This window comes from Bufo gargarizans, chromosome 8 (assembly GCF_014858855.1).
Source record: "Bufo gargarizans isolate SCDJY-AF-19 chromosome 8, ASM1485885v1, whole genome shotgun sequence".
In the NCBI taxonomy this organism is placed as follows: Eukaryota; Metazoa; Chordata; class Amphibia; order Anura; family Bufonidae; genus Bufo; species Bufo gargarizans.
The window spans coordinates 128612322-128900679 of NC_058087.1; the positions used below are offsets into that span (position 1 = coordinate 128612322).

At 43.8% G+C, this 288358-nt stretch overlaps 1 protein-coding gene across 4 annotated transcripts; it reads right to left on the reverse strand.

The window, feature by feature from the left end:
- Nucleotides 1-2296: 2296 nt before the first annotated feature.
- MYO1B (myosin IB) lies at nt 2297-224783 on the reverse strand. 4 transcript variants are annotated; one of them, XM_044302809.1, is made up of 31 exons: nt 224622-224783; nt 180814-180954; nt 173879-173994; nt 137504-137598; nt 120465-120569; nt 120120-120166; nt 115715-115778; nt 107087-107185; nt 106547-106650; nt 105189-105336; nt 100741-100859; nt 97180-97266; nt 92817-92882; nt 83311-83415; nt 76811-76873; nt 74879-75079; nt 72064-72290; nt 71746-71946; nt 59200-59293; nt 57802-57951; nt 56169-56237; nt 51641-51727; nt 51368-51454; nt 49362-49448; nt 31619-31693; nt 27058-27192; nt 16234-16340; nt 13100-13232; nt 12478-12630; nt 7809-7936; nt 2297-4550 (listed from the first exon to the last, which is right to left on the reverse strand). In XM_044302809.1, exons 2-31 carry the CDS (start codon nt 180946-180948, stop codon nt 4427-4429), a joined length of 3411 nt encoding a protein of 1136 aa, XP_044158744.1. In that variant the 5' UTR covers nt 180949-180954; nt 224622-224783; the 3' UTR covers nt 2297-4426. The 4 variants fall into 4 exon arrangements, with proteins under 4 accessions (XP_044158744.1, XP_044158745.1, XP_044158746.1 ...); XM_044302810.1 differs by lacking the exon at nt 224622-224783 and adding an exon at nt 184790-184917; XM_044302811.1 differs by lacking the exon at nt 51368-51454.
- Between the last annotated feature and the right edge of the window lie 63575 nt (nt 224784-288358).

Sequence of the window (288358 nt, forward strand, 5' to 3'; positions counted from 1 at the left end):
TTTAACATAAAAACATGATTTAAACAATATGTCATTTTCTGATGACAAATTTCCTTTAAAAATAAAGCAATAGTGTATTTGTATGTCACATGCAAACATTCGACTTGATAAAGGCTGCGAGAATACAAAAAACTTACATCACTGCTTTAAAAAGCAGTGGTTAATAATCCTTATTTTCTACATGTCAAAAGATCATTTTTGTCCAAATTCAAGAGACTTTTCCATCAGAAAATTTCATTTTTGTTTTAATTTTAGCACAACTGTACCACTGAAAGTTAACCTGTAGGATACCAGCGCTGTACCTGTACAATGCTGCAGGCCCCAACTTGAGTCCCAGCGCCGTACGGTGCGCTGATCAAGCGGGCGCATCAGCTGCGCCTGCCCAATCAGCGGCAGGGGCTGTGGTCAGCACAGACTGTGGCATACACAGGGCTTGAAGAGGATACGGGGTTCCTTTCCATCGGGTGAATGGGAAACTATGGCCGAGAAGGCAACCTGATGCACTTGCCTTCTACGGAAGCCTATGAGATGCAGTCCCCAGCCTGGGTCTCATAGGCACTTTGTCAGTGAAAAAGCTCAAAGGCAAAGCATTACAATACAGAATGTATTATAATGCATTGCCAGAGGGGATCAGATCCCCAAAAGTTGAAGTACCACAGAGTGACAAAAAAAAAAAAAAAAAAGTGTTTCATAATATAAAATATTGGAGGGACTTTAAAAAGTATTCATACCTCTTGAACTTTTCCACATTACACCCACAAACTTAAATGTGTTTTTATAGGGATTTTATTTGATAAACCAATGCAAAATAGCAAGTATGTGTGAAGAGAAAAGAAAATGCACATGGTTTTAAGATTTTTGTTTTTTATAAATAAAAATCTGGAAAGTGTTGCATGCATTTGTATTCAGCCCCCTTGAGTCAATGTAGGACCACCTTTCTCTACAATTACAGCTGCAAGTCTTTTGGGGGGTATGTCTCTACCAGCTTTTTGCATCTAGAGGCTGACATTTGTTTGCCTACTCTTTGCAAAATTACTTAAGCCCAGTCAGATTGGATGGAGAGCTGTGAACAGCAAATTTCAAATCTTGCCATAGTCTCAATGGGATTTAGGTTTTAACTTTGACTGGGTTATTTTAACACATGAATATGCTTTACTCTAAACCATTCCATTGTAGTGCGGGCTGTATGTTTAGGGTCATTGTCCTGCTGGAAGGTGAACCTCTGCAACCAGTCTCCAGTCTTTTGCAGCCTCTACTGGGTTTTCCACCGGGACTGACCTGTATTTACTCCATCCATCTTCCCATCAACTCTGACCAGCTTCCCTGTCCCTGCTGAATAAAATAATCCCCTCAGCATGATGCTGCCACCACCAGTTCAGGGTGATGTATAGTGTTAGTTTTCAGCCACACACAGTTTTGCATTTAGGGCAAAAAGTTCATCTTTGGTCTCATCTGACCAGAACACCTTCTTCGACGTTTGAGGTGTCCCATATGGCTTGTGGCAAACTGCAAATGGGACTTCTTATGGCTTGCTTTCAAAAATGGCTTTCTTCTTGCCACTCTTCCATAAAGGCCAGATTTGTGGACTACATGACTAATAGTTGTCCAACCTGAGCCTTGGATCTCTGCAGCTCCTCCAGAGTGACTCATGGCCTCTTGGCTGCTTCTCTTATTAGTGCTTTCCTTGCTTGGGCTGTCAATTTAGGTGGACGGCTATGTCTTGGTAGGTTTTCAGTTGTGCCATATACCTTCCATTTTCAGATGATGGATTGAACAGTACTCTGAGATGCTCAGAGCTTGGGATGTTTTTATTTATTTAATAAATCTAACTAAATCTAACCCTGCTTTACACTTCTCCACATTATCCCTGACCTGTCTGGTGTGTTCCTAACAAACCTCTGAAGCCTCCACCGAACAGCTGTTACCGTATACTGAAAATAAATTACACACAGGTAGACTACTGGTGGCAATTGGTCAAACTAGATTTTAAGGGCATCAGAGTACAGGTTGTTGAATACATATGAACGCCACAAATTCCAGATTTTTATTGATTACAAATTTTGAAAACCATGTAGCATTTTTCACTCGCTTGGGGTGTAACAAGAAAAAATTGTGCAAAAGTTTAGGGGGGTATGAATACTTTTTCAAGGCACTGCATATGCAGAAAGCCATCCACAGTTTTTGTAAACAATTCTACAGAATTCACTTTTTTTTTTACAAATAACTTTTCAGTATAATTTGACTATGAAATGTTAATTAAGTTGGGATATTACAGAAAAAAGTAGCACACAAGGCATTGCATGTTATATCTATAGTTTATGGAAGATTAATTGCAGTAAATTACAGAGAATGCGTCATAATGCAGATCTAGAGGACAGGTCCTTTTGTGTGCAGCTTCTATAAGTTCATGACTAATAAAAAACAAAACAAAAAATATGGGCTTAAAAACAGTTAGAGAGCAGCATAATAATGAGACAGTATAACATTATAAAAATTAATACCAGCAAATCTCCTCTGTACCATTTAGTCTTCTTCTACAGGAAACCGGACACCATTTACAAGAACAGATTTTACACAATCAACAAAAATTACGTGTCAGTCATTGCAATATACTTACACAAGTATTTCATTACAGTAGTGTGAAATATAAATACCAAAGTGAATGATTATTGCACATTGAATAGGATTTATCACATTACATAGCGATAATCCCTTCTCACTTCATAGCCAATTAACCTAATTACAATAACAGAAATATGAAAGGCAATAGTTAATGTTATGTCACATGTGGAATTTTGCCAGATGGGAAGTGCCAGGGGGTTAGAGACCCTGCCTATGAATTGTTTTTAGAGGCGCAGGGTCATCTTACCAAGTGATCTGATTTACGAAGACACATCAGAACATGTCCAGCAAGGCTGTATATGTTAAGATCCACTGAAATCAGTTTGAAACCAGCATATATAAAAAATGATTACTCATTACGTGATTTTTAAGCTGATCAGAAACTTGACAAATAATTTGGTGATTAAAATCATCATTAAGTATGTTTTCAAGAACTCTATGCAGCCACTAAAGAGACAACTACCATGGCTCATTACATGGTGTTGTATAGCTACGAATTCCAGGTAATATAACCATGGGCAGCAAGATGGGCAATTCTATATCAGGTCACAATAAAATGACACTAGGTCTCATTTTTTATTACAGTATCCAGTTGTAAACACATCCAAGTTACCAGTTTCCTTCATACTCACAATATTATTCACACAAAATAACGTGTACAACTAGTGATTATTAAAATAATATGCTACAAAGAAGGAGATGAAACTTTGTCCAGGACTGGCAGATAGTAAACTGTGGCATAAAAAAAAAAATATAAATAAATAAAAATTGCATGTCTGCCAACTTCTACCACTCATAGAACCAGGCAGTGGCCTGGTCCTGTGACTGCTGTGGCCAATCACAGGCCTCAGCGTTCACACCTGTTTGAATGGCATGCTACCGCTAGTGTCATGCCATTCAAGGATTTGTGAGCACAGAGACCTATGACTAGCCAGTCATAGGACCTGGCCACTTCATGGTTTTGTGGGGAATAAAACCCACCAAGAATGGGGCAACAGCATAGGCTTGGCTGAACCGCAGACAGGAGAGTGTTTTTATGTAAGAGGGGCACTATTTAAAACCACTGGGGTTGTTGCCTCTTAGGCTGGACAACCTTTTAAAGGAACACACAGGACAAAATGTACCGTATATTATAGTGCTGCAGGGCCTTGAGGGACTGCTGGACTTGGACTACAGAGAGCCCTTGTGCCAAACTCCACCCATTCAGACCCTGCACTAGGCAGAACACAATCCATTTTACCTCATGTTCCTTTACCATTTAATAGTTACTTTTCATTGGTTCAACTAAAGAAATCTTTTTGGTTTTGTGCAAACAAAAAAATTATATATATATATATTTAATTACAGAGACATTTGTTTAATACAAGAGGTGGGAATACAGATATAAATTGGCTAAAATAATAAAAAACCTTTTGAATAATTAGGACATATGAATATACTGCCATCATGGACAACTATTAGGCTCCAATAAGAGCTGGAGCAGAACCAGCAGATTCCATCAGGTAGAGGTTCCACATGTCACAATGACACAAAGAAATCAAGGCTCAGTTTGAGAGATGGCAGATTACTGCATATTTGTCTGTAAGAAATGTTCTAGTTTGATTAACTGTAGTAGATAAAACAGTTGCTTAAAACTGTGGATAAAAGCTTAAAATGTTCTTAAGATCATTTCTATCAGATTGTGAAGGCACATTATCATCCTCTCTTGGCACAAATCCAAATATAATTAAAAAAAGCTGACCCCCATACCCTTAAAAATTGCACTGTTACAACTGAAAATGTCCATAGAGTAAAGACTGAACTGTTAGGGCACAGCTACTTCCAGAAGGCGATTGTTTTTCCGCTTGCATGTGGGAATGTTTCCATTCTTCTGGGTGCCTTGAATGAATTTCACACATACTTTATCCTGCTTGAACTGCACCAAGAACCTAGAAAACAAATTAAGACTTCTATAAGTGACCACTTATGAACAGCAGCTTCTACAAAGGGTTAGACAACACTGTCAATGAGAGAGCAGGTCTAGTACCAATACAATCTGTAACTTGGGTTCCTGTACACGTGGGAGGGGAGTCTGTATATTTTAAAGAGAATGACCATTTTAGATGTACCCTGTCCATTTCTCTTCAGAAGTGGCGCATTACACAGCACCGACTGAAATCTCTGGGCATATAGGACAGCCAATCTCTTGAAGGCAATGTGAACCGATTCCTAGCCGAGCTCCTATAACGTAATGATCTCTGCCGCATTGTCTATTGGAAGATTTTGTTTTCTTTATGTAAAATTACATTATTCGTACCAAAATGCTAATTACCAAGGCCGTCTTAGTAATTGCTGGAAATTCTGTGATGTTTCAACTCCAGCTGAACTGTAAAATGCACCAGTGATGTGACTGGTCTACAATATATACTCAAAATTAATATAAGGCAAGTATTGCAATGTTATATAGTTTGCAGTTATGTAAACTGTAGACATGAATTTGTGAGGTACTGTAGTACTGGGACACAAACAAGACAAATATCATACAAGAAAACATACTCCCAGATTAGTATTTTAACTCATCACTTTATGTTCTTCGTAATGTTAATAAATCACCAAGAATAAACACTAATATCACCAACATTTGCCCTTAAAATGTTCTATTTTTTTATTATTTTTTTACATTTCCAGATTTAGTGCAGGTATTTTTATCATGCCAAACACATACATCAGACATCAAAGGTAAAATGATCTTTGATGTATTCTAATCCTTGGCATTAACCATTCCCACGTCCTTTAGCTTTTTTTTTTAGTTTTTCTATATTGTACTTGTTAATAAGCTAGGAGTAAACATGTAGTGATCTAGAGCAGGGGTGCACAACCTTTTCTGGTTGGGGGGCACATTGTCAACCTGAATCAGCTGTTTGAGGAGGGGCACTGCATGCAAGCGCTGCTTCCTGTTAATTGCACTGATGACGGGCAGTGTAATGAACAGGAAATAGCGCTCACATGGAGTGCCGTCTCCTCTTCATATAGCCGATCCGCGGGGGTGTTGGGTATCAGACCCCCGCTGATCAGATATTGATGACCTATCAGGATAGATCATCAATATATATGGCCTGTACAACCCCTTTAAGTGCACCATGTACAGGCCCTTTCACTCTAAAGCACTGGGCACTCCCCTCCCCTCTTATTGACAGGACCAGGAGGAGGGCCAGAGCTGCAGTGCAGTGAGCATCAGGGGAGAAACAGGTAACATTTTACAAAATCATCATATACGTAAGGCATTAAGTGGAATCTGACATTTTTTGTGACATCAGACAACCCCTTTAATGGGTTCAGGGCCGTCTTTGCCACAGGGCAAAAGGGGCAGCTGCCCCGGGCCCAGTTGCTCCTGGGGGCCCAAGGGAGCTCTGTTTCCTGACTCCTATTCACTAGTCCAGGGGCGTTGCTAGGTTAAAACATTCGGGGCCTGGGATGTTTTGTCCCAGGCCCCGAATGTCCTGCCTGCCTGCTAGATACAACTGCATTGCCGTACACAGAACGGCAATACAATTGAATCTTACACTGGGAAGAGCTGAAGGACCTGCGGTGACATCACAGGTCATGTGATCAGCAAAACAGGCTGTGATAGGATGACCTGGATGATGTCACCATCATGTGACCAGTGCAGGATTGGACGGAGTGAAGAGGAGAAGGAGCCTAATGGTGATGTCTGTACATGAGAAAAGGTAAGTGAAGGGAGAGGCAGATGCTGGGAGTTGTAGTTATTTAACTGGGATGTATGTTAGGGCTGAAGGGAGGGATGTTATTGACATAGGACTGTATGCTTGAGGTGGCTGGGTGAGGGAGTGATGTTATTTACATGGGACTGTATGTTGAAAGTGGATTGTGGGGGGGGAATGATGTTTATGTACATGGGAATTAATGTTTAGGCTACGGTCACACTTGCGTTTGGTAATCCGCTTGTGAGATCCGTTTCAAGGCTCTCACAAGCAGCCCCAAATGCATCAGTTTAACCCCAATGCATTCTGAATGGATGCGGATCCATTCATAATGCATTTGTTCGGCTCCGTACGGCCCCCTGTTCCATTATGGAGGCGGACCCCAAAATGCTGCAAGCAGCGTTTTTGTGTCCGCATGGCCTTGCGCAGCCAAACGGATCCGTCCTGACTTACAATGTAAGTCAATGGGGACGGATCCCATTGCATTGACATAAAATGGTGCAATTGTAAACAGATCCGTCCCCCATTGACTTTTAATGTAAGTCAGGACAGATCCGTATTGGGACTTAGAAATTCAAATCTAATACAAATCGGTCCTGAACGGATGCATTCGTTTGTATTATCGGTGCGGATCCGTCCTGTACAAGTGCAGGACAGATCTGCAGGAACGCAAGTGTGAAAGTAGCCGTAGGGCGTGATGTTTACATGGGATTGTGCGTTGGAGGCGGCTGGGGAGGAGGTGATGTTATTTACATGGGACTGTATGGTGGAGGGAGGATTATAACTGCAGGGGGCACTGCAAATCCAGGGGACATTATAGGCAGGTCCTATTACTACTAGGGGCTGCTACCTCTGCACCCCCTATAGCTACACCCCTGGGGGGGGGGGGGCACAGCAAGCAGCAGGATAACACTGTGGGGACTCCAGTTGGGGGATAATGATAGAATGTGAGCTAAGATGTCTGTGTGTCACACTCTGCAGAGACGAGGCGGCTGAGAGAAGTTGTCCAGACCGAGTGGAGAAGATGATGACAGAGAGGAGACGTCATCTGGAGGCCCTGGATGTGACAGGTAAGTGATGCTGTATAGCAAGTACAGCAAAGTGCAGGTGGGGGGGGGGGGGGATCCAGGGGGCCCAAGTAAATTCTTGCCCAGGGTCCAATCAATATTAAAGACGGCCCTGAATGGGTTCATATCAAAGTGTAAGAGTTTTCCTCTGTCCTGCAAACATTTTAGGGAAAGGCCCCTGCAGTCACCATATAGTTTAAGCCTTGGATCATAGGCAACAATAATATTCTGATTTTCTAATTATCCATCTATTGAAGAAAACAGACTTCCTATAAGAGTTCAGTCAAGATCAGATGGAAAAATAAAGCTTTGATAAAAATCCTTCAAAACGATCATTCATTCTAGTAATGACTGAATTTAGACTCCTGAACATATTCCATATCACAATGTTTAATACATTAACTATGGATATACATACTCATCTGCAATCTCTATAATAATCTTCTGCTTCGTCTGCATCAGGGTAGTTCGATAAAGCTTGGTAGCCATCTCTATCAAATGATCATTGCTGAAGAGGAAATCACCCTTGGAAGCAGCTGCAGAACCCTTGGTGTAGGAAGATTGAAAACGGTAAAAGCAATTCAGAACAGGTCCTCTAATGGCTATGTGCAATATTACATAAGATTTGTAAATGTTGGAAGTCCGATGAGTCAACACAGAAAGAAAGCTTCTGCTCTGCCAGCAATTTAACAACCTCTGAATTCCCCATCTGGCTGTAACTGCATAAAAGCCACGTTTCATATTACATAATATGACCCAATAACCCAGTTTATGGTAAAAGGTAAGCCCAACTCTGAACTCTCTACACAGTATAGTTCTGTATATTAGATTATAAAACAAATACCTGGGCAAAACAATATTATTTGCCCTGACTTGAGGTCCTCCTCCTTCCCTTGGCCCAGTGGTTCTTTCAGCAGCAGACCTGAGGACAACATGTTAAGGACTGCAGCTCTATGCATTAGTGACAGGACAGCCTCAACTGTGGATCTCTGGTTTAAGCCATAAAGCCAGGTAATATGTAAGGGATGGTGGGATTTGTGTCGAAGAAAAATTCAGACTATGTCTTATAGCCAGAAGGTTTCCTAAAGGGAATCCGTCACCTACTTTTACTGTATGAAACCGATGGCAATGCTTTGTAGTGCTGTGTAACATGATTAAAACTGTAGGTTTGTCTGGGTTACTGATCTTTCAAAATGCCAGAAAATGAACTTTGATATGCAAATTAGGTCCAAAGTGCCTAGCGGTACCTCATCAATGGTTCAACGAACCCAAGCATGCCTCTTGCCCAGAGCCCAAGATCAACCATTCACTTGTTCTCAGTACCTTGCCTTCTAGTCCGCCCCTCCTCTTTGACGTCACATACCTCTTTTGAACTCTGCCCACGTCACTGGCACTTGTTATAGCAGAATATTGTGCAAATGCAGTAACTTCCTTGCAGTGGGCATGGACTCACTGTAGATAGTGCTGGAAAGCAAGGTCTTTAATGGAGTCTTCCCCTATAATTCTTTGTAATGAAACTGCTTAGTGATGTACATACCTGGCTGCATTTCTGCAGTACGAGGTAACTGTACATGCGTACTGACCTTTAGGTGGGCCTAGGAGGGTCCAGAAGAGAGGAAAACACAGTTTTGGAACAAGAAGCTCAGCTTCATTGATGACATCAGGCGTAAGGCTGCATTTACAAGTCCATGGAACACGGACAGTGAGATACCGGACTGGCATCCTACTTAGTGCAGGAGCGCACGGCGTAATTGGTTGCTATGACGCCATGCGCTTCCTGTTACCGCTGCTGTACAGCGATACACTCTTATAGATCATACGAGTGTATTACTTTACTGCGCCTGCAGCAGGAAGCGCACGGCGTCATAGCAACCAATGACTCGGTGCGCTCCTGCACTAAGCAGGATACCAGTCCGGTATCTCACGGTCCGTGTTCAACGGACGTGTACATGAGGCTTAAGATGCATTGCTACCATCACCTCTCTGTATCATATGGGTGTCGGCAGAGTGACAGGTTGGGCACTGGTCAATGGAGTCCACCCATTTGTTGACAACTCTAGGCGAGTTACTTTTTTAAATCTCGTCTTTGTATATGTATCTTATCATAGTTTAGTAAACTTTATGCTCCTAAGTTGTGTTAAGTCTATTTTTTCCCCTTCCGATCTCACAATAATATAAGTGTGCATGCAATATGTGTCACGGACGTTCCCGCAACAGGTGGCAGGAGATCCGTGAGACTGGCAACACGTGGTTTGATCTGACATGTTTTCAGTTTGGATCAAATGATATTGATGTTTCTGATGCTTGCCACAACTTCTTTCCTCAGGTGTGGCTATTAGGGTCATTTAACCTTCTCCATTTATAGTTGCTTCTCCCACAATGCTGTGCAGTTTATAGCTTCTGTTTGGGCCTTTGGATAGATTGCAGTTGGCTCTCGGCTGAGTTCCTGGTGCTTCCATGGCCACTTTGAAGTTAAGTCTTTCCTTTCCCTTTTGTATTTTGCTTGGGTTCTATGTGTGTTGAATTTTCCTATTGTTTGTATAACGCCTGAAGGAGACTCCTGTGTGTCCTTCCTTTTGGAGAAACAGGTAGTCTCGTCCCTGCCATTAGTACCAGGGTCCTATAGGTCTTGATAGGACTCTAGGTATTCCTGCGTATGAACTCCCCTACCTTTGGGGTCCGTTTATACTGGTAGTCAGTCAGGATTTTGGTTAGTGTTTTCACTAGGTGTCGTCCATTTTCCTTCCCTAGTTCTCAGGCCTGATTCCCTGTTCACCTCTTCCCTCCTATGCTCTGTGTGGCGTTTTCCTCCCACACCGAATCGTAACAATACAAGTCCGACGCCCACAGCAGGGAAGTCTTTGCGCTTGCACAAGAATTTGTTGAGGCAAGGACTAACAATGCAGGAAGAGTTCAAAAGAAGAATGTTACGTGGCAGAGTAAATTTCTGGTCTTAGGCTCACTCTGGGAACAAGCGAAGGGGCGGTCTTGGGCTCCTACCAGTCCCAAAGATCAATTTTTAAGACTGAATTTTTAAGTGCACTCTTCGATAAACTACTATAGGGTCCAGGGAAAGGTTGCTCTATATTCCACTACCAGACAAAAAAAAAAAAAAAAAAAAAGCCACAAGCATGATGGAAAAGAGGTTTCATATCTGCACACATTCATACGTGCTTACTAAATATCTCAGACCAAATCCTTGGCACTGATGGTGGGTAATAAAATCAGGCTCACAGTGTAAAGCATGTATTATACCGACAGATTTTCTAGCGTCCGTAGTAACGCTCGCTGGCGATTATCTGGCAGTGTAATACTGCCACTCCCATTACCTGATGAATGAGCAAACGCTCGTTCATCAGGTAATCCAAATCTTTTGACATGTTTAAAAATTATCGTTTGCAGAGGAGGCAGATCGCGGTATGTAATCACAATCTACTTCCAGCAAACAATGATACAGTATCGGGACGAGCAACATCATAACGATTGCCCCTCCCTATACTGAGGAGGAGATTGCTGCCTCTAATAACAGCGGCCTTCTCTGCTAGCAAGCAGGCGATTGGCAGGATTGCCGGCCGAATCGGGTTGTTTAATAGTCTTTAGTTTCAGTTAATCCAAAAATTTGTTTTAGTGTATGTCCGCTTTCACACAACCAGTGTTTGGCTAGTATTTGATCAATGATTTCCATCAGTGATTGTGAGCCAAAACCAGGAGTGAAGACTACAGGAACATAAGGTAAAATGGTAAGATCTGCACCTGTTCTGTGTTAACCCACACCTGGTTTTGGCTCACAATCCCTGATGGAAATCACTGACCAAACACCGACTGTGTGAAAGCAGCATTAGGCTCAGATACCAGTCAAAGTCTTTCACAAAAGTCCAACCATTTTGCACACAGTGGCATTTTCAGAAACTGTTGGCAACAAGTTCTAGGCAAATAATTCTCTACCAATATGTCTGATCAATGAAGCAAAATGCCCATCCCAAAGCATGTGAAACATCTAGCCATTGCTCCTTCTCCAAACTTTGCAGTTAAAGGGGTATTCAGGAGTTTGGATTAGAAGACTGACAGAAAGGTACAGAGCAGCAGTAAAACACTAATACTGTATCCTATAACACAGTTTTTTCTTTTTATCACATTGTGCTCCTCCTTGGAACAGTAAGAGAGGGCTTGACTTCAGAAGCCGTCCATGTGGGTAGCCATATGAATACAGTTCCCATCATGCATTGCTGACATCTATTCCAGGGTTTTCTATTACTTTCTGTATGCTCCTGACTGCTGAAGGCATACCTCCCATCCATCCTGGATCTGGTGGCTGTCACCAAGGCTGTCTGCTCCCTGCTTCACCATGCAACTCAACTGCCGCTGCTCTCCAGAAGGCACCATGCAGTCACACATCTCGCTGCTAGGCTGTGTAGGAGAAGTGTGTAGGCCCAGGAAGCAGCCTATATGCTCTTTCTACACAGCCCAGTAAGTATGTTGTGTGTTTGACCGTGTTGTGCCTGCTGGGAGTGCAAGAGGTTATACGATCATCGGGGGGGAACACCTAGGTGAGTATTTCGTTTTTTACTTCAACAATGGTGGCACTACAAAAACCGGGACACAATGTGGGCATAACTACTGTGATGGGGCACAATGTAGATATAACTTCTGTGTGGGTGCACTAAGGAGACTGGGCGGGATTAGGCGTGTATACATATGCATAGGGTAGAGTTAGACGTGTGGCCAAGTATTATAACATTTTCTATAAATTCTAAAATCTGCTATTGCGCCTCTTTCTCGTTTTCTAAAGTTGTGAGGTATGTGAAAGGCAGGCTTTCAACCTCCTGCCCATTTCATTTTGTGCTCCCTCAAAGCTCAGCCTCTCCCATCACTTCTTAGTTACAGCCTCCTATAAGTCCTAGTGCATAAACTGATCATACTAGACCATGAAGCTGAACTACATTTCGAACAGGCTATAAAGATCACATGCCCCTGGTAGCGGATATAAAGTTACTACTAGTGAGCCGTTTACAGTCCCCGCCCAGCTAGTTTTAAGTGTAATCTCCTGGACTGGGCCAAATGGACTGTACAATGCAGGACAGACCTACCTCTTTGAGATGGAGTGCAAAGAAGCCATCACTTTGGGAACTCATGCTGACTTTGGTGACATCGCCTAGAGGAACTTCCAGCTTGATCTGACCTGACTTGTGGTCAGCAATAATGACATTGCTCTTTGTCAATAAGAAAATCCTTGTTGATCCCTGAGGAATTGAAGGAATGTTTAAATGACATTGAAGCAAACCCCCTATCCCAGTGAAATGCATTTTGACTAACATTGAGAAGTAACAGGTTTTACTTTATGTTTTAGTAAAAATAAAAACATCTTCAGTTCTTCTCAAAGACGGGTCATTTCTATCAAACTTGCTTTATGAAATAAGGGCATATCTTCATCTTACCACATAGTGGTGATCTAATGTGGACATTTCATCATCTTATTAGTGATATAAACTGTTATTGCCGGCTTAACCTTAAGGCAGTGGTCATCAACCTGTGGGTCGCTGGCTGTCAGCAAATTACTACTCTCAACAACACCATGACTGAAACCCGGCAAACTATGGCCAGTAGGGTCTGCCGGGCGGTGCTGCTATCAGTCATGTGACAATCCAGAACTGCCATTGTTATCATCATCAAGCATCTGAAGGAGGCAACATCTAATTCAAAATAACTTACCTTTCCATTGGCTCGGTTGATTTTACTCACAGTGTCTGCAATTATTATTTTATCTTCAATGGCATCACTTAGCTTTTTATATTTGGGATTTTTGGTGATTTCCAAGTAATCGCCTTGGAATGGCTGTCCGACACTGAAATAGGATTGTACAGATTAGTTGAACATTCACTGGCCCAAATCTTATGCAGCAGAGTTCAAGGGTTTCCAATTAATTTTAATTCATAGTGTTAATGTGTAATTTTTTCCCCATGGGACTGCAGCAAAGGTTACCACACAAGGAAAACTCAGGCAAGGGTGAAGGGATAATGGGTATCCCACTGGCCCCAGAGTGCCTACTGTAAAAGCAGTTACAATTGATTTTAGTGAGTATCTGTATATTTCATATGGGGTACAATTAGCACATTTTTAAATCAGTTTCTAGAAAACTCATGATCATGTACAACTAAATTCATACAGTCACTGTATGCAACTACATGAAAACCTAAATTTGAGAATTTTTCGGGCAGATTTAGCAACAACGGCCCAGATTAACTAATCCTGTAGACAGTCTAAGCTTTTAGACAGGCTGTCTAGACCTGAACCAGATTTATTACAATGGCTTTGGTTAGATAAATCTGGTGCAGGACACTTTTTTCTGACTCTGCACCACCTATTGGTTGGCTTACTTTAAGGCTAGTTTCACACTAGCATTCAGTTAGATCCAGCAGGGAACAGCTTGCCGAGTCTCTCTGGATCCAGCATTGCTGGAAGCAACATGAATACCGTCCAGCGCTATTAACTATAATGGGGACCGGCAGAGATCTGTCCACAACCCGGCAACTATGGCGACAATCAGCTGGACAAATACCACTGCGCACAGGAAAGGCTAGTTTACACTGGCGTTTTAATTTCAGTTTAGGAAATCCGTTTCAGGGATCTCACAAACGGTTCAAAACGGATCAGTTCAGCCCCAATGCATTCTGAATGGATAAGGGTGCGTTCAGAATGCACCAGTTTGGCTCCGTTCAGCCTCCATTCCGCTCCGGACGCGGACACCAAAATGCTGCTTGCAGTGTTTTGGTATCCGCCTGGCAATGCAGAGCCAAACGGATCCGTCCTGACTTACAATGTAAGTCAATAGGGACGGATCCGTTTTCACTGACACAATATGGTGAAATTTAAAATGGATCCATCACCCATTGACTTTCAACGTAAGTCAGGACGGATCCGTTTTGACTTAGACTTTTTTTTTTTTTACAGAATAATGCAAGCGTTCTGAACGGATACAAGCGTTTGCATTATAGGTGCGGATCAGTCTGTGCAGATACCAGACAAATTCGCACCTAACGCAGGTGTGAAAGTAGCCAAAGCTGATGATAGAAAATTCTCCCTCTTTTGGGGGTATTAGCCTAATAGATCGAGAAACTTTATATATCTCTATGTACTTGTGGACCTGCTTATCCTTTGTTATCCTGATTTACTATGTTGTAAAAAAAATTCTCTTTTATTCTTCAAAAAATTAATAAAAAACTTAAATTTACAAGAAAATGCATTGGAATACAGCAGGACACACTGAGCCTGGTCGATTTGGTATAAAAGTTCTTCATAGTTATCTTTTATTCATTTTACTCTTATATAGAGCTGATATTCTACAGCACTTCACAGACATCATCATTTCTTGCTGTCCCCAGTCGGGCTCCCAGTCTAGATTCCACATCAGTTTGTATTTAGGTTTGTGGGAGGAAACTGGAATACTGAAAAGAAACTCCCGAAATCATGGGAATAACATACAAACTTCATGCAGATGTTGTCCTTGGTCGGATTTGACCCTGGGACTCCAGTGCTGCAAGGCACCAGTCCTACTCACTTAGTCACTAATGCAGTACCCCAGGGACTATTGCAAAGGTGTAATAATGTTATAGGAGTTAATGCAATGTTATTAAGGAGTCATGCACATATCCGCATTTTGTATAAGTGTCCAAAGCACTTTTTTTGTGGATTGAAAACAGAACATGGATGTCATTTGTGTACTGTTCACATCCGTTCCATAAATTGTAGAAAATGTCCTATTCTTGTCTGCATTGCAGACAAGAATAGTAATTCCTAGTAATGAGTGTGAGAAAAATGCGGATTGCACACTGAAGATGTCCGTATTTTGGGGATCCTTGGTTTGCAGACCGCAATATGGACATGGTCATGTGCATGGAGCCCAAGTTAAATATTGTGATTTAATATGTATAGGCACATAATAGCACCTAATGGTTAAGTGCTTGGAAAATTGTATTAGGCAACTAGGGTGATGGACCTGTTCCCTGGTTACAGACTCTAGTCTAGCGAAGCAAGAGACAAGATCTACATGTTCTAGCTCCTGAGAGCTAGGTTCAAGTTCAGAGAACCACTGTCTCTGAGACTTTAGTAGTAGAGTTGCTTCCTTGGTTCGAGTACCACTCAGAGGAGGTCCAGAACCTTATCCAGCCTGTGCATTGGATTCAGACAGCAAGGAGTTATGCTCATTTATGGCAGAAAGACGTTGCTGCTGTGGAAGGGAATATTTCAAAATAATCCCCCATACTTTGAGATGGACTGGCCAGCCGTATCTCTTTTCTGCGCTCCTCAATTTGGCAGCTGCAGAAGGGGTTAAATAGGAAACTCATTTATGCCTGTGGTTCTGTTGGTAGACAGAAAACGTGTCTTTAAAGAGAGAGGGCGTACTTCCATTAATATGTGTTGCTGTCCATACACTGCTATTGGGAAAGGATTACACTGTGATATACAGTACTTTGGAACTGTACATTTTACTGTCTTATGTACAACTACTCCTATCTTTTTTTAGTAAAAAGGACTATTTAGTACAACCTGCAGCCTAGTTATTAACTCCATTAGCCAGCCTTCTGCCTCTGCCATCCTGCCTTGCACCAAACTAGTCCATCTACCATATAGGGCAGCCCAACTACCACCAGGCAGGAGCCCCAGTACCAGGGTATGGCCCGAGGGAAGAAAGGGTATGCCCTAGGAAGCACCAGGGTGGAGATTACTATTGTGAACCGAGAGTACGAACCCCACGCTCAGCCACAACCATCACGCCCTCTGTTCCGCTCTCCCAGGTCACAGCACTTAAAACCTTTTTAGAAGGATACTTGACAAAGACAAAGTACCTGGCAGGGTACAGAGACTTCTTCTCCTTGAAGAGTTCACTTGCTTCCAGTTTTTCATCATAAATAAACTTTTTCTGTTCTGTGAACTGATCCCTGTATTTTTTGCACTAAGAATAAAAAGAAAAGAAAAGGTGTTTATATGTTGTGATTGTGAGGAAATAGAACAAATTCCAATTTCGGTTTCTTAGAAGAAAATAGGTACTTGTATATACCCCTATCATCACAAAATGAATAAACATTTGTACAAAAATAACGGCTCCAAGCTGACCAACTGGTTGCGGTTCCTATACTAAAGCAAGTACATGATATTACAGTAGTTTCATATTGCACCTAAGGTTGGCCATACACATGAGATAGCTGTCAGCTAAGGAAGACAAATTAATTAGTACAAATCAAATTTGTTGATAAATCAGCCTGCTTGAGCCCGGCTGCACCAACAATGAGGCCGGGTGAGGCAGCAGAAGGGCCATAGGCACACATCAGATGGACTCATGGTTCATGACATTCATCACTTCATCGCTGACAGCTTCACCACTGTACTCCGCTGTATGTACATCCTGATGTGAAGCAAGACTGCCACAGAAGCCATTTCCAGGACATCCAGAAGATGTCACATTTCATCATTCCTGTTATTATTGAAGAGTAGATTAAAACTGCAGCATAACCGCGACATGTGTATAGACAATGGGCAGTAATGCTGTTGGCATAAACAGTGATAAATCTATGAAAAGTTACCATTTTAAAGCTTTGGTTAAAGAAAGCGCCTGGTTAATTATTGCAAGCTGCACTCCAAGAAAGCGAGTTTATAAATCACTGTAGGAATGGAATTTTGCCATTTCCTCTATAAAAGAATTTCTTACCATCCCCCATTTAAACAGAGCAGCAATTATTGTAAATTGAAGCCGAGCAATAAGGACTCCAGACTGCTTTCTAAGGCGTCCGCCACACAACCAGTGTGTTTAGTGAGAAATGGTTCCTTGCAAGTTAATCAGTTTTGACTGCAATTTCAATTATGAAATATTGGCGAGAAATCGACCACATGCGGATGTCGTCAACTGACTTGAAACGAATGCATCAGTGTTCAGTCCAGAGGCTGCCCATCCTAGAAATGGACCACGTTCAATGGAAACACCGCCCTTGTGTAGCCAGACCCATTTATTTTAATGGGTATATTCATATGAGCATAGTTTTTCACGGACATATTCTAGCTTCATCCGTTTGTCACAAAGGACTGGTCTATTCAAGTCAATGGATGAGTGAAAATAACTGACAGCCCAAGGAATCGTTCACATGTCAGTGTCTGTGTCACATCCGTGAAAAAGAAAAAGCATCCGTAATTCACGGACGTTGCTCAGGTGAAAATTAATGCCATCTGTGTTGTCCGATTTTCACAGACCCATAGACTTCTATGAGCGTGCTTGGTCCACATCACGGATCAAAGTAGTGCATGTCTGAGTTTTTTGAGAAGTATGTAGATTTTTAATATTTTGCTGTACACTTAAAAATAACTAGGGATGAGCAAATTTCATATTTTGAAATTCATTTTCGGTTTGGGTTGTGGTATAATGTGAATTGTGTTATGGATTCCGTTACCACGGACCATAACGCAATTCCATGACGGAATGCCTTTAGAGGCATTCCATCATAATAGAAGTCTATGGCCAGCATAACAGATGCGTCCGGTTTACACTATGCAGGAGGGGACTCCAGCATAACGTAAACCGGATGGATCAGTTATGTGGGGCATACACTTCTATTATGATGGAATGCCTCTAAAGGCATTACGTTATGCATTCTGTCATAGAATTGCATTATAGTCCGTGGTAACACAATTCACATTATACCACAACACAAACCGAAAATGAATTTCAAAATATGAAATTTGCTCATCCCTAAAAATAACATTTAACATTAAAAACATATGAAAACACCAGGTAAAACACAGAAAAATGCTGTGTGTGAATCATGACTAATGCAGTAGCACTTCATACAAAGACATGCCATGAAAATAAACTTGGTCTACACAGGGTACACACATTTTCCTGTTGCATATTTTACATGCAGAATAATACTGTAATCAGATATTACAATTTTTTAAATAAATGGTTTTATTTGGATCTTCAACAATTAAACAATCTCACAGAAAGGTTGCTTGTCCAGGGCCCCGACTCACAAGCCAATATAACATAATTTGTCACTAAAAAGGCAAAAGCTACGATGAACTCGGGCCATGATTCACAATTGGAGCAAATAAATGAGAAAAATGAGCCTTAAAGAGGACCTTTTACTGATCCTGACAATGTGAACTAAGAATACAGACGTGGAGAGCGGCGCCCGGGGATCTCACTGCACTTACTATTATCCCTGGGCGCAGCTCCGTTCTCCCGCTATGCCCTCCGGCATCTTCGGTCACTGAGTTATGGTAGGCGGAGCCTGCCCTTGTTCTGCTGTAGCACTGGCCAATCGCATCGCAGAGCTCACAGCCTGGGAGAAAATAACCCCAGAACAAGGGCAGACTCCGCCTACTATAACTTAGTGACTGAAATCTCCGCCTACTATAACTTAGTGACCAAAGATACCGGAGGGCATAGCGGGAGAACGGAGAGGCGCCCAGGGATAATAGCAAGTGCAGCGAGATCCCGGGGGCCGCTCTCCGTGTCTGTATACTTAGTTCACAATGTCAGGATCAGTGAAAGGTCCTCTTTAAAGAGAAGAAATAACAGCAAGTCATGGCAAGACCATGAAACCCGAAGAAGATGGCATAGGTAACCGAAGACCCAGACTGCACCCGGGAACAGTGATTTAACATATCAGGCATCACTATCCCGTCGAGACTAAGACTGCAAAGAAAACCAGGAAGAAAAAAAATCTGCATGAGCTGCAGTTACAGCAGAATTCACTTCCTGGTTTTCTGCTTCTAAAGCTGGGCGGGCTTAGGCAGCTAGAGTGAAGGCCGGCCACACCTCCTTATGACATCACACTGAGAACTCAGTCCTTGCGTGCTAGTTCATGTGAAGAGTATGACTCATCAGTCTGGCAGCCTGCAGTGTCTGTGAGGCCCCTCCCCCTGCTTGGGAATCAGAGAGCCATGTGAAGTGAGCTCAGTGTACAGTAACACGTTGCTGTTCTGCAGTTTTACACACAAAATCTCAGTCTGATCTTTTACAAACCCATTCTGTGCATCAAAAACTATAATTCCATATTATACATTAGCTCAAAAGCTTGACCAACCCCCACCCACCAGCACTGAGGCAGATTTGTTTTCATTACAGCTGTACTCTAGTTGTGTATAAACCTTACACTATGCATCTTTATAGATGCATATACAGCTCAGCTACATGTGTCTTCTCCAGTCCCCCACCACTTTAGGTGAATGGCTTCCTATACAGCCCTGCTACATCTTTATTCTACTCCTCCACTAACACTGTGTCTGAAAAGCTTCATATACAGCTCTGCTACATCTATCTGTTTATCTCTTCAACCAGCACCGTGTCAGAACAGCTGCATATTCAGCTCTCCTACATCTGTTTCCCTCATCCACCAGTATTTATGCTGACCCACCACATATACAGCTCTGCTACATCTGTCTATTCCCTTGCCCACTAGAACTATGGCTGAACAGCAGCATATTCAGCTCTGCTACATCAATCAGCCCCCCAAAGTGCTTCCATCCGCCCCAATCGTTGGTGGAATTGGTGGTGCATTAAAAAATAATACTCACCCTATCCAGACTCATCTCTTCAGTGCACGAACTGGTCAGGCGGCCGTGCATGTGCAGAACTATATTCTTCTGTGCTGTGTTGGAGCCTAGCATGCGCGGCTCTCAAGAATATGGATCCGCGCATGCGCAGCTGGCGACGTGCGCGCTCACAGTGTGAGTGAGAGGCCGGCCACAGCATCGAAGGGGAAGCAAGTGCGCAACACCTGCCTTGCTTTTCCTTGCGGCGTTGCTAGACGCTACCTATGCTCCAGACTGCTCTGAATCTCGCCCGAGCTCTCGCGACAGTTGGCGGTATCACGTAGCTTGAGCCGGAAGCTGAAGGAGCCATGGTGAGATGAATGCGGTAACTCGGGGATGGAGTCCTCCACCACCTGGTTTTACCTGGAAGATCTGGCGACCCAGGTGGGTCGCAATCTGCACCAAGTTGTGGTGCATGAGGAACCCTGTATGCCGGGCTGGATTCCTTTTCAGAGCAGGAGCGCACGGCGTCATTGGTTGCTATGACGCTGTGCGCTTCATGCCGTTGCTGCTGCTGTACAGTAATACACTCATATAGATCATACGAGTGTATTACTGTACAGCAGCGGCGGCATGAGACCCAAATGAAGCGGAGAGAGTTTCGAGGGGTTAAAAAAAGGCTCATCAGCACCAAGATAAAAATTTTCAATGATGTGTCCTGCTAAAATGCGAGTGGTTTAACAGGAGAGTCCACTTTTTTACTAGCCCAGACGAGATATTGAAATTGCTTGATGAGCAGCGAAAGCCGCTGGACTAAAAAGTCGGACATGCAGTAATTTTTAGTCAGGGACCAAGCTACTTCCTAGGCCTGCAGGGACCAGCAGCAGCTGGGTATGGAGGAGCAGCAGGACCAGGGACAGGTGAGTGCTGTTCTTTTATGTTAAGAGGCTCAGGTTAGGAACCCAGGGGTTGTCTGCTTCAAGGCCAGACAACCCCTTTAATCCTCCTCTCATCCCTTATCCATAAGTAAAGTGATAATATCTGAAAAAAAATATACAAGAATTAGGGATCCTCTGCCATCTTGAGAAGATTAGTCCTTCCTAAGACGTCAAAGAAAACCCATTCAAAACAGTTACAGCGGATTGTTACATTTCTAAGCAGAAGAATAAAGTCGATTTCACACACTGCATTAAAGTCTTATTTTATTCCCAAGTTCATTCCATCTTCATGGGTGAAGCCTCTCTGCCCTGTTCTTTACTAAATCTTTTTTTTTGCCTGTGAACAAGATAGCCAAGCCAACCACACATCACAGCAGCTGGCTGCGTGCTTGCCTGGTCTACCTATTTTGACCACCCAACAAAAACTAATTTCGACTTGAAATTCAACATGTCATACCCCTGTGCGATGACCTGGAAAATAGATCGCGGCGCAACAATGTGCGGATCCTGGGCCTACCTGAAAAAGCTGAGGGCCGGGACCCGGCGGCGTTTCTGGAGACCTGGTTTAAGGAGCAATTCCCGGAGGCACCCTTTACCCCTGCGTATGCTGTGGAGAGAGCCCATCGTGTCCCCGCCAGACATCCGCCGCCTGGGGCTCCCCCTAGACCACTTCTGGCGCGCCTTTTAAACTGGAGGTATCGCGACCTTATCCTCAGTCAGGCCAGGAGCAAGCAAGACATCCGCCATGACAACGCAAGAGTCTCCTTCTTCCCGGACTTCTCCGCGGATCTCCAGAAGAAAAGGGCCACGTTTGTTGCGGTTAAGCGACGTCTCCGTGAGTTAAACCTACAGTATTCTATGGCTTACCCGGCTCGCCTTCGAGTGATTGATGGGGAGAAGACAGTCTTCTTCAGCGACCCCAGGGAGGCTGAGGACTGGGCCTCGAGAATGGCCGTGCACCTTCCTCCGCGTTGATCTGATCGCCGTCCGCACCGCAAGTATTATGTGTCCCCTCATGACTGTTTCGTGTAGGACTTGGTATGTAGGCCCTGCAGATATCTCTCGACTTGCTGCCCTGCTGTGACATCGCTGCTTAGTCTTATTGGACTCTGGAGAGGGCTTGCTGGGATATAGGGGACACTTGCGATACGCACTGTGTACGTTATCTCCTAAAGCTTCCTTTTTTCAGAGCTTTGGTTGGCAGTTTTCAATCTCTAGTTAAATGGGGGGTGGGAGTGTCACCTGTGTGGCCTAGCACCTGACGCACTCAGGTTGTTCATGTTACTGTTATTTGTTATGTTACTATATAGTCCTGTTTGCTCGTTTCAAGTATGGCTATCACTAACCATTTTATCTACAGACTGACTGCAGATCTGGAGGGATCAGATGCCTAGTTTAGGGGTGAATATGTGTTATGGGAAGGTATATGTCATGGATTCATTTAGAATGTCATTATGGCCCCCTTAAGAATTATGTCCTGGAACATCAGAGGGCTGGGTGATCCTAAAAAGAGGATTGCGGTGTTCTCTGGGATTCGGTCCTTTAATCCCCATATCTTGGGACTTCAGGAGACCCACCTCATCCCTGAAACGGGTAAGAGGCTGAAGAAGCCCTGGGCTCAGCATGTATTCAGCGCATACGGCAGTTCGCATTCTAGAGGTGTTGCGCTGCTGTTTCATAGGAGCCTCCGGTGTGAAATTCAACACTCGGTGGTGGATCCGGGGGGTCAGTACATTTTTATTTTCGCTCATATTGATTGCCTACCATATGTGATTGTCAATCTGTATAACCCACCCCCTGCTTCTCTCTCCCTGTTGCAGGCAGTGGTGGGCTTTGCGACTCAATATCCTGCGGCTCGCTTCTTATGCATGGGGGACTTTAATCAGGTGATGAGTGAAGCTGCGGATAGGTTTAGCGGTAGGGCGGATAGAAGTGGGATGGGAGGGGACTCTACATCCCTTGCTAGAATATCTCGGGAGATGGGATGGATAGATGTGTGGAGAGCCAGGAACCCCAATGCCAGGGAGTACTCATGCTTCACACCCTCCAGAGGTGCTTTATCGAGAATAGACTATCTGCTCTGTAACCCCTTAGTGTACACTGACCTGGTGAACATTAGCTATGGATCCCAGGGTCCCTCTGATCACGCGCCGATCATGGCTGAGCTGACTATGTCTGGCTCTCTGAATCCGGGAGGTAAAATGCGGATACATCCCTTCTGGCTTACCCTATTTGGCTTAACAGATAGGATCCCTGATCAGCTGAGGATGTTCTTTGAGGTCCAGGGAGCTTCCACTGATCCCCTATTACTATGGGAAACATTAAAAGCTTATCTCAGGGACTGTATTAAGTCCTCTATATAATATGTAAAAAAAGAATCTCAGCGCAAAGAGGAGGACTTGTCTGCTAGGTGTAGAGGGGCAGAAAGGGCATTCCTTGACTCTCCCACTGAGGCACGCAGAGAGGAGTGGATGATGGCGGGCAGGCAGTATATGTTGCATTTGGAAGAGAAGAGTAAGAGGAAGCTATTCTTTCTCAAGCAACAGGCGTTCGAGACAGGCAATCAGGCAGGGAAGCTGCTGGCCCACATTGCACGGGCCAACACCATGGCTCCGCCAGTCCTTCGCCTTCGGGGAGCTGATGGTGGCAGTGTTTCCATAGCTTTTATGAGGATCTATATAGATCGGTTGTCACGCACCCAGAACAGGAGTTGGAAGCTTATCTTGGAGAGGTGTCCTACCCCAGCCTGAGGAGTCTGGATAGGGGCATCATGGAGGAAGATATCACCCTGGAGGAAGTGGAGAAAGCCATCATGGATTTGCCGTCAGGCAAAGCCCCTGGCCCGGATGGCATTCCACTGGAGGTGTACGCTAGGTATAGGGAGATCTTGGGTCCGCAGCTATTGGAATTGTATAGGGCAGTACACTCCCGAGGTATCTTGCCGGAATCCATGCATGACGCCTCCATTGTCGTGATTTTGAAGCCTGGCAAGGACCCGTTGGACTGTGGATCTTATCGCCCAATTTCGCTTTTGAACTTGGACTATAAAATCCTTACTAGAATACTGGCCAACAGATTGAACAAGGTGATAACTTCTGTGATAAACTCTGACCAATCTGGTTTCATGCCTGGAAGGTCCACATCGGACAACATCAGGAGGGCGCAGGTGATCGCACAGATTGGAGCCGCCCAGAAAGAAAGGTGGGCTATGGCCTCTCTTGATACGGCTAAGGCTTTTGACTCCCTGGAATGGCCCTTTTTAACCGCCGTGTTGAGGAAATTTGGCTTTGGCCCCAATTTTGTTAAATGGGTCAGTATACTGTATAACAGCCCTTCTGCACGTATACAGCTAAATGGTTCATACTCTGATGGAATCTCTCTGCTTAGGGGGACGAGGCAGGGGTGTCCACTCTCGCCTCTCCTGTTCGCAATAGCGATAGAACATTTGGCGATAAGATTTAGGCAGGATCAGGTGTACATGGGGGTGACTGTGGGAGATAGAGAGGACCGAATTGGGTTATATGCGGATGATTTGATCCTGTTTATGTCTAGCCCCGAAGTGTCACTCCCGAGAGCGATTGAGGTCATTGTTTCCTTTGGACGTTTCTCTGGGCTCCACATAAACTGGGCCAAATCGGCCATTATGCCACGACTGGCCGGATAGTCACTGCAACTTACCGGTAGTGGACAGATTCAAATACTTAAGGGTAATGATTACTAGGTTGCGCAGCTCTCATACACGCTGAACATTGAACCCTTGGAGGCGCTGTTCCAGGAGAAATTTAAAACGTGGGAGTCCCTCCCTTTATCAGCTATGGGAAGATTGAACCTGGTTAAAATGGTATTATTGCCCAAGGGATTGTACTCGCTGTCCCATGCTTGCACCCCAGTCCCCCGGGGATTTTTTAGGCGCATTCACGCCATGACAGCGACATTTGTCTGGGGTAAAGCCAGGAGGAAGCTCTCGCTCTCAGTACTTCAGAGGTCAAAGCTGCAGGGGGGGCGCAGCCCTACCTGACTTTTTCCTGTACTTTATAGCCAGTCAGTTGCGGATGCTGAGGTGCTGGGTTACCGAGGCTCCTCGGCCCAATGCTGAGGTCTTCTTGCATGAATATCTTCAGCTCCGCACGCTGTGGCCTGTACTAGAGGGCTACAGACAATTACAAGACTGTGCTCTCCCGATTCACAAACTGGCCCACCAAATTTGGCAGGCATCAAAGTTAAACTCATACAAGGATCTGCCCGGCGAGATTCCCATATGGGATAACTGCATGTTTCCCCATTTGTCTCGGCTAGAGGGAGCTGCAGAGTGGAGGAGACATGGGATCCAGGTCCTAGGGGATATATTTGAAGGGGGACAGCTGATCTCATTCTCTCAGATACAGGATAGGTTTCGTGTACCGCGAACCCTCTTTTACAGATACCTTCAGTTGCGGCACGCAATGCAGGCCCAGTTCCGTGGGGATGATAGGATGGTATCCAAGTACCCCGTCATTGGTGTTTTGAGGTCTCAGGGTCCCAGGGGGATGGTATCGGCGCTCTATACTCACCTGCTAGACTGCCACATGCTGGCGACTCCTTTGGCTGTGGAGTCCAGATGGAAAAGGCTCATACCTTCTTTGACTTCTGAAGAGTGGGAGGAGGCGCTGCTAGCTCCAACAAGGGTATCCCCCTCGATTAACAACAGAATGACTCAGGTATTCATTCTACATTATAGCTACCTGACCCCCACTAGACTTTATAAGATGGGAAGGCTGGATCACTCTCAATGTCACAGATGCAGTGCGGAGGGTGCCAACTTCTGGCACATGATATGGGAATGTCCAGGCATACACCAATTTTGGGTGTCGATCATAGAGGTTCTTAGGACTTTGGTCCCGCCGACACTGCAGCTGTGCCCCAAGATGTGCATTTTGGGTATAGTTGATGAAGAGTCTTGGTCGCATTATCACAGAATCTTCCTGGAAAGGACACTGTTCTTGGCTAGAAAGGCAGTTGCCCTGCGCTGGATGGGAGAGTCTCTTCCCTCGAAGGGTCAATGGCTCTCGCTGGTTAATGACGCAATCTCCATGGAAAAGGTGGTCTACAAACATAGGGGATGCCCGCAGAAGTTTGACAGGGTGTGGTCGGATTGGTGCTCCTCACCGCTCACACTGCACGTAACACGCCCATGAGGCCGACCGGAGCTCCCTGGGGCTTGTTTGATCCTTTGGGACAACCCTGGCGACTGATACTCTCCTTGATGTCAGTTGTTTTATTAATAAGTGCACTAGGAACCCCTCATGTAAGCAGTACATGGGTTATTGTAGTGCGCACTTCACCTGTGTACCCTCAGCCATATGATATTGTGACGTTTGTATTACACTGTCTCTGCATTTATGTTTACACCCCTGCGTGGGTCATTGAGATGTCATATGTGTGCCATACTTGTTTTGCCATCCTTGAATAAAACGAGTTTAAAAAAAAAAAAAAAAAAAAAAAAGTATAATCCCGCATGAGCTGTGGTGATAAATTCAGCATATCTTTAAACTGCCTGTCCTGCAGCCATCTCTAAAAACAGAGCCCACAAATGAAGAAGAGCACAATGCGCAGCCATGGCCGCCCTCTATTCATTTCTATAGGAGTACATAAAATAGCCAAGTGGCACGCTCTGTTAATTTCTGAAGTCCCAGAGAGATTAATATGAAGCCCACCGAGCAAGTGCACCCACCTCTCCATTCACTTCTATGCGGATGACAGAAATGTGCCAGTTCCATAGAAATAAATGGAAGGCGGCTGCGCATGAGTGTATCCATTCTAGAGTTAGGTGTTGGAAACTGAGGAGGGACCCACACCTATCAAACACTGGAGGCATACAAGTATGAGATGAGACAACCCATTTAAGCTTCCACAATCTACAGTAGAGTAGGTTTTATATTTTTATACTAATGTGTATTTGCTTTGTTTCCAATCATTACATAAAAGAGCCAAACGCCTCCTGTAATAGCAGTATGTGAACTGCAATTGTCAGCAACATCGGTTCTCTTTTGTGCATCCTTATTGGCTTTGCCAGGCCGTCTAAAACATTTGGCAATCCCTCTATGGCTTGCACACCTCTTTTGAGATCCAATGCTGCAAAAAATATTTTCCTATGATCTTCTAAACATGAACACGCTGGAAATGTTAAAACCAGATGATTACAGCTTTCCATCTAAATCTAATACATACCCTCCACAGATGGAAAATCCTCTTCATTTCCTTGTGTGTTGCCTCCAAAAAGAGGTAAGGTCTTGTTGGCCAGTTGTTGTCTATAGGAGATACTGAGGGAACCTTATTCTTCATTTCCAAGAAGTACTTTTGCATCTGGGATAAAGTTAAATAAAATAAATGCTAAGAATTTGATAATATTGCATAATCTGCAGCAACATCAAAATCATGCAAAAAGTAGCTTAGGTTGTAAAAAAATAATTTACATTTCAATCCAATTTGAGATCTATGCAGAAATCATTTTAATTGCCCATGAACTTTTTGTTCTTCCAATGAGTTTTGTGGCTAACAGACAGACTCTGGCCCGTAATCAGGTGCTCAATTCACCTGGTCTTTTTAAAACACTCAGGCAGTGACGTGAAATCGCATGCGCCCGATCGGCATTGCACCTGAACGGCGCCTACCTATGTGCGTCATCGTGAGCCACGTCACAGCTGATGAGACAAATATCAATGTAACAGTTAAAAAACAATATTTTACTGCTATAATTACATGTAGCACATATTGCGTGGGCATCATATCTTCACAGGAATATACTCATATCAATTTTATCATTCAGCCCCAGGGGTCCCATTGCGTTAGAGCGCAATATCCATCTACTCTCTCGTCTAAGGAGTTCTTTATGCTTGTCACCTCCCTGTGGTAAATTATGTAATATTTCTATGCCGGCAAAGCTTAGTGTTGAACTGTCACCTGCATGCTCTTCTCTCACATGGTCAATTAATCGCATGCAGCCTCTCCCTGTGGATAGCGAATTGATGTGTTCCCTAATTCTTTTGTGGAGACCCCTAATAGTATTTCCTATATAAAACCTGCCGCAAATGCATTTCAGAAGATATACGACATATCTACTCTTGCAGGTGATGAGGGAAGTGACCCTATGTTGAATCCCACCGAATTCCAAGACGTTCCATTGGGGATTAAATCTGCAACAAGAACAATGTCCGCACCTGTGGTTGCCTTTTGGGCCCCAGCTTTCCAGCCATGTGGCGTTTTTTTTTCCTATAAACCTGCTGCGGACCAACTTATCCCTCAAGGTGTGGCATCTTCTAAAGGCTATGATAGGTGTCGTATTACTCAATTCTTTTAATGCTTCATCTCCCTCAAGTATTGACCAACTGTCCCTGATGACCCTCTTGATGAGAGGGGCCATGGGTCCATATTTGAAGGAGAAGACAAAGGGGTGTGCTTCTACCGTGGAGCTCGTCTGCTGCGGGCCTGCATTTTCGCTGGGCCTGGGGCACATCTGGGGTTTTACTTGTTCGGCCTTCTTCATGGCCTGATTCAGTAATCTGAGGGGGTACCCCCTGGCCAGTAGTCTATTTTTCAAATCCAGAGCCTGGCGCTGGTAGTCAGCTTCGAATTTATTTATCCGTCGTAAACTGACAAACTGGCCATAGGGTACCGCCCTCTTGACACATGGCACATGGTAGCTGGAGTAATGTAACAGAGAGTTGGTGGCCGTGGGCTTACGATAGCCCTCGGACACCAACTCCCCGTCCCTCACTGAGATCTCCACGTCCAGAAACTCCAGACGGTCCCCCCCAAATTTATGTGTGATTCATGTCATTCACCTGGTTGAGGTATTGTGCAAATCTCAGAAAATCTGGTTCCGTCCCTGTCCATACGATGAGTACATCGTCGATATACCTTAGATAAGTGTGAATATATTGGGCAAAGGGATTTGAGACGGTGTATACATATCTGTCTTCAAGTCTGGCTAAATATAGGTTTGCAAATGTGCATGATACCGGCGTACCCATAGCGGTACCAAACTTTTGCCTGTACCACGCATCCCCAAATCTGAAGGCATTATGTTTTAGGATAAATTCCAATGCATCATGTATGAAACTGGTAAATGTTACACTCTTGTCTATCTCCACAAACATTGTGAAAAAGGTGCTCTTTCACAAAAAATGGTGGACAAATTATTGCCACCCTTCCTTTCTAAACCGTCGTGGTACTTTGTACCAAAGGTCCACAAGTCACTGACCCAGCCCCCTGGCAGACCCATTGTATTGGGGGTTGGGTCAGTGACTGAACCCCTGTCAAAATATGTGGATTGGCTGCTCAGGCCCATGGTGAGCAGCATACCCTCATATCAGGGACACGTCAGACCTCCTCCAGACCTTAAGGTCCCTTCCTTGGCAGGAGGGCTTCCGATTAGCGTCCTTAGATGTGGAGAGCCTGTACACACGCATCCCCCAAGATGAAGGCATTAAAGTAATTACTGATATCTTGTCAGAGATTGGTGAATGTTACACTTTTGCCTGTTTCATACATGATGCATTGGAATTTATCCTGAAACATAATGCCTTCAGATTTGGGGATACGTGGTACAGGCAAAAGTTTGGTACCGCTATGGGTACGCCGGTATCATGCACATTTGCAAATCTATATTTAGCCAGACTTGAAGACATATGTATACACCGTCTCAAATCCCTTTGCCCAATATATTCACACTTAACTAAGGTATATCGACGATGTACTCATCGTATGGACAGGGACAGAACCAGAATTTCTGAGATTTGCACAATACCTCAACCAGGTGAATCACATGAATATGGTATTCACACATAAATTCCGGGGGGGGGGGGGGGGGGGGGGGCCGTCTGGAGTTTCTGGACGTGGAGATCTCAGTGAGGGACGGGGAGTTGGTGTCCGAGGGCTATCGTAAGCCCACGGCCACCAACTCTCTGTTACTCCAGCTACCATGAGCCAAGTGTCAAGAGGGCAGTACCCTATGGCCAGTTTGTCCGTTTACGACGGATAAATAAATTCGAAGCTGACTACCAGCGCCAGGCTCTGGATTTGAAAAATAGACTATTGGCCAGGGGGTACCCCCTCAGATTACTGAATCAGGCCATGAAGAAGGCCGAACAAGTAAAACCCCAGATGTGCCCCAGGCCCAGCGAAAATGCAGGCCCGCAGCAGACGAGCTCCACGGTAGAAGCACACCCCTTTGTCTTCTCCTTCAAATATGGACCCATGGCCCCTCTCATCAAGAGGGTCATCAGGGACAGTTGGTCCATACTTGAGGGAGATGAAGCATTAAAAGAATTGAGTAATACGACACCTATCATAGCCTTTAGGAGATGCCACACCTTGAGAGATAAGTTGGTCCGCAGCAGGTTTATAGAAAAAAAAAAAAACGCCACATGGCTGGAAAGCTGGGGCCCAAAAGGCAACCGCACGTGCGGACATTGTTCTTGTTGCAGATTTAATCCCCAATGGAATGTCTTGGAATTTGGTGGGATTCAACATAGGGTCCCTCATCACCTGCAAGAGTAGATATGTCGTATATCTTCTGAAATGCATTTGCAGCAGGTTTTATATAGGAAAGACTATTAGGGGTCTCCACAAAAGAATTAGGGAACACATCAATTCACTATCCACAGGGAGAGGCTGCATGCGATTAATTGACCATGTGAGAGAAGAGCAGGTGACAGTTCAACACTAAGCTTTGCCGGCATAGAAATATTACATAATTTACCCCAGGGAGGTGACAAGCATAAAGAACTCCTTAGACGAGAGAGTAGATGGATATTGCGCTCTAACGCAATGGGACCCCTGGGGCTGAATGATAAAATTGATATGAGTATATTCCTGTGAAGATATGATGCCCACGCAATATGTGCTACATGTAATTATAGCAGTAAAATATTGTTTTTTAACTGTTACATTGATATTTGTCTCATCAGCTGTGACGTGGCTCATGATGACGCACATAGGTAGGCGCCGTTCAGGTGCAATGCCGATCGGGCGCATGCGATTTCACGTCACTGCCTGAGTGTTTTAAAAAGACCAGGTGAATTGAGCACCTGATTACGGGCCAGAGGAAGCACTTAGGTGCGAAACGGCCGTCGCCCATTCACCTGGTTGCATTCCTGTGTTTGTTGTCCGCTTACCACTGCTAATAAAGAAGGATTGATTCAGCGAAAAGAAGGGGTGAGTGCTGTCCTTTTCTCCTACATGTCTCAACCCCCCAAACAGTTGATAAGCAAGGATGCCACAAGTCAAACCCTGCCAATCAGAAATTGATGACCTATCCTGAGGTTAAGTCAGCAATATTTAAAAGGGTTATCCAGCAACTGATATTGATGACCTATCCTCTGGATAAGTCATCAATATCAGGTCAGCGTGGGCCCAAGACCCCCGCTCATCAGCTGTTAGAAGAGGCCAGTGCTCCTAGGCCATTTGTTGTCACAGTACATCGGTCACATGGCCTCGTTAAAAAGAATATTCCCAAGATGCAATACCAAGCACAGCCATCATACATACACATATGTAAGCTGCTGTGCTTGGCAAGCTGGTAGGGAGCCGGCTGTGCTCACCAGAGCCTCAGTAAGTGCAGTGGCGTGCTGAAACAGCTGATCAGCAGGGGTGCCAGGAGTAAGACCCACACCGATGTGATAATGAGGAGCTATCCTGAGGATAGGTCATGATTATATTTACACCTACAAGTCCCAGAAAGCTCCAATAATTTCCTTTAAAGTTACTATGCGCTGTATATAATACTCACTATTCTCTGTATTGTGAACTCATAAATCTTCTTTCCAGCATTGGCACGGAAAAACTTCCTGTATTCTCTACGTACCTAAATATAAGAAAAATAAGCCAAGTTTAATTTGATTAAGAGGCTTCAAGCACAAATGAGGACAGCTGCCTATTGCATATGTATGGCCACGGTTTTCCAAGAGAAAGAGAAAGACCACAAAGTGGTTAGTTGTAACCTACATATACGATAAACACCACATACACAGAACAAGGGACATGACACAGTGGAGTCTCAGGAATATAACAAACATGGATGTGAATGTATAGCTACAATTAAACATTGAAAAGAAAGAAAGCGCTGGATGCTCAGTCTATTAATCTAATATTTCTACCTATTGTGGTCTATGATGTTATTTTCTTACTTCAAAATGAAAAAGATCACAAGAAAAGTTAGGATTTGCAAAATATTGAAATGTTATGGAAAGTGACGTTTGAAACAAAGCACCAGTGATATAGAACAAAATGTAGATCCAAATAGATTAAATTCCAAAACTGAGGTTTAGGAAACCAGTGGCTAGCAATACAAATAAAATAAAAAAATCACCAATCCTGGTAACACAAAAAAAAAAATCTTCTACCCGTTTTCAGAAGATGGCACATCTTGTTTCTAAGGCTACTTTCACACTAGCGTTCATAGGTCCGTTCGTGAGCTCCGTTTGAAGGAGCTCACGAGCGGACCCGAACACCTCCGTCCAGCCCTGATGCAGTCTGAATGGAGCGGATCCGCTCAGACTGCATCAGTCTGGCGGCGTTCAGCCTCCGCTCGTCTCCGCACGGACAGGCGGACAGCTGAACGCTGCTTGCAGCGTTCAGCTGTCCGCCTGGCCGTGCGGAGGCGAGCGGATCCGTTCAGACTTACAATGTAAGCCAATGGGAACGGATCCGCTTGAAGATGTCACCATATGGCTCAATCTTCAAGCGGATCCGTCCCCCATTGACTTTACATTGAAAGTCTGAACGGATCCGCTCAGGGTACTTTCACACTTAGAAATTTTTCTAAGTTATTAATGCAGACGGATCCGTACTGAACGGAGCCTCCGTCTGCATTAATATGATCGGATCCGTTCAGAACGGATCCGATCGAACGCTAGTGTGAAAGTAGCCTAAGACACTAGCCTTTTTTACAGATCAGTCATGGATCTGCAAAAAAGCTTCCGTTACAATAACACAACTACATGCATCTGTCATGAACAGATCAGTTTGTATTATCTGTAACGTAGCCAAGACGTCATGAACTCTATTGAAAATCAATGGCAAACGGATCCGTTTTCTATTGTGCCAGATTGTGTTATAGAAAACGGATCCTTCCCGACTTGCATTGTGTGCCAGGACGGATTAGTTTGGCTCAGTTTCGTCAAGCAGACAGCAAAACGCTGCAGGCAGCATTTTGGTGTCTACCTCCAGAGTGCAATGGAGACTGATCGGAGGCAAACTGATGCATTCTGAGTGGATCTTTTTCCATTCAGAATGTATTAGGGCACAACTAATCAGTTTTGGACCGCTTGTGAGAGCCCTGAATGGATCTCACAAACTGAAAGCCAAAATGCGAGTGTGAAAGTAGCCTAATTGTGTCTTTTTCACTTAGATGTTTACTCAATGTTCTATGTTTTAAAGGTGCTGTCCCACGAAAAATATTCTAGTTTTCAAACCAGCACCTGAACTCTTTTGTAACTACCATTTAATCAAATGTATCTGTATAGCGCCACCTGCTGTTTTTGTTTTCTTTGTCCAGCTCATTGAGAAGAACGCACATGCTCAGTTTCATTTTTCAACAGCCTCCTGAGCTGTGATAGGGAGAGCATGGACACGCCTCCCAGGCTGCAGCAGAAAATACACTCCTCTTGAGCTGTGATAGGGAGAGCATGGACACGCCCCCTTAGCTGCAACAGAAAAGACACTCCTCTTGAGCTGCCAGCTTGATATAAATCTAGCAGAGCAATGAATGTGGAGATCTCTGAATCCATGTGAGGTACAGGGCTGGTTCTAGCTTTGTTAGAAGATTTTAATTTTTAGATTAGTCATGGAATAACCCCTTTAAAAGGAGTTGTCTGAGATAATTAAAAATCTAGGGCATACCCCCAAATGGTCCAAAATAAAAAATATGGTATACTTCTGTTTCTCTAGTGCTGTTTAAGCTGGTGAGGACAGCGATTGGCTACAGCAGTGACATGCCATATACCTGTACATCACCATTGCAATTTGTGAACAAACAGCATCAGAAGGGCCAGCAGAGCAGAGCTTGGCACTGGAGAAAGAGGCAAGTAAACCCTAATTTTCATGTCATACTAATTTTACTGATCCCAAGCCCCTTTTCTGTTCCAAAGCTTCATGGTCTCCTGTAGCAGTGGGGGCTTTAGGAAGTGTCAGCACCAGGGAATCAGTAATGTATTACTTCTTTTACTATGCTCGAGCATTTTTTCAAGTATCAAGTATTACTTCTTTTACTATGCCCTTGGTTACTAGACAACCCCTTTAAAAGGGTTGTCCAAGTTATATTTTTGCACTTTGTTTCTAATTAAGCAAATTTAAGGGGTTTTCGGTTCACTTACTTCATCCATAGTGCCCCTGTTCTCCTAGTTTGCCGAGCATCACCTGTGATGTCAGCTTCTTTCCCTCCTCTGATGATGTTCTGTGCATAAGCCTGAGGGAGCAGGGTAAGAAGGTCTGCCTCTGCGCACAGAAGGTCACTGAGAAGGCTGTGCCAGTTGAAACGACAAGCCACGCCTCCTGAACTGACGATCTGCTGGATGAGCTGTCTGCCCTGTGTCTCCCCTCCCATTGGATTCTTCAGCAAAGTTTAACCCCTTCTACCATCAGCAGCACAGATTCAGGGTTGGAGGCTCTGCCTCAGGTACTGAGCAGCTGCAGGGTTTACTCTTCTCCAGGCACTGAAGAGACAAATGCTGTGCACAGGATCTTCCATCCCTCCTCCTCCTGCAAACACAGAACTGACAAAGACCGGAGGAATTCTCTCCTCTGAATTCTTCTGCTGTCTGCAGAGCATTGCACAATAACAGGTAGGGGGAAAATCCTGTGTGCATCATTAATGACATTGCACTCTACAGCTGGGACTAGTTCCACACATAGAACATGAGTATCCCAACAGTCAGACTGCCGTCAACATTTTTATTTACTCCCTTTGCAGAACAGGTGGAGGAAAAAGGCAGTCTTTGTTGACACCCACAAATATTTATGACAAAAACCTCAGATTGTGAAGATTTTGAATGCACTTCCTGTATGCACAGTCATATAAATTACTCTGATTTGTAAATCTGGAAATACAAAGCAAATAGCTAGACAAGGCACAAAAGGAGTGAAATTTGTAGTAAAAATATAAGAGGTAAAAGTATTTACAATGTATTACAATGATAGACAAGTGAATGATATTATGCAATGTTAAAAAATACAATATTGTAAGCCGTACAGCCTCCTGGTAGATATGGTTTGCTCAGGAGTCCTGCAACCTCCTGTAAGAACTTAGGAAACAATAAATCTGCAGCACAGTGGCCTGCACTGCCTTGCAGCACTAGGGTCCTGGGCTTGAATCTAACCAGGGGCTACATCTGCATTTGTGTGTGGCTTTTCTTAGATTACTCCGGTATCTTTTCATACTCCAAAAACATACTGGTAGGGCAATTCATTTCCTATCAATTTTGCCATAGTGTGACAATTACAATCTCAGTCTTGAGGTATAAGTTTGTATAAGCAATAAGAGATTAAGAGTATGAGTGAATTGACTCTAAATGAATCGGTTTGTTACAAACCTCACAAAAATGTGTCTACCAAACAAATCTGAAACTTTCGTGATTTCTTCCGGACAAATTGTGTAAAAACAGTGCCCAACATCACTTTACTGTTAATATTGGTGGTGGTGGTGAACTACAAGAGAGGAAGAAGGTGGAGGACTACTTAACTTTGGAGGAAGTGGGATGGAGGGGCTTGCTCCAATTGGCTCAGAGGCTGAAAGACAGCCTCATAAGCCCATCAGGGGGGTAGGTAGGCAGGGAAATCCCTATGCTGACTGAGAAAAGCCACACTGTGTTCAGCTTCTGACCTGGAAAGAGTGTGTCTGGAAATGTCTGACCAAAAAAAAAAAAAAAAAAATTTTTTATAGACATAAGCCAATAATGTAGTTTGATAGGAACACTATAGGGAGAGATAGAGAGATATAATTGTTTAGATTTTAGGGAATTTGATCAAGCAAAGCTTTGAGGAGTGATGGCATGGTTACACCGTTGTCATTAATCAATAGAACGTGTTGTATATGTATATAGTTTAAAATATTGAACTTTATTGATATACCTTAAAGATTGGAACGAGAGTTAATCACTATGCAAGATAATGATCTCAATAGGGGTTATACCTTGTGCAGCTATAAATGCAACAAATTGGCACAAGACTTGGTCAATGGTATCCTCCTATCCCTATCGCTTGATACAGGATAAAAGGAGGAGATGTATCTGCCAAAAAAGTATAGCCTACAAGGTACTTAACCCCTATCAGTTGTAGGGCATCTAGCAATACTATGATTTATGATGTGATGCGTCTACAAATGAAAACCGGGCACTGAGGAGACAAAACTACTTGCAGGGAGAGGAGTGGGCAGATATGCTATACACAGCGTCCTATATAAGCGTTGATGTACACTCACACTGTGAAAGCTATAACTACACCCACAATTCGTCCTATTTACTCCCCTAGTAATGTCACCCTGGTAAAGTAATATAATAATCCAGTGCCCGGGATGGCACAGCGCCCTACACCTAGCAGCTTCAGTTTGTATGTGCCTACGTATCGCCCATTAAATGCTCAACGCGTTTCTTTGTTGAAAATTATCAGGAGCTGGGGGCATAGACAAACACAAACAAACAAGCAGCGCTGCTCCTCTCACATGTGGAGGCGGCAGCGTCGGTCGGCGCTGATTAAGTCACCTAGGCCACTCCCAAAGGCGGAGTCAATCCCCCGGAAGGCCAATCAAGGAGCTAGACATGCGGTTATGTCAGTAAACCACAGCCCCCATGTTAGCCGCCCACTCCAGGGATGAACCGTTGCGGCAATTGGTAAGCTAGCAGGTAGGTATTAAAATACTGAGAATAGGCTCACTAAAAGTGAGTATAAATGAAGTGCATGGGATCATATTATGAACCCATTCTACACAGCAGTAGGATGAGGTCAGAAGCATATGCATTAAAGGGGGCATATTCAGCTTCATACACCTTGGAAAGGCTTCTTGATATTACATAAAGTAGATGGATTGTGGTGAATTACACGGGGTCAATCAAAGATGGATATAATGAACCCCTATTGTAAAACCACCACATCAAATATGATGGGACCATCTTAAATAAAGCAAGCAAAAAAGATAAATTCATTGAGACCTTCAGGACGCAGAGTCTGTAATCTTAAGATTCATTGTGCCTCCTTTTGCAATACTTTTCTATCAAATTCACCACCTCTCACAGATCTTCTCACCGTTTCAATCCCCTGAAAATGAATTGAATCCAACTCATTCTCATGGGTTGGGGCAACATGTCGTGCAATAGGGGTATCTGCACCATTCCGAATATCGTTTAGGTTCTCACCGATTTGTCTCCGAAATTCTCGGATCGTTTTTCCCACATACTGCATCCCACATTTACAAGTTGCCAAGTACACGATGCCTCTGGTTTTGCAATTGATAAATGACCTGATCATGTATTGTTTTTGCGTGACCGTACTAGTGAATATACTTCCAGTTTATGGGCGAAACGTGCCCATAGGTCTACTGCCCAACCAGGTAGATGCAACAGGGGTTTGGTATAAACCATGCCCCAACCTATCACGCAGGTTCCTCCCCCAGGCGGTATGTGATGTTCGGCCCATCGCCCATCAGATGACCCACGTCAGGATCAGATTGCAAAATTCCCCAAAATTGGGTATGAGTAGCTCGAACAGTCCCATGAGCATCATCGAAGGTTGCGAATTTTCACATCATCTGATGGTTTTAAATGTGGAACCAGTAAAGTATTACGATCAGCCGCTAGCAAGTGTTGATGTGCCCTTGCCAATACATGTTGTGGGTACTCTCTCCTCGGAAATCTCTGTTGTAAGTCCTTGGCTGCCACTAAATAGTCTTATACCTTGGAGCAATTGCGCCGTAACACACTATCTTGTCATCATGGATCTCCGAAGTGAAAAAAAAGTCCCACCTCGTTTATATTCAATGCACAAAGTCATCGTAATCTGATTTAGTCCCTGACCAGAAGATGAACACCTCAATGAAACGTAGCCATAAATTTACGTATCGTGTCCATCTGCCATTGTCATCCGTAAAAAAGAGGTTAGCGAACCTGGGAAGGGGGGAAACACCCTTTGTGAACCTTCGGAAGGCTGTAGAAACAAGGCATCTGTGGGTGCTTAGGGAGCAAATATGCATATTCGCTTTTACTAATCAGTTTCTCTTCACAGGCTATCAGCAAGATGCATTTCAACTTCCTATGGAGACTCTCCATATGGTTATTTTCCAGCACACAATAACAGCTGCTTATCCTTTAAGATCTTTAGACACATCTCACTGTATTTCTCTGCTCCCAAAATAACCACATTTCCCCCCTTGTCTGAGGGTTTAATCACTATAGAGGGATCCCCCTCTAGAGATAATAATGCCTCAGTCTCTGCCTTAGATAGCTTTTAGTTCCTCCTTCTGTCCCCCTCTATTGATCTAAGTTCATCCATCACTAACTTTAGAAAAATATCCATCGCTGTGTGATCTCCCAGTGGAGGATTTTTTGTAGGTGGAAGTTTTAATTCTGTGAAGAGACCCTCCCCTATTGGCCTATCACCCACCTCCATCATTGTTGCTAACAGACGCATGTCAGGTAGTTTATCGATATTAATCCCTAATTCGACGCATTGTTGTCTGTCGTAAGTGAAGAAGAATTTTTTCCATTTCAGTTTCCTGATAAACAGGGTCAGGTTCTTCATCCATCTAAATTCATCAAAAGAACATGTAGGGACAAATGAGAGGCCCCTTTTAAGCATCTGCATCTCAGATGTGCTAAGGGGTCTTTGTGAGAGATTCATGATTTGTAAATCATCCGTGTGTTTGACAGATTGAGTTGTCACAGGACCTACATCAGAAGCATTTTTCATAGGGGATTGCCTTATTGGTTTTTCCGGTCCCTTAAACAGTAAGTTGGTGGTCCCTGAGGGATCCCTAAAAAATTCCCCTGATTAAGGGATCTCCTATTTCTACCACCTCTTCCCCTAGTCCTTCCTCTACCAGAAGAGAAAATGGGGAACTGTTGAGGGGGATATGGGATACTCTCGCCCTCAGCTTCACCCTCTGAAGAAGAGGGTTCCATTTCTACCTCTAATGTCCTAGTTGTCCTAGCTCCAAATTCTAGAATACGACCCTCCTTGAAATCTGTGGTGTCCCTAAGGAACTGGATGTGCTTCCAGGCAAAAATCAGAATTTCCTGAGAATTTATTAGTTGCCACAATCTGTTATTGGAGGGCCTGTGTATTTTTGTTATACACTGTTTTTTCACCCTCCAGTAATAATGTCATCAGACGCAGCGAACTAGCGATCGATTCTGTTTCCCACTTTTTGTAAAATTCTGGGGTTCTAATCCTTACTGATGGTAGAAATGGAATCCTAAGACCTCTAGGCACTATTTTGTTTCTGATGTAGGTCTCTAATGTTTTGTACTATATACATATACAAACGTTCTATTGTTCAGTGACAAGTGTTTAGAGGTGAACGTAATCCCATTATATATTTATCAGTACATGGTTACACTGTGCTTGCTGCTACAGCAGCAACTCAGCCTGGCAATTCTGTATTACAAAACTCCCTGCATGAAAAACAAAACAAAAAAAAACTCTTTTCTGTATATGAACAGAGAAACCTCTTATTTTTTTCAAAACCTCTAGTTTCTAAATAGACTTATTGCCAGCACAGCAATAGCATTTTGCTGCAAACGCTGAGCAATTGCACACTCTCTCTCGCTCTCTCTCTAATGCATTATATCCATGTTATTAAACATGTTGAAATATAGCAAAAGCATTTTACGGCAATAACACCACATTTATACCAGTGTTATTGAATACATAGTTCAAGACATTTTGCTGAAAAACTGCATTGTTTAGTGGATGCATCAGACAAGTGTTTTTCAAAGCAATTTTACTACAAAAAAGATTGAATTCCCACGGAATGAAAAAGGAGATTTTTGTGAAACTCACCTGTAAAATCTTTTTCTCGTCTTTTCCATTGGGGGACACAGACCATGGGTATAGCTTAGAGGTATTAGTAGGAGGGACACTATGCAAATGAAAGAGCTCCTCCTCCTCGGGCTATACCCCCAGACTCCACCAGGAGGAACTCAGGCGTTGCACAAGCAGTAGGAGAAGGAGCAAGAAAAAATCATGGAAACCATCGGACCAAGCCATAAGGTCCAACCAGAAACACTGAACTAAAGACCCCTCCTGCAACAGGAATAATGGGTGGGAGCTGTGTCCCCCAATGGAAAAGACGAGAAAAAGATTTTACAGGTGAGTTTCACAAAAATCTCCTTTTCTCGTGCTTTTTTCCATTGGGGGACACAGACCATGGGACGTCCAAAAGCAGTCCATGGGGTGGGAAAAAATATCAGCACCGCCAGGAGGAACGCCCCAACGGTCAAACAGGAACCACAGCCTGCAAAACCCTGCGGCCAAAGCCGCATCAGCCGAAGCCAGTGAATGCAACTGACAAAAATTTGCAAAGGTATGCAAGGACGACCAGGTGGCCGCCGTACACAGCTGAGACGCAGAGGCACGACTGCGTCTTGCCCAGGAAGCCCCCTCCGCCCCAATGGAGTGAGCGGCAATTCTAGCCGGGGGAACTCCACCACAAGCGTGACAAGCCGCGGAAATAGCCAAGCAGATCCAGAGCGCCAAGAACGGCGGACGGAAGCAGTAGCCGCGAGACACACCTTCAGGACCCGTACAACATCCAGGGAATGCAGAGTGCGTTCCTTGGGGTTAGCCGGAGAAGGACAAAAGGAAGGCAGGACAAGATCCTCATCAAGGCGGAAGGGAGAGACCACCCTGGGCAAAAAGAAGGGGACTGGACGGAGCACAACTTAATCCTGGAGGAAAACCATTAAGGCTCCTGACAGGAAAGAGCGGCCAGCTTCGACACCAGTCTGACCTAAAAGCTTGTGATGGGACGTGAACTCACAGCCACTGCATAATAGCCCAGAACTTTAATCACTACGCTATGTAGCTGTATCAGAAGCTATGGTCACAAGGAAGTCCAGATGAGAACAGTCAGAGAGACCCTCCTCAAAGGCTCGAAGGGAGCCGACTGCAGAGCGCGCAGAACCAAATTGAGATCCCAAGGAGACAAAGGGGGAACATACGGGGAACCGAATGCGCCACCCCCGAAGAAAGGTCACCACCGGACCCTTAAGAGCAAGGGACCTCTGACGGCCCGCGCCGAAACCTGACCTTACAGGGAACTAAGCGACAGTCCCTGCACAAGCCCAGACTGAAGAAAAGACAGTACCATCAAGATGGAAAACCGAAGGGGGGGGAACCCCGAACCCTCAAAAAAGGATAGGAAGGCCATCCAGGTACGATAGTAAATCCGGGAGGAAGAAGACTTCCCCGGACTGATCATGGTCCTAACCACTGAATCCGAGAACCCCATCTTTATCAGGATGGCGGTTTCAACAGTCACGCCGGTAAACGAAGAGACCGCAAATTCCGGCGGAAGAACGGGCCCTGAGACAGTAAGTCCTGTCCGTCGGGAAGAGGCCATGGGGCGTCCGCCAGCAACCGAGCCACGTCCGAAAAACCACGCGCGGCGAGGCCACTCTGGGGTGATGAGAACGGTCGGAGTCCCTTCCGCCTCGAACTGGCGTAGACCCTTTGGCAGGAGAGGAAAACAGAGGAGGCTGAAGTCCTGCCACGGAGACACCTGCGCATCCATCCGTACGCCTCCGGATCACGGGCGCGAGCCAGGACCACTGGGATCTTGTTGTTGAACCCGGACGCCATTAAGTCCACATCCGGACGGTCCCATCTGTGGCAGATTTCTTCGAACCCTTCTGGATGCAGAGACCACTCGCTTGGATCCACCGTGTTGTGGCTTAGAAAGTCCGCTGTCCAGTTGTCCATTCCTGGAATGCAAACTGCTGACAACACCGGAACGTGAGTCTCCGCCCACGTCAGAATTCACTTCACCTCCTGCATCACCATCCGGCTGCGGGTCCCGTCCTGATGGTCGATATAGGCCACGGCCGCGGCATTGCCCGTTTGAACCCGCACTGGGAGGCCCGCAAGGAGAGAGGTCCAATAGGAGAGAGAGAGCGGAAAAAATCGCCCTCAATTCCAGAAAGTTGATTGGAAGGCGAGACTCTGCCGCCGGCCAAATTCCTTGAACCGTGCGAGACTGGAAAACGCCCCCCCAACCCAGGATGCTGGCATCGGTGGCGGCGATCGTCCAGGAGAATGCGAGAAAGGAACTCCCCGACCTCAGGTTCTTTGGGAACAGCCACCAAGGGAGAACTGCCCGAACCCGCTGAAAGGTAAAGGATCTCCTGTTGCGCCAGGCGAGTGTGAAACTGGGCATATGGAAAGGCCTCGAAAGAGGCTACCATAAGACCCAGGACCTGCAAGTATTCCCGAATGGAGAGGCACGGGGAGCGCAGCAGATGCGACACTGCCCCCTGGACCTGGGAGGACTTGAAGGCTGGTAGAATACTTTGGCAGCCGAGGTGTCCAAAATCACCCTCCGGAAGGAGAGCCTCTGGGACGGGAAGAGGCAGGAGTTTGGGAAAGTTACCAGGCAGCCGAACCGTTCCAGGGTCTGAACAGTGATCCGGACGCTGTCCGTGGTCTGCGGTAGAGAGGGGGGCCTCTATCCGGATATCGTCCCGACAGGGCAGCAAAGGAATGCCCCTGGTACGAAGAAGCGCCATGAGCGGTCCAGGACCGTGGCAAGGACCCGCGGGGTGGTCGCCAACCCGAAGGAAGGGCGACAAACTGACAGTGTCGACCCATAATGGCGAAGCGCAGGAATCGATGGTGGGATTCCGCAATCGGGACATGTGATAGGCCTAGGAGCAGCAGGGCGGGCTGACTGGGCCCTCTAGTGCCGGGAAGGCTGGTGCAAAGGAAGGCCTCTTTGCGGGCGACCTGAGACCCCCGGCGGAGGAAGCAGGCGACGGCCTACCAGATGAGAAACGGCAAAAGGCATGCAGAGACGAACTCGTCCAGCTGATCCCCACAAGGCCTGGAAACCCCAAAGGGGAGATTAGCAAGGGAACGCTTGGTGGAGGCGTCAGCGTCCCACACCTTCAATCAGATCTCTTCGCGCTGAGTGACAGAGATGGCCAACCTGCGGGCAAAGAGGGAAACAATGTCCCTAGAAGCTTCGCAAAGAATGTTAGAAGCCTGAGACATCTGGAGAACCAACTCCAGTGTGTTAGTAGCCGCATCTCGTACCGCCAGTTCCTGGTGGTGGTGTTGTAACCACACCGAGAGAGCACTGGCTACCCCTGCTGAGTGAAAGGTAGGTCACAGGGACGCGCTGCCAGCGAAAAAAGGACCTGGAAGAGAGTCTATGCGTCTGTCTACAGCATCCTGGAAAGAGGAACTGACTAAGACAGGAAGGGCCACATAATTGGCTAATCCGGCCACCGGAGGATCCACCTTAGGGGGAGGAGACACCTCTCCTCGCCGTCAGCAGGGAAAGGAAAGTATATTCATGCGCTGGGTGGTCGAGAACCTTATTAAGACCACCCCAGGCCCTGGACATGACCGCGGAAAAATCCCTCATGGACCGGGAACATGGTAGTCTCCGACTGCCTGGACGGAAAAAGGGGGAACTCCTGACCAGTGGAAGGAGGAGAATCCCCTTGGAGAATAAAGGTGTCTCGGACAGTCACCACTAAGTCAGCCACCCTGGAGAGCTTAGGCGAGGGGTCCCGCTCCATGACCTAATCAGAGCCGGAAATTCTCCTTCAGACTTGCGCTCCCTAAGGGAGGGGAGAGTGGCCCGAACGCGCCTCTAGACGAGGGGGGGGGGGGGGGGGGGGGGAGAGCCAGAGCCATCCGAGGAGGGATGCTGCTGCTCACGCTCCCTGTTAGTATTCGGGCGTCTTCTGTGGAAAACCACTTAGAGAGGTGGTTGGCGTCACAGGATTTGAAAATGCCCTATAGTCCAAAAAGGACGTGGCTCGTCCGAGCCGGATAATTCTCCTTCGGAGTACTCTCCCTAGGGAGGGGGAAGAGCAGTCCGCAAGCGCCACCGGCGAGGTGAGGGGGGTGGAGAGACAGAGACATCCGAGGTGGGATGCTGCCGCTCACGCTGCCTCTTCGTAGTCAGTCACCCACTGTGGGGACCACTGAGAGAGATGGAGTCGTTAGCGCCACAGGATTAAAGGACATGGTTGCCTTGGTGACTAAGACCAATTTAGCGGCCGCGCTGGACATGGCAGATGCCCAAGCGGGGACCGCAGGCCCCCAGGGACGTGGAGGAGGGGTGGAGGAGGGGGGTAAGGCAGGGATGCAGGCAATACTTATCTGCTCCTGCAGAACTTCTCCCTCGACTCCAGGACCAGCAGGGATGCACCTCATCAGGCTTCTGACTCCTTGTCCAGGAGTGCAGTGTTCTGGTGGAGGGTGGCAGCAGGAGACCCAGTAGCTGGTGGGATACCGGAGCTGCAGGTCGAGCCCGGATCCACTTGTCTTCTTTGGGGGGCAATGGAGGCAGCCAGGCAGCGTCCAAGGACGGCAGCGGGCATTCCACGGGGGACCAGGAAGGCGCCATGCCGACCTGTGTCCCCATCTAGAATAATATAAACAATTTTTGAAGGCTGAAAGGGGCTTTGAACTCAGTGGTACTGCTGCTGTTGCCCCATGTCCAGGCTTTCTGAGCTACCAGCTTGCCTGGCACAAAACGGAGTAGAGTGATGAGGAGCTGCACGGCCATGAGCAAACAGAGTCTCCGGTGTAAGGAGAGTCAGAGCGGCATGCCGAGGCTCCGCCTCCCCTAACGCGTCATTATGGCGCGAAAAAAGCGCGCGAAAATAAGCGCGCGCACGAAAAATAAGCGCGCGCGCGAAAATATGCGCGCGCGAAAATATGGCGCGCGCGAAAATATGCGCGCGCGTGAAAATATGCGCGAGCGCGAAAATATGCGCGAAAATAAGCGCACCACGTGGAGGAGCGGCCTGCCGGCGGGCGCTGAGGGAGCGCAGCAGCCAAGGCCCGACGAGAGAAGCGCTGAAGCCCACAGTTTAAGGGGAAGAGATGCCAGTACTCCAGTGCCAAAATGAAGAAAGTGCCCCATCAGGATCCTTCTTCAAGTTCACCCAGGTAGCCACAGACAAATAGACACAGAGGGAGGGGGAGGGATTGGGCAACACTTATCTGCTCAGCATGCTCCCTCGATGTCCAGACCAGCAGGGATGCGCCTCTTCAGACTTCTGACTCCAATCCAGGAGAACAGTGCTCTGGAGGAGGGTAGGCAGCAGGCGTCCCAGCAGCTGGTGGGATGCCGGAGCTAACAGGTCGAGCCCGGATCCACTTATCTTCTTGGGGGGAAATGGAGGCAGCCAGGCAACGTCCCAAAGACGGCGGCGGGCACTCCACGGGGGACCAGGAAGGCGCCATGCCGACCTGTGTCCCCATCTAGAATAAAAATAACAAAAAGGAGTAGAATCAGAGAGTGTCAACCTCCTTCACCAGACACTAAGCAAAGACTGAGTTCCTCCTGGTGGAGTCTGGGGGTATACCCCGAGGAGGAGGAGCTCTTTCATTTGCATAGTGTCCCTCCTACTAATACCTCTAAGCTATACCCATGGTCTGTGTCCCCCAATGGAAAAAAGCACGAGAAATGTAGTCTCCTGGAGGAGGATGAGGAGTTACCACTGGAGGAAGAGTCAGTGGTTGAGAAAAAGCATGAGGCCGATTATGATAATCACACCAGCCATGTTGACAAGGCATCTTAGTAGGGGCGGAGTTGGAAAAAACTGGGTCCTCAGACACTCTGGCCAGAATATCATGCTGTATGCTTGCTTATGTGTATCCTTACCATCAACCAATCTGACAATTACTAGACAGCTCTGCTTTTAGAACATCGATATCAAAAGAAAATGGGAAAATGTTTGATTTTTGCTAACTTTATTACCAGGATACACAGTGTACAAAGTTGTTGCACCTTTTGGTGAACAAATGCCTGCTTGCCTACTGCAGAGTCACCCACCTCCTGCCATCTCCACTATCACTAACAGCTGAAGCAGCAGAAGCCAGTTGACCATCGACAACATGATGGAGCAATTTCTCATGTGCAGCACCAGGTAGATGCAATTCAGCAAACAGACTTAAGTTCTGAACTACCTAGACTCTGGCCTTTCTCTGGGACATACCGTGTTCCCCGACCCTATGGACTTCTGGGCAGACAGAGTGAACACTGGCCTGAACTGACTAAGTATGCTCTGTTCTGTCTTGTCCAGCCTCTAGTGTCATCTCAGAGAAGGTTTTCAGCATCACAAGGGCGGTGTGTCAAAGTTGTCCTCCAATAGAAACATAGAATGTGTCGGCAGATAAGAACCATTTGGCCCATCTAGTCTGCCCAATATATCTGAATCCTATGAATAGTCCCTGGCCCTATCTTATATGAAGGATAGCCTTATGCCTATCCAATGCATGCTTAAACTCCTTCACTGTATTTGCAGCTACCACTTCTGCAGGAAGGCTATTCCATGCATCCACTACTCTCTCAGTAAAGTAATACTTCCTGATATTACTTTTAAACCTTTGCCCCTCTAATTTAAAACTGTGTCCTCTTGTGGTAGTTTTTCTTCTTTTAAATATGCTCTCCTCCTTTACCGAGTTGATTCCCTTTATGTATTTAAGAGTTTCTATCATATCCCCTCGGTCTCTTCTTTCTTCCAAGCTATACATATTAAGGTCTTTTAACCTTTCCTGGTAAGTTTTATCCTGCAATCCATGTACTAGTTTAGTAGCTCTTCTCTGAACTCTCTCTAGAGTATCTATATCCTTCTGGAGATATGGCCTCCAGTACTGCGCACAATACTCCAAGTGAGGTCTCACCAGTGTTCTGTACAGCGGCATAAGCACTTCACTCTTTCTACTGCTTATAACTCTCCCTATACATCCAAGCATTCTGCTGGAATTTCGTGCTGCTTTATTACATTATCTTCCCACCTTTAAGTCTTCTGAAATAATTACTCCTAAATCCCTTTCCTCAGATACTGAGGTCAGGACTGTGTCAAATATTCTATATTCTGCCCTTGGGTTTTTACGCCCCAGGTGCATTATCTTGCACTTATCCACATTAAATTTCAGTTGCCAGAGTTCTGACCATTCCTCTAGTTTTCCTAAATCCTTTTCCATTTGGCGTTTCCCTCCAGGAACATCAACCCTGTTACATATCTTTGTGTCATCAGCAAAAAGACAAACCTTACCATCGAGGCCTTTTGCAATATCACTTATGAAGATATTAAACAAAATTGGTCCCAGTACAGATCCCTGTGGAATCCCACTGGTAACATGACCTTGTTTTGAATGTTCTCCATTGACTACAACCCTCTGTTGTCTGTCACTCAGCCACTGCCTAATCCACTCAGCAATATGGGAGTCCATGCTCAATGACTGCAGTTTATTGATAAGTCTTCTGTGTGGGACAGTGTCAAAAGCCTTACTAAAATCTAGATATCTAGATAGTGTACAAAACACCACTTTTGTCAATATAAAAGGAGTCATGGATCCATGAGTATCTTCACACACCTCTGACCAAACCTGATGAATAGATCAGCCCTCGCCGACGGTGCCACATCATGCCATTGCTGCTGTCTGCCACCATGCTGTATGACTGTTGCTGCATACCATCATGTTCTGTACCGCATGGCTGCTGTGGCCACCACCGCAGCTTCTTCTCTCTGCTGTTAATCCCCCTACTGCCACTTTCATTATCCTTATTGGCACTTTCATTACTGCTATACAGCCGCCACTACTACCACCATTAAATAGCCGCACACACATCTACTTCCTTGTCTGTTCCATGCTGGGCTGCAGCTGCTGCTACTATTGCGGCCACATGCCCACGATATCTGTACCCTTTTCACATCCATACTGCACTGCTGCTGCTCCCAATTAAAAGGGAGCATTTTTCCAGGCTCATTCAGAACAAGCCCCTCTTTCTTCTGACAATTAACACGGAGTGTTTAAATATACATAAGCATTCTGACCACATTAAGGTATACTTTGGACGCTTGTGCAAAATACACCACTGTTACTTATGACATTAACGTGTGTGTATAAAGAGGGGCAGGCAACTGCCCCCCGTTAAGGCATAGTTTTTGGATGCTTGGTCCCAGCATGCCATGACACTATAATATTAAATAATGACAGTGACATACATAACCATGAATAAACGCATGGTTGATGTTACCAGTGGGTCTAAAAACGCGCAATGATTGTGTTATGCTTTTTCATATTTGAAAGCTTCCAAAAATTGTTCCTTACCCGAGCCAGATGGTGGTTAAACACATATGCTGTTAGGGGAAAAAACAATGGGGGAGATTTATCAAACTGGTGTAAAGTAGAACTGGCTTAGTTACCCAAAGCAGCCAATCAGATTCCGCCTTTCATTTTTCACTGCTCCATTGGAAAATGAAAGTGGAATCTGGTTGCTATGGGCGACTAAGGCAGTTCTATTTTACACCAGTTTGATAAATCTCCCTCATGGTCAGCATGCCATTTATCAATTTTCAGGCCAAATGGAGCATATTCGATTCTGGTAGTCCAAATTAAATGTATTCTTTTTTTTTTGTTAATCAGACAAGACTAATTTCAAAAAGTTTGTTCACCCCTATAGTTTAAAGAAATAAAATGGTCAGTAAAAAGCAAACATCTAACTATAGTAAAAACTGCATAACCAACAAAGCTCAATTATCTCTGGAGATATTTGTATTGTGTGGTGAACTATTCTGGGGAGAAGTTCACGTGTCTTGTGTAATGAGGCAGCCACAAATAGCACTCCTGAATGCATATTGTATTGGAGCGGATATCTGCATGAGGCCTCTTGCACACAACCGAATGTCCCCCGTGGCCATACTGCGGGTCCGCAATACACGGGACACCAGCAGTGTGCATTGCGCATCACGGATGCGGAACGGAACTACTACAGAGTGCTTTTGCGGGGTTCCGTTCTTCCGTTCAGCAAAAAACATAGAACTTGTTCCATCTTTTTGCGGAACGGAGGGCTCATGGAACCCATTCAAGTGAATGGGGGTCACGATCCGCATGTGGCTGGCCCACGGTCGGTGCCTGTGCATTGTGGACCGCAGCATGGCCACGGGGAACACACGTTCGTGTGAAAGAGGCCTTAGTAGCATTTAATAGGTGAAACTCAAGACACCAACACTTGATTTCTGTTATTCCACATAATTAACACATAGAACATCTGTATATATGGTTACTGATAGGTCTCTAACATGCAACATAATATACAAGGCTCGACATTTTTTCGTGTATATGGATTAAATAACTTATGTAGAAGAGAATGACATAACTTGGACAGATATCAGCTGTTGTATCATGCTCATACTGTGCAAGACCCAGGGCAAGCAGCTAGACATGGACAGGAAACAATCACAGAGATTGGGGTTAGTAATAAATTGATTTGACATCAGTAGAGGTCGAGGAAGTACCTTTAGTCCAAGCCAGTAAGCCCAAATGACTGCAACTGCATGCTTACGCCTAGCCTCCTCCTTCAAGCGTTTCAATTCCCTCCGAGCCTAAAATGTTTAGATATTGAGTGGAAACATAGCTGGAGGAAGAAAATTCACCAGAAGAGAATTTCCCAACTGAGAAAGTATTTCAGACATAAAGAAAGGTCTGTAAGTAGGTAAAAGAAGAAATCAAATCCCAAACTTGATGTTGGATTGGAGACATGATGAATTAGTCAAATACTGTAGTGTAACTACGAGGAAATGTAGTGAGATGAGGCAACCTAGTGACACCATGGAATTGAACCTCCACTATATGTTACAGTGCTAGATGAGCCATGTCTTTGTTCATTTATAGGTGTTATTACTTTATCTTTGTTAAGACTTGCCAGGGGCATCCCAATGTGGCACACGTTGTACTGCCATTATGTTATATTCATACACAATGTTAGAGGAAAAATCATAGTAAGATACCAAGTAAACCATGTATCTGCAGTCACACCCATGTTTCAGGTTTAGGCTGCAATTCCCCAGCTTTGCTGCCATTCTAACGAGCTAGGCTTATACAGTATATCACCAAAAGATCCTATGCAAGTATGATTCCGTAGAACCGCTGGAGTTCCAAATATCATGGTCGCGGCATGCATTACGACCTTCTGATAACGCTCCCTTGATTCTGATGTTAATATGGGACAAACCCACAGCTTCAGGGTGTCCATGGATGATAGTACTGGGAGGGCTGATATTATATTAATGTCAATACTGCTGTAAACTATCAAAAGCAGTCATCTTATTCTACAGTAATACATGGTAGAGTTGGGGGTTGCTGTAAGACCCCAAAATGTGCACTGCTGCATGGTTGCATTAACTGCAACAACATTATTATTTTTTGTACACTGTATACAATGCACTATAGTCTATAGATAACCTGCTTTGTAGACAGAAAGTATGTCTGTCTTTCTGTCCAGGAGAGCCACTTGCTGGGATAGTGTAATGTGCCTGTCTGTATAGGATGCAAAACACTATAGCCGCTTTAAAGAATCAACCCTTGACTTCATCACATGCACTGACCAATCTGCATGGACTAAAAATATCCTACCCGCTCCAAAGCAATAGATTTGCAGACCCATGTTTTCATGGTTACAGACTGCAAACTAACCCCATGTAGTACTGCCTTCCCTCTGTCGCTTATTACAAACATACAGTGAAGAGGTTTTCCAGGAGATGTACACTGATGACCTATCCTCAGGATAGGTCTTCAGTATGTGATTGGCGGGGGTCGGACACCTGGGATCCCCACAATCAGCTGTTTTGAGAAGGCTCCGACGTGACTTCACACGGTCTAGGAAAAGCTGGACATGGACAATGCGCTACTACGCGATTGCCACTGCCTTCTCAAACAGCTGACCGGTGGGGGTCCTGGGTGTTAAACCTCCACAGAACAAATACTATCCAGAGGATAGGTCACCAGCGTAAAATTCCAGAAAACCCCTTTAACATTCACACATTCAGCCACTGCAATGGACACGTTTGGTGGCCTGCAGTTTTGCAGTTTCACATTGGGTACTAGTTAGTTATATCCCCACAGTGTACTTGTCATTGTAAGAACAGTTCATCTAATTAATCTGATTCTAAAGGTTGGAAACACCTTTGACATTTTACAAATTCACAAAGTGATAAGAAAAATTAATTCTTCATGTTTAACAATTTGTAATATGTCTATGTTAAAGTATTCAAGCACATGCTTCCAAACTCATCATTGTCTATGCATTCCATTTTATTAAAAAATAAATAAAAAATAATAATAAATTTGTAGATAAGGTTAGTCATAAAATCGGGCAAGCAAGCAGGCATGCACTTATGATGCTGAACACGATTGGGGGCATTTTGTATGAAATGGCTTGAGGAGTTGGCATGCTCGTTAGTTGGTGATTAGGTACATCATAGGGCTGATGGGTGATGGTGGTTGTGAAGTTTACACAAAATACCTTAAGTCCAAGCCAGTAAGCCCATATTACAGCAATAGCATGTTTATTCCTAGCCTCTTCCTTCAGTCGCCTCAGTTCCCTTCTCGCCTGTAGTGCATTTGAAAACGGGGTTAAAAAGAAGCTTATAAAGCAGAAAAGGCTGTGGCAGGAATCCATGAGCCAGGTGAACAGGAAGTGAAGACATCAGGGGTGCAGTTTGTAACAGTAAGTGAAAGGTTAATTGAGAATGTATCTTCTTTCCATAGGCTACTATGACACCTATATGTGCATTACCTGAGTTCCATGCCAATAAGCTGCAATTGTTGTAACTGCTTCATTGCAGAGTTTCTGGTACTTCAGCTCCCGAAGGATCTTCCGCGCCTAAGCAAGAACAAAATACAAACTCAACTCTGCCCAGATTAGAAGAAGCAGTTAAAAGGGGTTGTTCAGGCTACAGATCGTTATGACCAATACCAGATTGGTGGGGGTCTGACTCCTGGCACCCCCACGATCAACTGTTTGAAGGGGCCATGGCACTCAAGTAATTCCGGATGTTCATCCCATTCAAGTGAATGGAAGAAGAAGCGGTAGTTACACTGCACCACCACAAGGGATGGTATGGAGGTAAACATTGAGGAGGAGGCAGTGCTCACACAAGGAGGTCGTCAGGATCTATAGCCGGCAGCACAAGCAGTGCTCACACAAGGAGGTCGTCAGGATCTATAGCCGGCAGCACAAGCAGTGCTCACACAAGGAGGTCGTCAGGATCTATAGCCGGCAGCACAAGCAGTGCTCACACAAGGAGGTCGTCAGGATCTATAGCCGGCAGCACAAGCAGTGCTCACACAAGGAGGTCGTCAGGATCTATAGCCGGCAGCACAAGCAGTGCTCACACAAGGAGGTCGTCAGGACCTATAGCCGGCAGCACAAGCAGTGCTCACACAAGGAGGTCGTCAGGATCTATAGCCGGCAGCACAAGCAGTGCTCACACAAGGAGGTCGTCAGGATCTATAGCCGGCAGCACAAGCAGTGCTCACACAAGGAGGTCGTCAGGATCTATAGCCGGCAGCACAAGCATTGCTCAACACAAGGAGGGTCGTCAGGATCTATAGCCGGCAGCACAAGCAGTGCTCACACAAGGAGGTCGTCAGGATCTATAGCCGGCAGCACAAGCAGTGCTCACACAAGGAGGTCGTCAGGATCTATAGCCGGCAGCACAAGCAGTGCTCACACAAGGAGGTCGTCAGGACCTATAGCCGGCCGCACAAGCAGTGCTCACACAAGGAGGTCGTCAGGATCTATAGCCGGCAGCACAAGCAGTGCTCACACAAGGAGGTCGTCAGGACCTATAGCCGGCAGCACAAGCAGTGCTCACACAAGGAGGTCGTCAGGATCTATAGCCGGCAGCACAAGCAGTGCTCACACAAGGAGGTCGTCAGGATCTATAGCCGGCAGCATAAGCAGTGCTCACACAAGGAGGTCGTCAGAACCTATAGCCGGCAGCACAAGCAGTGCTCACACAAGGAGGTCGTCAGGACCTATAGCCGGCAGCACAAGCAGTGCTCACACAAGGAGGTCGTCAGGATCTATAGCCGGCAGCACAAGCAGTGCTCACACAAGGAGGTCGTCAGGATCTATAGCCGGCAGCACAAGCAGTGCTCACACAAGGAGGTCGTCAGGATCTATAGCCGGCCGCACAAGCAGTGCTCACACAAGGAGGTCGTCAGGATCTATAGCCGGCAGCACAGACAACTTTCTAAAACAGCCCTATTTAAAAGGCAGATTAAGCGATCACCCCCCTTTCTGTTAACTTCTCGCTTCCCTACAAGTTACCAGCAAAACAAAAATGTACACCTCTGATGCTGGGAGATCAACCAAGGCAATAGATGTAAAAAAAAAGAAAAAAAAAAAAAAAGATTAAATTATGAAAATCTAAAACAAAAACACCGCTTCTGATTCTAGCCCAAAGCTACATTCAGACTTTAACTGGCTGCTTGATTGAAGTTGTTCAGGTTCTGTGGTCAGACCAAGGCTTGACAAATTTCCTTGGAATCTAGGAGCCAGCTAAAAAAGTTAGGAGACTTTTTTTTTTTACCTTATAAAACCTTATTTTCAGCAACAAAAATAACACCTCTTAAATTAACATATAAAGACGTTTAGAACCAAACAACAGCGGCAGTGTACAGAACCGCACACACATATACAGCGGCAGTGTACAGAGTCGCACACACACACATATACAGCGGCAGTGTACAGAATCGCACACACACACACATATATACAGCGGCAGTGTACAGAATCGCACACACATACAGCGGCAGTGTAGAGAACCGCACACACACATACAGCGGCAGTGTACAGAACCGCACACACACATACAGCGGCAGTGTACAGAACCGCACACACACATACAGCGGCAGTGTACAGAACCGCACACACATATACTGCGGCAGTGTACAGAACCGCACACACATATACAGCGGCAGTGTACAGAACCGCGCACACATACAGCGGCAGTGTACAGAACCGCACACATATACAGCAGCAGTGTACAGAACCGCACACACATATACAGCGGCAGTGTACAGAACCGCACACACACATATACAGCGGCAGTGTAGAGAACCGCACACACACATACAGCGGCAGTGTAGAGAACCGCACACACACACATACAGCGGCAGTGTAGAGAACCGCACACACACATACAGCGGCAGTGTAGAGAACCGCACACACACATATACAGCGGCAGTGTAGAGAACCGCACACACACACATACAGCGGCAGTGTAGAGAACCGCACACACACATATACAGCGGCAGTGTAGAGAACCGCACACACACATACAGCGGCAGTGTAGAGAACCGCACACATACAGCGGCAGTGTAGAGAACCACACACACACATACAGCGGCAGTGTACAGAAACGCACACACACATACAGCGGCAGTGTAGAGAACCGCACACACACATACAGCGGCAGTGTACAGAACCGCACACACACATACAGCGGCAGTGTACAGAACCGCACACACACATACAGCGGCAGTGTACAGAACCGCACACACATATACAGCGGCAGTGTACAGAACCGCACACATATACAGCGGCAGTGTACAGAACCACACACACATATACAGCGGCAGTGTACAGAACCGCACACACATATACAGCGGCAGTGTACAGAACCGCACACACATATACAGCGGCAGTGTACAGAACCGCACACACATATACAGCGGCAGTGTACAGAACCGCACACACATATACAGCGGCAGTGTACAGAACCGCACACACATATACAGCGACAGTGTACAGAATCGCACACACATATACTGCGACAGTGTACAGAACCGCACACACATATACAGCGACAGTGTACAGAACCGCACACACATATACAGCGACAGTGTACCAGACGCCTATCCAGACACATTTTTGGGTCTAACTCAAGCCGATTAGTCTATGGTTAACTCCCCACCTGTGTATCTTGGTCATATTTAGCAAAAAAGAGTGGTAGGACAGCACCACTTACTTGAATTCATTCAAGAGGCTTTGCGGCGGTGCTCGTGACGTCAGGTCCCGGCCTCATAGACCCCACAGATACCAGAAAAAACGAAGAAGGTCACGGCACTAGTGACCTGCCGTGACCTTCTTCGTTTTTTCTTGGTCATATTTAGAATATACGAGGACGATCCTTCTGATTATTCTTGTGATGACCTTAAGGCCACTACAGCCAGGGAGAAGGAACGCCCAATAGAGAAGCACCTCCCCATTGCTCTGATAGTAATTAGCATATGGGGTAGGAGAGGAGACAGTAATGGGGCACAGCGTGCGAACGGAGCTGCGCCCAGGAATAATAGTTAGTGCTGGGACATCTCTGGGTGCCGCTCTGTGTAGCCTGCTACTTAAATTCTCGACCCAGGAAAAGTCCTATCATTGGTGGCGCAGTGCGCCCGCCCCTCTCTTCTCATTGGTGGCAGCAGCAGCGGCACAGGGGGGGGTGGGAGGACAGCTTTGCGCTCATGTTCTGTGATACTAGACTACGCAGCAGCGCAGCACAGCGCAGCCCAGTATTGAAAACTCCTTCCCTGCCAGACTGTCTGAGAAATCCACATAGAGGTGGCGGAGTGCCGGGAGAGAGCCTTACAAATGCTTTTCTCCAAGTTCGGTGCAGCAGAGAGCATTGCTGCACCCCCCCCCCCCCCCCATGTGTGGGCAAATACCAAGGCACCAGGACAAAATTCCTGATCGCCATGGCGACATGGGATTTGTTGGGCCCAGACACATCCTTAACATAGCCAAGTGCCCATAATGCAATGCTCTCTGCTGCACCGGACTTGGAGAAAAGCATTTGTAAGGCTCTGTTCACCTCTAGATCAGAGGATCCTTTAGCAGGAGGGAATTTATCATAGACTGATACTTTATGCCAGTCTATGATGGTCCCTGCACTGCTGGAGGCTTCCTCATATATTAGATGCATTCTTCAGCAGTCTGTGCACCCAAACATTAATCGTGCCTTCATTTATGCCAGAAAACTAGCGTAAATTAAAGTGAATGTGCCAGGCCCGCTGGCTCCACCGCTCCCACCCTGCAATCCAGCATGGCCACCACTGCTCAATTGTAGGGTGGTCGTAAACTCTGAAAACAAGCAGTGTATAATGTGACGGGAAAACGAATCCAGTCAGAACAGAAAACAATATGGATAATCCTAATACCTTAGGACTTGTATTAGCTTTCTCTACATGATAAATGTCATTGGCTGGAGTGAGACAACCCCTTTACGTTATCAGGCAATGAAAATCAGAATAGGCCAACTCACCTTCCACCCCCTGGTATATGACTGCACCACAATGGTGGAACTTTTAATCTGCTTGTACTTATTCTGTTGCTGTTGGAGAAAGTAAAGCAGCACATCAGAAAGTAATCAGCAGCTTGAGTGACTTTTTGCTAGCAGAGACATTTGTGGTTTTAAGGATATATACAGTAATACATTGTAAGTATGCATTTATTGTGCTCTAACAAAACAGGACAATGTGGACAATACAGTAACATGTGCCAAATATGTATGTGCAAAAGAGATGGTAACAATGGAAAGACTTGCATAGCAGACCGTGTTATTCCAGGTTGTAGACAGTCCGTACCAGTTATATTTTAATCCAGTATATTTGAGATTTTTACAGTTCCAAATCACATAGTAATTATAGACTAAACTATAAAACTGTGGGTGCCCTGGGTTAAATATTCATTCTCAGGATGTGTTATCAATGGGGAGAGAGAAGAACCTCTGGCAGCAGCTTAGGCTACTTTCACAGTCGCGTTTTAGGCGGATGCGTCATGGATCAGCAAAAACAGATCTGTTACAATAATACAACCACATGCATCTGTCATGAACGGATCCGTTTGTATTATCTTTAATATAGACACTCATGAACTCCATTGAAAGTCAATAGGAGATGGATCAGTTTTCTATTGTGCCAGAGAAAACTGATCCGTCCCCATTGACTTACATTGTGTGCCAGGACGGACTGTTTGGCTCAGTTTTGTGAAGCAGGCAGCGTTTTGGTGTCCGCCTCGAGAGCGGAATGGAGACTGACTAGAGGCAAACTGATGCATTCTGAACGGATCCTTTTCCATTCAGAATCTATTAGGGCAAAACTGATCTGTTTTGGACCGCTTGTGAGAGCCCTAAACGGATCTCACAAACGGAAACCAAAACGTGAGTGTGAAAGTAGCCTGCACTCCCAGAACAGAGGGATCAGGCACTGAAATAGCCTTCTCTACATCAGCTGTTGCGGACAATTGCAAGCTCCCAAAACATGTTGGCCGTTTCCACCAGAAATGGTGGGTTCAGCCAACAATGGCCGTAATGTGTATTATGGCGTACATATAACTGTTTTCACTGGATAAAATTCTCTATATGACTGCTTGAAGCTAAACAGCCCGAGCATTTACCCATTTATTTTAAATGTGTTTTTTTTATTACATTTTACACTAGCTGGCATTCAGCCTATAAACTGTGGCATTATTTCTTTGAGAGGCCTGTTATTAGAGTTTTCCATTGTTTGGCACGTGTTTTTTTTTTCTTTCTCCATTAGTCTGTTTCTTTTCTGCTATTGAGCGCCACATAATTAATATTGTACAACAGGCTGCTCTAGACTATATAGTGTCTATTGTAATGGGCTACACAGCCACCAAGAAAGGACAATTCTCATGGTCACAATGAGGCAATGTGATTTACTCAGATGGCACTGTAGAGCAAGGACATGGTGATTAGACAAACCACTAAAAAGTGTAGTCTATTTGGATTGTAAATTAAATGTATCACATTGGGATTATTTCACTAGTCATCCACTGCTTCCAGATCATTAGCTACCCAGCAATTTACTATTAAATACTCAGAAACCGGCTAATTGAAAAATATCTCCAACACCGTACAGAAAAGAGTAACTTACAAGATAGCGCCTGACCCAGGCAGCCACAACAACCTGACTCCTCTTCATCAGTAAGAAATGAGTGCGACACTTCCATCCTCTGTAGATTTTCTGAATTAGAGTGGCAAGGTCTTCTAAGCGTTCCTTCCTCAATTCTTCAAGTTTGAACAGCTACATTGATGACAGATTGGGAATTGTACAGTAAGATACGATTTACAAGCATATTGAGAAATTCTGAAAGGTTTTCTGTGACTAATAAAAATAAACTTGGATATTTGATGCCCATTCTTAAATGAACCAGAGAATAAGATACAATCATGACCAGCATCCATGGACCTTCCACTGATTGAGGGAAGTAGGAGTAGATGGTTTAGGCATTATTTAGGGACCATCAGTAAAACATTTTTATCATGTACAATACATGAAAATATTTTAACACATTCTGCCATTTTCAACAGTTAGTGTGGAAAAGTGGCTGTGAAGTATAGCTGCCCTCCCTTGGTGATCAACAGGTACAGCAGTTTTACCTTGCCGGGGTGGACAGGCACAAATGATTTTGTACAAAATGTATGTATAATGAGTATAGCCTCAGCACTAGTATATTTTCTACAACGAGTATGCTTCTATGGAGACCCAAGATAGGACTACAAACAAACTCTTTGTAGTCTCATCCTGCAGATAACCTTTAAATGTAATCTGGCACGACTCTGGACTGTTAGCTGCAGTAATACACGAGTAGTCCAGAGCTACATTTTATTGTATTTTATTCCCCAACCCTCCCCCCCCCCCCGCCCTGTCCGCACTCAAAGCTGCACTGAAAAACTCTAAACTAGACTGCTGTGCTGGGTTAACATAATAGAGAGGACTCCTGTGCACACGCAAAGCAGTCCTGACAATGTCATTCAGTGCAGCTCTGATTGCTGGCCGAGGGGTAATGGGGCAGTAGCAAAAAATAATGATATTGATTGGCACTCTTAATATGCAGTACTACTCCTACATTACAGCAGATAATAGTCCGAGATCGTGGCGGCTGATTCCTATTAAATTAGAAATGGTGGATAGATGGAAGGAAGTATGGGAGATTATCTGTTTGTAGTCTGTTACCATGGAACCATATAGGTCTTCATAGAAGCCATGGACACAGATGAGAGTTTTTTTTATATAATCTAGTTGTAAATCAGTTTAAGTTTACATTTTAAATGCATTGGAGCAACTAAAATAAAAACGGTGTGGGAAGATGGACATAAATGTTGTTCTTTACAGACTAAAAGGCAGCACATTTGCACTTCTAGGCAGACATTTCATGTCACTCAAAAGCAAAATAAAGCCGCAAAACTCGTCCATGAAAGATTTACTTTGCTTCCTCTTTAAGAAGTACACAGCATAAAGTAAGGAAACTTGGGCAATATGCCAACATACCGTTCTTGGGTTACGGATAAAGATTTTTGATCTCCCAAAAGAAAATTCCTCTTTAGAGATTTCCAAGTCATTGAGTAACACTTCCACACCAGCTCTAAGAACCAACAGACATATTACATATTGAAAAGGGAAATTTATAACTAAGACTGAAGTACACAATCAGGAATCATTAAATCAGTAAATTAAATACAGATAAACGCATGTATAAGAAGCATAATAAAACACAAACAGTTCTGGATTTACTAGGCCTTTCTTGAAGTTGCTTTTAATTATCTAAGCTGACAGTACACTTCAGATAAATGCCAGCCGAATCCGATGAGTATGCTGATTTTTCTAAACACTACGACAAACATCTAAGACTGAATCATTTTCTCCATGCATAATTCCAGGTCCAGCAATAAACAGTCGATGGTTTGAATTTATGCCATCTGACAAGTTAAGGATTGCTACAGCTGTTTGTATGTATAGAGAATTATACCATTTCCCTTGTAGTATATGTTAGCTATACAAAACCACTAGATTACATATTTGAAGTTTTCAAAACAATTTTTTTCAACGTAAGCATATAATCACATTTATATACCGATTATATATGTATATATACAGTGGATATAAAAAGTCTGCACACCCCTGTTAAAATGTCAGGTTTCTGTGATTTAAAAAATGAGAAAAAGATAAATCATTTTAGAACTTTTTCCACCTTTAATGTGACCTATAAACTGTACCACTCAATTGAAAAACAAACGGAAATCTTTTAGGTAGAGGGAAGAAAAAAAATATAAACATAAAATATTATGGTTTCATAAGTGTGCACACCCATAAACTAATACTTTGTTGAAGCACCTTTTCATTTTATTACAGCACTCAGTCTTTTGGGGTATTAGTCTATCAGCATGGCACATTTTCACTTGGCAAGATTTGCTCAGTCTTCTTGAAAAAACACTCCAAAATCTGTCAGATTGCGAGGGCATCTCCTGTTCACAGCCCTCTTCAGATCAGCCCACAGATTTTCAATCGGATTCAGGTCTGGGCCATTCCAAAACTTTAATCTTCTTCTGGTGAAGCCATTCCTCTGTTGATTTGGATGTATGCTTTGGGTCGTTGTCATGCTGAAAGATGAAGTCCCTTTTCATGTTCAGCTTTCTAGCAGAAGCCAGAAGGTTTTGTGCCAATATTGACTGGTATTTGGAACTGTTCATAATTCCCTCTAGCTTAACTAAGGCCCCAGTTCCAGCTGAAGAAAAACAGCACCAAAGCATGATGCTGCCACCACCATGCTTCACTGTGGGTATGGTGTTCTTTTGGTGATGTGCAGTGTAGTTTTTTGAGCCAAAACATATCTTTTGGAACTATGGCCAAAAAGTTCAACCTTGGTTTCAGACCATAATACCTTTTCCCACATGCTTTTAGGAGACTTAAGGGGGTTCTGCACTTTGTTTTAACTGATTATCTATACTCTGGATAGATCAGTGCAGAACCCCTTTAAGGTGTGTTTTTGCAAAAATGTAGCCTGGCTTGGATGTTTTTCTTCGTAAGAAAAGGCTTTAGTCTTGCCACTCTACCCCATAGCCCAGACATATGAAGAATATGGGAGATTGTTGTCACATGTACCAAACAGCCAGTACTTGCCAGATATTCCTGCAGTTCCTTTAAAGTTGCTGTAGGCCTCTTGGTAGCCTCCCAGACCAGTTTTCTTCTCGTCTTTTCATAGATTTTGGAGGGACATCCAGTTCTTGATAATGTCACTGTTGTGCCATATGTTCTCCACTTGATGATGGCTGTCTTCACTGTGTTCCATGGTATTCTCTAATGCCTTGGAAATTCTTTTGTACCCTTCTCCTGACTGATACCTTTTAACAATGAAATCCCTCTGATGCTTTGGAAGCTCTCTGTTGACCATGGCTTTTGCTGTGGGATGCGACTAAGAAAAGTTCAGGAAAGACCAACTAGAGCAGCTGAACTTTATTTGGGGTTAATCAGAGGCACTTTAAATGATGGCAGGTGTATGCCGACTCCTATTTAACATGATTTTGAATGTGATTGCTTAATTCTGAACACAGCTACATCCCCACTGCACACTTATGCAACCACATTATTTTAGTTTTTTTTTGTTTTCTTCCATCCACCTAAAAGATTTCAGTTGTTTTTTTTATTGAGTGGTACAGTTTATAGGTCACATTAAAAAGGTGGAAAAAGTTCAGAAATTTCACAGAAACCTGACATTTTAACAGGGGTGTGTAGACTTTTTATATCCACTGTGTGTGTATATACACACACATATATACATACATACATACATACACACACACAATCTATCTATAGTGAAATGTAAATGTTTACATGGGGGTGCATCAGAGGACAGTATCTAAAATATAATTTTACTTATGACCACAACACCCACGGTTTCCCACTAACTCTACAGTTGCCTATATTTGTTCATGATGCTGATCAGGGGGCTTCACATCCAAAATAGCTCAGACATCTGAAGTATAACATTCAGCTGCTGCTAAGAAAACTATCCTCCAACCTTCATTGACCCATATCCTCCATGACTTGAAAACGTAGGCTCTTTTACAGAAAATAACTAACATATAAATTTATTTATTTTTTCACTCTTGACAACCTATTCTCAATATGTCTACTTTTTGTGTTTTAGGACTATGTAGAATCTGGAACATACTGAGGTGAGATGTCCACCTACTCCCACCCATAAAGATGGGAATATCGTTCAGTTTTTAGAGAGAGATCCTGATAGAGGTGGTCTCAGGGACTGAGTCTGGCCATTTGTTCTCCTCCTCTGTCCATTCCTCAGTCTTCTCTTCTCATTACAATAAAGAAAGCTTTTTGTATTAGTGCACAATGCTATTACTGCTCATAGTTTGCTTTGGCCAAAGTGTAACCTTTAAAAGGGGTTGGTCACTTTCTGGTTACTGTTGACTAATGTGTCTGTAAGATGATTATATGGTACTTACTAATATAGCCTTAGTTAAAATTCTGCACCATTTTCTATATTTCATAAGGTATGCCCCTCGTTTATCAAGTCTTTTGTGCTGTGCACAAAATGGCCGCTGATGGAGGGTCACTTGACCAAGCAAATCACCTCCTTGGGATGGCTCCTATATTCAGATACACCACACCTGCCTTCTGTACTTGCTTTGTTGGGAGTTTAGTGCAGGTGCAGTGTGTTTGAATGGAGGAGACCTCACATGGAGGTGATTTGCATGGTCACATGACCCTATTAGCGAACATTTTATGGACAAGACCTCTGTGTGGACAACACAAAAGACTTGGTAGACAAAAAGGCTTGGTAGACTTGTGACTTAACTCCCTGACTATAACATGTTCTGTGTGTTGTCAAATCTACACTCATGAATATTACCAGTGTGAATAGGCCCTTACCGTTAGTTATGTGTACTACTGTTCACTATTTTGGAAAACCTGAATATATTTTTTACATACTGTATTTATAAAAGGATTGCTATATTATTAATGCTTAAGCAGCTTTTTATTCAAAGAAAAAGAAGATTGACTAAATTAGTTATATCTAAAATCTCAGGGATCAGTGCCAATGGCACCTTGAGTAGCATCTCAATTCCTGGTGTGCTACTCGTTTACACCCCTCCTGCTTAGGGGTAAAGAGTAGTTGGAGACTGAATTTACGGTATACTGAAAATATAAATAAAATTCAACTTTGTCAATCATTTAAAAAAATATATATATATCTGCCTGTTTCTATGCAACCTATGTGTCCCAATCATTACAGACAACAAGTGGTATAGCGTGGAGGGGGCTGGGGGTGCAGTTGGCCAGGGGGCGCCAGGCAGTTCAAAGAGGGCCACGCTCCTGTCACCTTCGTTCTGCCTCAGGTCACTAGGCCTGAAGCCTACAAGGCAGTAGAAAGGCACAGGAGATCGCAATGACATCTCCGTGCTGGGTCTCACAAGATGACGTGGCGCAGGAGGGCACAGTGAAGTGTTCGTTACCTTGGGTGTTGACAACCCACACTACGCCACTGCAGACAATAAAAATTCTTCATGTGAGCTGAAGCTACCGCTATGCGTTACCCCCCACCCCAAGCACCTTGTTAATAAAGAGGAGGCAGAAGGCAAGGAGTACTCCATAACTGCAGGAACACAAAACACAGAGGGTTTGCAGCGGAGGAGCTGTGTACACAAGACTATTAATCAAGGCTATTTAAAAAGCTGCTCCACTTTTAAAGTAAATTGAAGAAATCGGATGGTTGTAAAAATCCACTCTTTGACATTAGTGTCCATCATCACCACACCAGAATTAAACTTAACACTGTCCACCATCACGTTAAAAATATCTATTGATGTTTAATCAGGACCAAACAAAGATATTATATCAAAGTGTCAATATAATCTGTCATGCCATGAGGAGTCTGTAAAACGTGATCCATGTTGGGCTACTTTCAGACTAGCGTTTTTGCTGGATCCGGCAGGGTTCAGCAAAAACGCTTCAGTTACTGATCATACAACCATCTGCATCCATTATGAACAGATATGGTTGTATATTTAACATATTCTTAACATTGCCAAAACGGATCAGTCATTAAGTCCACTGACTTGCATTGGGGTCATGACGAATCCGTTTTGCTCCGCATCTCCAGGACGGAAAGCAAAATAAAACATGTAATGGTTTGCTATCTGGTATGGGAACGCAACAAAATGTATTTTGGAGCATTCTGTTCAATTCAGTTTTGTCCCCATTGACGATGAATGGGGACAAAACTGAAGCGTTTTTCCTGTATTGAGCCCTATGACAGAACTCAATACCGGAAAACTTTAACGCTAGTGTGAAAGTACCCTTAGATTTATTTAAATCTAAAAAGTCTTCAGAGAATAAAAGCAACAATCTGGCCGAAATTCAGACTCTTGGAAAGCTTTACAACAAGCAGAAAAAAGGAAGAGACACATGGTAAAAAGCTGGAGGAAATCTAAAAACAGCAAAAAGACCAGTAAAAAAAATAAAAAATAAATGATGCTATGAAGTTCAATAAAAGAGCACATCTCTTTTGATGTGGGACAGAGAATTTTGCAAGAGAATTTGCTAAAAATATAATTGTTTTGCCACATGTACTGCAAATGAAACGTCAGCAGCAGAGAAATCCCTGCTCTGTGCCGATTCTACAAGATGAAACAGGAGACCATGTGTGAGCCGGGCTTTGTATCTGTGCCCACCCTGCTCGCATTTACTACTACACATTTGGTTTTCATGACAGGATGGCATTTTGTTCGAAATAACCAGGGAAAATATAGGAATGCCCTGCTCCAGCTGATCGATATGGACACTGACTGCTTTATAGACCACACTAGACTGCCACCAAGAACTTCACAATCCTGTAAGCTACCAATACAAAAATGAATAGCTGAAAACTCCTATTAAACATGGGTACAATGTTACATCAGCCAGTAAAAACTGTATTAAATAAAAAGAAGGCCAACACAACATCTTCATTAATGGGTATCTAATCGGCCTGTTCAGCATATTCAATACACCGGTCAGACCCTTAACGATGTGGATTAATACACACTACATACAGATAGACTGTACACTACATCTGAGACCTGGATCTGCTCTACAAGTCCTCATCCTTCTCTCAGCTGCCTCCACACTTTCTACTGTAGCTGCTGCAGATTTTTAGTTTTTAGGCCTCTTTTACATGCCAGTGAATCACACATGTGTGTTGTCCATGTGTTTAGAGGCACACATCAGTGGTTTTCACTGACCCACAGAGACATGCACTACTTTGGTCAGCAATGCGGACTGAACATGGTTTTTACTGACCATTGGTAGGAGAAGATCTGGAAATTCCTTTTTCAGCCTTGCAGGGCACATGGAATGCAGATGACACATGAGGGAAAATAACGGACCCATTGACCAAACACAGACCCTTAATGGTCATGTTCATGAATAAAACCCTGACCGTCTTGTCATGGATGCGTAAAATAGGACTAACAGGAAAGCAGTTTCGTCATAAAAATCGGAGTAAATACATTACATCATCATGACTCTGTTCACACTTCGTTTTTAGCACCTTTGTCAGAGGTCTGTGTGAGGAGCATTCTGTAATGTATACTATATCCACAATAAAATGCTGTGTCATATGCCACTGTATAGGATAACAGCCCCATAAGTTACCAACAAGTCTTTTTACTCCACAGCGTCTGTAGAGTTAGGCAGAGGGAGGGAGCTACCTCTGCCTTCTGCTCGGAGCCCCCGCAGTGAAATTGTCAGGCTTTAGTCAGTTACCATGACAGCCTAGGTCCTACTGAAGGTTTCCAGGCCTGTTATGGTTAACTGCATGTAAAGCAGTGCATGAAGCACAGCTCAGCAGGCAGAGCGTCAGACTCTCATAGACCATAACAGTTCTCTATTCTAGTGTATGGGACAAGCAATCAGAAGATTACAGATTCTATCCCCCTAAGGGGGCTAAGGCTACTTTCACACTTTCGGTAGCCTTTTCAGGCATGCTGTAATTTTTTGTCCGGCTGCCTCTCAGCATGTTTGCTGTGCAGCGGCCAAACGTCCAGCCCGTCCCCATTATAGTGAATGGAGCCAGAGGGGACTTTTGGCGGCACGGTGGACTTGCGGTAGCATGGATCCGGCAGGCTGTTCCACTGCAGGTGTGGAAGTAGCATAAACGTTATTATGCAAAAGTAAAAAACTAAAAAAAATAATTGCATGTAAAAATAAACCTATCAGGTATCGCTGCATCTGAAAATGTCTGAACTGTTAAAAATTTTTAAATATTTTCCTGCGCTGTGTACACCATAACAGGTATTTGCCATTTTGTCACCTTGTCCTCCCCCAAAAATTTTATTACAGTGATCAAAAAGTTGTATGTACCCCAAAAATGGTACAAAAAAAAACCAAGCTCTCATACAGCTCTGTGGATCGAAAATTTTAAAAGTTATAGCTGTCAGAAAATGGTGATGCAAAGAAAATTAAAACGATACAAATCTTCTATCGCCCTGACTGTATTGCCCCGCAGAATAAGAATGCCATGTCATGTTTAGAGCAAAGTGAGCACAGTAATATCAAAATCTAGAAAACCTTGGTAGAATTGTTAATTTTTCTTCAATTACCCCAAACAAATAATAGTTTTTCCCCTGTTTTCGAATACATAACACAGTAAATTAAATGGTACTATAAAAATACAACTTGTCCCGCAAACAATAAGCTACCATATGGCTAAGTGAATGGAAAATTTAAAGTAGTTATCTCTTGGATTTGGGGAGGAAAAAAAACTAAAATGCAAAAACAGAATGAATGCGCTTTGTCTTGGAGGGGTTAATTACAATTGAGTCCGTTCAGAATTCAGTTTCGCATGCAGGAATTTTTCATCTGCTCTTTTGAACGGAATCTGTGATGGTGGCCCCCGAATGGATACTCCAATGCAGATGTTACAAAATAACTCCAAGTTCCGTGATGTATACAATAGACATAGCAGGCTGCTTTTATATGACCATAGATTAACAGATCACACTAAATATAGAATACACACTTGCATGCACTCCTTTTTGCAGATGTGTCCGCAATTCTCATTGTCTTTGAAAGGGAGATCAATTTTAAATATTTTCTTATTAAAAAGATATTTTAAGAATTGGTGCCATCTTTAGACTTGGCAGAGTTTGTATTGCAAAGGATGTAAGCTGCTGGGAAATCTGCAAGCTATTAACAATGGGATAAATGTACTAATCCTATAGATGGTGTAATGCCTGTTATAGACAGGCCGATTGAGCAAGCTAATGTCGTAAGGAAAGAGTTTCCTTTCTGGCAATCACTTGCTAGCTAGCGGAGGAGACTGCTGCTATTCCATGCAGAGATTTCCTCTGCAGCATGGAAGGAGCGATTGCTTTGCCTTTGCTTGTCCCCAGACTGTCTAGTGGTTCGCCAGCGGCATCACAGCACAATCTGTCACCGGCAGGCACTGATTTTTAAGCATGCTTCTGCAGCAGTATTACATTGCAAGATGATGTATAAATGCCCTGGAGCAGGGAGTACTTTGATATTTGCCTATATCCCCTATGCAAAGTTAAAACTTCTTACTTTATTTCTCTTGAAAGGGTTAATATATACTGTTTAATACTGTGTAACTGTATTTTATATGTTGTGCTATATATCCTGTCCATTATCCCTGTATTTACATGACTGTGGAAAGGGTTAATGAATACTGAGAGACTGTTAGGGCTTTGATTAAGAAGCTGGTAATTTTCCACAGCTGCCATAGGGTTTAAAGACGACCATGTTTTGCTCGTTTACCACCAAAAAGCAGACAGACTGACCTTTTAAGTGTCTGGTTTTAGCTATGTTATGTCTGGAAACTTGTTTTTGTCTGGAAAACCTGCTGTGTCCTTGCCATTGAGTATCATTTAAGCTGTAATGTAAGTCTATACCAGACAGGAGCTGAAACAATGTATCTGTTTGTGCTGAGTTTCTCCACTTCACCCCTCCCACTAGAAGGTTCTAGTCTAGCAAAAACTGTATATAAGGAGAGCAGTCAGAGCCCCTAGTGTTGGGGTTAGGGAGCAGTGCGGTTAGGGAGCAGTGCTGGGAGGGAGGGCGAGAGAGAGCGAGAGAAAAAGAGAGGGCAAAAGAGAGAGAGAGAGAGAGGGCAAAAGAGAGAGAGAGAGAGAGGGCAAAAGAGAGAGAGAGAGAGGGCAAAAGAGAGAGAGAGAGAGAGGGCAAAAGAGAGAGAGAGAGAGAGAGGGCAAAAGAGAGAGAGAGGGCAAAAGAGAGAGAGAGGGCAAAAGAGAGAGAGAGGGCAAAAGAGAGAGAGAGGGCAAAAGAGAGAGAGAAGGAAATAGAGAGAGAGAGGTAAAAAGAGAGAGAGAGGGCAAAAGAGAGAGAGGGCAAAAGAGAGAGAGAGGGCAAAAGAGAGAGAGAGGGCAAAAGAGAGAGAGAGGGCAAAAGAGAGAGAGGGCAAGAGAGGGAGAGAGCAAGAGAGGGAGAGAGAGGGCAAGAGAGGGAGAGAGAGGGCAAGAGAGGGAGAGAGAGGGCAAGAGAGGGAAAGAGAGGGCAAGAGAGGGCAAGAGAGGGCAAGAGAGGGAGAGAGAGGGCAAGAGAGAGAGAGAGAGGGAGAGGGAGAGAGAGAGCGAGAGAGTTAAAAATCAGTGCCTGCAATACAGTCCTTTACTCAAGCCAAGAATACACCAGGTAATTCTTAACAAGCCTTCCAAGGAAAGCTCATTAGCGAGTACCTGGCAGTGTAAGGTGCCACTGACACTCGTTTGTTGGGTAATTGAATCCTTTCTGTAGGCACCTAAATTCTCTTTTGCCGGCAGCAGATTGTGCTGTGTAAACAACCTCTGCTGCCGACAAAGGGGACGAGCGATGGCATTAGTGATCACTCCTCCCCATACTGTGGAGGAGATCACTGCATGTAAATGCAGAAGTCTCCTCCACTGATGAGCAGTCTGTTGCTGAGAAGGAACGCTTCTTTCTCCACAATCACCTGCTGTATCTTCTCATATTTTCTGAATGAAAAGATGAATTAGGTTTTAGTCCTTGAAGCTCAAAGCACTCTGTGGCACTGTTGGGGTTAACTCCCTTTATTTCTGTGCACAGGTGCAGAATAGCCCTGTTATAAAAGTTTGGCCCCCACCTCTTCCCTGTGAAAAAAACTTCAATCTGCCTGTTCACTGCCTGCTGGATCATGTACTACAGCTATAATCTGTCTGTAACCAGTCTGTCTGCCGGCCTGCATTCAGACGTAGCTCCACTTAGCCCTGTCCTTGGATTTGCATGTACTCCATCTGCTTGACCTCGGCCTGGTTTTGTCTATGCACTTTGCCTGTACCTCTGGTGTCTGACCTTGGTGGGTCAGCTGCCATCTACTATGGAGCCAACAGCCTGGAGACTCCCCTGCAGTGAAGACCAGATCCCTGTATAGGGGTTAAAGGGTTAACACCAGGGGACCCTCAGGGCAATGCCCTCAGGATTAGCCCAACTTTAAACCAGTTAGTTGGCGCAGTGGTTCCACAACCATTTTTTGTAACAGACTGGCTGTCTAGACCTGGCTGGATGATACAGGTGGTGAAGGGCTAGACACTTTTGTCTAACTCTGTACCAACTATTGGTTGGCTTACTTTGAAGTAAAATTTTATACCAGAATTGTGGCACAATTTTGGCGCAAAACAGCATCTTAGGCCATATATCCCCTCCCTGGCCTCGTTTTTTGGGGGATAGGCACAGAAACTTTCTAGACCCAGATGCATCAAATGATGCCACTTTTAGGTGCAGCCTATTCCAAAATCTAGGTGCACTTACATTAGTAAATGTGGTCAATGGTGCACATTTATCAAAACTGGTGTAAAAGGAAAACCAGCTTAGTTGCCCCTAGCAACTAGATTCTACATTTCATTTTCCAGAGCTGAGAAAATGAAAGGTGGATTCTGACTGTTTGCTGTGGGCAACTAATCCAGATACCAGCGCCATTTATGTGTCATCAGGACTGATATAATTAGGATTAGCATCCTAATATACCCCTGCTCCATACACCAGAGGACTGAATTGATATCATAAGTGACTATCCTTTCTATTTATACATTATTTTATTACTTTTTCATATATATATATATATATATATATATATATATATATATATATATAATTTTTTTTTCTTACTTTATTTTACCTATTTTTATTATTACAAGAGGTTGATCGATCGTTTTTAGTGTATATGTGTTTTTGATTCTATGCACATGGTGGATGCCATACATTCACGCATTTTATGTATTGTCTAAAAACTTTACAGTTGTAAATTAAGTTGACCAATATTAGCCCATGCAGCACTAGATAGCCCAGTGCCCCCCAAACCAAGCATGTTTTCTAATCCAGTTTTCCTTTACACCAGTTTTGATAAATCTTCCCCAATGAGTTTTAAAATATGCAAAAATGCACTGAAATTCATGCATTTTTCCCATTACACGTGGATATAGTTTTGAAAATTGAACTTTGTTCAGAATGTTCAGCAACAAATGGTCAACATCTGGACCTACCCTTTTGGGTTTGATAGTGAACAGCTCGTGTTCAACAGAAATCTCTCTGCAGGTTATCGGGATGGCCCTCTCGTATTAAACCAATTGTCATCTATACAATTTCCTAATATCTTCCAATATGGTGCTTCAATAACCAATTCTAAATACATTGTATGTCATTGCACTCCTGTAGGTCACTGGGAACAATGAGAATATGTGACTAAATAGACTAGAAGACCCAATTCACAGGCGGCAGCAGCACATACAGGTCACAGACAAATGACTGACAACATTAAACATTTCAGCAAGACAGAACTAATTGCTGACATCTGACATTCTGCACCCTGGAGCAGGCAAAGACACGTCAAATGGCTGAAGACATCACACAGGAATGTGTTGCTCAACATTATGCCAAGGAAATAAACTGATGTCATTACTCCCACTGAAGGGTATCACACATTTCTGCTTACACCAGCAATTTATAAAAAGTCATCAAGAAGTTAATCAGTAGAATCAAATCCGGGAGGGAAAAGGGAAGTATTCAAAGCCAAATTATAGGTTATTAGATCAGAGTAGTAACCATTTCATAGCAATTATTAGACCACAGGACTGTGGAACTTCGAATTAAATGCAAGTCACCACTCCAACTCAACATATATCTGTAAACCAAAAAGAAGATTAAGAGACCCTACTGATAGAGGGCCTAGGGTAAACGGGTGTGACACAGGCATTCCTGCTTTGGCATTTCACTCTTACTTTTTCCCTTAGGCTCAGCACTAGGCAGAACAAAGGATCAGCTCTGTCCAGAGCAGACCATTCTATTACAATATTAGACATACCGGTACTAACAGAAAAGTCTCTCACCATGACATGTACTATGGATCAAAAACAAGAAAATAAAAAATTCTAAAATTAATGGAGCAATATGGCTGTGATAACTATTCAATCGGTGGGGGTCCTAGGGCTGGGATCCCCACTGATCATGACAAAGGGGTACCTGTACCGGTTGAGCAAGCACATTGCCGCTCCACTCATCTCTACGGGTGTTCTGGATGCTGCTGTTCATTTGGGGGGCCCTTGAAGGGTATGCGGTCCCCGTTCTCATGATTGTTGGGGATCCTACTGCTGGGACCCCCACCAATCTGTTATCCTGTGGATAGAGGATAACTTCTCACAGTCAGAATACCCCTTTAATAATATGTGAACTTCACAACACACCCAACACAAGCCATCACAGGAGGTTGTGTTAGTAGAGATGTGTTCACGCTGGCGGAGTGGCTACCATTTACAAATGCGAACACAGCCTAACTTGTAAAATATTCTTCCTGGTGGGGAAAGTCTGGATATTGTTCACTGTATTTTCTAAGTTGTACCATGAACAGAGTTTTTTCATTTAATTAACAGTAGGATGCAAGTACATGATAAAGATGGCTTTAATACTAATGGTTGGGTCACATTGTGACAGCTTTTTCATTCCTAAGTATTATAGCAACCTTTAGAATACAGAACATACAGTATTATGTTAATACTGAAAGAAGCCTACCTTGCTGGACCTTTCCAGTGTGGCCATGTCTGCTTACACAACATCTTGTATCTTTCCAGACAAGGCTCATATGGTTGCCTGAAGGCATAACCAGCCCTCCTCACTCTGACGTTTTCTAACAGGCCAAGGTAACTCACTTGGTGGCGCACCAAGGCATCATTAAAGATATGGGCAGCCTTCTTGTCATTTGGCTTGATGCATCTGAAAGTATCCACAAAATCCCTCAATTTCAAGTAGTAGTATTAGAAGAAGCAGTCCAGAAAAACTATAGTAGAAACATTTTTTACAAATTGTAAGAAAAGAAAGTGCAGCCTTTACCGGATATAGTTAGGGTTCTTTGTAAGCAAGTTCTTCATCAGGGTTGATACTGAAGCTTTAAATTGTGAACCAGCAGTTGGTGGCCTCTTGAGGTTAATCTTGACTGGGTTACCCTCTGGGAACATATCTTTGATAAGCCCATTGTTTGCTTTCCACATAGCTTGAGAAAGGTCTCGATATAGAAGGTCATTGTTCTTATCAACAAACCCTTCTACTTGGTACATGACCTGGAAAAAAAAATGAACAGGTATATGATAATTCTGACAAACCGTTCTTAAAATTGCATTAAAAGGGAATCATTACTAGTTTTTCTTTTTTTTGCTGCCCTAGCTAAGGGGAACATGAATTAGTGACCGAACCCTTTAGTAAAAAGCTAAAATCAGTGGACTTTCTTAATACACAGCAAGAGACTAAGAGTCCCGATATTCCTGAGGATTCTGCTCTCCCTGCCTGTTCCACCACTTTTTTTTGTGTCCACACAAGTCATTTACATTGTTGTGTCTGTTTTGTAGCGTTTTGCAACGCCTGCGCCATTTTCCGATTTTGCCGTTTTTGAGGACACCTTTAACGTGAGCCTATTTGTCCCTTTTTTTTTGCATATAAACAGGCTTAAAACTACAACACTCTGGGGTGGAGTATTGTTTGCACACATGTATGATTTTGTGGCGCAATTTTTCAGATGTGTTCTACAATGTAATCTTTGACCTTTTCTAAACAGCTTTTTGTACAGTCCCGATCAAAAGTTTAAGACCACTTGAAAAATGGCAAAAAAAAAAAAAAAAAAATCATATTTAGCATGGCTGGATCTTAACAAGGTTCCAAGTAGAGCTTCAACATGCAACAAGAAGAAATGGGATTGAGAAAAAAATTTAATGTAAACGAATAAACTGAAACAGGCTGTTTTTCAGCTGATCAAAAGTTTAGGACCACAACTCCCAAAAAAACCCAAAAAAAACTAAACCCCCACAAAACAGAAATCCAACTTCCAAACATGAACTCAGTAATGTGTAGCTCCGCTGTTATTATTTATCACTTCAAAAATTTGTTTCGGCATGCTTGATGCAAGCGTTTCCATGAGGTGAGTGGGAACATTTCTCCAAGTGGTGAAGACTGCCGCACGAAGGCCATCTACGATCTGGAACTGTTGTCCATTTTTGTAAACTTCCCTTGCCATCCATCTCTAAAAGTTCTCAATTGGATTTAGATCAGGGGAACACACAGGATGGGCCAAAAGAGTGATGTTATTCTCCTACTAAGCATTCTGTATTAAAGAACGCTATTATTTTCCCTTATAACCATGTTATAAAGGGAAAATAATTACATCTACACAACCTTGAACCCAAACCTGAACTTCAGTAAAGAAGTTCGGGTCTGGGTACCACAGTCAGTTTTTTATCATGCGCGTGCAAAACGCATTGCACCCGCACGATAAAAACTGAACAACGGAACGCAATTGCAGTCAAAACTGACTGCAATTGGGTACCTACTCGCAGGGGTTTGCCGCAACGCATCCGAACACGCTCGTGTGAACTCAGCCTTATTGTGTTACCACAGGGAGTCTGTCACCAGGAAACTCACTGGAAAACCAGGCACAATGCCTTGTAGGACTAGCTCAGCTGAATGTACTAATGCCTGTCACTTAGTGATCCATCGCTTCATTCTGGAGAAAAATTGCTTTTAAGGCCTCATGCACACGACCGTTCCATTTTATTGCGGTCCGCAAACTGCGGATCCGCAAAAAACTGAAGCCGCCCGTGTGCCTTCCGCAATTTGCGGAACGGAACGGGTGGCCCATTGTAGAAATGCCTATTCTTGTCCGCAAAACGGACAAGAATAGGACATATTAAAAATTTTTTTTGCTGGCCCACAGAACGGAGCAACAGATGCGGACAGCACACTGAGTGCTGTCCGGATCTTTTGCGGCCCCATTAAAGTGAATGGGTCCGCACCCGAGCCGCAAAAACTGTGGCTCAGATGCGGACCTGAACAACGGTTGTGTGCATGAGTCCTAATCCAAATACACATGAGCAGGTAAGTGCGTCAGGAGTGGGCCCAAGCCTCTCTGTGTACCCTTGCATCTTCTGATTCCTCTGCTAGCCCCTTCCTCTTAAGGATTCACAGGACCAGGTGAACCTGACCCTGTAAATCATAAAGGAGAGGGAAAGGCCGACAGAGAAAGTGGGAGGAGCATGGGTTCACAGAGGTTTGGGCCTGCCCTCGGTACACTTAACTGCTCATGGGCATAACTAGTGTGTAGGGGCACTAAGGGGGCATAACTAGTGTGTAGGGGCACTAAGGGGGCATAACTGTGGGTGGAGACATTATGGCAAGTGTGGGCAGTCTTGACTACCCACAGAGGGGGCGGTTGGAGGGAAGTTGCTCAGAGGGGATGTAAAAATTTGCAACGGGACCCAGCCTTTTCTAGTTGTTTGCCTGATTGCCCCATATAACTTACCATTGTGGCAGATGCATGAGGAAATTGAACCCCTGAGCTAGTGACTGGTAGGGGTCCCACCTGTACAGAATACATCACCTATTCTGTGGTTAGGTTATGAATGCAAACCCCTTAAAAGACAGCGAGTACATTCTCCCAGGGCTTCCACTGATCAAACCACTGAAGAGAATATATTTCGTATATAAATGAATTGTGAAATACAAATAAAACAGCTTTAAATTACTTTATGCACAGAATGCATTGTGAGGTAAGCAGAACATTCCTTCTTGATTGGCGAGGACATTTTCATCGAGCCAACTGCCCTACACAACAGCCATATAAATATCTTATAAGAAGGTAGGTAGCTGTTCTCCAAGATACCTTGCCAGCATAATGCTGAATCCTGAAGCAGCTGTGTGGTAGAGACGTGTCATTCAGGAAGCGAGAAGACTTGCTCATTCGGCTCTCAAAATGCTGATGAGTGGCACAAATTTGATTCAGCTTCTCCAAGAAAGTCTCGTCAGTCACCGTGCCTGGTCGCAAGCATTCTTCGTCTAACATGGCCAGGATTCCATTTTGGTTCTGAAATTTTAGATATATACTTTGATTACAGTAAATCTCAAAACTAATAGCAATTTTTTTATTTTATATGGTAAATCAAAACAGTGCGATTTCTAATCTGTGTGTTGATTGGATTATTACAGGATAGCGATGTCTGGACCAAGTCATTTCCTAACAGACAGATTATCTCTTGCTAGTTGCAGTGCACAGCATTACGCCGACCGCGCCATACATGCAGCTTTGAGATTCTTGTGCAACTGCAGATTTTGTTGCAGAAATTTCTGTGGCTGAAAATCAGTTTCATTCATCTGAATGGGGTTTTGGTGGATTTCCGCAAGCCCCACTCAGATGAATGGAACTGATTTTAAGTCACAGAAAATGTATGCAACAAAATCTGCTGCTTGTGAAAGAATCCTTATGGGGGGGGGGGGGGGTATGCTCAAACACAGCTTGCAGCTGAGGCTGTTGGACATGGGTTGCACAACACTTACCATCAAAAATCTGAAATAACAAGCCAGTGCGGAGATTCAGCCTTCATCATTTAGTGCATTTTAAACACTTGAACATTAGAGGGCTTCCTATAAGTACAGTCACAGCGCTGGGCTAGTTCCAGCAGTCCCAACGAGAGTGAATAGAGAGCACATGCTCGACCTGCCACTCCATTCATTTGCAGGAACAGGACCCCCTTTCTTGTAATCTGTGGTGATCCCAGTAGTCAGACACCTACTGATCAGATACTTACCCCCTACCCCGTGGACAGAGGATGAGCTTGTATTGTAGAAAAAACTCAAACTCTGGTGAGGCAGAAAGCACCAACATATTTCGCACCACTGATCGAGATCATCCTCAATGTAGATGACTTTTCAAAAATCTAATTTACTCTAATGTAACATCTACAGCAGTGGTGCACCACGTTTCTGGAGTGTCAACAGTACGTCTAATATGAAGAAAAGCTGCAGAACACCATGGCTTTGTGAAGCAAAGGAGATTTGTGTATTCATCCAGCATAGCATTAACATTTAGAAGCACTTTGCATATGCACTAGATACATTTTCTGATTTTACCAACAATAAATTAAAAACCATGTGTGATTGTTGTTAACTCACAAAGATGTCCCAAGCGAGAGCCAGGAGGAGAGATCACAGTCTTGGGCCTTAGGCTACATTCAGACGACTGCAGTGTTTTGTGGATCCCCAAAACACGGACACTGGCCTGTGTGCGTTCCGCAACACGCTACAATAGAAAATGCCTATTCTTGTCCGCAATAGGACATGCTCTATCTTTTTTGTGGGTCCATGGAATGGAACTACGGATGCGGACAGCACAAGATTTTCACAATGTCTTAAAGGGGTTGTCTCATCATAGACAATGGGGGCATATTGCTAGGATATGTCCCCATTGTTTTATAGGTTTGGGTCCCACCACTGGGACCTGCACCTATATCGAGAATGGAGCCCCACAAGGTGGTGGCTGGAGAACTCCGGTCCAGCCACCACAAAGCCGGCTACCCATAGAAGTGAATGGGAGCGCAATGCGCATGCGCGCCCCCTGCTCCAATTCATTTCTATGGGGCCGACAGAAATAGCCAAGCCAGCCCCATAGAAAATGAATAGAGGGCGGCTGCGCATGCGCAGTGCACCCTCCTTCACTTGCGGGGCTCCGTTCTCAATTTAGGTGAAGGTCCCAGCAGTGAAACACACACCTATAAAAAAAACTTTCCAACCACAGCGATCTTCTATAGTGCGTACTTACATTCTCAATCAGATCACATATAATGGCGTTGTTGAAGTATTCAATGTGTGTCCACTCAATTCCCTAAAAAAAAAAAAAAAAAAAACAGTTACACTCTGGAAGACACAGGCAGGAAATGAACTGCGGATCAAATATCTGATTTCAAGTCTCATGGGGAATTTTTGAGGTATTCCCATTCACTAAACTGCCAAATAAATCTCTAGTCACCAACTTTCTCACCACTTGCCTGTTGCACTGGTCTTCCTACACACCGCAGAGCAATGTTCTGCACACCCCTTTTACACTGAATTAGTTAATGTCTAATAGGCGCAGAAGGCTGTATCCTTTCATCAACCATTTGACCAAATTGGGTCCCTTGGAACTACTTCCAGACTTGGTCTCCATTCCATTCCTGATCTGTGTCAAATTCCCATGCACTTGTATGGAACAGAGTCAAGAGCATTAAGGTCAGTGATGCTGTGTGTATATGTTGTGTAGTCTGGTAGATACATTCCGTGCTCTGGACTTCGATCTAAATCTGATCCTTAACTAATGAACAAAAAAAAAAAAAAGTTCCAAATACATAACGGAAAAGCATGTTCATCTCCTACAATGCTGAAGAATGAATACGCCAGAAAAGCTGAAGGGATGTGTGGATGCAACCTAAGACTTTGCCTGGGCCCCGTTATGCCAGTGCCTTATGACCCACTCTGGCCCATACTGGAGCACTTGGCCCAGTTTGGGGGTTGTCTGCCAAACCTGCTAAGGGGCTGTTGAGGTATTGCATTGTAGCTCACCTCCATCCATGTAAAACGGTAAGCTGAAAGCCCACAGGAGAGGCGCTGTACACGGATGAAAACCGCTATGTTTTTCTCATTCCATACAACCCCTTCAATGACTGCACAGTAACTTATCACTAGTAATTCTCAAACACTTTAATATGGAGCAGCCCAATACTTGTGCGGAACGTTATATCATGGAAATGCTCATATTCAAAGGTGTTTTCTTTGAGAGGTTGTAAGAGATTAAAAATACATGGCTAATTTATTTCAGAAACGGTGCCACTCGTGCTATGGTCTGTGTCCGGTATTACTGCTCCGCTCCATTCAGTTGCATGGTACTAAAACGCAATACCACAAGCTGCGCATTAACAAGCATAGCAATATCTCAAGCAGTTTTAGTTACCCCATACCACTTTTGTACGAGAGAAGTCTGAAAGCTGATGTAATGGTGCAAAGTTATATTAGTAAAAACCCCCTATTTATTAATAAATGTGTAGATGGCAGTTCTTCCTACTTCCTGAAGCTTTACCAAGTCGGCCGGTTCACCCTGCAGGCCCTGGAGATACTGCTGCTACAATGACAGTAAAAGCCAAGGAGCGCATTAGAAATTCTGGATAAACATTGTTGTCTTGAGTTTTAACCGTTTATGTTTTATTAAAAGTAAATTTAAAAGTTGCTTCCCAACTACACTACATACTTCATGCACCAATTGAACACCATCTTTGATAAAGGAACGTTCTGGCTGCATAGTTTGTGCTTATGGGGTTGTCCAGCACAAATATTTTTTTCGGAAAGGTTTTTAAAATGATCTGTGCCACCATGTTCATTCAATTGTATCATGGCGCCCAGCAATGAGACTGGACCCGGAAATTAGCGGCATGAGCTGAGTAATAAAGCTCCATATAATTTCCCCCTGTAACAATAAGGCTCCCTTTAGTGTCACTACAGTATGCTCCCCAAAGTGGCAAAGACCACCCCCGCCCCACAACATGGATTTTTGTGGATATTATCTTACCCCAGTAGAAACTATTGAAGGCATTACTATTGAAAATTATCACCTAGCCACAAACTCTTGATCTTGAGAACAAGGGTCCACCAAGTTCCCTGTCTAAATGGAGCAGTAATGCGCATTTTGCTCCACCACTCCATTCAATTCCATGGGGCTGACAGATCTCTGTGGAGCAGTGGACCAACATATACATTACCGCTCAATTCAGACAGGAAACTCAGGGACCCTTCTTGCTCCAGATTGCAGGGAATTCCAGCCTTTAGAGCTCCAGTGATCCGGTATTTATTACCTACCTTGTGACCGGCTATTGGCTGCTCCCCCTGTCGCCAGATGTTTTGATCCGAGCGACGGGGAGCAGAAGCAGCGGACATGCAGGGATCTGGAATGACGCGGGTGCCGGGCAACTATAAACCATACAAGGGGCCTGGGCATTGAGGGGGGATTTTTGGATATCCAATAACCCTTTAAGCAGAAGACAAGTTGTACAAATGCAATGCTGGCAGTAAGAACAAACATGTTTCAAACCATCAAGATATACTTTGTACATGTTAGTGTACACAGAAGCCCGACACGGCAATGCAAATTTAATTTGCTTAAGCAACAATATTCAAAAGCATGGCTCTCTTCCATTACAGCAGAAACAACAGATAGTTGGTAATAACTCTTACGTGCAAAAGCAGATTGTATAACTGGGAAAAGCTTATTCTAAGGCTCTATTCACACGTCCGCATGTGTTTTGCGGATCCACAAAACACGGACACCGCAATGTGCGTTCCGCATTTTGCGGACTGCACATCGCCGGCACTATAATAGAAAATGCCAAATCTTGTCTGTATGCCAGATCTTTTTTCGGGAACGGAATTGCGGACCCGAAAGTGCAGAGTCGCATTTCCGGATCTGGGCCGCACATCGTGCGGCCCCGTAGAAATGAATGGGTCTGCAACTGCGGACGTGTGAATGGAGCCTAATGGTGAACTTTGAACATTGAAATTGCAACAACCAAGACGAAAAAAATAAAATAAAAATAAAAATATAATAATTAAGGAAATCACAGGATTGACAAAAATTTTATGATATGCAAAATTATTACAAAAATGGAAACATTCAAAATGTATCCATTTATTCAGTATCCAGTATGAGAACCACATGTTGAAATACATGCACTTACATGCTATCAATGCGGTCATTAACAGTTGTCCAAGGAATGTTTTACCACGCTGAATGCACTTGGGCACGCAAACCATAAGATTGGTGGGAGTCAAGTCTGGAGACACTGCATACCATGGTAGCACATTTAGGCCATGCATGCTGCTCACAGTAGCACAAGCAAGGCCTCTTCGTGGCATTGCCCACATGTACTCCAGGCCAATCTCCACCTATCAATGTATCCGAGAAAAAAGCGGAACTCATCGCCGAAGAGGATAGACCTCTGTTACAGCCTCCACTGCTACCTTGCTGTGCACCATAATAGCCTTTCAGAGCTGTGACGTGAGGACACTGGAAAACCTGTAGCTGGACAACTGGTTTGTAGCCCAGTGTTGTGCAAACACCTTCTAATGGTTTGTGCGGACCCCGTTTGCCTCCCTAGGCTTGAGATTTGACATCCTATTTCACTTACAGTACAGAATAAATCACTAAGCATCATTCTTCTAATCAGATAATCTGTCCGTGCACCTCTTGCAGTCATTCCCGTTCATTGTTGTTCTCCCAACCACGGCGGCATGCAACTTTGATCAGTGCTGACATCTCAAGCTATGTGCGCAGCAATCTGCTGGAGTGATTAACGAAGGTTTCTCAGATCAAGGATTCTGTCCCTCTCAGTTTGTGACCAGTGGTGATAACTAGCACATCGATGAAAAGAAGGCATCACACAATCAGCCCACATAACTTGATCCAATTTTTGAAGTTTTATGTGGCTACATGCCACAAATTGGAGCTAGGTGCTTGAAAATATGATCATCTGCAGATCTTAGCGACACTTTGATTTCCATAACCTTACTGCTTGTCCTACTTGATGCTGCAATTTTAATGGGGTTGTCCGGGATCAAAATTATTTTTTCAAAGTTACCGCTCAGAGCTCAGTGCAAAGAGATTTTTTTCAACTTTCATATGCACAGAGCTCCCCCAAATGGTGGCTTAAGGCATACAGTAAAATTTACTAGGGAAAGTCACATACACAGAGCTGCATGGGAGAAATGTATCAATGTATTTATGCTAGTTGTCTGGTGTAAACACATTGAGAAATATGGTGTTCAGATCAAGCACCATATTTATGAATCCACAGACATAGAAGTCTGAAAGTGGGAGAGCCAGACTTATTGTTACAATTTTTTATAAAAATGTATTCTAGCTAATAAAAAATATACCGTTGCATTCTGCTTTGCCTTGGAGTATTCGATACAAGCGTAAAGGAAACTTGGTGGGACAGGCCTGCTAGCTATGTACCTAATCTATATTCAGTTGTGAGCCACTGTGATAAATTTGGCAGATCATGTCAACGTTTAAACGGTCTAAAATGTAGACAGCATCAGTAAATCTACCCTATGGAGTACATTTTATGCATTTCTGTAGGCTGCAGTGTTGTAATTTGCCAGAAGCCAAACTTGATGTGCAGCTGGTTCTAATTCAGTCCTTTAAAGTAATGTAGAGCACCATACTTAAAATGTAGGATTTTACATTATAGATACAGTGAGGAACAGAAGTATTTGAACTCCCACTTAGAAATCAGGGAGGGGTCTGAAATTCACATTGTAGGTGCATTCCCACTCAGACAGAATAAATAAAAGAAAAAAAAATTATAATCAGGAAATCACATTGTATGATTTTTAAAGAATTTGTATTGCACTGCTGAACATAAGTATTTGATAACCTGATAAACAGCAAGAATTATAGCTCTCAAAGACCTGTTACTGTGCCTTTAAAAAGTCCACCTCTACTCCACTCATTAATCTAACTTAGTAGCACCTGTCTGAACTCTTTAAAGACCCCTGTCCACCCCACAGTCAGTCAGATGCCAACTCCTACCATGGGCAAGACCAAAGAGCTGTCTAAAGACACCTAGAGACAAAATTGTGGACCTCCACAAGGATGGAAAGGGCTACGGGGAAAATGCCAAGCAGCTTGGTGAAAATAGATCAACTGTTGGAGCAATTGTTAGAAATTGGAAGAAGCTAAAGACAACTGTCAGTCTCCCTCGGACTGGGGCTCTATGGGCAAGATCTCACCTCGTGGGGTATCACTGATGATAGGAAAGGTGAAGAATCAGCCCAGAACTACAAGGGAGGAGCTGGTCAATGACATGAAGAGAGCTGGGACCACAGTTTCAAAAGGTCACTGTCGGTAGAACACTACGCCATCATGGTTTCAACTCATGCATTGCACAGAAGATTCCCCTGCTCAAGTCATCACATGTCCAGGCCCGTCTGAAGTTTGCCAATGACCATCTGGATGATCCAGAGGAGGCATGGGAGAAAGTCATGTGGTCAGATGAGACCAAAGTAGAACTTTTTGGTCTAAACTTCACTCGTCGTGTTTGGAGGAAAAAGAAGGATGAGTTGCATCCCAAGAACACAATCCCTACTGTTAAGCATGGGGGTGGTAACATGCTTTGGGGGTGCTTTTCTGCAAAGAGGACAGGACAACTGCACTGCATTAAGGAGAGAATGAATGGGGCCATTTACTGTGAGAATTTGAGCAACAACCTCCTTGTCAGAGCATTGAAGATGGGTCGCGGCTGGGTCTTCCAACATGACAACGACCTAAAGCACACAGCCAGGATAACCAAGGAGTGGCTCCGTAAGAAGCATATCAAGGTTCTGGAGTGGCCTAGCCAGTCTCCAGACCTAAATTAAATAGAACATCTTTGGAGGGAACTGAAACTCTGTGTGACGGACCCTAAACCTGACAGATCTAGAGGAGATCTGTGTGGAGGAGTGGGCCAAAATCCCTGTTGCAGTGTGCGCAATCCTGGTCAAGAACTACAGGAAACATTTGACCTCTGTAATTGCAAAGAAAGGCTTCTGTACAAAATATTAACACCGATTTTTTTTCAGGTGTTCAAATGCTTATGTCCAGCAGTGCAAGACAAATAAAAATCATACAATGTGATTTCCTGAATATTTTTTTTTTAGGCTACTTTCACACTAGCATTCAGAGCGGATCCGTCTGAGACGGATCCGCTCATATAATGCAGACGGTGGCTCCTTTCAGAACGGATCCGTCTGCATTATATTGTAAAAAAAATTCTAAGTGTGAAAGTAGCCTGAACGGATCCGTCCAGACTTTTACATTGAAAGTCAATGGGGGACGGATCCGTTTGAAGATTGAGCCATAGTGTGTCATCTTCAAACGGATCCGTCCCCATTGACTTACATTGTAAGTCTGGACGGATCCGCACGCCTCCGCACGGCCAGGTGTCCGCTCACTGAGCGGAGCGGAGGCTGAACGCTGCCAGACTGATGCATTCTGAGCAGGATCCGCATCCACTCAGAATGCATTAGGGCTGGACAGAAGCGTTCGGGGCCGCTTGTGAGAGCCTTCAAACGGAGCTCACAAGCGGACACCCGAACGCTAGTGTGAAAGTAGTAAATTCTGTCTCAGCGGGATGCACCTACAATGCAAATTTCAGACCCCTCTATGATTTCTAAGTGAGAGAACTTGCAAAATCGCAGGGTGTTCAAATCCTTTTGTTCCTTGTTGTATAGCATTATATAGGAAATCTAATTCGTTACCTCACGTATATATTCCTCCTGTTCCTCTTTAAGAGTCAGTTCAATGAAGATCTGTTGCAGCTTTTCATTGCAGTAGTTGATAATAAACTGCTCAAAACTGTTCTCCTGTAAAGAAATCATGGAAGCTTGTTATACAGAACCATAGGCTGCTGAACAATATCAAAATCAGCAAAGGGCCGTTATTTATAATGTCAAAATTGTGATATGCACAGCAGATATGTTACAGAAATCTTTCATCTGAATGGGGTTATTTCATCAGCTTCTACATGGACTTCTACAAGCCTCAGATGAACTGGACAGTTTCTGAAATTTCAACAAGTGTGTGAAAAGGTCCTTACAGTCTTGTACCTGAACTTGTACAGTCTCCTTAATGGGTCAGATGTCTTGCATTTTTACAACCAATCTAGATTATACTGGGTTTATCTCACTGAAGCAATCAAAAACATAAATGCACTGAACATGTGTGAAGGTACAACTACCATTTTGCATAAATGTCCACAGCCATAGGCCTCATGCACACGACAGTGCCGCTTTTTGCAGTCCATTGTAGACATGCCTATTCTTGTCCGCAAAAACGGACAATAGGACATGCTATATTTTTTTTTGCGGGACCTCGGAATGGAGCAACAGATGCGGAGAGCACACGGAGTGCTGTCCACATCTTTTGCGGCCCCACTGAAGTGAATGGGTCGGCATCCGAGCGGACCCATTCGTGTGCATGGGGCCATAGAGGAATTTTAAGCATCAGTACTGATGCCTGCAAGAGAAGAAATCACATATCCAAAGTGGAACAATTTGTATTCTGTAGATAAAGATTAGACCACTGCAAAACAGATCCATATTTAGCACACACGAGCCTGGAGAACATCTACCACAAATGCCTCAGACACCAGCAAACAGAAGTTACATTGGGGTATAAGAGTCATATTAAACACATTAAAGCTCACACAATTAAGCTCATCACACTGGGCAATTTAGTTCGCACAAAGCATGCAAAGAAACGGTCACTGCAACATGACAAATACTTACTGAATTCTGTAAGTAAAGTGAGAAACCACAGAAAATAGTCAGATTGAAGCAAAACTGATAAATTACAATGGTGCAATCCAGGTCTACAAAATATATTTCATAAGACAAGCCAGACAACCCTGTAACCAGTATGAGAATATAGCTTTAAAGGGAAATTCTACTTTAGCACAACATATTTACAATACTCAAGAGTTTACTGTACATCTACTGTACTTGTCTCACTTTACACAGGACGACAATCTAACAGATTGAAGGGAAGGAAGCATTGCTTCCCGACAATCTGCTCATCGCTAGCGGAGGAGACCGATCTCCTCCAGAGACAAGTCAAACAAATCATGAAAAAAAAAAAGGGCGATACAAAACATCCTGCACGATAGGATACTAAATATGCGGATGTGCATGGCTACATTTATAAAGTCACAAAATAATGGACTATAGAAAGTTTTTTTTTCATGATTTGTGACTTTTCTTGAAGGAGTGGCACCTTCAGGTGTGAATGCGCTCCTACTCTGGCAGTAGCATTCATGTGCACATTTTCCCAACCTATCTAATAGACGACCTTGATTAAGGTGGTACATATAGGTGTCTGTGCTCCTCCTCACTGGTTGCTGATGCAGAGGTAACTAGGAGCAGCACACTATATGTGCAGGGTCTGCTCTCCTGAATATAGATGCATAACGGCATAGGTAGGTTTAGCGTAGGACCTGCCTGAACTGAGACCACCTTGGCACAGATGTATGGGGCACAGATGTATTTTGATCTGGCTAAGTCCATATGTTATGTTTGCCTCTATTACTATATTGCATTATTCTCTGTGACTTATAAGTATTATACAGCCCACAGACATACTGCAATTGTTATCAGTCAATTGCAGTAAGTCTACAATTCAAAAATAATACATGTTCAGGCAAACATATCCCTAAAGAGGCAGGAGCAGCTTGTTACTACAAGGCATCTCCATCAATACTAATCCACTGTGATTCACCATATCAGGAAATCCCCATTTGGAATAGAGTGTGCCCCCCACCAATCTAGATACAGGGTGCAAACCTACACTATTGCCGGCAGCATCTTCTGATTTACATGAAGTTACCGAAAATGTATTTAGTTTCCTTCTGACGTTTGATATAGGATTTTATCTGTTCTAACACTAACTAGACCTTTGTGTCTTATCTGAATCATTGTTTCTTCTATAAAACAGACTGTGTACTTTAATACATTTGCAAAACAGTCAAGTTCCCATCGTCCAATATTTACACCAACACCTACTAGAACTACGCACAGGATCATATTACAACCATACAGTATATCGACTCATCCATAATGATCAAGGGCTGTTGCTTCCGGTCTTATCACAAAGGGTCAAAGTTTTTTTTACTTTGGGCCACAGTCACCAGAGATCGTGTCTTTGTTCAGCGTATCCTGAGGTGTGCAGTTACCTTTCATACATCTGTGCTATTTAAAAGCTGGGTAATGGGATTTTCCCAGGACAGAAAGGAAATCTCTACAACAATGGCAGTTACCTGCAGGCTCTACACAGCCATATCTAAAAAACACACATCAAAAGTGTTCAGGAACAAGTTACATCCAAGACCCCTACAAGTATAATTACAATTCTGCCCATCAGTAACCCACACAGTCATCCACCACAAGTTCAGCTCCTGTACTGGGCATAACACTGTATCACTTGAGTAAAGCGACATATATGATGACCAGAGACCATTTCTATATCAGGGTACAGAAGTGTATATCTGTAACTGTGTTATGAGACTTTAAAAACGAACACAAAGATGCATCATAGACATCCACCATAGGTAAATGAAGCAAAGCAGAAAGGAAAAGGTCAACCTGGACCCATTGTGCTTGGAGCACAATGTCCTGTATGGCTTCTAATGGTACGAGGTTGGTTGCCTGAAGTCCATCCTGGGTCACCTGTTGCCCAGATTGTACAGATGTAAAAAAAAATATATATATATAGAAACTGTGGGTTTTTCTGGTGCTGTCCATGTCCCTGAAGATAAACATTATAGAAGTGACGTTTGGTTGTTTCCATGGTTTTATGTTCCACTAAAATAACACACTGGAAAATACCAAGCTTTACTTCTATGATATTCATTCTCAAGGACACATCTGGCAAGTTCTGTATAACTGTATGTTAAGTCGAAGACTATGAAGAAAGTCCACATATTGGAAAGTGAAAACAGTGAGTAAATAAGTCTACAGCCATTAGTAAGTAACATAAGTGGAATGCTTTAATTAAAAGACAAGACAGAGAGGAAGCCGGCAGTGAAAGAAAAATGTTGAGGTTCAAAAATAATCCTCGAAGTTCCACTTCCTAACCAAATCAATTGTGGGAAAATGAGAAAGATATGTGAACTATCCAGGGCCCTGCCCTACCCAGCCTTTGCACAGCTTGTTTCCATAATGGGCTGCTGGTTGTAATGTTAGAAACATTTGCTTTCTGAGCACAGAGGGGATGGCGGACGGGACCATAGAATAGGTTTTACATGTAACCATTAGCCAGCATCTGTCTTCTTAACAAATTTACTGCACGTTTCGTGTAAATGAGACCTCTCCCCAGGTAAGAGATACACGGTGCACAATTACAGTAGGGAAAAATATCTTCCCAGGCCATTAAAGGCGTTGCCCCATCTGGAAATCTATGGCATATTGATGAACTATGCCATAAATGTTCAATAGGGCTGGTTTCCACATCTGGGCCCTACTCCAATCTCAAGAAGAGGGTCCTGCCATGAATGAAAAGCAAGCTGCACGTGCATGGTGTTCTCTCCATTCACTGCTATGTGACTTCCAAAATAGCAGAGCCAGAACTTGGCTATTTTCAGGCATCCCATAGCAGTGATTCATGGTGGGGCCCAGTTCTTGAGATAGGAACGGGTCCCAGAGGGGGGAAATGTTTATGGCATAACCTATCAATGTGTCAGAAATGTCCAGACAGCACAAGAAAAAGAAGACGACTTTGGACTGTTCCATCTTGGCAGTACCAGCTAGACTGAACCAGAATAGGATATTTACAGAGATGGAAACTGAACAGATAAGGATGCATATAAGTATCTCCTATGTCAAACCTGCAATATTATATTCATTTATGGTATTCTCCCCGGCAGGTACTGTACAAGGATCATGATCTATTGAAAGCCATCTATAATCATCATCGTGTTAAGCTACTTTGACACTCGCGTTTTGGGCGGATCAGTCATGGATCTGCAAAAACAGATCTGTTACAATAATACAACCGCATGCATCAGTCATGAACTGATCCGTTTGAATTATCTGTAACATAGCCAAGATGGATCCATCATGAACTCCATTGAAAGTCAAAGGGTGATGGATCACTTTTCTATTGTGCCAGATTGTGTCAAAGAAAACTGATCCATCCCCATTGACTTGCATTGTGTGTCAGGACGGATCCGTTTGGCTCAGTTTCGTCAGGCGGACAGCAATACGCTGCAGGCAGCATTTTGGTGTCCTCCACCAGAGCAGAATGGAGACTGACTGGAGGCAAACTGGTGCATTCTGAGCGGATCCTTTTCAATTCAGAATGCATTAGGAGAAAACGGATCCGTTTCGGACCGCTTGTGAGAGCCCTGAACGAAGCCAAAACGGCAGTGTGAAAGTAGACTTATTAACACGTTTTCAACAGTCATGCATAACAGAGCACTTTGGGCTAAAAAAATATTTCATCTGTACCAGGGATGCACAAGCTTTTCGCCCCATACTGTCAAACTGAACCAATCCTAAAGGCTACAACAGAACATGTCAGTTTTAGTAACCAATGTCTTACGCCAGTTTTTTGCCATAACACATTTGATAACTGAAAAATGTTTCATCTGTTGGCGCATGTTTTTAGTTACGCACAATTGCGGCCTCCTGTACCACTTTCAAAATCAGAGTGGGATTTAGGCCAAGTTTGTTGTGTAGATTACTTTAATGTTTTTTATTAATTTTCTATGACATTTTAAAAAGTTGCACCTCCATGCCATGCATCCCCCAGGCGTACCTCTACCGATTTAGGTGCGAACCACATTGCACGTGCACCAAATTACAGTGCGTACAGTAACTCCAATCTAAAAACTGACCTAAATACATGCAAATAATAAATTCCCCCAGTATTTTTCTATACGGTGGAGCTGGTACTATTTGGAATGAGGGACCATGGTATTCCATCTAACAGTCTGTTGCCATCTGCCTTCCTCAGCACAGCTAAAGAATGCATTCTGCTGACATAAGCCTGCTGCCTCCACTTCACCCTACACACATTCATTTCATCAAGTACTGGATGCATACTCAGCTAGTTCAAGCAGGACTCCTGCCAGATCCCAGACACGTTGCCTTAGTGAAGGGGAACGGCTGTTATAAGGGAAGACATTGACCACTGCAAAGTAAGATGAAAGGAATCTCAAGACAATATATATCCTGACAATTTTTTAGACGTCTCCTTTGTTACATTAAGCAATGGCTATAACAAAGAAAAGAGAAAATATATTTCAATGTTGTATTGACAAAAAGTCATAAATAAACCCAAATCTGATTATTTTAAGAATGGTTTAAAATACTTCCAGTTGTATAATGTAAGGGGCTGCCAAACTGATAAATCAGAGCAAACCCCTTTTAAATGCCACAATCATAAAACAAATCTACTTTCCTTTCTTAGGGTACGTCACACAGATGTTTTAAGAACCATTGAAGTCTATGGTGCTGCTCACACAGCCTGTGAATAATGGATGGCCAAAAAAAGGACGTGTCTCATTTCTGACCGTTTTGACGGCCAGGCGGACCCTATGGAAATCAATGGGTCCGTTTTAACAGCCGCCCGTTTTGACAGAAGTGCACCCTTCTAATAGCTGTTATAATGGGTAAAAACCTCACTCATCACATGCATGCACAGCAACACTTGCTATGGCTCTACATTGGAAACAAAAGGATCTGATGATCCCAGCATTGTGACGTCACATGATCATGCTGGGTCCTCCTATATACTGGGGGTACTATGGGGGGTCATATGTCCTTGGGGTACTACAGAGGGGCATTATTTATAATTGGGGCACTATGGGGGGCAACTATACAGTACAGACAAAAAGTTTGGACACACCTTCTCATTCAAAGAGTTTTCTTTATTTTCATGACTATGAAAATTGTAGATTCACACTGAAGGCATCAAAACTATGAATTAACACATGTGGAATTATATACATAACAAAAAAGTTTGAAACAACTGAAAATGTGTCATATTCTAGGTTCTTAAAAGTAGCCACCTTTTGCTTTGATTACTGCTTTGCACACTCTTGGCATTCTCTTGATGAGCTTCAAGAGGTAGTCACCTGAAATGGTTTTCACTTCACAGGTGTACCCTGCCAGGTTTAATAAGTGGGATTTCTTGCCTTATAAATGGGGTTGGGACCATCAGTTGCCTTGTGGAGAAGTCAGGTGGATACACAGCTGATAGTCCTACTGAATAGACTGCTAGAATTTGTATTATGGCAAGAAAAAAGCAGCTAAGTAAAGAAAAACGAGTGGCCATCATTACTTTAAGAAATGAAGGTCAGTCAGTCCGAAAAATTGGGAAAACTTTGAAAGTGTCTCCAAGTGCAGTCACAAAAACCATCAAGCGCTACAAAGAAACTGGCTCACATGCGGACCGCCCCAGGAAAGGAAGACCAAGAGTCACCTCTGCTGCAGAGGATAAGTTCATCAGAGTCACCAGCCTCAGAAATCGCAGGTTAACAGCAGCTCAGATTAGACACCAGGTCAATGCCACACAGAGTTCCAGCAGCAGACACATCTCTAGAACAACTGTTAAGAGGAGACTGTGTGAATCAGGCCTTCATGGTAGAATATCTGCTAGGAAACCACTGCTAAGGACAGGCAACAAGCAGAAGAGACTTGTTTGTGCTAAAGAACACAAGGAATGGACATTAGATCAGTGGAAATCTGTGCTTTGGTCTGATGAGTCCAAATTTGAGATCTTTGGTTCCAACCACCTTTTCTTCGTGCGACACAGAAAAGGTGAACGGATGGACTCTACATGCCTGGTTCCCACTGTGAAGCATGGAGGAGGAGGTGTGATGGTGTGGGGGTGCTTTGCTGGTGACACTGTTGGGGATTTATTCAAAATTGAAGGCATAGTGAACGAGCATGGCTACCACAGCATCTTGCAGCGGCATGCTATTTCATCCGGTTTGCGTTTAGTTGGTCCATCATTTAATTTTCAACAGGACAATGACCCCAAACACACCTCCAGGCTGTGTAAGGGCTATTTGACCATGAAGGAGAGTGATGGGGTGCTGCGCCAGATGACCTGGCCTCAACAGTCACCGGACCTGAACCCAATCGAGATGGTTTGGGGTGAGCTGGACCGCAGAGTGAAGGCAAAAGGGCCAACAAGTGCTAAGCATCTCTGGGAACTCCTTCAAGACTGTTGGAAGACCATTTCAGGTGACTACCTCTTGACGCTCATCAAGAGAATGCCAAGAGTGTGCAAAGAAGTAATCAAAGCAAAAGGTGGCTACTTTGAAGAACCTAGAATATGACATATTTTCAGTTGTTTCACACGTTTTTGTTATGTATATAATTCCACATGTGTTAATTCATAGTTTTGATGCCTTCAGTGTGAATCTACAATTTTCACAGTCATGAAAATAAAGAAAACTCTTTGAATGAGAAGGTGTGTCCAAACTTTAGGTCTGTACTGTATATACTGAGGACACTGTGGGTATATAATTAGGGCTCTGCATCGATTGGGGTTCAAAAAAGCCAAAGAAATTCATCAGTTTTAAATGGGCATTAAAATGGATGAAAAACGGACGTTAAAAATGGTCAGATAGCCAGGAAATTGATATTTTTTTTTTTATTCAACATTTTGTTCAAATCTTCAGATGAAAACATCCTGTCGCATATGGATATTATTGACAAGTACACTGCTCAACAATGCATGCGTGATGAAATAAGTCTAATGTACATATACAAGATACAAAGTTGGTAATCCCTTAACAATATACCCTCCTCCCCCCTCCCCATCTGGATATGACTCACACTCCTATAGTAATTTTTCTGTGTGGATTTTGTTTCCACTTTTGCCACTACTCCACTTTCAGCCTCCCCAATGTCCCTTTTAGATCCTTTAATAGATACCATTCTGTATATTTAAAGTTTGTCATAAGAGAATTAATATCCTCTGTAGACCAATGTCTAGATATGAAAGCATGCCACTTTTCTAAAAATCGAGTTGACTTCTGATTTTTATGCGCCTCTGCTTCCAGCTGATCCATCAGCAGATAATGCCTCATTTGACTTTAGAACTCTCCTTCCGAAGGTGTTTGTGGGGTTAGGAAATGGATGTTAACAGATGCAAAGTGGCCAAAACTGACAGTTCATCCAATTTTTGATGACCTTTTTTTCCCACTGTCTTGTGAATGCAGTCTTACTGAACACAAGCTGCATGGCAGATCCCCAGCCCCCCTTTTTCAGGTAGCTCCGACAACCACAAAGATTGGTCTGGATGGACCAGCAGTTGTTCAGAGGGAGCCAGTTGAGGAGTGCGGGCAGCACTAGCTAATAATTGGTGGGTAGGCCAGTGGCAGCCCTGCCCTATTGTGTGAGGTGCTGAAATCAGGCCAGTTCACCAACTGTGCTCTATGGTGTTAGAAAAAAATCTGCCACAGAATTGTATTTTACTGGGTTGTGTTTGAAGATTGGGAGTTAAACATGTGCACGTACTGTGACGGTGTGCTCACGGTTATCGTTATACCTAGGTATAGATAGCACCTGTATGGTGATATCACTCACTTGTGTCATAGCCTCTCTTATGCAATTCCTATTTTGGACCAACATGTAAGACCATTGATAAACCTACCATGGTCCAGAACATACAGATCAATTAGCACAAATTGAGCCAACATTATGAAAACATATCTTTATTGAATTTGATTTGGTCAGGCAGGGTACAAGGGTTAAAATAAAAAAAATACTCTCACCTGTCACTGAGGCTCAGATTCCAGCACCAAGCTCCCTTCTCCTCGACTAATATGCACATCACCACTGCCGGCCAAATAATGGTCTCAGTGGTGGCATGTGCAGGCATACGCTTACACAGGGAGATGGTGACAAACTATTATTTCGCTGGATAAACAAGAGTTAGCAGATAGCGGAGCATGTTTCTATATGGTGATGAGCAGGAATGAATATTTGGTTGTACAAACGTTTGTTCTGCTGACCGCGGGCCACCGTTCTTTAATACCTGCCCATACTCTTACTCATCAAACCTTTAGTACAGCACAAGGTTACTGAAAACATGTCATTAAAAAGGCAAGAAAAAGATTTTAAGCATTTGGATTTACTTTTTGCAGAGACTGAATGTTCTTGTGGAAAATACGTACATGTTACCATAAGATTTTATGAATCATCAATACCACACGTAGCATATTACCCTTGCCAAGCAAAAACGAAAAAAGCCTTACCTCAAAAATCTCAAAACCGTAAATGTCCAGGACTCCCATTACCTTCTTTCGTACTTTACTTTGTGCCTTAGGAAATATAAAATGTAAATGTTATACAATATTTCCCTTCCTCGGTGCCTCAATTTGCTCTGTTTCTGTTCTAGCAAAAAATAAACATCTGGACCAACCTGAGCTGGATGACCTCAAGCTAGCACGGCAATTGTAGACTTGTGCAGCTATAGATTTAGACCGTCTGCTCTTGCTGGTGACAAACTCTATATGACATGTTGGATCTTTACTGATGCTGCTCAGGTAAAGTTGTATCTGAGAAATCTGCCCTAGTGACCAACAGAATGGCCCCAATGGGCATGCATCACTATTGCCATCTCCATGAATATTCACTTGTTCCACCTATTCACAATACTAAAGAAATCTAATATATAAAATCCGATACGGTATAAAGAAGCACACTGCCACCAATAGTCAATAAAAAGGTAAAGTTTTATTATTGCAAAATAGTAAAAATACATACATAATAGGCAGACATATAAATCGCATAACAAGTGCCATAATGCGGTCAAATCTACAAATGTTCCTTAAAATGTGCAAGAATAGGTCTATGATTTGTGATTGGGTCATGTTCGTTTTTAAGGAGTGTAGTGCCCCATAGACAGCTAACCCCCTGAGGAAGCAATGCAAAACACACATTGGGGTCTATAATGGGCTATACTTTGCATCTGTATTGCTTTTTATTAAATTGTCTATGGGTTGGTGGTAGTCTTTTTACTACCTGTAATTACAGGTTTATATATTAGATTGAACACTACTATTTGAGCATTTAGTTCTTTACCATTCCCCCTAATATTTAGAGATTTGACCGCATTATGGCATTGTTATGTGGTTTATGTGTCTGCCTATTATGCATGTATTTTAACTATTTTGTAATAATAAAGATGTACTCTTCTATTGAATATTGGTGGCAGTGTGTGCCTTTGTACTGTATCAGAGTTTATAGTTTTGGGGTGGCACCTGCATCCTGAGTGTGCCCAGATTGAGCAGGTGTATCATGACTTAGTTAGGGGTGGGCGATATAGGCGATACTCACAATATCAATTTGTGCAGCGATACACATTTTGTCTATATCGCCAGACTGCAATATGACCACAGATCGGAAGTGAATTGAAGAAGATTCTCACTCACCGCTCTGTGGCCGCCCGACTCCAGAGTCCGCACTGCGCTGTACTGGCCAGGGCCTTGCGTGCACACAGCGTCAGCCCGCTGGCTGATGCTGTGTGTGATATCAGGTCCCGCCCAATGCATGCTGGGAAGAAGACGCGACACCTGCGGACTCCATCAGCCAGCTGCTGCCGAGCACCCTGCAGGAAAGGCACGGGCTCTGAGGGACATGTATGATGATGATGATGATGGCAAATGCCATGGGGCTGATAGCACTGGCTCCGGCCCCTGGGGAATATGTATAATGATGGCAAATGCCATGGGGCTGATGGCATTGGCTCTGGGGGTCATGTATGATGATGATGATGATGGCGGCAAATGCCATGGGGCTGATGGCACTGGCTCTGAGGGACATGTATGATGATGATGGCAAATGCCATGGGGCTGATGGCACTGGCTCTGAGGGACATGTATGATGATGATGATTATGGCGGCAAATGCCACGGGGCTGATGGCACTGGCTCTGGGCCCCTGGGGAATATGTATGATTATGGCAAATGCCATGGGGCTGATGGCATTGGCTCTGGGGGTCATGTATGATGATGATGATGGCGGCAAATGCCATGGGGCCGATGGCACTGGCTCTGGGCCCCTGGGGAATATGTATGATGATGGCAAATGCCATGGGGCTGATGGCATTTGCTCTGGGGGTCATGTATGAAAATTTGTGTTTTACTAACACTCAGTCTTTATCTTTACATTGTTTGGAAAAAGATCTGTTACACAATACACATATTAAAAATTTCTTGAAAAGGTTTTGTAATTTGTATACATACAGAAGAAAATAAAATAATATATTGCAATATATATCGCACATGTTTCAAATTATATTGCAATATAGATTTTAGGCCATATTGCCCACCCCTAATCTGAGTGTAAGAGTCGGTCTTCAGCATTGTAATGAGCACTAAATATGCCTGTGTGTAAAAAGTCAGAAAGGCAGGGTGACGGACAGTGATAGTACACACGTCCACAGTCAGGGACCAGGGCAGTAACAGGAGGCGGCTGGGAGCCCCTCATGTTACACAAACGTCTTCTGCAGACTTAAGACTGAATCTCCAGTTAGAAAACTTTGTTAAGATTCTTTACACCTTGTTGTCTAGTAGAAAGAAACATCTTTCCCTAATGAAGTATATTATTAAAATGTTTAACATCCCTGTCCCTACACTATATTAAAAGTAAACCAAAATGACTGTTACACTTCAACAAGAAGACACCCTTAACCTTTATTTATATAAAAGTGGAAACTACTTAAATACTAAAATATAACAGGGTCTGCAATAGGTAAATCCTAAACATGGAATTACAGGCCTAAAGGGTGACTCACGTTTTCATCAAAAAAATGTATTGTAGCACATACGGCTGTTTAAACATTAACAATATGAGGACCTTCTCAAGATGGCTCCTCTGCCAGTTCTCTGAGGCCAAAACTGCTTTCCCTCACTTCCCATACACACTTGCTGTAGCATTGGAATACTGAGAGACACCACTCCTCACTCTGAAGCCTACTGCAGGCATGCAGTGTGGAGGACTGCCCCTCTGTCTTCTGTTTATACTAAAGGGAAGACCGACCAGCCCTAGCAACGGTCTTTTAAAGGGAGCAGTGGAAAGAGACAGAGGACATTAATGAAAGCTGTTATTATAAGGTAATTACAGATCTTTTGACAATCATTGACAGACTAACTCAGGTATACATGCCTAGCTCTAATAAACTAGCAAATAAAAAAATATAGAAAAAAAATGAGTTACCATTTAAAAGGTAATTAAACACATAATGTCCATTTCTGGGCAGTGCATGTTGACGATGCAATGATAAGATGCACACAATATTTCACTGAAATGTGTAAGCTTGATAGCAGAACAGGGTTATACATTCTGCATGCACAAGGCCCCCATAATTTTCATAATTTAGCCTCTGTACACCACCACGATGGATTAATGTTTTAGGAATTCCAGCCATTTGTTCCATAGTCCCTCCATTTTCACATGCTCAACTGTAAATCTTGGGCAGTCAGTGGCTGCCTGAAGTCTGGAACCCATAGATGGCACAAACTGCTGACTTTACTCCATTCAGATGCTCTGCCAGGCGTTTTTTTTGTTGGTTTGTGGGTCTTTCTGCCTTCATTTTTTTTCTTCAGCGAGTGTAAAGTAAGCTCAGTCAAGGAGACTGGTGGCCACTGGAGAACATGTTCTTTGGTCATTATCCACCTGTTCTGCAAAGTTCCATTCAATCAGTTTTGCAGCATTTGACTGAAATTAAGGGCTCATGCACACAACCGTATGTATTTTGTGGTCCACAAAAATGGATCCACAGAAATATACGAATGACGTCCGTATGCATTCCGTATTTTGCGGAACAGAACAGCTGGACCCTAATAGAACAGTACTACCCTTGTCCGTAATGCGGACCATCCTTTTTTTGCGGACCCATTGAAATTAATGTTCCGCATACAGTCCGCAAAAAAATGGAATGGACACAAAGAAAATACGTTCATGTGCATGAGCCCTTTGCGAAATGTCTATCTAGCTCTAGACTAGCACTGCTTCCACTATGTCTTATAGTCCAGTGATGGAGAACCTTTTAGAGACCGAGTGCCCAAACTGAAACCCAAAACCCACCTATTTATCCCAAAACTGCAATTTCCCCCTGAATACTACAGTCTAATAGTATATCTTCCGTGTACTTTATCATTTAGTTATAGCCTGCCTACATTCAGTGCGCTATCTGTGCCGTTCATAGCTCACCTGTGCTGATGAATGGCAGGAAAAGTCTAGGCATATTGGTACACCACAGACTTTTTTCAGGGTGTGGGTGCCCACAGAGAGGGCTCCGAGTGCCGTCTCTGGCACCCGTGCCATAGGCTCGCCACCACTGTTATAGTCCATACTTTCCTTCTACTACCTTCATTCAGGTACAGGCTTATCTTAGCTTCATCTCTCCACAGAATCCTGTTGCTGTTTTTTTTTTTGAGCCATTCCTAAATGTCAAGACTTTTGTTAAAGCCCTTGAATTAAAGCTGGAAGCCTACATTTCAATCATATTGTGACCGCTTTGTTTCAAATCCTTAAGTTATGAAAAATGTGTCTAAAGACTGTACATCATAATTACATTTTTCATTATAAACAAAAATAGAATAGTATGTTGTACCTTAATGCTCTCATTTATCCGGTTGACAAGCCAGGAGAACAATCTGCTGTACAGGTTTTTAGCCAGGGCGTCACGTGCATAGTAGGCCTGCATATAAGGCAGAGGAAAAGAACGTTAAACTGGAGAGTCCATAGAACATCTTGAGTTGACAGCTTCTATAACCCTGTTCAAGTGGATCAGTGAGTAGAATATCCTGCGCCAGTTAAAAGGGCATATTATACATGTAAATCTATGTACAAAGGCTAAAGTTTGGTGCGCACCAGCAAATGCTCCTGTTGCAATAGGGCCCATGTGGGCTTGATCTACGGCATGTCAAAGAGAGAGCCTTTTGGTATCATCAGTATATTTTTTTTCTGCATAGGAAAGAGTAGCCTGTTGTGTACTTATACAGTCGGCCACCACAAATATACCAGGTGCTGTCAGCCTGGCTCTGCCACCTCATACCTTTCTAACTTAAAGGGGTTTTGTCACTTCAACAAATAACTATCTCTATATAATAAATGCTAATACAAGGCACTCGCCAATGTATGGATATATCCATATTGTCTACTTTGCTGGCTGGATTCGTTTTTCCATCACATTATACACGGCTTGTTTCCATGGTTATGACCACCCTGCAATCCATCAGCGATGGCCGCTCTTGCACACTATAGGAAAAAGCACCAGCCTATGTGTGTTCCCACAGTCCCAGCCACCAGAGAAGTCGGCACTTTTTCCTATAGTGAGCAAGCATGACCATTGCTGTTGGATTGCAGGGTGGTCGCAACCATGGAAACGACCAGTGTATAATGTGATGAAAAATGAATCCAGCCAAAGGAAGCAATATGGTTAATAACACATTAATAAGTGCCTTGTATTAACTTTCTCTACATGATAAATGCCACTTGCCGAAGTGACACAACCCCTTCAAAGTATATTACTATGTACAGCCTACCAATGGCACCACAATCCTACTTTACAGAGTGCAGGGGTATATCTATATGTGCAGCCTTACACATATACCTAAGGGGCACCTTCCAGGACATTTACAGAGAATTCACCCAATTGATATGTATTAATCGTTTTCAAACATTTTGGGACACTTTCTTCGGGGTGTTTGGGGCACAGGGATTTACAACTTACTGATATCACTTTTTTCTTGCTTAGGGTCCAGTCACACGTCCATGGTGTGTTGCGGACCCGCAAATTGCGGATCCGCAACACACCCAGCCGGCACCCGCTATGGAAATGCCTATTCTTGTCTGCAGCTGCAGACAAGAATAGGACATGTTCTATCTTTTGCGGAGCGGAAGTTCGGGGCCACGCACCGCAAATGCGGAAGCGGAGAGCACATAGTGTGCTCTCCGCTTTACGTCTGGGCCCATAGAGAATGAATGGGTCCGCACCTGTTACGCAAATTTGCGGAACGGGTGCGGACCCTTTTGCGGACGTGTGAAAGGACCCTTAATCTCATAGATGTTAACTGAGCTGATTAAGGTTGTGTTTTACCCTGCCTTTTAAATGGGAATATTATTGTTTGAATACTCGTGTTGGAATCTGTCAGGGAGCTGCTGTGATGGCTTGATCTGTAGCCCTCATCTCTTCATTCCTGACCGCTCATAAACACTTATTGAAGCTGAATTCTGATCAAACTGACAAAGAATTCGCCTTAATGGCCTTTTACATAGGTCAATGACATAAAGTAATCTCCTCCTCTGTATGGGAACAAATGATCACTACGTTGATCATTTGTACCCATACAGATTCTTTACCTGATGGCAGCACATCCCTGTTTGCACAGGACGATGTGCCCACAAATTATGATTTTATGTGCCACATAGAAGATGTGATCACCCACTGAACAAGTTTTTGCTTGCACATTGGGTGACTGATGACACCTTAATATGGGGCAATATTGGGAACACACATTTTTATGAACGCTCATGCCGAATAATTGCCCAGTTCTCGACCTGTGCCTTTACATGGGCCAATAAATGATTGCTACTGTGATTGTTCATCCCCAAGCAGATTCATTGTTTGTGCAGAAGACTATGTGCTGCCCACAGACTATGAACACATGCCACATGAACAATGTGATCACCCGATGAATGAACGTTTGCTCAGCAAAATTTTCAGGAACTAACATTAGGTCTATTAAAGTGTATTCCTATGATATACGAGTACCCCCTGTCCGCATTTTAAACCATGTAAAAACAACTTTATATTAGTCTGTCAATCACCTTCCTTTATGCCCAAAGGGTGGTTTTTCTCCTACCTTTGTGCCCAGCCGCACCCCAACTGTCGTTTCCTACAGCCGCCCAGCTTATTATTATTCACTGCGCTGGGTGGCGGTAGGAAACGACAGTTGGGGAGCGGCTGGGCACAAAAGGTAGGAGAAAAAACGCCCCTTGGGCATAAAGGAAGGTGATTGACAGATTAATATATAGTTGTTTAAAATGCGGACAGCAGGGTACTCTTACATCATTGGAATCCAGTTTAATAGACCTATGACTGCATAGGAATAACTAAATGGGCCCTATAAACATGTCAGTGTCCCTTTAAGCTTAGGCTACTTTCACACTCGCGTTTTTGGGGACGGATCAATCATAGATCTGCAAAAATGTTTCTGTTACAATAATACAACCACATGCAACCGTCATGAACGGATCCGTTTGTATTATCTGTAACATAGCCTAGACAGCTCAGTCATGAACTCCACTGAAAGTCAATGGAAGACTGATCAGTTTTCTATTGTGCCAGATTGTGTCAAAAACGGATCGGTTTGGCTCAGTTTCGTCAATCGGACAGCAAAGCACTGCAGGCAGAATTTTGGTGTCTACCTCCACAGTGAAATGGAGCCTGACTGGAGGCAAACGGATGCATTTTGAGCAGATCCTTTTCCATTCAGAAAGCATTAGGGCAAAACTGATCCGTTTTGGACCGCGTGTGAGAGCCCTGAACGGATTGTGTGAAAGCAGCCTTACATAGACACACATAATCAAGAAAAGAAATCTCCCTGCATCTCTTTAGCGTTAAAATGCTGCAAACTTCATGTTTGTGACTTTTAAACACCACTTGCAAAAAATGCTTTCACAAATGGCGTTTCTGCGGCGCCCTTGCCACTTTCTGACAAGAGGGTGCGATAAGGGTGGGGAGAGGGTTGGAATCAGCAGGTCCACCACATTTATCTTCATTTGTGCCTGTTTTAAGGAGCAAAAGGCCACCGAAATTTCATTCTGGCACACGGACAGCCACAGTATGAGCCTAATTTACGACGATGCCTGTGGCTCACCATAAATTAGTCGCATTCTCCAGCAGCACATGAGATTTCGAAACCAGTGTAAAACACCGGTCTTTGATAAATCTCCTCCAAAGACTAATTACTTTATTTGTTTTTTTACTTATCAGGTAGTGCTGTGCAGGAAAACGAACTGTCAAAGCATTAGATACAGCGAAACAGGGAAGTAAAGTAAACGCAATAAGATTGAGATGGCAGTTGAACACGAAAAACAAAAAAGAGCAGGTAGTCAAATCATCGGTGTTGCTAATTAAACAAATGCAAAACTTTGGTTAATAACCAACCTGAGCAACATTGAGTGTTGTGGAGACCTTCTCTTGTTTGGCTTCCACAGTTCGGAAACTGAAAGCTCGTTCTAGCACACTCTGGTCAATGCCCGTCAGCTCACAGATTTCTTTCAACTCTATAGGTTATTAATAAGAAAATATAGACAGTTCTAGAACAAGAGATTTACACAAAGTACTTATTTCTGAAGAAACATACAGACTACCGCCTGTGGTATATCTTAACCAAACCAAAACAGGGCATGTATAACTATGAAAAAACAGCACTCTAAAAGGAAAAAGTTTGATTGCACAATTCAAAATGCTACTACTAGAATTCAGACTCAAGTTAAGCCAAAAACCAGGGTAAATGCCTTGCACCACATTTATTGTGCGTTTTAGTCCTGACCAGATAAGGGACGTGGCTTACAGGAAAAAGAAGTGTGGTTTAGAGGAAAGCCATGCTACATTGCGCCAACATTTTGGGGGTAAAACGCTGGTCTGAAGTATGCCTACCAAAAGGTGACATAACAGACCGATGTATCTAAAGATGCAGCAAACCTCTCATACACCATGAACCACTGTGATCCATCTACTCTAGAAATAAACTGTCTAAACTGAGGACAATTCATCCACCATTATGTTACAGAAACAGATGGCCAACACTGGGAATGTTCACTGACTACATGTCCTCAGCCACGTGACCACAGTATTGCACATAGCTTAGGCCATATCCATTCACAGAGGGTATAGAAAATGGCCATTTTGGGATATGATATATTGATGCAAAGTGAATAATTTCTAATAGGAAGAAATGTTCCCACTTAAGCAGTGTTGTAAATTTGGGTTAATATTAGTTTCATCCAGACAAGAGAATATCTGACTGCTTTTCATATGCTACAGTAGTGTACCTGGAGGCGATGACCACATCTAGAACTTATCTGTGTTTTTGAAATGCCTAATCTTCACATATCTGGCTTTGAAGCCTGTTCTGGTCTTATAATAATTGATCCTTATTTAAAGGGGTGATTTAAATTCTAAAAGACCCCTCCACCCCCAATATCCATGCCCCTCATATACAGTAGATATAAAAAGTCTACACACCCCTGTTAAAATGTCAGGTTTCTGTGCTGTAAACTGGTGCCTTAGTTAATTAGGAATTAATTAGGAACAGCTCCAAATACCAGTCAATACTGGCGCAAAACCTTCAGGCTTCTGCTAGAAAGCTGAACATGAAGAGGAACTTTATCTTTCAGCATGACAACGACCCAAAGCATACATCCAAATCAACAGAGGAATGGCTTCACCAGAAGATTAGAGTTTTGGAATGGCCCAGCCAGAGCCCAGACCTGAATCCGATTGAAAATCTGTGGGGTGATCTGAAGAGATCTGTGCACAGGAGATGCCCTCGCAATCTGACAGATTTGGAGTGTTTTTGCAAAGAAGAGTGGGCAAATCTTGCCAAGTGAAAATGTGCCATGCTGATAGACTCATACCCAAAAAGACTGAGTGCTGTAATAAAATCAAAAGGTGCTTCAACAAAGTATTACGTTAAGGGTGTGCACACGTATGCAACCATAATATTTTATTTTTATATTTTTTTCTTCCCTCTACCTAAAAGATTTCAGTTTGTTTTTCAATTGAGTTGTACAGTTTATAGGTCACATTAAAAAGGTGGAAAAAGTTCTGAAATGATTTATCTTGGTCTCATTTTTTTACATCACAGAAACCTGACATTTTAACAGGGGTGTGTAGACTTTTTATATCCACTGTACATTATACTGCACACCGCCGCTGCATCTCCCAGTCGTGCCGATCAAAATAGCCAGCGACAGGGTGCAGTGAGGGCCGTGCAGGGATCCAGAGCAAAGCGGGTGCCCTGGGGAGCAGGTAAATATAATGTATACGAGGGGGGCACTGGAGGGAGGAGGGCAGGGGGATCTTTTAGAATTTGGATAACCCTGTTGTGTACCTCAAAACTTATTCTTACATCAAAGTTTCCCAATGAAAAGGGTTTCCTAATTTTAGGGATCCTTTCATATTAAAGGCTCTATACCCGATTGTAAACTGGCCCCTAACATGTAACTAAAAATGCTGTTATGGAAATGCATTGTACACTCAGACTGTATAAAATTAGATCTTTTTTACTCCTTTAAGTTGTCAAATGTGATCATCTCAACACTTATTGAGTTGCAGACTAATTTGTGCTCACAAATTTTCAAAAGGGTTAACATTTTTATTTGTAAGGTGAGGCCCTTGAAATGAAAGAAAAGGTGCTCCAAGACAAAGCCATCTACCAGCGGGCACCATTCCTTTTCCATGTGATAATTTCAGCTTCCACATAAAAAAAAATTAAAAAAGGAGTTGTATGCCTTCTACGTGATCAGGATAAATTGCTTGAAGTGCTGAATTGTACACATTATCAACCTGTGTAAAGTCCCCTTCAGATATGTAGTACAACCCCAGCTTGATTTAACAGTCCAGGAACCAAATTGCAGTAACAGCATGTGGTGCGTCTTTTGTGGTCAATTAAAATGAGACATGTTGAGGCTTTACATCACATTCTTTTGTGTGGTCATCATGTAGTCATTTAGAAAAGACTATGTCCATATACAGTTGTGTTCAAAATAATAAATGCATTGGGAACATTACACATTCTATTCCAAATCAAAACATGAAGAAAAATATATCAGATTGCATTGTTCCTCTAAAAAAAAAAAAAAAAAAAAAAAAAAAAAATTAAGAAAAGTTAATATTAGACTGTTATAAAATAGCAGTGTTTGTATTCTTCTTTACAAACTCAAACATTCAATATATAAACTGAAAAATGTTTGAAGATTTTGCTTTCGTTTGAATCACTTAACTAATATTTAGTTGTGTCACCACTGTTTGTGAGAACTGCTGTACCTGTGTTGCATGGAGTCAACAGACTTCTGGCACCTGTGAACAGGTATTCCAGCCCAGGATGATTGGACTACATTCCACAGTTCTTCTATATTTCTTGGTTTTGCCTCAGAAACTGCATTTTTGATGTCACCCCACAAGTTTTCTATTGGATTAAGATATTGGACTGGGCTGACCACTGCATAATGTCAATCTTGTTGGTCTGGAACCAAGATGTTGCACGTTTACTGGTGTGTTTGGGGTCGTTGTCTTGTTGGAACACCCATTTCAAGGACATTTCCTCTTCAGCATAAGGCAGCATGACCTCTAAGTATTCTGATGTATTCAAACTGATCCATGATCCCTGGTATGTGATAAATAGGCCCAACACCTTAGTATGAGAAACATCCCCATATCATGATGCTTGCGCCACCATGCTTCACTGTCTTCACAGTGTACTGTGGCTTGAATTCAGTGTTTGGAAGTGGGGGGGGGTTGTCGTCTGACAAACTGTCTCCGGCCACTAGACCCAAAAAGAACAATCTTACTTTCATCAGTCCACAAAATGTTGCGCCATTTCTCTTTAGGCCAGTCAATGCGCTCTTTGACAGATTTTAACCTCTTCAGCACATGTCTTTTTTTTCAACAGTGGGACTTTGCGGGGGGCTTCTTGCAGACAGCTTGGCTTCACATAGGAGTCTTCTAATTGTAACAGTACTCACAGGTAACTATAGACCTTCTTTGATCTTCCTGGAGCTGATTGTTGGCTGAGTCCTTGCCATTTTGGCTATTCTTCTATCCATTCAAATGGTAGTTTTTTGCTTACTTCCACGTCTTTCAGGTTTTGGTTGCCATTTTAAAGTATTTGCAATCATTTTAGCTGAGCAGCCCATCATTTTCTGCAATTCTTTATACATTTTCCCCTCTCCAATCAACTTTTTCATCAAGGTACACTGTTCTTCTGAACAATTGCTGAAATGACCAATTTTCCTCAGAATTTCAGAGTAACTGTAACCAGTATGTACAACATTTGCTGCCTTCCTTTCTTAAAAAAGGGCAATAATTGTCAACGTTTTTTCGAGGAATGAATGACCTGACTAATTGAACTCCACACTGCTATTATTTTGAACATGCCCCTTTCAATAAGTGATTCAATTACACAGAATCAGCAGCATGCATGTCATGACTGTTGGGTCTGTTGGATTTCTATTACTCTACTACACCTGCTAGTAAATTATTTGCCATCTAGAAATAAAATTTCTACCAAAAACACTGATTGATCAGGTTTGTGATGTCTGACTGCTATTATTTTGAACACAACTGTATTCTTATTCCCTGGATCTAGTAATGTCAGAGACAAAAAAGGCATTAACACCCTTCAAAGCCCTACAAACACAAGGCCTTCTTGTTCTGAGGGATTCTTACCAGCGCCTCTTTTAGGCTACAATTTGATCTCCAGGAAATCCAGCCCTTAAGCAATCATTTTCAATTACTGGATTCACAAAGCCCTCCTGTTTACAGATCACATTACCTTGGTTTAGGCCATTAGCGGTCTAATTATAGTAAAGCGCAGACAGCACCCTTACCGTTTTTGTCTTTAATTTTGCTTTCATCCTGACCATTAACACGAGATTCTGGTTTGAACTCAATGTTCCCCAATTTTAGCACTGCAGCTATAACTTCTAAAACAGACTGTGTTTCGTGCTCCATAAAGCCTACAATCTGCATCGCATTCTGTGAAAGGATCATAATCATTTTAAACAAATGGCAATAATTCAGTGAACAAACATCCTACAATATAAAAATCTTATTTTTAACTTCTCACATACTGTACGTGGTTAAGTCGTCAAAGAAGAAATTCCGCACATGTGTCTGATCCTATGCTCTTTAATGGAAAGGATTTACAATTAACAGACAATTAAGGGAAATGTGTTGCCTATAATTTTGTTTTCTGTAAATTAAAACCTGATAGATTGGGGAAAAATGTGTCACTATTTTATTTATTGTTTTGTATGCAAGATTTGGGCCATTAATACAATAGCTTGGAGAGGACTCTGACTTCTATGGCATGCTTAGAGACTTGTGAAGTTAAAAAAAAATATACATATTTTTTTTTTTTTTTTATGGATCATGACATGGAAATAAAAAATAAAATAAAAAAATTCTTAAAAAAAGTGTTTAAACTTAAAAAAAAATTGATTTGCATAAATCTAAATTTTCTGATTACACATACCCTTTAAGCAATGGCTAACTGATGACAGTAACATTGTGGAAAAGACGAAGACAATAGAGGGAGACCGTTTTTTCATTGGTACTTAATAAATGTTGTTAACCACGCCAGCGCTGCACTCCTAGTCCTTATATGCTCCTTGCACTTTGGGTGTCTAACGCATGTACTGTGGGTTGTAAGCAGGTTAGGATCACATGTACAATGTACGGCACAATGTACAAAAAGCATATAAAGGACTGGGAATGCAGCGCTTGTCCAGTAAGCAAAAAGTTGTTACTGTAATCAAGGGGGGGGGGGGGGGGGCGCATCGGATAACCCCTTTAAAATGCATGTGCTTGTTTCACAGGGTTTTAACAGCCTACCATGAAATTGCAGAGCAGAGCAGGTTACATTTAAAAGAAGCACCATAACTAAATAGCATAATCTCTCAGTTACTCTATACACCAATCACTCTTTTTTTGGATCATTTTCATATGCTGTCAATTTGTTATGAATTGAAAATGCCAACAGCATAGCTGTTGATTGTAAGTTTCTGAGAAACTTCTTGTAAAGTTACAACCTATATGGCTGCACTTCAGTTGTAACTGAATGGCCATGGCAAAACAGCATAGGCACAGCCATACTGATTGCCCCCCACAATAAAAACGAAAAAAAAAACAAAAAAAAAAACACACTTCTCAAACAACCTTGAAAGCGCTACATTTCAAATCTTACCCTAACAGTTCTGAAGTTAGATGCATCATCCACTCCATTCACTTTTGCAGAATCTAAGCTGAGATAGTTGTATTTGCTGAAGTCCCGTTCCAGTTTTAATTTGGCTAATAAAATGAAAATATTACAAAACTCAGCACTTGATAGAACAGGATAAACTGTATCATGGGATAGGTCTGAACACCATTCTACAGTGGTTCATGTGTTAACAGTGAATACATGTCTAAAAGTAAAATAAGAGCCCAGAAGAGTGCCGGAGACCACCAAAGCCCAGAAGAGTGCGGGAGACCACAAAAGCCCAGAAGAGTGCCGGAGACCACAAAAGCCCAGAAGAGTGCCGGAGACCACAAAAGCCCAGAAGAGTGCCGGAGACCACAAAAGCCCAGAAGAGTGCGGGAGACCACAAAAGCCCAGAAGAGTGCGGGAGACCACAAAAGCCCAGAAGAGTGCGGGAGACCACAAAAGCCCAGAAGAGTGCGGGAGACCACAAAAGCCATACTACTTGCTTAAAGGCACATTCTTCATTGTCAAATTTATACTTACTTAGTAGATCCTCTGAAGCACCAGACAACAACTGATAGAAGATGTGAAAATTTCTTTCACCCCTTGGCTGTCTAACAACCCTGGACTTTTCCAGGAGATCTAGAAAGAAGACACAAAACAATACGGACATTAAGAAAAATATAAAATAATCTGACATATCACTCTACAAATGTCCATACCCAGACTAAAATTGATCAAAACTGATGGTTTGAACCAAAAGGATCAATGATCAAGTGAAATAAAAAAAACACATCAAATGTTTAACATTTTCATCCTATACTTGCTAATCCACAAATGATCTTTTCTTGGAAGAACATTCTCAGAACATTTTAGAAACATTGTTCAATTCCTAGGTGTGAGCGATTAGAAAGTTCACTTTGCATATTGTTGGCAGCATCTCCCCTATTTACAGGGGGCAATGTGTAGCTGACCAAACATTTTTAAGCACAATGCAACAAACAAGGGTTTTCTCTTTTGTTGGCTGATTGGTGAATTGTCTAGAAGGGTTGATGATAGGCCAAACACAATGTTGATTCTCAATCATTGACACATTTAATAGGCCCTTAAAGGTAAGCCTACCAAGAAGAAAAAAATAAAATTTTTAAAAAGGCCTTTAACTATAGATGATGGCTTAAAATCACCATACAAAATCAATATCTACATCCTATCTGGCTTAAATAGTGGCTAGTGTGTGTGTAAATGTGTGAAAGAAAGTCTACCACCTAACAATAACGCTGCTGCAACTACACTGCCAGATGAGCAGCTTCTACCCTCACCTACCTTCTTCGTCCCCATTCCCTAGTGGATTATAAGCCCTTGTGGACAGTCCTGTCTTGTGGTCCTGTCTCCATCAGTATCATTCTAACTATTTTTTATACTTCAGCCTCGCGTACAAGACTATGTATTTTACAGTCTACACATACAGATACCATATTGTTTTTTAGCGGCCCCGTTGATTTCAATAGGTCGTGTTCCACATTTCTCAGCCAAGTATAGGACATGTTCTATCATTTTGCAGAATGGACATACGGATGCGGAAAGCATACAGATCACCCATGTGCTTTCTGCATCAATATGTCCACTCGGCAAAAATATAGGATATGTCCGCATAATGCAGACCACAGACCCATTGAAGTAATTTGATCTGCCCAAAAAAAAAAAGTATGCGGACGGCACATGGACTGCATTTGTCTTTTGCAGAACTGTAATTTTCAGACCACAAATCAAATATGTTTGTGTACATGAGACCTTATTGTACCAATTACTGCATTTCACATGTACAGCACCCTGGAATAAATAACCAATACTGGACAGTAATATGAATCCACATCACTGATCTATAACACATATGAGCAATATAAAAAAGGGACAAGTCTCAAAATCAAGTTTTAAGCCTGTAACTTCAAGCAATATTATCTCAGAATTAAAGATGAAAAACTGGAATTCACATTCTTATTTAAGACGTTCGATTGCCACATCTGCAATCATTTTGGTTTTATTTAACCCCTTCCCGACCGCAATCTGTATATATATGTGATAGCTGCACATACCCCGTGCAGCTACCACGTATATAAACGTTCTGGCAGCTCTTTAATCCAAGCGCTGCAAAGCTTGTACCCCCCTGATGAGCCACCGCCATCAGAGTGTCAGCTCTATGCTGACACTCTGCTGTAAGTTCTGTAACTCCATAGATGCCGCGTCAGCGGCATCCATGGGGTAAATAGAGGGAGGGGGCTCCCTCTCTCCACCATCGGGGCTGCTGCGCTGCGATGGCAGCCCCGATGGTTGCCATGGCAACCGGATGCTTTGCAAAAGCGTCCGCTGTTGCCACCTACAGGGCATCTGAATGTATTACACTTTGCAATGCAAGATCCAAGAGGGACTTGATAAAAAAAATAAAAAAAAGTGAAAAAATAAAAAGTAAAAATAAAAAGGTAAAATTAAAAAAATAAATGGCCTTTTCCTATAAAAAATAAATAAATAAAAAAACTACAGATATTAATTATCACCGCGTCCGTAACGACCGTCTCTATAAAGATATCACATGATAGACCCCGTCCGATAAACACCATAAAAAAATAAAATAAAAACTGTAAAAAAAAAAGCCATTTTTGTCACCTTACATCACAAAAAGTGCAACAGCAAGCGATCAAAAAGGCGTATGACCCCCAAAATAGTACCAAACAGTCACCTCGTCCCGCAAAAAATGATACCCTATTTAAGACAATCGCCCAAAAAATAAAAAAAAAGCTATGGCTCTCAGACTATGGAGACACTAAAACATCATTTTTTGGTTTCAGAAATGCTATTATTGTGTAAAACTTAAATAAGAAAAAGTATACATATTAGGTATTGCCACATCCGTAACGATCTTCTCTATAAAACTATCATATGACCCAACTCCTCAGATGAACGCTGTAAAAATAAATAAATGAAAACTGTTCTAAAACAGCCAATTTTTGGGTCACCTTGCCCCATAAAGTGTAATAATGAATGATCAAAAAATCCTATGCACCCAAAAATGGTACCAATAAAAACTTCAACACTTTCTGCAAAAAACGAGCCCCTGCACAAGACGATCGGCAGAAAAATAAAAAACATATGGCGTTCAGAAATCCAATCCAGCACAATCTGCCTTCCAAAAACCGTATGGCATTCCTTTCCTTCTGCGCCCTGTCGTGTGCCCGTACAGCAGTTTATGACCACATGTGGGGTGTTTACATAAACCGCGGAATTAGGGTAATAAATATTGAGTTTTGTTTGGCTGTTAACCCTCAATGTGTTAAAGAAAAAAAAATTATAAAATGGAAAATCTGCCAAAAAAGTGACATTTAGAAATTTCATCTCCATTTTCCTTTAATTCTTGTGGAATGCCTAAAGGGTTAACAAAGTTTGTAAAATCAGTTTTGAGTAACTTGAGGGGTGTAGTTTCTACAATGGGGTCATTTATGGGGGTTTCCACTATGTAAGCCCCACAAAGTGACTTCAGACCTGAACTGGTCCTTAAAAAGTGGGTTTTGGAAATTTTCAAAAAAATTGTAAGAATTGCTTCTAAACTTCTAAGCCTTCTAACATCCTAAAAAAATAAAATTACATTTCCAAAATGATGCCAACATAAAGTAGACATATGGGGAATGTTAAGTAATAAATATTTTATTAGGTATGACTGTTTTAGAAGCAGAGAAATTGAAACTTGGAAAATTGTGAATTTTTCAAAATTTTTGGAAAATTTGGGATTTTTTCATAAATAAAAGGTGAAATATATTGACTCAAATATATGACTATCATGAAGTACAATGTGTCACGAGAAAACAATCTCAGAATGGCGTGGATAAGTAAAAGTGTTTACTTACTGACCTGGACACTGGGGCATCAATGGCCCTTGGTCATGAAAGGGTTAATCAGGGACACTCTACGACCAATATTGACATGAGTAAACTTCATTTTCACTGGACACCTTTATATTCATTGTCCTATGTATACTCTGCCCATGTAAAGATTGATTGTTACATTCAAGAGCTCTGATAAAAAGGTACATACACTTCTGCAAGAGTTAACATTTTCAAAGGAGCAGATCACAAAGGATTAGGGGCATGTGAAAGCAATAAATTATATGATTAACAAACAGCTCCTGACATTTAGTGTAGAAATGTTCCAGCTTGTTCCATAACAATGAAAGGACTTCTACAACACAAGACTAACTGTCTTAAGTCCGTGAAAGAACAGGACAAATAATTCATCAGATAAAAAAAATATATAAATTATAAAGCATTAGTAACGGTCTGGAGATGTAAAGGTCATATTAAATGGGCAGACACCAGGTCAAAAACTAACACCAAGTGGTGCAAAATGCAAAGGGGACAAAATTATTATTACAATCGTTCCTTCCCATTTACTTAGCATATTGTCGGGGGCACACCCCCTGTATACACAGGGCATTACTCTGCTGATAAACAAGAATTTTGGGCATCGCAAATATGGATTTTTTGTGAACACTGGTTCGCCCAGTGCCATCACTCCTTCTCACACAGATGCCTGCTCGAGTCTTGCTGCCAAGTCTAAGTTAAAACAAATTAGTGAACAGTGTGGGGGATTAGCTCTCTTTCGGGGGTCATTCTCACATATCTTCGCCAGGCACCAAGCTTAAGGTCCAAATACTGTGCTTTATTGCAGCACATCCACGTAAACAAACAATTACACAAAATAATAAACACTCGCCCGGCTGGGCTCTAACTAAACATAACCTAGTCCCTGACTTAACTACAGGTTACAGTTCATACCTTCCCCAGCCTCCAGGCTGTACAAGTACGAGTCCCTTTGGGGGATTAGGATCCAGCCGTCTTCCCAACTCTGACCTAGTGACCTAGTACCACAGGCGACACTGTGTCTCCCAAAGTCCAGGCTATCACCTAGCTTCATGACCACTCAGCCAGCCCGGCTGAGACCACTCTTATAGAACCTCCAGTAGGACTCTGTTGCACAAAGAAACTCCCTCTGACTGACAGGCTGGGCTCTTATCCCAGAGTGATTGTGGCACGTGGTGCTGCCTCCGAATTGATGACAGACGTGGAAGACATGGAAACTCCTGCCATGAATTTCTCCTAGCAGCCATGAGGCCTGTCACTTGACTACACAACAGGTAGAAATATTCTTTGCTCAAGAACAATTTTCTGTTCCTCCTGTTACTAATTGTTCTTCTTGCCACTACTATTCCATAAAGAACATTCTGGTCATCAATAATCACAGATTGTGCAAAGACATGGGGAGGATTTTAGTGATGGAACACTTGCATTGTCCTTGATGGGACATTTTCTGCTGACTAGTCACACACAATGACTAACTATGATGAATTTGTCCAGAAACAATTTATATATTATATATATTTTCAAGTTCAAATCTTAGTAAAATTATAAAAATCAATCATGTTACCAATATTTAGTCAACTTTAGCACAGTTGTCACAGTATTATGTCTAGTGGTGCACAATGTGTTGAGGTCACTGAAGTTATTTCTAGGTTAGTCTCAAGCACCACAAAGGACATCCACACCTTCCAATGTACCTCAAAGACCTAACTACAGTTGTTTATAAAAAGATCAAAAGTGCAGTATTTCCTATAAGACATCAAACGGTCTAAAAGCGGGATCTGCAGATGTATTCCCTTCTACTGTATTAGAGAAGAAATTGTCTGATTTTCCTCTACTCCTGAAGGGAAACCGTGTGCTTCTGGTTTTGACCTTGTTCCATCAGTAAACTGTTCCCAGCTTCTGAAGATAGCTGTGCTGACGGGTGCCTGGATCTGACCGTGAAGCTAACGCAGTCAGTCATGTGAGTGGTAAACAGGAAAATTCAGCTGACTAAGTATGAATTGTCTGGCTAGATAAAGGCCAGGCTGTCCGGAGACATTTTACAAGATTATTCCCATTTGCAGATCAAAAGAGGCATAGCTGTGCATAATGTGCAATAACGATATTACATCTGGACAGTTAGGTCATGTACATTTTATAATGTGTTAGAACGGAACAAGTCAAATAGCTAGATTTTATACATCATGTACACTTTATACTAATTTCCTGCCGTCTCAACTTACACTGAAGCCATGTATTTAACCCACATCAATTATCTAGCCACACACTATACTGTATGCAGACCAGTCGCAAATGTGTAATCCTTCATGGCACAAACAAATGCTATAAACCGTCAGACATGCAGTACGAAGTCACTGAAGACATATTGGGTAGGCTCTAACAAAAGGCATACTGAAATAGGCTCCCTGTATCGTTATTAGGCTTCATCAACACAGTGGGTAGGAAAAATATCAGTGACTATTCAGTTCAATAGTTTATAAAAATATAAAATAAAAAAGTACCTAAAAAGCCAAAAGATGCTGCAAAACTGAAATGCATATACTTTAAAGAGGTACCATACAAACAGGATGAAAACTCAACTTTCACCATTTACATCCAATTATAAATAATCATAGAAAATCATTTAGTTCAGAAGGTGGGGTGGAATATGAAATACGATGAGCCATGATGACAGAACGAATTCCCTGTGTGTGCCCATCTGCTTTTTTGTAACTGCAGGATCTTGGCATGTTGAGTGCCAAAGGGTGCTTATGTACCAGATCATCTGTCCGATTGCTACAGTTAAGTGGACTATCCTGAAATGAAGCTAAAATGCAAATACAAAAAACATTTCATTTTGTTCCTGGACCAGACAAATATATATTAGTGCTTATTTGGCATCAAATCAATACACAACCGCCATCCTCTAATGGTACTTTCACACTAGCGTTTTTGTTTTCCCATATTGAGTTCCATCCTAGGGGCTCTATACCGGAAAACAACTGATCAGTTTTATCCTAATGCATTCTGAATGGAGAGAATTCCGTTCAGGATGCATTAGTTCAGTCCCTCTTCCTTTTTTTGGACGGAGAAAATACCGCAGCATGCTGCAGTATTCTCTCCGGCCAAAAAGACTGAACACTTGCCGGAATCAGTTTGCGTCCGGATTGCCGAATCCAGCAGGCAGTTCCGGCGACGGAACTACCTGCCAGAATCCTCTGCCCCAAGAGTGAAAGTACCCTAAGGCTACTTTCACACTAGCGTTCGATTGGATCCGTTCTGAAGGGATCCGCTCATATTAATGCAGACGGTGGCTCCGTTCAGAACGGATCCGTCTGCATTATAACTTAGAAAAAAATTCTGAAAGTAGCCTGAGCGGATCCGTTCAGACTTTACATTGAAAGTCAATGGGGGACGGATCCGCTTGAAGATTGAGCTATATGGTGTCATCTTCAAGCGGATCCGTCCCTATTGACTTCCATTATAAGTCGGAACGGATCCGCTCGCCTCCGCACGGCCAGGCGGACACCCGAACGCTGCTTGCAGCGTTCAGGTGTCCGCTCGCGGAGCGGAGGCTGAGCGCTGGCAGACGGATGCATTCTCAGTGAATCCGCCTCCACTGAGAATGCATTAGGGCCAGACGGCTGCGTTCAGGGCCGCTTGTGAGCCCTTTCAAACGGAGCTCACGAGCGGACACCTGAACGCAGGTGTGAAAGGAGCCTAACCTGGGAATTTGCTGGGCAGGTAAACACCACATTAGTACCTTCTGAATATTAAAATCAGCAGTCAAAACAAGTGTTTTTTTTTGTTTTAGGAAATTCCATTTTGAAAACCACAAAACATTAACACAGAATATTCTCTTCCTTCATACAGGCATGTTCCCTTACAAAACCACAGCTTCTTGGGCCTGGAGCAAGAGAACGCATGCCATATGCCACTCCACATGATGGTACAGTACAGGATCAGCGTATTATAATGCCAAACACTTGTCATGGCGCTTCCACACTGGCCACTTCCAAGTCCTGTAGAACATACGACTAACATTCTCTTAAGTCTTAAACATGATGCATACCAGAGGCGTAGCTATAGGGGTCCCAACGGTCCCGGGCCACACCTTTCCCTGATAGGCTATAAGCATTCCTGAAGCCCATCAGTACCGCCTGAGCCAGGCAGTGTATAGCTCTAATTTTTTTTATTTGGCACTATGCTGTTAGGCCATCATGGAGAGGTTTGCACTATGTGGGATTCTAATGGGGGGGGGGGGGGGGGGGGGTGCTATGGGAACATTGGCTCTACTGGGTGCACTAAGAGGGAGCATTTTCTGTACTGGCACACATTATAAATTATAAATGGGGTATATTTTGCACTGGCATGGATAATGAGGGGGCATTTTTTTGTATTAATGCACATTTTAAGAGGGGGCATTTTTGGTACTGGCACACATGGGGGGGATTTTTCTACTGGCACACATTATAAGGATAATTCTTACTACTGGGGGACTATGGGGAACATGACTACTAGTATGAGCACTATGGGGGCATTACTTCTTATAGGCCACTACTATTATTTATACACTATTTGGGGGACATTATATTTATACTAGGTGTCAGAGACACTTATTTTTAGGGCACTGTGTGCCAATAATTATTGAAGGGGTCCCTATTTGAGTGGTACTAGTATTTTTAGGGGGGAAACATTTCTGCAGTAGTGTTGGGAGCAAAATGGGCACAGTATTGAGGGTGATAGGATGGGGTGTTCAGAAGGTTGGGAGGATTATGAAAATGTAGGAAACAAAGATAAACTCTGCAGAGACAAGAGACGGCTGAAAGAAACCATCAAGGGGGTCTGGTCTGAAAGGGGAAGATTAGGAAAGAGAATGTATACATCAAAGGAGATGTAAGAGGTATGTAATTCAGTATTACCCTGGGTATTTATCAAACTGGTGTAAAGAGGAACTCGCTTAGTTGCCTATAGCAACAAATCAGATTCCACCTTTCATTTTCACAGCCCTTTTGTATTGGTTGCTACTGGTTTCCAAGTATTTCTTTAAACAGTAGGGCTGGAGAGAAGGGGTTAGGTTGAGAATTTGGCATGGGGGGCTGGGGGGTGCAGTATCAATTTTTGCCTCAGGCAGCAGAGAGGATAGTTGTGCCTCTTGCCACAAAGCACTTCAGAAAGGGGGGTACAAGCTGCACCCTTACACCAGGGCCCATGAGCCTTTAGCTACACCACTGACACACGAAGCCTCACTTATGTTTCCTTATATATCAGTATTCGTACTTACAGTTGCTTATAACACCACCAAGTGGGTCTCCCTTGAAATCAAATTCAATATCCATGTATTTGCCCTAAGAAAAAACATTATACAACACATTAAAAATAAACCCATTTCAGTGTAACACAAGTGCACATTCTTGTCATGATGTTTCCCTGATCTGTGAGACAATTTCTAGGTGTTTATGGATAAATCCGGCTGCTTTATATTACATTTCACCAAAGTCTATGTGGTGCTTGCAAATGCATTGCCCTTACAATTGTATGATTTGTACAAGACAGGGATGCACAACTTTTTGTGATCCAGAGGGCTACATTCCACTAAAACTTAACCACTTCATTACCGGAGTGTTTATCCACCTTCTTAACCAGGCCAGTTTTTCAGTTGTAGCAATGGGCCTATCTAACGGCAAATAACAGATTCATTTCTGAGCCAGCCTACATGTATATGATATTATTTTCCTCGGGACACCTTAGACCTTTCTTTTGTGCCATTAGAGGATGGAAATAATATTAAAAAATAAAAAAATTATATATATATTTAAGGAAAAACGGAAAATTATGAAAAAAAATTAAATTTTTCCTCTCTTATCAATTTTATTTTCTAACTATTACAAAAGGTTTCAAAACAAAACATTTCTAAAACCATTTCTGTATGCTTGTACCCTGAAAATGGACGCCATTTATGCAATTCCCGCCACAAGACTTCAAAAGACTGGAGCGCATTTTGGTGGCCTATTTTTTTATTGAGGATTCTAGAGTATCGTACTGCCAGAAAGAATCTTGTATAGTGCCAAAAAGCTACAAGCCCCTTCAAAGTGACTTTTTAATGTTAGTTATCCTCGGGAAATGTGGAAATTTTAAGTTTTATTTTTCTTTAACATTATTTTTATTCATTTTTTTTACTTTTTACTTTTTTTTAAAGTGAATTAACCCCTTTCTGCCAGTGTCAAGGCAGGATGAGGTTTATTTCCAGCGTGCATTTCTTTTTAACGCCAGCAGGTGGCACACCTACATAAGAAAAAGCGCTCCCTGACTGCTTTCAGCTTCTTTAATATAATACACACTTGTAGCAGAGTGCTACAAGCCTGTATTACAACCACACCGCCCCTGCAGGTCACGGCACACCTCCCTGTGACCGCAGCTGTGTAAGGACAGCACGGTCACATAGATCTATGGCAGCCTGGCCCGCCGGTAGATCACGATGTAACCTGCCGCTTTTATACGTCGGATTACAGATAAGAGCCTCCCGCCGCGGCGTAGAAAGTCGTGTGGCGGTAGCTAAGTGGTTAAAGGAGAACTTTAGGTAAACACGGTTATAGTACCAGAGTCAAAGCATGACACACATTCATAGAGCACCAAAGTCCTGCATTAGACATAACAGTATCAATTAAGGTGCTCCTTTAAGTTGTTAAGATAGAGCAATGATCCATGATCCAGACAGCAGTGCCAGGCCGTCTCCTCAAACAGCCCTAATGCCGAGAACAACTACATCTTTCTGTATCATTGGGACTCTGAGAAGCACATCTGTGGCCTAAGGGTCTGGCCACATGGTTAGGCTTCTTTATGCAGTTTTGGAAGCAAAAACCAAGAGTAAATTCAAAAAGTCCTATTTATACTTTCTCCCAGTTCATGATTCACTCCTGATTTAAGCTTCCAAAACTGCATGCAGAGTGTGGTTGTAGCCTTATGGTTGCTGGAATGCACTCCTTTTATAATAAAAAATAAATAAAAATAAAGTGTTTGGATGTTCACAATATCACGTTCACTCATTTATAAAGTTAATTTATCAGCTCTCATCTCCGAACCAAAATCGCCCCCATTTCTTATACTTCATAAGGAAAAGAGCAAGTCAGGTCTCTGCCTAGCAACAGTAAGCAGGAATAAACCAGGCCAGGTGCCACACCAAGCCTCATGCATGGTTGAGGAGACCACTGGCCTACATACTGAGACCATACCAACACCCTTCCAGCAGACAGAGTGTAAAATGCTTTAGAATCAGCCCGAGCACTCTTTTTGTGGTCTGAAAACTACAGGGTTGTTCTGGAAATAAATGTTCCCCGGCATATGGGTTGTATTGTTGAGAAGTAGGAACCCAACACTTCCTGCAGCTGAAACCACTGTTCAGTGCAGCAGAGTGCATGTATCCTAAGTTGTCACACAGATCTCATGATGGTTTTCCAAAGATGTCAAATACATAGAAAATAGGAGGATTTGGCCTCATGCACACGACCGTTGTGTGTTTTGAAGTCCGCAAAACACAGATGATGTCCGTGTGCGTTCCGTAATTTGCGGAACGGCACGGACAGCCATTCATATAACTGCCTATTTTTGTCTGCAAAACAGACAAGAATAGGACATGTTATATTTTTTTTTTTTGAGAACCACGGAATGGAGCAATGGATGCAGACAGCACATGGAGGGCTGACCACAGCCTCATTGAAGTAAATGGGTCCACATCCAAGCGGCAAAATCTGCGGATTGGATGCGGACCAAAACAATGGTATTTGGCAGCACTAAAAAGACGGTTTTCAGCTGATGATTCTGCTACTGATCTGCCACTGATTCTTCTGCAGCTGATTTGGCCATGTGTACGTGCAGTACCCCAGTGGAGAGGGGTATCTACAGTTATTTGGTAATGAACTGTAATGTTATGTTATACATTGCTTTGTATTGTGACACACCCAATAAGCAGGAGACTATGCTGGCCAGGCACTCTATGGAGCTTAGGGTGTGGGCTGGCCCTTCTCCCTGGTTGCAGAAGATTCAAGTTTTTCTAGGATTAGGCTGTGTGAGGATGGGCCTGGAGGAAGCAGGAACAAACAGTATGTGCGGCTCTTCTCAGGCATTCAGCTTCAGTGTGTGTGGGTCCTCCACTACCGTCAGAATTTGCATGGCTAAAGCCTCATGCAGACATCCCGCTTAGCCTGCTTAGTGCAGGAGCGCACAGTGTCACAGTAGAGTAATACACTGGCATGATCTATACGAGTATATTGTATATACTGTACAGCAGCGGTGGCACGAAGTGCAAGGCGTCATAGCGATGCCGTGCGCTCCTGCACCAAGCAGTATGCCAGTCCAGTATCCCACGGACGTCTGCATGAGGTTTAAAGCATTAGTCAGCAAGGTAACCATCATAGCGTTACAGACTTTGCTGCTGCATCAGGGAAGACAGGTTAAGATGCCTATTGGACCCCAGATTTGTGGATTCAGGGACTACAACGTCTTAGTCAGGAAGGTGATCAACGTACAGCATCCTCGAACCCTGCTGCAGTGGAGAGATAGCGAGTTGGTGCGATTTGGCTTGTGGCATTGTTGAAACCACACACGCTGTGCGAATTGTGAACATTGTGACAGATTGTGGTTACTACCCAGAGATCAAAGTACTGTAAGCAAGAGAAAAAGTAATCAGAGGGCCATTGCTGCAAATTACCTTCTTAGCTGATGCTTGGACATCTGGGTGAAATTTGCACTGTATACAGATAATTACTGTGCACCAAAGAGGAGTTGTAGTATATCCAGCAAAGAAACTTGTTAAGTTTCATCTGGTTTCATCTCCTAAAACCACATGGTGGCCAATGCATCATGTTAAACCCACACAGGCATTTAAGATTAAGGCGCACCCCGCACCCCCCCCCCCCCCCCCCCCCCCAACTACCATCAGACAGGAGCCCTAGCTACAGGGAGTGCCTTAAGGGTGGGCCCTCCTTCACCGCCACGACCCCAGTGAGCGATGGCCTGAGAGAGTACCATGACATATAAGGGCTACTACCACTCCCAACCTCTGCTATGGCTACTCAGGGGCTTGAAGCAAACACAGCAGCATAATAGTCGCTTAGAAAAATTCCACACACTTTTTTTCTTGACTGGGTTACATCTTCCAGCAGCTAATTGGTGAAAATAATTTACCCATCTGAAATGAAGGCTGGCTCTAAAGTCCAATCAACTATACATATAATATGGCACTATGGTAAAGAATATTTCTGTCCAATGAAAACCTTAATTTTATATATTAACTCTAACTCAAAATGAAGTACTGGTATGTCAATTGCATTAAGGGAATGTAAGGATGGGGATCACAGCAGACACCTGGCCACACTGACTGGGATCGGAGATGATGCAGATTCTGGTAATTTAACCCTTCAGACGCCATGGTCAATAATGATTCTGGCATTTAAGCAGTTAGAGGGAGAGATTTTTTGAAGACAAGACCAGGAGTATATTCAGAAGGCAGGAGAGGTACAATCTTTCCTTTATACTTTCTCTGCCTTTATGATCCACGTATATTTTTGGCTTCAAAAACTGCATAAAAAAACTTCAAGTGGTTGTAATCCGACACATCTGGAATGGGGCTAATTGTTCACAGTGATGTATAAGTAAAACAATGAATGTGCAAGCATGCATCAGATACTTACAAATCTGGAAGAGTTGTCATTCCTCACAGTTTTTGCATTTCCAAATGCTGTTAATGGAAAATAAAATTGTGAAAGAGTGAAAGTGAGTGTTTATTTTTTGTCATCTGAGATAATGATGAAGAGCGAGTCAACCAGTAAAGCTGGATGACAGTGGCCGCTCTGGCCTGCTGCTACCACCAAGCCTTCTTCTGCTACTTGTGCTGGCTACAGCAACATTTTTGCCACTGTCCATTTCTTTGGCGGTCCCAGGCAATTGTCTGTTGTGCCCAAGCTTCACATGCACATGTCATATGGATTAACATTTAGAAGACTATTTCATGTGTAAAATGGAAAAGTAGTCCTTACCTTCCAGGACTGGATTTGACTGCAAGAGTTGTTCCTTCACTTGGTTAACTTCAGCTCCCTTACCACATACAGCTGCTACATAAGACATAACCAGCTTGCTTGCCTCTGAAACACACAATATGCAGACACACATGTAAATATCTATTGAATACTAGTTCTCAAAAAATGTATCAATCCTTTACATTTTATGCAGTTTTCTTTATTTATATACATAGTTCCCAATATTTTAAAATCTGCACATTTGGACCAGTTAGAATTTAGGTCTGCTTTGAAATGTGACCTCACCCAATGAAGGTGTTTGCCCGTTTATTGGGTGATCGCTGGCACATTCGCACAAACAAGTGTTTCTACAAACGATCATTGCCAATTACTGCCCTGATCCTTGGCTTGTGTAAAATGGTCTATAGACTACCATTATTAGCTGCTCCTCCACTGCAGGGATGAAAACACAAACTATGAACCTGAATGTAAAGGAAACTGCATACAGTAGTTACAAAAAGAAAAAAGAAAGATCCCATGTAACAATAAAGTCAAACATCCTAATATTTTCATATAAATCTATATTTTATACAAGTTATATGTCTGAATTAAGTAAACACAAGAACATACAAAGTCCACAGAAGTGTACTGGTTGAGAACCAAATTACAGCTGTATGACCATGGCAGGAACAAGAGCATGTGGGGAGACCGTACCCACAGTGACCTACTACAGTGACATAGGCACTCTTTTTACCGCTGTATGGCCCCCTCTAGAGGGAAAAACCCTCTGTGTGAAATTGGATGCATATGGAGGTATAATAAAGCCCCAGAAACGTTATTATCGCTATTTTGCACACGTTATCTGCATGAGGTATAAGACTCCAGGTGCCATAACATAGCAGCAATGCATTTGAAAATTACAGGGGGAATTTTTTTTTTTTTATAGGCACCAACATGCAAACACTACACTGTCTAAACCAATGAATACACCCTGCAACAGAAGGGCTACCCAGGGCAGGTGCCAGGGGCTCCAGGCTTATACATACTCACCAACATTGTAGGTCATACATTTGGGAAAAGTAAGCTCCATCCCAGGAATGCCAGTGAGCCTACTCAGGATCACGCATGGGCAGGGCTGACATAAGCCCCACCCATTTTCTGCCTGGGACTTCCCAAATTTTCTGGGACTGTCTCTGAAAATAAGGAACAATCTCTGCAAATTCAGAACTGTTGGCAACTAAACTTATGGCACCATTGTAGCCTTGCTAAAAATGTTCTAAGGCTTATTAAACCAGTGGTGAGGTAAACAAGGGGCACATAGTGATTCAAGTACTACAAAGGTCCACATTCAAAAGCCAACAGAAGCCATCCTCGTTTCCTAGACAATACCTAAATGAGTTTAATAACTCCCTAGCAATAAGCCATAGGCGACTATGCTGGAGTGGCACACTTTCGTCAAAATCAATATGGTCACCTACTCTATGTTCTAGTGCATATTGCCCACACACAATCAGATCTTCTGCTCCCTGTATTCCTACAGGGAACATAACCGCCAGGTACCACAGTAACCAATCAAATCATATTTGATTGGTTACTGTTCCCAAAGGGTTTTTCCGGGAGGGAAATGTTAATGACTTAGCCTCAAGATACAGTAGGTCATCAGTATCTGATCACTAGGGGTTTTGACACCCAGCACCCCCACCGATCAGCTGTTTGAAGAGCAGAAGCTGAAGTCTATAAACGGTTGATAAAGTGATCACTTCACATGACTAGAAACGTCTCATTCCGAGTACAGTATATATATTGTGCAAAATGCCCTGGAATAAATACTATACATAAAGGGCTGTTACACAAGCAACTACAGTATGTTTTGTTAATAAGCAACTGCAGACTAAATAAAACCTTGCCTGACCTCTACTCTAAATTTGATTAAATACTTTTCTGGTAATGATGACTTTTGGTAATGATCTGGAGAATTGAAAAAAAATAAAAAATAAAATACCATTCCCGGAATTATGACATGCTATACACATTATATACAAATACTACAGCGATATTACCAGATCCATAGGTTTAGATCATCAGAAGGGAAGGCATAAAAATGTCAGTCGTTATATGTATAATATCTTAGATTTAGGGATCATGCACACGACCATAGGCAGTTTTGTGGTCCGCAAACTGCAGATGCACAAAACACGGATACCAGCTGTGTTACGCATTTTGTGGAACAGAACTTCCAGCCCCTAATAGAACAGTGCTATCCTTGTCAATAATGCGGACAATAATAGGACATACTCTATATTTTTGGGGGTGGCATGGAACGGACATACGCATACTGACAGCACACTGTGTGCTGTCCGCACCCATGTGACCCCATTGAAGTGAATGGGTCCGCATCAGACCCACAAAAATACGTTCCTGTGCGTGAGCCCTTATGCTTTCTTTTCTGGGAGCATTTGGCTATAAAGTACACTATATGGCTAAAAGTATGTGCACACCCCTCCCATTACTTATTTCTGGTACTACAGCATACAGGTGTAAAAATTTATTAAGCAGGCAGTTATGCCATCTCCATAGACGTTGGTAGTAGTATGGGTCTTACAGAAGAAGTCAGGGACATTTATTAAACATTTGATGCCACTATTGTGGTATAAAAAAACGCTAATTTTGTTGCACAGCAGAATTGTGCCATTTCCTCCCTGGCTGTGACTGGATCGCGGCACAGCCAGGAAGACGGAGACGCCCATTGAGAAACCCTGGCGTCTCCTCCTCCCTGGACCGATGTTCGGTATTACCATACTGAGCATGAAACCCTCAGGATGGTGCAGCGGGGCGTAGGGGTTATATAAAAAGGGTGTCAGCATCAGCTGGGGGGAATGGGGGGGCATGCATAGGGTACCCCCCCAGCCCGAAGTACAACTATAAGTTAAACAGATGAAAGGTCCTCTTTAAATGTGGGACTGTCATAGGATGCCACTAGTCAGGGCTGAGGATTGGGGCAGTTATTGGGAATGTTAATTCGTAATAATTGTCCTGTGTAAAGGTGCCACCGATCACCTGATGAACAAGCCTCTCACATCAAAAATGCGTTCACCAATGAAATACCCAACATAATAGTTTCTGGGCAGCAGACCCCTGTTTAAACAGAACTATCTGTATGTGGACAAGTGAGCACAGTGGAGGTGATTACAACATGGAGCCCCCACCTCTGTTCAAGAGCAGGCAATTATTGGGAACAAATTGTCTGGACACTCATTCCATGCAAAGGGGCCTTAAAGTCATTGTCCACATTGCTGAGCGTCAGCTGGAGTGGTGAAAAGCATGCCAACACTGTCTCTGGAGGGATTAATCAAGCTTCACTATAATTAAAAAATTAGGTTTGGGTAATGCCATAAGAACATGACTTACTAGAATGCACAGTGCCCACTTTAAAATGAGATGAAGTCGTAATAATAATAGCGCAAGTTTGTTTTTCAGGGAATGGCCTGATTTTTGCTGAATAGGCATAGATTCCCCAAAAAGCTTCAAAAATCACGTGGAAAGCCTTCTCAGAGGAGTGGGGACTATTATAGCTACATAAACATGAGGGGCGGGTGTCAATCTCTATACTCAAATAGACATGGCTTTGGAATGACCCGTCCAACAATTTTATATGGGAGTACTGGTCAGGTGTCCGCATATGTAAAAAGTAAAGATTGAAGGGGTTGCTGTGCTACATTGTTTGCATAGATCCCATGCATTACTATAAGAGTGCGTGGGAGCTAATGCAGCCCTTTTAAGGATTTGTAAGCAGAAAATTCAATTAAAAGATACTGGGAGATGCTGGTTTACAGTCAGACACTGGAAATGGATGGCATGGCAGAGCAGGACAAATCTAGAAAATGCAGATTCAATGAATTTTCGGTCAAGTCCTCAAGAGTAGCCATAAAGTTTTTAGATTGCAAAGAGTACCGTAATCTATGCTGTATACATTACTAGGTTTAGGCTTCTTTCACACCGGCGTTTTGGCTTTCCGTTTGTGAGATCTGTTCAAGGCTCTCACAAGCGGTCCAAAAAAGTTTGCATTTAATGCATTCTGAATGAAAAAGGATTGCAGCATTTTGGTGTCCGTCTGACGAAACAGAGCAAACAATGCAAGTCAATGAGGACAGATCAGTTTTCTATGACACAATCTGGCACAATGGTGTTCAAGACGGATCCGTCTTGGCTATGTTAAAGATAATACAAACGGATCCGTTCTGGACGGATGCAGACGGTTGTATTATCTGAATAGATCCGTCTGTGCAGATCCATGATGGATCCACACCAAAACGCGAGTGTGATGTAGGCCTTGAGATGTAATTTATGTTTTATGGTTTTCTTTTTTATTATATTCTCGGTTATACATTTTTAATAATGCTTGCAGAGCATGTTGTGCTTATAATAAATGCAGTGACAAAGCAGATCACAGCTAAAGGTTAATTGTTTGCTAAAAGTTAAATGCTGTGATTTAATGCTAAAAGCACCCATCTCTGCATGCATTCCAAATAGCTGTTTATGGACATAGCACAGTTAGTCTTGGTTAGTTGCCATGGAGACAGGCTGATCCATCTTAGAGAGTCCAGGGACCATCTACACAGCAACATGTGACTTCTTGTTGGAGAAGTCACATGACTTTTTATGTAATGATAGTCAAATTGCCATCTGTCCCATATTAGGGACACAACAGACTTGCTCCTGAAGATCCCAAACATCACTGTAGAGCAAGGATGGCCAACCTGAGGGCTCTCCAGCTGTTGCCAAACTACAACTCCCAGCATGCCCAGACTGCCTACATTTATTATCCTACAGCAGGGCATGGTTTTACAACAGCTGGAGAGCCACAGGTTGGCCATGCCTGCTGTAGAGGATCATGTCTCTATAGTTTCAATTGATGTGGAGGCACTCTACAGTAGTATACCGCATGAATGGGGTCACAAAGCAGTTCAACGCTTTCTGGAATCCAAGGGAGTTAAATTCTGGGCACATAACCAATTTGTTGCTGCTCTTTGGAATATATTCTCCTGCACAACTACTTTCTCTAAGTCCAAATTCTACCACCAGCTCAGGGGCACAGCTATGGGGAACCCTTGTGTCCCTTTGTATGCCAACTTGCTCCTGGGCTGATGGAGGATAGAATGGTATTTGGGGAGGTTGACGATGATAGGATCCCCATATCCTGTTTTGTGGGATTTTCATTGACGACATCCTTATACTATGGGATAGGTCGCTGGACTCCTTTAAAGGATTTGTGGAACATCTCAATGTAAAGCACATGGGCCTGAAATTAACCTGGGAGGCAAACAAGACTGAAATTCTTGGATATCATCATCTCAAAGGAAGGTGTACTTCACACCGAAATCAATTGAAAACCAAAGGCTGCTAACAGTCTGCTTCATTGGGAGAGTCACCATCCACCCCCACTTACAAAAGGAATTCCGAAAGGGCAATATACGAGGGTCAGGAGAAATTGCTCCGATACAAATCGGTATTTTTTTAAATAATCCCAGGATCTCAGGGATAGATTCCTCCAGAGGTAACCAAGAGATGTCCTGAGTGGGGCCTTTAAATATTCTTCCTCCTTAAGTTGTGATGAACTGTTACGACCATGGGAACGAGAGAGGTTAAAAAAAAAATAAAAAAATAAAAAAAAAAACAACAGGATGATGGGGACTTTTGATAATGGGAATGAAAGTCTTGGAGATCCCGCATATACACTGGGATATTCTCCTAACAGATCCCATATAATTAGATGTCCTCACACCATGGCCCTCAGTCACCTTTAGGAGCGGTAGATCAATAAGAGATCGTTTAGTACATAGCATGTATGAAAAACCAAAACCAACAGGGACATGGCTTGACCGAAAATTTGTGGGCACCTTTACATGTGGAGGATTCATCGCCTGCCCCTTTGTCCTGAAGTCAAATTGTTTCTAAAGTACTTTGACAGAAAAATAATACAGGATGAGAGACTGCTAATTGTAAGACATGGTGGGTAGTATACATAGTCACCTGTAGTTGTCCCTTAAGTTATGTAGGTAAGACCAAGTGCCAGCTAAGAAGAAGGTGCATTGGGGCTCACCTGGGGGATATAAAACATAAATGTGAGACCTATCTGGTGACCCACGGTATTAAACATTGTGGAGGAAATCCTGATGCCCTTAGATTCCAGGTCATTGAGGCGATTCATCCATCCCCCCGTAGGCGATTGGAATAAAATATTGCAAAAAGCGGCCCAGTGGATCTACAGATTAAAAACTGTGAATCCGCTGGGACTTAATGAACAGTTATTGTTAAGCTGTTTCCTATAGACTACACCTCCCCACCCAAGGCTTGCCCAACTGATTGCCACCCATATTTTTCGCTTAAAGGTAGTCTGTTCTGATGGCCAAAGTGAGCCTACAATTTATGTATCAATTATTTGAACTGTGTCTTTACCTGGTTTGTTAAACACAGCTTAAATACGTTAACCCTTCTATTAGGCACTATTGAAACATATGGTCTCGTAGATAATTAAAGGGACACAGTCACCTGGATTTTACTTAGAGCTAACAGCATCACCACATTAGTCTCCACGATTGACATTAAAATATACTAGTATTACTGCCCTGTGTCTTTTATTTGATCTATAAAATCGGTTTTACTAATATGTAAAGTACCTCAATAAGGCGCCCACGGGCAGGGGCGGACTGGGCCGGGGGGCAATTGCCCCCCGGGCCTCCCTGGCTTGCTGTCCCGGCCGGAATAAACAGCCGCTTTATGCCAGGGACGAGACGGGGAGCAGGGGAGCAGTGCGCCGGAGCGGCGCAGGCGGCGCGATGACGTCATCGGCGCGATGACGTCATCGCGCCACCTGCGCCGGTCCTGCGGCCTAACTGAGCCGCTGCCGTAAAGTGATAGTGATTGCATCTCTGTGCTGGCTGGAGGCGGGAGTCCAGAGAAGCAGGGAGGTAAGTATGTCTGACTGACTTTTTTTTTCTTCTTTATTTCTGTCCCTATCTGGCTACTACTGGGCTGGCACTTTGAGGGGGGTGGGGGGCAGGGGGCACAATCTGGCTAGTGGTGGCTACTCCTGGCACATTATAGGGGGCCCCCCCCCTAATCTGGCTACTACTGCCAGTAGTAGCCAGATTAGGGGGGGGCCCCCTATAATGTGCCAGGAGTAGCCACCACTAGCCAGATTGTGCCCCCTGCCCCCCACCCCCCTCATAAAGTGATGAGGGGGGTGGGGGGGCACGGGGGCACAATATGGGGGGCCTGTGGCACATTATGGGGGGGCATATGGCTACAGGCACATTATAGGGGGGCCCTATGTGGCTACAGGCACATTATAGGGGGGCCCTATGTGGCTACTGGCACATTATAGGGGGGCCCTATGTGGCTACTGGCACATTATAGGGGGGCCCTATGTGGCTACTGGCACATTATAGGGGGGCCCTATGTGGCTACTGGCACATTATAGGGGGGCCCTATGTGGCTACTGGCACATTATAGGGGGGCCCTATGTGGCTACTGGCACATTATAGGGGGGCCCTATGTGGCTACTGGCACATTATAGGGGGGCCCTATGTGGCTACTGGCACATTATAGGGGGGCCCTATGTGGCTACTGGCACATTATAGGGGGGCCCTATGTGGCTACTGGCACATTATAGGGGGGCCCTATGTGGCTACTGGCACATTATAGGGGGGCCCTATGTGGCTACTGGCACATTATAGGGGGGCCCTATGTGGCTACTGGCACATTATAGGGGGGCCCTATGTGGCTACTGGCACATTATAGGGGGGCCCTATGTGGCTACTGGCACATTATAGGGGGGCCCTATGTGGCTACTGGCACATTATAGGGGGGCCCTATGTGGCTACTGGCAGATTATAGGGGGGCCTATGGCTACTGGCAGATTATAGGGGGGCCTATGGGCTACTGGCAGATTATAGGGGGCCTATGGGCTACTGGCAGATTATAGGGGGCCTTTGGGCTACTGGCACAATATAGGGGGGCCTATGGGCTACTGGCACAATATAGGGGGGCCTATGGCTACTGGCACATTATATGGGGGGCCTATGGCGACTGGCACATTATAGGGGGGGCCTATGGCTACTGGCACATTATAGGGGGGGCTATGGCTACTGGCACATTATAGGGGGGGCTATGGCTACTGGCACATTATAGGGGGGGCTATGGCTACTGGCAGATTATAGGGGGGGCTATGGCTACTGGCAGATTATAGGGGGGCTATGGCTACTGGCAGATTATAGGGGACCTATGGCTACTGGCACATTATGGGGGGCATATGGCTACAGGCACATTATAGGGGGGCCCTATGTGGCTACTGGCACATTATAGGGGGGCCCTATGTGGCTACTGGCACATTATAGGGGGGCCCTATGTGGCTACTGGCACATTATAGGGGGGCCCTATGTGGCTACTGGCACATTATAGGGGGGCCCTATGTGGCTACTGGCACATTATAGGGGGGCCCTATGTGGCTACTGGCACATTATAGGGGGGCCCTATGTGGCTACTGGCACATTATAGGGGGGCCTATGGGCTACTGGCAGATTATAGGGGGCCTATGGGCTACTGGCAGATTATAGGGGGCCTTTGGGCTACTGGCACAATATAGTGGGGCCTATGGGCTACTGGCACAATATAGGGGGGCCTATGGCTACTGGCACATTATATGGGGGGCCTATGGCTACTGGCACATTATATGGGGGGCCCTATGTGGCTACTGGCACATTATAGGGGGCACTATGGGGACATTAGCTCAACTGGGGATATTACAAGGGGGTATTTTGTGCACTGTCTATTATAAGGAGAATTATTTCTACTGGGGGGGTGGGGCATTATAGTGGGCTTTATTACTCCCCCATGGTATGACCCCCTAGTAGCAGCCCCAGCCTCTCCCTGCTCTGTGACCCCTCTGCCCCTTCTCCAAATCCTTATTATGAAATCTTTCTCATTAGGATAAAACACAACATCAGCTCCGCCGAGCCCCCGGCCAAAGCGTGGAAGTGGCGTCCGAGATCCCCAAGGGTCAAGTAACTAAGTTTTCAAATGAAATATGTTTATGTTATACACATATAGCCTACACTGTGCCACACAATATACAGTTTCTCCTGCAAAAGTCATCAAGTGTCATGGGGGGGGACACAGAGCAGCGCCCAGCGGGGAGGAGAGAATACACGGATGCAACACTGTATCAGCCAGAAAATGACACTTTCGGCATTATACCAAAAATGCAATTTTCGGCTGATGTGTTTCGGCGGCCGATATATCGGAGCATCCCTGGTTTATTTTGTTTTACTGTGTTCTAATTTACATGGCTGACGAAAGTGGGGGGGGGGGGGGGGGGGGGCTCAGTGGGCCTCTGGGTGTTACTTGCCCCCTGGGCCAAAAGTTGCCAGTCAGCCCCTGCCCACGGGGATGCACAAACATTACGTCGGAGCTGAGCAGTGAATAAATTAGCAGTGGGGCGGCGCTGGGCTCTGAAGTAATGGGAGAGGCTGGGCTCCAATGCCGGAGGGATGTCCCCATGGGCTCCTTATTGAGGTACTTAACATATTAATAAAACAGAGTTTATAGACCAAATAAAAGACACAGGGCAGTAATACTAGTATATTTTAATGTAAATTGTGGAGACTAATGTGGTGATGTTATTAGCTCAGCAAGTAAAATCCAGCTGACAGTGTCCCTTTAAGGAACTCCTCTCTCTCTCTTTCCTAACCTTACATCTAGATTCTAGACTGATGGTTTAAGCCTGAAATTTATATAAATATAATCTATATATCATTATAAGTGACTTTTTTCCTCTAGAGTGGACCTAATATTTTAAAATATTAGGGCAATTTTTTTAAGTGACAGATTCCAGATGGGGTAGTCCTCGTCAGGGCATGTGCTCCATACTTAGGCCTTTAGGGCTAGTATAGTACCCCCTGTAGGGCAAAACAGGGACAGAACAGTTCCCCAATTTCGCCTCTATATTTCAAGGTACCCGTACTGGACGTCCTGTAATAAAAATACAAGAGGGACTGGACCCACTACTGGAACATTAATCCGATTTGCCTGGATGCGGTAAGACAACTGTGCTTTGAACTGTCTGGTCCCTGTTGGGTGCCGCCGTGCACCTGTGTACCATTGTGTACTTGATTGTATATTTTTTGGAATTCATTTTTGTGTTTTTCAATATCCATATTAAAATGTATGTTTTAATTTGTTAAAACGCAAATTGTGACAATATTGCACTCACTGTAACCAGTGTAGTTTGGAATTTGTTCGTGTGCGCAGATCCATTGAAAATACTGGGTCAGGATTCAGTCCGGATGCCATGCATTCACTACACACATCACATCTGGACAGAACCTTGCACCTGTGAAAGAGCCCTTAGATTTTTTTTACACCCAAGGAAGCTACTTTATCATCAAAAGTGATCAAGAGAGAAGGAAATCAGAAGGTCCAGAATCTACAAGGCCATGTATTGGAGTTAGGCTAGTTCCACAGGGCCAAAGCTGTATAAACCAAGGTCAGGGAAGGAAGAGTTTGATCAATCTGGTAAACAGGTAATCGGTCAGGGCAGGCACCACAAAAGATCAATGTGGTGGACAAGCAGAAATCTGGGACAGGAGTTCATAAGACAAACACCTTTGCAGGGACTAGACACTCTAGGAAACGTATTGCCAAAACACCTCCCCATAGGGGAAGGCTTCTTAAATATCCCAGGAAAAAAGTAATTAGGTGGGAACAGACTAGGCTGTGGGCGCTGGCACTTAAGTGCCTGGGAGAATGCGTGCACCCCACTAGCAGGCAGAAGGCAAGGATGGCCAGAAACAAGGGTCCAGGAAGATGAACACACTCAAGCGGCTGTACCAGCAGAGGAAAGATGCCGGCGGAGAAGAAACTGCCAGCACCACAGAGCTGAAGGAGGAATGAGTACTCCAGCAGCCCTGCCCACTGGAAGATGCTGGCAGACATGGAATGCTGGCATTACAAAAATGTTTACAGGAGATATTTATTCTACTAGTAAATCCATGTGACCAAACTAAAAATGTGATCACCAAACAAAAACAAAAAAAGTAAAGTTTACATCTTATGGGTACAATCTATCTTTGAAATGTTACTAAACTAGACCAATACATAGAATGCAGGATAAGGTAAAGAACAAAAATCTATCAGATGGCTAGAGAGGTACTCCCAATTCCAAATGTATGGTCAGTCTGTAGTCTACCTAGATCAACAAGAACTTCTGGCATTTGCCTCCTAAGTACTATCTGGCATTTGCCTCCTAAGTACTTTGGAATTTACATTAAAACAAATCTGATTTCTTCTGATGTAATTTGTAAACTTATTCTCCAGCAATATACATTACCAGGTTGAGGGAGGACAGGTTGAGTTGTGTTCAAAAGGAAAATTCTTTAATATGAAAAAAAATAAAAAATGTACTGATAATATCAAAAAAGTTAGTTTAGTCTGACACCACATCTCCTGTTCATGCTTTTCAAATGTGGAATGTAGCTAAAGTACAATACACGATAAATATGTTACCTTCTTACATTCCATCCATTTCAATTCTATTTAACAATCTTTTACACATTTTTTCAAAAAGAAATGTTATGGCAAGATGCCAACTGTAGGCCAAAATGGCACTGGAAAGTGCAACTGGCAGGTAGGTATTTGTGGGGCCTTTTGTCCTAAAAGCAAATTAGGAGATGGAATCGCAACCCTTCACCTAATAAAGGTGTGGCAATGGACGAATCACAGCCCGAACGGCTGTATGGCTGGCCACTCATCGGTGGGTGTGGAAATGGCTGTGCAGCTGGGTCCTCAAGAAATCTAATCCAAAATCACCCTGAAACATACATGGCTCAGCTAGCTGAATGAGGAGGTGTGGTGTCACAATTTGGGCCATGCTCCTCAAGTTGTACATTTATAAAGGTCCAAGAAATAACATTGGTGGTATTGCCAATTTTCTTTTCACCAATGCGGCGTCATGCAGGATTCAGCGTCTACTAGGCCCACCCCAGACTACAGTCAGTGAAGAGGACCACTACTGGCTCAGGCTCCTCATCGCTGCAGTGCGTCTCCTTCTGAGAACTGTGGCGAGTGGCGGTACGATGGGGGGGGGGGGGGAGGCCGCCCCCTATCATTGGTGGGCAGTGCACCCTCCCTCCCACCCCCCCCCCCAAATCATTGGTGGCAGCGGCAGCTGGACCGATCTTCACTAAATTTGGCACACAGGTAAATCAGGTGTCCAGGAAGGTCTACGCTCTGTAGGACTTACCGTTCCTGAGATATTCCCAAAAAAGGACCTGCATTAGCCAATAGAAGCCAGCAAGCCTTTCAGTTAAAGGGGATATCCTCTGGATAGATCATCTGATCGGCGGGGGTCTGACACCTGGGACCCCCGCCGATTAGCTGTTTAAGAAGGCAGCGGCGCTCCAGAATTAGATTCATTAGCGCCGCAGCCTTCTCACTGTTTACCGCAGGGCCAGTGATGTCACGACTAGTATCAACTGGCCTGGGCGGGGCTAAGCTCAATTCGAGTGAACAGAGCTTAGCCGCGCCGAGGCCTTTGATACTAGTCGTGACGTCACTAGGCCTGCAGTAAACGAACAGTGAGAAGGCCTGGCGCTTCTGGAGCGCCGCTACCGTCTCAAACAGCTGATTGGCAGGGATACCAGGTGTTGGACCCCTGCCGATCAGATGCTGATAATCCAGAGGATATATCATCAGTTTAAACAAACTGCAGCACCCCTTTAAATCTTAACTGCCATTTACATGGTCACATGTCCCTTATTAGCCAATAGAAGCTCGCAGGTCTACTCCAGGTTGCCATAACAACTGATCACAGGTTTTAGCAGTTAGCAGGTCCTTAAATATTTAGTCATATGACGGCACAAATACACTTCTACATGCATTGGGGGCACTGTGAAGGTCACTGTTAAAGGGGGCGGGCACTGTGAAGGTCACTGTTAAAGGGGGCGGGCACTGTGAAGGTCACTGTTAAAGGGGGCGGGCACTGTGAAGGTCACTGTTAAAGGGGGCGGGAACTGTGAAGGTCACTGTTAAAGGGGGCGGGCACTGTGAAGGTCACTGTTAAAGGGGGCGGGCACTGTGAAGGTCACTGTTAAAGGGGGCGGGCACTGTGAAGGTCACTGTTAAAGGGGTGGTCAATGTTAAAGGGGCGGCCACTGTGGAGGTCATTGTTAAAGGGGTGGGTACTGTAGAGGTCACTGTTATGGGGGAAACTGTTGATATCCTTTTACGACACACGGAAACAAAATGAAATCGATGAAATATACCTGTGCCTGCTAGTATGCATGTGTAAATAAGTCAGCCGAAACGTTGCGCTGCCCACATGGGTGAATAAAAGGTGATTGTTTGGGCCGTGCACCCTTCTACTGATTGTGCTGCCTATATATATACACTGTAATTTTTAAGTAGAGAGCATTATACATTTACTTATTTGGCATTAATGGCAGCCAAACTCACCCCAGAGTGGTTCACCCAACTTCCACTGTCCCTGCCTCTGTCCCTCTCAGCCTCAGATCACCCTCCCATCAGACCCCCAGCCTACATCAGACTTGGATCAGGTCTGGACTGCGCTGCCACTCGGCAAATTCACTCACCGTCCTTTGTCTTCTTGTCACCGCACTGTGACCTGACGGCGCACAGCATCAGGTCATAGTTTGTGCCTACGTGGACTACGTTCTGACGCTGTACATATCAAGACACAGAGCGGAGCCCGGAAGAAGACCAGGGAAGGTGAGTATAGCCAGCGCAGTTCTCGCCCTCCTGTGTCTCCTGCATGCTAATTAGTATGACTTGTTCCATAATGGAAGTGGTCATTAGCATTTGGACTATATGCTCTGGCAGAGGAGCAGGGAGCCACATGAAATGATCCACTAGGCTGTATGCAGCCTGTGTGCCGGAGATTCCCCACCCCTGGCCTACAGGAAGATCACAAATGCTCTTTATGTCAATGCATATCTGAATCCAAAATACTTCATCAGCATACAAAACATGGACATACTGGAGCTATCTGAGAGACTAAAGACTAAAAACCTCCCTACCAGAAACCACTCACACATTTCCCTATTCAAAAGGACAAAAGCACAGAACCAGAAAAGACTGACGTTATTTATAGAGACCTCTTCATAATTGCCCACCGTTGGAAAGTACTGGCTTTAAATGTTGGGTTCTTATGATTTATACTGTTTGGGTGAAAAGAGCAAGAAGCAGCAATCTGGAGAAACCCCTTCATCGCTAAATGATTCCATAACTATCTGCATCTATATTAACTGAACGCACTTTTGAAACCTTCGTCTTCCACAACTACAGGAAATGGCTGTCTCCTATTTACATCATGGCTTCAATTATGCTAATGAAATCAAGATGCTGCTAATAACATTGTTGGGTTTTCTTCCTTACAAGGCAAACACATTATTCTTCCATGCCCGGTTAACACGCTTTTGCTATTAGATCCATTATAATACAATGAATTATCAACTTTGGATTTTTAAGCCCAACAGTCATCATAATCTGGTTTAACACTGTTCAAAACAATGCAAAGACTTCTACTGGAAACGAATGTCCAGCTCTGCACTCAGATCAACCTAGCGGAGTTTATATGCCCATCTCCAATATTCCTACACCATGCACCAGCTGGGCACTACATAGAGATGAACAAAAGCCTATTGTAATAACCTACAAAGTAACCAATTCTCAGATTATAGATATTGTATATTATAATGTAGAAGGGTTCTCTAGGGGGAAAAAAAAGAAGCTTTGCCAATCACTCATAGCGACCATCAGCACCCCACAATTACACCGCATGGTACCAATGGGAACATAGGAAGCTCCCTCTATAAACGACTTAGATGTAGCGGTCAGCATTCACCATGGCATCAAAGGGGTTAGATTAATCTTCAGTCCTGGCCATTACAGCAGGAGCTAAAAGTCACTGTTAGGCTGGGTTCACACAGGCGTGTCCGTATTAGGTCCGGATGCGTCCCGGTGTATTGCGGCAAACCCGCGCGAGTAGGTACGCAATTGCAGTCAGTTTTGACTGCGATTGCGTTCCGATGTTCAGTTTTTATCGCGCGGGTGCAATGTGTTTTGCACGCCTGTGATAAAAAAAAAAGACTGTGGTACCCAGACCCAAACTTCTTCACAGAAGTTCAGGTTTGGTTTCGGTGTTGTGTAGATGTTATTATTTTCCCTTATAACATGGTTATAAGGGAAAATAGCATTCTGAATACAGAATGCTTAGTAGGTGGTCAATTGAGAGTTAAAAAAATAAAATTAACTCACCTTCTCCTTTTGATCGCGTAGTTGCCGGTCTCTTCTTACTTCTTTAATGATGAACTACCGGCTAAAGGACCTGTGGTGACGTCAGATCACATGGTCCAATCATCCAACCGCGGTGATGGACCATGTGATCTGATGTCACCACAGGTCATTTAGCCGGTAGTTCATCATTAAAGAAGTAAGAAGAGACCGGGAACTACGCGATCAAGAGGAGAAGGATAGTTAATCATTTTATTTTTTTTAACCCTCAATTGACCACCTACTATGCATTCTGTATTCAGAATGCTATTATTTTCTTATATGTTATAAGGGAAAATAATACAGTGAATAGACTGTCACCTAGCAACCATGCGTGAAAATCGCACTTGCTTGCGATTTTCACTCAGCCCCATTCACTTCTATGGGGCCCTACAATATAGAGCATGCTGCGATTTTCACGCAACGCATAAGCGATGCGTGAAAATCACAGCTCATGTGCACAGCCCCATAGAAATGAATGGGTCCAGATTCAGTGCGGGTGCAATGCATTCACCTCCCGCATTGCGCCCGCGCAGAAATCTCGCCTGTGTAAACTCAGCCTTAGGCCCCTGCAGTGATCCCATCACCCCACTGTACATGTACAACATTTTGCAGGAACATCTTGCCTGCAGTGCCATACATGTACAGCAGATATCAGGAAGGGGTTAAAAAAAAAAAAAAAGGGAACCTGTCAATTGAACATAGTGTTTGAACTGCAGGCAGCATGTTATAGAGCAGAAGGTATATATTTATACATATATTTTTTTTTTTATGGGAAAAGACTGCATGAAACTTGTAATTTAAATACTTGCTCAATTTGAGCTTTGAAGTCAAGGAGGTGGTCCTATCAGTGGTTGACTGCCTTCCCTCTATGATTGTGCATACACAGATAGCTGATCACTGATGGGAAAAACATAATCAGCAGCACAGCATAACCTCCCATGGGGCAGACATCCAATTTTCTTGGTACCAAAAACAATGGTCCAAAGGTGGTGCTCGCGGATTGGGATCCAGGCCAAGGATTTCTTGATGCAGAAGTAATTCAAAAGGATCCAAAAAGTAATTCCATAATCCAAAAATACTTTCCTTTTTTTGTCCAGCAGCATACAATAAATGTGACGTTTCGACTTAAGTCGAAACGTTGCATTTATTGATCACTGATGGGACCACCTCCTTGACTTTAAATGAACATCTAAACCAGGGGTAGGCAACCTCCGACTCTCCAGCTGTTGTGAAAATACAACTCCCAGTATGCATACTTGCTCTGCTCTTCTAAAAACTCTCATAGAAATGAACGGAGCATGCTGGGAATTGCAGTTCCACAACAGCTGAAGAGCCGCAGGCTGCTGATCCCTGATCTAAACCAATCTAAATTTGTATGGGGAGCTTGTGACTAGATGATGTAGGACAGAAGGAATGGGGTGCACTGAATTTCTCCTCTTTTCCTACAGTCACACATAAGAGCTCAGCTGAGAACACATAGGTCTGGGGGTGCTGAGAGATAGCTGCTAGCCAAACATCTATTGGAGGTGTGTGGGTAGTTTTATAATCCATGTCATTTCAATGTCATCTACGTTTCAAATTTTGCAGTTCTGAAAAGCAAAGCATCCAATTCTGACATGCCTGCTGGACCCAGGGTGCCCACTGACGTCATCTGATAGGTCACCCCAATGTAATACAACCATACCGAATAATGGAAAATTTGTATACAGTACCTGTTTTTCCTGCTCCACTTTCACCAGTGATGAGAATACACTGATCCTTGTCTTGGTCCCTTAGAGAACGATATGCTTCATCAGAAAGAGCGTAACTGCAACATAAAAAGAGAAATAATGTGAAAAATGTCATCCATTAGAAAAAACTAACCGGAAAAGATCACAACATGAAGGTACAGTACTCGCAATGTGCAACAAGACTGTATTCAATATTTGCTTGTAAGGAATTAAAGTAGTGTGTGCTTTTTGTAATACTCCAGTAAGAAGAATGACGGGTTGCCTAGCGGTGTTAGGTTGATTACACAGGAAGATGTGCTGCCGATAATCTGGCATCAGATGCCCATCAGCAGATTCTCGTTCATTGACTGATCAAATACTCGATTATACGAGGCAATCATCAGGAATGAGTGTTCTTCCCGAAAATCTGTCTAATAGGGGCATTACTTGTAAGGCCGAGTTCACACTTGAGTTATTTGGTCAGTTACTCAGAGATCAGGTATAATGTAAAGATTTTCTCCAGTTCTGCTTTTTTTGACCCGTACCTGGTTTTGGCTCACAATAACTGACAGAAATAACTGATCAAAACTTTCGGTCTGCAAAATATTAACTATTGTAACTAAGTATATAGCAGCTGTAACTAGAGAAATTCTGATGAAATCCAATCCATGTTTCATGTTTGAAGGACCAGAAATAATTGATCCACAACAATCTGTAAGATGATGGTTGCAGGACAACATTTGTCTATGCCCCACACTGCCGCAGACTCTCTCATTCAATTTACGGGTGCTTTCTAACATCTACTTAAAGAGGACCTTTCATACACTAAGTATCAGGACACGTAGGGCATAGTGCAGACAGTGGGATCTAACTGCACTTATTATTTTTTCTGGGCGCCGCTCCGTTCGCCCGCTGTGACCCCTGTTTTATTCTCTCGTCTGGTATGCCAATTTTAGCATCGGAGCAATGAGTCTATCACCGTGGGCGCCGTCTTCTCTCTGGCTGTAGCGCTGTCCAATCGTAGCAGAGAGCATCACAGCCAGGGAGAAAAGAAAATAAAAAACAAACACTCACCTTCTCCCTGGCTGTGACGCTCTCTGCTGCGATTGGACAGCGAGCGCCACAGCCAGAGAGAAGGGGACGCCCACGGAGACAGACTCAGTCTCCTCCTTGCTCTGATGCTAAAATTAGCATACCAGGCGGGAGAATGCAACTGGGGCCACAGCGGGCGAACGGAGAGGCGCCCAGAAAAAATAGTAAGTGCAGTTAGATCCCTGCACTATGCCCTACGTGTCCTGATACTTCATTTATAATGTTTGGACCCATGAAAGGTCCTCTAACACTTCCTACTTGCATTCAAATACATTAGCTACTATTTGTGATAGATGGCATCAGTGCATTATCTGTAGGTGTCTGGTGGCATCAGCGGCAGAGCTTGCCAAGAGCTCATTTGCATTCCTTTCTTCCCAGAACAACAGAGGAGTATGTATGGCCTATAAGTCTCCTCCTGCTGATTAAGGCTCTCCATAAGGAGATCTTGTATTCCCCAAATCCTAACCTAGGCCTCTCACCCAGTTAAGCCAGTACTCTGCTCTGCACCGATGAGAAGCAACCACCCAGAACAGCTGTCAGTCACGTCGCAAGGCCTACTTAAAAGGGCCAAACACTGACTTACTGTGCCTTACACCTGGCAACAGGGGCGGAGCCTGCTAAGAGCTCATTTGCATCCCTTCTGTAGATCTTTACAGTGTAAGCACTACAGTGGACGAGTGAACCATACATTATACAGCAGATTCACACACAGGATTGCGCTATATCTTACTACTGTTGACACACAACACACACACACACACACACACACACACACACTACTTGCAGCATTTATGCTGGAAAGTGTCTGGATCCCATTACAGTGAATGGGGAAGAGGCAGTGCATGGTGGTATCCAGTGAACCCCAGAAAAGACTGCTGGACTTCATAGCTCATATCTGAACCCAGCCTTACTTGCATGTAACAATACACAAAATAAAAGCCAAAAGGGTGACACACTGACAAAAACTAAAAAGTGTTCAATAGTTTTATTCCTGAAACTAACAGCCTGCTGTCTGGAGAACTGCACAAATCTAATTTTCACTATATGCAAGCCTATGATTTGAAATGTAAAATACAGTAGCTTTCAGTAAGAGAATTCCTGCCAAACACTAATGCTATACTATGTAGGCTTTCCGGTAATTATACCATCTATTATAGGACTGGCTATAAAAACTAACAGGTCGAGCACCTACAGATGGAAAATACGAAGAGTGGTAACAGAAGCAGTAACTTACTATACATCAAGAAGTCATATCATATCTCCTTACCCAGTCCTCACCGTTCCTTAAAGGGGTTGGTCACTTCCTGGCTACTTGTGACCAATGGATTTGTAAGATGACTATGAGGCAATTTATCATATAGCCTTCGTTGAAATTCTGTGCCACAGAAGTCATTTCCCCAACTGTCTCTTGTATGTGATCTGAAGCTCTCATGGGATGGACAAACAGCTGTCACCAAGCTGACATCACAGACTAAAACCAGCTGAACATCCTAGATCTACATGGAATGAACCTACATGTATATGCAGATTCTCCCGTTCCCCAACACACCCCAACCTACAGAAGCACACTATCTAGCCATTTAACCCGTTAAGGACTCAGCCCTATTTCACCTTAAAGGGATTCTGTCACCTCCCCTAACCCAAAATCCGATTTTAAAGCAGCCATGCAGCACAGCTTACCTTGATTAGGCTGTGCTCTTTTATCTTGTAATCCGTCCAGTAGTTTCTGTAAAAAACAACTTTTATGGATATGCAAATGAGCCCTGAATGTGCCCAGAGGGGCGTTTTGTTCCTCTGAGAGCCCAGTACCGCCCCTCTTACAGTGCCCAGCCCGCCTTCCTTGCACTGTCTAACCGCCCCCAGCCTCCCACAGCCTCTCCACCCTCTCCTCCCCCTCCCTCACGGCCGAACGAACTCTCGCACAGACGCAGTACCCACTGAGGGCTGCGCCTGTGCGATCAGCAGGAGACTAAGGGCAGGAGCTTCATCCTCGTCACTGGGCATGCGCCGAGCCCAGTGACGTCCGTTTCTCGCTCTTCCCTCAGTCAGCCTGGTAGGAAGCGCAGAGGATAGCCGATCGCTGCTGCACCCTGCGCTTTCTCCAGCCTGCCTGCCTGCCTGCCACAGTGAAGCCAGCCAGCGATTTCTTTCCCCACAGTCTCCTGCTGATCGCACAGGCGCAGCCCTCAGTGGGTACTGCGTCTGTGCGAGAGTTCGTTCGGCCGTGAGGGAGGGGGAGGAGAGGGAGGAGAGGCTGTGGGAGGCTGGGGGCGGTTAGACAGTGCAAGGAAGGCGGGCTGGGCACTGTAAGAGGGGCGGTACTGGGCTCTCTAAGAGGAACAAAACGCCCCTCTGGGCACATTCAGGGCTCATTTGCATATCCATAAAAGTCGTTTTTTACAGAAACTACTGGACGGATTACAAGATAAAAGAGCACAGCCTAATCAAGGTAAGCTGTGCTGCATGGCTGCTTTAAAATCAGATTTTGGGTTAGGGGAGGTGACAGAATCCCTTTAAGGACTTGGCCATTTTTTGCAAATCTGACCAGTGTCACTTTAAGTGCTGATAACTTTAAAACACTGACTTATCCAGGCCATTCTGAGATTGTTTTTTTTATCACATATTGTACTTCTTGACACTGGTAAAATGAAGTTAAAAAAAATAATTTTTATTTATAAAAAAAAATACTGAATTTACCAAAAATTTGTTTAAAAAAATTGCAAATTTCCAAGTTTCAATTTATCTACTTCTATAATACATAGTAATACTTCCAAAAATAGTTATTACTTTACATTCCCCATATGTCTACTACATGTTTGGATCATTTTGGGAATGATATTTTATCTTTTGGGGATGTTACAAGGATTAGAAGTTTAGAAGCAGATCTTGAAATTCTTCAGAAATTTTCTAAAACCCAATTTTTAGGGACCAGTTCAGATCTGAAGTCACTTTGCGAGGCTTACATAATAGAAACCACCCAAAAATAACCCCATTCTATAAACTACACCCCTCAAGGTATTCGAAACTGATTTTACAAACTTTGTTAACCCTTTAGGTGTTCCACAAGAATTAATGGAAAAGAGAGATACAATTTCAAAATTTCACATTTTTGACAGATTTTCCATTTTAATAATTTTTTTCCAGTTACAAAGCAAGGGTTAACAGCCAAACCAAACTCAATATTTATGGCCCTGATTCTGTCGTAAACCGCTGTACGGGCACACGGCAGGGCACAAAAGGAAAGGAATGCCATACGGTTTTTGGAAGGCAGGTTTTGCTGGACTGTTTTTTTTTTTTTGTGTTTGTTTTTTTACACCATGTCCCATTTGAAGCCCCCCTGATGCACCCCTAGAGTAGTTTCCATTTTAGAAACTACGGGATAGGGTGGCAGTATTATTGGTACTAGTTTAGGGTACATATGATTTTTGGTTGCTCTATATTACACTTTTTGTGAGGCAAGGTAACAATAAATAGCTGTTTTGGCACAGTTTTTATTTTTTGTTATTTACAACATTCGTCTGACAGGTTAGATCATGTGATATTTTTATAGACCAGGTTGTCACGGACGCTGCGATACCTAATATGTATACTTTTTTTTATTTATTTAAGTTTTACACAATGATTTCATTTTTGAAGCAAAAAAATAATAATCATGTTTTAGTATTTCCATAGTCTAAGAGCCATAATTTTTTCAATTTTTAGGGCGATTTCCTTAGGGTAGGGTATGATTTCTGCGGGATGAGATGTTTTATTGGCACTATTTTGGGGTGCGTGTGACTTTTTGATCGCTTGCTATTACACTGTGGTGTAAGGTGACAAAATATGGTTTATTTAGCACAGTTTTTAATTTTTTACGGTGTTCATCTGAGGGTTTAGGTCATGTGATATTTTATAGAGCCGGTCAATACGAACGCGGCAGTGCCTAATATGTATACTTTTTTTTATTTATGTCAGTTTTACACAATATCATTTTTGAAACAAAAAAATAAAAAATAAATCATGTTTTAGTGTCTCCATATTCTGAGCCATAGTTTTTTAATTTTTGGGGCGATTGTCTCAGGTAGGGGCTCGTTTGTTGCAGGATGAGGTGACTGTTAGATTGCCCACCAAAATAGTACCAAACGCCTTTTTGATCGCTTGCCGTTGTACTTTTTGTGAGGTAAGGTGACAAAAAAAAATTGTTTATCTAGCACAGTTTTTATTTTTTACGGTCATCTGAGGGATTAGGTCATGTGATATGTTTATAGAGCCGGTCGATACAGACACGGTGATACCCAATATGTATACTTTTTATTTATTTTTTACCAATTTTTTTTAACTTTATTTGGGGAAAATGACGTTTTTGTTTATTTTTACTAGAAACGTAATTTTTTTTTCACTCAATTTTTTTGGTCCCACTTGAACTTTTGGGGGTCTAATCCCCTTTACAATGCATTCCAATACTTCTGTATTGGAATGCATTGTCTGTATGAGTAATACTGTGTGTACTACTCGTATAGCTTCCGGCCTGTGAGATCCAGGGGGCTGAATCTCACAGGCTCATCACCAGAAGGCATCGCCGATGCCTAAGGAAGACATTGCGCTGCCTTCCATGCTATCGGGTCCCCCCTACAGCCGCATGGGGACCCGATGGCACCGCCACAAACAGCGTTGTGACAAAATGCCTGTTGAATGATTTCAGCGGACATCCTGGTCCGATTAACCCCCGCCGCAATGTAGTTTCAAAGTTAGGACGTACCAGTACGTCATGGGTCCTTAACGACTCTGCAAACATGGCGTACCGGTACGTCCTAAGTCCTTAAGGGGTTAAAGGGGAAGACCAATGTCTATGACAACAGGTGTTCCATTTTGTTAACTGGACACTGAATCCGCTGCTTTTAAGACTGTTCCATAATATTGTACACTGTCAGGTCATTTCATACGAGATTACGTTTTATTGATTACTAGCAGAAGGACCCGGCTTCGCACGGGTATATTTCATCTATTACATTTAATGTATGTGTCGTTAAAAGATAGACAGTATCTCCCATAACAGTGACCTCTACAGCACCCCGCCCCTTTAACAGTGAACTCCACAGTCCCCCACAGTGCCCTGACACTTTAAACCTCCACAGCAGCCCACTCCCTTAACAGTGACCTCCTCAAGGGACGCCCCCCTAACAGTGACCTACACAGTACCGCGCTGCCTTAACACTGACCTCCCAGTACCCTGCTGCCTTAACAGTGACCTCCACAGCAGTTGCCCCTTTAATAGTGGCCCATGAGCCCTTAACAGTGCCCTGCCCCTTTAATGCTAGGGCTACACAATGACATTTTGTGTCAACAATTTTTATAATGATAGGTGTGACATGCTGCGACTCCGACACAACACGACACGACACCATAGACTAACATTATAAAAATTGTCGCACGACACATGTAGCAGTGTAGTCGTGCCCTAGGTGTCGTGCGACTTATTGTCGTTGTGTAGCCGTAGCCTAAAGCTGACCTACAGCAGTAAAGAAAAATGGCTGCGTTGTTATGGAAACTTCAAGTAAAACTGTGTATGTGGAGACTAAGGACCTGCGAGCTTCTATTGGCTGATAAGGGACATGTGACCGTGTGTATGGCAGTTGGGATATGAGTGAAAGACTTGCAGGCTTGTATTAGCTAATGCAGGGACTTTTTGGGGAATATCTCAGGAACGGTACGTCCTAGAGCTGAACCCACACAAGACTTCTTTCCAGGTAGCAAGGAATGTGTATACCAAGTTTCGTTGAAATCGATGGTTGCGTTTTTGAGTGATCGCGGAACATACACACACACATATATATATATATATATATATATATATATATATATATAAAAGATTAGACATTTGAATACGCACAGGGGATGAACATTAGTAACTAATCTCTTGATGCCAAGGTGCATCCCTTTAAATCAAACAATATTTCTTTATTAAGGGTTAAAGTACAACCTGTATATTTAAGAATGATTCATCAATAGGATCAACAACGCATCAGTTGTGGAGGCCATCTCTAGCCATATCAATGACATGGCAACCGGGTTTATAATTAACATCACAATGCCACTAGTGTCAGAATCATGGACTTCATAAAATGCATCTGGAAGTCAGACTAAAGCTGGTCATATCCACGTTCTAGTTTAAAACATGGAAAATATATCAGACAAATCCCTCTTTTTGGCTCATCTGAATAATTAATGTGTATAGAATGGTAAAATTTGGAGCAGACAGCAAAAAAGTGGTGCACTTAGAATAGTTAACAGCTCCAATGTATATTACAAATTGTACAACTTTTATTCAGAGGTCAAACTTTTTTTTTTTATCTCTTTTTTACATAAAACTGGAAAACCGCTTTTATTTTAGTTTTCAGCTAGATAGTTAACAGTCTGACCCCTTGCAAAAGGTAGCAGATTGCAATCAGTGCACTCCCTGCCTCTTCCCCCAAGGAGGTAGATCAATGTGACTACCTGGTTACTATACAAGGGGAGGGGGATTCTTCCCAAAGAGGTGTCAGAGGTCTGCTGTGCCAGGTCTCGTCCTTTACAGCAAACAAAGAATTCATGTACAGTGCACGCGTCTCAGAAGATCAGCCAATTCTCCTTTCTGCTGCTCCTGAACCTTTTCATCTTATAACCACACATTAATTATGGGAATCTAAAGAGCGATTAAGTAAATTTAGAGGAACCATATCCAAAAGAATTGCATAATATTTAAATAATTGATAATAATCCATTAATTAATATCTTCTTATATAGAATGTATGAGAGTCAAGATATACAGTCAGCGCTGGCAGAAGTAAGGCCACAGGAACAGCTACCGGGCCCTCATTAGAAGGAAGGGGCCCAGGCAGTCAAGCCCGAGCCTCGCCTGCCAGTACATACACAAAAAATAATAAATGTGAGAGGCCCAGGCCATAATGGATTACAGATATAGTAGCCGGACTCAAGCCTGAACCGGGCTGCTGTATCCGTCATCCATTACAGCCTGGGCCTCATGCCCCATCCTGTGCTCCCCCTACCAGCAGGGGCAATGCATAGACGTTACTACTCCTGTTCAGCATGTGCGGTGATGTCACTGCATCATACCTGCTGCTAGGGAGAGCATCATGTGCCCCATTCGCCAACAACTGTGGGGGAAACAAGGGGGCAGCACTACTAAGAACAGGACACTGAGTGACTTAACTCCTACTCCTGCCCAGCGTTAGTAAGCATTTTATTTATTTATTCTATTCTTTCTGATTTTTTTTTTTTTTACATGACTGAGTGGGTGGGGGGGGGGGGGGGGATTAAAAGGAAAGGGTGGGCAGTCCTAGGAAACTTGTTATGGAGCCCACCATTGCCTACCCCTGGTCTAGTGGTTTGCCAGTGCAGATTGCTATTAGACAGCACAATCTGCCGGAGTCCACCGCTGATTTTGAAGCACGCTTAAGAAAATAAATAAATAAATAAATAGATATATATATATATATATATCTCTCTATCTATCTAACTTGCCGGATGAACAAGCGTTTGCACGTTCATGGGGCAAGCGGCAGCAGCATTACTCTGCAGGAGGATTGTGAACGCTCGTTAGCAATTATCGGCCAATGTAATACAGCCTTAACAAATATTAAGTCTTTACTTGTATAGCGCCACCATATTCCACAGCGCTTTACAATTCAGAGATCCGTGCCGCATTATATGCAGCACATTAGTTGCAATGAAAACACAACAGCATGTTGTGAAGTATATATGGAGCAGGTGTCCAGGAAATCCCCACAGACTGGTATGTATAACATGAGCACTGTCATTTACCAGCGTATAGCACACGACAAAAGAAAACACATTCTGAAAGTCCTACAGAAAACTCAAACTTCTAATGTCACAGGAGGACACCAAGAGAAGGTGCTCTGCACAATGGCAGATTTAGGAAAATGGTTTAAAATAAAAGCAGGTTGCGCCCCATAACCAATCACTATGCAGCTTTCATTATGCAAGAGGGGAATATAAAATGAAAGCTTTGCTATAACTGGTTGTTATGGGCAGCAGTTCTATGAGATTTCTAGGTGTCTAATATTCCACTGGCTAATAGGGGTTTTGCAGCAAGGCAACATTTTTAGCAAAATGCCCAGAATCGTGTAAGAAAAGAAAATAGAACTGAAATAACAAATCAACAAAGCACATTATGAGGTCTCAGCTGGAGCTGGCAAAGAAGAAGACACAGTCCACCCCAAGTCCAAAGAGAATATTCTACTGCGCCAAAAGATCTCAAGTCCCAGTCCAAATTCTTTTCAGACGAAAACTTCTTTTACTCCGCCATGGATAAAGTGGAATGTACCGAGCCTGCTGCACTGAAGTGAGACGCAGACTTGTAATTCCAGGAAAAACTCCTTTATTATAAGCAGTGTAAGAAGGTGCAAGGGTCCACGGTTGACGGAAGGCATGTGTCACCGAGGTTCCTGGCCTCGGTGAAGTAACAGCTGGTATTTTCAGGTCTCAGCAGCAGCTAATGCTGGTTGACACTTTGCTATTTTACTATGGCTGTATAGCTGATCCGGGGCTGCTCTTACTGGGAGTAGTCAAAAGTGATGGGTGGGTGACTACTCCCCAAGTTCCAGGCCGGGTCTTTATTGGCCTATAAATAAAAACCAGCCAGCAATGTCAGCTGAGGGCGATTACCTCTTTCTGAGAGGAGCTCTGGCAATCGCTGGTGTGGGAATTGAGCCCTGTGCTTGGCAGAAAAGCCGAGACCTGTGCAGTAGGAGAGCAGGCCACCTAAAGCCTGCAATTTGACTGCTGGAGGCAGAACCGCCGACAAGGTGACTTATGCACAAAACGTTCCACTCTGTGTGAACAGACACCAACCTTGAAAAGAGTGTTTTCTGTTTGACCTTATGTGTGAATAAACACGGACATTTGAATTACGAACTTGTACTTTGCCTCTGTATTGCACCCGCTTATCCCCAACTACCAGAGCGAATCCCCACAGCAGATATCACATAGTAAAGTGCCATACAGCATGGTGAGAACTAGCCAGGACCCTGGATTTCACCCCTCTCGGGCTTCTTCTCGGACATACTAAGCATTCATCTAATCATACAATTTAAATAGCTACTGATCTGTATCCATTAATACAGGTCATATAAACATAAAATCTTTCCGTGGTCACATCATCTGTTTAATTTAGTACATCCATATAACATAGTCCAATCATTATATGGATATACTGAACTGATGATGTCACTAAGGAAAGGCTTTTATGTGTGTTTATAATGTGACATGTATTAATAGGGTAGAGAACAGCAGCTATTATAATTGTATCAGAATCAATACTCACCTTCAACAATCATCTGCTGCAGCCATTCCAACCCTCACCAGGTCCTTGCAGTTCTCTGCTTCCTGGTCCAGCCGTGACACACAAGACAATTGGAAGAGTTGACCATTCATGGCTCAGTGCTATGACCAGGCATTGGCCGAGCAGTCCTCTCTAGCCATTTTGTCTGTGTCAAGCCTGGAGCAGGAAGCGGATACCAGCGGGGGGACAGCACCAGTGGCCACTTTGACTGGGAGTATCCATTCTTATCCTTTCTAAGCACTGTACTAAACATGTTGCCCTACTGGACAACTACTTCAAGCCTTCCAAAAGGTCTTTATTTCCACTTTTTTGTCAAGTAATAAAAATAAATTTTTTTTTAAATATATTTATTTGATCTGGGAAAGCACAATTACTACTGCCATAGAGGTTCCCCACCTTTTCCAATAGGGAGATATGCTGTTCAAGACTGACAAAATGATTGGCTTGAAACGCCTAGAAACATAAAAGGTGCCCATACACACAGCGTTTTTGCCACACTGCTCAATGTGCTTCAACAGTACTGAAAACTGCATTGTACAAACCGGAAGAATCTGTGGCAAAGGAGCACATGGGTTTGCCACACTGTTCTCAGCCATGCAGTTATTAACCATATGGGCACCCAACCAAGAAAGGCCAGAAAACAAGTTCTAATGAATGAATGACAAATAGGCAAAGAGAAAGATTTTAGCAGCCTTGAATGAGTTTTAGGGTTTGGGATATCGATGGCCTACCCTCAGGATAAGCAATCAATATCGAGTTCAGTGGAGGTCTAACTCTCAACACCCCCACCGATCAACCGCCTGCAAATCACTGCTGCATCTTTGTTTACCTGAAGAGTACTGAACTTTGCCCACCTACAAATAGCTGATCGGTATCCCAAGAGTCTGATCTCCCTTGGTCTGATATTGACCAGGGAGACACAGGGAAGGCACAAGATGAGAAGTCTCAGCGCTTGCTCAGGTGGAATCTGCACTGCTTGGAGCTCAGCAGGAGATACACTAAGCAAACGCTAAGACCAGAAGATTCAGTGCAGGTCAGATCTCAGAACTTGAAGAGAAGCAGGCACAAGAAAACATGGCTAGACAATATATCTAGCCCTGTCAATCCAGCGGAAGAAAGCATGGACTGAAGCTGACAGGGTGTAACAAAGTGGTGCTCCGAAGGCTCTGGCCAGCCTCATTTGCATATGAATAAAAATGCAATGGGGCCACAGGTAATAATTATAAGGTTATCATTTTTAGCAGCATGATCAACCCTACCAAGATGTATGCCTGGTTTAATTGGGTTGATCATTCTGAGGTTCTTTAAACAGAATTTATTGGTTCAAAAAATGATGCCAGTAGGAACAAGTCCTTACTGTCTCTATGATAGGTCTTATTGTTTATAGGCAGCATTTAGTGGTTTATACTACAGTTTCTTAATAATAGGAGTTAATAATGTTCTGCATATGGTACTGTCCTGCTGTAGATGCCAGACAACCAGTACATAACTTTTCTTCTCAAGGGTAGCCATCTGCCTTAACCTCAAGTCCTGCACATCAAACTCATGATCTGGAGCTGGAACAAAACATTTTAAAATAAGAAACTAAAAAGGAAACCATTTTGAGCCCATGAATTATTGCCATGTGCAGTCTTAAAAATAAACTTCAACTGGGATTGTTCTGGTTTATTTCAATGAATAGGCATAAATCAGTAAAATTGCAGAGTGCTAGCTAAGTAAAAATCAGGTCACTCCACCCATGGATTACATGAGCACTTTTTTTTATTTTTTTATTTTAAGGAAACCATCAATAAAATCCACACAAAAGAACACAAATACAAATGTATCCAAGTATAAAGATCAACCAACGTAATGCACTATTGGAGATCTCTTTTTTTTTTCCCTTTATAAAAAGATACCATAATATGGAAAAATTTAATACATTTTAAAGTTTATTCCAATCCAAAAAGTGTATATTTTTAGGCTATGTCATAACTCTATAAATTGGGGGTGACCACCAATCATGTAGGGACAGCAGCCCTCCAAGCCATGGGGCCATGTGCAGGGAAAAACATGCCTCGGTTCTATGCAGGTCCTATATGTCGGACAACACTGATCATAAAGTGATAGCATATTCTAGAGCTACACCAACGCTTTATTAGAAGGTGGGGAAAAGTATTTAATAAATTATCCAACTTATTTCTGGGTCCTAAGCTTGGAGGGATGTTAATGCTCTGACCCTGGAAGTTCTGGTGACAAAGAGGGCCTTACTGCTTTTGGATGGGACATTGAACCAAATACAGCTACCAAATATGAGGCATCTAGTTAGACACAGCAGTTTGGTTATTTATTATACTCACTTATATAACTCAGCTATAGATAGATAGATAGATAGATAGATAGATATATAGAGATAGATATAATCTCCATATTGTATATCAGGTTACTGCACTGCTTCTATTGTATTTGATGGGGCCGCATAAGAAACTAAAAATATGGACCCCCCTACTAAACCAACAAGTAATACTGACCCCTTACTCCAGCGGGTACATGTCTGGCTAGGGCAGGGATGGCCAACCTGCGGCTCTCCAGATGTTGCAAAACTACAACTCCCAGCATGCAAAGACTGCCTACAGCTATCAGCCTACAGCAGCGCATGGTGGGAATTGTAGTTTTACAACAGCTGGAGAGCCGCAGGTTGGCCATCCCTGGGCTAGGGCATGTGACTACTGCAGATAATCACTGTCTTAGGGCTCGTGCACACAACTGTATGTGGTTTGCAGTCTGCAAAAATACGGATGACATCCGTGTGCATTCCGCATTTTTTTGGAACAGAACAGCTGGCCCCTAATAGAACAGTACTATCCTTGTCGGTAATACGGACAATAGGACATGTTCTACTTTTTTGTGGAACGGAAATACGGACATACGGAAACTGACACCTGCAAACTTCACACCTGCGTTAGGTGCGGATCCGTCTTGTATCTGCACAGACGGATCTGCACCGATAATGCAAATGCTTGTTGCTTTATCAGTTCAGAACGCACCCATTAGCATTTTTATTTATTTTTTTGTTCATAATAATGCAAACGGATCCATTTTGACTTACACTGAAAGTCAATAGAAGGTGGATCAGTTTTCAATTGCACCATATTGAGTCAGTGAAAACTGATCCGTTTGGCTCTGCAGCGTTTGTGTCCACCACCAGAGCGGAATGGAGGCTGAACGGAGGCAAACTGATGCATTCTGAACGGATCCTTATCCAGAATGCATTGGGGCTAAACTGATCCGTTTCGGGCTGCTTGTGAGAGCCCTGAACGGACCTCACAAGCGGACCCAGAAACGCCAATGTGAAAGTAGCCTAACGGACACTGAAAGAAAATAGGTTAGTGTGCATGAGCCCTTAAACTGAGGGCAGGGATTTGCTGCAGCAGTGATATGCCATATCTACAGTTAGGTCCATAAATATTGGGACACCGACAATTCTAACACCACAATGGATTTGAAATGAAACAAACAAGATGAACTTGAGACTGTCCGCTTTAATTTGAGGATATTTACATCCAAATCAGGTGAACGGTGTAGGAATTACAACAGTTTGCATATGTGCCTCCCACTTGTTAGGGGTCCAAAAGTAATGGGACAGAAAAATAATCATAAATCAAACTTTCACTTTTTAATACTTGGTTGCAAATCCTTTGCAGTCAATTACACCCTGAAGTCTGGAACGCCTAGACATCACCAGACGCTGGGTTTCATCCCTGGTGATGCTCTGCCAGGCCTCTACTGCAACTGTCTTCAGTTCCTGCTTGTTCTTGGGGCATTTTCCCTTCAGTTTTGTCTTCAGCAAGTGACATGCATGCTCAATCGCATTAAGGTCAGGTGATTGACTTGGCCATTGCATAACATTCCGCTTCTTTCCCTTAAAAAATTATTTGGTTGCTTTTGCAGTATGCTCTGGGTCATTGTCTAACTGCACTGTGAAGTGCCGTCCAATGAGTTCTGAAGCATTTGGCTGACTATGAGCAGATAATATTCTACCAAACACTTCAGAATTCATCCTGCTGCTTTTGTCAGCAGTCACATCATCAATAAATACAAGATAACCAGTTCCATTGGCAGCCATACATGCCCACACCATGACACTACCACCACCATGCTTCACTGATGAGGTGGTATGCTTAGGATCATGAGCAATTTCTTTCCTTCTACATACTCTTCTCTTCCCATCACTCTGGTACAAGTTGATCTTGGTCTCATCTGTCCATAGGATGTTGTTCCAGAACTGTGAAGGCTTTTTTAGATGTCGTTTGGAAAACTCTAATATGGCCTTCCTGTTTTATTGAGGCTCACCAATGGTTTACATCTTGTGGTGAACACTGAATTCACTCTGGTGAAGTCTTCTCTTGATTGTTGACTTTGACACACATACACCTACCTCCTGGAGAGTGTTCTTGATCTGGCCTATTGTTGTAAAGGGTGTTTTTCTTCACCAGGAAAAGAATTGTTTTCTGTGATCTTTCGGGTCTTTTAGCATTGCTGAGCTCACCGTTGTGTTCCTTCTTTTTAAGAATATTCCAAACAGTTGTTTTGGCCACGCCTAATGTTTTTGCCATCTCTCTGATGGGTTTGTTTTGTATTAGCCTAATGATTTCTTGCTTCACTGATAGTGACAGCTCTTTGGATCTCATCTTGAGAGTTGACAGCAACAGATTCTATGCAGATTCCAAATGCAAATAGCACACTTGAAATGAACTCTGGACCTTTTATCTGCTCATTGTAATTGGTATAATGAGGGAATAACACACACCTGGCCATGGAACAGCTGAGAAGCCAGTTGTCCCATTATTTTTGGTCCCTTAACAAGTGGGAGGCACATATGCAAACTGTTGTAATTCCGACATTGTTCACCTGATTTGGATGTAAATACCCCCAAATTAAAGCTGACAGTCTGCAGTTAAAGCACATCTTGTTCATTTCATTTTAAATGCATTGTGGTGGTGTATAGAGCCAAAAATGTTAGCATTGTGTCGGTGTCCCAATATTTATGGACCTGACTGTCAGAGTGCAAGGAGGATTGGACCAGCACCGCAGATAAATTTTTTTTATTTTATTTTTTTAACCACTGACAAATCTGACATTTGTCACTTTATGTGGTAATAACTTTGGAACGCTTTTACTTATCCAAACCATTCTGAGATTGTTTTCTCGTGACACATTGTACATCATGTTAATGGTAAATTTGAGTCAAAATATTTCACCTTTATTTATTTATTTAAAAAAAATAAAAACGTTAACGAAAATTTGAAATCTCTCTGCTTTTGATTAGAATCTCTCTGCTTTTAAGACAGATAGTGATACCTCAAAATACTCCTTAAAGGGATTCTGTCAGATTTAACCCCTCTAACCTAAACATATTCTCATGTCCAGACTAATGTGAAGAATCCTCACTGTGGCTCTAGTTGCCCAAAAAACAGGTTTTTATAACCTGTCAATCACTTACTTAAGGTGCCCAAGGGGAGGTCCGTTAATACAGGGTGCTTGGCCGCACCCCTCGCCGCCCGGCGCTGCCTTCCCCAGCTCAGCACCGCCTCTGCAATCCTCCCCGTCCCTCTGCCAGATCCCGTGCCTGCGCACTAGGCTCAGTCAATCTGCAGGTCATATCAGGGTTGAGCGAAGTGTGCATCAGGCTGGCGCATGCGCACTTCGCTCAACGAAGCCGCTGCCAGGAGTCCGCACAGGCGAATCGGGCTGAGCCTAGTGAGCAACCACAGGATCTGGCAGAGGGACGGGGATGACTGCAGAGATGACGCTGAGCTGTAGAAGGCAGAGCTGAAGACAGGGAAAGCAGCACTGGGCACCGGACAGCGAGGGGCCCTTCCCTTGGGCACCTTAAGTAAGTAATTGACAGGGTATAAAAACCTGTTTTTTTGGGCAAATAGAGCCACAGTGAGAGTTAATAAGGCCAGTTTAGGATTCTTATTAGTCTGGACACGAGCATATGTTTAGGTTAGAGGGGTTAAATCTGATGACAGAATCGCTTTAATTAACATTCACCATATGTGTCTACTTTATGTTTGCATCATTTTGGTAATGAAATTAAAATTTTTGGGCACCATGTTGCATTTGAAGAGACCCTGAGGTATCATCACAGTGAAAACCCCCAAAAAGTGAACACATTTTGTAAACTACACTACCCAAGGAATTCTTAAGGGGTGTAGCGAGCACCCAACAGGTGTTTCATAGAATTTGGCTGTGACCAATATATATATATATATATATATATATATATATATATATATATATATATATATATATATATACATACATACTTTTTTTTTTTTTTTTTTTTTTTTTTACACAAGAAAATGGTGCTTTAGGCCCAAACTTTCTTTTTCAAAAAAAGATAACAGGAGAATATCCTCCTACAATTTGCCACCTATTTTCTCCTGAATATAGTTACACCACAATTGTGGTCGTAAACCAGGCATCCTGAAACTGTGGCCCTCCAGCTGTTGTAAAACTACAACGCCAACAATGCCCTGCTGTAGGCTGATACTTGTAGGCTGTTCGGGCATGCTGGGAGTTGTAGTTTTGCAACAGCTGGAGGGACGCAGTTTGAGGATGCCTGTCGTAAACTGTTATTTGGAGATACGCCAAGGCTCAGAAGGGAAGGAGAGGCATCTGGATTTTCTATCATGAGTTTCTGTCATGGAATTTAAGAGTGAGGAATATGGATTAATATTTACTGTCAGCCATGTCCTCACACCCCCATTTGCTGACAACAGAGGTAGTATACTCCATAGGAGGGCGCTGCTTCAATGCCCCAGCCCTGATTGTCATTCGATTCACCTCTTGGCATGTTTATCAGTGTACATGCAAAATAAGTTTCCAGCCTCCAGCCATCTGAGTGTCAGCTGGCAAGGAAGAAAGCCCCAGGGGTCCAGACTTCAAGGAGGCCCCAGGTGGAGAATGTCACAGCTCCATCCACCAGTTTGGACGCAAGCTAAATCCTGCAAGAAAACCCCCCAGCAGGAGGCATCAGCCCTTCCCAAGATCAAGGATACCTTCCAGACATGTTGGCACCTACATTTCATAAGGGATTATGAATCGTCCAGCCATCGCAAACCGGAGACATTTGTGTCCCGGTGGCCACGATGTATGTGCCCATGGGCTTTATTAGATGGGGGCATGTTAGGGAAAGAAGATATCCACATCTCCCTACAGAAACCACATAACTGTACCAGATTTGGACTCTACTTGTAGCCGGAACCCAGGCAGGTCCGTTGATCCCAGAACCATCTCCCTGTGACCCTTTGGTCTGGAGCTATGAACCCTAAGGCCTCCTTCAGACAGGTGTTGCGGGAAAAGGTGCGGGTACATTGCGGGAACATGCGCAATTTTTCCGCGCGAGTGCAAAACATTGTAATGCGTTTTGCATATATACAGTACAGACCAAAAGTTTGGACACACCTTCTCATTCAAAGAGTTTTCTTTATTTTCATGACTATGAAAATTGTAGATTCACACCGAAGGCATCAAAACTATGAATTAACACACGTGGAATTTTATACATAACAATAAAGTGTGAAACAACTGAAAACAGGTCATATTCTAGGTTCTTCAAAGTAGCCACCTTTTGCTTTGATTACTGCTTTGCACACTCTTGATGAGCTTCAAGAGGTAGTCACCTGAAATGGTCTTCCAACAGTCTTGAAGGAGTTCCCAGAGATGCTTAGCACTTGTTAGCCCTTTTGCCTTCACTCTGCGGTCCAGCTCACCCCAAACCATCTAGTGCAGCACCCCATCACTCTCCTTCATGGTCAAATAGCCCTTACACAGCATGGAGGTGTGTTTGGGGTCATTGTCCTGTTGAAAAATAAATGATGGTCCAACTAAACGAAAACCGGATGGAATAGCATGCCGCTGCAAGGTGCTGTGGTAGCCATGCTGGTTCAGTATGCCTTCAATTTTGAATAAATCCCCAACAGTGTCACCAGCAAAGCAGCCCCACACCATCACACCTCCTCCTCCATGCTTCACGGTGGGAACCAGGCATGTAGAGTCCATCCGTTCACCAAAGACACGGTGGTTGGAACCAAAGATCTCAAATTTTGACTCATCAGACCAAAGCACAGATTTCCACTGGTCTAATGTCCATTCCTTGTGTTCTTTAGCCCAAACAAGTCTCTTCTGCTTGTTGCCTGTCCTTAGCATTGGTTTCCTAGAAGATATTCTACTATAAAGACCTGATTCACACAGTCTCCTCTTAACAGTTGTTCTAGAGATGTGTCTGCTGCTAGAATTCTGTGTGGCATTGACCTGGTCTCTAATCTGAGCTGCTGTTAACCTGCGATTTCTGAGGCTCGTGACTCTGATGAACTTATCCTCTGCAGCAGAGGTAACTCTTGGTCTTCCTTTCCTGGGGCGGTCCGTATGTGAGCCAGTTTCTTTGTAGTGCTTGATGGTTTTTGTGACTGCACTTGGGGACACTTTCAAAGTTTTCCCAATTTTTCAGACTGACTGACCTTCATTTCTTAAAGTAATGATGGCCACTCGTTTTTCTTTACTTAGCTGCTTTTTTCTTGCCATAATACAAATTCTAACAGTCTATTCAGTAGGACTATCAGCTGTGTATCCACTTGACGGTGCCAACCCCATTTATAAGGCAAGAAATCCCACTTATTAAACCTGACAGGGCACACCTGTGAAGTGAAAACAATTTCAGGTGACTACCTCTTGAAGCTCATCAAGAGAATGCCAAGAATGTGCAAAGCAGTAATCAAAGCAAAAGGTGGCTACTTTGAAGAACCTAGAATATGACATATTTTCAGTTGTTTCACACTTTTTTGTTATGTATATAATTCCACATGTGTTAATTCATAGTTTTGATGCCTTCGGTGTGAATCTACAATTTTCATAGTCATGAAAATAAAGAAAACTCTTTGAATGAGAAGGTGTCTCCAAACTTTTGGTCTGCAATATATAAATATATATATATATATATATATATATATATATATATATATATATATATATATATATATACATATACATATACACACACACATATATATACACACACACACACACACACACGGTATCACCGCAGATGAACACCGAAAAAAATAAAATAAAAACTATGCTAAATAAAAAAAAATTGTCACCTTACATCACAAAAAGTACAACAGTAACCGATCAAAAAGGCGTATGCCAACCAAAATAGTACCAGTCACCTCATCCCGCAAAAAATAAGCCCCTAAGACAATCACACAAGAAAAAAATAAAATAAAATATATGGCTCAGAATATGGAGACCCTAAAACTTCATTTTGTTTTGTTTAAAATAAGCTGTTATGGTGGTGTAAAACTTACATAAATAAAAAAAATTAAAAAAAAGTACACATTATTTAGGTATCGCCGCATCTGTATAGACCGGATCTATAAAAATATCACATGACCTAAACCCTCAGGTGAACACCGTAATAAAAGTATTAAAAAAAAGGCCATTTTTGGTCATCTTACATCACAAAAAGTGTAATAGCAAGCAATCAAAAAGTCATATGCACTCCAAAATAGTGCAAAACAGTCTTCTCATCCCGCAAAAAAATCATACCCTGCCCAAGATAATCGCCCAAAAACTGAAAAAACTGTCTCTCAGACCATGGAGACATAAAACATGATTTTTTTTTGTTTCAAAAATGAAATTGTGGAAAACTTGCATAAAAAAAAAAAAAAATTTATATATAAAAACAGTATACATATTAGGTATCGCTGCGTCCGTGACAACCTGCTCTATAAAAATACCACATGATCTAACCTGTCAGATGAATGTTGTAATAAAAAAATAAAAATATAAAAAACGGTGCCAAAACAGCTATTTCTTGTTACCTTGCCTCACAAAAAGTGTAATATAGAGCAACCAAAATCATATGTACCTTAAACTAGTACCAACAAAACTTCCACCCTATCCCATAGTTTCTAAAATGGGGTCACTTTTTTGGAGTTTCTATGCTAGCGGTGCATCAGGGGGCTACAAATGGGACATGGTGTCAAAAAAAAAAAACAGACCAGCAAAATCTGCCTTCCAAAAACCATATGGCATTCCTTTCCTTCTGCGCCCTGCCGTGTGCCCGTGCAGCAGTTTACGACCACATATGGGGTGTTTCTGTAAACTACAGAATCAGGGCCATAAATAGAGTTTTGTTTGGCTGTTAAGGATTAACGACGTATATAAAATCAGTTTTGAATACCTTGAGGGGTGTAGTGTGTAACTGTGTATACAGATAGGGGCTACTGTCACACTAGCAGTTTTTTTTGCGGATCAGTCATGGATCTGCAAGAATGCTTCCGTTACAATAATACAACTGCATGCATCTGTCATGAATGGATCCGGTTGTATTAGGTCTTCTATAGCCACGACAGATCAGTCTTGAACACCATTGAAAGTCAATGGGGGACGACGGATCAGTTTTCTATTGTGCCAGATTGTGTCAGAAAACTGTTTGGCTCCTCCTCGTCAGGCAGCATTTTGGTGTCCGCCTGCAGAGCAGAATGGTGACTGAACGGAGGCAAACTGATGCATTCTGAGCGGATCCTTTTCCATTCAGAATGCATTAGGGCAAAACTGATCAGTTTTGGACCGCTTGTGAGAGCCCTGAATGGATCTCAAACGTAAAGCCAAAACGCTAGTGTGAAAGTAGCCATAGCTGTCAGTCACCGATAGCTGTACACAGAGGTGTAATCAGTGATTAACAGCATTTACTGTGTAACTGTGTATACAGAGATAGCTGTGAGTGACTCATAACAACTCTCCCATGAACAATGAATCTGAATTTTATCCTTACAGTGGTTCTCTCACCAGGATCAACCCTATTAAAACGGCGAGACACACTGTCTGGTAGAGCTCATCATACTGATTAAAACTATACCTTTCTTTCATCTGTAAGATAAACAGCTGCAGAGAAATCAGCATTTTTATTCACATGCAAATAAGAATTTAGAGCACTAGGAGGCGGGCTGAATCATCTGAGCACTGCTCTGTAAAACCCCTGTGCTCTGCACACTTTCTTGATTGACAGGGATAGACATAAGACTGCGGGCAGAGTTGTGTGCTAGCATGAAAATATCACATACACTACAGGGAGTGCAGAATTATTAGGCAAATGAGTATTTTGACCACATCATCCTCTTTATGCATGTTGTCTTACTCCAAGCTGTATAGGCTCGAAAGCCTACTACCAATTAAGCATATTAGGTGATGTGCATCTCTGTAATGAAAAGGGGTGTGGTCTAATGACATCAACACCCTATAACAGGTGTGCATAATTATTAGGCAACTTCCTTTCCTTTGGCAAAATGGGTCAAAAGAAGGACTTGACAGGCTCAGAAAAGGCAAAAATAGTGAGATATCTTGCAGAGGGATGCAGCACTCTTAAAATTGCAAAGCTTCTGAAGCGTGATCATCGAACAATCAAGCTTTTCAATCAAAATAGTCAACAGGGTCGCAAGAAAAATATGATTTTCATGCAGGACAATGCTCCATCACGTGCATCCAAGTACTCCACAGCGTGGCTGGCAAGAAAGGGTATAAAAGAAGAAAATCAAATGACATGGCCTCCTTGTTCACCTGATCTGAACCCCATTGAGAACCTGTGGTCCATCATCAAATGTGAGATTTACAAGGAGGGAAAACAGTACACCTCTCTGAACAGTGTCTGGGAGGCTGTGGTTGCTGCTGCACGCAATGTTGATGGTGAACAGATTCAAAACACTGACAGAATCCATGGATGGCAGGCTTTTGAGTGTCCTTGCAAAGAAAGGTGGCTATATTGGTCACTGATTTGTTTTTGAATGTCAGAAATGTATATTTGTGAATGTTGAGATGTTATATTGATTTCACTGGTAAAAATAAATAATTGAAATGGGTATATATTTGTTTTTTGTTAAGTTGCCTAATAATTATGCACAGTAATAGTCACCTGCACACACAGATATCCCCCTAAAATAGCTAAAACTAAAAACAAACTAAAAACTACTTCCAAAAATATTCAGCTTTGATATTAATGAGTTTTTTGGGTTCATTGAGAACATGGTTGTTGTTCAATAATAAAATTAATCCTCAAAAATACAACTTGCCTAATAATTCTGCACTCCCTGTATAGCTTCACCACACTGATCTGCTCAGAAGGTTACTATTCATAATACTGTATTCACATACAAAGATACCAGCATTATGTGTTACTTAGCTTATAAGCATAGAAAAGAGACTTCATGTGGTAATGTTATAGCTTGGTGGTTAAGTGATTGATTTTGCATGTAGAGATCCCAGATTTGAATCTCAGGAGAGACATTTTTTTATTTAATTTTTTTTTAGATATTGTTTTTCTTCCACATTTATCCCATAAGAAAAGTCTACATGCTTCTTATATTAGGGTTTTTTTTTTGTTTTTTTTAAAGCCAATAAATATAACTGCCTTTTTTATAATCATATATTAACTCTGAGAATAAACCAATAATAGGTTTTAGCAAAAATTTATTACTACTGTATTTTCCTGCATATAAGACTACTTTTGAGAAGATTTTCATGTATTAAAAAGTCAGGGGTCGTCTTATATGCCGGTATACGGCGTGCTGAAACTTACTTCCTAGCCGGACTGGATGCTAGCTGAGCCACCGTGCGCTGAATCCCGGCCAGCCGCTCCTGAAGCAGCCCCCTCTCCCTGCTCTCAGTGGTTTTCTCATGCTGGCAGTATCACATTGCGTACTACCGCTCAGATCGTCTTGAAGACAGGAAGGGCTGGGCAGGGAGAGCTGACCCACCCAATCCAAGCAGGTTTTGTATGCAGTGTGCACAGAAAATACCGGTACATCGCTTGCCGCAATTATCTGGTTGTTGTATACTGGGTTGGATTGGCGATTCTGAGGGAAGGCAGGGGGAAGCAGGAGCATCTGCACTTCAGCCAATTCTAATGTTGGAATGGCGGATCTCTAAGTTTGGTGTGCATCTCATCTGTGGTGAAAAAACTAAGTCTATCTGGGGAGCAGATACATGTGGTGGTGAATACAGCACAGCACCAGTATCTGTACATACAGTACAGCACAGCACCAGTATCTGTACATACAGTACAGCACCAGTATCTGTACATACAGTACAGCACAGCACCAGTATCTGTACATACAGTACAGCACAGCACCAGTATCTGTACCGGTTCATACAGTACAGCACCAGTATCTGTACCGGTTCATACAGTACAGTATACAAATGGCTAACAGTCAAGACCCCATCACGGCTCTACCAGCAAGAAGAAAGAAATATAAAGGCAGTTTTAAACTTAAAGTTGTAAACTTTGCCATGGAACATAATAACTGCGCTGCTGCAAGACAATATGGAGTAACAGAAAAGATGGTTCGGGACTGGAAAGAAAATGAAAAAGCATTAAAGAGTATGCCAAGGGGTAAGTGTGCATTAAGAAGAGGAACAGGTAAGGTCAGCTTGGTACAGTGTTCACAGACTCCTGTCCACATGGGCACAGAGAGGCAACCTTTTCATTGACCCAGTGAAACAGCGCTTCCTCAGCACGGATATAGTGCCACCAGTTTCTAGCTTGATATAAGCCCAGTCCGCTAACGGGATTATATAGGGTAAGAGACCAGCCCACGGTAGCATCTAACTAGGCCGAAACACGGACGTGGGGATTCGTGATCGAGATACAAGACAGCACAAGATTAAATTATATATTTAATTGCCCTAAGGGCACACTAGACGTAATACAATATACACAGAAAATATATACAGTGGTCTGAGTGGTGAATACAGATGGCATGGCACAAACAAGGTTAAGCAGAACAAAAAGGTCAGTTTACCAGGTATACGAGTCTTTTGGGTTGTGATGAGTTCTTAGCTGTAGTCACATGGGAAGCAGTGATGTCAGGCAGTTGCAGGTCCCTCTAAACACATGGCATGATGTGACCGCCCTTCAGAGAAAAAGACATGCCCGCTGGCAGGCACAAGCCTTTTAACATATAGACGGCCCCTCCCCTCCTGGCCTCTGGGAGGGGTCCACTCCCCCTCTGCTGGGGCTGGCAGCAAATTAGCCACAAAACAGATTAGGGCTCATGGCTCCAGACCATAATTTCGCAGGGAGGTGGTTCTGGGACCAATGGGTCCACCTGGGTTCCGGGTACCAGTAGAGTCCAAGCATGGTACTGTTATTTGGTTTCTGTGGGGAGATATACATATCTCCTCTCCCTGGCATCCCACCACCAAACTATGACCATCGTTCATCATGGCCACAGGGACACAACTATGTATCTGGTTTATGTCTGATGGACAGGCGATTCATAATTCCTTATGAATCGCCGGTTCCATGATGTCTGATAATGTTCATTGTACTGGGGAATGGCCTAGACCCCTACAGAGAGGTTTTTCCTGTTCTATTAGCTGGGTTCCTGGAGGTGAGAAATTGTAAACAAAAGGTGGCCTGCAAAAAGCGCTCTGCCATTTGGCTGGGCTTTGAAGCAGGGCCCCCCTGTGGAGGCCACTACCTCTGCTATCTGACAGCAGATGGCTGGTGTGGGAACAAGGCTGACATTGAACAATAATCCATATTCCTCACACTTAGCATGGTCAACCCTACTAAACCTGGAACACTGCATGGTAACAGATGCTATATACATCTATGCCTGCAAGCTGAATTGCATTTTGTGGTGGCATGGTGTATCTTTTACCTAAATAAGCTCTTATTAGTCATATGGTACAATGTTTTATGTTTTGGAGGAAGGAAGGTAGGAAAGAAAGTAGGTGTCACGGTCCCTCAGGTGACTGATGTCAGGAAATCAAGGAGATTGGCTGAGCGTGGAGGAATGTAACAGCCTCCTCCATTTCTCTTGATTCAGTATTGATAGAGTTAATGACCACTTCCGTTTTCTCAGCTGTTGCTCAGTGGTCATCACTTCTGCCCTTTATAGTCTCACACCACCCTTCTGATTATGCGGTAGATAGCTTCATTTGGGTTTGGCTGAGCTGATGTGTGATCCTCTCTGGTGTTCCTGTTCTTCCATCTCTGGGCCCGAGACAGACTTCTATTTGTCCGTCTGTGGTGGAATGGGTTGTCTCTGGTCCTAAGCGTATTCCAGGGCCTTATAGGGAAATCAGGGCCTATGTATACTGCATATAAATATTCCTACCTTCAAGGTCTATTCATCTATTCATATTGATAGGTAGTCAGGGCCCTGATTAGGGCTGTCTAGGAGGTGACCTGTTTCTTCCCTAGTTTCCAGGCCCAGTTACTGTTCCCCTTCCCTCCTGTGTTCAGTGTGGAGTTTTCCCCCCTACACCGATAGTGACAGTAGGTGGTAAGAAAGGAAGGAAAAGCATACTTACGGCTCATTCAGACGAACATAAAGGCTGTATTGCTAACCACAAACTGTGTGCATGAGCCCTTACTCAGAACTTACAGTGCATAGCACACGTCATAGTCAATTTATTTAAAAGATCTTTTAACTGCTAGATACAAGATTACATACATAGCTTAGAAAAGCAGTCATTTATGTATTAAAATAGACTCCTTCACACTGATCTGCTTGAAAAGGGCATTAAATCAAAGCTGCTGTTTTCACTTCTATTAGAAGCTCTGGCGGACCATTATATATGCTGGTTATTCATTATATATAGCGGTAGGCTGTATTGCTGGACGTCAATGGGCCTTCAATGTAAATATGGAAGATAGTATGTGTATATATCATTTATTGGTAAGAGGGTGTGCCAATGAGTTCTTCGCAAGCTCTGCTCTATATATTGCATGGCCACAGAGAAAAGGAGACGGCACGTTACAGTACGGTTAGCTGAAATGCTCATATGCTGTACATCTGCGATGGAGGCTCCTTCTGTCATATTTGATGAGAAATAGTACTGCATGCAGCCTATAAGTTTTTCCGTCAAAATAACAGACCTTTCAGCAGAACCGGACGCAGTCAGGATTTGTGTGGTATGGTCTAGAACAGAACCAGGATAACGACTAGGACTGCTTTGGTCTCTCCTTCGCTCTATTATATATAAGCAACCATTATATAAACTATTTTACCTGCAGACATGTGATATTAAATCTAATTGCAGAACCTATTACCTGGAGTTAGAGGCGATCATACATCTCACCTTCCCATAATCCTATTGTGAGAATGTTCTCCATACAAAAGCAGGAGGTATAGGTAATAAGTGTGGGACAATACAGAATTATAGGCAGTGGTCAGCCCTGCCTCCGGATACTGTTCTACAGATTGCAGTCATCTCAACAGAAGATGTGTGGGTAAACCAATTCATGACTGTATAGACATCTGTGCCAGAACATCAGGTTACGCAGACATCACATGCACCCATTGGTTTACACGTTTCTCTTCACATAAGTATTTTTTTTACTGACTGTAGTTCAGAAAAAAAAATCATGACGGCATTCACTGCTTTGGTCTGTGATGCAAACCAAAACATGCACACTGAAGTCTATGGGTCTAAAAAGAAAACACAGACAACATGGATGGCGTCCGTGTTTGGTCTTTTTTTCCACCGATAGGCGCTTTGGAAATTTTCAACTGTGTCCGTGTAGTATGGATGACACACAGCGGACAAAATACAGACACAGGCCAAACACCGATTTTTCACGGACAAACTGCAGACAGAAATGTGAACAAAGCATTAAGCCTCATGCACACAAGCGCATTTTATTTCCGTGTCCGTACAATTTTTTTGGGGGGGCGGACCATATGCGGAACCATTCATTTCAATGGGTCTGCAAAAAAATAAAGTTACTCCGTATGCATTTCACTTCCGTATAGCCGGAAAAAAATAAAATGGAACATCTCCTATTATTGTTCACATTACGGATAAGCATAGTACTGTCCTATTAGGGGCCAGCCGTTCCGTTTCAGCCATTGATGCTACAGAGAGTGATTGCCCTCCCCCACTTCATAGTTTACCATTAGCGATCTGCTTTCTCCCTTCACTGTTACAGTTTATGTAACCTTACTGTGTTTTCTTATCTACAGCCGGTGAGCTCACCTCCTTGGATGCCTACACTACTTTCCACTTCATCTGCCATGTACCACCTTCCTACCCCTCCCTGCTGCTATTTCTAATACTGAAAGAAGGAAGCAGAAGAGCAGAGAGCCGTCAGATAGCGGTGCAGCGCAGATTTATACCAGATTCTGCAGGACAATCAGCGAGGTGAATGAATTACGTACACTCAGCAGAAGAAAAAAGGGAAACTTTCAATACCGAATAGTTAAAAAGCCATTTTGCATTTAGAAGGAAAAAAAATAATTATATAGATTTAGCACAAATTGCTACTCTGCTACTATTAGTACTATTTGGCTATTTTGTTTTAAGGTTTTCATACTTATGCAATGAATTCTCTTTGTTAGGATACTCATCATCTAGGTTTGACCACCCCTACTGGTACTGTATCAAAGTATAAATGAGGAAGGTTATTAACCCCTTCCTGTTCTGGAATTCACTGCATGCAGTGTAAGTCACATACCATAAACCCAGCATTACTACATTCTTCCATGCTTTTAAGTTTGTGGGAAAGAGAGCAAGGGTCTATTTCAGTTTCAGATTCTCAAGGGCTTTATAAAAAACTAAAGCCAGATGTTCAAACTCCAAGGGAAAATAAAACATGAAGGCGATGACACATGATCTGGCAACAGAAGTGAAAATGGGAGGTGGGAGGCACATACACAAAACCTTCAATGAAGTCATGGGGCAGTTGATGAAAAGTAGACTATAGACAAGAAAACTTCTTGAAATTCATTTTGTGTCCAATTTGGAAAGTTTTTCAAAAAGTTTGATTTGTACCTGAATGGATTTGTCAGGAATCGAAGTTACTTCAATTGCCCTAAAAATTGATTTTTAATTCCAACTAGGCTTCTAGGACTTTTTTTGTGCAAATTTCCAATCTCTCTCCTCCCTTCCCCTTTTGAGCTCTTGAACTCGGCAATAGCAAACAATGTCAGAGTGACACCGTCATACATAGCTGTGGATAAACGCGTGTCTGATGGTGTTAACAAACCGCCCGTTTAAAAGACACACTACACATTCGCATGGGTCATGCTTTTTCATATAAGTATAAGTCCCAAAATTGTCCCTTATTGGCAAAGATGGTGTTTAAACATACAGTTATGGGAGGACGGGGGGGGGGGGGGGCTGTCTTGTTGGGACCAGTAGCCTAAAAATGATTCCTCAATACACACACTGTTAGAAGAGTGGCTTGTTCTGCACAAGCATCCAAAAATTATGCCTTAACTGGGTCACAATGCCTGCCCGTATTTATACACATGCAAGTGTTAACTGTCAGAAGAAAGACTGGCTTGTTCTGAACAAGCCTGGGATTTTTTTCCCTTTTAATTGAGTGTAATAGCAGTAGTGTGGATGTGGAAAGAGGAATAGTGGCATGTGACTGCAATAGTAGCGGCAGCAGTAGAAGCACAGAATGGAACAAAGTAGTAGTAGCAGTAATACCTATGTAGCAGTAATGGAAGTGGCAGTATGGGGATAAGCAGCAGAGAACAGCAGCTGCATTGGCGGTAGCAGTAGCAGCCATAATGGTACAGAACATTATGGTAGACCGGCAGTGATATGATGGGGCACCAACAGCAGATCTATTCATTGGTCAAAATTCTCACAAATCCATGCCTCATTCATTCTGGCAAAAGTTATGTTCGGTAAACTGGTAGAAGACAATTTTGTTTGTGTGTCACAATTCCACCTCCTGTGCTAAAACCCTTTCTGAGAGGACATTAGAGACACTGGAGATGACAGAGAAAGAGAAAACTGGGCCTGTTCCACACACTGTTTTACTTGCATCCCCAAAAGTCCATGAGGTCAGAGAATAGGGTATATGCCAGAGCAGGTACTACTACTACTACTACTACTACTACTACTACTACTACTACTACTACTACTACTACTACTACTACTACTACTACTACTACTACTACTACTACTACTACTACTACTACTACTCACATTCTGACTTGTGGATGAGAAGGCCTGGGGCTTTAGTTTTCCAGACTAAATGTGTCATTATCTCCATATACTGTTTTTACATTATTTGCATCCTTGCTCAAAGAATAATATTCACTGTGCAAACTCTTATCCATACTGCCATTTATTAAAGGAATTTACCTGGCCTCGCTGACCAATTTTTGGGCTATGATGAGACCAGACATTTACACAATCTCTAGCCATAAATTCTGAGAAATTATTTGAAGGTATGGCTTACAATATACAGGCGATCAGCCTGACACAGACAAAAGTTTATATTTGTGTCGGCTGGTTACTGATCAGTTATGTGTCAACCTGTTTGCTGCAAAGTTAAAGGGGTTGTCAGAGTTATATAAAAACTCAAGCAACCCGCTCCATTCACTTCTATGGGGCTTATGGAATTAGCCGAGCCAGCACTTGGCTCCTTTCATTAGTCCCATGGAAATGAATGGAGGATGGCTGCAGATGCCCACTGTGCCCTCCAGCATTTTGCAGACTCTGTTCCAAGTATCATCAGAGGTGGGATATGCCCCCAATATCCAAGATGGGAATAACCCTTTAACACTTACATTTAATGATCCACTCCACTTTGGTTTCAAAAACTACAATTTTGGCAGCACCTTTACAGTACATTAAAATCAGTTAATCAGGCAGAGCAAAGCTCTATAGCACCTTTCAGAATGTACACAAGGCAAGGGAAAAAAGAAAGCCAATAAATATCTGATGAATTATGAAGCAGACAATTCCTCTCACATCACACGGAAAATGTGTCAGTTTTCACAACATATGTTCTCAACTGCTTTTCAGACCAACCCTTGCCTCGAGGAGATTCAAGGTTGTCTTGTTACCATCACAGAACTATAATCTACCCTTGATAATATAGAAAGCAATAATGATTTGTGTATAACAGTAGTACATTTGATGTTTTGAAATTGTATAAGGTTGTGGCATCTTATCTGTAACTACGGAAAAACTCCTCAAAGAAATCCATCAGTGTAAAACAGTGAATAAAATATTCGGTAGGGAGGATGATGCTGCGACAACTGCTCTGTCTGAGCCCGAGTGTCGGCAGACGTTTGCGAGACCTTCCACTTGGCTTGAGGAGCTCCTCTACTCAGTAGGCAGGCAAAGAGAAACAAGCATTTTCAGAGCATAAATAGAGGTGTAAAACGACCTCCCAAAACATGTTAGACTCTATACTAGGGTTGCTACTGCGCAGCCTAGTATCAGAACATGGGCGCGCTGCTCTCAGTACGCTCCATTTTCTCCTCAGCAGCACAGGGGAGAAGGAGTCTGTCCCTCCCACTGTGCCGGAACTGTGGCCACTACACCACCAATGAAGATAACTAACGTTTCATACAAATACAGGAGGTGGGTGCCGGCTGCGGAATCATACCCAGCACCTGACCTCTATTACAGGGAGCTGCGATCAGTGGCAGTTGGCACCTGAAAGCTTAACCGCCACGGATCGCAGCGCCTTGTTATAGAGGTCGGGTGCCGGCTAGGTGACTCCACCGCCAGCACCCGCCTCTTTAGGCTACTTTCACACTGGCGTTTGGTGCGGATCCATCTTGTATCTCCACAGACGGATCCGCACCGATAATGCAAACGCTTGTATCTGTTCATAACGGATCCGTTTGCATAAAAAAAAGTCTAAGTCAAAACGGATCCGTCTTTACTTCCGTTGAAAGTCAATGGGGGACGGATCAATTTTCAATTGCACCATATTGTGTCAGTGAAAAACTGATCCGTCCCCATTGACTTACATTGTAAGTCAGGACGGATCCGTTTGGCTCCACATCGTCAGGCGGACACAAAAACACTGCAAGCTGCGTTTTAGTGACCGCCTAAAAAACACAACGCAGATCAAACGCAGCCAAATTGATGCATTCTAAACGGATCCTTATCCTTAATCCGTGTGGGCCGCTTGTGAGAGCCCTGAAATGGATCTCACAAGCAGACCCAGAAACGGGAGTGTGAAAGCAGACTTACTTGTATTAAATGTTCATTATCTTCATCCGAAGTCAATTCGCATAAAACTTTGCTCCAATACTGCGTGGAACAGGAGCTCCGTACAGTATTAGAATGTATCGGCTCAGATGAGACAAAGTTATTGCTTTGCGAAGTCTCGGTAGACTTCGGGTAATAACTTCATAAATTAATTTGTACTGTAAAAAAAAAACTTTTTTTTACAGTACAAATTAATTTATGAAGTTATTACCCGAAGTCTACCGAGACTTCGCAAAGCAATAACTTTGTCTCATCCGAGCCGATACATTCTAATACTGTACGGAGCTCCTGTTCCACGCGAATTGACTTTGGATGTTTTATCTGAAGTCTATTCGCTCCTCCTTAGTCCCCAATTCCCCACCCTCCATTGGTGGTGCAGTGGCAGTTCCAATTGGAGCACCAGCAGTGTAATCCTGGGGCTCCAATCAGTTATCATGGCAGCCAGGACACTACTGAAGCTCTGGCTGCCATGGTAAGCTCCCTGCTGCTGTGTGGTTCTAGCCCCTAAAGGCCTCTTTCACACTTGCGTTGTCCGGATCCGGCGTGTACTCCACTTGCCGGAATTACACGCCGGATCCGGAAAAAACGCAAGTGTACTGAAAGCATTTGAAGACGGATCCGTCTTCAAAATGCTTTCAGTGTTACTATGGCAGCCAGGACGCTATTAAAGTCCTGGTTGCCATAGTAGTAGTGGGGAGCGGTATACTTACAGTCTGTGCGGCTCCCGGGGCGCTCCAGAATGACGTCAAAGCGCCCCATGCGCATGGATCATGTGATCCATGCGATCACGTCATCCATGCGCTTGGGGCGCCCTGACGTTACTCTGGAGCGCCCCGAGAGCCGCACGGATGGTAAGTATGCTGCTCCCCCGCTCCCCACTACACTTTACCATGGCTGCCAGGACTTTAGCGTCCCGGCAGCCATGGTAACCATTGAGAAAAAGCTATACGTTGTATCCGGCAATGCGCCGAAACGACGTTTAGGTTAAGGCCGGATCCGGATCAATGCCTTTCAATGGGCATTCATTCCGGATCCGGTCTTGCGGCAAGTGTTCCAGATTTTTGGCCGGAGCAAAAAGCGCAGCATACTGCGCTATTTGCTGCGGCCAAAAAACGTTCCGTTCCGGAATGGAAGACATCCTGATGCATCCTGAAGGACGGACTTTCCATTCAGAATGCATTAGGATAATCCTGATCAATATTCTTCCGGCATAGAGCCCCGACGACGGAACTCTATGCCGGAAGAAAAGAACGCAGATGTGAAAGAGCCCTAAGGGGGATAATAAAAAGTAATAAAAATATATTTAAAAAAAAATGTATAAAAAAAGAAACATAATACATATTGCGACCTCCCAAAAAGTCAGAACTATTAAAATATTTAAAAAAAAAACTCCTTTCGATGAACGCTGTAACAGAAAAAAATTAAATAAACTCCGCCATTTTTTCACGTTGTCCCCCCCAAAAAAATAGGATTGACTGTTTGATTATGCCTTTTTTGGCGTTTTTTTTTTTTTTTGCGCGGTATTGAATGGTATCAAGTATACTTTTTTATGGTATCAAAATCGAATCAAAATTTTGGCATCGTGACAACCCTACTCTATACACATACATACACATTCACTAAGTACAGTGGTCCCTCAAGATACAGTGGCCTCAGGACACAGTTTTTAACTTACAAATGGTCTCATGGACACAACATCCCCAGGTTCACTGGTAAAACCCCTGTATGGGTTGTCTAGTAGCTCTGCTTGACGGTATAGTGTAGAACTATATGTCGTGTACTGACCAATATCTGTGCCAGGATCATCTCCTCCTTTAGATGAGGTGAGGGCGGCTATATTTTGTGTTTCTGGTCCACTGTGTGCAGTGTACAGGACTCTGAAGGAGCTCCTGGCCTCATCATAGATAGATGTTGGAATCTGTAAATCACTATTCCCAACTGTTACATGTATGGACTTAGTTTATCTGGCTTAGTTATCTGCTTGTTTTTCTTAAATCTTAAGTTTTCTCTCATCTTGGGGTAAGATTTGGGATGAAACAAATTAATCATTTTTCAGTTATGGACTCAAGTTACAATGGCTTCAACTTAATTAACCAATTAATATTGTAACTTGAGGGACCACAGTAATTCAGTTTTGTCTTTTAGACTTGCAAATTAGATAACTCAAATGTGCTAGAGGCAAGTGGGCTGCAGCTGTCGGCTTTGAAGCCAAAGAGCAGATTACCGACATGGAACCTATCTTTGCCCTGAGAGAACATTAAAAACTACTCTGTATTAATGAAGCCTGCAGAACTGACATCATTTTCTCCGAAAAGCTTCCATGTACATCACCGATACATCCACTGTCTAGTGACATCATAGACATGGGCCAGCTTTGTCTGCAGTAACATCTGCTATCCTCCCACTTGGAATGCATACATTTACTGTATACAGATAGAGGATTAGATAGAGCACTGATTAGGGCTCTGTGGAGTGGGAGTATTGTGGTCAGAGTCTCCAAAATAAGCAGCAATTATAGTGACCATCCCAGGACACTACATATATCAGGGATGGCCAACCCGAGGCTCTCCAGCTGTTGCAAAACTACAACTCCCATCATGCCCGGACAGTCTACAGCTATCAGCCAACAGCAGGGCATGGTGGGAGTTGTAGTTTTGCAACAGCTGGAGTGCCGCAGGTTGGCCATGCCTGACATATATCATCGCTTTCTGAATGTATCCAAACTAAACGTGATGTTTAAAAGGAGACATGGCTTTTGTTGTAGTCGCTTCTGTAATGTAGTGAGGACTTGACATTCAGTTATTGCAGCATCTGAGAAGAGCATTGGACTTTTGGACAGTGGCCCGAGCCACACACTGGATTGTGTAACCGCTGACAGAATGCGACATGCTGCTCCCAAATTTTACCAATTCAGCATATTCACTTTCTTTTTTGGTAGTTCATTACAATGGTCTATACACCACAAAACAGACCGAGATCTGTGAAACAAGAAGGCATTGTCCCTGTGGAATACAAGCCTTTGTCTACAGTCAAGCTGCACGATTGAGCGGGTAACAAGACATATCTCACAGTCAGTGTATTAATCATTAAATATTTTTATATAAAATCAGTCCAGATCTATTTAAACCCTGTGTATAATCTTCATTGCTGCATAATCTTAAAGGGAACATGTCATCAACTTTCTGCTGACGTCACTGAGGGCAGCATAAATTAGTGACAGAATTGCTGATGTCAGCAGTGTGTCACCCATGAGCTAAAAGTAAGTGGCTGCTGAGAACCAGCATCATAATCACTGCAGCCCCGGCCTCGAAAAGAGTCAAATCTACCTGAGAAGAGTCATCATGGTTATTCATAATCTCCTGCACTCCTGCCCATCTGCTGATAATTGGCAATTGTCTGCTAGACAGAAAGAGAGAAAACTAGGCAGAAGACTGTCAGTCATCAGCAGGTGGGCAGGAATTCATGAATAACCAGGACTCTTCTCAGGTGGCCGGGACTCTTTTCCAGGCCCAGTCTGCAATGATTGTGATGTTGGTTCTCGGCAACCACTTACTTTTAACTTATAAATGACAGACTGCTGAAATCAACTCACCTGTCTCTACGTTATGCTTCCGTTAGTGTGGGCAGCACAAAGTTGATGACAGGTTCCCTTTAAAGGCGCTGGTCAGTTTAATATTATCCTGAGCAATATGCAGGAGACCACACTACAGTACGTGCAATTTACTGATCTAGCGTTAGACGTTTTACCCTTTTGTCTTTAGTAAGCAGCACCCTTGTCAGGCAAAGCAACGTCCTCTCACTGAATGGAGCTGGCGGCTGAGGGCCTGTCATGTCACCAGACCTGTCCATCAGCAACTGCTAGCGCAAAACGAGATCATGTACACCGAGAGCAGGCTGGTGGAGGTGTCCGTCACATGTCCCCATCAGCCGCCATTTCTAGATAGAAGCTCTGTACTGTCCGAGAAGGAAGCTTAGTCTGACAAGGTGATGGCATGGTTCTGTGCCATGCTCTTACTGTATTAACAGCAATACTAGTAAATTGCATATTGTACCATTTCCCACATATTGGTTACAAAAGAGATTTTTATATTGATCAATATCAATAATCTGGTGGAGGTCCAACAGCCTGCACCACCGCCGATCAGCTGTTTGGGAGAAGCTCTGATGCCGGGACTGCACAGCTCAGTCTATGGTGTAGTGGGATAACAGCAGCTGACCTGCAGGGTGCGGGGTGCCGGACCACCGCCAATCAAATATTTTGGGCCTATCCATAGGACATTCTAGCAATATAACAAACCCCAAAAACCTCTTCAAAAGTGCTTCTGAATCTAACTTTTCTGGTTCACAGCTACGCATGTACAAAACACACTTGGTAAATACTTGCGGATTCTACAAGTGGTATCAGGTTACAGCTTGTATTTAAGGCTACACTTTACATCCTTCTTTAGGAGAAAATATACTCCAGAATGATTTAATGGCGAATGCTTACTACAACAGACATCAGGAGAGCTGATGGCTCCTCCAAGGCCTGTGCGCCATCAACCATTTTCTTGACATACTCAATCCACCTAGTAATACAGGACAAAAGCGCCAGTCTGAGGAGCACAACTTGCAGGATACAAGTAAAATGTATAATCAGAATTCACACTGGAGTAGTCAGAATGGTTTACATTGTAAGAAATTATTCCTACGTGTCAAACTACTGTATTCTTTACCCATGTCAACTGGTGTGTTTCATGCATTCACACATTGCAGTCATAGCATACTGCCCATACCAGGAAATAAGGAATCTGCAGCATATCCCTCTCTCTTTATAGCAATAGTACATGCTTATGAGAGAACCAGAGGAGACCAGCAAACACAGACTAAGAAGCTACTCTTCTACAGAAACCCAAGATTAATAAAATACACCCAATACTCACATATGTGGACTCAATTCATAAAAGTTACGATTCCTGTATTCTTCCACTTTGTCCGGTGTGTAAACAGGTAGTGACCTGTAGGGGTTTATGGATATAACCACGCTGCCTATGTAGGTCTGTAAGTAAAAAGAGATACATTATATTAAGTACAGATCAAAAAGCATAAAGTCTCCTCTCTCTCTCCACCCCCATCTAATATAGCATACAGATTTGCAAGGAAGACATTAAAGAGGACCTTTCACTACTCTACAAACTAAAAACTAACTATACCTGTGGGCAGAGCGGCGCCCAGGGGTCCCCCTGCACTTACTAGTAAGTCTGGGCGCCGCTCCGTTCGCCCGGTATAGGCTCCGGTGTCTGCGCTCCCTCTGACTGATTTCTTGTAGGAGGCGTGTCCCTTGCTGCACTGCTGGCCAATCGCAGCGCACAGCTCATAGCCTGGCTATGAGCTGTGCGCTGCGATTGGCCAGCAGTGCAGCAAGGGACACGCCTCCTACAAGAAATCAGTCAGAGGGAGCGCAGACACCGGAGCCTATACCGGGCGAACGGAGCGGCGCCCAGACTTACTAGTAAGTGCAGAGGGACCCCTGGGCGCCGCTCTGCCCACAGGTATAGTTAGTTTTTCGTTTGTAGAGTAGTGAAAGGTCCTCTTTAATGTAATTGATTGTATGCTGGATACCTGCAGTTACCACTAGAGGGAGCTTCGGAGACCTCTGCATACAGTTTTACATAGAATGTTCTAATAAGCTAAATATGCATCAAGTTCCCATGCTCCCCCCAGTGGCAGCTGTTGGTACTAAGCCTGTTATTTTTAACTGTCAATGGGACTTGGAGCTTTGTATGAGCATATTAAAGACCTAACTCCATTATGAGGATATAATTTGGAAAATAAATTGTCCCACAAATGTGAAAATAAAAACAAGCTGGTGCTAAGAGGTGGAGAGTCACTTTAATGTCTTTGTCCCTGCTCAAAAGTTCTCCATGTTCAGATTGCAAAGATCATTCTTGTCTGCTATGCTAGGCTCTGATCACATCTACATAATGGCTTGCATTATAAATGAAACCACAATCGACAGCAGTATTGCCCTATGTACCCCACTGATTTATAATGGGTTCAATGAGGTTCTACTAAAGAGTCCATTGCTTTGACTGGAAAAAAAATGCCACTGAAAATAAAAAAAATAAAAAATAAAATAGGGGCCACACAACAGATGTGAACAGAGCCTTTACAAGATCAGTCGGTGCAATTGCAATATCCAACAGCAATATTTGCTATAACACATATCCCATATAACAAATACTGTGGTTTGATATTGCCATTGCACCGACTGATCTTGTAAAGGCTCTGTTCACACCTGTAGTCACATGCGCAATACACATTCTGCAGCTAGAGGTGGTGTAAGGCCACAGAATACATGTGGATTTTCCACACTGACTCCATTGCGGGAAAAACCACAGTGTAATCTTGTAAGATTAAAGTGTAGATGCCACCATCCTTTTTTCTGTGCGGAGATTGACCTGCCGTGTGGATTTCCAAACCCGCAGTAGGTCATTAACGTTTGCAGTTTTAGCTGCAGATTTCACCTTCTTCCAATGAAGGGCGAGATCTGTGGCAAAAGTGCATCAAAGCCACTGTTAGCAAATACAGATATTGTTGCAGCAGTTCACATAACTCTGCATGGAATTTTGCGCAGCTCTTCTGTGCGTTCAGCCGCATCATGTGCAGGTGGCCTAAAGGGGTTCTCTAACATTGATGGCTATGCTCCAAATGTTTTTAGATCAGATGCCTTTTTCAGATATGTTATGGTCTATAGATAGCAAGTTCCTAGCATTCCACCTAGAGAGATGTGGCATTAGAGACAGATATTCTAGGTACAGTATGTATTTTTATTCAAAACATTGTAACATGACAGTTACATGACATGTATACGATACAATTGTAAAATAACCAGTTTTGCAGGTTTTGTAAGATGGTAGACGCAACACTGTGGAACGGCACCTATGCCTTTGTCTAGATCAGTGATGCCCAACCTACGGGCAAAGCAGTGTCATGCGGCCCGAGCAATAACAGGACTATCAGCCCGGGGCGCGCTGCGAACGGCACAGGCTTCAAAGCGATGCTGCCTGTAATCTCCCCGCCCAGCGCCGCCTCCTAGCTAATTTATTCACTGCACTTGCCTCTGTGAAATTGAAGAGAAGCGCCGTAAACTGGCAGAGGCATCAAAGTGCGCACGCACCGTATGCGCCTGTGCGAGATTACAGCGCTTCTCTTCAATTATACAGAGGCAAGTGCAGTGAATAAATTAGCTAGGAAGCAGCTCTGGATGGGGAGGAGATCTGTGGATGACACGGGGGGAGATCTAGGGAGGGGTGTGGGGATGTTTGGGTGGGAGGTCCGATAGGGCGTGGCACTTATCTAGGGGTAAGATTGGGCGGACACTGGAGCGATAGAGCGCCCTGCTGTAGGAGAAGCCAGCGGGAGATGAAAGGAGGAGGGGCCAGCTCCTAGTGGTGTCAGGCACACGGTGCAAGCATGGCGGTGGAGGATCTGACTGAAGCCTAAAGACACGTGCCCCCCTCACAGTAGTAATGCCAAGACACGTGCCCCCCCCTCACAGTAGTAAGGCCAAGACACGTGCCCCCCACTCACAGTAGTAAGGCCAAGACACGTGCCCCCCACTCACAGTAGTAAGGCCAAGACACGTGCCCCCCCTCACAGTAGTAAGGCCAAGACACGTGTCCCCCCTCACCGTAGTAAGGCCAAGACACGTGCCCCCCTCACAGTAGTAATGCCAAGACACGTGCCCCCCTCACAGTAGTAATGCCAAGACACGTGCCCCCCCCCCCTCACAGTAGTAAGGCCAAGACACGTGCCCCCCCCCCCCTCACAGTAGTAAGGCCAAGACACGTGCCCCCCCCCCCCCCCTCACAGTAGTAAGGCCAAGACACGTGCCCCCCCCCCCCCTCACAGTAGTAAGGCCAAGACACGTGTCCCCCCTCACCGTAGTAAGGCCAAGACACGTGCCCCCCTCACAGTAGTAATGCCAAGACATGTGCCCCCCTCACAGTAGTAATGCTCACACGTGCTCCCCTCACAGTAGTAATGCTCACACGTGCTCCCCTCACAGTAGTAATGCTCACACGTGCTCCCCTCACAGTAGTAATGCTCACACGTGCTCCCCTCACAGTAGTAATGCTCACACGTGCCCCCTCACAGCGTTTACATTTCTTTCTGGTAAAGCTACCTGTTCCGGCCCACAAAATTTATACCAAGTCTAGTGCGGCCCTCAGACGAAAAATGGTTGGGCACCACTGGTTTAAAGGTTTAAATGATTAAAGGGCCAGATATGCTTACCATTTATATGGATACACATTCATAGCATATTTATGGGGACCATTATGTCCCTTTCATTAAAAAACTAAAGCAAAGGAGTTAAATTCCTAGGTTTTATATGTTTTAGCATCTGCTCGCCCACAAGTTAATATCTTACTTGGCATGTTTCTGGAGTTCATTACACCGATTTACAAGTGTAAGCACTTCTGAGAGAAAACACTCATCCGCAGAAATAGATTAACCACTAACATATTCGAGTAGGTAAGCCCCACACAAGTCCAAACCCTAAGGCTGCCATAGTTTTTTGGATAAATGTGCCTCAGCACATATTAAATCTATCAGGGCCCAATAGACATTATTTGTGTGTATTATTACACATTTATATGCGCAATAACATACATTTTGTGTAATATGAGCTCATACTTCATACATAAAAAGGTAATTTTCTAATTGATTAAACAAAAATTTTTAGGTTTACTCTATAAAAACTTATACATGTGCGTTTTTGGGGTTCTCTCAAATTCCACAAATATTATAATGGTAAAGCAGATAATACAGGCTAGATGACAATAGGTGATGCACACAGCTCTGCTACTCCACCCTCCAAGCACATGCCTACAAATGCTTACTGAAGTCACTGACATTTTCAGACTTCGACGTTTATGCTCAGGCATTGACCATAGTTCAGAGCGGCAACATAGCAGCCCCATTTTTATGTAAAAAAGGTAAAATCATGTCTGCCCATAGGCTACACAGACAGCAGATTCCGTTTTATTTTTCTGAGAATGACTCAGAAGCACCACATAGGACGTTATAGATGTGGACAAAGCACTTGGGGTGAGGTACGACTGGTATTAGCTGCTGTATCATGCCTGTGTCACGCTGCTGCTAAATGTTCCTACCCATCCACTTTCTATACACTTCTATGGGATGATGTAATCTTAGTCATCCGTGAACAGGCAGCTTGTCTTGATTTTAACAAGATGTATCACAAATTTCACAGCGCTTGTTAGTTTAGGAAAGGTGGGGGAGAAAACAGCTGATAAATATATATAATGGATATGCTTATTACAAAAGGTTCTTATATTCACCTGTACTATTGATTTATGCAAAGTTTATGAAAAGTACAGTGACCATTTATAAGAATGAATGTTATACTATTTCCCATGCAAAACGACAGATCCCACACTAAAACATCTAACTTACTATATATATATATATATATATATATATATATATATATATATATATATATATATATATATATATCTATATCCCTAAAAAAAAAAATATATATATTATTATTATCAACAATTATTATTAATATACGACTTATCACGTTGCTTGTCCATCATGGCCGATGTACTGAAACTCAATATCAGCAGGTTTTGCTTTGCAAATGAGAACATTATCTGGCTTGGTCTGAACCCGGACATGCTCCTATGCGGATATCAGGGGGCTGACTGGGTGAAAACAGGGCTATGTCCAGGTTCAGCTGTGAACCCAGACAACCACATTAATTTATGTACAGGTGCATCCACAAAACAGTAAGGGTACTGCTGTCCGCAAATTGAGGCGCTATATAGAGAATGCCTATTCTTGTCCACGATTGCAGACAAAAATAGTACATGCGCTATATTTTTTTGCAGGGCCGCAAAACAAAAAAAAAGGATGCGGACAGCACAAGGTGTGCTGTCTACGTCATTTGCGGCCCCTTTGAAACCAATGGGTCTGCACCTGTTCCGCAAAATTGCAGAACAGTTGCAGACCCATTCGTACGGCCATGGGAATGAACCTTTAAACTGCATATTGTAAAGATTATGGCTAATCCTGGAACTAAAACTTGTCATCTACTGGCTTACAGGGGTTATATCTGTTTTAGTAACTGCTCGTATTCCCCATAAAAGAAATAAGAAAATAAATCTGTTGTACTGTTCCTCTATTACTCCTTATAGAACTTTAGGAATACATTTGATACTTGATGTTACCATTGCATTTGTCAAAGCAATGTATCCTTATGCAGTCTTCATACTATCAGCACTGATTAGACAGCGTCAGGCTGTGTAGGAATATTTCTGCAACAGGTAACACCCGTTGTCAATTTATTCACAGATTGCTAGGAAAAATAACGGGTGCACAGATCTTTAAAGGGGTTATCCAGTATATTATATTGATGACTAGAGATGAGCGAATTTCATATTTTGAAATTAGTTCAGGCCTCTTTTGGTGGTAAAAGCAGAATTGCGTTATGGATTCCGTTACCAAGGACCATAACGCAGTTCTATGACTGAATGCATAACGGAATGCCTTTAGAGGCAGTTATTCATTCCATCATAATAGAAGTCTATGGGCTGCAAGAGAGATCCGTCCTGTTTCCGTTATGCGGGGGAGTCCTCTTCTGCAAAAAACGGAAACAGGATGGATCCGTTAAGCTGGCCATAGACTTCCATTATGGCGGAATGAATAACCGAATGCCTCTAATTCAGTCATAGAATTGCGTTATGGTCCGTGGTAACGGAATCCATAACGCAATTCTGCTTTTTCCACCAAACAAGTGTGAACGAATTTCATAACATGAAATTCGCTCATCTCTATTGATGACCTACCCTCAGGAGAGGTTCAAAATCAGATCAGTGGGGAGCTAATCCCCACCACCTCTTAGGCCACGTTCATCGGTCACATAGCCCCTTTGGGGCTGAGCTGCAATGCTAAGTATAGTTGCTGTACTATGTATGGCGCTGTGCTTGTAAATCTGCTGAGAGCCAGCTGTGCTCTGCACTCAAGTGGCTGAAACTTTCCCAGGGGGAAAACTAATGGTCAGGGAGTACAGTAACCTTCCCCCCTCTTTCCCTAGTCAGTCACAGAAGCACTCCCTTCTGGAGAGACAAAAAATAAACAGCCCCCTCCCCTTCCCCAGCTGGGAGCCACAGCAGCAGCAGCCCCCTCCCCTTCCCCAGCTGGTAGCCACAGCAGCAGCAGCCCCCTCCCCTTCCCCAGCTGGTAGCCACAGCAGCAGCAGCCCCCACCCCTTCCGCAGCAGGTAGCCCCAGCAGCAGCAGCCCCCTCCCCTTCCCCAGCTGGTAGCCCCAGCAGCAGCAGCCCCCTCCCCTTCCCCAGCTGGTAGTCACAGCAGCAGCAGCCCCCTCCCCTTCCCCAGCTGGTAGTCACAGCAGCAGCAGCCCCCTCCCCTTCCCCAGCTGGTAGTCACAGCAGCAGCAGCCCCCTCCCCTTCCCCAGCTGGTAGTCACAGCAGCAGCAGCCCCCTCCCCTTCCCCAGCTGGTAGCCCCAGCAATACCACTGTAGCACCTAAAGGCAACCCTCTCACCATGGCCGCAGCTATAAGCTGCTGCTCCGCTATCCTCAGCCCTGAATTGAATGGGAGGTAGAAAGAACACGATCCACGCCAACATTCTGCTAGAAAAGCGGTAGTGTCAACCGGCCCAAAGTTAGTAATAACTTTAAAAAAAAAAAAAATCTCCTGATGTCCCTTTCCAGATGGTTGCAGCCAGGTCATTAAACCTTTTAATAAAATAAAGGAGTATTTCAGATGTTAAATGTTATGCCCTATCCACAGGATAATAAAAACATTAATGTACTTACATAAATTTCACTGTGATCAAAACGCTTTTTTAGGTTATTGATAAAGGATTCTTCATCAAGTGGTTCTAAAAGAACCATGTCCCCCACACCAATCATGTTGTCCAGCAGTGACGTCTTACCCTCCATTTTGGCCATGGTGCCCTGAAACAAACAAAAAATAAATAAATACAAATTACACACACTTAAACAGTTTGACTTCATGTTATTGTGGCTACATTCAAATGGTCAAAGTGAACAGACATTGGTGAGTTATTTTGATTTTTTCTGTAAGTTGACAGATGTGACAGTGGAGTTCTGCTGCATTTAGCTTAGTGCCCCCCCCCCCTTCAATAATAGCTGTTTTGCCAAAAATAGATATCATAAAATCACTGACAAACGCTGCCTTCCATCTACCATCAAGATTTGTAGATAGATATACACACACTAAAATAATTATATAGATAGATATAAAATTTTAATTTTTTTTTTTTACACACACACACACAGTACAGACCTAAAGTTTGGACACACCTTCTCATTCAAAGAGTTGTCTTTATTTTCATGACTATGAAAATTGTAGATTCACACTGAAGGCATCAAAACTATGAATTAACACATGTGGAATTATATACATAACAAAAAAGTGTGAAACAACTGAAACTATGTCATATTCTAGGTTCTTCAAAGTAGCCACCTTTTGCTTTGATTACTGCTTTGCACACTCTTGATGAGCTTCAAGAGGTAGTCACCTGAAATGGTCTTCCAACAGTCTTGAAGGAGTTCCCAGAGATGCTTAGCACTTGTTGGCCCTTTGGCCTTCACTCTGCGGTCCAGCTCATCCCAAACCATCTCGATTGGGTTCAGGTCCGGTGACTGTGGAGGCCAGGTCATCTGGCACAGCACCCCATCACTCTCCTTCATGGTCAACTAGCCCTTACACAGCCTGGAGGTGTGTTTGGGGTTATTGTCCTTTTGAAAAATAAATGACTGTCCAACTAAACGCAAACCGGAACCGCATGCCGCTACAAGATGCTGTGGTAGCCATGCTGGTTCAGTATGCCTTCAATTTTGAATAAATCCCCAACAGTGTCACCAGCAAAGCACCCCCACACCATCACACCTCCTCCCCTATGCTTCACGGTGGGAACCAGGCATGTAGAGTCCATCCGTTCACCTTTTCTGCGTCGCACAAAGACACGGTGGTTGGAACCAAAGATCTCAAATTTGGACTCATCAGACCAAAGCACAGTTTTCCACTGGTCTAATGTCCATTCCTTGTGTTCTTTAGCCCAAACAAGTCTCTTCTGCTTGTTGCCTGTCCTTAGCAGTGGTTTCCTAGCAGATATTCTACCATGAAGGCCTGATTCACACAGTCTCCTCTTAACAGTTGTTCTAGAGATGTGTCTGCTGCTAGAACTCTGTGTGGCATTGACCTGGTCTCTAATCTGAGCTATTGTTAACCAACGATTTCTGAGGCTGGTGACTCGGATGAACTTATCCTCCGCAGCAGAGGTGACTCTTGGTCTTCCTTTCCTGGGGCAGTCCGCATGTGAGCCAGTTTCTTTGTAGTGCTTTATGGTTTTGTGACTGCACTTGGGGACACTTTTCAGATGATGGCCACTCGTTTTTCTTTACTTAGAATTTGTATTATGGAAAGAGAAAAGCAGCTAACAGTCTATTCAGTAGGACCATCAGCTGTGTTATCCACCTGACTTCTCCACAACGCAACTGATGGCCCCAACCCCATTTATAAGGCAAGAAATCACACTCATTAAACCTGACAGGGCACACCTGTGAAGTGAAAACCATTTCAGGTGACTACCTCTTGAAGCTCATCAAGAGAATGCAAAGAGTGTTCAAAGCAGTAATCAAAGCAAAAGGTGGCTACTTTGAAGAACCTAGAATATAACATATTTTCAGTTGTTTCACACTTTTTTGTTATGTATATTATTCCACATGTGTTAATTCATAGTTTTGATGCCTTTAATGTGAATCTACAATTTTCAGTCATGAAAATAAAGAAAACTCTTTGAATGAGAAGTTATGTCCAAACTTTTGGTCTGTACTGTGTAATATATTTATTATTATTATTTTTTTTAACTACTGCACGTCTTTTGAATTCTTAAGAAAACAATCTTGTTATAAAAAATAAAATGCATGGATGGGTTGTAAAAAATACAGGTCTATAATTAGAGGGTCTCTGGCTTATGCAAATAAAAAGGTATTCACTATATAAAAAGTTTTATTAATTCTTGAATGTTTTGAGGTCTCTGCTTAAAGTCATTAACCCATTCCCTCATTTGTACATGATTTCTGGCAATGGAGGCAAATTATCATCATGTAGAAAAAAGAAAGGCAGACATTGTTCACATTTGCATGTCTTGGTCAGTATTTGTAAAGCAGAACTAGGAGCAGGTCCAAAACCTGGAAGTCATAACATTTTCTATTATTCGTTTTATTCTAGGTTTGTTACATTCTTCGTTTTGGCTTACAAATTCTGCTCTAAATACATATAGTGTGAAAGTGATCTCAATGTACAGTAGACGAGCACAGGAGTAGTGCTGCACCATCAGCCTGTGACTGTTCATAAGACCGTGACGTGTTTTGCGGTCCGCAAATTGCGGATCTGCAAAACATGGATGCCGCCTGTGTGCCTTCTGCAATTTGCAGAACGGACAGCCGTTGAAGTGAATGGGTCCAGATCCGAGCCGCAACAAATGCGGCATGGATGCGGTACCACACCACAGTCGCGTGAATGAGCCCTAATGCTGAAAATCAGAAATACCAGTGATCCTGACTCCAATAGACAAAATGACATCTAAGGAGCGGCAATCATCTACCTCAGACTATATATTATATACCCACCATGATTTCAAACGATAACGGTTACTCTGCAAAACTGACCTTCAGGTCACTCACCTAACACTGAGCAAAAAGACAAAAAAAGGCCAATGACCCTCAGGTCAGGGGGCTAAATCGTGCGGGCTCTTCCAGTAACAAGATTAATAAGTGCAGTACCTGCATTTTAACAATCTGATGCACTGCCATGTTATACTCCTTTCATGCCGCATCTTACATTTTACTTTGTAAAGGACGCAGTAGAACATTACAGTTTAGTCGGTTTTAATACTGTACTTTTTATAACATATATAAACTGTTTAATGCTGACAAATACACTACTTATATCTTATTAACTTGACTATAAGCTGAACTTAACATTTTTTAAAGACTTTACAAGATATAATTAACCCACTGATTCATACCATGGCTTCATCGGGTTTAAACCAAAAAACAAGAATGATGAAGGTTTATGAAAAGTGACAAATACCCTGTTCCTAGAGTTGAAGGGAACCTCCGTTTAGGACATTCCCCAGTTAGGGTCCATTTACACATCCGTGGGTGTTTTGCGGATCCGCAAAACACGGAAACCGGCAATGTGTGTTGCGCATTTTGCGGACCGTACATTGCCGGCACTAATAGAATATACCTATTCTTATCCGCTATTGCGGACAAGAATAGGAAATGTTCTATTTTTTTCGGGATCAGAATTGCGGTTCCCATAGAGATTAACAGGTCCACAATTCCGTTGCGCAAAATGCGAAGCGGAATTGTGGATGTGTGAATGGACCCTTAATGTGTCACTGAGCTTCCCAAAAACTTTTGATATGCTATAGTGACATACCAAAGGTTTTGATCGGCTGGGGCCCGAGTGTTCAAATCCGCAATCACTAGTATGTGTGCTCTCTTCTCTCACTGCAGGAGACGGGCTCAATAGAAAGTCTAGTCTCAACTCAGTCTCATGCAGAGAGGACTGAGTGATCTAGGGGAGCGCTTCTTTCTCCTCATTCTAGAGATCAGTGGGGTCTCGACACTTAGACTCACCAATCAAAACCTTTGAGATGCCTTTTAGACACATAAAAAAAGATTTTGGAAAGCTCAGTGAGAGAGTCTTTAAAAACTCCAAAAAAAAGAACTACTATATAAAAACTTTTCTTACCGTTCATGTTGACGAGTATACGGATTGTCTGCAGCTACCAGAAAGCAGTGAATTGTGACCGATGATACATGACATTTACAAAGAAGCTCAGAGGTTAGTTCTGAAACGTATTTGCATAGTTGCTCAACTTTTGTGTAGATTTGCCCACCTTTGAACAGCATTTATTTATTTATTTTACTTAAAAAGAGTCTGTTCACCCAGGGTTAAAAGATGAGGGTGTATGGTTTTCAGGGCCAGCAGCAGGGGTGGATTTTAATAAGGGCAATGTGCTAGGGGTAAGTCTTGTCCATCGGTATGGAATTTTTATTTTCTTCTTTTAATAGGGCCTTTATTAAGTTTTAAAGAGTACAACACTTCTGATAATCAGTCGATCCCTATTTTGAATTACCGATATTAAAATCGGCAGATATTAAGGATTTTGCACATCTAACCTTGCCAATAATGCGTATAAAGCAAATGCTAGTGAGCGTTTATGGAAGCGCTCACTAGTATGCATTGGGTGCTGTCAGGTGACAGTGCAACGCGGGCTGCAGAACACAGGGGAGCGAGACGCCGGACCCGGAGATGAAGAGGAGCCGTGGCACAGAAGAGGTGACTTTTTTTTTTTTTTTTTTATTCATCTGAGGTCTGATAGGGGTTAAATAAAGTGAGTAGGGGGGGGGGGGGGGGGAGGAATGATGTGGAAATTGGCATTTGGCACTAGAGTATTATAAATTTACCAACCATTTACATGCGACAATAAACCAAGCATCATAACAGCATGCTGATCATTTCTTCGTTATTGTTGTTTGGGACCCCTGCCCCTGGACACGTGCAGCACCATGCTAACTTCCTGCAGTGCCGTTCAGGGATTATTGAAACTATTTCTTTATGTGGATCGCCCTAGGACATCTGTGTTATATGTATTGCCAAAAATACATCAATCTTACTGCCCCTCCGGGTCGTACGATTGTCTCGGGGGTGGGGTCGTTGTGCTCACAAATAGCGATATTTCTCGATAGCGATATACATAGGATACCACACATTTTCTCAACTTAATAGGGGGCATCTCTCTTCCTGAACATATTATCCATGCGTCTTTTGACGTAAGTTTGTACATCTCGATTTACCACACTAGAGGCATTGAAGCAGTCAGGAATTGTCCAATTACCACCACATATTCACCAGAATGTTAGAAATTTTTGATTTGACAATTCTCACCTGTAACTATTTTTTGTTTGTACAAGAGGCATTATTGTGGGGGAAAAAAATATAAATAAATTCTCAGCTGTTATTTACATTTGCGCAAAAAGTGTCCAGTCCACAATTATTCATACCTTCTCAAATCAATAGAAAAGCCTTTATTGGCTATCTCAGCAATCAAACGCTTCCTATAATTGCAGACCAGCTTTTTGCACCTGTGTGAAGTTGGCACCCCATGTTCTTAATTTTTAAAAAGAAATACACCATTCGTTTGTGCTGCGTTTGTACTGGTTTGTCCTGCAAAAATGAATGTTTGCGTCGGATTGGTTTCCGAGATATTGCGCGCTGGATTTGCTGAAACCCCGCTCACTTTCCACCCCATGTTTTTTACCCTGACCCTAGACCCCCCAGGTGTGCTGCAGCTTGCCCCCCCCCCTCCCCCCACAACTTTTTTTTTGGGGGGGGGGGGGGGGCGCAAGCATTTATATAATTTTTTTTCTTCTGCATACGCTGACTGTGGCCGGCACTCTTAGTGTCCGGCCACAGTTAGCGCATCACACACACACCCCACCGGTGATCAACTTCCGGCGGTTAGATATTTTTTTTTTTTCACATTTTTGGCCTTTTTTTATTTATTTATTTTTTGTCCGTTAGGTTTAGGGTAAGTTCGCAAACACCCGTGCCCCCACACACACGCACACCAAATAAAGTTTATCATGCACACACACACACACTCCTCTATGGCCCGCTGGATGTTCTTGGCCAAGGAGGCATACACCCAGCTTGCCTCAGAGTCCAAGAGCCCCAGTGAGGACGAGGACTATACTTTTGTCATCTGCGTCCTCCTCATCATCTAGCGATGATGATGAGAACCCAAGGCGGCGGAGATGCCGGCAGGCGGAGAAAGGGGACCGCCATGCTAGGGACCCTGTGGCCCACCCTAGTACGAGCAGCTCTGGGGCTCGTACTAGTTTTCTGGCCCACCAGTTAAGTCCACCGGAGCCTCCTACCAGTGCCCAGAGCGTTTTGAGCCCGCGATTCCTGATTTTGCAGGCCAACCAGGAATCCAGATTTCCACAGTGGGCTTCACTGAATACGACTACTTTAGTCTTTTTTTCAGTGACCACTTTGTGAATCTGATGGTGGAGCAGACGAACCCGTACGCCCAACAGTTTATTTCTCAACACCCGGGCTCCTTTTTGGCTAGGGCCGCTGGCTGGACTCCGGTCAGTGAAGCCAAGATGAGGACATTTTGGGGCCTTGTGCTGCACATGGGCCTAGCCAAGAAACCTAGTGTCAGGCATTACTGGAGTGGGGACATCCTCTACCAGACCCCACTTTACAGTACGGCCATGAGGCCTATGTACCTGGAAGGGAGGTTGTGGTTGACGATTCTCTTATTGGTTTCAAGAGGAGACTCATTTTCCGCCAGTATGTTCCCTCTAAGCGGGGGAGGTATGGCGTGAAGCTGTACAAACTTTGTGAGTACCTCCGGGTACACTTTCAAGTTTTGTGTGTACGAGGGGCGAGATTCCCGTATTCGACCCCCAGAATGTCCCCCCACTCTGGGTGTTAGCGGGAAACTTGTGTGGAATCTTATGCACCCACTGCTAAATAAGGGTTACCACCTGTATGTGGATAACTTTTATACTACTAGTATCCCCTTGTTCCAGTCCCTCGCCGCCAGATCCACGTCCACTTGTGGAACCATGTGGAAAAATCAACGCAGTCTCCCTACCCACCCCCTCCAGGTACCTATCCCCAGGGGTGCGACCCGTGCCCGGTAGGGGGCTCCGGTGGACTTAACTGGTGGGCCGGAAAACTAGTACGAGCCCCAGAGCGGCTCGTACTAGTGTGGGCTACAGGGTTCCTAGCATGGTGGTCCCCTTGCTCTGCCTGGCGGCGTCTCTGCCGCCTTGGGGGCTTATCGCTAGATTATGGACGCGGATGACAAAAGGAGAGTGGGGTCATCCTCGTCCTCACTGGGGCTCTCGGACTCTGAGGCAAGCTGGGCATATGCCTCCTCAGCCGAGAACATCCGGCGGGCCATAGGGGAGTGTGTGTGTGTGTGTGTGTGTGTGTGTGTGTGTGTGTGTGTGTGTGTGTGCGCGCGCGCATTATGAACTTTATTTGGTGTGCGCGTGTGTGGGCATGGGTGTTCGCGAACTTACCCTAAACCTAATAGAGGAAAAGAAAAAAAAAAGAAGGACAATAAAATGTGAAACATTTTCTTTATTTTTATTCAAACTCTCTGATCAACTGTCCGAAGTTGATAAGTGGTGGGGTGTGTGTTGCGCCAACAGTGGCCGGACGCTAAGAGTGCCGGCCACAGTCAGCGTACGAAAATAAATAAATGCTTACCCCCTCAAAAAAAGTTGGGGGGGGGGGGGGGGCAAGGGTCAGGGTTAAAAACATGGGGTGGAAAGTGGGCAGGGGTTTCAGCAAATCAAGCGCGCAATATCTCGGAAACCAAAGCGGCGCAAACCAGCACAAACGAATGGTGTATTTCTTTGACATTTAAGAACATGGGGTGGAAAGTGGGCGGGGCTTCATAAAAATCTAACGCGCAATATCTCAGGAGCAGAACCAGCACAAACGTTCAACGTTCTTTTTAAAATCTAAGAACATGGGGTGCCAACTTCACAAAGGTGATTTTTGCATGTCTCCACAGGTATTTTTGCCCATTCATCTTTAGCAATGAGCTCCAAATCTTTCAGGTTGGAGGGTCTTCTTGCCATCAACCTGATCTTTAGCTCCCTCCACAGATTCTCAATTGGATTCAAGTCTGGAATGACTGGGCCACTCCAAAACGTTAATGTTGTTGTCTGCTAACCATTTCTAAACCACTTTTGCTGTGTGTTTTGGGTCATTGTCATGCTGAAATATCCACTGGTTCCCAAGGCCAAGTTTCTCTGCAGACTGCCTGATGTGGTCATTGAGAATCCTCATGTATTGCTCTTTTTTCATGGTGCCGTTTACTGTGATTAGGTTCCCTGGTCCATTGGCTGAAAAACACCCCAAAGAATTAAGTTCCCACCACCATGTTTGACAGTGGGGATGGTGTTCTTTGGGTTAAAGGCTTCTCCTTTTTTACACCAAATAAAGGAAACATCATTGTGACCAAATAATTCAATTGTTGTTTCATCTGACCATAACACAGAAGACCAGAAGTCGTCTTCTTTTTCCAGATGAGCTTTTGCAAAGGCCAAGCGAGCTTTTGTGTGCCTTATCTGAAGAAGTGACATCCTCCTTGGTCTGCATCTGTGGAACCCAGCAGTGTGCAGTGTCTGTTGGACTGTCTGCCTTGAGACATAGCCACCAGCAGAGCCCAGATTCATCAGGAAGGCCTTGGTGGTGATCCTTGGATTCTTTTTCACCTCTCTAACTATCCTCCTGGCCAGCACAGGTGTCACTTTTGGCTTCCGACCACATCCTCTGACATTTTCCACAGTACAGAACATCTTGTATTTTTTTTGCTCAAATGTAAATAATAGCTGAGACATGTTTTTTTTCCCCACAATAATGCCTCTTGTACATAGTCTTATTATCTTTTGGGAGACACCCATGTCATTGCCCATCAAAAAATTACTTGCTGGTTGAATAAAAGTAAGGCTACTTTCACACTAGCGTTCGGGTTTCCGTTCGTGAGCTCCGTTTGAAGGGGCTCACGAGCGGACCCGAACGCAGCCGTCCAGCCCTGATGCAGTCTGAATGGAGGCGGATCCGCTCAGACTGCATCAGTCTGGTGGCGTTCAGCCTCCGCTCCGCTCGCCTCCGCACGGACAGGCGGACAGCTGAACGCTGCTTGCAGCGTTCGGGTGTCCGCCTGGCCGTGCGGAGGCGTGCGGATCCGTGCGGATCCGTCCAGACTTTCAATGTAAGTCAATGGGGACGGATCCGTTTGAAGATGCCACAATGTGGCTCAATCTTCAAGCGGATCCGTCCCCCATTGACTTTACATTGAAAGTCTGGACGGATCCGTACTAGGCTATTTTCACACTTAGCTTTTATATGCTAAAATAATGCAGACGGATCCGTACTGAACGGAGCCTCCGTCTGCATTATTATGATCGGATCCGTTCAGAACGGATCCGATCGAACGCTAGCCGAACGCTAGTGTGAAAGTAGCCTAACTAAGTCAAAATTTGCCAGGGGTATGAATAATTATGGGCAGCACTGTATGTGAGCCACCACTTCAGACATGTAGTGGGGTGGTGGTGATACATAGATTATATCTTCCTCTTATGGACAGGGACTCAATTAGGATTAGAGGATTTTGGAACTTTTCTCAATAATATAGACCCTGATGTTAAATTCACACTGGTCTCTTCGGACCAAGAGATCCAGTGAAGATCCAGCTGGTGAAGGACTGAACACTGATTTGTATGTGAAAACAACGGATAAGAACATATGTCTTCAGATGATTGCTATCAAACCTAAGCAAATGTTGAAATCTTTGCCTTTTACCCAGATGATCAGGGTAAAAAGGGATTGTGAAAAATGAAGCCGTTTTGGAGAAGAGATTATCCACCATGGAATCAAAATTTGTCAAAAGGGGTTACCCTAAGAGACTAGTGGGATTAAATCTCCAAAAGAGTTAGTTCTCCATCTAGGGAATCCCTTTTAAGAGGTGAGAAAACTAAAAACAAAATATAAAAATCTGATGTTAACCACACTCCTTTTATCTTGCATTATACATCAATGAGTACTAGTGATGAGCGGCAGGGGTCATGTCCGAATTAGTGATATTTCATGAATATTTTGTAGAATATTCACTTATTCGAATATTCAACTTTTTTTTGGGCTTGAAAATCTGCAAGGTAATGATCGCATAATATGCGAATATTACGCAATCAATACAGGCGTGGGTCAAAACCGAATATATACATCATCCATGTGCAAGGGGCGCTCTGGCGTCATTCTGGAGTGCCCGGGGAGCCGCACAGGCGGTAAGCAAACTGCTCCCACCGCTCCCCACTACTACTATGGAAACCAGGACTTTAATAGCATCCTGGCTGCCATAGTAACACTGAAAGCATTTTGAAGACTGATCACTCTTCAAATGCTTTCAGCAACGGAAGTGCACGCCGGATCCTAACAACGCAAGTGTGAAAGAGGCCTTAAACGTAATATTTTGGTGGATAATAATAATAATAATAATAATAATAATAATAATAATAATAATAATACCACCACCTTAGGGGCTAGTACCTGGGATCTTTTCATCCCTTGTCCCAGGGCTGGGCGATATTGCCTAAAATCTTTATCATGATATAATTTGAAGCATGTGCGACGTAATGCTATATCACAATATATTTTCTTCTGTATGTATAAAAATTACATGGCCATCATTATCCATGTCCCCCAGCCAGCTCCGTGGTCATCTATCGCGATATGGCGATATAGCTAAAAAAAAATCTATATAGTTGCCGGAATTTATGGTGATACGGGGGTTGGGGGGCACACTGCGCTACCAAATGAAGATAAGTAACCTACCAATGCAGATGCCGCACCTAAGGGGTTAACTGTCACGGATCACAGCGCCCTGTAATAGAGGTCGGGTGCTGGCTGTGCGATTATGCTGCTAGCACCCGCCCTCATTGAGTGGCGCAGTGGCCACAGCCCCCCCCCCCCTCTCTCTTCTTATTGGCAGCAGGGGAACAGGGGGAGGGAGAGACTCCTCCGCCCCTGTGCTGCTGAGGAGAACATTGCCATGTTCTCCGATATTAGGCTGTGAAGTAGGTAAATGTCAAATCTCGGTATTGAATCGATACCGGTACAAAAGTATCAATTGGGTATCGATAATGCGATACCCACTACAACCCTACTTCTAATCAGGCGATCTGCCTGTGCAAAGGTTCACCTCTGCACTTCTTGCAGTCATTCCAGTTCATCATTGTTCTCTCCATTTAAACATTTGCAACAGGGTCGGATAGGCATGCTGTCAGTCAATCTGTGTATGGCAGTGTACATGTGGTGAATAGGTGTACGAGGGCGTCCATGCCTTAATCCACCCCTGGCCAATCTCACAGGCAGTCCAGTGGACACGTTAACAAGCAACAGGAGAAGGAGAGACGCGCAATTCTCCTCCCTCTCCTCTGCACTGCGGGGCTAAGTATTAAGCTAGTTGGTGGAGCAGCAAAGAGTGGAAAATGCTGCTTTACACCCTCTGCCCGCCCGCCTCTGTGCGCTGCCGCCACCACATCCTGCCCCTGGCTAGGACTTAAATAAGGCCAGCAACCAGTCAGCCTGAAGAGTCAGAGTAGAAACTCCCTTAATAAGCTGACTACGTACAGTAGCTGGGACACAGGAAACACAACAGTATCACATTCCGAAATTGCTAGCGGAAATTTTAATGGCCTTTAGGGCTTTCTGCAATGATCAGAAAGTATGTGAACCTCTGTATGCAGTGGTGTTTTATAAAACAGTCATCTTGTGTCCTTACCCAACTAGGATTTGTGCCTTTGTGACCAGGATAAAGTGACACTTTTTTAAAATAAATTTTTACCAAGATGGTTTGTGTGTATGTACCAGTGTTCATGAGTGTACAATATATAAAAAATAATACAAGTGCATCATAAACTATTAGGCTAGGTTTTTAAAGGGGTTCTCTTGAATTTTGTAAAAACTGTTCTTCTAACCTATGGAAGATTAGATTAATACTTGCCCATCCCTCGCTCCGCTCCCCGTTCTTCTGCCCTGGTTCCGACTGAATGAGAGCGCTTCTTTTCCGGTACAGCTGCATCTACTACTTTTTATAAAAAGCCTAAAGAACCCTTTTTATTACTGCATACAGTGGATATAAAAAGTCTACACACTGAAATCATTTCAGAACTTTTTCCACCTTTAATGTGACCTATAAACTGTACAACTCAATTGAAAAACAAACTGAAATCTTTTAGGCGGAGGGAAGAAAATAAAATAAAAAAATAACAATAATAACAATAACAATGTGGTTGCATAAGTGTGCACACCCTCTTATAACTGGGGATGTAGCTGTGTTCAGAATTAAGCAATCACATTCAAAATAAAGTTAGGCTACTTTCACACTTGCGGCAGAGAGATCCGGCAAGCAGTTCCGTCGCCGGAACTGCTTGCCGGATCAGGCAAAATGTATGCTAACTGATGGCATTAGTAAGACTGATCAGGATCCTGATCAGTCGAATAAAATGCATTGAAATGCCGGATCAGTCTTTCCGGTGTCATCCAGCAAAACGGATCCGGCATTTATTTTTTTCACCTTTTTTTCAGTCTGCGCATGCGCAGACCGGAAGGACGGATCCGGCATTCCAGTATTCTGAATGCTGGATCCGGCATTAATACATTCCTATGGGAAAAAATGCCAGATCCGGTGTTCAGGCAAGTCTTCAGTTTTTTTTCGCCGGAGAGAAAACTGTAGCATGCTGCGGTTTTCTCTTTTGCCTGATCAGTCAAAACGACTGAACTGAAGACATCCTGATGCAAACTGGGTGGATTACTCTCCATTCAGAATGCATGGGGGATAAAACTGATCAGTTCTTTTCCGGTATAGAGCCCCTGTGACGGAACTCTATGCCGGAAAAGAAAAACGCTAGTGTGAAAGTACCATTAAATAGTTGTCAGCATACACCTGCCATCATTTAAAGTGCCTCTGATTAACCCTAATCCTGAAATTTTCTTAGTCACATCCAACAGCAAAAGCCATGGTCCACAGAGAGCTTCCAAAGCATCAGAGGGATGTCATTGTTAAAAGGTATCAGTCAGGAGAAGGGTACAAAAATGTTTTCCAAGGCATTAGATATACCATGGAACACAGTGAAGACAGTAATCATCAAGTGGAGAAAATATGTCAGCGACATTACCAAAAACTGGACGTCCCTCCAAAATTGATGAGAAGAAAACTGGTCTGGGAGGCTTCCAAGAGGCCTACAGCAATATCTGGCAAGTACTGGCTGTGTGGTACATGTGACAACAATCTCCTGTATTCTTCATATGTTTGCGCTACAGGGTAGAGTTTTCTTACAAATAAAAACATCCAAGCCAGGCTACATTTTGCAAAAACACATTTGAAGTCTCCCAAAAGCATGTGGGAAAAGGTGTTATGGTCTGATGAAACCAAGGTTGAACTTTTTGGCCATAATTACAAAAAGATATGTTTGGCGCAAAAACAACACTGCACATCACCAAAAGAACACCATACCCACAGTGAAGCATGGCGGTGGCAGCATCATGCCAAGGGGCTGTTTTTCTTCAGCTGGACCTGGGCCTTAGTTAAGCTAGAGGGAATTATGAACAGCTCCAAATACCAGTCAATATTCGCACAAAACCTTCAGGCTTCTGCTAGAAAGCTGAACATGAAGAGGAACTTCATCTTTCAGCATAACAACCCAAAGCATACATCCAAATCCACAAAGGAACGGCTTCACCAGAAGATTAAAGTTTTGGAATGGCCCAGCCAGAGCCCAGACCTGAATCTGTGGGGTGATCTGAAGAGGGCTGTGCACAGGAGATGCCCTCGCAGATTTGGAGTGTTTTTGCAAAGAAGAGTGGGGAAATCTTGCAAAGTCAAAATGTGCCATGCTGATAGACTCCTACCCAAAAAGACTGAGTGTTGTAATAAAATCAAAAGGTGCTTCAAGAAAGTATTAGTTTAAGGGTGTGCACATTTTTGCAACCATATTTTTTTTTCTCCTCTACCTAAAAGATTGCAGTTTGTTTTTCAATTGAGTGGTACAGTTTATAGGTCACATTAAAAAGGTGGAAAGTTCTGAAATGATTTATCTTTGTCTCATTTTTTTATATCACAGAACCCTGACATTTTAACAGGGGTGTATAGACTTTTTATATCCACTGTATGTACCAATTTAGACCTAGCAATTGTGCTGACAAAGTGTAATATTCCGTTTGGGTGAGTTCACACTGTTTTTTACTGATGTTTTTGTGCCCTTTTGTGGGTTTTAGTGATAGTTTTGCACACCTGTTTTTTTTTTTTTGCTTTTTTTTGTGCTAAAAAGCCAGCTCCAGGTGTTGATGTCTGTGAGAAATATAAAACTCAGGGAACACAGTTTTTTTTTTATACTGGAGTTTGTTAATTAGGGGGCTTTTTTCATCTATAGTGTTTTTTGTATAAAGCAGCATGTTGAAGCTGTTTCCCCCCTGCCATTATGACGTGCAGTGGTACGTTCTTTTCTGGCAGAAAGCTGGAAACCGACTGTTCCCATTATAGTTTATGTGTACGACTACACCGGATGTGGTTCTTCTGTCAGTCTGCTTTTCTGCCGAAACAGACCTCTGGAATACCATAACGCAGAGGTGAACCAATGGTCTTTACTGCTGCTGCTGGCAAGGTGACCCTTGATGCTTGTGGTGTATCATAATAGGCTGGCTGTGTAGGGGGTTATTGGAAATGGGTACGGAGCACTGGCACAGCCTGAAGGAGAGTTAAGTTCTGGTGCTGATGTGTGTGGGGGTATACTGCACAGCATAATCTTGGGGGTGTGGAGAGAGGCACAAAAGGCAGCAAAGTACAATACTAGTGTGGGTGGCTGGGAGGGAATACAGACAATCCGGAGGAAAAGAAAGGCAGAACTGTGTGTGTTGGCGCAATGTGCCTACCTCCAGATACAAGTAATCAGAGAGTGGGCACAGAGGCACGTATATGCAAAGGCTGCACAGTATGGGAGGCAGAGCTTGCAATAACTGTAAAAGCAATTTTTTGCTATATAAAAAGTCTTATGCCCATTTCTATGCTTAAAACGGAAGCTGAGCTCCTGCTGTAATGGTCGAGATTGGAGATAACTGATACCAGCGGCATACCTCCCTAGATGCTGTGGTCTATAGTGAACATAGCATCTAAAAAACACAGAGGGAGACTGCTCCAACTTTCACGTTCACCCTATTATGAATCCAATTGCAGGGGGTCAATGAGTTGACATGACAGCCGAGGGCCTAACAAAAGGCCACCAGGTATGTCATGACTGTATGTATTAGACTGTCACAGGCGCAGCCCAATAGGCTGCCTGTCACTGTTACAGGCTATAATGCATTGGTATACAAGGTACACCAGCGCATTTTAAAAACCATGTCTCCTAGAGGGACTTAAAGAGGGTCACTAAAGTGCATCATGAGCCCAATATGGCCCTAGTCATATACCCGTTTCTCAAATCAGCACTTTCCTTCCCCTGTCCTCTGCATTACTCCATGTTGGCAGGGTGTCTACTGTGGGGTTTTGCTCTGGTAGATGGGGTAAGCGGGCGCAGTACAGAGGCAAAATACAAGTTCTTAACTCAAAACGTCAGTGTTTATTGACACTTAAGGCAATTGCACAAAACAGCACGTAAATTTGCAGTCTTGGTGTTAATTTACACACAATGGAAAGTTCATATAAAACACAAGTCACCTTGCTGGCAGTTCTGCTGCCAGTAGTCCACAGCAGGCTTTAGGAAGCCTGTTTCCCCCAGCATGCGGCTCTCAGCCCTCCAGCACAGCACCAAGCCTCAGATCCCAAAACAGAGACATCTCTGCTGAGCCCAGCTGCCTATTTAAGGACAGCCAGGTGCTGCCAAAACCTGGACCGGCACTTAAACTCTAGTCCGGCATTTGACCTCACCTGGCTGAAAACCAGCCCAGCCGCACATGCTGGGAGGAAAATATCTGCCTTGCCACACACAACCCCTCACTGTCACACTACATACAGGGAGTGCAGAATTATTAGGCAAGTTGTATTTTTGAGGATTAATTTTATTATTGAACAACAACCATGTTCTCAATGAACCCAAAAAACTCATTAATATCAAAGCTGAATATTTTTGTAAGTAGTTTTTAGTTTGTTTTTAGTTTTAGCTATTTTAGGGGGATATCTGTGTGTGCAGGTGACTATTACTGTGCATAATTATTAGGCAACTTCACAAAAAACTAATATATACCCATTTCAATTATTTATTTTTACAAGTGAAACCAATATAACATCTCAACATTCACAAATATACATTTCTGACATTCAAAAACAAATCAGTGACCAATATAGCCACCTTTCTTTGCAAGGACACTCAAAAGCCTTTCATCCATGGATTCTGTGAGTGTTTTGATCTGTTCACCATCAACATTGCGTGCAGCAGCAACCACAGCCTCCCAGACACTGTTCAGAGAGGTGTACCGTTTTCCCTCCTTGCAAATATCACATTTGATGATGGACCACAGGTTCTCAATGGGATTCAGATCAGGTGAACAAGGAGGCCATGTCATTAGATTTTCTTCTTTTATACCCTTTCTTGCCAGCCACGCTGTGGAGTACTTGGACGCGTGTGATGGAGCATTGTCCTGCGTGAAAATCATGTTTTTCTTGAAGGATGCAGACTTCTTCCTGTACCACTGCTTGAAGAAGGTGTCTTCCAGAAACTGGCAGTAGGACTGAGTTGAGCTTGACTCCATCCTCAATCCGAAAAGGCCCCACAAGCTCATCTTTGATGATACCAGCCCAAACCAGTACTCCACCTCGCTGGCGTCTGAGTCGGACTGGAGCTCTCTGCCCTTTACCAATCCAGCCACGGGCCCATCCATCTGGCCCATCAAGACTCACTCTCATTTCATCAGTCCATAAAACCTTAGAAAAATCAGTCTTGAGATATTTCTTGGCCCAGTCTTGATGTTTCAGCTTGTGTGTCTTGTTCAGTGGTGGTCGTCTTTCAGCCTCTCTTACCTTGGCCATGTCTCTGAGTATTGCACACCTTGTGCTTTTGGGCACTCCAGTGATGTTGCAGCTCTGAAATATGGGCAAACTGGTGGCAAGTGGCATCTTGGCAGCTGCACGCTTGACTTTTCTCAGTTCATGGGCAGTTATTTTGCGCCTTGGTTTTTCCACACGCTTTTTGCGACCCGGTTGACTTTTTTGAATGAAACGCTTGATTGTTCGATGATCACGCTTCAGAAGCTTTGCAATTTTAAGAGTGCTGCATCCCTCTGCAAGATATCTCACTATTTTTGACTTTTCTGAGCCTGTCAAGTCCCTCTTTTGACCCATTTTGGGTGTTGATGTCATTAGACCACACCCCTTCTCATTACAGAGATGCATATCACCTAATATGCTTAATTGGTAGTAGGCTTTCGAGCCTATACAGCTTGGAGTAAGACAACATGCATAAAGAGGATGATGTGGTCAAAATACTCATTTGCCTAATAATTCTGCACTCCCTGTACATAACGTTTTCTAAGCAAACTCAGCTTGCTTTGCTCCTCCAGTCAGACTCTGCCTTCGGCAGTAGTCACATCTCTACACATCCCTTCTCCATCTTAGCTAGGTGGTTCAAGCCCTGAGAAGGGACATGTAGAGGTGGGACTACTGCAGAGGAAACTGTGCACCTGGAGGAGCAAGCATGCTGGATTTGCTCCGAGGAAGAGGCAGCAGCTCTCAGCAGTATGCCACGGCCTCTTCAAACAGCTGCTAAAATGTGTAAAGACAATATTCTAAAACATAAAATAGCTCCGGTCAGAATTACTGGGAAGGATCAATGGCTGTAGTCTCCCAGAGATTTCCTTACAAAACTCTCAAGAGTGTTGTGCCTCATTACAGATCTAAATCCGATGACAGCACTGGAACCATACACCATGCTGAATTTGCCTTTCCAGCCTACAGTCTCCATTTTGCACATACAGCTCTGTAATCAGAAAGTGATACACAAAACGGTTGGACGTATGTGGAAAAAGACTGGCTCACAGGAACTTTTTTTTTTGTTCCCCATGACAAAGCCCCATAAGCCGCAGTCATTACACTCTGGCAAATCACTTTTGCAACAATGGCTGGAGTAAACCCCAACGCCTGAAATCATATAGAACCTCCACCATTAATGAATCCAGAAATGTGTCACTACATTCAGCAGCTACATACAGCTAAACCATACAGCAAACACTTTAATGACAGCTTGCCATTTCATTTAAGGCCTACATCTGGCGGCTTGTCCAAACACTAGCATGGCTACTAGCTCCTGAAATTCATTCAGTGCCCGTTCTACACAACATTATTTTATTCACTACATGTACCTCAAGAAACCCCTAGTGAGGGCATAACTGATACAGTAATACAACTGCAGCAGTAAGTAAGGCTCCGCATTAAAAGCATTGCAAAATAAACTGTGTGCGTTAGGCTAATTTCACATTAACGTTTTTTTGCAGATCCGTCATGGATCTGCCAAAACGCTTCCATTACAATAATACAACCCCATGCATCCGTCATGAACGGATCCGTTTGTATTAATGTCTTCTATAGCCATGACGGAGCCGTATTGAACACCATTGAAAGTCAATGTGGGATGGATCAGTTTTCTATTGCATCAGAAAACGAATCCGTCCCCTTTGACTTACATTGTGTGTCAGGACAGAAAAAGGACAGAAAAACTCTGCTTGCAGGGTTATTGTGTCAGCGATGGGAGCGCAACCAAACAGAACGCTTTTTGGAGCCTTCCGTTTCGTTCCCATTGACAATGAATGGGGACAAAACTGAAGCGTTTTCTTCCGCTATTGAGATCCTATGACAGAATAGTGGTATTAAAAACACTAATGTGAAAGTAGTCTTACACAGCAAGATGGATTACAGACTGTATACTGTACATACCAGGCAATGTTTTCTATAGGAGCTCCTGTGCCCTAGTAAGCAATGAAGGTGCTGTGGCACCTAGTGGTGCCCCAGTCCCTTCACTCTTGTCCAAGCCCTGAGACCTCCATAAGTTTAGAAGTGCCATTTATTCTGCAATAGCTGACGAGCCTTTTACGAGGCCAACAATCAAATGAATGCTCGTAGACCACATGCCCGTTTTTCAGCTGATTGGATCTGACATGCAGGCAGAAAAATGCTTCAACAGCGCTGTAAACAGAGGACGCGCTACTGACAATAGCCACATAATCATAAGCAGTTAACGATTGGTTCATGCGCCGCTTAGCCAGGCAATTATCTGACCATGTAAAAAGTACTTAACTGAGCAGCAATAAGCTTGCTGTATCATCGATTAGCACTCATTACAGGCAAAAATCGGACCCTAAAGGCATCCATGTTTTTCTAATTATAAAAAAGCACCAATGGATTTGTATAAAAACTGGTACAAAAAAAAATTTAAAAAAAAAAAAAAACACCCAACGTTACCCTCAATCACATACATTAGCTCAGGAACCCAGCGGCTATGGCGCCCGCTGCACTCGCAAGCACGCGCCATATTTAAAATCCTGACTGCTTTTTTCCGTTTGGTTTGTATTGTTTTATTGTTTGCGTATTCCTTTAATTGTCCGCAAGAATGATCATTCATACTTGGGGTTGTTCATTACTTTCAGAAGCAGGTCCAACGTTTACACTGGGTAATGTGCTACTGACCTGTGAGCATTTTATATAACTGCCTAAAAGTTCTGAGAAATGGTGGCTCTTGATTAACAGCTTGTATAAAATGCCCTTTTGACGCCACCAAGATAAAATGTAGAAGCTGAAACTTCATAAGCATGTATTGTCAGTATGCCCAAATGAGTAATGACAAACAGGCAGCGACAGAACCGACAAGTCTATACATCAAACTTATTTCACGGCCATCTATAGCCAGATTGCTTTCTGGATATGATATTTAGAAGTTTCTACTTCTTGTACCAGCAATACAACTTCCTGCTTTGTTTGGACATTTGCCCACCAAACAGCTTTGCTTGACTTTCTCAGTCAGACCATTCACTCGGACCAGAGCGGGAAGGGAATGTGTGACTAAATTAGAGCATCACACATTACACTGACAAGGGCAATGCTCTTCTGTGGACATCTTTGTCTAGGCCTATCAAGAGAACAATAGAACTGTCATGTTTTCTCAATTCTACATCTACTATTATACTAACAGATACCATCTTCCCACTAGAAGCAGCATTAAACTGACAACGGATTACCCATATATATAGGATTTTTAACTCTGTCCTGACTGCTAAAGACAATATTATGTACTTAAAGCGGCTGTCCACCTTAGGATAGGCCATCAGAAGCTGCAAGGCAGGAGTGATGGTTTATGGGACTCAGTTTTCCTGACCCCCCATAGCCATTAAATGACGCACCATATGTGATCAGGGGGCACAGCCCACAAAAGTCATGCATTATCATGATCCTGTGTTTAAGTGATAAAGGTTGAATGTAGAACAGGCTGTAAGAGGGTTAGTTTTTGATGTGTGGCCCTTGACCTTGATATTAAACCAGACTTTAGGATGCAGTGGTATCTCAGGCAGCAGCAGTAGCCACTAATCCTCATTCAGATGGTTGCTCGGTGTAGATCTGTCTATAGATATTCATTTACATGTACCCAGTTCATGGCAAAAGAAGCCCTAAGATTATATGTTGGCATCTATCAGAACTTCTGCAATGGGAAGCAATGTTTTACAAACAGGACAGAATAGGTTATGTTCAAACGTGGCAGAATTGTGTGGATTTTCAGCACAATACATGTGGATGGGGTGTTCAAAACCTGTCAAGAGAACCAAGTCCAATAACCTTTGTTTTCTAATACATACCGGCTGCTCTCCTCATACAATTCAGTGGAGGGGTGGAGGCCCAGGGCTAATAGTTTCCCAGGTTTTTAGGAATGCCAAGTGGTGATGTGGACTTAATTTTGTGTGTGTCACAGCGCTCCTACCTGGACACCATGGCTCCTCAGCAACAAAGGACAGTTGTAGGAAGTGGAGTCCAGACTTTATAAAGTGCAACAGCTTTACTTTAATAAACTTGCATTCAGATACTATTGGGTCTCTCTTAGCTCCAGCAGGTTTTGGGGTAAACTGGCATGCAAACTTAGATATTCCGCTTTCGCTCTGTGCGGTGCTAAACTCCGGCTTCAGTCTGGTAGTTGGAATAACTGTTCTGGTACCTTTGGAGTGTGGTGCCTTGGACCCCCTCGTCATACTCTTTATCTGTAAGGAGTCGTGGTGCTCTATGAGCTGCTTTCCTTTGGAGACTCCTTCTGGGGGGGGGGGGGGGGGACCTGCACCATCTTGACTTGTCCACCTCCAACTCTAGTCTACACTAGACTAACTATAGCTTCCTGCAATCCCTCCCTTGATAGGAAGCTAGCCCACTTCTGCCCAAAAGGGGGAGAGCGGAATGGTAAGTTCCATTCTATCTAAAGAATTCATTGTTGAGAAAAAAAAATGTTTTAATATATGCAAATGAGCCTCTAGAAGCAACGGGGGTGTTGCTGTTACACCTAGAGGCTCAGCACTCTCTCTGCAATTCCCCTGCCTGCTGCACTTTTGTTGCTTCTAGAGGTTAATTTGCATATATTAACAGACCAATGCAGATGCTAAATGAACATGCAACAGGTCATCATTGTTCATACATAATTTGCTAATGGATGCCCTTAAAAGGTTTAATCTGTCTTATGCTGTAGGCTCAGTGCTTGGCGTCATCACTGTTCATGTATGGACGCAGGAGTATTGCGCCACATAAGCTGCCTGAGATTGGGTGGAGCTGAAGTTTATTGGGATGCATTTTGGTCTCAATGTGTGTTTGTATGGAGATCGTACAGAGAATTGCTAGGAGCCAGACAGTTGTGCATGAGACTGGCATTGTTTTGACCAACTGGAGGTTGTCTGTATAAAGGAGTCGGGTCCTGCTGGTGTTTTTTGCTGCTACAGCAAGAGACCATAGGAATCCTACTGAGGGGGGTGTGGGCTGGAAACTTGATCCTACTAGATTGCTGTTACATGGTCTGTTGGGGAGAGCCCTCTGAGACCAGTGAGAAGACCCACTATATTACAAAAGTAGTTACAGGCCACTTCTGGGGTGTTCCAGTACCTAGCCAGGTTGTAGCTGTATCATCCCAGCTTGAAAATGCGACCAGATACTAAATGTCCAAATTGTGTGCCCAACTATTACTGTAACCGTCAAGCCCAGTGCCACAGTTTGTCATTATTGTGTTTGTTGCCACAAGTGGAGTAAAGTTCTATTCCTTTGTAGTCTGCTATGTCTCTATGACCAGTGTTTACGCAGCAGTGACCAAGAAAAGACCTGTTCCCAGGTATCAATGATAGAACAATTCTCCCAGCTGATCCCCTACTCATATCCCATACTAACATCACAGACTAAAGTTATAAACTACTTACAGTGGCAAATGAGAAAAAGAGAGAGGCAGGCGCTCACAAGGTCATTGTCAGATTCCTCACTGAATTGGGGGCCACCCCTTAAGAGGTAGAGTTAAATAGGGTTCAGCAGTAAAGAGGATTTCCACCCATTTATTAGTTAGAAACCTTCTGGCGCAAACATGGCCGAGACATATGTCAGGATAACAAATTGTAAAATGCAAACCATGGCAAAACAAAGAGGGGACAGGAGCTCATAGGGTGATATTGATGATCAGTTGGAATTAAAACCTTATGATTGCGCTCACCTTTCGGTGTAGTGAAGATCCACAGTGTCGCTAGATCCTCAACTGAAGGGGTGGCCAACCCTCCAGAGAAATGTGAATAGTCTAGGCAAGGTGGTGCAGATGGTAGATAGTTTGCACAATTCTGACACCTCATGGCCAAACACGACCACAGTAGGGTGTACTCATTTTGCTCTATTGGTAACCTTGGCGACAATACTTTTCAGACTTTGAAACTCCTTTGTCATGTCTTTGAGGTAAGATTAAGGGTCACGGAGGAGCTCAGAACAGGGCCTCCTGGCTGAGACTGGCTTGCATTTATCACACATCAAGAAGCTGTACAGCCTTGGTCAGAAGGCCCTGGTCCGAGCTCCTCATTGAACCTTTATCTCACCTCAAAGACTTGACAAAAGAGTTTCAAAGTCCGAAAAGTATTGTCGCCAAGGTTACCAATAGAGAAAAATGAGTACACCCTACTGTGGTCGTGTTTGTGCCAAGAGGTGTCAGAATTGTGCAGGATACCTACCATCTGCACCCCCTTGCCTACATTAATAGTGAAATGCCCTATGACAAGTTTTGGAGTCTGTGTATTCAAGTCTATGGGTATCAGTTTGAGAATACGTCCAGACGCTCCAGAGCTCTGGATTCACAGCTCTCAAACAGAAACCTGGGATATATACATTTAGCACACAAGTATACGTCTTTCCCGGACGCCGCTGTATGGTTTGCCGCACAACGGTGGGTAAATAAGCACTCTTTTGCCCTCCTTCAGTATAATGGGTGCCTATTGGTATGTTTAATACATGTGCTGTGTGCAAAGAGCGTTAGGGGGATGTCACTTACAGTAGAACATTTCTGTGACTGAAAATCAGTTCCATTTATTTAAATGGGGTTGCTTTGATGGCAAGCATGTCGATTTCTGCAAGCCACCCTCAGATGAATAAAACAGATTATCAATTGCAGATAGCAAAATCTGCTTGGCAGGAAGGCAGCACTTCTCTTCTGGGAATCAAAACGCTAAGGTTTCCCATTTTACAGAAAATACGACTGCTTTAAATACCTTACATTGCAATACAAGATGCTGCTAAAGATTGTGGGAAATTACGTGAGTGATCTGGGAAGAAATTCCAGACATGCATCTGTATACAAAAACATGCCATGTAGAGAGGGTTAATAAATCACGTGACAACAGGTGACTTGTGTCCCTGCTGTGGATCTGTTTGTGTAGCACTAAATATACAATGGCTCATCCATAAAACAGGGACATAAAGGGGTACACGTACACCAAGTGTTTGTGCTTTGTCATTGTTGTTCTCAACACAATGTTAAAGGGGGCTCCCTCACTTAGGCGTTTTTGTTGGCATGCAAGGAAACAAGGCTCAACATGTAATATCTGGTCACAGTATTTCTTTCTGGGGAAAAAAAAAAATTACGTCTGCAACCACGCTCACTGTGTAAACTGCATTTTAATGTTTTAGAATTTTTTTCTGATGCGATTTTTGATAACCCCTCAGTTAGGTGTGAATGTACCCTACCCTAAAATATGCATTGGAACAGCACAAAACCATTTCTTTTTGCCACATGTGGCTGTATCCTTATTACACTGAGTTTTCGGTAAATGTAGGAGCTGAAACTGGGACTATGTAAGGAGTCAGACTAGAACTGCTACACCGCAGCCATGTCGCTATGTTATGAGCTCATTAGGAACAGACCGCTTATTCAGTTTTCATTGTTAATGGCTACACAGTTTTGTGGGATCCCGACGAAGTCTCTACAAAGGCTAAAGGGGTATTTCCATCACAGACAATGGGGGGGGGGGCACCATGTTGCTAGGATGTGCCCCTATTGTCCGATAGGTGCGGGTCCCACCTCTGGGACCCGCACCAACAATAACAACGGAGCGGAGAAATGAACAGAGGGCACACTGGGCACAGTGTGCATGTGCAGCCGCCCTCCATTAATTTCTATGGTGCCGCCGAAAGTTGGCTCTGCCATTTCCGTCTACCCCTTAGAAATTAATGGGAGCAGGGGCCACACGTGTGCGGTGCGCTCCCATTCACTTCTATGGGAGCAGCGCTTGGTGGTGGACGGAACCTTGGAAAACTCGGGTCCTCCAGCCACAGCTCTCCCCGCTCCGTCCTCTTTGTAGGTGACCCGCACTTATCAGACAATGCGGGCATAGCCTAGCGATATGCCCTCCATTGCCCGTGATGGAAATACCCCTTTAAGGGTACTTTCACATTAGCGTTAAAGTTTTCCGGTATTAAGTTAGTCATAGGGGCTCAATACTGAAAAAAAAAAAAAAAAAAATATAACATTCAGTTTTGTCTTACTGCATTCTGAATGGACAGCAATCCGTTCAGTATGCATCAGGATGTCTTCCGTTCCGCCCCTTTTACGGTATTCGGCATGCTGCGGCATTTTCTCTGGCCAAAATTCAGGAAAACATTTCCATTGAAATGTATTACTGCCGGATCTGGTACCAAGTGTTCAAGAAATTGCCGCATTGACAGATCCAGTTGTCCGGTCTGCGCAGATATTTAAAAATTTGAAAAAATAAAATAAAATACCGGATACGTTTTTTCCAGATGACACCAGGGAGACGAATCTAGTATTTTCAATGCATTTGTCAAACGGATCCGCATCCGGAAACAAACGATCTCCGTCTGCACACGGATTTCCGGATCTGTCAGAATCCAACAACACAAGTGTGAAAGTAGCCTAAGAGAAAAATGAACATTGCCAGTGTAACATGGATCATATTACACAATGAATTCTAAGAATGATGATCACAAAACATAATAAAAATAACTTTTCACACTAGCATTAACCCCTTAACGACTCAGGATGAGAATGCTCGTCCTATATCGCCGACACTAAGCGCTAGAGGACGAGCGCTCTCGTCCTGCAGTTGTTCCTCTCCCCGCGTGCGGTGCCGCAATCAGCGGCAGAGATCCGGCTGTTACTGACAGCCGGATCCCTGCTGCATCCACCAACATCGGCGATAACGCCAATGCCGGTGGATTAACCCCTCATATGCCACGGTCAGAGCTGACTGTGGCATATGGGAGGTTTGCGCTCCCTCACCTCATCCATCGTTTCCCGCGCTGCTGTGGCGGGGACTCGATGGTTGCCATGGCAGCCCCAAGCCAAGCATGTATGGAAGCCTAAGAGGCTGGGTCTCCTAGGCAACTGTTTCTTACACTGTAAGACACTAAGGCCTCTTTCACACAGGCGTCAGTTTTTTTGCCCAGATAAGAGGCGGATGCGTTGCGGGAAAATGCGTGATTTTTCCACGCGAGTGCAAAACATTGTCATGCATTGCACTCGCGTTAGAAAAATCGCGCATGTTTGGTACCCAAACCCGAACTTCTTCACAGAAGTTCGGGCTTGGGATTGATGTTCTGAAGATTGTATTATTTTCCCTTATAACATGGTTATAAGGGAAAATAATAGCATTCTGAATACAGAATGCATAGTAAAACAGCACTAGAGGGGTAAAAAAATAATAATATTTAACTCACCTTAGTCTACTTGATCGCGAAGCCCGGCATCTCCTTGTGTCTCCTCTGCTGAACAGGACCTGGGGTGAGCTGCTGCATTAAATAGAGGTTAAGGACCTTTGAAGACGTCACTCCGGTCATCACATGGTACGTCACATGATCTTTTACCATGGTGATTTACCATGGTAAAAGACCATGTGATGACCAGAGTGACGTCATCAAAGGTCCTTAACTATTTAATGCAGCAGCTCACCCCAGGTCCTGTTCAGCAGAGGAGACACAAGGAGATGCCGGGCTTCGCGATCAAGTGGACTAAGGTGAGCTAAATTATTTTAATTTTTTTTACCCCTCTAGTGCTGTTTTACTATGCATTCTGTATTCAGAATGCTATTATTTTTCCTTATAACCATGTTATAAGGGAAAATAATAATGATCGGGTCTCCATCCCGATAGTCTCCTAGCAACTGTGCGTGAAAAATCGCACCGCATCCATACTTTCTTGCAGATGCTATGCGATTTTCACGCTTCCCATTCACTTCTATGGGGCCTGCGTCGCGTGAAAATCGGACAATATAGAGCATGCTGCGATTTTCACTCAACGCACAAGTGATGCGTGAAAATCACCGCTCATGTGCACAGCCCCATAGAAATGAATGGGTCCGGATTCAGTGCGGGTGCAATACGTTCACCACACACATCGCACCCGCACGGAATACTCGCCGTGTGAAAGGGGCCTAACAGTTCAATACAGCACAATACAGATGTATCGTGCTGCATTGAAACAGGGATCATTCCCTGTAATGTTGAAGTCCCAGAGTGGGACAAATAAAGCGGAAAAAATAAACAAAATAAAAAGTTAATAAAATTAAAGAGTTTTCCCTTTTTTTTTTTTTTTTTTTTTTAAGGTTTCAAGTAAAAAAATAAATAAAAATTGGGCGGCATAGTCGCATCCGTATCCACCGGCTCTATAAACATATCACATGACCTAACCCCTCAGATGAACACCGAGAGGCGACCGGACAAAAACTACAACACACTGCGGACCTCTGGCGGCACCACGGATCCGGTAGCTTTTCCTTCCCCACCGGAACAGTCTGCCGGAAAAGGCTACTGCAAGTGTGAAAATAGGCTTAACCATCAACTAGAGCTTCACATTCTTCTAATTTCTTTTATATTGCATTGTCAAATGTTCTCAGATTTGTACAAATCTTAGCTCAAACTCATGCAGAAATCTACATAATACAATTACCGCCCCCAAAACAACTTTCATAAACATGAAAACATTGCAGTTTGCTGCACTATACAAAGCTTACTGGTGTGCTAGATATGAGACAACTCCTATCATCCATTTGTATCGATTGCATTATGATAGGCTTGTCAAAAGGTGTACGGTACGGTATATCAGGATAATAATAGTCCTTTCTTTGACAGATTCCACTATTTGATAAAAAGCATCTATGTATGTGCGATTGCTCATCAACCCTGCACCAACCTCAAGAAAAATTCTGTGTTCTGTGTATCCATTTGCACCACTTACATTCTCCAAAGGCTTTCGACGTGACGTAATCCATACATTTGTCCCAGATGTAAAACTAAGGAAACCGCAGACAAGCTGCATTACCTGAACTTTGGCCATGCCCAGACTACTAAAGTGTTAACTGCATTCACCAGCAACATTTTATGGCTCAAATTATAAAACTCCTGAAATTATTATTACACTCATGTACCGGCATTCAGGAAATTCCAAAAGCTACAGAAAAGAAAATTTCTAAGTTCTAACCTATGAAAACTGTGGTCTCTATTGGTGCCACATTACTACAACATGGTATGTTCAAAATCCTGAATTAGTGAGGTACTATCTCTCCTTAGGGAGAGAGCGCCTTAATGGGCATGAGGAGACTTCTAGGCCATACATGCTCCTCTGGAATTCTGGGAACAAAGGGATGCAAATGAGCTCTTAGCAAGCTCTGTCTCTAATGCCACCAGATGTAAGGCAGCTATCCTACAAGTCAAAGTTTGACCCTTTAAATAGGCCTTGAGACATTAAATAAGCCAGCACCGATTAAGGCACTCTTTTCAAGGAGAGATAGTACCCCACAAATCCTGACTTAGTCTTCTCACCCAGTACTCTCTGCTCTGCACTGATGAGGGGCAACCACCGTGAAACAGCTGTCTGCAGATGAGGTGCTGGCTTATTTAAAGGGATTCTGTCACCTACTTTTACCCCAACTTCTTGGAGCCCAGCCACACCCCCTGTGAAGGAGCCCAGCACCGCCTGAGTCCTCCCAATCTCCTCCTTGCTCACAGTTAGATTGCTGCAATCTTGCAATGTGCGATCTAACTGTGAGCAAGGAGGAGATTGGGAGGGGACAGGCTGTGCTGGGCTCCTTCACAGGGGTGTGTCTGGGCTCCAAGAAGTTAGTACAGCCCCTTGGGCACCTTACCAGGCTCATTTACATATCTATAAATTCATTTTTTACACTCAATTAAACCACTCAGATATGGGACAGGTATATTGCGGACATGCTAGCGGCGATCTATCCATGCATGTCCGCAGCTCTATAGGCTAAAACGAGGTGACAGAATCCCTTTAATATCAGAGTCATGTCTCAAGGGCTATTTAAAGGATCGAATATTGACTTATAGGATAGCTGACTTACATCAGGTGGCATTATAGGCAGAGTCTATACTGTCCTAGGTATGTTTAGTGCCCCTATTAGTTTGGCTAAAGCTGCCTATTGACTTGAGTAGCTACCTAAAATGATTTTGACCATGTGATAAAAAATAAAAATAAAAAATTATCTTGGTTTTACTGCGATTTTGTGATGTTACCAGCTATGCAAGTATACATACTTATACAAGTGAAACACATTTGTTACATTTCTAAGCGGTAAAAATTGCATGGGAAATAACCGCAGCAAACCCGGTTAATCTCATCTAAATGTACCCTTACAATGCTTCGAGTGAAATATAAACCAAATGCACAAGTCCAAAAACATCTCCATAAAAAATAAATAAAATAAAAAACAACAGACACCTGTGAGTGGTCTAAGTGTCTATGTTCACAGGTCAGAGCACAAACTTGTTCACCATCTCTGAACGAGTTGTAACTCTTGCTACATATTTTTTTTCTTCCCTTTTTGACTTAAAGTGAAGAGCTTTGCTGCTTTGTGTCAAAGTGTGGATTATGGAATGGTCTGTTGTAAGACAGGCTGAGAAATCCTAGTTGGCAATGTACGTATGAGTCATATACTACCTTCATGTTTCTCCTCATCTGATAGCTCTGATGTCTCCTCATCACTTTTGTTTATTATAGCTAAAAGTCACGAGATTAAATGGTGGGTTTAGATGGGGCAAGGAGCAGCCGATTATAGAGTAGGAAGCGTGCCTACCCTACAACTGGCTGCTCATTTAGTGAGGATGAAGTTCTGCATTTACATCCAGCTATTACCTCCACAGTATGAAAGATTATCATACAGCCGCAATGATAATTCACTTGCCTGCACTAATGACAGTTTCACCTGATGAACGAGTGTTTAGCTGTTTCATCGACTGATCGCCTGATTGCCCAGTGGGCAGACTGCCTGGTAGATTTTAGGCCTCCTTCCTATCTGGGCTTTATGGCAAAATGGCCAAAAAGAAGCCACTACTCTGTAAAAAGACATGAAAACTTGGAATTTGCAAAAAAAAAAAAAAAGTACCCAAAGGACTTCCAGACTGAGAAAAAGGTTCTCTGGACCTATGAAACGAATATTAAACTTTTTTACCTCAATTCCAGGCATCATGTCTGCAAAAACCCCACCATTGCTCATCACCTGCCAAATTCCATCCTTACAGTGAAGCATGGTGGTTGCATCATACTGTAGGGGTGTTTTTCAGTGGCTGGGACAGAGATTTATAAGGATTGAGGGAAAGCTGAATGAAGTATAGAGATATCCTTAATGAAAACCTTAATCACACTGTTCTGGACCTCAGATTGGGCTGAAAGTTTTTCTTCCAAAAAGACACTGACCCTAAGCACACAGCCAAGACAACACAGGAATGGCTTAGGGACAACTCTGAACGTCATTGGGTGGCCCAGCCACAGCTCTGAAGTGAACCTAATTGAACATAATTGGAGAGACCTAATAAGGGATGTCTACCGACGGCCCTTGAAAATCCTGAAATCCAGGTGTGCAAACCTTGTGTCCTCATATCAAAGACTGGAAGCCATCATTGCTGCCAAAAGGGCAGGGGAGGACTGTGACCATAAAGTGGCCCTAGAAACCAAAAAAATAAAACCCACATGTCTCCACATGTCGTAGGCAGGTCCAAATTAACACCACAAGTAGGCAGGGCCAACAATAAGGTAGTGCAGCACTAAATACCTCCCCTGCAGAACCAAATACTACAGTGCAGCAAGATATACCACCACCTTCTCTATAGTATTCAAGTATATCACTGTCCTGAGGATGTCGATGCAGTTGAATCAAGTTCAGGAGGGGCACCTGCGCCCCCCTGCCAGGTGGATAAGTACCTGATGCTCCTACATTAAATAATGGTGACAGCAACAGACCATTATGTGCTCAGCCAGGAACCATGAGATGGGCTCAGACAGCTCCCTGAGCATCGGTTCACCAGAAAATTTCCCTGTAGGGTCTATGGCCAGTCCATGCTCTGCAAAAGTGCTTCAACTAAGTGCTGAGTAAAGGATCTGAATACTTCTGTCAATGCAAGATTTTAGTTTTTCATTTTCAATATATTGGCAAAGATTTCCAAACATTGTTTTCACTTTCCCATTATAGGGTACTGAGTGCAAATTAATTAGGAAAAATTTGATCATTTGATCTTTTTATTTCAGCACAAGGCTGCAAAATAAAATGAAAAAGTAAAAAAAAAAAAAAAAACACTGAAAACTATACGCACTGTATATTTTTGGCCTTCAGGAATTTAACCCTTTTATGCTTCTAAATCCAAACTCCATAACATTAGTGAATGGTGAAGTGAGTTAATGCACAGACTGACAGCTGTGTATGTACAGTCGTGGCCAAAAGTTTTGAGAATGACACAAATATTCGTTTTCACACAGTTTGCTGCTAAACGGCTTTTAGATCTTTGTTTCAGTTGTTTCTGTGATGCAGTGAAATATAATTACACGCACTTCATACGTTTCAAAGGCTTTTATCGACAATTACATGACATTTATGCAAAGAGTCAGTATTTGCAGCGTTGGCCCTTCTTTTTCAGGACCTCTGCAATTCGACTGGGCATGCTCTCAATCAACTTCTGGGCCAATTCCTGACTGACAGCAACCCATTCTTTCATAATCACTTCTTTGAGTTTGTCAGAATTAGTGGGTTTTTGTTTGTCCACCCGCCTCTTGAGGATTGACCACAAGTTCTCAATAGGATTAAGATCTGGGGAGTTTCCAGGCCATGGACCCAAAATGTCAACGTTTTGGTCCCCAAGCCACTTAGTTATCACTTTTGCCTTATGGCACGGTGCTCCATCGTGCTGGAAAATGCATTGTTCTTCACCAAACTGTTGTTGGAAGAAGTTGCTGTTGGAGGGTGTTTTGGTACCATTCTTTATTCATGGCTGTGTTTTTGGGCAAAATTGTGAGTGAGCCCACTCCCTTGGATGAGAAGCAACCCCACACATGAATGGTCTCAGGATGCTTTACTGTTGGCATGACACAGGACTGATGGTAGCGCTCACCTTTTCTTCTCCGGACAAGCCTTTTTCCTGATGCCCCAAACAATCAGAAAGAGGCTTCATCGGAGAATATGACTTTGCCCCAGTCCTCAGCAGTCCATTAACCATATTTTCTGCAGAAGATAAATCTGTCCCTGATGTTTGTTTTTTGAGAGAAGTGGCTTCTTTGTTGCCCTTCTTGACACCAGGCATTCTTCCAAAAGTCTACGCCTCACTGTGCGTGCAGATGCACTCACATGTGCCTGCTGCCATTCCTGAGCAAGCTCTGCACTGGTGGCACTCCAATCCCGCAGCTAAATCCTCTTTAGGAGACGATCCTGGCGCTTTTCTTGGAAGCCCTGAAGCCTTCTTAAGAATTGAACCTCTTTCTTTGAAGTTCTTGATGATCCTATAAATTGTTGATTGAGGTGCAATCTTAGTAGCCACAATATCCTTGCCTGTGAAGCCATTTTTATGCAACGCAATGATGGCTGCACGCGTTTCTTTGCAGGTCACCATGGTTAACAATGGAAGAAAAAATTATTTCAAGCATCACTCTCCTTTTAACAGGTCAAGTCTGCCATTTTAACCCAATCAGCCTGACATAATGATTTCCAGCCTTGTGCTCATCAACATTCTCACCCGAGTTAACAAGACGATTACTGAAATGATCTCAGCAGGTCCTTTAATGACAGCAATGAAATGCAGTGGAAAGTTTTTGGGGATTAAGTTAATTTTCATGGCAAAGGACTATGCAATTCATCTGATCACTTCACAACATTCTGGAGTATATGCAAATTGCTATTATAAAAACTTAAGCAGCAACTTTTCCAATTTCCAATATTTATGCAATTCTCAAAACTTTTGGCCATGACTGTACAATCTCCTGATCCTAGGATGGATTTAATGCAATACATCTGTTGACTATACTTTACCATAAAGAACATGAGAATGCTCCTAACACTAGGGGTGGCCACCGACAAAATAACTGTTTGACAAAAGCAATTTCAGTAATTAGCAGTATTTGTATTATCTGTACATAAGAGCAGGAGGAAACCCATTCCTGTCCTGAAGTGCAGATATCTTACTAGAACTGCCATTTACCACTCTTCATCTGGAGTAGACATTTGTAGACTGTAAGTTCTACCAGACTGGGAGAACAAAGCTTTTCTTCTGGAACTCTAGTAGATGTTTTTACACAACATCCCCTAAGATTAAAGGGGTTCTGCAGTTTGTTTAAACTGATTATCTATCCTCTGGATAGATCATCAGCATTTGATCGGCGGGGGTCCTGGGTGTTTGAGAAGGCATCTGTGCTCCAGCAGCACCGCGGCCTTCTCACAGTTTACCGCAGGCCCAGTGACGTCACGACTTGTATCAACTGGCCTGGGCGCAGCTAAGCTCCATTCAAGTAAACAGAGCTAAGCGACGCCCAGGCCAGTGATACTAGTCGTGACGTCACTGGGCCTGCGGTAAACATTGAGAAGGCCGCGGCTCTTCTGCCTTCTCAAAAGTCTCAAAGACCTGATCAGCGGGGGTCCCGGGTGTTGGACCTCCGCTGATCAGAATCCGATGATCTATCCAGAGGATAGATCATCAGTTTAAACAAAGTGCAGAACACCTTTAATTGTCCAGTAAATATATTACAGCCCACCAGTTCAGTCCAGGCAACCACTAAGCTGGCAGAGAAATATTCATTGAAATTGTCTAAAACTGCCTGAAAGACTGATGCACAGATAAATAGAGCATTCATCTGTATGTACATGGTAATAAAGATGTACCGTAAATCGCATTCCTTGGGAGGAACATCTGACATGTTTTTAAAGCATTTATTAGAAAATGACGGGAGGAAAGGGATGCAAATGAGCTCTTAACAAGCTCTGCCTCTAATGCCACCAGATGTAAGACAGCTATCCTACAAGTCAACGTTCAGCTCTTTAACTAAGCCTTGAGACATGACTTGGATATAAAATAAGCCAGGACCTCATCTGCAGACAGCTGTTTTCACACATCCACAATTCCATTCCGCATTCTGCGGAATGGAATTGCAGACCCATACATTTCCCGCACTTCCGGGTCCGCAATTCCGATCCGGAAAAAAATAGAACATGTCCTATTCTTGTCCGCAATAGTGGACAAGAATAGGCATATTCTCTTAGTGCCAGCAAAATGCGGAACGCACATTGCCCCTGTCCATGTTTTGCGGATCCGCAAAACACACACGGATGTGTGAATGAACCCTTAGGGTGATTGCCCCTCATCAGTGCAGAGCAGAGAGTAGTGGCTTGAATGGGTGAAAAACTGGGTGAACTGGATTAGAAAATGAGACCATGTAACAGGCCCATAGATTCTTACGATGAAGTGCAGAATTCCGACCATAGCAAGAAAATCTGTAATACTGTATACCGTTCTTGACAATTACAAAAAACAACATGGGTTCATAATTTCTCTAGAAAGAAATCTCTGCTCCCACTGTCAACACCATAAGAGGGTCATATGAAATAAACAGTATAAAGAAATGCTTAACATCCATTGCTATAACAGGGCTCCAAGATCATGACCAAAACGGTCGCCAATGCACCTTAAAATTGCGACTGGACCGCCACGCAGCCTATTATCAGTTTAAGAACATGGTACGCGCAAAGTTCTCTTCACTAGCACAGTGGAGAAGGAGGGAGTCCCTCCCCACCGTGACGTGGCCACCACTGCCACCAATGGGGACATAGCAGGGAGGAGCTGTGGCCACTGCTCCAATGAATGTAAAACATTTTAATACAAGTATAGGCAGCGGTATCACAGACCCGGCCTCAATAACAGGGCATGCGATACACAGCAATTAACTTTAAACCGTTAATTGCCGCGGACACTTGTGTAGGGACCTTTCACGGGTCCAAAAAATATTAACTTAGTAGCAGGCTACATAGAGCGGCGCCCAGGGAACAAAGTGCACTTATTATTCCTGGGCGCCGCTCCGTTCGCCCGCTGTGGCCCCCGGTATTTTCAACATTCAGAGCAAAGAGGAGGAGACGCCAGTGTCTCTCCTTTTCCCTGACAGCAGAAAAACATAATTTCTTTTTCAAAAATGCTTTATTATGTAAAACTAAAACAAACAAAGAAAGTAGACATATTTGATATAATTACGTCCGGAACAACCTGCTCTATAAAAATAGCACATGATCTACCCTGTCAGATGAATCTTGTACAAAAAAAAAAAAAAAAAAAAAAAAAAAAAAAAAAAAAAAAAGGTGCCAAAACAGCCATTTTTCGGTTACCTTGCCTCACAAAAAATGTAATATAGAGAAATTAAAACCAAACTAGTACCAATAAAACTGGCACCTTATCCCCCAGTTTCTAAAACATGGTCACTTTTTGGGAGTTTCTACTGTATGGGTGCATCAGGGGGCTTTAAATGGGACATGGCATCTAAAACCAGTCCAGCAAAATCTGCCTTCCAAAAACCGTATGGCATTCCTTTCCTTCTGCGCCCTTACATCAGTTTACAACCACATGTGATGTGTTTCTGTAAACCGCAGAATCTGGGTAATAAATATTGAGTATTGTTTGGCTGTTAACCCTAAATGTGTTAAAGAAAAAAAAAAAAAAAAAAAAAAAAGTAAAAATGTAATAAAATGGAAAATTATTAAAAAAAGTGAAATTTTGAAATTTCATCTCCATTTTCCTTAAATTCTTGTGGAACACTTAAAGGGTTAACAAAGTTTGTAAAATCAGTTGTGAGTAACTTGAGGGGTGTAGTTTCTACAATGGGGTCATGTATGGGGGTATCAACTATGTAGGCCCCACAAAGTGACTTCAAACCTGAACTGTGACTTCAAAAATGATGCGAACAGAAAGTAGACATATGGGGAATGCTAAGTAATAAATATTTTATTAGGTATCACTTTCTGTTTTAAAAGCAGAGAATTAGAAATTTTTAAAAATTTGGGGTAAATTTATGGATTTTTTTCATAAATAAAAGGTGAAATATATTGACTCAAAATAATGACTATCATGAAGTACAATGTGTCACGAGAAAACGACCTCAGAATGGCTTGAATAAGTAAAAGTGTTCCAAAGTTATTACCACATAAAGTGCCGCATGTCAGATTTGTAAATTTTGACCTGGGCACTGGGGCATCAATGACCCTTGGTCATGAAAGGGTTACTCAAATTCATTGGTGGCGCAGTGCGCCTTCCCAAAGCCCTCCCTCCCCCATTATTAGTAATATTGGTGGCGCAGTGGCCATAGGCCTCCTCCATTGGTGGCAGTAGCAGATTACATCATGTCATGAGTAAGGGCGCGAATGGTCTTCAGTAGCCCGAAACATGTAGACAACGACTTTGTAACTGGATGTGATTTTACCGGAAGCAAAATACATTTTTCCTTTACCAAAGTGGAGCTGGATTTCTTCAGCCATATTGCAATACGTTACCCGGGCCTGACACGGGTTCACAGGTGAAGGTGGGGCAGGTGAAAGCTGCTGAACTTTATTTTCTTCTAGTAGCAGATTACACTGCCGGGGCTCCGATCGGTTACCATGGCAGCCAGGACGCTACTGAAGCCCTGGCTGCTATGGTAATCTGCCTGCTGCTGTGTGTACTATGCACAGGACAGCAGGTAGAGTGAAGTCCTAGTCACCCCAATACAGCTCTATCAGGGTGAATAGGACAAGGGATGAAAAGAGCCAGGTTAGAGGCCCCAAAGGGCGAAATGGTTATTAAATAAAAAAAAAGTTTCAAAAAAAAAAAAAAGTTAAAAGAACACCAAAATACTAAAATATAAAAAAAAAAATTAAAAAAAAAAAAAAAAAAAATCACCCCCTTTCCCAATTTTACATATAAAATTAAAACATTTTTTTAACATATTACATATCGCCACATCCGAAAAAATGTGAGCTATTAAAATTTTAAATATTTCCGCTCTAGTGAAGGCAATAACAGAAAAAATTAATAAATAAAACGCGCAATTCTTCATTTTTAGTCACCTTGTCCCCCAAAATAGGTCACTGGATGTGAGAGGCATGTGGTGCTGTATTCTCCTATATGTAGTGCTGGCTCACTACTGTGACCTGCGTCTCATCTTCTCCGTCAAGTCCTTTTTTTTTTATTATATGCATTTTGGCGAAAAAAAATAAAAATAAAAAGTTATTTGGCTCCTAATTTTTTTTGTTTAGGAGCCAATGGCTCCTTGTTATTTTTTTTCCGTCTGGAGCACTGTATAAGCTCATCGTCACCACCATCCTATTATTGCTGTACAAGGAACAAAGTCTTTCTTGTGACAACCAGTGGGAAAAAATAAAAATAAAAATTATCACTGGGGACCTTTACAGCTCTTTTCCATAAGTCTTACATAAGGATCCCCTCCTCAGGGCTCTTTCAAGGATTTGGATTTGGTGGGGTACTATATCTCCTTATGGAGAGCGCCTCAGATTGGTGTGAGGAGGCTTAGGCCATACATGCTCCTTCAACTCTGGGAACAAGGGATGCAAATGACTTCTGAAGTCAATGTTCAGAGCTTAGCCACACTCAGGGCAGGGATACTAGGTCGTAACTTCACTGGGCGAGAAGGCTGCAACACTACTGCCAGCACCACTGCCTTCTCAAACAGCTGATCGGCGGGGGTCCTGGGTGTCGGACCCCCGCCGATCAGATGCTGATGATCTATCCAGAGGTTAGTTCATAAGTTTAAAAGAACTGCAGAACCTCTAACAGTTTTCAGGGAGCAGTTTTGTCAAATATGAAAGTACACAAAAAACAAGTGTAGTCAAGTAGGACAGTCATTTCCTGAAATTAGGCGACTACAGGGTGCATCACATCTGTGAAGTCACCAGAAGTATTGCTACAGTCACTGGTTTACATGATTAATTTACTTTTTATAATTTCCTGTTTGGAATAGTCGTTCCCTTTGTGACACTCCTATGTGCATTACACACCTTTAGGCCTCTTGCACACAACCATATGTATTTTGCGGTCCACAAAAAATATGGATGACATCCGTGTGCATTCTGTATTTTGCGGAACAGAACAGCTGGCCCCTAATAGAACAGTCCTATCCTTGTCCGTAATGCAGACAATAGAACATGTTCTATTTTTTTTTTGTGGAATGGAAATATGGACATACGGAAATGGAATGCACACAGAGTAACTTCTATTTTTTTTGCGGATCCATTGAAGTGAATGGTTCCGCATACGGTCCAAAAAAACAAAGAAAAAAACCGGAACGGACACGAAAAGAAAATACATTCGTGCGCAAGAGGACTTACTGAATGCAATAGTAAAAAAAGATTCTCGTGGAATGGTCGATGGTTGTGGAAAATTTCCGAATGGTGCTTGCCACCAAAACCACCAACAACCCCATTCAGATGAATGAAGTTGCAGAAATGTTATGCAACAAAAATCGGCTGCATGTTAAGATGCTGTCAAGAGACTTGAGCGTGTACAGTACTAAAACTGCATGGACTGTACAGTGGTTTTTCACACTTACGGCAGGACGGATCCGACAGGCTGTTCACCCTGTCGGATCCGTCCTTCCACTATTTCGCCATGCCGCCGCTCCATCCCCATTGACTATAATGGGGATGGGGTGGAGCTCCGGCGCAGTACTGCAGTTCGCGGTGAGAGGCCGCTGGACATGCAAGACTTTTAATCCGGCGGCCTTCCGCCGTGCTGCCCTGGAGCTCCGCCCCCGTCCCCATTATAGTCAATGGGGACAGAGCAGTAGTCCGGCGGCACGGCGAAATAGCGGAAGGACGGATCCGACAGGGTGAACAGCCTGTCGGATCCGTCCTGCCGCAAGTGTGAAAGTAGCCTTACCAATGTCCATTAGATCAGGCACTGGCAACTTCCAATAGCAGACCAAGCGCTGGCAGCGGTTTAAAGCCGCAACCACATGTCTCTTCTCCGTGTGAACCCCTCCACCATCTTCACCTCTGCCTTCCATTGAAAAGGAGAAACGACACAGCCACGGGTATGTTCAAGTGTTCTTAGGCACATATAATCATGTTTTCAGCAAATGGCAGTTTGTGTTCTAGTTTATACAGCATGGATTAAAGGGACTGTCACCACATTTTGACATTATAGACCGCTTACATAGCGATGTAGCATAACTGTAGAGGATTCAAATGGTACCTTTGATGTGTTCTGGTGAAGTTCACCCGAGGCAAAAACAGACAGACATTCGTATGTAAATGAGGGCTCACAAGTGCCCAGGGGCGGCGTTCACTTAGTTGGAGCCCAGGTTGCTGTGCCTCTTTTGCTCAGATCCCTGTCCCAGCCTCTGCCTGCCCTTATCTTCCCTTGCGTCGCCCTCCTCTCCCAGCACGATCCCGCGCCTGCGCTCTCCCTCGCTGGGCCAGGGCATGTGGACTGTGACCACTGTAGCTACTGCTGGTCCGCCTCCTTGCCGCTGGTTTTGCGTCGCTGGTTCAGCTATTGCCGTCTGCCCCATAGAAATAAATGGGAGCAGCATGGGCCGCACATGCACGGCATGCTCCCATTCACTTCTATGGGAGAGGCGGGGATTAACGCTTGGTGGTGGACAGACCCTGGGAAATCTGGGGTCCTCCAGCCACAGCGATCCCCGCTCCGTTGTGACAGAAATACAAAATACACATTGGATTTTTAAAGGGGTTGTCCGGGGACTTTTAGAGGCTGGTACTAGTGATACCCGCCTCTAAAACCACTCAGGACAGTGTTGAGCCGGTGACATCACTGGGAGCCCTGATAGGCGGAAGTCCCTGCCCAGCAGTGTGTTGTGAAGCCCAGTACATCACCAGGACACAAGACAAAGGGAGCATCAGAGCAACGACATGCTCCAATCCTACACTCTTTAGGAGTGAAGGGGAGCTTACATCCGGGTTCAGCCCTGAACCAGGACAACCCCTTTAAGACATGTATTTATGAACATACCCTTAGGGCTCACAGTGACCATTTTATCGCACTGTGACTTTGTAATAAAAAGTAAATCACAGAGAGGCACTATCAATCAATCCGTGCCCGGAGCGGGGGTTTGGCATTCTTTCACGCAGCGGCAGCCCTTATAAGCTTCTCCTCCCTACTGGATTCATCTGACTGTATCGAAAAAAGACAAACTCTAAGCTGCATGTGTGATTCCAGCCAAGTGTACACTGCGTTTCACAAGCACACCAAAATCCATAAACCAACACAATGGGAAGATTTACTCTAGGTTCACATTAGTATGAAGAAATCCGGCAGCCTGAACCAGCATACAAAGCGGTAAACATTGAAGGCGACGCAGTGCTCGCTTAGGTACCGCAGCTGCTCCGTCCGTGGTGGTGCTGGGAATTTGACTTTTTTTTCTTTTTTCACAGATGTTAAAACGGACACTGAAATGTGAACAAGGCCTTAAAATTAATGGGAACTGTGCTGAACATGGAAAATACAGACAGCACAGGTTCAAAAACAGAAATCAGAACGAGGCCTAATGTGTTTGTTCACATATCAGTATTTTTTACTGACAGTGGGTCAATGAAAAAAATAAAAAATAAATCACGGAGGCATGCACTACTTATGTGATCCAGACCATTGATAATCTATGGGCTGTTTCACACGAGCGGATGCCATGCAGGTCATCCGCTGGTGAAAGAGAGCCAAGCCCCTCACCGGACAGCAGAGACACGGAGCAGTAACCTGACTGATAATGCACTTTGCCGCTGTGACCTTTTTACTACAAAATCACGGTGACAACTTTATCTCACTGTGAGAGGCACGGAGCATTATCAATCATGTTATTGCTCCGTGTCTCTGCTGTCCAGTGCGGGGCTTGGCTCTCTTTCACGCAGCGGATGACACGCGCGGCATCTGCTCGTGTGAAACAGCCCTATGGGTTTGTGGAAATTAACGACAGTTCGAATGGCATCTGTGCTTGGTCCATTTTTCTCTGACCACTGATAAGGGATTCTTTTAAAAATAGATTTTCAGCTGAGTAGTGTCTGGAATATGGATGACACTGAGGGCAAAACACTGACACACTTAAACACTGATGCTTCATGGATGTGAAATGGATACAAAATAAAAAAAACACACACACTTAGACCCCATTCACACAACAGTATCCGTTTGTTGCAGACCACAAATTGATAATGCAGAAAACACGGATACCGGCCATGTGTTCTCATTTTGCGCACTCTCTCTTTTGTGGGTGCCATGGAACAGACATACAGATGTCAACAGCACACACCACGTTCATCCAGTAAAATTAATGGATCAGCATCCAATCAGCAAAAAAATGCGTGTCGGATGAGGACTGAAAATACGGTGATGTGATTGGGGCCTTAAACTCACATTCCCAGCATTGCTGCTCTTCACCAGGCAGCAGCAGTAATGTGGTGTTTGGCTGTAGTGGTGATATGCCTCAAAGGTTAATGCTGTACTCTACTGAGGCCAATGGTTGGCTGCAGTGGTCACTGCTGGATCCAAAACATTACGTCACAGCTGCATCCCATCAAAGAGGATGGAGTGGCGGCCCCCTAATCAGTGTGGGCTCAGGAAGGTCAGAATAATAAATTATTATTATGATGTCGCTCCGTGTAGTTTGCTGGGCCACAGAGAGTCTGCACTACACACGCTCTCTTAAAAAGCGGTTGTCCAGCTATTCGCATGGGTCCAACATCCCACACCCCCGCTGATCAGCTGTTCTGTGCATCTCTGTTGCTGGAAGTCGGCCCTAACCCTAAGTTCACACCTGAGCGTTTTACAGCGCGTTCAAACGCGCTGTAAAATGCTCAACACGTGAAAACCAATGCTTCCCTATGGCCCTGGTTCACACTTGAGCGTTTTACAGCGCGTTTGAACGCGCTGTAAAACGCCCGACGCATAAACAAGTTCTTGAGCTTTTTTGGGGGCGTTTATCGCGCGTTTTGGCCCATAGACTCATTGGACAACACTGCAGTCAATCACACAAACGCGCGTTTACTATTGCAAAAAACGCGCATAAAAACGCGCGACAAATACGCGTGTCTCAGAAACGCTCAGGTGTGAACCCAGGGTAAGACTACACAGTAGTAGATGACGCTCATCACTTCAATGGGAGCCGAGCTGTCCACTACCATGCCGACTGTGCTTTAAAATGGAGAGCGTGGGACAAAGCTCCCCAAAGACACTTTTCTTCAAGTGAGGCTTGAAACAAAGTTTTCAACTTTGACGACAGAGGCGAAGGCGCTTGATAAATGTCCCCCCAACGTTCTTATATCTGTAAAGTCTATAAAGCGAAGGTGATGAAATGAAAGGTTTACACTGGCTTGCTTCTATCCACGTGTGTGAGGAGAAAAGAGCCTTATCACAAGTTCCCAAAAACATCCCCCTCCAGCAAACTGTCTGCCGTGCGGCCCCTCCTTCGCCAGAGGTACATAATACAATGAATGCCAAGCCCTTCTGGCAGTGTCCACCCCTCATCCAACTGTACAAGGCACGGAAAATGAAAACTGCATTCTGCTTTGTTTAGTCAGATCTGCAGCATTGTGTTACCGGTCGTTCTGTAACGTGAAACAATAGAAGAAAACCAACCAGACAGACGACTCCGAACTGAAGACCTGCAGCTAGTGCCCTCATGTACAAATGCACTGGTAATAGGCGCCATTATTAGCAACCCTCAAACATTACAGAGTTTTATGTAGAGCCCTTATAATCAAGCTAATCTTTTTGAGAACTGAAAGTGGATCATCTTTTCTGGTGACCCAAGCAGAGACCCTGGATAAGGCATACTACCTGAATGGAATGACTAGCAGTTCTTTCATGGGTCCTCCATCTACACAAAGGTTAATAAACTGTCAGGATAGGTTCACACAGGATGTTGTCCACAGCAAAGTCCTCAATATATCAGAAACTGCTGTACTGCGACGCAGGTTCTGCTCTGGGTTTTCACGCGGACTCGCTCTAGGTTTAGTTCCATTGAATGTTGAAGGTTCCCAATGCAGCGTTTCAAGGTGTCTGCGTGGTAACCACGCCAAGAATGGACCTAGAAAATTCTTGAAAACCGTGGGGCTAAACCCTCAGCCTGCCATTGAGAACAATGGGAAGCGGTTTCAGCGCATATTCGGCAACAAATTAGAACTGAAAACCATGCCCAAAACCCTCTGAACCTTCCCCGTCATAGCATCAGTTTGTGCAGCAGGAGACGGAAAACTTAACATTTTTTTTAATAGGCACAGTTAACCCAAAGAAAACGTATACCCCCACACCCGTCAGGAAGCCTTGCTAATTAGAAACATGCCTGATATTAATTAGGACAAGGAAGCTCTTCTCGCACTGCAAGCAAACGGTGATTCACAGCCTGCAATTTTAAGCTTAGCAGCTTTTCCAGACGTTCCTTGAAACTCAGGATTAAGATGTTTTCTTGGCCAGAACATCCATTTCAAGACTTGGCGTTCCTGAAACAACACAGAGTGGAAATCACCCCATGGAGGTGTGAAGGTATAAGGTGTCCCTCAGCAGCAGCCCCGCCAGATGCTCCACAGAAGACCTCTAGATGCTTTTTCAACATCATGTTCAAGTAGATATGTACCTATGGTTTAAGAAGTCTAACATCGCCCTACATCCAAGCATGCGCGGTGTAGGGTCCGTCACAGGATGTGATATTTCTGACCAGAACACAATCATTCCTCAACCACACACAGCCCATCAACCCCACTAGAGCTGTCACCATTGTCAGCCTATACAGAAGTCTGCATTTGTAGGGCAGATGCTGTAAGAAGTTGTGATGGACCCTTCACATGAGGACGGCTGTCATTACTGGACATGTCAGGTCATAATGGATCTGAAACTAAAGAGGCGCATCTCTCGCCCCAATATTCTACTATCTGGCAGTCTAGTGTGGGGTACCATCTGTTCTGCCCAGAGGAAGTGGCACCCACTGGGTCTCACCCCTCCATCCCAGTCTGGATCCAGGTCTCTGCACTGGAAACAAAGGGACTTTCAACAACTCAGAACACGTCACTCATCAGTAGCCATAAGAAGTTACTTGTCCGGGGTGTGGAGGGTTACTGGCCGGCCCAGGGTCTCTGAGGACCTCTACTGCCCAGTCCATGCCCATCCCGAGACACGTGGATGGCACAATAGAAGCAGCCATGTGCACAGACCGGACACAAGTCGTACCAGTTCATTCACTGCATGTGATACCTTATAGAGATGGCTCCGCGTCTTCCAGGCTAACCCAGCGCTTCAGCTCCCTGCGACTGTGTGCCGCCAGTCACTATCCTGCGGGTGAATGAATGGAGACGCCGCACTTCCTCTACTCCTGTCCTGCTGCCTCGCAGAGAGGCCAGTATTGGGAGCGGAGCCGCATCTATCCCAGCCTCTATACCCACCTAGCACGGCCGCATCACCCCGCCCCTGTCCCAAGCCGGCGGTGTGCGTGCAGCGCCACCAGGCGGACGCCTTGGAAACTACTCAGCTACTCTCACATGCTCGCTATTTGCCAGGCGAAACCAGCAGTGGAACCTACACAAACGTAAGAGCAGCTGCACACCTTGCCGAATACGTGCGGTTTTTCCATGGGGATTTCAGTACAGAACCACAGCGTAGTACAGATAGGGACAGTATTTTGCGCTATGGTATTGCTGACCCTCTACTTGTGTTGCCCCGCCTTATGTCAATTTTCACCCGCCTACAGCATGGCACCCCTTTTAGATTTTTTTCCAGGGCCACTTTAAGCTCCCAGTCCGTCCCTGGTATAACAGACAAACCTTGTGTATGCTTTGTAGATATTTTCTGTGTGGAAATTGACCTGTCATGCAGATTTCCATATCCATGGCACGTCAATTATGTTTGCGGTTTTAGCTGCGGATTTCACCCTTTTCAAATTAAATATGAGATCTTCATCAAAACCACAGCAATACCCCAAAAATTATGTTTTTGTGATGCATTTTAGGTACAGAAACAGAAATCTTCTGCTTGTTTACTGCCCCCATGTGCAGGTAAGATGTGCTCATCTTTCATGTTGGGAACCATAATACTGTGGTGATAAAGTGGCCTAATGTTGTGTCAGGCCCATTGACATTTCCACCTTTTACTGACATTTTCCACAGACAGTATACGCAGGCTCGGACTGGCCCACCGGGGAAATCCTCGGTGGGCCCCTGGGATTGTCAGTTCAGCTCCAGCACCACTGCCTGCCACTTCAGTAAGCACTCAGTCACACACGTAACGTTAGTGGCGAGATGACTGATGATGATAACCTCGCCACACGCCACTTCACTTGCCAATGCTGAGTGCCACTGAGAGCACAGTCGCAAGATGTCCCCAGCACACAGGGCCGGCAGGAGGAGACAAACGCAGGCCTGACCCTGTCAATCCAGAATTCTGGAGTTAAGGTATGAGAAATCAGGGCCCTGGACTCAATTGCAGAGTGGGACCTGCACCTATCAGACAGTGGGGGCGTATCCTAGTAATATACCCCCAATGTATGAGATGACACAACACCTTTAATACAACTTGACATACTGACACAGCCCAGATTCTGTTAGGACACTTTCGTGGCATGCTGTTGCAGGAGCTACTGCATAACTTAAGGGAAAAAACTGCTGTGTCTTTATAGAGGTTCTCCAGAAATGATTTTTTATTTTTTAGCAAATGCCCAAAGACTACCTTTCTAAACAGGAGATTCATACTTACCTGCACCCCGCGGCACTGGTTCTCCGCACTACCTACCGCCTGCATGTCCATTTTCCGTTCCCCGCAATGTTTATATCCACCACAGCATGGGCATAGTCAAGTGCTCTGCTTCTGCTGCCAATGACATGCGATGAAGTGCTGCTTGTGGCCAGGTGTCTGCTGAAGCCAGTCATTGGCTGCAGCAGAGCATATTTGTCACCACCAGACATCTGAGAAGCTCTGACAGACGTCCTTCAGAACCTCCTCCTTGAAGTTCCTTTTGTTTTGCTTTCATTTTCTCATCTCGTTAGCCTCTCTCAGCTGTCATGTAGTTGCACTGATTGCATACCTTTAAATCCCTTCCCATACTGCATCACTTTGCAGTTTATATTCCTTCCTGGAGTGTGTGCATGCTGGATGCTACTACTGAGTCTTCTACAGATAAGTTTTGTTCGTTCATTTGTGTTTTCCTGTTTGCTGGATCCCAGGTGACCCTGACTCCCTCCGTATCAAGTGTAGGGAGCCGGTGGTCGTGTCCCCTCACTATTATAGGGTGTTCAGTCGAGGTACGAGGATATGCGATCATCTACCATTGGGATTTTCGCATAGGCTGAGCAGTTAGGGAGAGAGCCAGGTCTGTTGCAGGGCTCTCCCTTTTGTTCCTTAGTTTTGGATCCAGTCAGTCGGATCTTGATTTTGTGTCTTCTAGTTTCCTGTACACCTTCCGTGACAATATTACTATAGTCACACTGTGACAGATGTAAACACAGCGGAGAACAGAACATGGACATGCAGCCGGCAGTGTGGAGAACCAAAGTGGTGGGGAACAGGTAAGCATCAATCATCTGTTTAGAGAGGCAGGCTGCGGGCACTTGCTAAAAAAATCTTTTTTTTCCCAGAGCACCCCTATATAGGCCACATCTTTAACAGTTATAAAATAAAGTAATGCAGGACAGTTTCCTCTATATAATGAATTAAATAATAGTATTAACCCCTTAAGGACCGGGCTCATTTTCACCTTAAAGGGACACTGACAGGCCCAATAACCATAATTAGCTGTACATATGCATGCACAGGTCTTCTAATGTGCATTAAAAACATATAAGTATCCCCCCTGTCCACATTATGAATACAGTAAACGCATGTTTTATAACCTGAACTAATCGCTGTTCTTTCTACCCAAGGGGCGGGGTTTCAGCTCCACAGAAGCCGTCCAGCGAAGTGAATATTGATGAGCTGGGCGGCGGTTGGGCTGATGCTGGCTGGGCACAAGTAGAGCTGAAACCCCGCCCCTTGGGCTGAAAGAACAGCGATTAGTTCAGGTTATAAAACATGAGTTTACTGTATTCATAATGTGGACAGGGGTTATACTGTTTTTAATGCACATTAGAAGACCTGTGCATGCATATATATACAGCTAATTATGGTTATTGGGCCTGTCAGTGTCCCTTTAACCACTTCAGCCCCGCTAGCTGAAACACCCTTAATGACCAGGCCACTTTTTACACTTCGGCACTACACTACTTTCACCGTTTATCGCTCGGTCATGCAACTTACCACCCAAATGAATTTTACCTCCTTTTCTTCTCACTAATGGAGCTTTCATTTAGTGGTATTTTATTGCTGCTGACATTTTTACTTTTTTTGTTATTAATCAAAATGTAACGATTTTTTTGCAAAAAAATGACATTTTTCACTTTCAGCTGTAAAATTTTGCAAAAAAAAACGACATCCATATATAAATTTTTCGCCAAATTTATTGTTCTACATGTCTTTGATAAAAAAAAAATGTTTGGGCAAAAAAAAAAATGGTTTGGGTAAAAGTTATAGCGTTTACAAACTATGGTACAAAAATGTGAATTTCCGCTTTTTGAAACAGCTCTGATTTTCTGAGCACCTGTCATGTTTCCTGAGGTTCTACAATGCCCAAACAGTAGAAAACCCCCACAAATGACCACATTTCGGAAAGTAGACACCCTAAGGTATTCACTGATGGGCATAGTGAGTTCATAGAACTTTTTATTTTTTGTCACAAGTTAGCGGAAAATGATGATGATTTTTATTTTATTTTTTCTTACAAAGTCTCATATTCCACTAACTTGCGACAAAAAATAAAAAATTCTAGGAACTCACCATGCCCCTCACAGAATACCTTGGGGTGTCTTCTTTCCAAAATGGGGTCACTTGTGGGGTAGTTATACTGCCCTGGCAATTTAGGGGTCCAAATGTGTGAGAAGAACTTTGCAATCAAAATGTGTAAAAAATGACCGGTGAAATCCGAAAGGTGCACTTTGGAATATGTGCCCCTTTGCCCACCTTGGCAGCAAAAAAGTGTCACACATCTGGTATCGCCGTACTCAGGAGAAGTTGGGGAATGTGTTGTGGGGTGTCATTTTACATATACCTATGCTGGGTGAGAGAAATATCTTGGCAAAAGACAACTTTTCCCATTTTTTTATACAAAGTTGGCATTTGACCAAGATATTTTTCTCACCCAGCATAGGTATATGTAAAATGACACCCCAAAACACATTCCCCAACTTCTCCTGAGTACGGCAATACCAGATGTGTCACACTTTTTTGCATGCCAAGGTGGGCAAAGGGGCACATATTCCAAAGTGCACCTTTCGGGTTTCGCAGGCCATTTTTTACACATTTTGATTGCAAGGTACTTCTCACACATATGGGCCCCTAAATTGCCAGGGCAGTATAACTACGCCACAAGTGACCCCATTTTGGAAAGAAGACACCCCAAGGTATTCCGTGAGGGGCACTGCGAGTTCCTAGAATTTTATTTTTTTTGTCACAAGTTAGCGGAAAATGATGATTTTCTTTTTTTTCTCTTTTTTCCTTACAAAGTCTCATATTCCACTAATTTGCGACAAAAAATAAAAAATTCTAGGAACTCGCCATGCCCCTCACGGAATACCTTGGGGTGTCTTCTTTCCAAAATGGGGTCATTTGTGGGGTAGTTATACTGCCCTGGCAATTTAGGGGCCCATATGTGTGAGAAGTACTTTGCAATCAAAATGTGTAAAAAAATGGCCTGCAAAATCCGAAAGGTGCACTTTGGAATATGTGCCCCTTTGCCCACCTTGGCAGCAAAAAAGTGTCACACATCTGGTATCGCCGTACTCAGGAGAAGTTGGGGAATGTGTTTTGGGGTGCCATTTTACATATACCCATGCTGGGTGAGAGAAATATCTTGGCAAAAGACAACTTTTCCCATTTTTTTATACAAAGTTGGCATTTGACCAAGATATTTATCTCACCCAGCATGGGTATATGTAAAATGACACCCCAAAACACATTCCCCAACTTCTCCTGAGTACGGCGATACCAGATGTGTCACACTTTTTTGCAGCCTAGATGCGCAAAGGTGCCCAAATTACTTTTAGGAGGGCATTTTTAGACATTTGGATCCCAGACTTCTTCTCACGCTTTAGGGCCCCTAAAAAGCCAGGGCAGTATAAATACCCCACATGTGACCCCACTTTGGAAAGAAGACACCCCAAGGTATCCAATGAGGGGCCTGGCAAGTTCATAGAATTTTATTTTTTTTCGCAAAAGTTAGCGGAAATTGTTTTTTTTTTTTTTTTTTTCTCACAAAGTCTCACTTTCCGCTAACTTAGGACAAAAATTTAAATCTTTCATGGACTCAATATGCCCCTCAGCAAATACCTTGGGGTGTCTTCTTTCCAAAATGGGGTCAGTTGTGGGGTGTTTGTACTGCCCTGGCATTTGAGGGTCTCCGCAATCATTACATGTATGGCCAGCATTAGGAGTTTCTGCTATTCTCCTTATATTGAGCATACAGGTAATGAGATTTTTTTTTCCGTTCAGCCTCTGGGCTGAAAGAAAAAAATGAAAGGCACAGATTTCTTCATTCGCATTGATCAATGTGGATGAAAAAATCTCTGCCCAAAAAAAAAAATGGAGGGGAAAGGCGTCTGCCAGGACATAGGAGCTCCGCCCTACATCCATACCCACTTAGCTCGTATGCCCTGGCAAACCAGATTTCTCCATTCGCATCAATCGATGTGGATGAATAAATCATTGCCGGGATTTTTATTATTTTTTTTTTTTATATATATACAAAGTGTTTGCCAAAGCATAGGAACGCCGCCTCCTCCTCAGCTCGTATGCCTCGGCAAACGTATCTGTCACTGCAGAGGAGAAAATCCCGTCTTGCAGCGCCGCATACACCGACTTGCGTGTAATCTGACAGCAGCGCAATGCTTCTGTCAGAATGCACATCGGTGCTGCAGCTGGTCGATCGGTTGGTCCACCTGGAAGGTAAAAAGACAAAAAAAAAAAAAAGAAAAAACCAGGCCGCAACGCAATAATTTTATTAACTTTGCAACAGAACATGTAACTTTAACTTTTTGAACTGAACATTAACGTGTTTGCTTACTGGTGTGTTTTTTTTTGTTTTTTTTACCTTTATAGAACAAACCTCTCCTTCCCCATGGGTCAATGTGCAAAGCGCAAATCGCCCAAAGATGTGGCGAAGTGCGTTATGCACTTTGTCCCATGTGAAAGGAGACGTTTGCAGCAGCAGTGAGTGAATGGGCCCTAATAGCCCTGTGTGCCTATCCTGGTGAGATGATCCCTATGCTAATAGTGTACCTGTGAGTGGTACTTCCGGAAACACTCTCCAAAGCATAGGGCAGGGTGGTCAGGACAGTCAGGACAGAAATAGCGGGTGTCACGCCTTATTCCACTCCTGCTACAGACACGACATCTTTTTCGGGGTGACGGTTGGGTTGAGGTACCAGGAACGACATTGGGGAAATGTCGCTCGTGTAGACGGCTAACTACACTGGTGGATGGGGCCACGGAACCTCCTGGATACAGGAGGTTCTCGATGATCTCTTCCTGAAATTTGAGGAAGGATCCAGTTCTCCCAGCCTTACTGTAGAGAACAAAACTATTGTACAGAGCCAATTGAATTAAATATACAGACACCTTCTTATACCAGCGTCTGGTTCTGCGGGAAACTAAATACGGAGACAACATCTGGTCATTGAAGTCCACCCCTCCCATGTGGAGGTTATAGTCGTGGACTGAGAGGGGCTTTTCAATGACACGGGTTGCTCGCTCAATTTGTATTGTCGTGTCTGCGTGAATGGAGGAGAGCATGTAAACGTCACGCTTGTCTCTCCATTTCACCGCGAGCAGTTCTTCGTTACACAGTGCGGCCCTCTGCCCCCTTGCAAGACGGGTGCTAACGAGCCGTTGGGGGAAGCCCGCGCGACTAGTTCGCACGGTACCACAGGCGCCAATCCGTTCTAGAAACAAATGCCTAAAGAGGGCCACACTTGTGTAGAAATTGTCCACATAAAGATGGTACCCCTTGCCGAATAAGGGTGACACCAAGTCCCAAACTGTCTTCCCACTGCTCCCCAGGTAGTCAGGGCAACCGACCGGCTCCAGGGTCTGATCTTTTCCCTCATAGACACGAAATTTGTGGGTATAGCCTGTGGCCCTTTCACAGAGCTTATACAATTTGACCCCATACCGGGCGCGCTTGCTTGGGATGTATTGTTTGAAGCCAAGGCGCCCGGTAAAATGTATTAGGGACTCGTCTATGCAGATGTTTTGCTCTGGGGTATAAATATCTGCAAATTTCAGGTTGAAATGGTCTATGAGGGGCCGAATTTTGTGGAGCCGGTCAAAAGCAGGGTGGCCCCTGGGACGGGAGGCGGTGTTGTCACTAAAGTGCAGGAAACGCAGGATGACCTCAAATCGCGTCCTGGACATAGCAGCAGAGAACATAGGCATGTGATGAATCGGGTTCGTGGACCAATATGACCGCAATTCATGCTTTTTTGTCAGGCCCATGTTGAGGAGGAGGCCCAGAAAAGTTTTATTTTTGGAAACTTGGACTGGTTTCCACCGGAAAGGCTGGGCATAATAGCTTCCCGGGTTAGCGGTTATAAATTGTGTGGCATACCGATTTGTTTCTGCCACAACTAAGTCTAAAAGCTCCGCAGTCAAGAACAGCTCAAAAAATCCCAGGGCCGAACCGATCTGAGCTGTCTCAACCCGAACTCCAGACTGGGCGGTGAAAGGGAAAACTACAGGTGCGGCTGAAGTTGGGGACTGCCAATCAGGGTTTGCCAGCACCTCTGGGATTCTAGGGGCTCTACGGGCACGTCTTTGCGGTGGCTGCGACGGGGTCACTACTGCACGTGCCACCGTACCAGCTTCAACTGCCCTTCTGGTGCTCGCTACTTCACCAGGTTGTACGGCAGTGCTGGTACTAGGTCCAGGAAGGGCTGGGCTGCTGGTGTATGCCTCACCACGTAATCCGACAGCACCAGCCCCACTCTGCTGCTCTTGAAGCGGATCCTGCGCAACCTGCGGTCTAGCGACACGGGGCCGGGTACGCCTGGTTCTATCAGGGACCTCAGCCTCCTCGTCCGAACTTTGGGTCAGAGAGCCACTGCTTTCTACAGGTTCGTATTCTGACCCGCTGGATTCATCAGATGAGGGTTCCCACTCCTCATCCGACTGGGTCAGAAGCCTGTAGGCCTCTTCAGAAGAATACCCCCTGTTAGACATGTGGGCAACTAAATTTAGGGGTATTCCCTGAGACTACCCAAGAAAAAAAAGCAAGCCTGTCTTACAAAGGGGAGGCTAGCGAAGTACCGGAGGCCGCTGCGGTTGATAAAAAATATCAAAACTGATTTTTTTATCGCCGCAGTGCGTGTAAATTGAATGTGCAGCGATCAAAAAAAAATTTTTTTTTGTCACTGCGGTGGGGCGGGTGTGGGCGAACGCACGTGTGGGCGAGCGATCAGGCCTGATCGGGCAAACACTGCGTTTTGGGTGGAGGGAGAACTAAAGTGACACTAGTACAATTATAGATCTGACCGTGATCAGTTTTGATCACTTCCAGATACTATAAAAGTACAAATGCTGATTAGCGATACGCTAATCAGCGAATAACGGACTGCGGTGCGGTGGGCTGGGCGCTAACCGATCCCTAAACTACCTAACCAAGGGGCCTAAACTATACTGAAACCTAACGGTCAATACCAGTGAAAAAAAAAGGGACAGTTTGCACTGATCACTTTTTTCTTTTCACTTGTGATTGACAGGGGCGATCAAAGGGGTGATCAAAGGGTTAATTGGGGTTCAGGGGGGTGATCTGGGGCTAAGTGTGTAGTGTTGGTGTACTCACTGTGAAGCCTGCTCCTCTGCTGGATCCAACCGACGAAAAGAACCAGCAGAGGAGCAGGCAGCCATATAACAGATCATATTTACAAATATGATCTGTTATTCGGCTCTCTGATTGGATTTTTTAAAAATCAGCAACCTGCCAGCCAATGATCACGGCTGGCAGGTTGCTGACGAAATACTCCTGTGCGAAATGCCGGCGCGAACTGCGCATGCGCGCGCGCGCATATTCGCGTCATCTCGCGTCTCGCGAGATGACGCGTATATGCGTGACTCTGCGCAGCGCTGCCACCTCCGGACCGCACATCTGCGTTAGGCGGTCCGGAGGTGGTTAAGGACCAGGCCATTTTTTGCAAATCTGACCAGTGTCACTTTATGTGTGAATAACTTTAAAACTCTTTTACTTATCCAGGCCATTCTGAGATTGTTTTTTCATCACATATTGTAGATGATGACACTGGTAAAATGGAGTTAAAAAAAATACCAAATTTATCAAAAATTTGGAAACATTTGCAAATTTCCAAGTTTACATTTCTATAGTAATACCTCCAAAAATAGTTATTAATTTACATTCCCCATATGTCTACTTCATGTTTGGATAATTTGGGGAATGCAATTTTTTTTTTGAGGGGGGGGGGGGGGTGTTACAAGGCTTAGAATCTTAGAAGCAAATCTTGAAATTTTTCAGAAATTTTCCAAAACCCACTTTTTAAGGACCAGTTCAGGTCTTAAGTCACTTTGTGAGGCTTACGTAATAGAAACCACTCAAAAATGACCCCATTCTAGAAACTACACCCCTTAGGCCCCTTTCACACGGGTGAGTATTCCACGCGGGTGCAATGCGTGAGTTGAACGCATTGCACCCAGACTGAATACTGACCCATTCATGTCTATAGGGCTGTGCACATGAGCTGTGATTTTCACTCATCACTTGTGTGTTGCGTGAAAATCGCAGCATGCTCTATATTCTGTGTTTTTCATAGAAGTGAATGGGGCCGGGTGAAAATCGCAAGCATCCGCAAGCAAGTGCAGATGCGTTGCGATTTTCACACATGGTTGCTAGGTGACGATCGGGCTGGGGACCCGATCTGTATTATTTTCCCATATAAGATGGTTATAAGGGAAAATAATAAGCATTCTGAATACAGAATGCAAAATAAAATAGTGATGGAGGGGTTAAAAAATAAATAAATAACTCACCAAGTCCACTTGATCGCTTAGTTGCGGATCCCTGTCTTCTTCTGCAATGTTGAGCTGCCGGCTAAGGACCTGTGGTGACGTCACATCACATGATCCAATTACATGGTCCCTCACCATGGTGATTAACCATGTGATTGGACCATGTGATGAGCACAGTGACGTCATCAAAGGTCCTATTCCTGTGCACAGCAAAGAAGAAGACAGAAGAGATGCCGGTTGCGCGATCAAGTGGATTAAGGTGAGTTAAATTATTATTATTATTTTTTTAACCCCTCCAGCCCTATTGTACTATGCATTCTGTATCCAGAATGCTATTATTTTCCCTTATAACCATGTTATAAGGGAAAATAATACAATCTACAGAACACTGATCCCAAGCCCGAACTTCTGTGAAGAAGTTCGGGTTTGGGTACCAAACATGCCGATTTTTCTCACGCGCATGCAAAACGCATTGCAATGTTTTGCACTCGCGCGGAAAAATTGCGCATGTTCCCGCAATGCACCCGCACTTTTTCCCGCAACGGCCGTGTGAAAGAGGCCTCTGTTCCGATTACCGCCCGCCACGCAGCGGTGATCGGAAATACACAGGGTGTACAGGTACGCATGTAGAGCGGCGCCCAGGGATCTCCCTGCACTTACTGTTATACCTGGGCGCCGCTCCATTCTCCCGGTATAGCCTCCGGTATCTTCATAGTTAGGCTCCACCCAGTTGAACCTGCCGGCGTCTCTTTCTCCCATGCTGTAGCGCTGGCCAATCGCAGCGCTCAGCTCATAGCCTTAGAGAGAAAAAAGCCTCTCAGGCTATGAGCTGAGCGCTGCGATTGGCCAGCGCTGCAGCATGGGAGAAGGAGGCGCCGGCAGGTTCCACTGGGTGGAGCCTAACTCTGAAGATACCGGAGGCTATACCGGGAGAACGGAGCGGCGCCCAGGTATAACAGTAAGTGCAGGGAGATCCCTGGGCGCCGCTCTACATGTCTGTATAGTTAGCTTAGATTTATATTCTAGTGAAAGGTCCTCTTTAAGCATTCTTATATCAAGGACTAACGGGAATGCTGTGCAATGTGAACAGCAAAGTGACTTCACCAGAGCAGGTGTTCTTCCTGCGCAGACCTGAGAATACTGCATAGACCGCCAGATCAGTTGATAGCCAGTTATACAGTGTTACAGGGTAGGTGTAATCTAGTATTGTAGATAGTCAGAAACTGGACTTGCAATGCAGGGTGTCCTCTCATGCATAACGGAAAACGGACGTATCCATTTTGTAGCCCATAGACTTCTATTATGATGGAATGAATAACGTAATGCTTCTAAAGGGATTCCATTATGCATTCCGTTGTGGAATTACCTTTTGGTCCGTGGTAACGGAATCCATAGCACAATTCACTAAATGCCACCTGGTAGGAGAGCGCATCCTGCGCTCAGGACAAGACCCCTCCTGCACAGCCCCCCCCCCCCCCCTGAAGAGAGCGCGATCGGCGCTCAAGGCTGGACCCCCCCACTGACCTGGAGAGGAGAGCGCATCCTGCGCTCAGGCCGTGACTGGACCCCCCCTCCTGAAGCCCCTGACCGGCCCCTCTGAAGAAGAGCGCAATCGGCGCTCAGGAGCGACCCCCCTCGTTGGACTAAGTATCACCCCCTTATTCCAGTCCCTACTATAACCCCTGATCCCCTATCCCACCAACGATTCCTCTCCCTACTGAACCCTGATAACCCCTATACCCCTGGTATCCTAATCCCCTGGATACACCCCTGATAAGAAACCAATAACCCCTGGATACACCCCTGATAATAAACCAATAACCCCTGGTTTCTCTGCTGTGTCCCTGATCCCTGCTGTACCCCTGGTTAACCCTTGACATCCCTGACCCCCTACCATTTAACCCCCCTGGTTAACCCCTGCATCCCCTGGTTCTGTAGAGCATGCCTCTGCTCTGCAAACAACCCTTTTTAACCCTGTATTCCGGTATCCGTGTTTTGTTGATCTCAAATTTGTGGACAACAAAACAGGCCTGTAAAATGGGGAAGAATCGCACATGCTCAGATTTGCCTTTCATAACCTTTGGAAAGCTGGGTAGCAGCCAGTAAAGCATTCTGGAGCCTAACTGGGTATGTAGTGTATTTACTGATGTCATATGTATGTATTTCGTATGTGTAACATGTCTGTGGCCTGCATTATATATCTGCCAGAGGTTGTTTCCACAGTTTATAAATTGCAGATTTGTTTAGTTATATAGTATTAATCCCACCATATAGTTAGTCCAGGACCTGGGAAAGCTGTATGGACAGAGTGAGGATCTGCCATGGTGACCACTGTAGCTGGCTTGCTAAGACCTGTCCTAGGTTGCTAATATAGCTTATATGTTTATAAAGCTAAACCTGCCAATAACCTTAATACAGTTCCTATGTTTGTGTGTTAAAGACAAAAGCAGAGTTATTTACAGTGACTTCATGTTTGGATGTCATATAACTGTTATATATATTGTGTTTACAGAAGCAGAAAGGATAATATGCCTTTAAGATTCATTGTATAATGTAAGGTAAGCTCAATGATACAGCAGAAACAACAGAAAGCAACAGTTTAAACTGTTGTTGCTGGGCAGGAGTCTCGACCAATCACAGACAGCCTCACACAAAGCCTGTGTGGGAAGTTCCCCTAGCAGGAGCTGCTAGAATCATTACACCAGAGGAGAGAAGCTAAACAGACATTCACTCCACTAAGAGCTGTGTTTTATGGAAGCAGAGAGGCCAAAATAGGTATTTGAAACAATTATATGATGTTCCTACTGTTACTATAGTGATTAGAACTGTATACTAATTTAATTATATATATGTTTACTTACAGTTCCACCAATTTCAAACTGCAAAGTTCACAATCCAAATTCAAATTTCATATTTCAATCCAAATTGCATACAACCATACCAGATCATACTCAACCAATCTGCAAATAGTTGCTACTAACTGCATACTGCACATTGCGACCAAATTCAGCAAGTAGAACTATTAGTTAGACCTCAGATATACCTCTCAGAGAGATCATAAAGTGAGAGTACAGATATTGGAGAGAGAAATATATCCACCATTTTATGTTGAATAACAAGATTGAACAGTTGAACCACCATCTTATGTATACCGCCATTTTTTGAATCTTAATGCAACAAGTGTTTTGTGCATGGACTATTTGCTATGGAGGCGGCAGTGTTATATGAAGAAAAGTTAAAGTTAATAGAGAAGTTATTTCAAGCATTTGTTGTGCTCTATAAACCTACTGTTTCCATAGAACGGCACTAGAGGAATTACAGACTAATAGAAAGTCTGGTTAGACTAAAAAAGTCAGAGATACCAGAATTCTTCTAATTTCAGAGCGCAAAAAGCACTTCATAGTGCTGCGCCTGACAGAACCACATGTCCTGATACTATATGATAGATACACAGAATGGATCAGATTTACTAACTAGACAGTCTACGGCTAGTGTCACATGAGCGGTAAAGGTGCTGAGCTTCTTCTGTTCTATAACATGGCACTTTCAGATTGCATTGCATTTTGGGGTGACAGGTTGTTTTGGAATCTGTATACACCCATGAGTTGGACACCTATTCATCTGATATTCATGGATAATCCTAATAGTAAACCATCAATATTTTTCAGGAGTTGTTTCATCAAAACAACATAATGGACATATGTGGTCAAAAACTGCTGTATTGCCACACAGCAGAAGGAAACTACAAAGAAGTGACCCCATTTTGGAAACTACGGGATAAGGTGGCAGTTTTGTTGGTACTATTTTAGGTTACAGATGATTTTTGGTTGCTCTATAATACACTTTTTGTGGGGCAAGGTAACAAAAAAAATAGCTGTTTTGCCACTGTTTTTATTTTTTGTTATTTACAACGTTCATCTGACAGGTTAGATCATGAGCTATTTTTATAGAGCAGGTTGTTATGGACACGACAATACCAAATATGCATTTAAAAAAAAAAAAGGATTTTGTAGTGTCTCCATATACTGAAAGCCATAGTTTTTTTATTTATTTTTATTCTTTTTATTGAGCATAAAAATACACAAGTCATATAAAGTACACACAACGGTATACACTATACAGACATCACAAACATAGTCCGTACATGTCAAGTTGATCAGTTATATCACCATAGACACAGTTCTATATGCATAATTATGATTACAGACAGAGCGTTCAGATAAAGACAGAATTTTACAGTCGTCTCGATACATCAGCTAGTGCATTAGAAAGATCCTGTCTAGAATACATCGATTGCGGCAAGGAACACCATCTTTCCCATACTTTAGTAAATTTCGAGGTGCATCCCCTGTTTTTATATACAATATTTTCATACGGAATAACGGCATTCACTAAATCTTTCCACTGATTCAATGTAGGGCCTCTCTCCCCCATCCACCGAATCGCTACAGCTTTTCGTGCCAAGAATAAAGTTTCCCTCAAAAATATTCTCTCATAATGCCCCCACACCTCGTCATCCATAATCCCAAAGAGACATATTTTGTGACCCAAAGGTACAGGACGTCCCAAAATAATAGTTAAAAAGTCAGTAACCTTTGTCCAAAACCTATGAATATGTGAGCACGACCATATCAGGTGCCAAAAATCAGCACCGTCCATGGCGCACCTATGACAGCACGAGTGTGTAAGTGCTCCCATTTTACATAGACGCAGAGGAGATAAGTACCCTTGGTGTATTATACATAGCTGTATGAACTTATTATTAATGGCCGGAGATACCAACACAGGGGATTCTAATAAATCTTCAATGTCCTCATCAGCGAGGTCAGGTATCAAAGTTTGCCATTTTGGTATGACCTGCAATGGAGCTAGTTTACACTTAGCATTCAGCAGGTGAGTATATAACCCTGAAATAAATCCTTTGGGGCCCTGAGATCGGATCACCCCTATCGTAGGAAATTTAGCTATCTGAATCTGAGACGCACCAAAATGTGTCTGTAAAGCATGGCGTATCTGCAGGAACTTATTGAATGAACTCCTGGGTAAATCATGTCTACTACATAACGTGTCATAGGTACAAAAACTACCACCCTCATACACATCCCCCAGCAGACGCACATTATGCGATTTCCAGAACTGAATTCCGGGGAGTAATGTTAAAGACGGGAACATGGGGTTATCCCAAAGAGGGACTTCTGGTATATTATCCGAATAGTCATGAAGGGATTTACACGCTTTCCACACCTGAACACCTAGTCTATGGATTGGCAGCAGTTGTCTAGGAAACAGGATCGGCTTCTCCAGAACAGGCCACAGTGATTTAATATTCAGAAACTCAGCTAGGAGATACTCCGACCTGGGCGATTGGACATCTATATGTAACCAGGCTTTCAGATATCGTAGCTGACCTGCCAAATAATATATATATAGATCTGGCAAGGACATACCCCCACAACCCCTCTGTCGGCACAACGTATCTACTGATAGCTTGTGTCTATTAGACCCCCACAAAAAAGGTGCCATCATAGGATTTGTACTGGAGAAAAACCTTTTTTGGGATAATAAACGATGCATGCTCTATAACATACAAGAGTTTGGGCAGAACCACCAACTTGACCAGGTTGATACGGCCAGCTACTGATAGTGGTAGAGCACCCCAAACCCTAAACTTTTCCCTACAGAATTCCAGCAGAGGTTCAATGTTGGAGACATGGAAGGAAAAGCCATAGTTTTTTATAATTTTTTTGGGTGAATGTCTTATGTAGGGGCTCATTTTTTTCAGTATGAGATGACGGTTTGATTGGTAAAATTTTGAGGTGCATATGACTTTTTGATCGCTTGCTATTACACGTTTTGTGATGTAAGGTGACAAAATGGCTTTTTGACTTTTTTTTTACGGGGTTAAATCATGTGATATTTTTATAGAGAAGGTTGGTACAGATGCGGCGATACCTTATATGTATACTTTTTTTATTTATTTAAGTTTTATACACTAATATTTTTGAAACAAAAATAAATAAATCATGTTTTAGTGTCACCATAGTCTGAGAGCTATATTTTTGGGGCGATTCTCTTAGGGTAGGGTATCATTTTTGAAGGATGAGATGATGGTTTGATTGGTGCAATTTTGGGGTGCATATGACTTTTTTGATCACTTGCTATTACACTTTTTGTGATGTAAGGTGACAAAAATTGCTTTTTTTTTTACACAGTTTTTATTTTTTATGGGGTGGATCATGTGATATATTTATAGAGCCGGTCGTTACGGACGCGGCAAGACCTAATATGTGCGTTTTTTCTTTTTTTCAGGGGAATTGGGCGTTTTGTTTTTTTACTTGAAACGTAATTAATTTTATTCAAAACACTTTTGTTTTCTTTTTTTTTTAAACTTTATTTCTGTCTCACTCTGGGACTTCAACTTTTGGGGGTCTGATCCCCTCTACAATGCATTACAATTCATCTGTATTGTAATCCATTGCCTGTTCATGTACTACAGTGAATAGTACACAAACAGGTTGCCTGTTGGATCTCCTCAGCACCCGTAGAAGGCAGTTCCCAATGCCGTGCAAGGCATTGGGCAGCTTCTGCATGGGATCGGGCTGCCTTGTCACAATCGGGTCCCCACCACAGCAGCGCAGGGACTCGCAAACCACTTCTATGCCACTGATCAGTTTTATACTAATGCATTCTGAATGGAGAGCAATCCGTTCAGTATGCTTCAGGATGTCTTCAGTTCAGTCACTATACGGTTTTTGGACGGGTAAAATACTGCAGCATGCGCAGACCTTTAAAAATGTGAATAAGATAAATACTGGATCAATTTTTCTGGATAACAACCGGAGAGACGGATCCGGTATTGCAATGTATTTGTGTGACGGATCCGCATCCGGATCCGTCTACAAATGGTATCCGTTTGCATACAGATTGCCGGAATCCAACAACGCAAGTGTGAAAGTACCCTTAAAAAAGAATCTCACATATGTTTATTGAGATAAAACCATAGGGAAGGATAAAGAGTAGATACAAAATTTAGGCAGACTAGCTGGACTTGGATGGTATGGTGATTAAATGGTTGAATTGTAAATGGTGAAATGGCAGAAAGGCATAGGCCCATAGAATGCATATGAACTATGGGCCTCGTGGTATAATTTGCGCTGGAGGGCTGAATTTGGGGTTCAAATAATGGTTTCTTCCCTTCCTGGGTCATCTGGAGGAGGCGATGATGTCATGTGCAGGTTCCTGACGGTTCTGGAAGGTCTTGTGTTGTTGAAGAGCTTCTTGCTGGTCGATCACTAAATCCATTCTTGTGGGAACCCAGTTTATTTAAAGGGGTTGTCCAGGTTCAGAGCTGAACCTGGACATCCCTCCATTTTCACCCTGGCAGCCCCCCTGACATGAGCATCGGAGCAGTTCATGCTCCGATGCTCTCCTTTGCCCTGCGCTAAATCGCGCAGGGCAAAGGCATTTTTCTGAGTTCCGGTGACATACCGGGCTCTCTATGGGGCTGACAGGCAGCCCGGTGACGTCACCGGCACTGATGGGCGGGATTTGGCTCTGCCCTAGCCAGTAAAACGGCTAGGGCAGAGCTAAAGCCCGCCCCTCAGAGCCGGTGACGTCACCGAACACACTGCTGGGCGGAAGTTACCGCCCGGCAGTGTGTTATTGAAAACACAAGAGCCTGTGCCCTGCGCGATCTAGCGCAGGGCACTGGAGCGCATCGGAGCATGAGATGCTCCGATGCCAGGCTCAGGAGGGCTGCCGGGGTGAAAATAAGGGTATGTCCGGGTTCAGCTCTGAACCCGGACAACCCCTTTAAGCCGGTGAAACTGCCAGCTGAGGAGAAGACATTTGCAGCGCCCCATCCTCCCCTCCCAGGCTTTTGTGGAAATTCTGTTACTAGGTAGTCACCATGCTTTGTCTTTCAGATGGTTTTAAATGTTTTTTATGGGCTTTTAAATTCTTTATTTATTGAAATGGCTTATTTATTATGAATTATTATTCATGATGTAAATAAATTTTATGTGTAACCCCAAAAAAAGGACCACGGCTTTTACATGCAGATCTCTGTGTTGTTAATTAAATAAAAATAAGTCATTGTCTACTTTTATTTTTTAATTATATGGCGCATATGATATCATGGCAAATAAGAATATCATATCATAGCTTAAAAGGCTGCAGTTGTAACAGCGGCTGCTGTGCACCGCTGATCCCCTGCTTACCACAGCGGTGTTCCTGTGCAACCTGGTCTGATCTTTTGCTTGTCTGACTACGCCTCTGCCTCATCCTTCGGTCCTGCACTGTTGCTCCTGGTAACGACTCCGCCTGCCTGACTACGCCTTTACTTCTGGTATCTCCTGGTCCAGCTGCCTCGTGTGCCTATCCAGGTAGCGACCTGGTGTTCCTTTCGGGAAAGTCTATCCCCACCATCAGGGGTACACTGGCAGATCCAGGGGGGGGGGGCAGTGGGGCAATTGCCCACCCCCCGAGCTGGCGGCGGGGCACAGGGAGATGAGCGCTTCCATTGTGATGGCTGTGCTGAGGCAGGGGAGGGAGAGGCGTGTCCCTTTCCCTTCCTCTGATAGGCTGCAGGCACTAGGTAGGCAGCCTATCAGAGGCCGGCGCAGGCGGCACGATGACGTCAAATAATTATTTCTCTGCTTAAAGGGGACGCACAATCCTGGGCCTTTTCTCTGCCACCTGGTTCTCGGGCCCTCCGGTCGGTGGAGAATTTTTTAATCTACAATGACCCAGATCGGGTCTCGATGGCCGAGATTACGTAATTTGTTTTAGGGGGAACATACTGCAGAGGCTTACTGTGTTGAGTTTAGGAGATGGGCTACTGAATCAGAGTGGAATGATCCCGCGTTACGTAGTCAGTTTTGTCAGGGGTTATCGGAAGATTGAAGGATGCCCTTGCTTTTCATGAATACCCAGACTCTTTGGAGAACACCATGTCTTTAGCAGTACGGCTAGATAGACGTATCGGAGAGAGGTGTAGGGCTCCCTCCGCGCAAGGGATCCCTTCAAGGGATCCCCGGGTGATGTTACAGGTAACTTTGGGGTAGCGGAGGAACCCATGCAGTTGGGTCAGGTTTCTTGCCATTCTGATAGTAGAGACTTAAGGAAATTGCACAAACTATGTTACTATTGTGGAAAGAGTGGTCATTGTATTTTTACTTGTCCTTATGTTAAACCGCAGGTGGGAGAGAAAAAAAAAAAAACTTCCCAGACACTTGGTAGCATAAATGGTGTGATGGAGCAGGCAGGTATGCAAGCTCCCTGCAGTTCCCGTTTTCTCCTTCCAGCTATGGTGGCGCTAAAGTCAAGAACATTTTTTGTTGAAGTATTCCTTGATTGTGGTGCTGGGGTAAACCTAATTGACTTTCTTTTCCTTCAAAATCTAGTACTAAGTACTTGCACTTTAGAGAATGAGATTTGTGTTTTTGCAATTGATTCTTCCCCTCTTTCTCAAAGGAGCCTTACTCACATTGTTCATGGTATTCACTTAAGGGTGGGTGATTCACATGTTGAAATTATTTCTTGTTTTGTCATGAAGGATTTGCCAGCTCCTATAGTTTTGGGGTTGCCATGGTTGACTGAACATAACCCAATTATAGACTGGCAAGCGAGACAAATCATTGGTTGGAGTGAGTTTTGTTCGGATAATTGTCTTGGCACATCTAACTCTCGTGTGTCCATTACGGCTTTAGCTCAGTATCTCGCAGATTTTGCGGATGTCTTTTCGGAGGGTGGGGCTCAGGAATTGCCCCCTTATCGAGACTATGATTGTCCAGTTAATCTCATTCCGGGGGCTAAGTTGCCAAAGTTTTGGCTTTACAACCTCTCTCAACCCGAAAGAGTGGCCATGCGAAAGTATGTCGCCGAGAGTTTGGCAAAAGGTCATATTAGACCATCTAAGTCTCCAGTGGCAGTAGGTTTGTTCTTTGTGAAGAAAAATGATGTATCTCTGAGACTGTGTTTGGATTTCCGGGAATTGAACCGTATTACAGTCCGCGATCCATATCGCCTGCCTTTGATCTCTGATCTTTTTGATCAGATTGTTGGAGCCAAGGTGTTGTCACGGATGGTGTAACAGAAAACAAGAAGTTACAAATAAGGATCCGACTGGCTTGATCCGAAACTAAGGAACAAAAGGGTCACCTATTTAAGCCCTGAAACTCTCCCTGTTTTCTCAGCCCATGCAAAGATCTCTATGATAGAAAATTGCATGCCCTCGTGCCTCGACTGTATGACACCTGAACACCCTATAATAGTGAGGGGACACGACCACCGGCTCCCTACACTTAATACGGAGGACGCAGGGTCACCTAGGATCAAGCAAACAGGAAAACAAAAATCAATGAACAGACTTATCTGTAGAAGGATCAGTTGTAGCATCCAGCATGTACACACTCCAGGAAGTTGTATAAACCGCAAAGTGATGCAGTATGGGAAGGGATTTAAAGGGATGCAATCAGTGCAACGACATGATAGCGGAGAGAGGCTAACGAGATGACAAAACGAAAGCAAAACAAAAGAACCTCAAGCAGGAGGTTCTGAAGAACGTCTGTCAGAGCTTCTCAGATGTCTGGTGGTGACAGTACCCCTCCTACGTAGTGGATTCCAGACACTCAGAGCCCACCTTCTCAGGATGGGACCTATGGAAAGCCCTGATGAGACGAGTGGCCTTAATGTCCGTCACTGGCACCCACATCCTCTCCTCGGCACCATAACCCTCCCAATGAACGAGGTACTGGAGAGAACCGCGGACAACACGACAATCCACAATCCTAAAGACCTGAAATTCAAGATTGCCATCAACCACAATCGGAGGCAAAGACGAGGGTACAATGGGTTAGACATAAGGTTTTAATAAGGACTTATGAAAAACATTATGGATCTTCCAACTCTGATTAAGATCAAGACGGTAGGCAACAGGATTGATGACGGACAAGATTTTGTAAAGCCCAATAAACGTAGGACCCAACTTCCAGGAGGGAACCTTCAATTTGATATTTTTAGTAGACAACCACACCAGATCACCAACATTCAGGTCCGGACCAGGCACACGTCTCTTATCCGCCACACGCTTATATCTCTCACTCATGCTCTCTAGATTATTCTGAATCTTTTGCCAAATAGATGACAAAGATGAGGAGAATCTGTCCTCATCAGGTAAACTAGAAGGCCCCTCTCCAGAGAATGTCCCAAACTGCGGATGAAACCCATGTGCACCAAAAAGCGGTGACTTATCAGAGAACTCCTGATGACGGTTATTTAAAGCAAACTCAGCAAGGGACAAAAAAGAACACCAATCCTCCTGATTCTCCGCCACAAAACAGCGCAGATATGTCTCCAGATTCTGATTGACGCGCTCCGTCTGGCCATTCGACTGCGGGTGGAAAGCAGAAGAGAATGACAACCGAACCCCCAAGTGAGAACAGAAAGCCTTCCAGTATCTGGAAACAAACTGCATGCCCCTATCAGAGACTATGTCTGAAGGAATACCATGCAATTTGACAATGGGATCAATAAATGCCTGCGCCTGCGTCTTAGCATTGGGCAAGCCAGGAAAAGGAATGAAATGCACCATTTTGCTAAAACGGTCCACCACCACCAGAATCACAGTCTTCCCAGAGGAACGAGGCAGGTCCGTAATGAAGTCCATGGATAGATGTGTCCAAGGACGGGAAGGAATGGGTAACGGAAGGAGAGGACCTGATGGCCGTGAATGAGGGACTTTGGCACGAGCGCAGGTCTCGCAGGCTGCCACAAAACCCTCAACCGACTTACGAAGCTCCGGCCACCAGAATCTCTGAGCGATGAGATCCACTGTGGCTCTACCCCCCAGGTGCCCAGCAAGGACAGTATCGTGGTGCTCCTTAAAAACCTTGTGTCTTAAAGCGAGAGGCACAAACAACCCCCCAGGAGGACAAAGATCAGGAGCCTCTGCCTGGGCTGCCTGAACTTCTGCCTCCAATTCAGGATAAAGAGCAGAGACCACCACACCTTCAGCCAAAATGGGACCCGGGTCTTCAAAATTCCCACCTCCTGGAAAACAGCGTGACACATTCTTAACCCCAGGGCGGAACGTGACAACAAAATTAAACCTTGAAAAGAACAAAGACCATCTGGCCTGTCTTGGGTTCAGACGCTTGGTTGACTCGAAGTAGGCCAGATTCTTATAGTCAGTAAACACGGTAATAGGGTGTCTGGCTCCCTCTAGCCAATGGCGCCATTCCTCAAAAGCTAACTTGATGGCCAACAACTCCCTATCTCCCACATCGTAATTTCTCTCTGCGGAGGAGAGTTTCTTCGAGAAAAAGGCATACAGTCGCCATTTGGCAGGAGAGGGACCCTGAGACAAGACCGCACCCACACCCACCTCAGAAGCGTCCACCTCAACTATGAAGGGCAGAGAGATATCAGGTTGTACCAAGATGGGAGCGGAAGCAAAACTCTCCTTGATACTAGAAAAGGCCTTACGCACCTCTACCGACCAGGAGGAAAAATCTACCCCCTTTCTAGTCATATCAGTGAGTGGTTTAACAACAGAGGAATAATTCAAAATAACTTCCTGTAATAATTGGCAAAACCCAAAAAACGCATCAGCGCCTTCTGATTCTCAGGAAGCTCCCACTCAAGCACAGCGCGGACCTTCTTGGGGTCCATGCGAAAACCAGAAGCGGAGAGAAGAAACCCCAGAAATTGAATTTCTGAAACCGCAAACACACATTTTTCCAGTTTAGCGTACAATTTATTCTCCCGCATGATGAGCAAGACCTGACGTAGGTGGTCCTTATGAGTTTTGAAATCAGGAGAAAAAATCAAAATGTCATCTAGATACACTAATACAAATTTCCCCATTAAATGATAAAAAATGCTGTTCACAAAATGCTGAAAGACGGCTGGAGCATTCATCAAACCAAAAGGCATAACCAAATTCTCAAAATGGCCCTCAGGGGTATTGAAGGCCGTCTTCCATTCATCTCCTTCTCTCACCCTGACCAGGTTGTATGCCCCTCTTAGATCCAACTTGGAAAAAACTTTAGCCCCAACAATCTGGTTAAACAGGTCCGGGATCAGAGGAAGCGAATACGGGTCACGAATTGTGATACTGTTCAGCTCCCTTAAATCCAGACATGGTCTTAACCACTTCAACCCCGCTAGCTGAAACCCCTTTAATGACCAGGCCACTTTTTACACTTCTGCACTACACTACTTTCACCGTTTATCGCTCGGTCATGCAACTTACCACCCAAATTAATTTTGCCTCCTTTTCTTCTCACTAATAGAGCTTTCATTTGGTGGTATTTCATTGCTACTGACATATATACTTTTTTTGTTATTAATCGAAATGTAACGATTTTTTTTGCAAAAAAAATGACATTTTTCACTTTCAGCTGTAAAATTTTGCAAAAAAAAACGACATCCATATATAAATTTTTCGCTAAATTTATTGTTCTACATGTCTTTGATAAAAAAAAAATGTTTGGGCAAAAAAATAATAATGGTTTGGGTAAAAGTTATAGCGTTTACAAACTATGGTACAAAAATGTGAATTTCCGCTTTTTGAAGCAGCTCTGACTTTCTGAGCACCTGTCATGTTTCCTGAGGTTCTACAATGCCCAAACAGTAGAAAAGCCCCATTTCGGAAAGTAGACACCCTAAGGTATTCGCTGATGGGCATAGTGAGTTCATAGAACTTTTTATTTTTTGTCACAAGTTAGCGGAAAATGATGATTTTTTCTATTTTATTTTTTCTTAGAAAGTCTCATATTCCACTAACTTGCGACAAAAAATAAAAAATTCTAGGAACTCGCCATGCCCCTCAGGGAATACCTTGGGGTGTCTTCTTTCCAAAATGGGGTCACTTGTGGCGTAGTTATACTGCCCTGGCAATTTAGGGGCCCATATGTGTGAGAAGTAGTTTGCAATCAAAATCTGTAAAAAATGACCGGTGAAATCCGCAAGGTGCACTTTGGAATATGTGCCCCTTTGCCCACCTAGGCTGCAAAAAAGTGTCACACATCTGGTATCGCCGTACTCAGGAGAAGTTGGGGAATGTGTTTTGGGGTGTCATTTTACATATACCCATGCTGGGTGAGAGAAATATCTTGGCAAAAGACAACTTTTCCCATTTTTTTTATACAAAGTTGGCATTTGGCAAGATATTTATCTCACCCAGCATGGGTATATGTAAAATGACACCCCAAAACACATTGCCCACCTTCTCCTGAGCACGGCGATACCACATGTGTGACACTTTTTTGCAGCAAAGGTGGACAAAGGGGCACACATTCCAAAGTGCACCTTTCGGATTTCGCAGGCCATTTTTTACACATTTTGATTGCAAAGTACTTCTCACACATTTGGGCCCCTAAATTGCCAGGGCAGTATAACTACCCCACAAGTGTCCCCATTTTGGAAAGAAGACACCCCAAGGTATTCCGTGAGAGGCATGGCGAGTTCCTAGAATTTTTTATTTTTTGTCACAAGTTAGTGGAATATGAGACTTTGTAAGAAAAAATAAAATAAAAAATAAAATCATCATTTTCCGCTAACTTGTGACAGAAAATAAAAAATTCTAGGAACTCGCCATGCCCCTCACAGAATACCTTGGGGTGTCTTCTTTCCAAAATGGGGTCACTTGTGGGGTAGTTATACTGCCCTGGCATTCTAGGGGCCCATATGTGTGCGAAGTAGTTTGAAATCAAAATGTGTAAAAAATGACCTGTGAAATCCGAAAGGTGCACTTTGGAATGTGTGCCCCTTTGCCCACCTAGGCGGCAAAAAAGTGTCACACATCTGGTATCGCCGTACTCAGGAGAGGTTGGGGAATGTGTTTTGGGGTGTCATTTTACATATACCCATGCTGGGTGAGAGAAATATCTTGGCAAAAGACAACTTTTCCCATTTTTTTATACAAAGTTGGCATTTGACCAAGATATTTATCTCACCCAGCATGGGTATATGAAAAATGACACCCCAAAACACATTCCCCAACTTCTCCTGAGTACGGCGATACCAGATGTGTGACACTTTTTTTTGCAGCCTAGATGCGCAAAGCGGCCCAAATTCCTTTTAGGAGGGCATTTTTTGACATTTAGATCCCAGACTTCTTCTCACGCTTTCGGGCCCCTAAAAAGCCAGGGCAGTATAAATACCCCACATGTGACCCCATTTTGGAAAGAAGACACCCCAAGGTATTCAATGAGGCTCATGGAGAGTTCATAGAATTTTTTTTTTTTGGCACAAGTTAGCGGAAATTTTTTTTTTTTTTGTATTTTCTCACAAAGTCTCCCTTTCCGCTAACTTGGGACAAAAATTTCAATCTTTCATGGACTCAATATGCCCCTCACGGAATACCTTGGGGTGTCTTCTTTCCGAAATGGGGTCACTTGTGGGGTATTTATACTGCCCTGGCATTTTAGGGGCCCGAAAGCGTGAGAAGTCTGGAATATAAATGTCTAAAAAATTTTACGCATTTGGATTCCGTGAGGGGTATGGTGAGTTCATGTGAGATTTTATTTTTTGACACAAGTTAGTGGAATATGAGACTTAGTAAGAAAAAATATAAATAAAAATTTCCGCTAACTTGGGCCAAAAAAAATGTCTGAATGGAGCCTTACAGGGGGTGATAATGACAGGGGGGTGATCAATGACAAGGGGGTGATCACACATATAGACTTCCTGATCACTTCCCTGTCATTGATCACCCCCCTGTGATTGATCACCCCCCTGTAAGGCTCCATTCAGACGTCTGTATGATTTTTACGGATCCACGGATACATGGATCGGATCCGCAAAACGCATACGGACGTCTGAATGGAGCCTTACAGGGGGGTGATCAATGACAGGGGGTGATCAGGGAATCTATATGGGTGATTACCCGCCTGTCATTGATCACCCCCCTGTAAGGCTGCATTCAGACGTCCGTATGCGTTTTGTGGATCCGATCCATGTATCCGTAGATCTGTAAAAATCATACGGACGTCTGAATGGAGACTTACAGGGGGGTGATCAATGACAGGGGGGTGATCAATGACAGGGAAGTGATCAGGAAGTCTATATGCGTAATCACCCCCTTGTCATTGATCACCCCCCTGTAAGGCTGCATTCAGACGTCCGTATGCGTTTTGCGGATCCGATCCATGTATACGTGGAACTGTAAAAATCATACGGACATCTGAATGGAGCCTTACAGGGGGGTGATCAATGACAGGGAAGTGATCAGGAAGTCTATATGCGTAATCACCCCCTTGTCATTGATCACCCCCCTGTAAGGCTGCATTCAGACGTCCGTATGCGTTTTGCGGATCCGATCCATGTATCCGTGGAATCTGTAAAAATCATACGGACAGTCTGAATGGAGCCTTACAGGTAAGGGGGTGATCAATGACAGGGAAGTGATCAGGAAGTCTATATGCGTGATCACCCCCTTGTCATTGATCACCCCCCTGTAAGGCTGCATTCAGACGTCCGTATGCGTTTTGCGGATCCGATCCATGTATCCGTGGATCCGTAAAAATCATAGGGACGTCTGAACGGAGCCTGACAGGGGGGTGATCAATGACAGGGGGGTGATCAGGGAGTTTATATGGGGTGATCATGGGTGATCAGGGGTTCATAAGGGATTAATAAGTGACAGGGGGGGTGTAGTGTAGTGTGGTGTTTGGTGCGACTTTACTGAGCTACCTGTGTCCTCTGGTGGTCGATCCAAACAAAAGGGACCACCAGAGGACCAGGTAGCAGGAATATTAGACGCTGTTATCAAAACAGCATCTAATATACCTGTTAGGGGTTAAAAAAAATCACATCTCCAGCCTGCCAGCGAGCGATCGCCGCTGGCAGGCTGGAGATCCACTCGCTTACCTTCAGTTCCTGTGAGGGCGCACGCCTGTGTGAGCATATTCACAGGAAATCTCGGCCCTCGCGAGATGACGCGTATACGCGTCACTCTGCGCAGGGCTGCCGCCTCCGGACCGCACTTCTGCGTTAGGCGGTCCGGAGGCGGTTAAAGAACCATCTTTTTTCTTAACAAAGAAAAACCCAGCGGCAACAGGTGACTTCGAGGGTCGTATGTGTCCCTTTCTCAGGCTCTCAGCACGCATATCGACCCTTTCAGGTTGGGAGAGATTGTATAAACGAGATTTAGGCAGCTTGGTGCCTGGGATGAGATTAATAGGGCAATCGTACTCCCTGTGAGGGGGCAACTCCTAAACACCACTCTCAGAAAACACATCTGAAAATTCTGAGAGAAAAGATGGTACAGTCTTAGTAGAAACCTCTGAAACAGATGTCGTGAGGCAATTCTCTCGGCAAAAGCCACTCCAACCATTTATTTGCCTCGCTTACCAATCAATGGTGGGGTTATGTTTAGTGAGCCAGGGTAGCCCCAACACTAGAGGAGTAGGCAACCCGCTTAGGATGAAACATGACACATCCTCAACATAAGTATCACTCACAATCAAACGGATATTGTGAACTATGCCCTTTAAACGATTTCTGAGAAAGTGGAACGGAATCAATAGCAAAAACAGGTATATCCTTTCCCAAAGTGCATACCTGGAAACCATGTGTTATAGCAAATTGATTATCAATGAGATTGACAGCTGCTCAACTATCTACATAAATCTCACAAAAAATATTCTTGCTCTCTAGCGCCACCCTGGCAGGTAGGACAAAACGGGAACTACAAGCAAACGGAAAACCTTAAATTTTCGCATCAACCTTGCCAATAGTAACAGATGGAATGTTTTTAGAGAATTTTTTTCTTTTTGTTTCTTTATTACTCTAAAAAAAAACTGCCTGAATCTCCTAGAGGGACAAACATTTGCCAAATGATTTATACCTCCACAACAGAAACAAACCCTCCTCTGAGAGCTGAATCTTTTATTGTCAGAGGCAAGCAAACCCAGCTGCATGGGCTCCTGCTCAGAGGGGATTGAGAGAGACTGAGACCCCTGTGCACTGAATGAGACTGCCGCACTGTCCTTGGACTGAGTATGACAGGAAGGAGTGATCTCTCCTGTCTCTCTAAGACACCTGTCAATACGAACGGCCCGAGACATGGCAGTGTCCAAGGAGGTAGGTCTCTCATGAAAGGCAAATGCATCTTTCAATCCCTCTGAAAGACCATGGCAAAATTGACTTCGGAGTGCAGCATCATTCCAACCAGTATCAGCTGCCCATTTCCGAAATTCTGAACAGTATATCTCTGCGGACTGTTTACCCTGGCATAAAAGACGTAGTCTAGACTCAGCCAGAGCAATACGATCTGGATCATCATATATCTGACCGAGGGCTAAAAAAAATTCATCCACTGAACGGAGGGGCCGTGCCCCCACCGGCAGTGAGAAGGCCCAAGACTGAGCGTTATCCCTGAGCAGCGAGATGATGATCCCCTCTGCTCCTCATCACCAGAGGAATGGGGAAGTAGGCGAAAATGGAGTTTGCAAGCCTCTCTAAAAATAACAAAATTCTCACTACCCCCGGAGAACGTATCCGGGAGTGAGATCTTAGGCTCAGAACAAACTCCATGAACGCAAGCTGAACCGGTCACCTGAAACTGAGATACAATTTTACGGAGATCTGCTACCTCCAATGAAAGACCCTGCATGTGTTCAGTCAAAAGTGAAACCGGATCCATGCTTGAGACAGTTTTGGTGGTTTATAATGTCACGGATGGTGTAACAGAAAACAAGAAGTTTCAAATAAGGATCCGACTGGCTTGATCCGAAACTAAGGAACAAAAGGGTGACCCCTATTTAAGCCCTGAAACACTCCCTGTCTTCTCAGCCCATGCAAAGATCTCTATGATAGAAAATTGCATGCCCTCGTGCCTCGACTGTATGACACCTGAACACCCTATAATAGTGAGGGGACACGACCACCGGCTCCCTACACTTAATACGGAGGGAGTCAGGGTCCCCTAGGATCAAGCAAACAGGAAAACACAAATCAATGAACAGACTTATCTGTAGAAGGATCAGTTGTAGCATCCAGCATGTACACACTCCAGGAAGTTGTATAAACCGCAAAGTGATGCAGTATGGGAAGGGACTTAAAGGGATGCAATCAGTGCAACTACATGACAGCTGAGAGAGGCTAACGAGATGACAAAACGAAAGCAAAACAAAAGAACCTCAAGCAGGAGGTTCTGAAGAACGTCTGTCAGAGCTTCTCAGATGTCTGGTGGTGACAGGTGTTCTCCAAGTTGGATTTGAGAGGTGCCTACAATATGATCAGAATCAAGGAGGGGGATGAGTGTAAAACGGCCTTCAATACGCACGAGGGTCATTTTGAGAACCTGGTTATGCCTTTTGGGTTGACGAACGCGCCAGCAGTATTTCAGTGATTCGTCAATGACATCGTTCATCATTTGGTGGGGAGGTTCGTAGTAGTTTACCTGGATGACATTTTAATTTGTTCTCCTGATCTGAAGACCCCTCAGGATCATGTGAGAATAAATTGTATGCCAAATTGGAGAAATGTTTGTTTGCGTTGCAAGAGCTTCCATTCTTGGGATACCTGCTTTCTGATTCTGGTTTTTGTATGGACCCCGAAAAGGTCTGGGCGGTTCTGGAATGGGACCGACCAGAGAATCAGAAAGCTTTGATGTGGTTCTTAGGGTTTACTAATTATTATAGAAAATGTATTTCTAACTAGTCTACCATAGTAAAACCTCTCACTGATATGACCAAGAAGGGCGCCAACGTCTCTGTCTGGTCGGATGAGGCATTGCAGGCCTTTTCGGCTATTAAGGAGCGTTTTGCGTCTGCTCCCATTCTGGTGCAGCCGGATGTGTCTCAGCCATTCGTAGTGGAGGTTGATGCATCAGAGGTGGGGGTTGTAGCGGTGCTCTCACTGGGTTCATCCCCTGGCAAGTGGGTCCCGTGTGCCTTTTTCTCGAAGAAGCTCTCGGTCGTCGAGGGGAATTATGATTTTGGAGAGAGAGTTGTTGGCTATCAAGTTGGCCTTTGAGGAATGGCGTCACTGGTTGGAGGGGACGTCTCACCCCGTTACTGTATATACAGACCATAATAATTTAGGTCTGACTGGTCCGGACCTGTGTGTGGGTGTGGTTGTCCACTAAAAATATCAAATTGAGAGTGCCATCTTGGAAACTGGGTCCAAGATTTATTGGTCCGTATAAAATTTTACCTGCAATCTGCCAAGCGTCTGAACCCTAGGCAGGCCAGATGGTCACTGTTTTTTACCAGGTTCAATTTTGTGGTTACCTTTCGCCCAGGGGTCAAGAACGTCAAGGCAGATGCCTTGTCTCGCAGCTTTCCTGGGGGAGGTGATTGAGAGGATTCTGCGCTGATTTTAGCGGATGGGGTGGTGGTCTCCTCTCTGTACCCTGAATTGGAGATGGAGGTGTTGGGAGCCCAGGAGGGGGCTCCTGGTTCTTGTCCCCCAGGGAGGTTGTTTGTTCCTAAAGGCCTGCGATACAAGGTGTTCAAGGAACATCACGATACTGTCCTTGCTGGACATCCTGGTGGTAAGTCCACCTGTGATCTGGTGTCCCGGAGGTTCTGGTGGCCAGGGTTACGTAAGAGCATTGAGAATTACGTGATAGCTTGTGAAACCTGCGCTCGGTCAAAGGTTGCTCATACTCAACCGGCTGGTTCACTTCTTCCATTGTCTATTTCGTCTCGTCCTTGGACGCACTTGTCTATGGACTTTATTACGGATCTGCCGAGTTCCTCCGGGAGAACAGTGATTTTGGTGGTAGTTGACCGTTTCAGTAAAATGGCTCACTTTATTTCACTAACTAGTCTGCCTAACGCTAAGACTCTTGCGCAGATTTTTGTGGATAATATTGTGAAATTACATGGTATTCCTTCGAATGTGGTCTCTGATAGGGGCACGCAGTTTGTCTCCAGGTTTTGGAGGGCGTTCTGCTCTCGGCTTGGCATTCAACTTTCATTCTCTTCGGCTTTTCATCCGCAGTCAAATGATTCAGACGGAGCGTACTAATCAAAACCTGGAGACCTACTTGAGGTGCTTTGTGGCTGAGAATCAGGAGAACTGGTCCTCATTCTTGTCCTTAGCAGAATTTGCGTTGAATAACCGTAGGCAGGAGGCCACGGGTAAGTCACCATTTTTTGGTGCATACGGTTTTCATCCTCAGTTTGGTACCTTCTCTAGGACTGGTTCCTCTGGGATGCCAGAGGAGGAGAGATTCTCTTCTGCCTTATCCTCCATCTGGCGGAGGATTCAAGGGAATTTGGAGAAGATGGGTGAGAGGTATAAACGAATGGCTGACAAGAGACGTCTGACTGGTCCGGACCTGTGTGTGGGTGATCTGGTGTGGTTGTCCACTAAAAATATCAAATTGAGAGTGCCATCTTGGAAACTGGGTCCAAGATTTATTGGTCCGTATAAAATTTCTGCGGTGATCAATCCTGTAGCGTTTCGGCTGGATCTTCTGCAGACTTGGAGGATCCATGATGTGTTCCACAGATCTTTACTAAAAAAATGCGTGAAACCGGTGGAACCATCGCCATTGCCTCCTCCTCCTGTTCTAGTCGAGGGAAACTTGGAGTTCGAGATCTCCAGGATTCTCCACTATAGAATTCTTCGGGGTTCCCTTCAGTACCTGGTGCACTGGAGGGGATACGGCCCTGAGGAGAGGATGTGGGTTCCGGCGCTGGATGTCAACGCCAGCCGACTGGTGAGGGCCTTTCATAGGTCCCATCTGGATAAGGTTGGTCCGGGATGTCTGGAGGTCACCCGTAGAAGGGGGGTACTGTCATGCCCCGCTCTGACTATGTGCGGAGGTCGGCTAGAATAGCAGCACGAGTTTAGTGTTTTGTTTTGGAGCCGTGCTGGATCCGCCTCTCATCAGGGGCACTGGGTGGGGTCATTAGTTTAAATAGCACTCCATCCCAGTGCTCTGAGCGGATTATAGGAATCACTTTGGTCTTGGAAGCTAGGAAGGAAGGTTGTCTGTTCCAGCTCAGAAAGATAAGTGTGGTTTCTAGTTTTGTCGTTTGCTGTCTTGGTTGTTTTGTGTCATCTCTCCCATCCAGGTTCTGTGCGAGCAGGCTGCTCCTATTGGAGCTGTTGTAGTGGTGAAGGGCTCCGTGGAGATCGGGTGGCATCAGCCTGGGATGACTGGTCCGGCTCCTCAGCTGTCGTTGGGGCATGACTAGCTGCAGGTGAGAAAACTGGCGGCGTGTCGCTTAATGCCGCCTCAGAGTCTTCAGGTTCATCAAGACTGTCCACAGTACTGTATAGGAAAATGACATGAAAACATATATTACATAATTTGTCTACATTTCAAAAGTAGTTAATGTTTTCTAAATAAATACAACTGTGTGTGAACTACATATACGTTGAGCATGCATACATCACAGATTTTTTCATAATTGAGAATTTTGTCCTTTAAAGAGGACCTTTCACTCGTATACAAACTAAAAACTAACTATACCTGTGGGCAGAGCGGCGCCCAGGGGTCCACCGGTATAGGCTCCGGTGTCTCAGCTCCGTCTGTTGTACTAGACTGATTTTTTGTAGGAGGCGTGTCCCTTGATGCAGCACTGGCCAATTGCAACGCACAGCTCATAGCCAGTCTATGCTTTGAACTTCCTACCATCCATATGTGATGTAAACCAAAAAGAACATAATTTCCTAAAAAATAACATCGAGCACGCATCACAAGGCCATAGTGGTAGAAGTAGTTACTATTCAGCTGTACAAACACTGTTGGAACATCATTATACTCTATTAAAGGAAGCAAATTATGTATGTGTCATTTTTTAATATATAGTTGATCTTTGATGACTCCATGTTGAGGTTTATAAGAAATCCTTTAAACTATGTAAATGTCAATTACAGTACAGAAGAGGTACCAAATCCTAAAAACACCATAATAAAATTAGCGTGTATGTCCCAGCAATTATGAACATAACCAAACTTACACAAATGGGTACGCTATTTAGGGCCACAAAAAGGAAACAGGCTTTTCTAAAACTTTACACATTTATTACCTATCCACAGGATATGTACACAAGATCATATTGGCCGGGGAACAACAGCCAACCACCATGACGATCAACTGTATGAGAAGACAACGCGTGCAGTGCGCACGGGCCATCTGCCTTCTTGATTACTGCTGTAATTGCTGAGATCTATGTGACTTGTACATGAAAATAGTGCCAGTCAGGGAATAAAAAGATACAGGAGGCGGCATGGGCGCTCTGCATGTGTCGTCTCATCATCGGTGGTGGCCGGTGTTACTAACCCTCAAAAATGATTTGGTTCACCGACACAAAGGATAGGTCAGCAATTGTACAACGCCACACAACTCGTTTCATTGTAGACCACTTGTCACGAGGGTGTCAAGAGCCACGTCTGACTCCGTTATACCCGGGGTCAGGAAGTCGCAGCGGGTGGCTGCGCGCTCTATGTCTAAAGATCACGGTGTTTCTTAGTGTTTGTTTTCTGTGTTTGCCTTGCTATCCTTTTTGTCTCACTCAGGGATCCGTAGCTTCTCCTCCTCAGCTGTTTCTTGTCTGCCACTCCCAAACTCCTTATATTCTCCTCTCACACTTCTCTTGTTGCCAGTTATAGAGCTTCCTGCCTGGACATCTATACTGACCCACTGGAGCTGAGAATCTGGTTGTTGTTCCAGAGTGCTACCCTCCGGATCCCTGTTGGGCTTTTGTTGTCTCCTGTTGTTGCCCACCTGGGATTATATGTTTAGTTTGTATTGTCTGTCCTCCCCTTGGTGTTTTCCTTTAGAGCTAGTGGTGCGGACTAGTGTTCCCACCGCCCTGTTCACTATCTAGGGCTCATCCTAGGGAAAGCCAGGGTTTTAGGCACGTGATCGGCGTACGGGTGAGGAACCCGTCTAGGGACGACAGGGCAGCCAGGCGCCAGCCGCCAGCCGCAAGGTGAGTCAGGGGTCACCACCTTCCCTCTCACTAGGGCAGGGCCTCCCTCTTTTCCTCCCTCCGTGTCACGTATGTGACAGTTACGCCGATCGTGATATTATAACTGGCCCTTATTTATTTTTTTAGAAAAAAATAAATAAAATATATATATATATATATATATATATATATATATAATATTTTTTTCTCTACTTAGAATCCAATATGGATCCTATTGCTGCTTTGGCAAAACAGCTTCAAGGCCTGTCTTTGGAGGTGGCAGGATTGAAGGCGTCTGTCCTCCAACAGCAGCAGCAAATGCAGCAGACCGTAAGCCCAACGGTTGCTATGGGTAACCAGGTTGTTACAGAACCCAAGGTTGTTCTTCCTGACAGATTCTCTGGGGGAAGGGACAAATTTGTGTTGTTCCGTGAGGCCTGCAAATTATATTTTAAGCTGCGCCCTTACTCCTCAGGTAATGAAGAACAGCGGGTGGGGATTGTTATTTCCCTGCTTCAGGGGGACCCGCAATCCTGGGCGTTCTCGTTACCCCCTGGTTCCCAGGCTCTCCGGTCAGTGGAGGGATTTTTTGGGGCTTTGGGTCTCATATATGATGACCCTGACCGTGTCGCCCTGGCTGAGTCAAAGTTACGGAGACTCCTACAGGGAGATCGGCCAGCAGAGGAATATTGCTCAGAGTTCCGCAGGTGGGCTACGGATACTCAGTGGAACGACCCGGCTCTCAGGAGTCAGTTCTGCTCTGGGTTATCTGAAAGGGTTAAGGATGCGCTGGCGCTGTATGAGACCCCCCTTTCCCTTGATGCTGTTATGTCCCTCTCTATCAGGATAGATAGACGTCTTAGGGAGAGATCGAAAATTCCTGAGCAATCGGTAACCTCTCCCAAGCAGCAGTTAGTCTGTACTGACTTGGATGAGTCTATGCAGCTAGGAGGAACTTCTCGTCAGGTCCGTCCTCCTGAGGTTCGCCGTAGGTGGGGGGCTTGTTTTTTCTGTGGGGGGAAGGGTCATTTCATTAATGTCTGTCCCTCCTTTCCCAAAAACAAAAGACCGTCGGAAAACTACTAACCCCAGGCTGTGCGGAGGATGTCAGCCGGGGGGTATACGTTTCCTCCATACGAACATCTCAATTTGTGTTGCCAGCGGTTATTGTTTTTGGTGTTAAGACGGAGTCTATTTCTTTTTTTCTAGACAGTGGTGCAGGGGTAAATTTGATAGATGCCCATTTTGCCCGCACTATGGGTTTGTCTCTCTGTACGCTGCAGAGACCCATTCCCATATTCGCTATTGACTCTGCTCCTCTGTCTCAGAGAAACCTCACTCACGTTGTCCATAACTTACATCTTCGGGTAGGGGACCACCATAAGGAGCGTCTTTCATGTTACGTTCTGGAGGGCCTTCCCTCTCCTGTGGTATTGGGTCTTCCCTGGTTGGTAGCGCACAATCCAGTGGTGAATTGGCAGGCCAGGGAGATATTGGAGTGGAGTGAGCATTGCAGAGAGAATTGCTTAAATAACAATTGCTTATTCGCCTCCATAGCTTCCCTACCTACTTTTATTTCGGACTTTGAGGACGTTTTTTCTGAAAAGGGTTGTCAGAAGCTACCACCTCATCGTCCTTATGATTGCCGGTGCAAAATTACCCAAGTCCAGGTTGTATAATCTTTCGGGTCCCGAGAGACAAGCCATGAAAGATTATATATCCCAGAGTCTGGCCAAGGGACACATCAGACCCTCTTCTTCACCCGTGGCTGCAGGGTTTTTCTTTGTTAAAAAGAAAGATGGGGGCCTGCGTCCTTGCCTAGATTTCCGTGAGCTAAACCGGATAACCGTCCGAGACCCATACCCTCTTCCTCTCATTCCTGACCTTTTTATGTTTCAATGATGTTTATTAAAGTTTTTCACAATAATAAGGCACACAGTACTTGTGCATAAAATAAAGGACGCAGCGTCCAGTCAAGTAGGTGTACACAAATAATACAAAAAACAGAAAGACAAAGAAAAAAAAAAAACAACAATCAAAAATAAAGAAAATGTCAAGAAGTCAGGGGTAGCAGTCATGCAGTTCAAAATTGCATAAGTTAAGTCTCGGATGGCGATCAACAAGAAGAAGGCCCATATTTACTTCCATCCCATAATTGCTTATGTAATATACCGTAACCTATCAAAGCTCAGAATAGAGCGAAAGGTTGGCCGAGTGAGGAGAAGATGACCAAGGTTCCCAGACATTCTCAAATAAGGGAAATGTATCGGAGCGGATAGCTGACATCCGTTCGCATTGGTAGATCCTGTTAACCCTATCAATCACCGTTTGGTAGCTCAAATTAGAGGTACGCCACTGGGAGGCAATATGTATCCTTGTAGCAAGCAAGATGAACTGGGTTAACTTGAACCTAGCATTCGGTAGTTTAGATGGCTTGTCTCCAAGCAAAAACACCGGGGGAGTAAGGGGGAGGGCGCGCCCCAACAAGGATGAGAGCAGATCACGAATGCGACCCCATAGTCTGGACACCATGGGACACGTCCACCACGTGTGGAACATCGTGCCCTCCTCCCCACAACCCCGGAAACAAGTAGAGGGGACCTCTGGGTAGAAGTAGTGCAATTTGGCAGGAACCAAATATGTCCGGTGGAGAATTTTAATAGAGGTCTCTGCCAGGGTAGTCTGCCACGACCCTTTAGAGAGCGTCTGGGAACGCTGGTGCCACCTGGATACACTGAATTCCTCCGACAGATCTGCCTCCCATTCCAACATGTAGCGGAGCTTAGAATCCTCTGGAGGTGCAGTAAGAGCCGAGTAAATCCGGGACAGTAAACCCTGCTTATATAGAGAGAAGGACATTAGTCTCTCAAAAGGAGTATAATCAATAGTATGTGGACCACTTTTTAGGGAGTGAAAAAAGGAGAACACTCTCCGGACATTGAATTGCTCACGAGCCGGAGGCGTGAATTTTTCAAGGAAGTCAGACATGGTTAGGATTTTACCCCTTACTAGGAAATCCCGGAGGGAGCACAATTTTTTTTCGGCCCACCATGAGAAAGCCCCAGATTGAAGTCCTGGGGGGAAAGCCGGATTACCCAAAAGGTATTCTAAGGGGGACGGTTGAGATTGAAGGGAGCGCTTGAACCTAATAGATCTCCATAAAAGCAAAGCATAGTATGAGAGTTGGGATTTGGTACGGAGTGAGGAGGGCAGTGAGGATGTGGTCCAAATAAGAGCTCTCCAGGAGAACATCCCCAGCAGCGATTGTTCAAGGGAAACCCATATAGGTTGAGCTTGTGCAGGGAGATGAGTCAGAAATAGCTGAGCTAATCTGGCAGCCCGGTAATACTGAGCTAAGTCCGGCACTGAAAGGCCACCCTGAGCCTTATGACGACACATAACAAGCTTAGAAATACGGGCTCGTTTATGGGCCCAGATAAATTTAAGAATGTCCGCCTGGAGAGCCCCCAAGTCTGACGCTGGGACTGGGATTGGCAAGGTGCGGAATAGGTATAGTAGCCGTGGAAGGACCACCATTCTTACTATATGGATCTTGCCCACCCAAGAGATTGGAAGAGATTCCCATGACTGCAGATCCCTCCGTACTTGAGCAAGCATGGGAAGATAATTATATTTGTACAGGGTGGAAAGTGTCTTGGTCAGCGATATGCCCAAATATGGAAGGAAGTGCGTGTTGTGTAGGAATGGAAACTCGCTCTGAAGAATCTCAGAAACCTGAGAGGTGACATTACCCAACAAAAGCTCCGACTTAGACTGGTTGACTAGTAGGCCTGATGCATCTGAGAAAATTTTAGCAGGGACATAAGGGAGGGAAATGAGATGATAGGATTGGTGACTGTTAACAAAAGGTCGTCAGCAAAAAGGCTCAATTTATACTCCACACCCCCAACCGAGATTCCTGTTATGTCTGGGTGAGATCTAATCTGTAACGCTAATGGTTCCATGGCTAGTGCAAAAAGGGCTGGGGATAGGGGGCAACCTTGGCGCGTTCCTCTAAAAATTGGTATAGAAGACGGGCGAGAGGAAGGTAGTTTGAGACTAGCCTGAGGCGAAGAGTACAAAGCCTGAATAGCAGAGAGAAAGGGGCCTCTAATGTTAAAGTGGGAGAGAGTCCGCCAAAGATAGGACCAAGAGACTGTATCAAAGGCTTTCTCTATATCCAGCGCTAGTAAAGCTACCGGAGTTGAAGTCCTGTTCGCCTCATGAACTAATCCCAAGACCTTCCGTATATTATCTGGGGCTTCCCTGCCGGGAATGAAACCCACCTGATCTTTGTGTATCAGGCTAGGAAGAATCCTATTGAGTCTGCGCGCTAAAATCGAGGTGAACAACTTGTTGTCTATATTCAAAAGTGAGATGGGTCTATAGTTGGAGGGTAAAAGAGGGTCTTTATGGGGTTTGGGGATCACAGTAATTTTGGCAGCTAAGAACTCGGGTGGGGGTGTGGAGCCTTGCAATAAGTGGTTACAATATTTAGTTACGAAGGGGATCAACTGGTCTGCAAATTTTTTAAAATAAAGTGCTGTATAGCCATCAGGACCAGGGGCCTTTCCCAGTTTCAGGGCTCTAATTGTGTAAGTCACCTCCTCAGCCGTGATGGGGCTATTAAGTTCAGCTAGTGCCGCAGACGAAACCTTCGGGAGGGGAACAGAGGAAAGGAAGTCCTCTGCCTTAGTATTGGGGTCACCTTTCTGCTCCGAGTATAGTTGTTTATAGAAGGATTGAAAGGTATCAAATATGACGTCTGGGTGGGTGGTAGTTCTACCAGACCGTGTACGGATCTGGTAGACTTGGTTAAGTCTCTGCGTGGCTTTGAGTTGGCGTGCCAACATCTTATCTGGCTTGTTGGCATATTTGTAATAATAGGAGGACGTCCAGCGGAGCGCTTTTTCAGTATTATTGGAAAGTAGGGCATTCAGCTGGGTTTTAGTATCTTTAATTTCCTTTAACAAATAAAGGGTTGGTGTTTGTTGATGGGCTCTCACCAATTTGGCCAATTTAGACTCTAGAGTAACCTGAGCTAAGGATCTGTCTTTTTTGAGCCTTGAAGCTACCTGAATGAGTTTGCCCCGTATGACAGCCTTGTGAGTCAGCCACAAGTTCATAGGGTCAGAATCCGGAGTGTTATTCAGCAAAAAGAACTGTTTAAGGTCATCCAGAATCTCATTAAACACAACCGGTCGAGTCAGCAATGACTCATTCAGGCGCCAAGTGAAAGGGACACTAGAATTGTTGACTAAAGCAAATTCAGCTAAAACCATGTCATGGTCCGACAAGGAGGACACAACGTGTCTGGAGTAGGTTAGTGAGGGGAGGAGAGAGGTGGAGGCTAGGACCAAATCAATCCGGGTGTATAGTTGGTGGGAAGGAGAATAATAGCTATATCCCCTTTGGGGGCCATTGTGCTCCCTCCAGGTATCCGCCAGGGACAGGGATTCCATCACATGCTTGATTTTAACATTGTGGGACGCAGGGCGCATTTGAGTCGGAGGGGTGGAGCGATCAAGTACATGGTTAGGTACAAAATTAAAGTCACCACACCACAATAACTTGTGATAGGTGAGAGGCGCAATAATAGAATGCATAGAGACAAAAAAAGAGATAGGATCCTCAGTGGGCGCATACACGTTAACAATACACAAAGTTTCTTCTTTGTAGGTGCCTAGGAGGATTACATATCTCCCATTAGGATCTATTATAGAGCGCAGTAGTGTAAAAGGAAAGGAGTTACGTAATAAAATAATAGCTCCTCTACTTTTAGAAACATAGGTAGACGAGTAGTAACGTGTGTAATGCGGATGAAAATATTTGGGATGAGAGGTGGGCGTGAAATGGGACTCCTGCAGGCAGATCACATCGGGCGCATGCTTAATATATGTAGAGAAGGCAGACTTACGTTTTCTGGGGGAATTAAATCCCCTTACGTTGTGTGTTAATATCTTACACATGATTGGAGAGCGAGGAGTATGCAGGAAAAGCAAAACGAACCCGTGCGATCCGCCTCAGGAGCGCCATCTCCAGCCGTCATCCATACATGAGAACAACACGAGCATATCCCCTGACATAAGTAGGAAAATAAATAAAAGAAAAAGAGAAAAAAAGAAAAGGGAATGAAAAATTGAGAACAAATAGAACAAAACATAACTAAGCCTAAATAGGCCCGAGAAAAATAGGTGGGTGCAGTAGAGCGGGATGAGGACTCTAACGGAGTCTCCCAATCCAGCCCAGAGAACCCAAACATGGAGGTAAACATGACAGTCCTTCACGCCGAATCCCTAGAAGATGGCAAGCTTTGGGAAAAATGGCAGTCAGTAATAGAGGGATTACATAATGGAGGCTAATGTCCTGCAATACTGAAAAGGGGAGTAGGGGTATGGAGCGGAACCGCAAGGAAGGAGAACAACGTTCCTAAGTGCCATGACAGGCTAGAAGATCAGGAGCAGAAGTCCCGGACTTAAGTTGAAGATGACGGAGTCGGTCTCCGTAGAGTCGAGGGCACCGTCGTCCAGACTCTGGCTGGCCGCTGTGGCTCCGGAACGGCCACTGGAGCTGGATCATGGTCACAGGGAACTCCTGCTTTCCGAAGGATCTCGATTCCCTCTCCGGGTGAGTGTATAACATGGTCCCGAGAGTTAAGACGGAAAGAGAGGGAAAAAGGGAACCCCCATTTGTACCGCACCTGGGCGTTTTGTAGGGCCGAAGTCACCGGTTTCATGTCCCTGCGTCTGCGGAGGGTGGAAGGGGCCAAGTCGGCATATAGGTGTACCGTGGAGGGGAGACCAGGGAGCTCGGTAAGATTACGGGCTGCTGCAAGGATTTGATTCCGTGTGCCCGGATGATGAAATTTAAGGATGACATCTCTCGGCAAGGCATCTGAGCGTGGTCTCCCTAGGGCTCTATGGGCCCTATCCATCAGGAGTTTCGCTGGTTCAGCTAACGGCAGCAAGGCCTGAAACAAAGCCGACAATGTGGCCGGAAGGTCAGTGAAGCTTTCAGGCAGACCTTTGATCCGGAGGTTACCCCTCCTGGTTCTATTTTCTAGGTCTTCCAGCTTGAGCTCCATCGCAGCAATTTGCGCCGCCTGAGACAGAATATCCGCCTTATCCGAGTGCAGGGCGTCCGACAGATCATCGGTGCGCGTCTCTAGGTCAGAGACCCGGGTGCCCAGGTCATGAATCTGGCGGGAAAACTCATCCACCGCTTGGGACAGTTCTGAGCGGAATAAGGAGGCTATATTTTTATAAAGTTCAGCCTGACCTGGATCTTGAATGTCCGGTGGCAGCGAGGTGTTGCTGGCTTCAGAGGACGTAGGGCTCCGAGATGCAGGGGCCTGGTCCGCCATACTGCCGCGAACCTGAGTTTCTGAACAGCTCCGGTAGGGTCTGTGAAGGCACGGGTGTTCCCATCGACTTTGACTTCCCCTTGTTGCGGGTCATCATAGGAGTCCCTTGCATGTAGGTTCGAGCCCTTGGAGCTGAATAAACAGCGCTAAATGCGGGAAAAGTTCGGCGTGAGGAGCGGAGCTCAGGGGAACACGTCCGCCATGCGAGCCTCGCGCATGCGCCTCCCATTCCTGACCTTTTTAATCAGGTTGCGGGTGCTAGGTGGTTCTCCAAACTTGATCTTAGGGAGGCCTACAATCTGATTCGTATCAAGGAAGGGGATGAGTGGAAGACAGCTTTTAACACCCCTGAGGGGCATTACGAAAATTTAGTCATGCCTTTCGGTCTGACCAATGCCCCTGCTGTCTTCCAACATTTCGTTAATTATATTTTTAGTCATCTCATCGGCAGGTTTGTAGTCATATACCTAGATGATATCTTAATTTATTCGGCTGATCTGAAAACACATGAAGTACATGTCAGGCAAGTACTGCAGGTCCTACGGACTAATAAATTATATGCGAAAATTGAAAAATGTGTCTTCGCCATTCAGGAAATACAATTCCTGGGATATCTATTATCTGCTTCAGGTTTCCGTATGGATCCTGGGAAGGTCCAGGCAATTTTAGATTGGGATCTTCCTGAGAACCTTAAAGCTCTACAACGGTTTTTGGGTTTCGCAAATTTCTACAGAAAGTTTATTAAAAATTATTCAGTGATCGTTAAACCCCTTACTGACATGACTAGGAAGGGGACTGATTTTTCTAAATGGTCTGACGCCGCTAAAATTGCATTTTCCTCTCTAAAAGAGAGATTTACCTCGGCACCTGTCCTAATTCAACCTGATGTCTCCCAGCCTTTTATTGTTGAAGTTGATGCGTCGGAGGTGGGAGTGGGGGCTGTATTGTCTCAGGGTCCGTCTCCTGGCAAATGACGTCCTTGCGCTTTCTTTTCCAAAAAATTATCTGCAGCAGAAAAGAACTATGATATTGGAAATAGGGAACTGTTGGCGATTAAACTGGCGTTTGAAGAGTGGCGTCACTTCTTAGAGGGAGCAATCCACCCCGTCACGGTAATTACGGATCACAAAAACCTTCTGTACCTAGAATCGGCTAAGCGTCTCACCCCTAGACAAGCTAGGTGGTCGCTATTCTTTACCAGATTTAACTTTGTAATCACCTATCGTCCTGGGGCAAAAAATACCAAGGCAGACGCATTGTCTCGTAGGTTCCCTGGAGGGGGTAATGTTAGTGATCCGGTACCTATTTTACAAAGAGGAGTGGTTGTCTCTGCTGTACACTCTGTTCTAGAGGGAAAGGTGTTAGAGGCTCAGGGGGACGCCCCGGCCTCTTGCCCCTCAGAGAAATTGTTTGTACCGTTAAACCTGCGTCTTGAGTTATTGAAGGAACATCATAATTCGGCACTTGCTGGGCACCCGGGTAGTAAAGCAACCTTGGAGCTATTGTCTCGTCGTTTTTGGTGGCCAAGGTTGCGTCAGGATGTAATAGATTTCGTGTCTACTTGTTCTACTTGTGCACGCGCGAAAGTCTCTCATACACGTCCAGCAGGGTCTTTATTGCCACTTTTCATCCCCAATAGACCATGGACACATCTATCAATGGATTTCATCACTGACTTACCTTTGTCTGCGGGTAAAACAGTTATCTTGGTAGTAGTAGACAGGTTTAGCAAAATGGTACACTTTATTGCGCTACCCGCACTTCCTAATGCTAAGACTCTTGCTCAGGTGTTTATCAGTGAAATCGTGAAGCTTCACGGGGTCCCTTCCGATGTGGTTTCGGATCGGGGAACCCAGTTTATTTCTAAGTTTTGGAAAGCTTTTTGTACCCGTTTAGGGGTACACTTATCCTTTTCCTCAGCTTTCCATCCTCAGTCGAATGGACAGACTGAGCGTACCAACCAAAACCTAGAAACATATTTAAGGTGTTTTGCGTCTGAAAACCAAGAGGTGTGGTCATCATATTTACCGTTAGCCGAGTTTGCCATAAATAATCGCCGTCAGGAATCCACTGGCAAGTCACCATTTCTTGGTGCATATGGTTTTCATCCCCAATTTTGTACTTTCAAAGAGGGGGGGTCTTCTGGGGTTCCCGAAGAGGAACGGTTTTCTTCATCTCTTTCATCGGTATGGCAGAAGGTGCAAGCTAACTTGAAAAATATGAGTGGTAAATACAAATGCAAAGAAATACAAAGAAACGGTCGCCAGGTCCGGACCTAGGAGTGAATGACTATGTGTGGTTGTCTACTAGGAATATTAAGTTGAAGGTTCCCTCTTGGAAACTGGGTCCTAGGTTCATTGGTCCTTATAAAATTGTAGCCGTCATTAACCCTGTGGCTTTTCGCCTGGAGCTACCTCAGACTTTTAAGATCCATAACGTCTTCCATAAGTCGTTGCTCAAGAAGTATGTTCCACCTCTAGAACCATCACCGCTGCCACCTCCTCCTGTTGTTGTGGATGGTAATCTGGAGTTTCAAATATCCAGAATTGTTGATTCTCGTCGGGTCCGCCGCTCTCTTCAGTATCTGGTGCATTGGAGGGGTTACGGTCCCGAGGAAAGAATGTGGGTTCCAGCGTCAGAGGTAAACGCCAACAGGTTGATTCAGGCTTTCCATGTCTCTCATCCGGAGAGACCTGGTCCTGAGTGTCCGGAGGCCCCTCGTGAAAGGGGGGGTACTGTCACGAGGGTGTCAAGAGCCACGTCTGACTCCGTTATACCCGGGGTCAGGAAGTCGCAGCGGGTGGCTGCGCGCTCTATGTCTAAAGATCACGGTGTTTCTTAGTGTTTGTTTTCTGTGTTTGCCTTGCTATCCTTTTTGTCCCACTCAGGGATCCGTAGCTTCTCCTCCTCAGCTGTTTCTTGTCTGCCACTCCCAAACTCCTTATATTCTCCTCTCACACTTCTCTTGTTGCCAGTTATAGAGCTTCCTGCCTGGACATCTATACTGACCCACTGGAGCTGAGAATCTGGTTGTTGTTCCAGAGTGCTACCCTCCGGATCCCTGTTGGGCTTTTGTTGTCTCCTGTTGTTGCCCACCTGGGATTATATGTTTAGTTTGTATTGTCTGTCCTCCCCTTGGTGTTTTCCTTTAGAGCTAGTGGTGCGGACTAGTGTTCCCACCACCCTGTTCACTATCTAGGGCTCATCCTAGGGAAAGCCAGGGTTTTAGGCACGTGATCGGCGTATGGGTGAGGAACCCGTCTAGGGACGACAGGGCAGCCAGGCGCCAGCCGCAAGGTGAGTCAGGGGTCACCACCTTCCCTCTCACTAGGGCAGGGCCTCCCTCTTTTCCTCCCTCCGTGTCACGTATGTGACAGTTACGCCGATCGTGATACCACTATGGCTTATTCCAAAATTTGGAACGAATAATTACCAGGAAAAAAGGATTTTATCACAACAAAATAACTTACGGCCTCAAATCCATCACCGGACGCAAAAACTGCAATTGAGCAGCATATATGTATGGCCTCTTTTTGGAGCTGCCTTCCCCACTCCCGGCAGCTGTTCCATCTTGTTTTCGTCTGTTTCACTGTAAAGAAATAACATTTTACATTTAATGTAAACAAATGTCAGTCAAAACAATTAAAATATATCAGTAGAAATAGTAAAGTTTATTCAAAATCAAGTTGCCAACTCAGATAAATGTATGAATAGGCCGGATTATACAGCACATGGTACAGTACTGCAGGTGTGGGGATACTAATGTACAATAAGTTCAGGAAGGAGGAGATTAGTCCTGCAAGCCATTTGGACTAAAAGAATTTATAATATGACATGGAGACAACTATATAGGATGCTCAATTACAAAAGGGACACGTGTGACGAAATAACAAGTGCACATACAGGTTTGAGACATGAGTACTGTTTGCTGGAGCAAAGGGAGGCTCAGCCATTTTTATGAAAACAAATGGGGTATGGTATTTAGTGCACGACTGTTCCCAAAACCATGTGCAGGTTTTATGCCAAATGAAGCTGGACCACTAAATATACATTCTTCTGACCGCATGGAATTTATAGCTACATCATTTTATAGGGACAGACTAGGCAAGGACAGTACAATGACATTGCTGGCACTTACCTAAAGCTGCACGGCCACGGCCATCAGCTTTGGACCATTCTTGCCGCCTCATATTACAGGCCACTTGCTCCCAAGCCGACTCCTTGCGAACTCGGTCCAGATAATTCTTGGACCGGGTGTCCCATAGTTCGGGCCTCTCCTGCACCAAACAAATAAGACGCTCCACATTCCAGCGTAGCATCTTATTTTGCACAAAAACGATTATCCAGACAATCACTGCCACACCACACTATGGATTTTTACCTCAGGTGCCTAGCAATTTGCATAACCTGTGACTATAAACTTCCTGTATCTAATTTTTTTTATTTTATTGGCACAAGTTCTGGCAGACAGTTTTGCCATGGCAAATGAGAGAAATAAAACGGACGAGGATGACAATCAGATGTGTCTCCGCTTTTTTTGCGGACCCATTGACTTGAATGGGTCCGCGAACCGTTATCCGCGAAAAAAATTGGACAGGTTATATTTTTTTGACGGACTGGAATCACGGACGTGGATGACAAACGGTGCATTAGCCAAGTTTTCAACGGACCCATTGAAAGTCAATGGGTCCGCAGAAAATCACGAAAAACGGAACAACGGACACAGAATGAAACAACGGTTGTGTGCATGAGGCCATAGAGTGCTGCTCAGACACGGTCATAACCTGCGGCTTTCTCAGCTAGCCCAGCAGCCTCTAGGCTGTAGCAAACGCAAGTCCCTTTGGGGGATTGTGGTCCAGCAGTCTTCCCGACTCTGATCTTGTGGCCCTTGTACCGCAGGCATCACTGCGTCCCCCAAATTCCATGCTGTCACTTAGCCTCATGGTCCCTCAGCCTAGCCCAGCTGAGACCACACAGACAGAGCCTCCAGGCCTCTGTCTACAGGTAACACACTCCCCCCTTGCTGACACCCTGTGAGGTGCTTTATGCCAGGCTGATTACATCCAGCTTGTCTCACCTGTGGTGGAACAGGGGTGTGGACCGCACTATCCACCCCTTCCTTGCCTCCAACCTGCGTGAGACCTGTCATAAAAATAAGCCCTCATATGACTTTATGAATGGAGAAATAAAAATAAATGGGCCAGGTACTTTAGGAGTTAAAGGGCATCCATTATCAAATCTGTACCCATGAAAATGGCTGACCTGTTGCATCTGCGCTTGGCAGCTGAAGGAATCTATGATGGTCCCGAGTTCATATTTGTTCGCAATGCTGAGATTTTTTTTTTTTATAAGTTAAGTTTTAATATATCCGTATGAGCCTCTAGGAGCAATGGGGGTGTTGTCATTACAGCTAGCGGCTCTGCTCTCTCTGCAACTGCACTTTAATTGACAGGGTCAGGCTTGATGATATTTTCACTGCCTGGCCCTGTCAAAGTGGAGAGGGCGGGCAGCTGCAGAGAGTGTGGAGCCTCTAGGTGTAACAGCCCCCGTTGCTCCTAGAGGCTCATTTTCATATATTAAACCATCATTTTTCTCAACAATGTGGACACATAAGAACATTGGACCAACACAGATACCTTCAGCTGCCAAGCACACATGCAACAGGTCAGATATAGGTTTCATAGGTACAAATCTGCTAGTAGATGCACTTTTACTCCTCAAGTGCCTGGCCCTTTAATGAATAAAATAAAATAAATTTGTGTTGCATATGCCTATGCTTGCAGTAGTAAGGTCTTGATTCTATACCATTTCATTAGGGTAGCAGTCTAGATCTGGACTTGCAGGCACCATAGGCGTATACTATCCTGGGAATGGTGACATTGTATATTATAATTGGCAGTTGAGTTAGTTTAACTCCTTCACCCACCTTAATGTAACTGTACAATGAGGTTTTGGATGACATTGCACAACTCAGTTCCTTCAGTTCCCATAGTGTGGACTCAGGAGCTGTGTTTGTGCCATTTGCAGCATATGTCAACTGTAACATACAGGATTGGAGCAAACGCCAATGCCTGCCATTTAACCCCTTAGATGTTAACAAAGTCCCCTGTGTCTACCATGTGTATTTGCGCATCAGACTCTACCTAAGTAAGACACCGACAGGTAATAATGCAATGCAATAGCAATCAGGCATCTCTTATTCCCATAGTGCAACTAAAAATAATAATAATACATAAACAAAGTTTATTCATTATTTAGTCAATGAGCTATAGGTACACAACAATTGTACCATTGAAACATGCAATGTTACATTGCAAGCAGTAACATCAATTGAAGGTCCACAATATGGAGATCTGTGAATTACTTGTGAATAGCTGTTGAGGTTTTAGCCATTTGCTCACAAATGAACTCATCTTAAATAATGCTATTGAAACAGTGAGCTGATATACTGGACTTATGTATTGTACATATGCATTGATATGCTATATTATTTGAGTAATGACAATGTTTCTTAAAAAGGGGAATACGCAAGACATAATGTGCATTATGTAAAATGCCAAACAGTCATAATTGTCCAAATACATACCATATATATAAAATTTCAGACAATGTACAGACGATAAGGTGAAGCAGTTACTCACTACAGAGAATGTACAGGATTTAAATTACCATATTTTTCGCCCTATAAGATGCACCTGTCCATAAGACACACTTAGGTTTTAGAGGAGGACAATAAGAAAAAAATATTTTTCCTTAGACCTCAGATCAGCAATCAGACCCCCAATAGTAATCAGACCTCATCTGACAGCCCCAATCAGATCACTGATGTTAATAAGACCTCAGATCAGAGCCCAATATAAAGAAGACACTCAATCAGACCTCAGATGAGACCCCCATGCCTCTAATCAGCCCCCAGCCATGTATAATCAGCCCCAGCCATTTATAAGCAGCCCCCAGCAGTGATATTTCAGCCACCACCAGACTCAGATCACAAAATAAAAAAACACTTACCTTTCCTGCTCCTGGACACCACCGTTCCTCACCCACAGCGCGATCCTCTTTATCTTGCCGCCGGCTGTGCTGTGAAGGCTGCGCACAGCGTTAGATCACAGAGGACACTTCACAGCCGACAGCCGAGGACCAGGAAGCGGTGAGTACAGAGCTTTCACCGCTTCCTGGTCCTCCAGTAGTAATGAGCGCTTCCATAGTATTCGCCCCTTAAGACGCACTTTTTTGGGGGAGAAATGCGTCTTATGGGGCGCAATACACGATAGATGTTCCACGTGTCATCATTGCAATGTTTCTCTACTTTTATAATACATAGTAATACCTCCAAAATAGTTATTACTTTACATTCCCCATATGTCTACTTCATGTTTGGATCATTTTGGGAATGCCATTTTATGTTTTTATTTTTGGGACGTTACAAAGCTTAGAAGTTTAGAAGCAAAATAAAATTTCTAAAACCCACTTTTTAAGGACCAGTTCAGGTCTGAAGTCACTTTGTGAGGCTTACATAATAGAAACCACCCAAAAATGACCCCATTTTGGTAACTAAACCCCTCAAGGTATTCAAAACTGATTTTACAAACTTTGTTAACCCTTTAGGTGTTTCACAAGTGTTATTGGCAAATGGAGATGTAATTTCAGAATTTCAATTTTTGGGCAAATTTTCCATTTTAATCCATTTTTTTCAGTAACAAAGCAAGGGTTAACAGCCAAACAAAACTCAATATTTATTGCCCTGATTCTTTAGTTTATAGAAACACCCGATATGTGGTTGTAAACTGCTGTAAGACTAAACGGCAGGGCGGAGAAGGAAAGGAACACCATGGGCTAGATTTATCATTAGCTCAAGTCAGAATAATGGAGTGAAAAAGTAAAAAAAAATGCGCAAACGCTAAAACTGTGCACACATTTGCGACTTTTTTCTGCTCTGCACTATGCTCGCCAGTTTTCTGAAAGTGGGCGTGTTTTCTTATGTAAATGAATCTCTAGACAGAGTTACTATTGGGACTATTTAACCACTACAGGACCGCCGTACGCAGGATTGCGTCTTTGCGGCGGCCCTGTTATTCCGAGTGGACGCGCCGGGGCGTCATCTCGCAAGACGCGAGATTTCGGGCAAAGCCGGCCCGCGCATGTGCATCGCGGGCCGGCAAAAGTTAAAAGACAAGTTCGTCATCAGCCTGCCAGCCAATGATCGTCGCTGTCAGGCTGATGATTTTAAAAAAAAACGAATCAGAAGCCATCTAACACATTATATTTATAAATATAATGTGTTAAATGGCTGCTGTGGTCCTCTGCTGATTCTTTTCGTCGGTCGGTTCCAGCAGAGGAGCACAGTTCACAGTGAGTACACCCAACACTACACTTAGCCCCAGATCACCCTCCATCACCCCAATTAACCCCTTGATCGCCCCTGTCAATCACCTAGTGAAAGGGAAAAAAGTGATCAGTGTAAACTGTCACTTTTTTTTCCACTGGTATTGACTGTTAGGTTTTAGGATAGTTTAGGCCCCTTGGTTAGGCAGTTAGCGTCGTTTAGCGCCCAGCCCACCGCACCGCACCGCAGTCACTGATTCGCTGATTAAAGTATTGCTAATCAGCATTGGTACTTTTATAGTATCTGTAAGTGATCAGAACTGATCACAGTCAGATCTATAATAGTATTAGTGTCACCTTAGTTCGCCCTCCACCCAAAACGCAGTGTTTGCCCGGTCAGGCCTGATCGGTCGCCCACACGTGCATTCACCCATGCCCGCCCCGCCGCAGTGACAAAAAAATTATTATTTTTTGATCACTGCACAATCACTTTACAAGCGCTGCGGCGATAAAAAAAAAATCAGTTTTGATATTTTTTATCAATCGCAGTGGCCTCCGGTACTTCGCTAGCCTCCCATTTGTAAGACAGGCTCGCTTTTTTCTTGGGTAGTCTCAGGGAATACCCCCTAAATTTAGTTGACCAAATGGCAAACAAGGGGTATTCTTCTGAAGAGGCCTACAGGCTTCTGACCCAGTCGGATGAGGAATGGGAACCCTCATCTGACGAATCCAGCGGGTCAGAATATGAACCTGTAGAAAGCAGTGGCACTCTGACCCAAAGTTCGGACGAGGAGGTTGAGGTCGCTGATACCACCAGGCATACCCGGCCTGTGTTGCTACACCACAGGTTGCGCAGGATCCGCTTCAAGGGCAGCAGAGTGGGGCTGGCGCTGTCGGATTACGTGGTGAGGCATACACCAGCAGCGCAGCCCATCCTGGACCTAGTACCAGCACTGCCGTACAACATGGTGAAGTGGCGAGCACCAGAAGGGCAGTTGAAGCTGGTACGGTGGCACGTGCATTAGTTCCCCCATCGCAGCCACCGCACAGACAGGCCCGTAGAGCCCCTAGAGTCCCTGAGGTGCTGGCAAACCCTGATTGGCAGCCCCCAACTTCAGCTGCACCATCCCCCTTTCACCGCCCAGTCTGGAGTTCGGGTTGAGACAGCTCAGATCGGTTCGGCACTGGGGTTTTTTGAGCTGTTCTTGACTGCGGAGCTCTTGGACTTAGTTGTGGCAGAAACAAACCGATATGACACTGAATTTATAGCCGCCAACCCGGGAAGCTCTTATGCCCAGTCTTTCTGGTGGAAACCCGTCCAAGTTTCCGAATTAAAAAAAATTCTGGGCCTTCTCCTCAACATGGGCTTAACCAAAAAGCATGAATTGCGGTCATATTGGTCCACAAACCCAATTCATCACATGCCCATGTTCTCTGCTGCCATGTCCAGGACACGATTTGAGACCATCCTGCGTTTCCTGCACTTTAGCGACAACAGCACCTCTCGTCCCAGAGGCCACCCAGCTTTTGACCGGCTCCACAAAATTCGGCCCCTCATAGACCACTTGAACACCAAATTTGCAGATTTGTATACCCCTGAGTAAAACATCTGCGTAGACGAGTCCCCTTACCGGGCACCTTGGCTTCAAACAATACATCCCAAGCAAGCGCGCCCGGTATGGGGTCAAATTGTATAAGCTCTGTGAAAGGGCCACAGGCTATACCCACAAATTTCAGATCTATGAGGGTAAAGATCAGACCCTGGAGCCGGTCGGTTGCCCTGACTACCTAGGGAGCAGTGGGAAGACAGTCTGGGACTTGGTGTCACCCTTATTTGCCAAGGGGTACCATCTTTATGTGGACAATTTCTACACAAGTGTGCCCCTCTTCAGGCATTTGTTCCTAGAACAGATTGGCTGCTGTGGCACCGCGCGACCTAGTCGCCGGAGCTCCTCCCAACGGCTCGTTACCACCTGTCTTGCAAGGGGGGAGAGGGCTGCTTGTGTAACCAAGAACTGCTCGTGGTGAAATGGAGAGACAAGTGTGACACTTACATGCTCTCCTCCATTCACACAGACACGACAATCCAAATTGAACAAGCAACCAGTGTCATTGAAAAGCCCCTCTGTGTCCACGACTATAATTCGCTCATAGGAGGGGTGGACTTCAATGACCAGATGTTGGCTCCTTATCTACTTTCCCGCAGGACCAGACGCTGGTATAAGAAGGTGTCTGTATATTTAATTCAATTGGCTGTATATAATAGTTTTGTTCTCTACAGTAAGGCTGGGAGAACAGGATCCTTCCTCAAATTTCAGGAAGAGATCCAGGAGGTTCCGTGGCCCCATCCACCGAGTGTAGTGAGCTGTCTACAGGAGCGACATTTCCGCAGTGTCGTTACTGGTACCTCAAACCGACCGCCACCCCGAAAAAAATGTTGTGTCTGTAGCAGGAGTGGAATAAGAAATTCACAGTAGAAAAAAATATGTATAATGTAGGAATATAAGCTGTATATCACTGAATAATTATCCTACTTAAAACTTAACTTTTAGTCATTATTAATTAAAATAGGTCCCACAGAAAAAATATATTTTTGATAGCTGCATAAATCAGATACAATGGACTTATGTACAATGAGACACAGGGTGAATGTACAAAATCAAGTGCTCGAATTTGGACCAAGGGTCCCACTCACGGTTTGATGATTTTTCCATTTATGGAGATGAATCGTACCATAACAGGATAAACGTAGTGGGAGGGTCCACAAAAATCTTGATAGAAAAGTGTTAAGGTAAACGGCTCTTCTTATACAGGACAGGAAAAAGCGGGGGCTGGGGAGATGATATCCCTATCAGACTAATAAGATTCTGCCTAAAAGCGGAGAGGTCTCCCGCCTAAATGCGGGAGAATCACCCCCAGAGGAAGCGACCCCACTTATCGACGGCTGTCCCTGTTGTCCTGTCCCTACAAAATAGCTCCCAGTGTCAGTACAGCCAATAATAAAGTAGTTTTAAATTCCCAACGCGTTTCCTCCAATACAAATATGACCGGATTCATCAGGGGAAGAAAAAAAAAAATATATATGGATAGGATAAAGATAATTAAATGGCACAATAGCCGTCAGCACAATGGCTCTCTGTCGATGTATCCAACTGAATGATGCAGTCCAGAGTGCTCTCTGCAACTGCCCCTCTATATATGCTGGTGTAGATTAACAATATACATTAAATTGAATAAGTACCTCATGGGATAATTTGTGAGCGGCGTGCGTTCCACCATCGGCCATGCCGAAACCGGAAGTGCGTCATGTCCCATGCGCCGACCGCTACTATTGGCCGCTGGTGGAACGCAGACCGCAGATGGACCGCAAAGAAACCGGAAGTGTGCACAATGCGCCGGAGATGACGTAGACTGGACACTGGAGCGCATAAATATATGCGTTCCAGAGTAAATCGATAGTGGAAATGTGCTAGATTTACAATGAATACATTCCAAAATGGGAGGAAGACATCTTATATAGATATAATCAATGAACATTGTAATTTTAAGATGATAATGTCAAATAAAGCATATATAGATTTAATTTAAAAAAAAGTTGGAATCAGTAGTATGGGACAGTAAATGGAAACAGGGAAGGACATTGTATTGTTAATACTTTTAACTAATGATAAGGTCCAACCAACTGATAGGAGTACCATTTATATATAGATATTACAAGGTAGACCTATTGCGGTCTGATACCTTCATTTGTAAAGTCCGAAAAATAATAAACAATAATCTTGATCAACGCAATTAGGTGTGACAAGTTATCAAAAGAAAATATATTATATTTGATATTTATTTAGCCAAGAAGGTGGAAATATTGGTAAAAACGTGGCAGAATAGTGTATATCCGGTACTATCCAGGACTAGAAATATGAGAAAGAACGCCATTGGAACACATTTTAGATAAAGCAACCAAAAGGGCTCACCGTTTTTAATCGGTAAGTCCATTCGGACTCTTTTTGTAAAATTCTCTTATTGAGGTCGCCTCCTCTAGGGGATGGGCGAATAACCTCAACAATACAGAACTTAAGACATTTTGGGTTTCCATCATGGAAATCATGCACATGTCTAGAGATAGTGGTGTCCCTTTTGTGCTTTATGTCCCCAAGGTGGTCTCCAATTCTTCTTCTGAGTTCCCGCTTTGTCTTACCGACGTACTGAAGTTTACATGAACAGGTACAGAGGTATACTACCCCGGTCGTTTTGCAATTTGCAAAATCCCGGATATTGTATGTTTTGCTAGTGGTATGACTCGTGAAGTTTTTGGTTTGGTATATGTATGGGCAGGCTATACAAGATCCGCATCTGAATGTACCCAAGGGTTTTCTATCTAGCCAAGTGCCAGTTTTTTTTAACAGCTCCCACTACGTTTATCCTGTTGTGGTACGATTCATCTGCATAAACGGAAAAATCATCAAACCGTGAGTGGGACCCTTGGTCCAAATTCGAGCACTTGATTTTGTACATTCACCCTGTGTCTCATTGTACATAAGTCCATTGTATCTGATTTATGCAGCTATCAAAAATATATTTTTTCTGTGGGACCTATTTTAATTAATAATGACTAAAAGTTACGTTTTAAGTAGGATAATTATTCAGTGATATACAGGAGTGGAATAAGGCGTGACACCCGTTATTTCTGTCCTGACTGCCCTGACCACCCTGCCCTATGCTTAGGGGAGTGTTTCAGGAAGTACCACACACAGGTACACTTAGCATAGCAGAGCCTGAGGAAGCGCTTGCTAGCTCGAAACGGCCGTCGCTCTTCTCATGCGTGTCTAGAATTGTCTGCCCCCTGCCTGTTGGAATAAAGTACCCGCTTGATTTTCATCACACTGGTGAGTGCCGCTGCATTTTTCATTTCTCCGCTACTGCAACACTTAGCATAGGGATTGCGTTTCACAGGACAGGCACACAGGGCAATTAGGGCCCTTTCACTCACAGCTGCTGCAAACCTCTCCTTTCACCTGGGACAAAGTGCATAATGTACTTCGCCACATCTTTGGGCGATTTGCGCTTTGCACATTGTCCCATGGGGAAGGAGAGGTTTGTCCTATAAAGGTAAAATTAACCCCTTAAGGACCGGGCTCATTTTCACCTTAAGGACCAGGCCATTTTTTGCAAATCTGACCAGTGTCACTTTAAGTGCTGATAACTTTAAAACGCTTTGACTTATCCAGGCCATTCTGAGATTGTTTTTTCGTCACATATTGTACTTCATGACACTGGTAAAATAAAGTCAAAAAAATTAATTTTTTTGCATAATAAAATACCTAATTTACCAAAACTTTTGAAAAATTAGCAAATTTCTAAGTTTCAGTTTCTCTACTTCTGTAATACATAGTAATACCCCCAAAAATTGTGATGACTTAACATTCCCCATATGTCTACTTCATGTTTGAATTATTTTGGGAATGATATTTTATTTTTTGGGGATGTTACAAGGCTTAGAAGTTTAGAAGCAAATCTTGAAATTTTTCAGAAATTTACAAAAACCCAATTTTTAGGGACCACTGCAGCTCTGAAGTCACTTTGCGAGGCTTACATAATAGAAACCGCCCAAAAATGACCCCATTCTATAAACTACACCCCTCAAGGTTTTAAAAACTGATTTTACAAACTCCGTTAACCCTTTAGGTGTTGCACAAGAGTTATTGGCAAATTGGGATGAAATTTGAGAATTTCATTTTTTTGCCTAATTTTCCATTTTAACCCATTTTTTCCACTAACAAAGCAAGGGTTAACAGCCAAACAAGACTGTATCTTTATTGCCCTGACTCTGCTGTTTACAGAAACACCCAAGATGTGTCCATAAACTACTGTACGGCCACACAGCGGGGCGTAGAGTGAAAGGTGCGCCGTATGGTTTTTGGAAGCCAGATTTTGCTGGACAGTTTTTTTGACACCATGTCCCATTTGAAGCCCCCTGATGCACCCCTGGAGTAGAAACTCCATAAAGTGACCCCATCTAAGAAACTATACCCCTCAAGGTATTCAAAACTGATTTTACAAACTTCGTTAACCCTTTAGGTGTTGCACAAGAGTTATTGGCAAATTGGGATGAAATTTGAGAATTTCATTTTTTTGCCTAATTTTCCATTTTAACCCATTTTTTCCACTAACAAAGCAAGGGTTAACAGCCAAACAAGACTGTATCTTTATTGCCCTGACTCTGCTGTTTACAGAAACACCCCAAATGTGGCCGTAAACTACTGTACGGCCACACAGCGGGGCGTAGAGTGAAAGGTGCGCCGTATGGTTTTTGGAAGCCAGATTTTGCTGGACAGTTTTTTTGACACCATGTCCCATTTGAAGCCCCCCTGATGCACCCCTAGAGTAGAAACTCCAAAAAAGTGACCCCATCTAAGAAACTACACCCCTCAAGGTATTCAAAACTGATTTTACAAACTTTGTCAACCCTTTAGGTGTTGCACAAGATTTAATGGAAAATAGAGATACAATTTCAAAATTTCACTTTTTTGGCAGATTTTCCATTTTAATATTTTTTTTCCAGTTACAAAGCAAGGGTTAACAGCCAAACAAAACTCATTATCTATGGCCCTGATTCTGTAGTTTACAGAAACACCCCATATGTGGTCGTAAATTGCTGTACGGGCACACAGTAGGGCGCAGAAGGAAAGGAATGCCATACGGTTTTTGGAAGGCAGATTTTGCTGGACAGTTTTTTTGACACCATGTCCCATTTGAAGCCCCCCTGATGCACCCTAGAGTAGAAACTCCAAAAAAGTGACCCCATCTAAGAAACTACACCCCTCAAGGTATTCAAAACTGATTTTACAAACTTTGTCAACCCTTTAGGTGTTGCACAAGATTTAATGGAAAATAGAGATACAATTTTAAAATTTCACTTTTTTGGCAGATTTTCCATTTTAATATTTTTTTTCCAGTTACAAAGCAAGGGTTAACAGCCAAACAAAACTCATTATTTATGGCCCTGATTCTGTAGTTTACAGAAACACCCCATATGTGGTCGTAAACTGCTGTACGGGCACACGGCAGGGCACAGAAGGAAAGGAATGCCATACGGTTTTTGGAAGGCAGATTTTGCTGGACAGTTTTTTTGACACCATGTCCCATTTGAAGCCCCCCTGATGCACCCCTAGAGTAGAAACTCCAAAAAAGTGACCCCATTTTAGAAAGTACGGAATAGGGTGGCAGTATTGTTGGTACTAGTTTAGGGTACATATGATTTTTGGTTGCTCTATATTACACTTTTTGTGCGGCAAGGTAACAAGAAATAGCTTTTTTGGCACGTTTTTTTTTTTTTGTTATTTACAACATTCATCTGACAGGTTAGATCATGTGGTAATTTTATAGAGCAGGTTGTCACGGACGCGGCGATACCTAATATGTATACAATTTTTTTTATTTATGTAAGTTTTATACAATAACTTCATTTTTAAAACCAAAAAATTGTTTAGTGTCTCCATAGTCTAAGAGCCATAGTTTTTACAGTTTTTGGGCGATTATCTTGAGTAGGGTCTAATTTTTTGCGGAATGAGATGACGGTTTGATTGGCACTATTTTGGGGTGCATATGACTTTTTGATCGCTTGCTATTACACTTTTTGTGATGTAAGATGGCAAAAAATTGCTTTTTTTACACTTTTTTTTTCTTTTTTTTTTACGGTGCTCACCTGAGGGGTTAGGTCATGTGATAATTTTATAGAGCCGGTCGATACGGACGCGGCGATACCTAATATGTATACTTTATTTTTATTTATAAAAGTTTTACACAATTATTTTATTTTTGAAACAAAAAAAATCATGTTTTAGTGTTTCCATAGTCTAAGAGCCATAGTTTTTTCAGTTTTTGGGCGATTATCTTGAGTAGGGTCTCATTTTTTGCGGGATGAGATGACGGTTTTATTGGTACTATTTTGGCGTACATGCGACTTTTTTGATCACTTTTATTACCTTTTTTGGGAAGTAAGGTGGGAAAAATTTCAATTTTATTTTTCAAATTATTTTTTTATTTTTATGGCGTTCACCGTGCGGGGAAAGTAACATGACCGTTTTATAGATCAGGTCGTTACGGACGCGGCGATACCTAATATGTGTAGTGTATTTTTTTATTTTTATTTTTATTCAGTGATAAATGTTTTTTTATTTTATCTTAACTTTTTTCACTTTTTTAAAAAAAAATTGGACCCAGACCCACTTGGTTCTTGAAGATCCAGTGGGTCTGATGTCTGTAAAATACAGTACAGAACCTATATAGTTTTCTGCACTGTATTTTACTTACACTGAACAGATCTATGCTTTCAGCACAGATCTGTTCAGCACCATGGACAGCAGGACGCCTGAGCAGGCGTCCTGTTGCCATGGGAACCTTCCCCGTCTGTCACAACTTCGCAGACGGGGAAGGGTGAGGACGGGGCTTCGGGGGGCTCTCTGGGGGCTCTCTCCCTCTCCCATCGGGGGGCTGCAAAGGCACAGCAGCCCCCCGATCGGAGAGGGAGGGAGCTCCTTGCGCTGTTAACCTTTTCCATACAGCGGTCCGTACGGACCGCTGCATGGAAAGGGTTAAACGGCTGACATCGCATCACCGATGTCAGCCGTTTATACCAGGGTGCCAGCAATGTGCTGGCACCCTGGTATAACCCACTAGACGCCAACGATTATGCAATGGGAGGCGGGCGGGGGATCGCGATCCCGCCTGCCGCACCGCCCGCCTCCCGCAACGCCCCCACTGCCTGCGACACCCCCCCTGCACCACCCGCCGCCATCAAATCATGCAGGGGTGCAGGGGGGGGGCGCAATATTGATTTTAGGCACTCTGAAGTTTCTGATCGCGGGGATCAGAAACTGCAAAAAGCGCAGCAAACCGCAGGTCTGAATTGACCTGCGGTTTGCTGCGATCGCCGACACGGGGGGGTCAAATGACCCCCCCCTGCATTGTTACGGGATGCCGGCTGAATGATTTCAGCCGGCGTCCCGTTCCGATTAACCCCCGCGGCGCCGGAATGCCGATTTTAAGTCAGGACGTACCGGTACGTCCTCGGTCCTTAAGGACTCGGGAAATAGGGCGTACCGGTACGTCCTCGGTCCTTAAGGGGTTAAAATAAAAAAAATCACCGGTAAGCAAAAAAGTTAACGTTCTGTTCAAAAAGTTAAATAAAGTTTATATGTTCCGTTCAAATGTTATTATAAAGTTAATAAATTTATTGCGTTGCGGTCTGGTTTTTTCTTTTTTTTTTTACCTTCTAAGTGGACCAACCGATCAACCAGCTGCAGCACTGATATGCATTCTGACAGAAGCATTGCGCTGCTGTCAGATTACACAAAAGTCGGTGTATGCGGCACTGCAAGACGAGATTTCTCCTCTGCAGTAAAAGATACGTTTGCCGAGGCTTATGAGCTGAGGGGGCTGTGGTGTTCATATGCTTTGGCAAACACTTTGTATATAAAAAAAATAAAAATCCCGGAAATGATTTATTCATCCACATCGATTGATGTGAATGGAGAAATCGGGTTTGCCAGGGCATACGAGCTAAGTGGGTGTGGATGTTGGGCGGAGCTCCTATATCCTGGCAGCTCAGAGGCTGAACGGAAAAAAATAATCTCATTACCCGTATGCTCAATATAAGGAGAATAGCAGAAACTCCTAATGCTGGCCATACATGTAATGATTGCGGAAACCCTCAAATGCCAGGGCAGTACAAACACCCCACAAATGACCCCATTTTGGAAAGAAGACACCCCAAGGTATTCACTGAGGGGCATATTGAGTCCATGAAAGATTGAAATTTTTGTCCCAAGTTAGCGGAAAGGGAGACAAATAAAAATAAAAAATTTCCGCTAACTTGTGCAAAAAAAAAAATCTTCTATGAACTCGCCATGCCCCTCATGGAATACCTTGGGGTGTCTTCTTTCCAAAATGGGGTCACATGTGGGGTATTTGTACTGCTCTGGCATTTTAGGGGCCCTAAAGCTTGAGAAGAAGTCTGGGATCCAAATGTCTAAAAATGGCCTAACTTTGTATAAAAAAATGGGAAAAGTTGTCTTTTGCCGAGATATTTCTCTCACCCAGTATGGGTATATGTAAAAAGACACCCCAAAACACATTGCCCAACTTCTCCTGAGTACGGTGATACCACATGTGTGACACTTTTTTTCAGCCTAGGTGGGCAAAGGGGCCCACATTCCAAAGAGCACCTTTAGGATTTCACAGGGCATTTTTTACACATTTTGATTTCAAACTACTTCTCACGCATTAGGGTCCCTAAAATGCCAGGGCAGTATAACTTCCCCACAAGTGACCCCATTTTGGAAAGAAGACACCCCAAGGTATAGTGGGCATAGTGAGTTCATGGAAGTTTACATTTTTTGTCACAAGTTAGTGGAATATGAGACTTTGTAAAGAAAAAAAAATCATCATTTTCCGCTAACTTGTGACAAAAAATAAAAAGTTCTATGAACTCACTATGCCCATCAGTGAATACCTTGGGGTGTCTACTTTCCGAAATGGGGTCATTTGTGGGGGTTTTCTACTGTCTGCTCAGAAAGTCAGAGCTGCTTCAAAAAGCAGAAATTCACATTTTTGTACCATAGTTTGTAAACGCTATAACTTTTACACAAACCATTTTTTTTTCTTACCCAAGCATTTTTTTTTTATCAAAGACATGTAGAACAATAAATTTAGAGAAAAATTTAAATAGAAATGTAGTATAATTTGAAAAATTTTACAACTGAAACTGAAAAATGTAATCTTTTTGCCAAAAAATCGGTAGATTTCGATTAATAACAAAAAAGTAAAAATGTCAGCAGCAATGAAATACCACCAAATGAAATCTCTATTAGTGAGAAGAAAAGGAGGTAAAATTAATTTGGGTGGTAAGTTGCATGACCGAGCGATAAACCGTAATAGTAGTGTAGTGCAGAATTGTAAAAAGTGGTCTGGTCATTAAGGGTGTTTAAGCTAGGGGATCTGAGGTGGTTAAAAAGTCGCAAAAAAACCCCCGCAATTTCACTCCAGTGAGGACCATGCTTATTTTATGAGACTTTTTAATAAAACATGCGACTTTTTCGTAAAAACTTGCAACTTTTCATAAAGATGTGCGACTTTTGTAAAGCGGCTTATTGACGGATAAACTGCTATCGTCAAACCACATTTATTACAGTCTTAAAGGGCCGATCATAAATCTGACTTGGCTAAAACTGACTTTAGCCATATGTGAAAGTGGACTGAGCTGTCAGAGTAATGATAAATCTGGCCCCATATGTTTTCTGGAAGGCAGATTTTGATGGCCTTTTTTTTTGCACCATGTCCCATTTGAAGAACCCCTGATGCACCCCTAGCGTAGAAATTCCATAAAAGTGAACAGTGACCACATCTAAGAAACTACTCCCTTCAAGGTAGTCAAAACTGATTTTACAAGCTTTATTAACCCTTTAGGCGTTCCATAAGATTTAATCGAAAATGGAGATAAAATTTCAGAATTTCACTTTTTTGGAAGATTTTCTATTTTAATAATTTTTTTCTGCTGGGCACACAGCAGGGCGCAGAAGGAAAGGAACGCCATTTGGTTTTTGGAAGGCAGATTTTGCTGGATTGGTTTTCAGACACCATGTCCCATTTGAAGCCCCTTGATGCACCCCTAGAGTAGAAACTCCCAAAAATTGACCCCATTTTGGAAACTACGGGATAAGGTGGCAGTTTTCTTGGTACTATTTTAGGGTATATATGATTTTTGGTTGCACTTTTTGTGAGTAACAAAAAATTGAAATTCTGAAATTTCATCTCCATTTGCCATTAACTCTTGTGGAACACTTAACGGGTTAACAAAGTTTATCAAATCAGTTTTGAATACCTTAAGGGGTGTAGTTTCTTAAATGGGGTCACTTTTTTGGAGTTTCTACTCTAGGGGTGCACCGGGGGGGGGGGGGGGGTTCAAATGGGACATGGTGTCAAAAAAACAGTTTAGCAAAAACTGCCTTCCAAAAACCATATGGCATTCCTTTCCTTCTGCGCCCTGCCGTGAGGTTAATAGCTTTATGCATTCCCCATGTAATAACAATTCTGGAGCATCTATTCTTATGGCTCTATTATTTCTGCTAGAAGTTATGAATGAATTAGTAGCAGTCTGCAGTAAGGGTATAGAGGGGAGGTAACCAGTTGGAGGGGTGTCCCTGCACAGACTCACTCTATTCAATCAGTGCTGCCATTTTTAGACTGTGCAGGTACACCCCCCCAACTTGTTACCTCCCCTCTGTACCCTTACTGCAGACTGATAGCAATTCATTCATAACTTCTAGAAATAATAAAGAGAAATAAGAAAGGAATTACACAACAAAGACCCATAAGAATAAATGTTCCTGAATTGTTATTACATGGGGAATGCATGGAGCTATTAAAACAGGCATGTTAGGAGTGGTGAAAGGTCGTCTTTAACTTCCTCAGGACCGCCGTACGCAGGATTGCGTCCTGCCGACGGCCCTGCTCTTCTGGGTGGACGCATATACGCGTCCTCCCACGAGAGCCGAGATTTCCTGTGAACGCGCGGACACAGGCGTGCGCGTTCACAGGAACTGAAGGATCGCTCGCTGGCAGGCTGGAGATGTGATTTTTTTAACCCCTAACAGGTATATTAGACGCTGTTTTGATAACAGCGTCTAATATACCTGCTACCTGGTCCTCTGGTGGTCCCTTTTGTTTGGATCGACCACCAGAGGACTCAGGCAGCTCACTAAAGTAGCACCAAACACCACTACACTACACTACACCCCCGTCACTTATTAACCCTTTATGAACCACTGATCACCCCTGATCACCCCATACAGACTCCCTGATCACCCCCCTGTCATTGATCACCCCCCTGTAAGGCTCCATTCAGACGTCCGTATGATTTTTACGGATCCACGGATACATGGATCGGATCCGCAAAACACATGCGGATGTCTGAATGGAGCCTTACAGGGGGGTGATCAATGACAAGGGGGTGATCACGCATATAGACTTCCTGATCACTTCCCTGTCATTGATCACCCCCCTGTAAGGCTCCGTTCAGACGTCCGTATGATTTTTACGGATAAATGGATACATGGATCGGATCCGCAAAACACATGCGGACGTCTGAATGGAGCCTTACAGGGGGGTGATCAATGACAGGGGGGTGATCACCCATATACACTCCCTGATCACCCCCTGTCATTGATCACCCCTGTCATTGATCACCCCCCTGTAAGGCTCCATTCAGACGTCCGCATGTGTTTTGCGGATCCGATCCATGTATCCATGGATCCGTAAAAATCATACGGACTTCTGAATGGAGCCTTACAGGGGGGTGATCAATGACAGGGGGGTGATCACCCATATACACTCCCTGATCACCCCCTGTCATTGATCACCCCCCTGTAAGGCTCCATTCAGACGTCCGTATGATTTTTACGGATACATGGATCGGATCCGCAAAACACATGCGGACGTCTGAATGGAGCCTTACAGGGGGGTGATCAATGACAGAGGGGTGATCACCCATATACACTCCCTGAGCACCCCCTGTCATTGATCACCCCCATGTCATTGATCACCCCTCTGTAAGGCTCCATTCAGACATCCGCATGTGTTTTGCGGATCCGATCCATGTATCCATGGATCCGTAAAAATCATACGGACGTCTGAATGGAGCCTTACAGGGGGGTGATCAATGACAGGGGGGTGATCACCCATATACACTCACTGATCACCCCTGTCATTGATCACCCCCCTGTAAGGCTCCATTCAGACGTCCGCATGTGTTTTGCGGATCCGATCCATGTATCCATGGATCCGTAAAAATCATACGGACGTCTGAATGGAGCCTTACAGGGGGGTGATCAATGACAGGGGGGTGATTACCCATATACACTCCCTGATCACCCCCTGTCATTGATCACCCCCCTGTAAGGCTCAATTCAGACGTCCGTATGATTTTTACGGATACATGGATCGGATCCGCAAAACACATGCGGACGTCTGAATGGAGCCTTACAGGGGGGTGATCAATGACAGAGGGGTGATCACCCATATACACTCCCTGATCACCCCCTGTCATTGATCACCCCCCCTGTAAGGCTCCATTCAGACATTTTTTTGGCCCAAGTTAGCGGAAATATATATATATATATATATATATATTTTTTTTTTTTTTTTTCTTACAACGTCTCATATTCCACTAACTTGTGTCAAAAAATAAAATCTCACATGAACTCACCATACCCCTCACGGAATCCAAATGCGTAAAATTTTTTAGACATTTATATTCCAGACTTCTTCTCACA

Coding starts and splice junctions, on each gene's coding strand:
- MYO1B (XM_044302809.1), bottom strand. CDS start 180,948: ATGGCCAAAATGGAGGGTAAGACGTCACTGCTGGACAACATGATTGGT. Junction 115,779..120,119: donor ATGACAACTCTTCCAGATTT/GTAAGTATCTGA, acceptor GTTTTTTCTTAG/GGCAAATACATGGATATTGA. Junction 57,952..59,199: donor TTATCCGTAACCCAAGAACG/GTATGTTGGCAT, acceptor TCATCAATGTAG/CTGTTCAAACTTGAAGAATT.